At 40.8% G+C, this 288,358-nt stretch overlaps 3 protein-coding genes across 19 annotated transcripts in view; 2 read left to right on the top strand and 1 right to left on the bottom strand.

The window, feature by feature from the left end:
* Nucleotides 1–79,068, bottom strand: part of APBB2 (amyloid beta precursor protein binding family B member 2) — a 149,645-nt gene extending 70,577 nt beyond the window's left edge. For 4 of the 10 annotated variants that reach the window (XM_065737116.1, XM_065737122.1, XM_065737119.1 and 1 more), the window contains exons 1-4: nucleotides 78,992–79,041; nucleotides 25,463–25,569; nucleotides 17,978–18,046; nucleotides 13,487–14,287 (exon numbers count right to left, since the gene is read on the bottom strand). In XM_065737116.1, coding sequence (XP_065593188.1) covers nucleotides 13,487–14,287; nucleotides 17,978–17,996 — 820 coding nt within the window. In that variant the 5' untranslated portion in view covers nucleotides 17,997–18,046; nucleotides 25,463–25,569; nucleotides 78,992–79,041. Of the gene's footprint in view, nucleotides 1–13,486; nucleotides 14,288–17,977; nucleotides 18,277–22,901; nucleotides 22,995–25,462; nucleotides 25,570–64,061; nucleotides 64,202–78,991 lie in introns of those variants that run through there. The other 6 variants (XM_065737114.1, XM_065737120.1, XM_065737117.1 and 3 more) reach the window with 5 other exon arrangements.
* Nucleotides 79,069–90,740: 11,672 nt separating this feature from the next.
* UCHL1 (ubiquitin C-terminal hydrolase L1) lies at nucleotides 90,741–95,215 on the top strand. Its single transcript, XM_065736132.1, has 9 exons — nucleotides 90,741–90,858; nucleotides 90,940–90,951; nucleotides 91,123–91,251; nucleotides 92,135–92,285; nucleotides 93,507–93,592; nucleotides 93,668–93,715; nucleotides 94,091–94,160; nucleotides 94,503–94,561; nucleotides 94,802–95,215. Exons 1-9 carry the CDS (start codon nucleotides 90,826–90,828, stop codon nucleotides 94,886–94,888), a joined length of 675 nt encoding a protein of 224 aa, XP_065592204.1. The 5' UTR covers nucleotides 90,741–90,825; the 3' UTR covers nucleotides 94,889–95,215.
* Nucleotides 95,216–116,276: 21,061 nt separating this feature from the next.
* On the top strand, nucleotides 116,277–283,021 carry LIMCH1 (LIM and calponin homology domains 1). 8 transcript variants are annotated; one of them, XM_065737084.1, is made up of 34 exons: nucleotides 116,277–116,460; nucleotides 175,483–175,553; nucleotides 187,406–187,475; nucleotides 214,908–215,014; nucleotides 217,907–217,937; nucleotides 220,921–221,031; nucleotides 225,498–225,693; nucleotides 230,015–230,264; nucleotides 230,925–231,191; nucleotides 236,414–236,704; nucleotides 237,932–238,186; nucleotides 239,921–240,265; nucleotides 240,990–241,235; nucleotides 241,803–242,036; nucleotides 242,942–243,190; nucleotides 244,059–244,094; nucleotides 249,237–249,363; nucleotides 251,975–252,129; nucleotides 252,324–252,726; nucleotides 255,815–256,036; nucleotides 264,026–264,119; nucleotides 265,400–265,572; nucleotides 266,174–266,279; nucleotides 268,250–268,278; nucleotides 268,881–268,964; nucleotides 270,662–270,754; nucleotides 271,735–271,839; nucleotides 273,124–273,260; nucleotides 274,040–274,161; nucleotides 275,538–275,661; nucleotides 276,374–276,451; nucleotides 278,706–278,814; nucleotides 279,753–279,855; nucleotides 282,292–283,021. In XM_065737084.1, the coding sequence occupies exons 1-34, from the start codon at nucleotides 116,365–116,367 to the stop codon at nucleotides 282,315–282,317; spliced, it is 5,145 nt and encodes a 1,714-aa protein (XP_065593156.1). In that variant the 5' UTR covers nucleotides 116,277–116,364; the 3' UTR covers nucleotides 282,318–283,021. The 8 variants fall into 8 exon arrangements, with proteins under 8 accessions (XP_065593156.1, XP_065593154.1, XP_065593155.1 ...); XM_065737082.1 differs by having other exon boundaries at nucleotides 276,374–276,460; XM_065737083.1 differs by having other exon boundaries at nucleotides 274,037–274,161.
* The last annotated feature ends 5,337 nt before the right edge of the window (nucleotides 283,022–288,358 follow it).

Raw genomic sequence — 288,358 nt, 5'->3', positions numbered from 1 at the left:
GGAAGTTCAGGTAGGATACTAGGAAATACTTCTCAGGAAAAAATAGCAATGCATCAGAACAGGTTGGACAGAGAGGTGTTGAAGTCACTGTCCCTAGAGGTCCTCAAGAAACATGCAGATGTGTCAATGAGGGACATGGGTTAGTGGGTGTGGTTAAACTAAATGATCTTAGAGGTCTTTTTCAACCTTAATGATTCTATGATTCATATCCCATGGGAGAGAGAAACATGTCGATGGAGCAAAGGGGCCACCACTGCATGGAGGCTTATTTCCTATCTCTACATTGTTATAAATTCAATTGTAACAATTGTTATAAAGCTTTATTCATACACCTCTTACTCTTCTGTTCTGCTACTTAAAATGCTCATACACAGTGACAGGCAATAAATAACCTCCTGCTACTCTGGAAGGAACATGATCATTGAGAATTCTGAAAATAATAGCTTGACTGTATGCTAGAAACTAGTATCAAGAAACAACTCCTCCTACCTGCTGCTTTGACATGCATTAGCATGACCATGGGACTAGCACATGCATGTCCACTCACCCTATTATAAAAATGGACATAGTTGAACCAGAAGCAGCATAAAAATAGATAACACAAATATAAAAGCACTTCTCCAGATGGAGCCATTGAGTGTTGCCGAGCCCGGAGAAAGACTGAAAAGGGAATCACAGAATGGACTGGGTTGCAAAGGACCGTAAAGATCATCTAGTTTCCCTGCCATAAGTAGGGTTGCCACCACTAGGCCAGGCTGCCTAGAGCCACATCTAACCTTGCTCTGAATTCCTCGATGGGGCATCCACAACCTCACTGGGCAACCTGTTCCAGCGCATCACCACTCTTGAGTGGAAATCATCCTCCTAACATTTCCCCTGTCTTAGTTTAAAACCATTTCCCCTTATCCTATTGCTATCAACCCATGTAAACAGGCATTCTCCCTCCTGTTTATTCATACACTCACTTCAAGTACTGTAAGGCCACAACGAGGTCTCCCCAGAGCCTTCTCTCCTCCAAGCTAAACAAGCCCAGTACCCTCAACCTTTCTTCATAGCAGAGGTGGTCTAGCTCTCTGATCATTCTAATGGTCCTCATCTGGACCCGTTCCAATAGCACAGCATCTTTCTTGTGTGGGGGGCCCCAGGCCTGGATGCCTGGGGTGGAGGGATGAACGTCACACATCTGTAGTTACAAAGGGTGTGAAGAAGGCAAGGATGGAAAGGAAATGAACATTCACTGTTATTTACTGCTTCCTATAGCAGTAACGCAAGGGACACCTAACAAAATTATCAGAGAGCAATTTTATAACAAAGGGAAGTACTTTTTCATGCTTCACATAATTGAATTGTGGAACTCATGGTCACAGGATATTGTGGATGCCAGAAGTACAGATGAGATTGAAAATGATTAAATAAATTCATGTTAGAAAAGTCTATCTATAGCAATTAAAAAGATAATGTGAATGACATACCAGGTCTGAAAGCCCAAAACCATCAACAGTAGAACGGGCAAAAGATGTAAGGAGGAGAACCACTCTCTATACACTAGATCTGATTTTGGTTTTCTTTTTAATTTACTTCTGTTCCACCAGTAAGTTTTTGCTACCAACTCCTGTTAGAAGAGATCCATTAAAGAACAGCCATCCTTACAAGCTGGTGAACTACCCAGTGACATACAAAACTATAGCCCACATCTGCAAGCTTGAGCTTCAAGTCAGTATAATGTTTGCACTGGAAATAGTGGACAGTAGCAATGCAGGAGTTACAGGACTGAATATTGTTATCCCTCTGATTTTTTTTTAACTTTCAATTTTATATTAGCATATATTTAAAAGGATGATGTTACTACTTTTATACTAAATAGTACAGAGCAATTTAAAAGAGGGACATTTTTTTCACAGGCAAGTATATATACCTGGTTTAAATAGAAACAAGAAAAGGACTTGTCAGAAATGCCCAGAACTATAAGCAAATCTGATCTAGTAATTAGTGTAGAGCCTGCTGCTCAAGAAAAATATTTAAGTGTTTTGGTGGAGAGGGGCAGATTAACTTCACCTATTTCCCTTGACATGATTGCAGCTAATGTCACTAACTGCTTAAAATACAGGCTTCTACATAAGACCATTTATTACAGTTCAAGAGAGCTACATCAGTAATTTTTTTTACAGGCTTGCTTCCCGTATTATCTGTGTTCTGCAAAACTTCATAGACAGGAGATGACAGCAACATACTGGATGTGAGATGCAGTTAGGAATTCACTGTCTCTTCACTGATAGTGACTTCCCAGTGAGTTCTGTCACCTTCTGAACAGGATTAGCCCAGATAAAAGACCATTGGGCAGCACAACATCCAATCCTGGCATGGCATCTTTAAAGCAATAAGCCAAAATAAAAAAAATCATTGAAGGCAGAATAATTTCAGTTGCTTGACTTTAAGCTGACTCTTTTGCAGCAGCTTTACCAGAATGAGAACTTTTTTCTCCCTTCTAAACTTGGACCACTACATTACCCATCAAGTTATAAAACAAACCATGCTTCACAGAAAACCTCTACCCTATTACAGAATGAGGTGTTACATCTGTTCATCAATGCAGAATTAAAGCTGCAAGGCTTTCAAAAAAGTATTATTTGATGCTTTAAAAGCAGAAACAGAAAAAAATACTACTCTTATAAATGTATGTTTATTTTCAGTACTCTGATAGTTTTTAGAATTTTATATTTTATCATGACATTCAAGTCCCCAACTCCTGAAATTAAGAGAAAAATCTCAAGATAGTCCACCAAAAAAAAAAAAAACAAACCTAAAAACCACTAGAAACCATAGAATATCTTATGTCTACCAAAAAAAAGCTGGAAGAATTAAATAAGAGTAATACCTTAACACTAAAAGATGAACAATGACCTAAATGGATTCTTGTTTCTGAAGATGCATTCTTTTCATACTACTGCTTGCTGACAGGGTATATTTCTTTCAAGAGAAATGTTACAGCTCTGTTAGCATTTTGTTTTTAATTTCACTATTTGGTGTAAATGGAAGCAACCGTTCCTATTCACCAGTACTAACAAACAATCTTTAAAAATGCAAGATATGCATAAGCATTCTTTCGTAATTATGAAGAGGATATAAAATAAATCCACTGTTAATAAAAAGAGTAACATTTAAGGGAAACAAAACAGACCTGCTTTGCAAATGCTCGATATAATCCCTCACCTAAAGTTGTTGGTTTTTTTTTTAATGTATTTAGGTATAAAGCAAAAGTTTTAAAAAGTTAAAAAAAATAGAACCAGAAATTACTATTACTAGTCTGTTTTAGGTGTGTTCTGCAGGCAGCACAGCTTTTAAATCAGTGGTAGACTGTCATCTTTTTTAAAACTATTGGTAAATAATTATTATACCAAAGTAAGTGAGATTTGGAAGAAGTGGTCAGTCAAACGTATAGAGAGCATCTCTATCTACTTCTGGCAGAGAGACTTCAGAAAGGGCTCCCCCATTCTGCACTGTTAGGAGCACATGAACACCCAGAAGAGGCAGCTTTTCTCTGAGAAGCATTAAGCATGCTGAACTGTGCTCTGCTGTTCTCTGGATCGGGTCTTCCAAACCAAAACCTTGTGAAGCTGAAGTGGACAAAAGTCACAGAGGAACAGAGAATGGAACAGCTACCTACTCGCTAAATGATCATCTTAAGAAACTACACTTTTCCCTAAAGATCAGTCTTGGGGTTAGTTAATCTAAGGCTAGAGGAACTTATCGAGAAGTTAAATATTGGGTATAGTTAATGTACAAAAATCCAGAGTACAGTTATTTGGGAGAATTCCACTATGGTATGGAATCAAGAGAAATAAAGAAAAAAGCTTCTCTTTTAATGACCACACATTCATTTTGATAATTGCAAAAGAGCCTTATTTCTTACACATACAGAATGGAATTTCGCGAAGCCCAACATACCCATTATTGAAAAAAAAAAAACCCACAGAACCACCCATCCCACCACCCAAAAAGCCCCACCAAAACACAAATGCCTGACTGCATGACTGACTAAATAAATAACAATCAAACTTATTCTATGCAAGCAGAAGCTCAGTCTTGAAATCTCTGTTCTTATGTATTCTTCCTATTCTTCATGTCTCTTTGTTAACAGTTGACTGAGTTTCAGCACAATTAACCAAGGGAAATTTGTGTAGTCAGGAGACTAAAACTTCCTTAGTTGATCTGCTGGCAGGCTCCAGAGGAAAAAAATTAAAAAAAAAAAAAAAAAAAAAAAGGAGACTCATTATCTCACTATTCTGGTTTAGTTAAGCATGAAGGAAAACAAGGTAATTTAACTCAAAACATTACCTTGAAAACCTGCTATAGCTACTGTGTGTGATAAATGATATTGGCTTGCCTACAGGGAAGGAACCAACATTTGAATTTTTGTTTTATTATTCTTTTAAACACAAAAGCCTAAGCAGATCACTATTTCTTACTACTCCTTTGGAGTGAATACAGATGAAGACAGAAAGTTGTGTGTAGTAAGGTTTTATGTGGACCAAAGATCATTCTTCTGATCAACTTCAACTGACTGTTTTAGGACTGGCAAAACTGATGTCCACTAAAAATTAACAGAAAAGCGTCCAAGATACCAGTCAACACTCATTGAGAAATAGCAATCAAATACTGGCTATAAACACCTCACCTTCCTAACCCTGAAACCTCACTCTGTGTATCAGAAGTTGCATTATGTTGAACTTCAGGGAATGACTAGAGGTGCTGCTTTTTATCTAGCCAGACTCCCCCTTGACCCTGGGCTGTGTTAAATAAAGAAGATCCATGGGAGCTATTTGTGACGTGTAAAAGAGAGAACAGAAGACCAGTTCATCATGGATTTTAAACCTACGTAAAAACGAACACAGGTCTAAAACATCACTTGTCAATTCACTACTTAAATGGTAAGCAGCTGGAAAGACATCTCTACAGTATTTACCCTGCAGTTTAAGCTTTGTCAGGTATCAGCTGATCTTCCATTGAATTTTTATTAACAAATAACTGTATTCAACACCTAGGGCTAAGAGGCATTATAACCCAGAGCTTTGATAAAGTAAAAGAGAAAAGAAAATGCTACTTACAGTTATCAGATGCTCCCATACAGTTCAACATGTACTTATCTGCTACCAGCATCCTTAAAGTTTGCTCTGTACATGTCCCAACAGCTTCATTCTCCTTCTGTACAGCACCTCAAAATCAGTCTCCAGCTCAAATAGGGAAAATACGCTGCTATGTTCAACCAGACACTTACTTAATTAGTCTAACAAGGAACAGTGCTTTGGGTGGGAGAAAAGAAAAGCCACCTCACTCAATTAAAGATAGAAATAATAGAGGAAACACCACATGTTGACTGTATAAATGACAACATTTTCTAGTAAGCCAGTAAAACCTAAGAGAGTCTGCTACAGAGGAACTGCAGCAGTGTGTGCATTCAGGGTACTCTCTACTGAATTGATTCCAGCTTGCAAGACAGTGATGTATTTTCTGACCGACTCTGCTCAGGAGACAAGCTTTTGAAACAGTACTTTCAGCCCACAAGCACTCAGATATCAATCACATCAAGATTTAATCAGCTCAACTTTGGACCAGAACAGCCCTTCACCCTGCAAACCAACCCTGGTAATATATTTATGGTGTTTTTTTCTTTTTTTTTTTTTCCTTAGTTGTCTGTATAAACGTGAAAAGAAAAGGTTTAGAAAAATGTATGGCAAAGATCCACACACTGAGGACAAAATTCTTCTTAAGGCTGATAACCTCCAACTCCCTGAAGGTGCATTGCAGCAATGGTAGAAATTGATTTAGTGAAAAGCTTCTATTAGCTAGAGCACTGTTCTCATCAGAAAGTCCCTCCCCTTGCTATAATCAATAATTTAAGCAAAGCCAAGAATCATATCAGCCAAAATGACCAGGGCAACTGACTTTCGCTTTCTTGCCGAGTAAAGGTAAAATTAAATTAAATTCTGAGTGGGAATATATTCTAATTTAAAAACTAATTTGGGCAATCTGAATCATACATTTATTTTGAGATGGGGAAGAGGGAAGGGCTCTTTTATTCATTATGGAAAACTTCTCAGGTTCACAGAAAGGCCAAAATCCACTTCTAAAAACCAAAACAACTACAGCCTTAGATTTAGAGTATCTTATCCTGCAGTGCTCACTTATACACAAACAAGAAACAAATTAACTACGCAGATTTACAACTCTTACTTCAGTGTTATGACAGTGCTACTGCACCTATGTTAGTGTACTGCAAACATATCTGAATAAATAATTGAAGATGTGTTTAATTTTTAAATTTAACCCTGTGGAATCTTGACTGAGGAGGTACTAAGAAAATAGGAAGAATTAATTTAGTTAAACTATGACACTGATTAGGGGGGGGAAAAAACAACAATACCAGTTTCATTAAGACAGTTACTTGAATAGTACTGAGACTGTATAGTACAATCTGAGTAATAAATTAGTCCAGGATATGAAATGATGCAGGCATAACATAAACAACATAATAAATAGTGGTTAAAAAACATTCTAGTAACATAATATCATATAAAAATTGATTTAAGTTCCAAATGCCCCAGAGACAGCAAGCAGACAGCAAAAATACATGCCTGAGATCTGGGGCTGTTATCCCCCCCAGCTCTAGGATTTCTCATCTCTGAAGTATCAAGGATACATCTACCATGCAAACAGAAGGACATGCTTAGCTAGGCTTTAGAAATCCAGACCTCAGACACTACAGGAAGCCTACTTAATGTCATTATCTTGAGTTCTGTGGCATCCTGGTACTGGACATTTACAGCCTAATGTTGAGCATCCAGGGGCCTCACACATCTTGATATCAAGCAATTGAGACTTAATTGCAAATGTATGTGCTTTCATGGGACTGAGTAGAAAAGGCTTCAAGGCAGGGACCAAACATCCACACTCAAGCAAGGGCTAAGTTCAAAGCAAGTTCTCTGCAGCATGCCAAGGCCCACCATACAAATCCTCTCGTGTTCAATCATCACCCACGCCAAGGGTGATGCATCAGGACTGGTCTTAATGTACCCACCTTGTCCTGCAACAGCAGCACCAAACCCAAGGCTACCTGCAGCAACAGCACATGCACATGCTGAAGGATTCTGTGAATATGCAATAGCACAGTTATGACTCAAAGGAGGCAATCCCTCATCATTAATTAAAGATGAATTAAATTTCAGTCACTTCAAGCTGAGCTGTGTGAGAGGTAAGCACATATATAACTGGGTCTAAATGAACCCCAAACTTGGGGACAGTTAAAAGCTGGCCAGAAGGTGCAGCTATACAGGGCAGGAGCACAGGGGAGTTAGATATGTGCTCCTTTGTGCACGGACATCTCCCTTCCACGTAGCCTGAATCCAGTCATGAGCAAGGACTTCATTTCCTCCTGAAGGTACTTCAGGATTAAAAACCTTTTCACCAAAGCTCCCCAGGTTTTGCCTGCAGTAAGCTTTAATAAATTCTATAAGGGGTATCCCAACTTCAAACACACTGACTGAGACAGAAACACTGGAATGCCATACCTCTAAGGCTTCTCAAAAGTCCCAAGAATAAAACTTCTTTCTAAAACCCTCAGTGTTAACTTCTGCTTTCCTTTCACTTTTGGCCATCCTTTCTATTACCACTGTCTTTGTGTAGCCCAATTTGCCTAACTTAATAAATACCAACACTCCTGCTTCTGGTTTGTCCAGCTGTGTCCAGCTACTGTCAGGCTCTCATTCATCTCAGCAACTGCAGTAATTATCCTTTTGCCTCCCCCTCCAGCAGGTCACATTATTATCTTCCAACCTTCTACCTTTCTCCCCACCCCACAACTCCTCCTCCACCAATAGCAGGGAAGGATAGACCCACTACTGCTACTGGGGCCAATGCTGGCATTGCTGCATCTGCTTGGAGAAGCCCAGGCTCTGATCTGCACTCAACAAGGTTTTTCTGGCAACAAGGCAGGATTTGCTTAAGTTGGGAGACTCACAGAATTGCACCTACGCCCCACACTGTAGCACTCTTGAGCTTGAATTGTTACTACCTGGTCAGCTGCATGAGCTTCCATAAAACAGGCACATTGTAATGATGACAGACTCCTGCTGCGTGGTAGTACTATTCCTCCATCACATCTGCTGTGGCACAGAAGACAGACAAGCACCAAGCCAGATCTGGTGTGCCTGGTCAGCACGCAGAGCCCAACCAACCCACCTGTTTCCACTGTCAGCTATCCTCAAACATTCAAACTTGCCCTAAGGAACAGCAGTCCATAGGCTGAGTCCTTCCAAAGGTAACAGCGGACCTTCCTTCCCTCCCTTATAGATTTCTACACCTATTTCTAAAGCATCAATCAGGCGGATTGAAATTTGGCTTGAGTTCTATGCGCCATTCAAAAGTGCTGAGACAGCGATTTGCTAGATCAATTTTGGTCATAATTTGTGATCACTTTCACAGTTTTATATATTGAAAACTTTTTTTTTTCCCCCTTAAGGAGAGACTGCTAGTCTGCTATTAGTTACTGGTGGATTTTCTTCTGTGTATCTTCCTTAACACCCCTCCGAAAGGGCTATTAGGATCCAGACTTTTCCCATTATCTTCTCTAATTTCCCTTCCTTAGTTTGTTTTCCCTTCCTCTTTGCTTGGTCATGTGTCCGCCTGAAACTGAACTCTTTCCATGGTCTCAGAGGAAACCTGGAAAGAAACACAATCCCAGGCACAGAACTTCAGCAAGAAGATGCATTCATATCGTAAGAGGACACACAGGTTCTGGAATTACACTTTTGCATTCCTGGAACAACAGAAGCTTGAAAAGCTTCCAAAAATAGTTTAGCAAGTAAAGTAAGAGACATTAAGCAATTCACCTCTTCTGAAACTCGAGTTTTCCCTGCAGGCACTTAGAACAGTCTTCTGCATTGTTGAAAGATACAATGAGCCCTGTTTGAAAACCATGTTGGACCGTTCGTCAACATTACAAAACAATGTAAACTACACTACAGAGACACTATGCAACTTTTAGTGCTCTGAAGATCTTGAAAGCTACTCTGTAGCTTCCACTCTGGCGGCTGTACAGTGCCAGCTTTCACTTTCCTGAGTTGTCTCACCACAAGCTCTAGCTAAACAAGCAATATTTCACCCCACAACTATGTATTATACCAAGCGGAAAATCTTTATTGTAAAACACTCACAACAGCAGTGCACTTAAAGCAGGACTCTGATTTTGCCCAGTTTAGGAATTATATACTTTACTATACCAGCAAGTAAATTATTCTTGAAAAGGCAAGCCGTCAACAAGAAGTGAAATACCACAGGCAGAATTGTCCAGCTTGTTAAACTCCCACTGAATAGCCAGTAGTTCAGTCAAGAAAACATTACAATGAATGAAGCGATGTCAGTTAGATACATACTTGACATTACTTTAGGCTAAGCACTAAGCATGGTGATGCAGTGGGTAGTCAAAGGCATAGCCACTTGAAGGCAACCAGCAACTCAACATCCACTGGCCCCAGAGCACACAGAGAGATGTAACAATGGAGAGAGCTATGTTCAGAAAGTAAATGACAAAACTCCCGGAGCCTATGGGTACAACGTCACGGAGATTTTCAAGGAGCAATTTTTAAAACAAAATCAGACACAGGAAGGGAACTGATTTCCTTCCTGTACTGCAGGATGTTGGAGGCTCTATCCAGTTAGTTCACTCGTTCTGTGAGCACTATATGAAGAGTGCCTTGTTCAGCTCGCACTCCTGCACAAGGCAAGTCTTCATCCCACCTGCTCACCTGGGCCAACAGCAGGCACCCAAGGACATGAAGCAGGCAACTAGACCAAGTTCAACCTGGAAGTGGGGAGGTAAAGAATGGCTCCCACAAAATGATTTATCTTTATCTTTCTGGTAAACAGCAAGTATGAAGCTACAACCCTGCCCATATACAACGTGTCCTGGAAAGCATTTTCTGCATAGTCCCAGAAAAGTTAGGGCGAATGCGCCTCACTATCATATAAAACATCTATTCTCTGATTCCTGCATTTAAGCACACTATTTCAATTTATACATCTGTTTTCATTAGGTGTCCAAATTTAAAAGGGTGCTCATCACCTCTGATTTAATACCTAAACTTTGGGTTTCTAGCCAGAGCATGCACTGAAGTGCTGAAGCCAAGGATTCAGCTAGTGCACTGAGAAGGGAAGGTTGACCTCAATGTCCAAGAGCAGCAAGGGTCTGTTCCCAGGAGATACTAAATAGAGCTTCAGAGGTTATCAAGTTCAATACACCCTCTACTAGAAGGATGCTGGTAATTATTTTGAATGCCGTATAAATAACCACACGGCCCTTTAGATATTTTTTCTCTTAAACTTGCTTGCCTTTTCTTCCTAAAATCTCTCACAGGAACAGCTAAAAGGAATAAAATCATGCAACTTGTTACTCCCCATATAGAATAGTACCTGTACAAATACGCAGCAATAGTCACCTTTAGTATCTTGCAAGTAGTTAGCAAATGGTCAAGTCAGACTATAAAACCTGCATTGTTGCTGATAGGTACATATCAAGAACACATAGGATTAAAACAACAACAACAAAACAAGGACTGCCTGCTATTAAATTGGCAGGCCATTAGGATACATAGTGGGTATGAACCAAAACCTCTTATTCCTTGAAGTCAGATGTTTACTTGGAATACTACAATTGTTCAAATGACAGTATATTTTGTCCCCAGTATTACAGGACTTGTGCTTATCCACAGCATAACTGACTGTATTCCTATTACCGTAAATCATTTTCTACACTCAGGAACACAGAAAAAGTGTTCAGTAGTAAATAACATCCTTGTTGTCTCTATCAGATAGGTATTGCAAAGGAAAACTGGAGCTTTTAAAGGACATTCATTTTAATTTTGTTCAAGATGCAGGTTAAAATCAAGGGCAGAACTCACTCTTGGTATAAATCTTTCTGATTAGTTCATGATTTGCTGCAATTTTTATTGTATTAGAGGGCTGTTCTATCCACGCACACTATTATTTCAGAATAGCAGGCTCCATTTACAAGATCCCAACTCTTGCTCCCCAAGGGCCAGTCTCATTGCTGCCATTTCTGTGCTGAGCTGAACTTGTTTATTTGTAACCAGCCATTAAACTGACATCCTAGATTTGTTGAGAGAGCAGCAGCAGGCGAGCAATTGCTCAACGGCAATCACACTCAGCAACAGTGCTGCCTGAAAGGAGGAGAATTGCCCATCTGACTCTTCTCTTTGACTGATATTCTCATCTAGGGATAAAAATCCATCTGCCAAGGGCCTTCCTCCTTCCAGTAGGAAGGTTGAATTGGTTGTCTCATTTTTTCCTCCCCACTCAGAAGAGTCAAATATTTTGAAAGCACCTCTCCATTCCTGCCTTGGATTTTGTCTGAATGGTAACGTGTTCCTAGTGCACACAAAGCTTAAGAGTCAATTCTACAGAGTCACATATGTCCAAAAACAAAGCAAGCAAACCCTCAATCACTTGGTCATCCAAGATTTGAATAATGACTTGTGGTAGCAGAGGGAAAAGGAAGACAAATCAATTTAAAAGATGTGAAAGCAGTATATTGCAATTTTCGACCGTGTGCTGTGAGGTAAATGGTATTTCTCTCACATTCTTACGCATGCTGAAGTGCTAAATACAATCTCTGGAATGAACATTAATAATTCTCCACGCATCTGCTGTACTGCACTATTTAATGGATTAACTGTTCTTGAAACTCTATCTTTTTTTCCTTCCCAGAAGCCATATAACTAAAGCTGTCTGCTTTAGCAGATTTTTCTCCTGAATGCCTTTCTCCCTTTGGCTGCTGGCATTTACTGCTGAAGCACATTTACTGCTGAAGCACAAGGACTGAAGACCATACCCAATGCTCTCCTTCTGCCCAGGTGTGGTGGCCTGGTAGTACCCATCCTGTGAAGACCAAACACAGCTGAGAGACCCTAAACAGCACAGAAAATCCTCTTTTCTGAGTGCCAAAAGAGCTCGGGTGTTACACAGTGCTAACATACAGCTTGGAAGAAAAAAATTTAACACATTAATTAAGAGTAAAAGAAAGCTTGTACTAGCTCATCCTGGGTGACCCTTATTTAATTAAGTTTCTTGGAATTATGCTAATTTAATTTCCACTGAACATAAATTTTCTATCCATATTTTCCCATTGTCAAGCCTTGGGCAAGCACACAGTCAGGGCTAACAAACTCGGCACTGTTAAATAAAACCTACTGACGTTTTCTCCAGAAAATGTTATCAGTGATGGTACACACATTGTGTATCTGAAGAAATTATATTAACTCGAACAGCAATCTCAGTAAACAGAAAACATGTTCACTTTTCATAGGAAGAGATGAATATACTACAAAAATTCTACAAGGTTTGTTACACATTAAAAAAGATTGAAAGATCCATTATACACCACACTGCAGTAGGGACTTCTTGCTGTGACTAAACTCCTGCACTAAAGCCCTAACTCACTGTTGTTACAATCACACCCAGAAGTGCTGTCACCAATGCTACAGACATGTAAGGAAGCTGTGAATTTGGATCATGGTAGCCTCCAAACGGTACAATACAGTAATTATGAAATCACTTTAACTACAAATAAGTCAGCACCACATCACCCTCAAGAATTATACTGCCTCCCCTCATTTTGACAAAGTCGTATCTTTGAAGATTGCTTGGATGTTAAAAAAAACCCAAGTGATAAAGTCCATTAGCCAGAGAAAATGAGAGCTCTGAAGTTTTAAAAATAATATAGACATGTTGTAAATCACAACAAAACTCACACAGCAGTCACCACTACTATCCAAATAACTGATGAGCCCAGACTTTCAAAATATGCCACGATTTCAACTTCTGAATTACTGCAAGAAACTGCATCACAAAAACACTCCAAGCACATTAGTTAAATGGCCCAAACTAATTTTTCTTTCCCTTTTACATAAAAGCATATCATCAAATGACTGAGGGCTCCCAACAATATGAATTAGAAAACTAAAATCTCTACTGAACCTGAAAATACTTGCTCAAAAGCAACTCTTCATACTGAGAGAAGCTTTTCCTTGTCATCTGCAGGCAAATAACAATAGTTGAGCATCTCCAAGCCAATTGCATACACCTCATAACATGCACCCACTGAGCAGTGAGGTGATTATTTGTAAACTGGTAATGGTGGAATTTGCATATTACTGACACCGTTGAAGCAGTTTGGAGTTACAGTGAAACTTAAGGCCTCACTCTTAGGATTCTACCTAAAACATCTGATGGTGCCTTTTCAAAACCAAACAGGAAGGGAGCTGTGTGCTGGCCCAGCAGCAGCCACGTTTGGATGCAATCCACATCCCAATTAAAGTATACTGCAGAACTGATCCACTCCTTCCTTCCACCAGCTAGGAAGGCTCAGCCCCATGTTTCCAACACTAAGCAGCTACAAGCGTCTGCTGCTGCGTACCTGTTTCATCAGGTGAGCTCAGTGAAGCGCTGTCCTGAGACAGTGTAGTCCAGCTGGAGTCCTCATCGCTTGGAGCCAGGTTCTGAATCCTGTGCAGTGCGCAGTCTGTTTTGGCCCCTGTTTTGGGGTGGTCCTTCTTAGTCTCAGGGCTTGAAGACACCGTGGCAGTTTGGCCATCCTCTGGGCTTGACTGCTTGTTTTGCTTCTGGGGCAGGACTTCCCCATTGACAATAATGGTGGAAGCCTGGCTGTTGCTTTGTGCAGATTTATCTTCCATCTCAGCAATGCTCTGCTCCAGCTCTCTGGCAGATGTCTCTAGGTCTGCATAGTAATTCAGGAAGCTCTTGGTCCTCCTGGGCTGCGAGGGCAATATTTCACAGCTGGAGGAGTCCTGTGGGATCGGCTCTTTGCCTTCAAACTTCTCAGAAGTCACACTGACGCCGGCCACGGTGCTGAGGTTCTTGTTAGGATCCTGCTGGCCTTGCTCGGCAGCTTTCCTCAGCTGGTTTTCTCCATTCTTCACCAGCTTCATATTGGCAGAGCTGCTCCCCAGAAGGGGCTGTGCTGCTGGGTCTGAGAGGCCCATGGCTGTCTGAATGTTAGTCAGCGCATACTTCTTCCTGCACTTTGGAGGAGTGCTGTTCTTGGTCTCGGTGTGCCGGATCTCAGCGTTCAGCAGCTCATTGTGAGAGGAGCGCAGGCTGAGGGTGTTGGGCGGTGTGGCGGGGCCGTTGCGATTCACCACGTCCGTCGTGCTGCTGCTTGCCATAAACACCGCCAGCGCGTCCACACTGGAATCGACTAGGAAAGCAAGAGAGACAGCCATGAAACACTTGCATTATACAGTATTTTGGCTTCTGGTGAAGGGATGCAGTGCTTTACATAATGGCTTTATAGTAGGAAAATCACCATAATTTAAATGGGTAAGAGAACAGGCAACAGCTGAGCTTATTAAATAGAGGAACACAGAGGCAGAGAAATACAGAGAGATCATCAACGTGAAGCTGAGAAGAAAGCAGGCAGCTTGACCCTGTATCAGTGGGGTGTTTTTTCATGCCTGAGCTCCTTGAGGAGCAGCAGGCTGGGGACAGGAGAACAGCCCTCAGCAAATGCTTCAGGGCCCAGGAGCTGTCCCTGCTCTCATTCCATTGCAGGACCTTACGACTATCTCTGGAGCACAAGAGGGGAAGAACTACTCTGGTGCCCATCACTAGGAAGCAGAAAATCAGAGACATTTCTCAATAGATTGTGGGCAGAGGTTGTTCCTTCTTCAGTTACTATCAGTACGACTGGCCATTCAGCTCTTGCCTCTTCACACCTGGAGTTTCTATATGGTGATTCCTCAATAACCACATAATTACTTTATTAGGTCTAGGGTATGGTGGCGATGGGTTGGTGGTTAGACTGAATAATCTTAAAGGTCATCTCTAACCTTAATGATTCTGTGATTCCAAGGCATGGAGGAGGGACAAGGAAGATAAAAAGACAAGGAAGCAATTGGTGCACCTTGTTTGACACAGCACTGTATTATACAAAATTGTAATTGAGTTCAGGATAGGGAATGTGGTTTGTATCCCTCCCATAAAATTTCCTGCTCTAGCTCAATCAGCTTACAAAAAAAAAAAAAAATTCATAAATCCACTTCAGAGATGAAGTTGGCTCACTCAGCTCACTTCAAACTTAAGGACACAACATGCATCCTAAGAGAGAGTACATATATTTCACTGCTAAATAAAACCATTCTTTCCTACTTGTAGACAAGTTTCTGATTTTGATCAGCTGAGGAACGGTTCACATTTTGAAAAGTATAAAGTTTCTTCAAGGAATAGATTTTTAGACTGTGTTTTTGTTTAAGCCATCATTTGTTCTTCATCTGCCTATTTTTGGCTCCCACTAATCTGCATAAATACTTTATGAGCACCTCAACTTACAAACTGTAGTAGTCACCGTTTTTTGACACCTGCCAGCCAAGTAAGAGGCCAATTAATACATCACTCCCATCTGCTGCAGCATAAAACACTCTATCTGTTGCGCCTAATTCTCAGGTATCACCAACTGCTTATACTGCACATAAAAATATGTCTGAGGCTTATCTAGGAATGAAAAATTATCATTTGAGCTAGCTGATGACAGATCATTCCAGCTGAGTTGTGCTGCAACTGTGTACATATGATACATAACAGTATAGACTGCTGTATAGATTTGCAAAAGATTAAACATTTGGGTTTTAAAAGAATATCAGCACTAACGCAAAGCAAAAAGAAGCTCTTCACGTTAATAAATATTGAGTATACAGCTGCCAGTATTGCCTGCTCTGTATTCAACTGCAAATGCTTCAGAACTGCCAATGCAAACTTCAACAGCATGTGTTTAAGTAATGGTTAAACATCCTATTGACAATTTTAGTTTTAGCCACAAAAGACTTCTAAAATTTAAAGGAATTCTCTAAGTGCACATCTTATATACATCAATACACGTCGCTTCCTGCATCTTGCCTTAGAACAGTGTAGTCTAGTGCAAGTAGCAAGTTCACGCCTGATCCAACGTTGTTTCATCAAAGTGCATGTGTTAATCTAAAAGCATGGAGAAGCTTGTGTTTGTAGACTGGCTGCTTTATATTCTTGTCCTGAATCAGTTAAAATCTGACATCCTTGAAATAGTACATAAGAATAAATTTTTAAGGCAGAATAATTTTGATCCACAACATTTATGGAATTGCACTGTATCTGTGGTTTGCATTAGATTATTTGCATTTCAGGATACTAAAAGAGGTGTTTTTTCATCAGTAACTACAACAGCCACAGTCTGAAACAAGACATATTCTTGCCGCCTTGTTACAAGCAATTTGCTTCATGAAACGTTTTCTGCTATTTTCCACCACTGAATAAGTTACTTGAAAAAAAAATGATGTTCCTAGATAAACTATAAGCATCTCCCTGTCAGATTGTCTTTCGTTGGCTTCCTGCAGCTAGCATTCCACATATCAAAAACATCATAAGTATAAGCTCACTGAGACACTGAAGCAGCATGTACTATCTTCTGCTTATCTGCCTGCTGTAGCTTCCCTGCAGGTTTATGACAAACACCAGCACATGGCTCAATGACTGCAGCAAAGCCTCCACAGGTTCCACCTGATGTCTTATGCTACCGAGCAATGTTTATAAATTGGGCAGTAAATTGGGCTGCTATCTGATTATAAGCAGAAAAATCTGCATATGAACCTTTTGTTGGAGAACAGATTGTCTCCCAACCCTGTGCAGTGCAGCACAACCAGGAGGTGCATGCGGAGAGGAGCATCCCAATCCCCTACTGTCACTCTGCACACCAGACCAGGCTTCTCAAGAGGCACAGCCAGCACCAACCTCTCTCAAAGAGAAATGAAGGTGGGAAGAAAGAAAGGAAACTACAACAAAGATGAAAAGAGAAGATGAAATACAAATGTCAGGACTTAGGTCTCAAGGGCAGAAAGTGCTACCAGACCAGGATTAAGTGAAGTGTTGGAAAATATCTGAATATAAGGGAAAGCTAGTGTTCAAGAGGTCAGCACTCCCACTGCAATGAGATTATGGCTCAGCTCCAATGACAAGGAAGGAAGAAGGCAAAGGATGGGCACACCATTTCCCTGCCAGACTAGTGGGTGCTCACTATTGTTCCAACATGGTTATTACACTCCATTTTATAGATGTACAAATTGCACCCCAGACAATTTGAGCAACAACTCTCATCAGAGCCTGAGTAATCTACTACTTTCTTTAAGCTAAAATGTAAACAAAAATAGACAAGCAGATCAAGCATCACCGTGTTGATACATATTGCAGCTAGAGCACGCGTATAGCAGTAAGTTACAAGCAAGAAAAACAGGGTGTCCCAAGAAGACAAAAAATGAACTCTGGCACAAAACTGAGAACAGAAAACATATTATCAACATTCAGGTGCTTTAAGACAATACTTTAGTAGGCAGAGGATCTATCATAGCAGTTCATAAGTTATTCTGGCTTGCTATTTATAAGAGATCAGTCTCAGCAATATACTTTCAATATATGGAAGCATAGCTACACTTTCACCAGTGTAACATGGTTAACAAGATGAAGTCCCAATTCACTAAGCTTAACAATAATATAAATAACACTATTACTTGAATGTTTTTGATTTATGTTTCTCAATCATGTAATGAGCCTTACAGAGCTTGAAGGAAGAGAGAAAATGCCATTACAAACAGAAAAAAAAAGCTCATTAGTGCTTGGCTGATTTGCTCTTAACTGAATTAAGGTTTTCTTTTTCTTTTTTTTTTGCATGTCATATAGTCTGTAGGAATGTTTTTTTAAAACAACACACAATTTTTTCAAAAAGGTGCTGTCAAAAAATAAATGAAAGGTTTTGCTCTTTGTCATTTGTAAATGCAGAATGAAAGCAGAAGATGGCCCTGGGAAGAAGAAGAAATAAGAAAGTTTTATATATTTGCAAAGCAGAATCTTTTAAAGGGGATCTGACCTGGAAGTACTTCTGACATGGCTCACGGGGCGTCAGCAATGCATCAGGAAATAGATTATAAATTGAAATCTGAAAAGAGGGGATCATGTAAGAATTAAAAACAAAGGAAAACACAAAATAATCCACATTTCCGAAGCTCTGGAAAGGTTAAGTATTCTAAAGAAACTCTGGTACATTAGCAGTGATGATCTCTGGAGCTTTCAAAGCTATCTGAAAATCATTAAAGCATGGGAGACAATGGCTTACATTTAACAAGACCAAGTAATTAAAAATAACACAAACATCATTTTTCTTAATTTATGCTTTAGAGTAGTCGAGTAGTCTCCAGTTTTTCACAACATATTGCAAGGGGAAAAAAAAGGTTAGAAAATCAGGGTTTTTCCCCAGTTATTCTTCTCTAGCTTACTCAGGAAACTACTCTAGCATTAGTAAAATAAACCCAGAGTAACACAAACAACGTGTAGAATAAGATCCAGCACATGAAACTAGCCAGCACAGTCTGCTGGGCAGATCCAACAGGAGAGAATTCCAAAAAGCAACTGAGCAGTAGACTCCTGTATGGGACCTGGTGTGGCCATTTCTCTGGTGGTAAGCTATTTTTGCTATAGAGTCTTTGGTTTGGATACAAACGATGCATACACTGGAAGCCAGGGCATTATGTAAAGGAAATATAGGAAAGAAATGGTACAAACCTTTTCATAAGGCAGATCTCCTATCTGCAATAATTTCCGTTGAAGGCAAAATGTTCAATGACAAAACCAATCAGTGGGGCTACAGCTTCAGGTCCTGAAGACTTACCTCATTAAAGCCTGAGCAGGTGGAGAGAACAATTCCAACTCAGTACCAGCTAATCCTTGAGTTTCAAAGAGTAAACAACCAGGTTAAAACACCTGATTAATTAAGTATCCTACTGCAGTCGTCTTGCATCTGCACTTTTCCTCAAGTAGAACTAGCAAAATGGTAACAGATAGCAGCTGAAAACCTCTTTGTGAAGTCCAGATTCACACTAACAAAGCAGAAATCAGAATAGGGTCTAGCGCTTCCTTCCTGTCCAGCATCACCATGTGCCTTTTTTGCCTACATAAATTCCAGGGGATATTTGAATGTTTTCAGAAGGGAAAAAGAGAGAGAAAAACACGTGGATGTAGAGCTATGGTAGAGGAGAACAACCAAACATGCTACTACAGGCAACGATTCTCCTCCTGCTGCTCAGTGCAGCACCATGTCTCTGCTGGGACCAGCTGGGAGAGGGAGGAGGGAGCACAGCACAGCAAGCAAAGTGAGCTAAGCACCACAGCATGACAGGGCACTGCGCAGCTGGGGAACACAAAAACAGGGCAGGAGCTGAGCTGCAAGCAGCTTGTGCATGTCCTCTCACTTGCCTGCAGGCTGCTCCATGCAGATTTCAGAGCTGCTGCGGGCAGGAGGGGTCTTCCAAGAGCACTTACTCCATTCCCATTGTTGAAGCAGGGCATCCCCTGGGCTGCCTTCCACGCCCAACCCTGGTGGCTCTGTCCTCACCCCGAGTCCTTGCTAATGCAGGAACCAGCTTCCTGCCTTGCTCCCATCCCACTCCCCAGTGAAGCTCACTGCCAGCCTCTGCTGCCTCAGAATCACACTTGTGATAGAGTCAACCACACTGCCAACAGCCTGGCAGTGGTATCTGTTCTTGTGATGCTCTTATTAACAGAAACCCATAATGCTGATTCATTTTTAAATACATTTTTTAAGGAAAAAGACTACCTAGAGTCCTGCCACTAGTTCTGGCACTGCTGTTTGTCTTTTTTTTTTTTCCCCTTCCTCTTCCCATCTTTCCAGTCAAATTCCTCATTTAGCAAGAATTAAGGTACAAGATGCCTCTCACTGACAAATTCTAACACCTACAAAGGGAAAAAATAAAATAAAATCAAGAAAAACACTAGTTTTACTGCTCACAACCTTATAATTTTATGAAGATTGACAGATGTAAATAATCAGTATATATCTGAGTGCCTGAAGCATGGTGCTGCAGACTCCCTGGGCCAAAGCACTCTGCTCAGAGTGCTCTACAGTCGAGTGATCAGTGATCGCTTGCAGAAACAAAGGGCAGCGCTTTCATTTATATTCTGCATAACCACAGCATGCAATCAGGATTAAGCCTGCATTTAGTACCACAGAAACAAGACACCAAGCCTTCTTCAAATTCAATTTTACTTTCTTTAATCAGATTTCCCCCCCCCCCCGTGCAGAATAGAAGAGTCTAGCAGATACAATCAGTGCTGTCACTACAAGGAGATGGACTGTGTGTTATCTGTTGGCTACGGCAAGCACTGTTATCAGGATCTTCTGCCATCTGAGCTTTGTGGTTACAGCCACATCTGCTAACTAAACCTGTCTTTTTTTTTAATCCTAGTATGTAAATTGAACTCCAGAGCCTTAATATTCTTTTTTTTTTTAATCAAAGTAACTATCACTCAGTTTCTGCAATAAAGATCATACCTTGGTTATGATGGCAGACTTGGTTGCTTACTTTAAAATTTACTCTACTTTACTTTAAATGCATGCTTTACTCCAGTGAACAAACTTACTTAAATGAAGATGCTTCATTTCCTCTTATACAGGCTGAGACAAACTCAGAAATCGTAACTTAGGTTTCTGCAGCTGAGATAAATAAACCAAGATAGACTTAATCTTCTGTATCCTGCAACTTCAGTACTGAGTGCCACACAAAAATAGCATTTACTAACCCTGACGGTAAACAACATGCAGTTAAATCTGATTGGAATTACCAAAAGCAAAGCATGATAACATACAAAAAAGAAAGCTACGATAAATCTGTCTGGGGAAACAAAGCAAGCAACATGCTCTGTAGGACAGAGTCTATGCAGGTACATAGACAATGAAAAAGAATCGGTGGTCACAGGCTGGGCACATAAACTGACTTACAGTGATTCAGATTGAATTCTGAGGAGGAAATGTTCATCCTCCACATAAACTTAACTTGGATCATTTGACAACTACATCAGGAAGGAAAATTATTAAAGAGATGATTGATTCCTGAACTGGGCTGAGGAATTGGCAGCATCCATTGCTAGTAGCAGTGTTCCAACTGTTCCCAATGGCACAAGCCCAACACCAAGCCTTTTGGTCAGGAGGGACAGGCAGTGAGAGCAGATATGAGACTGAGCATAGGTCAAAGCATTATAAACAAAAGGAATTAAAAAAAAAAAAGTTAACCGATGCCCTGCTGGATGGGATGGATGAGCTAAGTTTCAGCATAGCATCTGTGCCAAAATAAAAAATAAAAATTAAAAAATAAAAATTAATGATCATCATTAACCACCTCCCACACATCTTTTCTGTGGCCCTCCTGTTTGCAGCCTGCAAACACTCCACTGTTCCCACAAAGCCTACAAACAGCACTGCATACACCTGAGCACCATCAGCTTCTCCAAAATAACTAATTGCATGCATATAAATAGAAACACTTCAGGTTCTCTTTCTAAATTAATACATGTTACCAATTAAATTCCTGATGGCCGGGGTTCAGGATTTCACCTGCAACAACTTCAGCTGCCCACTGAATTACAGATAATAAATTTATGGCTCGTTACACATTAACTTCTTATCAAGGTTAACCAGAAACATTTTTACCCTCAAACTACCCATACTGGCAGTAATAGCTTTGAACCAGCAATTATCACTGTTTTCATAGCTCAGATTCCAGAATACATTTAAAAGACACTTTTTTCTTGCTACCACAAGATTACTTACTGTTAAATTGAGCTCTAAAAATGCAAATCAGAAAGCTAAATTAATGGGACAATCTTTCAGAAGACTCTACAACTTAATATGAAAAGAGATAAGAATAAAAATACAGATATCTAAATATAAAGTATCAAAACTCCTCATTTCATTCCCAGTGTTTGCAAATCACTTCAAATCACTAATAGTAAACTGAGACAAGCAAACAAAAATAAAGTCCAAGTCTTACTAACAGCAGAGCACTAAACTGATTGCCAGGTTTTGTAAAATAAGATGATATGGACTATCAGGGAGAAAGAATTACAGATTCATGGAATTCTGGTTCCACATATTAAAAACATACTGTATCTCACCCAAGCAAGGCTGTTACATCATATATATACATTGTTAACCACATCTGCTGAAACTATCTTCAAGTTGGGCTCCTACATCTTTACTACATTTCCCTTGCTCCTAGTAATGGAATAAAATGTATTTCAGAGTGAGGTTTCACCAAACCTGAAACCATGGCCACATTTCTAGGTCATAATTTGTCCTTTCATAAAAAGCCATGCTACAGTAAAGCTTATTATACAAAGAACAGTTACAGCCAGGCTAAACATTTGCCAATAAGGCTATGCATCATCTTCAGCAAAACCTTAATGGGACATACATGAAAACAGTTTATGAACCAATTGCTGCAGTTCTGCTAAAGCTGTCATAGAAGTGAGAGATAAGATTAAGGGGACCATACCCTATAGTAACTCTCCTAAATGTTATAATAGCACTAGAACATAGGAATAACTTCAATCTTGGCCTACTGAAGCAAGCAGAGTTCCTTGAGAATGTTGTTGCACTGCAACAAGAAACTTCTACCCATAGAGCTCATATATAAAACAAAAGACATGCTCATAAATAAAATCAAAGTGTACTTGCTTTATGGTCCCCATAAACTAAATGGATCAATCCATAATAAAGTGGAAGGAGAACATAAAAAAGCAACGGCACTGACTGACATTTATATTCCTCTAAAGCATGGCTAAAGGTATGCTCAGTTTCAATAAACTTGGCTGTAAAAGCCTTCAAACAAGTGAAAAAGAACAAGATAGTATTACGGGCCTAGATTTCAATTAGTCATAAGGTCTTGATGTGCTAGCCAAAATACTCCCTTCTTTTGTGCTGTCACTACCTGTATACTCACTGAGTATGACTGGCAGTGGACAATCACCTCAATGCAGTTGGACACTCCCTGGCAACTTGAAGAGAAATAGAAAGAGCAGGCATGTGAGCACTCCTGGAAGAAAAACCAAATCTCAGGTTTATAAAAAAAAAATCAATCCTGCTCTCTCTGCCCTCAAGTATATTGAGGAGCTCAAGCATGGGAAACAATCAAGAAGAACCAAGACTCAGACATCTCCCCTCCACAGCCCACGGAGTGCCATCCCACAGGGCATGTTTCCTTTCACCCTCAGCCTTGATTTATGAATGTTTCATTAAAAAGGTATTTCCCCCAAAAAAATTTCCTGGAATACCAACCTCCATCAGAAGTTTCTGAAATACAACCTGTCAACTCTAATAATTGCATTGGCAGAATATTATCAAGTCATTTTATATGGACACTAGTCTGAGTAGTTTTTAAATTAAACATGCCTAATAGCTCATACAAAACAATCCAACTCTGCCCTCTTTGGTGACTTAGACAAGGCAGACGTGGTGCTCTCTTCTGCAAAACCAAAGAAGACAGAGCTGCAAAAACAAGCAGATCCTTGCCACCAGGGTACTGTCTCCACCCAGCATGCTCCAAAGGTCAACAATTACCAAAACCACCACCCAGAAATTCCTGCCTTTCTTCACTTGTCCTCTGAGAAAACAAAAAAAAGGAGGGCGTTTTTTATTTTTATTTGTATTTTCACAGCACTCTCAGAAAATATAACTGCTATGCATTTAATTATATTTTAAACCATGCCCGTGCTTTTGAGGGCACACAGGACAGCAAAGCAGAACTGGAACCAATTTCAATAAAACTCTGTAAGAGCTTCAATTCCAGTATCATACAAAATACTACAAGCCAGTAAAGCAAATGAGTTGTCATGCAAGGGGCAGATTATACACAAACATCATGTTAGAAAGTTTTTCCAGTTACACAGAAGGCTTTAACTCTGTTCATAGAACCAACATTTTAGCCACAGTAAATTTGAAAGTAAATTTGAAGCTACATAAACACAACTCCTGCCCCTTCAGGAGAGTTACTGCAACAACCTATGCAGAAAAGTGGTTTTGTGAGCAAATATTAGAAGAGATAAAAATACGAACGAAGCTCAGGAAAATTTGTGAAGGAGAACTCTGTTTAGAAAACCAAGCTTCTCCATGCTGGAGACTTTCCAGTCTTACGTCTATAATATTCATACGAAAAACAACAACAGAACAGAGCACAGGAGGGAGGTTCCCTGTTGAGTGTGAAGTCAAGGCAAGCAGTGTTAAAGTAGAGCCAAGGATACACCCAAGACTGTTTTCTTCATGGCCAGTAATCAGGCAACATTGCTGTTCTTTGATTAGATGTTTAAGAAGTCACAATTTATTAGGGACCTGTTAAATTCACTATTTTCAGTTCTACATTTTAAATATCTTGATTCAGCACCTTCAGCATCCAGCGTTTCAAATATATTTCCTACCACTGAGCTTCAAATAAGCTATTTTCTATTTTAATTATTATGTTTCCTTGCATATAAAACCTTTTGTTACTCTACTGAGAGTACACAATACTCTATATTCACTACTATTACGAAATCATTCAACAGAACAGTCAATATCATAAAGGACCGAAAGGTCATCTCACCACCAAAGGAGCAATAGAAGTGCCATACTCCACGTGGAACAAATTCTTTCCCTCACAGATTTTATTTATTTACAGAAAAGTAGTAGTTATCTATACACATACGTACAGACAAAATAGAAAGTCACTGATTAAGGTTTAAACTGCACCAATTCCTTAATACTATGTTATTAAGATCAGAAAGTGAGGATAAAGTTCTCCTTTAAATGGCAAGAACTGTGATTGTCTCTCACACACAATTTTAATACACTCTATAACACATGACTGGTCAGCAGCAGAGAGTAGATGTTTCCTAGAATTTAGTCATGGGGTTAAGAAAAACTCCATCAAGTCAATTTCTGCATAGAGGACCTCAACACACAGCTTCACCTGCTTGGTGGCAACGCTCCCATAGGAAGCCTGACTTTTATAGAAGATTGCCTCCAAGTACAACATAACATATAATTCAGAAGGATGTGATTCAGATGAAATTTAGTATGAATAAGACTGACTTCAAGTGTATAAACAATCTGAACTGGAGCTGTTAAAAGCAGTTGTAAGCAGTTAAAGCAACAGTGCACAGTGATGGCTCAAGTTGTTTGCTAATTTGAAGGTATCTCGTACTGAACATTTGGGTTGGGAGTGAGGAGAAACAGCAGCTAAATTTTTGAATGCTACAGTAAATGGAATTAGAGACCTTGATCACAAAACTCAGCACAATGCAGTAGGCTCAGTCAAGTCAAGCCATAAGTTTTTTTTAAGGTTCTCAAAGACACCTTTGCAATTTGAACATTAATCAATATACTTACTATTTGGGTATACACACAGGAGAGTTGGCATCAATTATAATACATCAGCATCCTTTTATAAATACTTCTTCAAAATTTATGAACATAGCAGCCTTCAAAAGCAATCAAGCGACCAATAAATGAGACCAATTGCATACATACATGAGCTGCTTGGCCGATAGTGAGCCCCTGGGTAGCGCCTGCCCATAATGCCGTCAGCACATCCCCGCGCGCTGTCAGCTGCTCCCAGCACAGATCGAAACACTCAGCTGGGGGAGGAGGAAAGCACAGATTTAGTACAACAGCTGTATCTTTTTCATTAAAATGCTAATGACCCCCACAAATTTCAGGCTAACTACATTTATGAATTATTCATGGTCATGCTGTCAGAGTAGATGAACTGTTGTGCTATACATGCAGCATAAATTTATTATTAGTGCTTGGCCTCCATTAATAAGCTTCCATAAATTTGAAGGCACAGAGAAGTCACAGGTCGTACAGCAACTTAATATGGCCCACAATGCCAACCAACCAAACAACACTGAAAGAGAAAATTTGCTTTTAGCTATAAATACAGCCAGACAGCAGGCGAAATTTAACAACACCGTCATTTTAATTATTGTGCAGCAATCAATAAGCAACAAGTTTATCAACATTCTATATTTACTATGGAAGCAAAACTTATCCATGCCATACAACATCAATCGTTTTGAATTTGTCTCTGAAAACCATTCCTGTCTTTACAGGAACACAGACCAACACAAGTGCACAAGTGACCAAGAAACTCATGGCTCGTGTTAGGGTCAGCCTGGAGTAACATACTGCAAATCCTAAACCTCAATGAAAATGCTACTGAACCAATAAAATACCAAGCATAAAATATTTTAGTCTAAAAACATGAAGTCCCATAGTTTATTTTTCATGCATTATAGCGATTTGTACATCTTCGCAGTTAAATGAAGTTTAAATCCATCTACGACCTACTCAATGACAAGGATTTTCTAAGAGCTGCATGACAGACCTTCCAGCCATTCTTCTTGCACAGACAAGGGCACACATAGCAAAGCAGGCTGCTCTGACTTTCATCTGAGGCTGCCACTTTCTTGAAACACCATCTCCTTTATGGAGCTTGTTGCAGCTCTTATAATTGTTGTATAAGAGTTCATTTTACTAGTATGGCTCATCTGACACCAGTGGGAAACAAAAAAGTGTTGGTTTTTTTTAATTATTATTATTTTTGTTTTGTTTTAAAGTATATTAATGAGTTATGTTCAAACACTGCGTGGACAGGATCAAGTTTGCTTCAGGACATTCCATAGGACAAACAACCCAATCCAACCTCCATGCTCCTAACAAACATTAAACCTTTTTCTCTTTTCAGTTGTACATATTTGTATGCATATGCAGCTGCTAATAAGGGTGTGCAATAGCAGTTGACTGATTCCTTGGCCTTCCCTAGACTCCCACAGGCAATGTTATGTGTGCATTTAAATACAGGTCTGCATACATGGCTACCAAAAGCTCACAGAACAGACTGCCAGCAGACCTACTGCCACAAGCCTGAGAAAAAGGATATGAAAAAAGATAAAAGACTGCAAATGACAGAAGTCACCCAAGTGAGACCATCATCCAGCAGCCGTAACGAGCAGCTACGCAGCAGGAAAAAAGCACTGCATGAAGTTTCTCAAGGGACAGCTAGTCAAAAAAATCACATTCCCATACTCTTGGGGTGATGTTCTGACAAAAGCATACTCTTGCCTCCAAACTATGGCTTTGAATATCAGGAAATAATTCTGCTGGGAACAAGGGAGAGAATGCCTTTCATTGTTTCAAACCCACACACAGGCCAACTACAGCAGAGAGCTCAAGCACTGAGAGAAAAATAAACCCAAGAATTTTCACACTATGAATCTGAGGGCTCTTTTTGAGATAAATGAAGGCATGTTTGCATACACACATACAGTTTTTTGTTTCTACATTTGTGCATATATAATGCAAAGTTAGGGATTCCAGCAAGCCGTGCAGCCCACGCCAGGCCCTGCTGGGGAGCACACGCTCTTGCAGAGCCCCCAGCATGCAGCAGTTAGCACCAGCCAGCACAGCTCTGCCAGAAAAAGCTGAAACAATAGGGCAATATTCGGGGATGCAATGGCCATTTTGGAAACTCATTTGCACCAAGATCAGAGAACAGCATTTTTCAGAGTGACTGGCAGTGATTCTGCATAAGACATTAATTTCTTCTGAAGCTGCAGATGCCTCTGTGCTTTTGTTTCCTGTGGGAAGTTTTCAAGCACAACCAAGGCTTCTGTTACAGCATTTCATAATTCTCCACATCTTTCCTGCATGCTGTAGGAATGAACACAGTGCTGCTGATGTCCTTCTAAGAATGGATGCAAAACTCAGAAGGAGAGATAAAGCAGGACTGGAAACCCCTGAAAATGTCTTCATTTCCAAGCTTGCCAGCTCTCAATTAACTAATGAGATGCACTACGCTTATCCAAGCTAATGAATATGCTAAACTAAAAATGTTCATTAACTGTTCAGATGGGAAAACAAAAACAAAACCATCACATTTCTCACTTCAATATCCTCCATTAAGTACTGAAACATAACCAAGAGAATGACTTCATGCCCCTTGCCCATTTCCATCCATGTTACCTCAGCTGTGATCCCTATGTTTTACTCTTTTTCAGAGCATGAGCATGGTAGAACTTTACAAGGAGATGAGGGCTTCTAGCCAAGGCTGCTCCCAGCTCCCAGGATCACTGGAAGGTGAAACTGAGCTCAGTGCTTTCCAGAGTGTGAGGACAGGAGAGCAGCAGAGTGTTAAGAACACAGCCTGCACCAGAGTTTCTTTAAGTGGTTCCCCTGGAGCATCTGGTCCACCATCAGTCACCTTCTAACTTCCTTCCACACTGACCCAAGCAGTCTCCACTCTTTCGACCTTCAAAGTAGAACACTAAAATAAACCAAAAATTATGTTCAAATCTTTTTACTGATTCCTCCTGTCACCAGAGTTCCAATTGCTATTTTTATTTAAATCAGTGCATTATATCCCCAGCTAGCAATGCAAAAGAGCCACAGCATCAGTTATTCCTCTCCTTTATTTGTAGCAATGGAGGGCTATAAGAAGATATTAGCACAGGCCTGCTTCACAACTGATTTTGATCTCAGACTCATACACAAACTTCAGCAGCCCAGACCAGGCAAGACAACTTCTCTCAGGGTATTTTTCAAAGATCGTAAAAAAGAAAAAATAAGACTTAGGGAATGGACAGTTATCAAAGGTATTGTAAAGAACACTGATGTGTGGAGGGAAGCAGAAAACTTACGCATCAGAGGAGTAAACAAGAGAGAATGCGAAGAAAGGTCCAAACAAATGGCTCAGCATAAGGGGGAAGTTCTAGGCACCTTATGTCACAATCACGGGAGAAAGGGAAATACAATTTATATGAAAGAATAGAAAGTACTGGATGATGAAAGAAATTGCAATTAATATCGTCATTAATAACCTTATCATGAAAGGTGTTGGTGAAATCTGCTGATGACACAAAACATAGAAGCTTTTCTGCAAGGAAAGATCATCAGAAGGAAAACTGAAAGCTGAAGCCTAATAGGAAAGTAATTGAGTGAAATAACACAGCACAAGGTCAGTCATTCAGGGGACCACTAAGAAATTCTGTTGTCAGTGCTGAGCCACAGTGTGTTTGGAAATGATGGAAGAAAGAGACCTAGGAACATCAGCAGGGCACTGACCTCTGCTTAGTCTCCAGTGGGACGCATCCATGGGGAAGGCAAATAGGTTCTCTGGTTACAGCTAAGAAAATCCTGGCACCATTGTGCTAGGTAATGCCCAGACTTCATCCAAAGCAGCATAGCAGCATCTGGTCCCTCGTGCACCAGAGGGACTAATGGAAAACACAGGAAATTGGAAAATAATCAAGGTAACAGATTTCTATCTTCTACAAGGATATTAAGACCTTGGCTTACAGCAAAATGAAGGCTGAGAGAAGCAACAAAAACGCTGGCACAAGAAAAAAGCATATGTAAAGCAGTCATTACTAAATTTAGGTTGGAAATCAGAACATACTTAACATCAGAGAGACACTGTCCAAGAACAGCCTCGAAAAGAGGGTATAAAATTATCTAACAATAACCTAGTGGATCTTCATCTAAAAAGTTCTGAACTGGATACAATAATGGGGCTAAGTATCCAAATGAGAGATACCTTCCAGAGTTAGTCCTTCAAGGTGATTTTTTAAATTATTTAATTTTTTTTTTTTTGTGAAACGACTGCTCACAAGTTGTGGAATTCACCAAGAAGCGAACGAAAATTTAAACCACAACCTGAGGACAAGAATCCAGCAGGTTATAAAACTGCACGATTTCTGAATAAGCACATCCAGGAAACAAATACTAAGTGAAAACAAGATAACTAAAATTCTGGGCATCGAGTTTCAAACCATAAGATGACTTTCATCTAAAAGGATCTAGAAGAAGCTTTGTAAACAGATTACTTGATCTGTCTTCTGCACAGCTTATTTCTCTGAAGCCAAAACCAGAAATGACTAAAAGCAGACAAACCGTTTCTGAAGAACAATTAGGATTATTTTTAATTTTAAAAGCATTTTGTCTAGGTGCAAGTGACTGAAGGAGCATCTGAAATCTCAGTATGCCATGAATTAGACAACAGACACTACTCTAACATTATTAACAGTACTTTTTTGTCTGTTTGAAATGAAGGAATACAGTTTACATGTAGGAATTAGCAACTAGATTGTATTTTGGAAATGAAAACAATTCAGCCCTGCTTTTTCATTTGGGGAAAGAGAGTGCTGGTAGTTTTGTTTTATTAGTTTGCCTTTCCCCACAGAGATATGAAAGAATAAGAAATTCAAAGTCAAGAGGAACAGTACTGCAGCATCCAAATAGAGCATCACAAAATAAACTCTCCTTTGTTTTCCATTTTGGCTGGTTCTGTAGTAGAGCCATCAGACACAGAGCGTTTTCAAACAACACCTCTACTGACTTAAGAGCTGTTCATCAGTCATACAACTCTTATTTTTTCTTTAACACATCTTCCTACAATGAAGCTACAGAAACTACACCTATAGACTACAACTACACTCTATAACAAAATCTTACAATTTCTACATCAACATTGTAAAGAACTCCTGAAAAAGTTCACCAAGTAGTAATGACACTGAAAATGATACAGGATTTTTTTGCCAAAGTACTTGTTCAGTCCCTCCATCTCTTAAAAGCGATGAAAACAAAGTGAAAGCCCAGCAGCTCAAACCAACCAATCAGCTATGATTTGGTCAGGTCTTTCCACAGTGCTTTTGGAAAGGTGAGTGCCATGTCCATGGTTTGCAAGGACAGTTGATAATGGTAGCAAAAAAGATTATTTCTTTGGGGAAGTATGATATACGAAGGTTCAAAAAATGGCTGAGCCATCATCTGCATTACCCGCTACATCTTCTGCTGCTAATACCAGTGGCAAAAGGTGATGATGAAGCATGACAACAGTGCTAGCCATCTCACCCACCTGCTGCAAACCAAGACCTTCCCCAGGGCTCCCTTTACATCCCACTGTGCAGTGCTACTATTATGGCACCAGAGAACAGCTTGATTTTGTGAATTAAGTTTTCCACAAACAGAAGACAATTTTTCCAGTCTCAACTGAAGATAAAATACAGCAGCAGCTTTTCTGCAGCCTCTACTGTGCCACAGGAAACAGCTTGCAGTGATCAGCCTGGAGCAACCCCACCTGCCAGGCAACAAGTGTTACAGGTGAGCTAGTCAGATCTCAGCTTCTCTTCTGCAAGTGCAGAAGCAGGACAAAATGAGGTCAACTGGAACAGGACACAAGAAACTCAGCTCCTGGCTTCCCTATGAAATTTGACAGGATACATGTATTTTGGGCCACATTTGGACCTGAAGGTCAGATTCTACCAGCCTTGTAGCTTTGTATTCAAGAGTTTTAAATGAGTCTTTTAATAAAAAATTGTTTAACTAAAGGAGAGGTCATGCAATCTGAGGTGGGAGCAACCATTGATTTTCCTCCAAGCCTCTGAAACAAGTTAACAATTCTAGTTTAGCCCCTAGCACAAAGGCCCACATCTTACAGAAGTTCATGCCTCAGCAGAAACACAGCTGAGCAAGCTGAACTCCTTTAGTAGCAGCAGAAATACCACTGGGTCACAGAGGCAGATGCTGGTGGACCTGAAGCACAATCTGAGCCATTGCTGTGTCCACCCACGATGCACAATGACAAGTGAGGGAACTCTGATAACCCCATTAGAGGCACTAACCTAGCCCTTTCAAAGGCTGTTCTAGAACCTCAGCCCCATGAGCTGGATGTGACACTTAGATGAGCCAAGTAAAGCAGCCCAGCAGTCCACTTCACAGGGTGATGGGAACCACTCTTTACAAACAGGAAACTTGCATATGTAGTTTTGTTTCACCTGTTCAAATACCTTTACCCAGACCTATCAGATTTCTTGCTTTTGCCCTTCCACTTCTCACTGCACCTTGCTGGGAAGGAGCAGGCAAGCAGCAGGGTTGGAGTTTAGCTGCTCATTCAGGTTAGCACAGAGAAGGGCTTCTATTCAACTTTCTGGATGGATTAAATATGTTAAGTCTCAGCTTCATCTTCCTGCAAAGGATCAGGTGCTTTTGGCCCTCCCCTTTCCCTCCATATCCCTCTAATTTCTTCTTTGAAGCTCAAGTAAACCCTGCAAATACCGTAAATGGCACACTTGGTGCATGTGAAAATACTAACAGCATGCACATCTGCACAATTCTCCAGCCAGGGATCTGGCCACATTCCTGGGAATTCTCATAGCCAGCCCTGGCCCCAGGAATATGTGCATATTTCCACACTAAAAACTCTCCTCCTGGTCAGCTAGAGACAGGACTGAGGGAAGGCACAGGCTATGTTTGCATTTGCACAAATGCTGAGTTTTCTTGCCTATGCTGATGTATGAAACAAGATGAGTGTGTATGGTTGGCTGTGTCCCTCTTGGGGTCACACACTGAGTGTGCTGCTCCTGGCTGGATCTGGGGTCACCGAACTGCGGTTTCATCAAGGCTCTGGTAATCTTCATGGGCAACTGAATTCTGCAACATCAAAACACTGCACTTTCAGCAAAGCCAAAAGTCTGTAATCTGGGGAAGCATACAGACTCAAGAGCTCCTTTCAGCAGCAAAACCACGCATCTTCTCCAAGGTGACATGGAAATGTTGATGTGAAATGATGAACAGGTCAACAGTTCCAAATTCCAGCACCTCCTCACCAGAATTTGACCACAGTAGCATTGTCAGATAAAAGGAGAAGTAGACAGTCTGCTGCACAACTCTTATTTCCTCACTGAGTCTGAAAGCACTCATTAGTAAGGAGGAATTCCCAGAAAACTTACTGATCAAATTAGTCATTACTCCTTTAATAGTTTCCCAGCTGTTCAAAAAAATAATCAAATTAACTAAAAACTCAATCAAATAGTTACAGTAAGCAAGAACTAGTTAAACAAAACACTGCTTTCCAAATTAATAAAATCACATACCTGGATTTTTCCAATCATAGGCCAAGTTTTTCCTCTGGAAAAATTCTGCCTAGAAAAAGGGGTCACACATAACCACTGTGCCCCAGCAGGAAATTGCTACTTACAACCTCTCAACTGCTTCACGCTCATCAAGCTCCTCTTCATGCTAATCTGGAAAGCCATTTGCTGTTTGATTCAACAGCAAGTATTATTCCTACATATGACTTGGACAGGTTCTTGACTTTTTAGATTGGACATAAATTAACATGACTTTTACCATAAACACTGGATCCGACAAAGTCAGGTTTCCTATGATTCGTGCCCTCCAGCTCTTCCTCCTGTTCTGCTCCTGAACTTGTCAAGTTCAAGTCTTTGGCTTGTAAATGTCACTATCCTACTTAGTGTTCTTAAGTAGGAAATTACAGCACATAACCAGGAACTCAGAATCTGAAAGCCCTGGTTTATATCTTTGAATCAGATTCCATCTTAGACTAACTGCTAGCACTCACAATCTAACCAAACACTACAAGCACCAAAATACACCACAGGAAACCTTATGTCTGCTATAAAGAACACTGAGATCCACCAAGGGTATCCACATTAGCAGATGTACCACAGAGGAACAGCACTACTATAAGATACCTGTTGCATACAACCCTTTCTCACATGAGAAGGCAAAGCTGTAGTGCTTTATTTCATAAAGAGCTAAAAAAGCTACAATACACAAGAGTAAATAAACCAACAACTACTCTTGTTGGAGTACTAGAGGATCTGAGACATCCTTGCTAACAAACATCATGATAAATATCGTAAGCACTGGATAGAAGTATGGATATCTCCTGTCTATGCTGGAAGAAGTTTGAGACTACAGCATCTGAGATGTGGGGCAAGAAAAACACAGAAGGAGCTCCCTCTCCAGCCCTAGCAGATCCTCAGATACACTAACATTTACTTAAACACATTAATACGAGATGTAGCAGAACACTTACTCTCCCCAGCTCACCAGTGGAAAGTCTGTACTGGAACACCAAGTTCCCGGTACCTTAGCACCAGCACTCTCTCAGGTCACAACAATAAAACAAGGAAAACTGCAAAGCAAAAACATATCACATATTAAGAGTTCTTGCTTTTGGCAAATCATGGAGAGATTTTAAACTCTCACGCACTCTGCACCACGTTACAAAACAGTGGTTTCTCCATGCATAAACACTGAGCATCAGTAAGAAAGTGAATTCAGTTGAAGAAGATGAGCCCACAGGTTAGAAAAAAGCAGCAAGTCCTCACTAAACAGCACACTGATAACATCCTTTACAAATTAAAGCAAAAAATCTACTCAGTTATGCTTGTGCTCAGTAAACAACAGGTACATAGTTCATTTTTGCAAATTCAATTTGTTCTAACAGTCAGACCTCAATCTGCCTATCCTCTGGTAAATGATTATATTAATGTTGTGGATTTTGGTTTTGAAAAATATATTGAAATTACTGCCACACAGCAATGGAAGCAGTGCTATCTCCCTATCATCAAATGCTTCAGCAGCAGCAGCAACAGATCCATCACTCAGACTATGCTCTAGGATTCAAAGTATTCAACTTTTTATTTTCCTTCCATCTGGAGAAAATAAACATGCAAAAGACCGAATACAGAAATCTCATCTGCTGAATAGCTTCAAAAACATTTCTTTTTTAAAGCAAAAGTCAGTTTAAAGTAAGGCAAATCATATTCCATTTTAAACGGATTTGTTTATTCCTGTTCTTGCTCTAAGAGGAATTCAAGAACGACAAATCCCAGTAAGCATAAAGACAGAAGAGATCATTTAAGACAGATAAAAATGCTCTCTTTGAAATCACATCATCTGGAAACTTACAAAATTAGTATTTCTATGACCAAGATAAAAATTAATTTTAAAATTTAAACTTCTTTGAAGAAATCAAGAAATTGCACTTGAATAAAATTGTGCTTTAACAACAACAAAAATCCAAACACCTCCTCCAGAGGGCAGGAAGGAAACAGAACAATGCTTGGTGCTTGTTAGACTAATATTCTAACCCAATCTAATGGGTACAGTTGTGGACTTTTGCATCAGGCAATCAGATTTCAGTGTAACAGAACACACATTACATTAACATCCTCATGCCAGCAAAGCCAAGAAACTTGTCATTTCCTTCCATCTAAGACTCACAGAATTTAAATAAAAAGACTTTCTGGGGTAAGCATGAGAACCTCAATCCCCTCCACAGACCAGGCATACAGGCTGGTTTATTCCCCATTCATTCTAAGGGTTTTCTTGCTGAGAGAAACAAACACATGCAACCATCTGTGCTGGTGTGGCTGTTCTTATAATTAATCCTCTTCACCCTGTACATGAAACTTAATTTGCCCTAGATCAAGCCTAGCGTAACTGCAGCAGAAACAGCGCTTAATTCAACAGAAACCAGACAACAACTCAAAAAAGCATTTTATGTCTGGAATTATATATTATATTATATCATTTATTTATTTATTTTTCTAACTGAAACTGGTGCAGGGTCGGCAGCCAATTCTGTGACCTGAGTGAAGTCTGAAATGCCAAACACAGCTCCTGAAGGTAGGAGCAACTGAGCTCTCAAACAGCACACAGTCAAGGCAGAAGGCTGCAGTTGCTGCCCACATCCTTAGTTAGCAACATATTGCAATGTTGGCAGCCTTTGTCCAAGTGCACTAGCTATGTATTGCTGCTTACAGTGGCTTCATTCCCTCCCTGCAGTGGACAGTATGGCCACAAGTTGTGCCGGGGAAGATTTAGATTAGATTTGAGGGGAAAATTTTTCTCTGAAAGAGTGGTCAGGCACTGGAATGGCCTGCCTAGGGAGGTGGTTGAGGCACCATCCCTAGTGCTGTTCAAGAAGCGTTTAGATAAGGTACTAAGGGATTTGATTTAGTAGTTCAGTGGGTAGGGATGATGATGGGAGGATGGTTGGACTGGATGATCTTGTAGCTCCTTTCCAACCTAATGTATCTATGAACCTATGAACCTAGGAGGAGATGGAAGGAGACAAGTTGAGCCCCAGCTCCCACAGGGAAGGCAAGCAATGACAGTGCCTCTGCAAACCACCTGGGAAAACTCTTCCTCACATAAACAGTTATTGGCAGGAAGCTGCAACCCTGAGTTCCAACATGAGGCATCTGACTTTGAATCCAGAGGGATATAATGCTGACAAATTACTGAAGCAGTGCACACCAGAATTTTGTATTTCCAGCTGGGAACTTTCCCACCCTAGCAGTCCTTCCATGCTCTTCACATCCTGCAGGACATGTCCACCCACACTTTCGCCTTATGGCCTGCTTTGAAAAGTGTCAGGTCTGAAAACAAGCAGTGGGATAAAGATGGGACTGGTTTTGCAATCCCCTTCCTGCTTATGTATCTTAATATTTCAAAGAAAACCTCTGACAGCTAACAGTGCAGCAAGCTGTCTTGCAAACCTATGCAAACTAGAATTATTTATTTAGGACTTCACTAACAGCAGTGAATTGGAAGGTAGATAACGCCCAGGCACGGGTATCTTCTTCAGAAACAAATTAGCACACGCTTAACACCCACAGGCAACAAAGTAGAAATACACTGTTGCAACTACATACTGTTGCAACTGATGGAATAAACAACTGGCAGATCAAAGTACTAGCCACATCTACACAAAGCAAGACCAGACATCCCTGGCTTTTCATAGGACACAGACCTGTTACTTACTATTCAGCCAGACTCAGAAACTGAGACCAAGCAACATGACCTTGCACAAACCACAGCATCCCTGGTAGAAGTACAGAAACAAGTAACAGCAACCAGAAGGAAACACTGGGGAGCTATCAGCCCCCTGGAGATGTTAGTACAAGTCTTACTTTCATAACTTTCTAAAAACAGTGACATCTACTTGATGAAACCTCCCTGTGATTTGCAATATTTGACCCTAAGACCATCTTCCATGCTTTTAGAACTGAAGTAATTAGGAGTCATGCATGAGATTTAAGATATTACCTAGATAGTGATGAGTGAAATCATAGCAGTATGAAAGCAGTAACAGATACTGTCCTCCAGTTCTCTCTGCACAGACATGCAGGGTATGCTGCATTCCTGTTACCAGGCTGAGAACTGCTTTAAGCTGTATTTCAAGTAGGGACTGAACAATTTCACCCACTCCTCTCTTAAACCTTCCACCTCTTTCCCCTAGTTTAAAAATAGAAGAATAGAAAGAGTCTAGCATAACATCAATATTTAATAAGTACTGCATGGTCAACTATTTTAGGAATGAACTATTCTATCCTTCTAGAAAACACACTGTCCATTTCAAACTAGTTTGCTGGCAGTTCTCAAAATGAAAAGGAGGAGAAAAGGAAGGACAAAGTCTTGTTTGGTGGTTTCCAGGGGCACCGGTGTGGAAATAGTTAAACAACAAGAAAATAGGAACGATGATTTCCTTCAAGTACAAAACCTGCCAGATGCATCAAGTTGAGCTGCAGTCTGACACAAGTGAAGGATGCTCACGACATACTGAAGGGTGAAAGAGTCATTAAAAAGGAGTAAGGGGGAAAGCTACTGTCATTGCCTCAAGAATTTCCTGACATTTTTAGTATCTTCCCTCTTCTGTAAAGAAATGGGAGCTTCTTTGACAGCAGGTTTTGCCAAACCCACAGGAGGAAGAATCTTAAAACATTAATTCACTCTGTGCCCTAAAGGGCTGAAAAGAAGAGAGCATCATTTAGATGGCATTTAACCTTCACAAGTTTCTGAAGGTCAGGAAGGTGTAGGGGAAGAGGCTCTCACGTACCCCATCATATTTCACTATGTTTAGAAGCATTTTTTCCCCTAAAATTAGTGCCAAAAAAAAACAAAATACACAAGCCACTATTTAACAAATTCTGGAAAGTGCAGTCAAAATGAAGAGTTTCAGTTACACATCACCTGCAAGAGGAGCCCTATCCCTTCCCAATGAAGAAGTACTCTGGAAAAGGATCTCCTGATCCTATCAGCTGGAATTAAGGCTTTTTGAAATGCAGACTCTACGTTATGCACCAGTGCTGTGAGCCAGCTCACATTCCCAACGATGAGCATTGGGATGTTCATCCAATGAACATGATGAGCATCCATCACCACACTCCAGCTTGGTGTACTTTAACAGGTGGTTCTGCAGAGAGGGCTCAGAAGCCCCAGTGCCCTGCACAGTACCAGGACAAACTCCTAAAAAGGGCAGAGATGGGCCAGTGTCAAACTGAAACATGGGGATGGGTTTCCTGCCTGCCCACACAGCATGGCAGACACATCACTACCATGGAAGAGACAGCAAGAGAAGGGCCTGGTATTCACAAACCACACTCCAGCCCACCCTCTTTGTTTTCGTGATTCTTTTTATTAAAAAAAAAAAAAAACCACAGGTTCCTCTTTAAGAATTTTACATAAAGAGAAAGGGAGAAGAGAGAGCAGAGCCAAGAGAAGTGCCTTTCAGGACCAAAATCTACATTCTCATTTTGGCAACCTCACTCCAACCCTTCACAGTCAGTGACATCTACACCTCCTGGTTGCCGGGGGCCATTCCCAAACACCAGGGTGTTATACCAGCCCTTGGCAGCATGACTTACTGCTTTTCTCTGCTCTGACTTCTCACTGAGTTGAGCTACACGGCAGACAGTGAAAAAGCAGACAAAAACCACTGGGCTGACTCCTCACAGTCAGCCTCGGGAAGAGGAATTTACAGGTGCCTCCTGAACACTGCTAGAAGAAATTCACTGGTTACTCTTCAACCAGCACTGAAGTTTTGTCTGTGTGAAGACATTCCTTAGGGGATCTGCTGCACACTGCCTCCCTGCTTCAGCATAAGGACTTGAACCTCCAGGCAAAGCCCTGCACACATCTAAGGTACAATCACGTTATGCAGACTGATCAGCCAGTGGGGTCCCGTGTACAAGTCCCACACTCCGAGACAGGGCTTGCAGCATGCCCAGCTTTCCCGAGGGAGAATGAACACTTCTCCCACTTCCAACCCCCAAGCCTACCCCTTTCCTTCAGCTTTCAACATCGCTACAACCATGACTGCTGCCGAACTTGCAACAAAATAAAGAAATAAATAAAAATAAGAAATAATACACCAGACCAGTACAGAATAGACAAATAGCTGTTATTACAAAACTGAGAAAACACCTGGTTTGAGGCTGATGGCTCTGGGTTACTATGCCAAAAGCAAAGCATGATCCCCAGAGGGTATGTACTGCTCAGTACTGACTCGCAGAGCAGCCTGAACACCTCTGCAGTGCATTCTCTCCCAGTGGATGGCAAACAAGTTTATTTTCTGCTAGCTTCCCGCTCCATGACCCAAGCTCTAGAGTTCACAAAAGCCAAAAGCATGATCCACTGCTAATGCTTCACCAGAACAGGTGTGCTTTGAAAAAGCTCATGCTGGAAGGGTTGAAAACAAGGAGAAAAATTAAACAGAAAGGGAGAAACCTTAATTGATGCTTGTAAACAAAGTGGCCTGGAATTCCTCTTAGAGATCTTGTTCTTAATGATAGAACAGAATGGGATACATTTTACCTAGCTAACATTTGTTTGGAAAACTGTTCAGGATGTAAACCTTACTTTTACACCTGCAACAAATTTTAAGGAAGGAACTGAAAGTCTGAGAATTCATTCCAATACGTGACAGAGACCACCCATAAGAGATAGAAGCAACTAAAGATGCTAATCCAGAGGCTGCTCCTGATAAAAGCATTTCCAAATGATTCAGCTGCTCAGCAGACATACCATACTTGTGGCCAGATCTTATCTATCACTTGGAGAAACACCTGAGGGCGATGAGCATTCTGGTCACACACACCTTTCCTGCAGCAATCCACAGCACCACTACTCACGTGATAAACACCCACATCACAGCAGCAGCCAGAGGTGATGAATAATGCAGGAGATCAGTCACTACCACATATCATACCCACAGGAGAAGGAGGCAGCGGCTCACCATACGCCATTCTTCCCTTCTGGGGCACAACACACTTTTTTAGTTTTCTCTCCCCTTCCTGTTCTGCACATACACTAACAGACTGAACCCAGCAAAATGGAGAGTTATTGCAGGACACAGGAGACTCAAACAGAAATGTAACATTTCCTCTCACAAGATGATGTTAAAATACATAATCTACTCCACTCAGAACTCCCCATGCCAGAATTGCCAATTTCCAACAAGTCAGTTCTTCGCTCAGAGCTCCCAGGAGATCTACTTTCCCACCATTAAAACAATCCAAGACAATCCCACAGAGCATTAGCTAAATCAGGACAAATTTAGATGTAGCCACAGTCAGTCTTAACTTGTTAGAGAAAGCAGGTCACTAGAAGTGCACTGCAACATTGCACTGGAATCTTTGTAAGGTGTAACAAATGCATTACCACCTGTGCTCAAATCAACACCCCCCTCCCTCCCCCCCCCCACACACAAAATTCTCTGGTACTCTCCAGTTCACGCAGCACACAAGAGGATGCTTTATCTCAGAGTGTCCTTGTCATTGCCCATACCAGGCAACCCACAGAGCCCAGAGGGCCTGGGATGAGGCAGTCAGCAGTGCCCACCTGGCCCACCTTACTCAGTTCTGCCAGTCCATGTCCTGCTTGGCTGAGCTCCCAGTACTGCTGCCCTTCGCTTGCTTTTCACATCAGCCTGAGCTTCCATTCACACAGCACATATAAGATGCCATTAGAAAGGTGCCTTTGTCTGCATCTGCATGGTTTCATACCCTTTATTTTATGTTATTTTCTTATACTCAGGAAATCTATGCTGGCAAGTTTGCCCAACAGGAGACCAAATTGCTTTCATGAAAGATCAGGCAGACTCAACACACTTAAACTGAGTGAAGTGAAAAAATGCAAAATAAAATGCTCAAGTCTCTCCAGTTGCAGTCATAATCAACTTTAATGACACTGTTACAAGCCCTCATAAATTTGACCTCATAGACAGCCAAAAGACAACCAGAAAAACCCTGTTAACTGTAACTTCCGCAATGTGCACTAATAGAAACCACCATACTGAGTCTGTACAGCAGGACCACATATTCCAAACCTTTTGCAGAACTGCTGCTTAGTTGTAAGGGAGAGGAGAAGATCCCCTTTTACAACTGCTTGCTATTTCAGTTTTGGGGGTAGGAGAAGAAGGCTACATCACATTTTTATCTGGCACCACAAAAGGTCTCACACAAACCCATCAAGGATTTGAAATGTATCACTTAAACATGTGCTTAGTGGAGTTATAGCAGGACCACTGTTAGAAGTAGCCATCACACCTGCCCCATCTCCATTATCTCAGTTGATTTTAATTTTAAAACTAAAATAAAAAACAACACAACTGAGTTTTGGAAGGGACACCAGAATGTCGTGCTGAAAAAAGTTTGTGGTTAATAGAAAAATCCATATTTAGCTTATTCTTTTATTAATTATCTCTGCTGGCCAGCTGACTCACCAGCCAGCGTTGATGTCTTAAGGAAGTGAAAAGGACAAAGAAAACACAGCAGCTGTGGTCATGCAATTCTCACCAAGATAAATATATTTAGATTGATTTTTCTTAGTCAAGACTGCAAGTTGAGTGCTCTGCAGTATTTGCCCAATTCCTCACCTCTGATAGGGAGATCTATCAGTGGTATAATTTCCTGATGGAAAGAAAGATCCATTTTCTCATCACCTTCAAAAAACAAATGCCTCCCCACTGCATCATGGGACCTGCTATGAGGCGAATACCACTAACTAGTCCATGCATTTTGCACTTTGTTTTTTTTTAAACACACTCGAGGCCACTGGTAGAAGAGATCCTGCAGTTTCTCCTGAAAAAATACGATCATTAACTAATGTAATAATAACAGGAAAAAATGTTTCCCACAGAAGATCAGTTAGGAAGGCTGAAAACCATCAGCTAACAAGAGGTAATGGGAGAACCACTACTTAGAGAACAAACTCCAAGGACAACTGCTGGATGAGAAGAAATTCAATGCTCATTTGTCTGAGACATTACTCACGCATCATACACTTGCATCCTGTTTGGACCAAGGGCTTTCCATTGTTCCTAGTAGCACTTCTGACTTCAGAAGAGTGTTGATCAAGTCTTTGGCTTTAGGCTTCTGAAGTTTATTCCCATAAATTTAGCCAAGTTCTATTATGCAACACACAAGCATATTCTTAATTCATTTGCAAGAAAAAGTACGATGTTCAAAGAACTACATTCTGTGAGACTGCATTTGGTGTTTCAATTTTGTTAAAAATAATGTGTCAGTAATTATTTCTGCTTGTGCATGACTCTAGGCAGCCAAGAAATACAGTATGTGCTCACAAGTTAGGACATGGCAATTATTCATCTGAAACAAAAAAAATGCCAAGATCTTTCTTCTTACCACTTATTCAAAAAAAGGTAGAAATGAAGTTGCTTGCTTGGAAAGGTTTTTCAAAGAAAAAAAGATCACTTAAAATGTGTTTAACAAATTAACAACAGTAACTCTGCAGATTAATTATAGTACTGTGCTTGGTTAGGTTCTTTCCAAGTTCTCCATTCTTAAGACTCAGATTTCATCAAAAAGTGGTGTGGGTGAGTTTAGCTAAAATCACATACTTGTGAGGCAACTATGACTTCGTTACAACAAAAAGTTTCTAAATGAACTTCCTCTTGAACTGGAAGTCTTCTCAGAGGACACTGCACGTACACCACCAAATGGCTATATTTACACTTCACATCCATACCAAAAAGTGGAACCACAGAATATCTTGCTGCTATATTATTTTCAGTGAAATACTCTGTACATTGCTACAACAACTAACACATTAAAACATAGGAAATACTACGTCAGAAGAGACTTGACAGCAGCATGGGAAGCTACATAAAAAAAAAAAACACTAAAATTCACGCAATGTTAAACCTAACTCACTCTAAACCTAGCTCCTATCCATCACCAGAAACAATTAAAACCTCCTACCATCCTCCTGTTCTAAATAAGGTCTCAGTTTCAAAAAATTATATTGATTTTACTCCTATGTTTTCCAACTCAGGCAGAGCCATCCAATCTCATAAGAAGTAGAAGAGTATCATATATAACCATAGTATGAGGGATCTCACTGTCAACACAATGCTTCCAAATTAAATTTAGCAGAGAATAAGTCTTTTTATTTATTTATTAATAAGATTTTCCTGGATACACACAGCTGTGCTTCATCCTAGCGCCCACGAATTCACAACACACCCATTTGTGCTGCATCAGGAATGCAAACTATGTTCAGCATCTTGCTTGGAGGTGCTGCAGGAATCTAGGGTCAACAGCAGCCATAGGCTGTAAAATTTACTCAAAACAGTTAAGTTAATCAATATAGCAAAAAATGTGACCCCTTCACCAGAGGCAGAGGGGCCTGACTCGTTAATTGAGAACTACTAATAACCATAAGCATGAGAAGAACTCTGTTTTAGATAGAAAGATTTTGGAGCTTTCTGTGTATTGATCCTCTCAGACTACGATGCCACGTATAATGAAAGTAAAAATTAAAAAGAACGTGCTCTGCAACAAGAAACAAAGTATGTAATAAAGCAAATTGAGCTGAAGTAATAATGGCAAGAGTCTGAGGAAGAGTTCAGGAAATCAGCTGGAATTAACCACTGTTTCACAGAACCTGCAGAGGTCTGTAAAAATAAACAAGGTCTTGCTACAACTGAAAAATGAAACTTGAAATTCTTTTGGAACTTTTAACTATTTTTTTCCCCTCACAGATGGTATTTCCAAGATTTCTCTGAATCCACTAGTCAAGTTCAGAACTGCCATTCTATGACTGAAGTCTCTGGCTACAGTATCACCTAGATTGAATAGATGTTGCTGGAAGCTAAAACATTAGAACTCTGTACTAGATACTTTGAAAATCTAAAGGGTATCATCAGAGTTGACAGAAAACACTGCAAGAAGCGAGCACCCACAGCCCTAGCTCAGTCCACAACAGCCAAGAAAAACTCCCACTGTTCCTAGTTTACCCAAAGAGGAAGCTGGCACTATTCATAGCCCCTGGGATGAAGCCAATGGCTCGAAGACTTCCTTTTAAAAAACACATACCTGTGTGTGCACATCTATATATGTATGTATAGGTACATATGTACATGGACCTATACACAGTTAAGATGCCTGCACAGCCAACCAACTTTGAATCTTCTCTTTACAGCTTACTCCCATATTTGTTGAATATGGCAAAAAAACAGTGAAAGTAAGCATTGCTATAAAGCACAGTATAATCATAGAACTGTAGGGATTGGAAGAGACCTCTAGAGATCATCAAGTCCAACCCCCTGCCAAAGCAGCTCCCTAGACCAGGTTGCACAGGTAGGAGTCCAGGTGAGTCTTGAATATCTCCAGAGAAGGAGACTCCACCACCTCTCTGAGCAGCCTGTGCCAGTGCTGTGTCACCCTCACTGTGAAGAAGTTCCCACGTACATCTGTGTGAAACTTCCTATGCATCAGTTTGTGGCCACTTCCCCTCATCCAAAACTTAAGAGGAGCATAAAGAAAAGCTAGAAATGTCAATCTTCACACAGACAGAACTTATATTGAATAAAGAGTCCTGAGCTCAACAACATGAACTCTGAGTACGACTGTCCAGTGCTTGCCTCAGCCTCGGGAATTATTTCATATACCTCTACCTGCAGAAAGTAAATATTGCTGTTCAGCAAAGTGAAATTCTCCCTGTTACAGCAGATTCACATCTATGCTACATTAAGCCAACTGTCCCTTCCAGCAGGAGCTGGCCTTTGGATGGCTTAAATGCTCACTGCAGTGACACTGCCAGAAGGGCAATCTCTGTCACTGGTCCAAGTCCAAGCACCACCCATCTCAAACGATCTTTGAGTTCTTCCTCTCTTGCTGCCAATTCCTCTCCTCACCCCAGGCAGAAGGCTTCAAAGCAATCACTGGTCCAGGTAAGAGCCAGGCTGTGGTGATGCACTTGGTGGGGACAGTGTAATAATCAACACAGTAATCCAATAATTTCTTCATGGTCAACCTTGCCACTTCTGCTGGCTCCAGGGCTCCTACAATGAGTCAGATCTGTCCTGGGCAGACCAAAAGCCCTCCTCCTTTTTGAGGGGTTCGTTTTCACTCGGGTCCCCAAATCAGTCAGCTTGTACAGACTGCCACAAGATTGCCACAGACTAGGATCAGGTATGCTACAGTAACTTGAAAAAGATGGCCAGCCTTTAACAGCTGTTGTCAGTAACAGCCTTTAACACCAAATTTGGAGCAGTCTAAAGTGATATGAAACTACACCCATAATCCTTTGCAATGCGTTTAAACCTCACTGGAAGACGTCGTATCTAATGCTGCAGTGGGCCAAGAACACCATAATCACTAAGGACTCAGATGACATATGCAGCCTTAACAGCAGGTTTAACTCATATCCTGGCCAACCTGTGCTCATTATTCACTGTTGTTGACAATGGAGAAGAGAGCTCTCATTGCAGTCTTCCTTGAAGTTCACAGAAATCCACATACAGATTGTAGGAATTTCAGATAAGGTTCCAAGAAAGCCACCAAGGATCTAATTTCAGCACAGACAACAGGTCCACTTCCACTGAAGATTCAGAAAGAAGATGCAGCAGCTGACACAGACAGCACTGTTCACCCCTAGATACATGGGAAGCAATAATCAAGCAAGCAGGACATGGTAAGAGCCATACAAGAACAAGGATGCAAATCACATCTCAATTCTTGCACCAAATCCTCTCTGCAAGATTACAAAACCTTCAGAGCTTCAGCCACAGCAGCCTACACGAAGCAGGCAAGATGAGTGAAGAGCATAGTGTCACCTACTGCTGTAACAAAACTTGCTGTATGAAATTATGCTGCTTCTGGTACTCTTGGATCCTAATTTACAATGAGACAGAGTTGTTGGAAGTCTGCAAAACATCTCCAGAACCCCTGATAAAAGATAAAACACCAAGTACATGCTCCTGTCAGTAACCATAAGCTATACATATTGATTGGTATTTTTACGGTTTCCTTCATTTCAGATCAAGATAAAGTAACTGATAACAAAGAAGCTATACAGAAGTTTTGTTTCTTTTTTTTCCCCCTAAATGTGAAGCAGTAATACCATGTAATTTACGTGCATCAGTTTAACCTTCCAAAGGATATGAGTAAACAGGTAATAAATACCTACATTTGAGTGGAGCATAAAGCTAACATTAAGATTAATCTTAAGCAATAGAAAACCCAGGGGTCCATAAAATGGTTCCAAGCAACAGAAGTCTTTCTTAAGCAACCCATTTAGTTGCTCTGTTCTGTTTGGTAGAACACAACTATTAACAATAAACCCCTGACTGAATAATCTACAAACCAGGGAATAATATATGTCACAGCCCACAGCTGAAATATGTAAGGAGCATTCCCTTTCCTACTACATCCAGTGTTTCAGGTAACTGCTGCACCAGCTCACTAGTGGTAAACACCACAATCAATTTCCAACAGCAACAGCTCTCTGCACAGTTCTGACCCTCACCACCTTTTGTGTTACAGCTGAGTTGCAAGCTGGCATAACTTCTTGCTTTAAAAACAGGAAGAACACCTCAAGACTGACCAATTCCTTTCCTTTGCATTTACAGGAAATGATGCTGTGTCCTGCAGGGTGTAACCAGACCACAATAGGACAGCATCTGTGAGAACTAAATAAAACCATACAGATTCATCTTCTTAGATGCTTTGGAAAAGCCTGTGTAACAATGATGCAGTTGCACAAGTCTTGCATGGTTAAAGAGACCTGAGCTCGCATGCAACAGCTTTGTTCCCTCTGGAGAGGGTGCAGCAACATACCCAGCTGTGAGAGCTGGCTGTCAGAACAGCTGCCAAATGCAGCAATTGATCTAAATCTGATAGCAGCTACAACAGTTTTGCACAGAACTTTTGTACTCCTGGTGCTTATAGTTGAGAATTATTAGTAGCATTTATTCTCAAAGTCCATTCACATTTTGCAACACGTTCTCTTGACGCCAACAAAACGCAAGGCCAAACTGGTGTTGGAGATCCTTAAGCTGGTGGTGGGACAGAACTGCTGCAACTTAATGTGAATAAAGAAACTGCACCAGGTAATCAACATGAAAATTAGCATATATATACTTCATGAGAGGAAGACAAATAGGATCGGCAAATAAAGGCTCTATGGCCACATTGCTGCTAGGGTAGACACAAGGTTCTGCATTTATGAGGTGATTTCTCCTTCTAGAGAGAACCCACACAGGAAAATAGCCCAGAAGATTGCAAAGAGAAGCAGAGGGAGTAGGATGAACCTTGACAGTATATTTAATTCCTTGTGTTGGATTTAAAAAGTGCCAGAGCTGGCAGAAACAAGGAGACAAGGTAATGTCATACAAGGTGTGGAGAAAAAGAAGAAAAAAAAGTAACCTACATTGTAGCTATAATACTAATTTTCCTCCTACTGAAAGCCATTTGACTAAAAGGACGTCCCTCAGTCTGGGAGAACTCCTGTGAAAACCCCCTTTAGAAATATGCACTCATCCTCTCACCCTTTCAATTGTAATTGAAGCAATGCTAAGAAACAAAACAGGCTTACAAAATTTCAGGCACTTCTTAAAAGCGAGTGCTGCAAAGTTCACTAACTGCACTTAGAACTGATTTATAATAATTAAAAAAAAATACAGAAAAAATAGTACTACTCTGAAAGCAGCAGAATTGCAGCTCCTCAATCATCACATTAAATCTATTTTGTGTACGTGAACACAGCTCATGAGTTTTGCAAGCAGAGTGTGCCCTGACATCTCTGCTTTCATTCAAGTCCCCAGCTTCTGACTTGAACCTTCAATTTTTATTCTCCAGCCTTCAGATTACCATTTCTACACTGTTTTGTCAATCTCATTTCCTCTGAAGAAAGGAACTGGCAGAGCCCTCTACCTACAAAATATATGATCTCAGGTAATTGTAGAAGAGACACAAAAATAAATAACGGATTTAGTAAACATTACATGATAAATTCCTTTATTGTGAGAAGGAAAAATAGCCAATAGCCACACCATGTTTAACCCTTAAAAAAAAAAACCTATATAAGTTTACAGCTGAAATTATTTCAAACATAATTAAGCATATTCCAACTGACATTCATACCAGTGCACTCATGCTGCTTAACAGCGTCGCATTTAAATCCAACTTTTCTTAATTCTGCTAGGAGAACAGCCTTCAATATTGATGACTTAGCAGAGGAAAAGAAGTGCAAGATTGTATTAGCACAAATCTAAGGAAAGAATAGCTTGGCTCAATTCTGCCATCTACTATTCTTGCAAGCTTTTAAAAGCACAGCCAATAGATTACTTGCTAGATCTACTGAGTTGGCTTTTTAGAATGCAGGACAAGAAAAAAATGAATAGAATTGTAGGACAATTAAAAAAAAAAAGACAACAGTTGAGTTCAGCTTCTTTCTCATCAGAAAAGTTGGGTAATTTTGCAACTGAAACTATTTCTCTTTAGGCAGAGAATCAAGAAAACAGACTCAAAACATCATCAAATACATCCCGTCAAGAATTAAGCATGTTCCCCAAATGCTTTTGATCTCAGAAAGGAATCCAGCACTGTTGCTGGGATCCATTCTGTGTTAGCCTTCCTTTTCTCTCCCAGGAACATTACTTGGACTCACGTGGAACAGCCATCCTGCTGGAAGCACCAGAGCTAAGCACAGTACAAAATGGCACTGCTGCCACATGCACCCTATCACACAGTGACAGTAGCTGAGGAAGAAGAGTGGGCCTCTTAAAAGTGGGTGCCTGGCAAAAAGCCTCTCTACATCCATCCTGCCACCAGCACTGCTGTGCAGTGTTGGGGTTGCAAATACAAAACCCTACCCACTCATTAGAAAGGTGCCTGCTTTTCCAGATTAGAGGACAAAGCCAGCAAAACAGGCAGCACCTGCACAAGTCTCAGCAGCACTCAGACAAGAAATCCCAACCATTTCACCCAGACAGAGCCAATGAGACAAGACAGTAAGCAAATATAGCAAAAAGATAAAAAGGAATTCAAGAAGATGGCAATTTTTTCCCAGTCCAGAATTATCCCTTGTTTTCTCCAAATCTATTTCATCTCTACACTGATTAGAGAGATGCTAGAAAGCCACATTAGCTCAGATTGACCTATTGAAACAGCCAGCTTGCCTATATGTCACATGGTGCAAATGGTTTTTTGGATACCCTCAGCAGTGTGCTGATGTAGGGGGGCACAGCTCAGTGATCTGTCTCAGGAAATCTGGAAATTTCCATTTTCCTTTTTAGATCGAATTTCTAATTATCAGGAGGAAAAAAAATCTACTTTGTAAAAATGCAAAACATTTTTATTCCTGTTACAAAGCCAAAAACAACACCAGATGGAAACTCATTTAAAATTCTTACATGCTTAGCTGCCTTTCTACGAGGTTACTACTACCAGCCAGACAGCAATAGGAAAAAAAAAAAAAGGAAGAAGAAAAAGAAGAAAAAAAAAGGAGAATGTGATTTGCATTATATCAGATGACTGGGAGCAGATGTGAACTGCTGAAACCAGTGACTGATTTTAAAAATGCCTTAATACTTATTTTTGAAAACAACGAAAAGTGACAAAAATACCATGCTGCCACACACAGGTAGACAGACAGGATTTTCTCTTGCAGAAAATTGCCTTCCAGTACTTCTGAAGCAGAGTGGTTGGCAGGGCCCTAAAGGGCAGAGGAAAAACCTGGAGCAGCTCTCTTCTCCTAAAAACTAGTCTGAGTTTTTCCATGCCTCTTGCAGAGGCCAAAGCAACCCAAAATCCAGCTCCCCTGCATTACACTTTCTCTATACAATGAGCAGTCTGAGAAAGCAGGACTGAGGAGAGTCTGAGAAGCACCCAGAAGAAGTAGAGCATTTCCAGACTTAGGTTTGCTAAGTTTCTAGCTGTAACTTTAAGCTGTTCTGCAGCTTAAAGTTCTGTCACTGGCTTGCATTTCCCGCTGGAATTACAGAACAGCTCTGTAGGCGACAGAATCCATACAATCTTGAGTGCTTTGCAGCTCTATAAAGAGCATGAAGCAGCCTTTCTTGTCTCACTTATCACTGCCAATCTCAGCAACAACCTGACCTGTAAATCAGTAGCAGGAAAGTTTTGTCATATTGAGAATACTTTGCAAATAGTGTCAGTGCAACACTTTCACAGCACTTCTACTCTGAATATGTGCAGTGGCTATTAACTGATCAATTACTAAAGAGACCTGAACAATGGTATCACATTTTAAGAAAATGAGAGCTGTAAATGTGCTTTATTTACACTATTTGAAAAGCATTCTTTATTTAGATTTCTATGGTAACTGGAAAGTAAAAGGACTGCAGTTTATAATTTGAATGTTTTCATTCCCCATAGTCCAAAACAGCAGAATCACTACAACTATTTTAAGTACAACAAAGAAAAGAAAAGCAAACATACCAATGACTTGAATAGAGCTAAACCTTCATGTAACTTCAGATGGAGTTCTCCAACACAGTCATGTAGATTACCTTGCTCAAAGTCACTTGTGTGCACAAGTACTAGAGCAAAGCATGCATTATATGACAAGCAAAATGCATAAAAATTGCATTTCTGCTGTGATGCCACCTTACCTATCTGTTGAAACACAGCTTACATGGAAGAAGCAGGCACAAACTTGTTCTCTCTCTGGCCTGTAAGCAATCAGGGGCTAGATACTTTGTAGAGAATCAACACCCGCTGCAAGAGGAGTGCTACTACCATTGCAGGTAGCGCTGGTCATTATTTAACATCACCAATTAATCTCAAAAGAGCTCTGCAGCAGATCATTGCTGAACTTGAGCAGACTGCACCTCCAGAAACGGCTTTTATTAGAAAGGCTCCCCTACAGCTTCTGCCCCCTGCAAACACTCCAGACCCAACATGAAGAGCTCCAGCCACTGCACCTACACTGCACTAGTGTTAACCAGCACTAAAGTCACTGAAAGGGATGATGAGATGAATCTAATCTGCAAAGTCATGTTGTACCTCTTTTCAACAATATTCTAAAGCAGAGAGAAAAAAAGAAAAACACTGATACTCATTTCCTTAAAAATACAAGCACAGAAGTGAGTTTTAAGTAAGAAAACTGCACATACCGATTCAGAAGTTTTAAGAGAATAAACAGTGAAGGGGAATTAACTTTCTCTTGATTCTGCAGCTCTCTTGCAAAGGCTAAAGGGAATTTTAATGAAGCAAGGCAGTTGTACGAACATTACTGAGTAAACAATGATACTGCTCAATTTGGTAACGTTCATTTTCCCCATCACCTTCATATCTTATTAGACTTGATACACTAAAAAAGAAACAAACACCCCTATTTCTGTTTCCCAGGAGGATGCCTGCCCTCACAGCTGACAGCAGTTGATCTTTAGTCTCAAATATCACAGATTAACTTCCCAAACTATCAAGAGAAATTATAGGCTGTTCCTCTCCCACTTTGTTCACTATAGCTGTGGACAAAACCCATTCCCTCTGGGAGCTCACAGGCAAGCCTGCAGCAAGCACTTCCAAGCAGGACAGTTATTGCCCACAGCACTGAGGCAAGCTGCTGGGAATTCTTTATCCTCCTTAGCTAAGTCTATTTTTATCAAGGAGAAAGGAAGCCCTCCCTCTTTCTGCTGCAACTCTGAAGGGAAACTACACAGGACTCTGAGAACTACTCAGGTCCAGTAAGAGTAGTTGGTTTACCTCATAGAGAGATAATTGAAAAAAAACTATGATTGGAGGAAAGAAAATATGAAATACATCATAGCAAGAGCCCTGCATTGCCACATTCCTGATGCCCAAAAGTAAGATGGAGCAGAAGACCTCCTAGGCATCCTTGCTGTGCCTACCTAGGAGTCATAGCCAAGGACTGCTCTGTCTCAAAGTCATCTACTGTTGTGTAGGCTGGAAATATTTAGCATGGGAAACAAGCCTTCTGCTACAAAAGCTTGATCAGCACAGTATCATCCTGGATTCATGAGTGCTTGCAGTGGAACAAGTGGTACTTTGCCTCCACGACCACAGCAAGCAATCTGCACTCACTCACTACAACTCCAAAAAGGTGGGGAGGCAGCTGAGAAACCCAGGCTTCTCTATACCAAATATCCCTGCGTACTGAGAGCCAGCAGCTTTCAACTGAGACGATTCACAGAGCCAAGCAAAACAGCAGTGACAGACCTGGGAAGGTATTTACTAGCAGGGCCCCATCAATGGGGACCATTCTGCCTGGTTCCTCCAGGGGCCTGTAAGCACCAGCCATCCACTTCCTCTGCCAACTCCCACCCCCAGAATGGCAGTGTTTTAGCACAAAGGCACACTGTTTTACCTCACTGCTTTATGTCAAGAACATGAAATGCCATTACTGGGCAGCAGTCCAAAAAAATAAGGGAAAGAGAAATTCTGTGGAACCAAAAATACTTGCAAAGTTTCAGTAGGACTTTGGGGCCAGTGAATGAACACTCAGTTTTGCTAAAATGCTTACTTCAGGCTAGTAAAGTATAACATTACACAGTAAAATAGATAGATAGATAGATAGATAGATAGATAGATAGATAGATAGATAGATAGATATTTTTTTTTAAATAAGAGCTTGTATTACAGAATGTTAGACACATCAAAACTAACTATGGCTTATATTACTCCTTTAATGTCATAAATCCAATTAATCTCAACATCACAGAAAGAAAACAAAACATTTCAACTTCCTACCCACCAATCTAAACACAGCTTATGAATTTAACAGGGAGACATCACGGACACCTTGAGATACACATCAGCCTTGCAAACAGTATCACAGTGCAGTCACCTCTGCGTTTCCAAACCACGTCTTCTAGAATGTTCTTCACAGCAGATTTTTGCTTCAAAATTTCTGCTCTTCTGAGAACGTGTTCTGCTGAAAAATTTACCACTGTCTTTTGAAAAGTGAACTACAAAGCTCTCCAATATTTCCTCCATCTACTCTTGGGCATGTTAAATCACACCTGAAAGAATCACAAACCACAATTTAGGTGGGCACTCTGCTAAGTTGGCTCCAAAGTTATTCTGGGCATCCCCTCTACTCCAAGTACTTCTGTGTCTGACTACCAATTTAAAAATGCACCTCCTGTGTACTCTCACTGCTGCATGCTAACATTCTGAAACAGTTGCAAAGTTCAACACACAAGCCTTTTTATGTATGTTGAGACAGACATATCTAGGGAGAGATAGTCATTATATCCAGCTAACTCCTTTTTGCACTTACTGAGCAATTCCCATCCTATCTCACTGACTTTGGCTACACTACAGCATTTTCAAGAAATATGCCACAATACCAGCATTCCTATTCATCCTGCACTTGGTGACTAGACCCAGACTATCTGTGCTGGAGCTCAGAAAAGGCAGGAGTAGCAGAGATGAAGAATTGAAAGAGATATTGAGACATTGAGCAGCAACAACAAAAACATAAAATGCCCAACAACTCATCCCATTTCAGCTGCAATAGTCCCGAAGACAACAATGTAGGGAAGTAGTTTGGACAAGAAATGTACAGTGAGATAGGTGGCCACACTAGCATCTCATATCTTGGTTTTTGTGATAGAAGCATCAAGGTTCAGCTTTGTGAAAGCCCAGATTTACGTTACAGGAATCCTCCAGAAAAAGAATTAGCACCCTCTCCAATTAACAGATAAGGGAAATGCCTCCTGCATGCACCTACCCACAACAGTACTCAGTTCAGCTACTGCTCACTCTCCAGAGTGAGGTGAGATACCTCCCACAGTGACAACAGAGCCTGAGTAAGGCAACTTGGTCTCTCCCTCCCCGCAGTGCAGAGTAATCTGTTGGCTTCACAGATGTGCAGCAGCAGGCAGCAACATCTGGGTGTCTTCCTCAGATCCCACTTTGTTCCGTGACATCTCCAACCTTCTCACCAACCTCACAAAGGTGGCTCCAAGAACATTAATGCTGATTAGCTCCATCCAAGAATATATTTCCTAACTCTGCAGTACATGCGAGAATCGCTGTCTCCTAGAATCACAGCAGTAGAAAGGCCACCAGCAGTACCTCCAGCAAGAGGATCTCTCTGCATCCAGCCTTTCCTCTGATCTTCGGTTTCCCTCACTAACTGAAACAAACTCTTATCCTGGACATCCTGAGAACTTCTTCCATTCTGGTACTTTTCTCTTTAATACACGGCAGTTAATACTGACAGAAACACAGTCAGCTGGAAAGTGCTTATTGAGCATCAATAACCTGCCTTCCTCCTTAGCTTATGTTCTAAGTGTCTGTGTAAGAACTAATTCCTTTAAAAGCAAATCACTTCCAACTGAGAAGTTAGCAGCATATTTCTGCCAGCATTTTCATTCTGCTGGTGAGATTGTGCCAATATTCCTGCTTTTTAGCCTTACAGTTCAACAATTTCATACACAAACTGCTCTGTACTCAACCTAACACTGAGTTTATGTCACTGATAACCGATTGCTTAGAGTATACAGAAACCATATGGATATACTGAAAATCCCTGTATAGTTCTTATGGTTCCACACATAAAGATGGAAAAATACCTCTAAATGTGCAGTTACAATGAAAAGAGTGTGCATACACACAGTTCAGCTGTTGGGCCAGCTAAGAAACTGCAGGCTGCTTTAAGGGAAAAGAATAGAGCCTGGTTTAATTAACCACAGAAAACCCAGGCTAAGTCTTCAAGATAAATAAAGATAAGTGCCTGAACAGGGCTATTCATAAGAAACACCACACCAGTGTTTTGCTCCATTGTTGGGTTTGGATTTTAGGGTTGTATATCACCACCCACAAAGTCCGCTGAAAATGGAACTGAACACCAGCAATGGTCCCTCTGTGCTTCTGCTGGGTTTAAAAACAAATGACACAAGCCAGTTGTAGGCAGTGTGAAGGTTCTACAGCTATATATTTGCATAACAGAAATTTAGATTCCTCTAAAATTTGAGGTATTTTCAAAGTATTAGCATTTTGTTTTTGTGAACTACTTCTGTGAGCATCCATGAAGCAGAATAAGCTAGCCAGAGAAATAGATATATCAACTGCTATGGAAGGAGTAATTATGAAACATAGAAGTAGGTCCAGAATCTGTCACAGAGCCTACTGATCTGCAGGGAAACAAACTGGATTCAAGCACCTCTGAGAAGTATTCTTTCAATCACGTACCTTAGGTGCCCAGCTTCTTCAAGGCACAAGCAGGAGCACGGTCTTCCTTGCTTCTCAGCACCAACCTGATGAGTCAGACTGTTCTGTACTATCAGATAAGAACCAGCTTTTCAAAGTGAAGAGTCTGACAGCTAATCAGAGGAAATTCACCCCAGGGAACTGAACGCTTTGCTTCTCCAGGAATCATGAAACACATCCAGTTGCTTCTAGCATAAACGTCCAATTAGGCAGCAACCCACACTGCTAACAGAGCAGCCTAACTCTAGCAGCTTGCCTGAAAGGCATCACCACAAATGTCAGCATATACTGGTTTACACTGCTGTTGAGTAATGCCTTAAGAGTATGCTGCAGTTAATTGTCTTTGTATTAGAAACTGCAGAGCATAAAAACACCCATCAAAGACATACCTTGAAAAGGTAATAACCGTTTCTTCTAGACTGCTGATCACTGACAAAACTAAAGAGCTAGGAGCACAGCACAGGTATGCTGTCTGAATATTTTTGTTCACTGGGTTACCACAAAAAATGCAAAAGGCCTTCAGAAAACCCCTACCTAGACTCAGCCAGAAAAGCATACCACAGAAGCGCAGTTGTTCCACTAACAAAGCAGCCTTTGGGGTGGTTTTGTTTATGCACTGATTAAGCTGTTAGAAGCATTCAAAGGTACCCCACCTATATGGGAATGCATTCCTCAGAGCCTGAAAAAAAATAAAAAATAAAAAGTCCCTACTTTCATTAAAGACCTCTGAAACTAACAGAGAACATATTTCTTCCTAACATCTTTCATATAATTCCATTTGTGTTTCTGCAACTCAAACACACTGTTCAGGAGACTTAGCTTCCTCCTCATGTTAATCTAAATTTGATGACTATATCAGCTGGTTTTCCCCATTGAAACTCAAAATTTATAAAACAGTAAGGTTCAAATACCTTCAGGTACAGTGCTATTACATACTAGAGTCAAAATGTTGTCATATGCATATATTACAACTTCATTTGACACATAAAGATAGTATGGACTGAAAGCCTTGACAAGTGATTTCCCTTTTCTTTAAACCTATAAAGCCTTTCCTTTTAAACAGACATGTAAATGCAAAAAGGAGAGCTAACATCAGCTAATGTACAGGAGCACACATGCTGATTCTAGAGCACAGAGTCACATCCCCAGTGTAGCACCGAAAAAGACTGCTAAAGCTGCTTGGAGCCACCCAATCTGCAGCACAGTGCTTCTAGCCTGAACTCAACTACCTGAAACCAGCTCTGACCTCCTCTGCATCCATTGTGCAGTTGTGTGCAATGCTGATAATCCTCCCACAATAACAGAGAGTGGGTGGGCTGTGCAATGCAGGAAAAATTCCAGCAACACTTAGCTGAACAAGACAAAGTGCTCTCAAGCAGCACGTGCAGTCCTGCCCTGAAGTGTTTTACTTGAGTAGGTGCTGAGTACTGGTTCAGCAAGTACAATCTGTAAAATTCTAACTCCTATTTCAGTGTACCAGCCTCATGAAGTGAATCACATCCTTTTGCAAGTCTACTACTTGCAGGACTTCCTCTCATTCAGCATACACTATTATAACAGAACTTGAAGTTATGTTCTTTTTCCAGACATCTCCACACCTTCATCTATACTGCAACTTGTCACCTAATGCTAAATATGTGACATGGCAAGTTTTTCGAGCTCTGAAAAGAAAAGAAATAGCTACCCTAAGTGAACACCACCCAACTGTATGCAGAGGATCACAAATAAAAGCCAGAATCAATTTGATGCAGCACATCACATTTTCAATGCTTCTAAAGTAATTGACATTGACTGTCCAAAGAAAAGATGAATTAAATTAAGAAGAAAGTGGCTACTATCTTGGACAGCAACAGAAATAATGGGTCCACTCAGAATACTATATACAGAAACAAATTAAGACTTGGAAAATACTGGACCCACATGAATAGAATTATTGACTAACACTCAATCACCATTTGATCTCAGCAGCGTGCTCACATGCTGCTTGATAAACTTACCTGAAATAACACACATACTATTACCTGGGCTAATCTTCCAGTTGTTCCTCAAGTAAAGACATGAGAATGTCTTCTTTCAACTACTTCCTTTCTCTTACAAACTCAGCCTTCTCTCTGCACATGTAAATGCACATGTGAACATGTAGAAGAATAAGCAGGCACAGAAGTGCATTTTTATTTAAAAACAATGGCAGAAACATGAAATTTGATCACTATCACTGGAAAAAAAAAGTGATCATACTGAAGGTGTTGCTTTGTTTCTTGCTTGTTTTCTTGTTTGTTGGTGATGCTATTTTTTAACCGGCTACCATGCTTTCTTGTCTTTGCATAAAAACAAAAGTGGAAACAATACAAGAAAGGGTGTTTTTTTTTTTTTTTTTTTTTTTAACACTATTAACTTTAAGCCAGAACAGAAGCAGGAAACACAGGAAGTTTCACAGGAAAGCTAGCCAGTTTAATTTTATTGTTGGAAGCTACCCCAAATTTTCTATTAACATTTGAGCACAGAACAGTTATGACCCTTTAACGATTAAAGATTTATCAAATCAGACTTTCGCCATCCTGTTATCAAGATCACCACATTTACAGATTCTGCTCTGATGTGATATTTAATAAAACTGTAGAGCCTTGGTTCCTCAGAATAAGGACTACACATTTTGAGTTAATAAAAGCAATTGTCAATCATCAAAACCTAATATCAAACTGTGCACTCAAGAGAAGTTTAACTACAACACACAAAAACACTCAGAAAGTTGTATTTTATAGCATATACTTTTCAAACATGTAACTAAAGCTACTTAACCCCTACCCATCAGTTTTGGACCAGGGGATGGCAGTCAGCACATCAGGACCATGCTCCACACTGTGGGATGGACTGCACACTTTCATCTTTACTGCCTAGTGTTAATTCTAAACAGTGGCTTTTAAGAAAAATGAATAGGATATTCACACGTATATGAGAGGTGAACTAAAAATGAAAGGAAATAGAGTTCTCATGTCTGAGTCATCAGAGTTGGTGTATTTCTTGGCATGAAGCTTGGTAAGGAAGGAAAAGGAAGAAAGTCCTGAAATGAGATTGTAACACACCCAAGTTTTCAGTGCTTCTAGAGCAATTGACAAGCACTGGCCAAAGAAAAAAAAACAATTTAATTTCAGTTAAAATAATTTGTCCCTAATTCTTGTCACCAAGGCAAGACCTTGCCTTCATTCTTTGAGCTACCGTGATTATTAATGCAGATGTATTTTACAAAACAAAACAAATTCACAAAAGAACCCAAAAGAACTGGACAGCTCTAAGAATACCACCAAGAACTGCAACGTGAGTCCAAACTTTTCTGGTTACCACATCTAATGACCCTGGTGAGCCACAACACACAAACCATTTTTTAGAGCGGCTCTGACATTTTTGATATTTCCTGAAGCATTTGAACAAGGCACGCTCTGTGCTGCCTATTCAGTCGAAAGAGGATGGAAACAAGGACTGCCATCTGTGCCTTCCCAGGGGATGATCAGGTAGAGGGATGCAAACGCAGGAGATGAGCAAAGGTGAGAAAAATAAGGGCTAAATGCTCATGGTAGCTGAGTTTAGCAGCACTCTACCTCCAATACCACTGTGCTACAGAGCATTTCACAGATCAGTGCACTGAAGACAAGGCTGCGAGGGGGGAGAAACAAAGGGTAGTAACATCAGCAGATGACATGTTGATGTAAAGCAGTATCTGACAGGACTGTCACGAGTTCTTGGAGAATTAAGTGATATGGATGAACAAGGAATAAAACATCAATGAAATTCAGTATTAACAAATGTAAATTAATATACATTGAATGCTAACTTTTACATAAGTTATTAAACCTCTCAGGATTCTTAATTAAACCATAAATTCTAAAAAGGAACTCGGAATGGCTCAGCAAAAAAAATAAAATCAATGCTCAAATATGCAGCCATGGTTTTAAAACAAACAAAAAAACCTATCACACAAAATAAAACAGAACCACAAATTCCACACCTTTGCATGAACAGAATTGATGTGAACAATGAAGTTGTAATAACTGACTTCTCAAAAAATAAAAATTAAAAAAAAATGGCAGACTCATACAGAATAACCTGTTTTGTCAGCTACTTCAAAAGACACTACTAAACCCATTCCGGTTTCAGAAACAAGTAATATGTCTAGCTCTGGGAATGGACCCAGGAAAATGACCATACAGCCACAATCAGATCCTTAAAATGCAAGTTTTAGATGAGAGATAATCTGTGAGTTTATGCAGAGCACAGCCCATCAGAGCCTCCAATACCCATGCACATGGGAAGACAGCCCCACAAAAACAGTACCCAATAGCTGCCCATAATAATGCTGAATGCTGACTGATCACTGACTCACCTCTTACATAGCTCTAGAATTTGGACTTCAATGACATTTCGGTACATTTCCTATCTGGAGATTTGACAGATCTTTTTGGAAGCCATCTACTCAAACCGCAGAGGGTTTTTTTGTTACTCCACAGGGGATACAACAGAACCCTCTACATGAACTGCTGGAAGCTTCAACTGTTTTGAAAATTGAATACTAAGCTTTTGGGAATGTATGATTTCCTTACTAATTCTCTCAGTTCTGCACGTCCTGCTAAAGACATCTCGACCCTTTCACCTCAGAAAGTACATATTTAGAGTCATGTGCGGGCAAAGATCTGCTTTCTCGGAGAATTAATGTCCTGGCTTGAAGCTTAGATAAATCAATACCCCATGGATTAAAGCACTCCACCGATCTCTGGGAGGAGTCCATAAGAAACTCTATCTAACTGAAGAAAAAAAACTTTATGCCTTTTTCTGCCTTTCATAATTAAAAGAAAATATTATCGACTCTCAGTATGGAAAAATGAAGTTCTCTCTGAAGTCTGAGATTTGCTGAAACCATCAAGATTTGTTACATTCCTCATATGAACTTTGTATCTTTGTGCTTCACCAAGCACATCACTAAAGTCACTACTTCTCCAGCCTCCGCCTTTCTGGGATAGGAACCTTGCAATCTCCCAAGCTGCAGTTGCTGAGAGCTGTCAGACACAGGGCCACACAGAACCTGGACCCACAGAAGCCTCCTTTCTAGGAGCCCATGACAGCATCTGACTAAAGCAAGGCTCAGTAGCAGCTTCCTCAAAACATTCATTTTTCCACTCAAAGGAATCGTTAAAGAAAATTCTTGTTTTTCCTTATATAGTATTAATGTTCATGATAGGAAGTTTTAAATATCTGCCCCCCTAACCAAGGAGAGAACCAGTACTGTTGTTTAACTCACTGCTTTTCCAAGCTGTTCTCTTCTCCAGTGGGTAACTTCTTCCAGGTCATCAACATCCCACCTTTTTCACAGAATCTCCGTTTTTAAAAACCCCTTTGGTTTGAGACATAAGCTTGGGAAAAGTGTGGGCCTACCCATATTTTCTCACTACCGGACCCAGACATCGCCTCTTTACCAAAAGGAAGATGCTGACCAGTTTTTCTATATCTCCTGATACCAATTCCGTTGAGATTAAGCACTAAAGCATGCTGAAACTCTATGCTTTGGAAAAAAATCTCAATTATTCACCAAACTGCGAAGACAATCCATAGGGAGGAATATAATATCAATAAATAATTCACCCGCAACTATTTCAGTACAGACGGTAGAGAAGTGCAATACCATCAATACAACTGTGTGCATATATAAAATAGCTTGTAATTTCCTTCCTTCTTTCCTACTTGTTCCCACACAACAGTAAATTACCAGCACTCAACAGGTCTGCCTGGTTGGAAGACATGTCATCAGTGAAGATACAACTGAAAATCATCCACTGTTTCCTCTCAAAGCCCTTCAACTCCACTGCTTGCTGCTCCTCTCCACATTCACCTCTGGCCTGCATTAGATTTTGTTCCCTAACATAAGAATTCTTTAGACAACTCCTCGTAGAAAAAGGTGGCTTGTCTAGATCTAAATATTTCCAAGGTCTATCAAAGGCCATTTAAAACGTACAAGACTGGAGCAAAATAAAGATTTGACAGGAACAGTTTGAGTGTACAAAGATCTATTTCCTAAAAACAGCTATCTGTAATCAAACATAAAATGCAGTTGCTTTTCACATAAATCTAAGATGAATGGACTGTTGATGAAAACAGCAATCCTTTCAGCTCAATTCTAACTCTTTCAGAACAGCCCTAGGCCTGTCCTCAGGATGCAGGTGCCATTGGACTTGTACTGAATGAAAAACAAAGAGCAGGCACTTGCAAAATGAGGGTACAAAAGCAGGATATTCAGTCCAAGGAGAAAATCTACCCGTCAGCTGTAATGAAAGGCTATGCTTGCAGGAAGCAGGGCAATGGGAAACCAAATAGGACATCAATGGGAAAAGAGGTATCTGACAACTATTCAATGTTTCACTGAAGAAGCATCTTGGGAGAGGGAAAAAAATAAAGGAAGAATGAAGAAAAGCACTAAAAATATGAAATCCCATTCAACATAAGGGCCCAAGACACGGGCATATCCACTCCATTGCAACAGGGTGAACTTACACAACTGCCTGGGGCAGGTGCTAGGAACCAACACTCCTGCTCAGTTACAAGACACGTTGTGGAGGCTGGTTTCCATTGGAAATTGTTAATAGCAGGGATTTATTAGGTGCACTTTCGTATAAGGATAAGTTAAAAACAGAGGGCTTATCCCTGCTGTGCTTGTATGCCTTAATCAAAACAAAACCAAAGCCTAGAGGAGTTTCATTTATTAATCTCACTGCAATCATATTTGGATAGTCTAACTGCTCAGATTATTCCAGTGATTCAACTGCACTGCAATACAAATAAAGATATCTGTACAAAGCGGACTGCAAAGAACTGAAAATTAAGACCTAATTAACTATACATTTGAGCATCATTGCCCTCTATTAGAGTACGGAAAACTGAAGGCAACATGCTATTATACATCATGTGCTATTATTCACTTAAGTGTCTAAATTACAGAGTTTGGGAGACAGTAGTTACAAGCTTATTAAAAAGCCATTTAGTTCACCATATAATACGCAGACTCTTTTAGAGACTGAAATAGGAAACATAAAAGCAGCATGTGAATAGCAAGTCTCAATGAGAAATTATTTCTGCTGCCATAATGACAGATTTCCCCTCCAGAATTCTGTTTCCCTTATCACACTGAGCCACAGCAGGCACTAGAGAAGTATTTCTGGAGTGTGATTCATGCACTTCACATTTGCTTTCTTCAAAAATTTGGAAAAAAAAAAAAAAGCATGCTGAGTACGAACTGTGAGAGGTGTTCACAACTGCTCAGACAGCTGTATGAAATTGCTGATGTAAACTAAATAAGGATGAAGTTAAAAGACCTGAATAATGCGAGTTTAGTCTGAATTTTTAGACCAGAAATAAAGAAACCTCTACATGGGCGAGAGCACTGATACAAGTTGGGTTATATAGAAGCATAGAACATCCTTGGATGTGCCTATAGATGTGGGGATAAAAATCAATTTAATGCATGCAGCGTATGCTATGGATGGCTTTGGCACAGTTTGCTTAGATCCAAAGATGCTGGGCAGCCATCGATCACATGGCCCTTCATGAATTCCTGCTGATGTTTCACACACAGCTATCGCCTTTTGTATTTCTTTCTTATCCTTTTCACCTTGTGCCTAATTGATTACAAGCTCCGCTAACACTGGAATTTGTTCAGCTTGACGGCATGCTGAGCAAGAAGGGAGTACAGGGGATGAGTTGTGGCTGAGCAGTCAGTCCCAAGGTAGGCAGCAGCATCCTGCCAATCCCACCATTGGCACAGAGCAAGGACAGGGACCAGTGCTGAGCCTGATGGACAGACACCCCATGCCCATCCACACTTCAATGCCCCTGCATGGACCAGTCACTTCTAAATAAAACCATTCCTGCCCTGCAAATGCCTACTTCTGAAACACAAATTCAAGGCTTTATCCACTCAGCATTTCAGAAGCCATTTAATCTCAGAAATAGTTTTCTGAACACTCCCTTCCTCTTCCCCCAAAGGACTTCACAGAGCATTAGGAAGAGCAAAGAAAACTTTCTTTCAGAATTTAAAGTACTTCTAAATAGGAATATATAATCAAAACAAGCTAAAAATATTTAAAAGAACCCCTAAACTGTGGTTTGATTCATGTGAAAGGATTTATGAGCCTTTATCATAGAAACCACAGCTGCTAAGTTAAAACAGCGTCTTATGTTCCACTTCTCTTCATTATTCCTTCAGCAGCAATTCACATTAACCACAGCGTAACTTTTATCTTAACAGTTGATAAGAGTTTTTGAAGTACTCATTTATATAACTTCTGTTTGAGTCAAGAAGGCTGTTACCATCTCCACATTCAACAGAGATAAACTGCAGCCACCCCAAGATTGCACAGTACAAAAGTAATGCAAGCAACCCCTCTCCCACACTATTTTAATTACTCAATATACGTGTCCTCAGCAGCACTAAACAGAAAGGAGCCTTTCTTCTACAGTCAAGCATGCCACACAATGTTTTTGTAACAGTATGAGTTTATCACCACCAGTAACTAATACATGTGCATGTATCACACGTTTATAAATATAGCTCATTAGTTTGCTATTACATTAAAACACCTTCCAGTGTCACTCTCTCTGGCACTCTCCAGGTGCCATGTCATTGTCCCTGCCATGTCTGGCTCAAAAGGCAGAAACAGGTGATAAGAATTGTACCACTTTCATAATGTTCTCCACTGCTCTAAGTATGATGCACATTATTCTTCGTTTCACTTCTCTTCACATTCTGAAGTTTTGCATTAAGGAGAGTAAAGTAGTTGGAATGGAGCATCTCAATATTAATGTTTTCCAAGAGTTGAACAGAAAACTAATGAAAAGTGGTTGTCCTTAGCCACAAACATTTTTTTGGATCCCATTTAAGCATGCTGATGTATCACAATGTTGACCAAACTTCTAACTGTGCATACTTGAGGGAATCAGGTACATAAAAGAAAAAAAGTCTTCCACACTACCTTGAAACATACACTTTCAAGAAAATCCCTTCATTTCAACATGAAGAGCCACAGTTCAGTGCAGTGCCAGCAGCAGCACTCCAGACCACTGAATCTGCCTGAGTAGCCAGTGAGCTGCTGGGCTTCACCTTCCTCACCAACCAAAGGAATTGCTGATGGGGAAAAAAATAACCATTAAACATGTAAGCAACTTTAAGAGGGGCTAGAAAGCTATTTTCTATGCAGCTTTTTCTGACAGGGATTCTAAGTCATTTACAAAGTCTTCTTTCATCTTTTAAGATCTACGTCAGGAGCTGAAGTGAAGAACCACCCAGATCAATTCCAGTTCTCCCCACTCCTGGATGCTCCACAATCTTCAGTGATACATCCACTGACACATCAGTTACTACCTACATGAGCAACCACTCCTTTGCAGCAGGCATTTGCACTCAAGAAATCTCTCCAGAGGCTACGGAAAATGATGGCTGGGGACGCCTACGTCTCCACTCCTGCTACAACTCAGTAAGGAAAGACAGATGCATATCTATTTTACTGTCAACTGCACAGCATTACTCAAGCCACATCCCCCCACCTTTTACCCCAAATGCATCAGCACATTACCAAATACTTAATATATGCAGGAATCCTTACATAAATGAGACATTGGAACATGCCTCAAATTCCTCTGCACTGCCAATTCAAGCAGATCCTATTGTGATTAAGCACAGCATAGCTATGCAGGGAGTGGAGATGGGCACCTTCACAGCATAGATCCACATGTCCACATCCCTTTGTTCAGATGCCTTGTAACAGGTGATGTGAGTGCCTCAGTAGCATAATCTTTTTCACTGCTCATTAAATATCAGTTTTCAACAATATTGTGAAACATTTTTAACATTAAGTGTTTTTCTAAACATAAAAGTCTCCCCAAACAACAGTAGGAATACTACACAAGTCAGGGAGTTTGATACAAGCAGAAGATTTCAAAAACTGAAACAAAGGGCATTTAACAGCAACCCCAAATTACTTGTTTACAAAAATAAAACATAGAATTAAAAAGAATAAAAATTAGAGCATCAGCCAGCCTAAACTTTCCTATCCATTTGAATTTGGAGGGGAAAACTTGTACAGCTGGAATGCTTTCATTAATCTTTCCTTGTATTTCTGGTCACACCAGAACACAAGCAGTGCTACTGAAGGTCACCCATGCAAGGGAGATATTCTGTCATGATCACAGTCAAGTAGTATGTCTGGGCAGAAAAGCCTCAGATACACTGCAGGCTTAGGCTTTTCTTGGCAGAAAGCACAGTCTGCAAAGGGAGCTGGAAGGGAGATGGTTATGGTCCAACTCAAAACCAAAGATGAGCATAGAGACAAAATGCAGCCATGCCAGTGCCTTGCTCTGTGCCACAACTTCTTTGCCTGCATTTCAATAAACACAAAGCTATTGGTAATATTCCACAGCCATGCTCCTGCTTTCAGCACTGAATGTCTCCATTGTGGCAGCTGTGCTGCATCACACACACCACAGTCAGTGCACAGCTGCGAGACAGGAGTCCAAAAACAGCTCCCCCTTCACAACATAAAACAGCCCCTTTGGGGGAAAGACAGTACAGTCTATAAATCCTGTTGTAGAGGTGGGAAAAGGACACACATTCACGTGAACAAAGTGATGTGCTTTTGAAAAATGAGCCAGGCCTGACATGCATCAGAGGGAAATATTTCAGCCCATCTATCCCACCAGCATCAGTGGAAAAAGAAGCTGTCCACAAAACAAAGTCCTTACAGGCATTAAGAAAATACTTAAAAGCAAGGCAGAAGAATTACACCTTGCTAGGTAAAATAAACAAGCTCTTTTTTGTCAAGGTAAAACCATTTTCCCAGACCATTAAAATCCCTGTGGTAACTTACCAGCAACATCCCAAACCGTTGGGACCCATAGGTCTGAGGATGTTGGAAACAGCATCTTTCACAGAACTAAGCTTGCTCAGTCCCATGGTTAAGTCATGGCCATAAGTGACCACAGGTAAATCCTGTCACTGCAGCACTCCTCCCAGCCAGCCCTATCTTACCCAGACTTCATATTACCTTAGAAGTAACACAGTAGGGACCATTAGCAATGGCCATTAACCCCTTACTTTACAGAAGAAAAATGTATTTCCTATACTACTATTACTACTTCAAGCCCTAATTAGTGTTTGAATAAAGACCTGATGAACTCAACATATGTATCCTAACTCACATATCAGAGTTAAAGAAAGTCACTTACTCTGGCATAGCCTACCTATGCATAAACTTAGTCCCTTGGGCTTTCAATTACTCTTTCCTCCAATGTTTGATTCAAAACCCTACATATTACATTCTCATTTCTTCTGTAAACACAATGTCACACCTTCAACCCATCAGAGCTGCTGCCATTTAGTGAAATAAATCACTTTCTGCACAAGTTTGTGTTCTATTAGAAATAGCAAAGAATGAAAACTCAGCACTTCAATGTGTAAGGCAGAAGTTTAAAAACTGTTCTGAGGTACAACAAACAAAACCACACAACAACCAACCATGGAACACTGAAAACTCACAATTTCACTACAGACAGGGCTGATGTGCAAGTGGAGAACAAATAACATGTTGAGGTCACACAAGCAAACACAAGCTTTTGCTAGACCTTCTCACTGAATAATCTGAAATCATAGTAATTTACTAAGAAATGGAAATTGAGTTAGTGTTTCCCCTCCCAAAAGAAAAAATACATATATAAAACCCACATTTTTTTAACAGAATGCATGCACTGATTTCTCTTTGCTGTACAATACCTAGAGCAATGATATTCCAACCACTTCCCTTCACCTGTCCAAACAGCTGCTGAAAATCCAAACAGCATAGTAACATACAACCTGCATCCAACATTTTAGTTCGATGCCTTAAAGCAGCTAAAAAAAATCCCTATCTTCCCATGAGTGCTTTGGGGGAACTCTATTGTGATGCAGTTCAGGTTCAGGAAGGAAACAGGAGTCACCCACGGGTCCACCACCAGCTGCCTCCTGGGAGCTGAGCAAGGCAGGTAGGCAGTGAGGCAGTTTTAGCTTTGGCTGACCACTTCTAATCCCATTTCTGCAAGCTGTTCGGTCCCTGTAAGCTTTTATTTGTGGAGGTCACACCACTGAGCAAGCTAGCTGCAATAGTTACAATGCATCACGCAAGTGCTGAGACTTCTTCAGGGAGAGACTGAGGACAGCATAACTGAAGAGAACCATGATCCTACAATGGACTACAACCCAGATCATTTCCCTTCTGGTATTTTCTGTTTTTATGATTTCTGGTGCAACGGAAAAATGGTGGCAAGCCACCTCCAATTCTCTGCAGAACAGTTTTTCCATTTTGTCCTGAGGCGTAATGGCCACAGAAGGCACCCAGTGGAAGACACAGCTGGGAGAGCACACAGCATCTATCTGTATCATGACACATAGGGTGCAGTAAGAGAAGAGCCACAATGAGACTTGCTCTTTTCCTCTTCTCCTCTACAGTTGCCTATCATTTCTGAAAAGAAACAGATGCCTGACATCATGTGAAATAGTATAAAAAGAGTAACCAGTTTGGGAGAACAGATATCAAAAGTGAAATTAATGTGAATAAACCTATATGACAGCAGGAAAACCTAAAAATTCCTGTTGGCAAGCCATTTCTTTGCTGTGTATTTAAAGTATTTAATTAAAGATGTTAACTCCATGTTAACACTGTGAACAATTTGCTCCTTATCTTTGTCTATGAGGAAAAAAAAAAAGGTGTTTTCAACACAACTTGTTATACTATGAAACACACAATAGCACAGAGGTGTTTTAAGACTGCTCCTGCTCAGAAGCAAGAAAGCAATAACAATTCAACTTCTGAAGCCATTCCTGTGTCCCTCAACAACACAGAATAAGGTTTCCCAATAGGGACATTGGGCTTTGTTTCAACACATGGTCCCATCAGAGAGGATCAGATCACTACTGTTATTTCAGTATAATGGTTAACCTCATTAATGTTCTGTGGCCACTCCCTAGCACCAACCTGCTCCAGCTACATTGCTCTCAACTTGCAAAGCTGAGAGGTTCTCCCCAGCTGGAGTTCCTTTACAGTTACTTTAAGTAACTGTTTTGCTTTAAGTCTAAACATTTTATTGAGCTTAAAATGATAACGTGGTGCCTTTGAAGCAGTTACGACTCACAACTATGCAAACGTTCATTTCAACAGCACAGGTAATTTTACCAATTTCCATACACTATGCAAATACTTTCTGTATCATACCATAGCTTCTCTATAGGAGCCAAGCTTTAACACATGTACTGCTCTGCTTGAAAAAAGGATTCTTTCATGAAAAGCTTTTAAGAAAGGCAGAAACGCTTCTCAGCCCCAAGCCTGCCACATTCAGATGACATCTTGTTGGAAAATGCTGGGTTTTGTTTTCATTTTTATCATCCAGCTGTGCCTGTTTCACGAGCTTTACACTGCACCTCTCAAGACCTTCTAAAACTTCCTGCTGTGCTGTGAAAGCATTTGAGTAGTTAATAAAAGTTACAGACACCTCTATATTAGGAATTCCCAGGAAAATGTAAAGCAGCATAGCTTGAAATTCCTAGACCTTCAATTTCTGAGAAACAATTCAGATTCATTCTCAACTTTAGATACTTCTAGAATCTTCCAAGACCAGTCCAGGCCTTAAAACAAATACAGATATATTTAAATATATATACAGACGCACACAGAACACTTTTAGGGGGGCTTATAATGTACTTGGTACAGAACATGCCTTCCCAATGTTTTATAGTGTAGCTTTATCTCAAGGTTAGCAACTGGTTCTGTGTGCCAAAGTTTGGCTTATTTCACTCCTGAGCCTTGCAGCCCATTTCATCATCCAATTCCTTTGTGTAATTAAAATTAATCTATTTATATGCTAGCTGCTGTCTCCACCTGAGCTCAATGGCAAATACTCTTCCCAAGCCAGTGTTTGGGAACATCAATACCTTCATTTTGGAGTCAAAGGGTACACCTATCACAATGCACTATCCTTAGAGTATCTTTGTCATTTTTGAAGCCTAAGTTTAGCTTAATCCGTTCTCCTATTTGTTCCACAATTTCCACACCTCCTCCTGCAAGGAAGTTTCTTATCCCATCATAGTGTTTACCTACACCAAAAACATTTTCCTGTAATCTCATTTTGAAGAACTACCCCAAAGCTGTGAAAGTCCAATTTCACTATGTCTCCTGTACTGATCCCACACTATCCACTCCTGGTTTTACAGCTGGCGTGTTCCATGTATTAGTAGTCTTATTTTAAACCTTGGCACGGGCAGAACTTAAATAATCCATGGATTTAAAGCATCCTTGGCACTTACTGAGATGAGCCTTAACAGCTTGCTGGGAGTGACAGGATTTATCAGGTCAAAAATTAAGGAGTTACAAGCCCAAATCTCAGATTTATAGCACGAGCTCATGTTTCTTAAATTAAGTCCTAATGTGAGCTGGAATATTGTCAACCAGCTCCACTGTTATTTTTTCCAGGCCTCTATTTACACTTCCAGATTGTTCAGAAGCACAGGAGTAGGCCAAATCCCTCAAAGTGAATCTTTTTGCCTGGGTTATCCATCTGCAAATGGATCTTCAATGTGGCACAGATGTAGCCACAAGAACTCAAGAAAGAATCCAAGCTTTAAATTTAGGAAAATAACCATTTTACTTAACACATTCACAAAAACTGGAGTGAGCATTAGGGAGAACATCAGTTATATAAAAACTATAGCATCTGTGGCTACCCACTGGCTGTCCAACCCAGAACATGGGCACTGGGAGAACCACCCAGACATGCCTGTGTTTCACAGCCAGGATGTGGCAGTGCAGATGATCCTCAACACAGGTCAGGAAACAGATAAAATGTGACTCCCACCTGAGGTACAAAAGCATCAGTGATACTCTGAGGTTCCCATCACTCTTATTCTGCATTGTCTCCAAGTCTCCAATATCCCTAGAAGCCTAAAAATTCACCCCCTTTGATCACTGTTCCCAAAATATGGACACCCAGGCCAGGTTGAATGTGGTTCAGGGCTAACTGATCTAGTGGGTGACAACGCTACCCATGGCAGTGGGTTGGAACTAGATGATCTCTAAGGTCTCCCCCAACCTAAGCCATTCTGTGATTTTGTGGTTACTTTCAATTCATTGAATGTCCTCCTGTCAGGCTTATATTTATAAGATATAAGTTATATAAGTTATACACACTGCCAGAGTGCACAGACCCATCTTCCAGGAGCACTTATGTGGCTGCCCTGATGATCCACACCCACGGTTATCTCATTACGTTATATCTCACAGGTTCTCAAGAGAGACCTGTTGGCCTCTAAAAGCCCAAAAACCTACACCAACCTGCTTCCTGAGTATTGTTTTGATGTACAGAATATACTGATTGTTAAGCTTAGTTGTTGGGTTTTTTTTGTTTTTTTTTTTTTGTAAATCTATCCTTGTATCAAAGGGAAATATATAGGAGAATATACTGAAAATAAAAGTTGAGAAGTAACAAGAATTGGCAGAAAATGCAGTTGGATAAACACTGATGTAACAGCATCTAAAAATTATAAAAATAAGGTTAGAACACATTGATACAGCCAAGCACTGTTTGTTAGCAGCTCTTGCACATGTTTAAGTAACAGCACATGTTTAAAGCAAATACTGTCTTGTCACCAAGTTATTTTAATCTCCTTGGGTAGTCATCTCATCAGCCCACAAACTTATATAACAATAAATCCAATCTCAAGTATTTCTGAGGAACAAAGATTGAATATTTGAAGTTATTTTGCTTTTTAATGCTTCTGTTTTCACATACACATCTCTTCAAATATTTTTCTTATATCTGATGGATTTTTAAGCTAAGAGACTTCAAATTCCTCAAAAACATCTTACTTGCCAGAATACACAAAGATTTCCACATCCAGAAGCATTAGCTAAACCCCTCCCTATATTAATGGTCTGACATTGTTTCACTGTTTTCCAGAAATGTAGTGAAAATGCAAAACATACAAAAACAAAGAAAAAAACAAAAAACACAAAAAAAACCCACATGCAAGCAGGTTCTCATTGGACTTTAAAAACATGATTTACTTTCCAGACACACAGCTCTCATCACCTTTCAGATTTAAACAACATAATCTTCACAATGTTTCCCATCTTCTTTTAGCCATCAGTATACATGCCATTTTAATTGTATTTTTAAGCTGATCTTCATATCTACACCACTAACATCAAAATAAAATTTAATTTCCTGAAGGGCAAAGTTCAGTTCATAATGTTTTTATTTCCTCTCAAGTTTCACAGCTTAGTAAGAATTTAACTATAAGTAATGAAGAGCAAGATTTCATTTTGTTAGCCTGGATTGGTGTGTGAAAGAAAATCTTGGTGGGATTTGCGTTTTGTAGAAGCACACACCTTCTGCACATTGCTACCTTGTGAAGTTAACACATCCCTGAGTGTGTTTTCAACTCCTCAGCATCTCTAACAGGCAAAGAGGCTTCCATCCTGCAGCCACTGGGATCCATCCCGCTCCCATCCCAGCAATGGCAAGGACAGCACCAATGGTTGTTGAGGCTCTTTTTTAGAGAAAACAGCAATTGGCTTTTATATAACTCTTCTTTGAATTATTTTTCAACATTCTAAGAAAAAGGGTCACCAGAATTTAACTCTGTCCTAACACACTTCAACAGAGACATGAAAATCTTTTACGCCTGTGCTTCTTTCTTCTTGACCAGGATCAGCCCAGTGTTGCATTTGACAAGAATTCCCTACAACAAAACAGTGGGCACCATCTTCAGCTTAATCCGTTCTCCTGGATGTTCCACCTAACAAAGAACAGATCTCCCACCATCATCTCACACCCCACTCCAGCAGCTGTCCACGAACAGACTTCAAATTGTGATTCAGTTACATGTTAACACTGAAGTGCCTACCAGCTCTGCCTTCTGCAAAAAACTGGAGCTGACATAGCACTCTGGGAAGATTAGGGGATTAACACCCAATACATTCTTCCAGCTCCACTGGAAACTACAGGGCTTGCAGGAGCTCTGTTGTTATTCCCTGGTGGTGGATGGGGAAGGCTGAACAATCAGCAAAACCTTTTTCCTCTTTCAAGAGTATGGCCCTACAACTACGCAGGTGCCACGGAAACTACATCCAGGGCACACAGAATACTTGGTAAGGCTATGTGACTGCACAGTGCTGAAGATTTTGTGAGCACTATGCATGCCACAATCAGCTAGGTTTCCTACTGCATTTACTTTCAGACAAACCTTTCTGTAAGTTTGCATATCATGCCCTATGTGTATATATATCTTCCTATCATGTAAATAACCTAATTAAACTACCTTTCCATTATGCTGCGTTTAGATCTCAGTTTAATCAGGATAGCGTTGAATTCTCCTTATGAGAAAACACCTCCTCCTTATTCCTCTGCCTTGTGATTTCCTTTCATCTTCCACAACCACACAATTCCATATCTTGCTGGGAAACATCTTTTCCTGACAATAATCCTCTTTGCAAACAGAATTAACAAGGTAAATGCAAACACTGTAGCAATGAATTAGTTGTCATATTTACCCAAGCGACTGCTTCCAGTTCCTGATAATGAAATTCTGTGTTGAATACATAGGGCGGCTTAATGTCAGGCTCCTGCTTTTCTAAATTAGGCAGCTGGCCAGTGAGCACCAGCAGCACCTCCCTCCATCCCATTTGAGAAATTACACTTAAGAGGTTTCCAATAAAGGCAGAACTAATTTGTGCCAGTGTTAGTCACACCAAGTTACTGTAGTTCAGTGACTGGAGTGCATTCTACCCTGAAAATGCTACAAAGAAGCTATATGTTTCCACAAATACACAAATATACAAATAGGGATCAACAAAAATATAGGGAAAGTGGCTTATTCTGTTCAAATAAGTTGATTCATAAAGGTAAAGAACATTTTGTGCCTGCCAGTTTCTCTCCCTTTGAAATCTGTCCTTTACACACAATAATTATACCAGGAAACCTCTCCCCATAGCCAACAAACGAATACAAGAAAAATTAGTTCTAACTAATACAGTCCTGCACAAACCACATTGTAGTGCCTGTAACAAGCCTGGGGGTGTTTTTTAAACGAGTGTTCTACACTGGATATCTGCAAAAGTTTAGAAATGTTCTTTTTGCTCTCTCTGAAAATTAAACTGTGCTTGCATTAAAAGGAAGAAAAAAACCCCACACCCTTCAACAAAGAAACTAAACATTGCAGAACTGCTTAAAAGCATATCATAGCCAAGCATGCCTGATGCTTTCAAAACAAGGGTTTTCCCAAGGGCAAGCAGAGCTGATGCTTGTCTGATGGGATGCATTACCTAGGGTGCAACACAACCCAGCATGGAAGACGAAGGAAAGAAATAAAGATTTCTAAAGGAAAAAAAGAAAGAAAGAAAGAAAAAGACAGACAAACAGTAAGAGCAAGATGACCAAATCAGAAGGTTACGACTTTATTTTGGCATAGTTACAGAGGGACACTACTGAGATTTCAGCAGAGGTTTTTAAATCCTGAAGTCCAAAAGATTAAGCCGTCAAGAAGAAGCCTGACATAAGTTTGTTGAGGAGTACTTTAGCAGCAGCAGCACTACGCATAAGGCAAAATAAACCAGAATTATGGGCGTTGGCTAGCCTGCATTGAGATCAGAAGTGAAAACCTGCACATTTTGTAGCTAACCTTTCTCTGTCACACAGCATTATTCTTACTGTACTATTACTAAAGCTAACAGTTTACATTCATGGAGAAATACCCAAGAGTAAACCATGTCTGACTCCATTTATCTCAGACTGCGTTAGATTTCTATCAACTGCAGCATACAGACTACTGATAAAAAGCAGAAATCTGCATCTTTTTAATCATGCTAACTGTTATGCAGACCACTTTAAAAGGCACTAATCAGCGTTATATAAGACACAGCATTTCTTCAGCAGAAAAGAAGAACCTGAACATTTACTCAAGCAAATGGCACATTTTCAGGGGAGACAGAAGCTCAGCACATTTCAGTTTAAAAAAAAAAGAAAATCCATGTGACCAAAGGAGACAGAACTTAGAGGTCCACCTTAGATCTTCAACTAAAATGAGCCTGATTTTTTTTTTTTTTTTGTTCTGAACACACCGAAGACTCATACATTTCAGCAGCAGCCTGCAGATTTGCAAGGTCTGGAACTTTCAAAGTTCTTTAAAGGGGCCAAACACAGACAAGGTGTAGCCACTTGCTTCAGCACACATGGATTTCCAAAAGGACTTCAAATTCCCTTCCCCAAAAGGTGAGGAAACTAAGCTAAAGAGGTAAGGGGAAAGGTCCTGGATGGACAAATAAGAGGACTGAAAAATTGAAACAGGGTAAGGATAAGGGTACTCAGTCTCTTCTGGCAGTGACCAGGAGTCAGCAGTGAAGTTCAGCAGCCATCTGCGCTCAGACCTCAGCTCTGTGACACTCGTCTGAGACCAGGAAAGGGACTGAGCAGTGGGCTAAGGAAGGCTGCTGATAAAACAGCTTTTTGTGTAGTAAGGAGAGAACATGAGGAATTCCAGACAATCCTGTGAGACTGAGTTGTGTACTAACAAATAAACACCCCTAGTGGCAGAAGATGTACAAGGTACAACCATGACTTCACACAACTAATGGACTCCAATGTGATCACATACCAGCACAACACCTTCATGTTACAAATTCATATATCCAGGAAACTACCTGAGTAGCAATTCAGAAAGTTAACAAAATGTTACAACTCAAAACAAAGCATGGTTATGCCACTACATAACACCAAAGCTCACCTACATGTTGAAACCTAAGAGTTTCTAAATGAAGGAGACCAGATAAGAACAAAGAGTATGAGGAAAATCTCACACAACCAGAAGCAGGCTTATCAACACACAGCACTCCTGACCAAAGGCCACGGTGCCTGCAATAAGGTCCCAGGGGTCTGCAGATGCATCAGATAAGTATTTGGGATAGAGAGCCACTGGACATTCTGAGAAAGGCAGAGGGTATACCCAGCTCCAGCAATTCAAAGCTGAGAACAACCAGAGCCTCTTAGAACACATACAGAGGAGCTTCTGCATAAGGTCGTCCTGTTCCTATTTTTCCCTGCAGGAGAACATATTTTTTAAAAAGGGCAACTAAAGCAGAATACCACACAGAGCATTCCCAGATGTATCCCCTGCTTCTTAAAGCTCTGAGGACAACAATGCTCTACTCAGATCTATGACAAGGACAGGGTAACAGGCCCAGTGGTGCTGGGGTGCTCCCACAAGGCACGGAGCCCATCAGCCCATGGAGCAGTTCAGATGTGAAACAGGAGGTTGGCACAAAGATCTCTGCTTTTGGATGGGTGGCAGATACGAAGATTATACAGCAAAAAACACCCTCACCCTCAGGAAGGGGGTTTGGAGGAGCCAGAAGAACCCTACCTCTATACAGAAGATGCATATGTCCCAGGGTCTCCTGCTTCCCACAAAAGGGATGCAAGTCATAGGAGCACATCATAAACACACCCATCTTTACTCCTCCTCAATGAATTTTTATTTCAGTGGGCTACAAATTAGCCAAAAGTATAAGCCAGCCTGCAAGAGCTCTTCTCTGCAATGGCACGAGGTCACTTTCTGTCATAGCTGACAGGAAGGGAAGGAGAGCATGCAGAAGCATCCAGAGGCATCTCAGAGGTGCTGCTCAGAGGCAAGGCCAGCTGGGCATCCTGTGGCAGCATCACGTCGTGTGCGGCCATTGCAGTGGACAAATCTTTGGTTGGATCCACTGCAGCTGCTCTTCCATTTTTATGTTTGTTACGTCTTCTGAAAGCTGTCATGTCTGAGAGTCATAGGATCTAGTGCATAGTATCTGCAGCTGGTTGTATTTTGTGTTGCACACACAATATTTTTAGAATGGCCTACAGACTTCTGAACAAGTGGAACTGTTCTAACCACCACTCAAGATAACTCTCAGCTGTTCAGCAAAACAGCAAATGAAACAAATCCCAGACACAATGACATACACTAGACCTATCTTCAAATTACTTCACATTTCATTCCTCCCAGTCCTCCAGCTACAGCACAGTTTAGAGCCCTACTCTCAGTACACACCATCTGGATCTGCTGCCCCTTTCAGTTTCTGTTTTTGAGAATTTATGAATTACTTCAACTAATAAAAATATTTTCTAAAGTTTATTTTTTAACCTGAAGGATAAGCTCAAATATATAGGGACTAAAAAATAATCCCTTTTTGCACAGTTTTGATGTAAAAAAAAAAAAAGTTTTGACATGATTAGATATTGAGATATTGCTCTAAGTCAACACTTAGCATTTTGGAGAAAAAAAAAAAAGCCCAAACTTGCAAAAATATCTCAGAAAGCAGCCACTAAGCACACTGCAATGCTTTCTAAGCAGTGATACAATCCATAAAGCAAGCATTTTATTTTAATGTCATTTCTGAATGTCAGATTTTTAAAATAAGAAACACTGGCACAGAAAATCTATATCCAGTTAGCACAGGCGTACAGAAAAGGTTTCCTGAGTCACCAAGTCTCTCTTAATACCACAGCCAAGCACATGACAAACTTCCTTGACACATCTTTAAGAGGCAGTCAGGGGTCCTGCTTCCATTCCTTTCATTTGAAGGTTGTTCCAGAACCTCACTCCATTTAGGGAAGAAACTGTCTAAATTCCTGCTTAAGTTTATTCATGCCAGTTTACATCCATTTGTTCTCATGCCAACATTGTTCTTTAGTTTAAATAGCTCCTCTCCTCTTCTAGTGTTTACATCCCTGCTGTATTTGCAGATTGGAATCATATCCCCTCTCAGGCCTCGTTCTAGGATAGAAGGGCCTGGCTATTCTCACCTCCTCTAGTAACACTGCTGCTTCTTCTCACTAGTCCCTCTCTGCACCTGTTCCACGCGAAAACCCAGCATACCCTAGGAGCTCTCACCCACAGCACCTTCACCACCATTTTTGCCATCCCACAGCCGCAGGATGGCAGCAGCATGGCCAGTGAGGAGCTAACATACCCAGCACGTCTCTTCCTGCTATGCTGCTCCCAGATGCTAAATTCCACTCACAGCAGAGCAGACAAAGGCAAAATCTCATCTGTACCCACAGGAGATGTACGTACAATGCTGTACATACATACTACAGTACAGTGTGTTTTCAGTATGGATTCCAAGCGTAAATGCAACCCTAACTTAGAGCTTCTGAACAGTATGAATCTTTTATCTGGCAGAGGTGTCATCCACTGACTGCTCACAATCACCTACCCGCTACTAGGATTCATTTCAGCCTTTGCCCACCCTCCAGTAAGAAATCTTTACAGCAGGCAATCTCTAGTACTCATATCCCTCCTAACCAGCTCCCAAAATCCAATGCTGCAGCAGTACTCTGCACCTACTTAAGCATTCCCTAAGGAAGGCACTGCCCTCCTGCTAAAAGGGGACAGCAGAATCCACCCAGAACCCACTAAAAAATGAACATTTTGAGTCACTGACTCCTAACGTTTGCAAAAACAGAAAAACAAGAAAAAGGAGTAAACATTTCCACAGTATGCGTCCTTGTGTTCCTCCTGAAGAGTCCTCTCTGGACCTTCATTTCTTTTAAACAGCAGACAAACAAGAACAGAACCCAGAAATACTCCATCAAACACTCACTGATGCAAAGGAAGAACCAAAATACCCACGCACTTAGCATGGCTGTTCTATGCAAGGAAGTTACTCAGACAAGATTTTGTCACAAGGTCATCATAGGAGGATGTCTCTCCCTTCATATGCCAAAACATCTGCACAGATTTCAACTAAACTTCATTAAGGCTGGCAGAAAATAAGTTTCAGACACAAGACAGTCAACTCATTTGGGCTTTCTGAAAGTGCTAGAGCATGAGATGGCAGAATGGTGCCATATGTCAGATCCAGAACAGACTGGAGAGACACATCAGCAAGGAAGAGGACACAGTAAGCCTGCAGTCAGCAGCTTGTATCTCTGCTCTGAGGTAACACAGAGGGTCTTGCACGAAGCACTTTAACTTGCTGCAGGTACTGGTATCCCACCCAACTTGCTGTAGACACCATTATCCCGCACAACTACCAGCAGCATTCACAACGCACAAAGCCTGCTGAAAATCTACACTGCAAATGCAGTCTGGTTTTCATTTATTTTGCATTTAAAGCACAGAATCACAGTCATTCTCCCTAAAAAGCAGGAGCCCGGCCAAGAATGCAAAGCATAGCAAAAGAGCAGGCAAAGCAAGCGAGTGCAAATACAAACCATGACACTATTCATTTTATTTCATCTGCCAGAATTCCCTCTCAAGCTGCAATGGAAACAGCTTCATTGCTGTCACGAGACCCAAACTAATAAGTTCAGAGGGAATTATAGCAGGTTCACATTTTGTTCTGAGGACCGTTTCTTTACATACTGCCATTTCCAACCCTGTGTACGAACCTCAAGTACTCTTTATCCGGAGCCGAACTTGCAGAAAGGACAGACTAACATCCAATAAATAATAATAACAACTACACAAGCTACTTCAGCAGGCACTTCACCCACTTTCCACGCCGTTTCACCTCCCCACACCCAACACAGCGAAATCCACCGCAGCTCCCGGGCTCCGCAGGAGGGAACGCCGGCACCGCACTGCCGCCCGGGTTGCAGGCAGCAGGAACAGCAGAACAGCAGCAGCTCCCGCTCCGCCCTCGCAGGCTGCAGCACAAAGCCTGCGGGCAGGGATGCAGCCCCGCACGGGCAGCAGAGCTCCAGCAGCGCCCGCCGGCCAGGGCCCTCCTTTTGTGGGGCTCCGCCGGGCGGAGCGGAGCGGCGGCACCGCAGACGGCCGCTTACCCAGAGCCCCGCCGACTCCCGAGCGCTGCGCTGCGCTGCGCTGCCCGGCCCTCCCACGGGGAGAACGCACCTGCCCGCCGCTCCGTTCTCCGAGCGCCCGAAGCCCGCAGCGGGATGCAGCCAGCCTGCCGGAAACGCTTCCCAGCCTTACCCAGGAAACGATTCCGGCCGCCGGCCGCCGCCGCCCCTCCTCTCCCTCCTCCCTGGCCGCCGCCCAGCGCCGCGGGCCGCAGGGAGCCGGGCGGGCGGGGCCGCCGCCGGAGGCGCTCGGGCTGGGGGCGGCGGCGCCGCGTTGGGTTGGCGGGCTCCCACCTATCGGGCACCTCCCCGGGGCGCTCCCGGCCACGGAGGAAAGGGTACGGAGTGTTTTCCGAGCACGGAGAGCGGCCGGTCCTGAATCTTTCTGCTTTAACATGCTTGCAGGATAGGGCCGTGAGCCCCTGGGCACACGTTGAGATGCAGCAGTAGGATTCACAGCGGCGCTGCGGGTAGCTTGTAGTGAGGCTTGAGTGAGTACATTTCTGGGAAGCTCCTTCTTAAAACCTCAGGGGTTCGTCTGTTCTGTCAAGGTTGTGAGGTTACAGCCGAAGAAAGTGCTCAGAGCTGAAGCAAAGACTTTAACGTGGAGTAATATTTGAGTAGAAAGCATGTAACCACGAGCACATCTTTCACCCCTACACCTTCTGATAATGCCCTGAAGACTGGAACAGCAGATGCAAAACAGCCCGTATTACAGTACAGTGCTGTTATCAGAATAACCAAAGATGCACTAAGAGGTCAAAGATGACCGTTACAATAATGAAATGGCCAGTGTGATTTTCTCTAAAATGAAAACGCGTTCAGTGACACTATTAGAGTGCCCAAATCAGCTTCAAAATTCACAGCAGTGTTTCTAATGGGGAATGCACTTATCAAGAAGGGATGATGATTCTTAACATGCATCCCAGAACCTTCAGTATTTTCTTTCACGAGTTTATAACTATGCTCCTTGTAACAACAGAACTTGGAGGATCTGAGGATCTAAGTGCAATTAAAGGGACCATTAAGGTGAATAAGAATATAGTACCTTTAATTAGAAATATTCATGTTTTTGATGACCATACTGACATACTGACAGCCTAAAGAACTGAGGAAGAAATGCAATTATAAGCACTACAGTGGTGAAAAAGAAAAAGCAGCATGTAGATAAAGGTGCAGTAGTTCAGAGCAAAGTGCTTGGCAATTATACTTCAGTAATTACTTACAATTTAATAATTACTTACTCCTAAATTTATTCTTGTTTATGGTGGTACTGACGTTTGTATCAAATGTGGACATGATTTAATCTAGACTTGCATAAAAAGAACAATACTTCTATATGCTAAAACTCACATTTTAATTCATTCTTTCACATCTTTGACTATGGTGAATATCCAAAGAAAACCTTCCAAATAGTTCTAATTATCTGCAATAGAAATGTATCACTGTGCTAAATTCAGGAAGGACTGATGACATCCTGAGACACCCAAAGGTGACTCATCAGATTCCAGCTCTGCAAACCAGGGTGCTTTCCTCTTCAACAGACCACATCATCCAGCAGGAGGGAAAGCTTTTATGCAAAGAGATTTCGAGGGCATATTGGAGCACAACTCTCCCTGGAATTTGCGCTTCCTCTATCGGAGAGATGCAAGACAACTATGGAGTTGCCCAAGATTATTACTGAATACCCTATTAATATGTTCTCCTGCAGCAGTGGCCAGGCTAGATATTCATACATTCACATTCCTTTGTTAAGAAGTGTAAAAGCATCATGTTGTGGTTTTTGTTATGCGGTTAAAATTATGATTAACATTTAGTTACATGGTCCATGTAATGTACTTTGGTTTGCAATGTAGTAAGCAGGGTCATAAAAGTAAGGCATCAAGGAAACTAAATAACAAATTTTGTATACCTTCTAAATGGACAGCTCAATACACTCAGACACTCAGCATCATTTCCAGGTGGATATGCTGCCTGCATAGGCTCAGCAAGTCTCATCAAACATAGACCTCTTCTTTTAGAGCAATCTTATGTGTTAACTTCCCCAGTTCAGTGAAATGTTCCTGTAGCTGTGGGAATTAAGGAACTGATACAGAGCAATTACTTCTGCACCTGTGACAACCATCTAATAAACCAGCATTTGCAAACATAACAGAAAGAAAAGAGGCCTTTCTATATTATCAGTGCATAATGAAATAATTTCATCATCATCTTGCTGTGTCTATGTTTGAGCAGTGACTTCAGATTTATTTTGGTCTAAGTCCATCCAACTTTGCAACATCCACTGACAAACAGCTGTCTGCAACCTCCTTTCCTCTGTACTGCACAGGTTTACAGATCTACGTTGAGATTATGCCTCTGAGCGCTCTCTCAGGAGAAGCTAATAGTTTCTTCCCATCTTCTTTTATATACTAGCGTTTTACTTGAGGGTTATTCCTTGTAGGGGAATAGTTAAAGTATGCGGCGTTCCCACCTTTTCCCCCTGCAGATGAGAGTAGAAAAAAGGTGAACATGGGATGAGCAAGACTACCATCTAGCGGTGCAACTGCGGTTTAGTATTTCAGAGGAACCTACACCATCGAATAACCATTGGCTGAATGTATTATTCCTAAACGCAAGCCTAACATGGAAATTAATGAGGAAAATTCTGTTACAGCAGGACAGTGATTTTATTTGGAACTGATTCTCTTAACATTTTCACATGGTTACATCAAGTCTCCCCCTTAAAGTATGAAATCAAGATTCAAGTATTGAACTTAAATTACATTTTTTTTCATTGCAAGCTTGAACATGCACTTTTTTTTTAGAGGTCAGAGGATTCAGTACCACAGGCACACAGTGGGAAATTGTGTATTTTTCTTGTTATTTGGAGTTCTTGACCCATTTGCATAGGAGCACTGGCACAGGTTGCCCAGAGAGGCTGTGGAGTCTTCTTGATGATCACACAGCCTCCTGGACATGAGCCTGCATACCCTTACTCTGGGTGTAGCTGCTTAAGCTGCAGCATTGGACCAAATGACCTCTAGAGGCCCCTGCCAGCCCCAGTCATGCTGTGATTCTTTGTGATGAGTGCTCCGTGGGCAAGCATATAGTGAAGGACTAGTTCTGCCACGGAGAAAGTTCACTCCATGTAGCATTCTTCCCCGTGTCACTTTAAAGGACAGCAAGTAATAAAGTAGTTCAGGTAAGACTACTCCAATAGTGAAATAAAGCTGGGAACTAATCCAAGGCCACCTGCAATACTAACAGACCTCTCTCTCATCCACTGCATTAACTATCTCAGACACATTATCACTACCTTAATAAATGCTGCGCAAATTCAGTCCAAGGCAATTTGCAGACCAGCAGTTTGTGTTATTTTGATATGTCAAGTATAGAAGAATGACCATTTTCAGGTTTCTTTCTAGCTTTTCAAGCATGCAAAGTATTGTGTCCAAGAATTGCTAGTATTGCTTGTAAACTAATATGTTAATGACCTTTTAGGCATTTGACTAGATGTAATTCCCTGACCAATTCTTCTCCAGTCTGTTATACAGCACTGTACTGAGATTTCCTGAGGGTGGGGTGGAGGAAAGGTGGCCCACCCCACAGACAGATGCGGCAGTTCCTTTTTTTATTATTATTATTTTTTAATTATATTTTTCTGTCATTCCAGGTAAGCTCTCTCTGGAGAAAGGTGAGAAGGATGATTTATCTCCCAAATACTTGAAATGGAGAACTAGAACTCTCTCAACACATCAAGCGATAACTGCAGGAAATCTATCCATTTTTGGACTTTTTTTCCAGCTAGAGCAGCCAAGCAAGGAAAAATCGTAAGAAAAGTTGTGGAGTTTTATATCCTACAGCAGCTGCTTAGGCACTGGGATAGAAGACAGTAGGTTCTTTCAAAGCTGACATTTTAGCAAGCTCTATATACTGTTTTATGTGGCTCTGGCACACAAAAAATACTCAGAAGTCTGAAGAGAGAAACTATATGTAGTCCAAAAAAGATAGTAGCTCATACTTGTGAAGCTAAAGTGGAGCTGTATTTTTTTTTTTTTTTGCCTCAGATGCTTAAAGTGAATGTGGGAAATAGACTTGTACTTTTTGATGGCCACCAAAACATTCCATCTCTGATATCTTTCTACATCTGAAAAGTAGGAATATGAAATAGAGATTTGGGAATTACACTTGTTCTTGAGGCTGGTTTTTCCATAGTTTGAGAAGGCGGTTGTTAGAAGAACACAAAATAAATCATAGAATCCTTAGAGCTGGAAGGGACCTCTAGTCCAACTCCCCTGCAATGAACAGGGACCCTATTCCCTACATATGAACATTTGCAAACTAAATACCTCCACTAAAACAGGTGAGGCTCGAAGAACATTTTGTATGATGTCCTTCATAACAACATGTGGTCTGGTTCAACATTTCAAAACAGCGTTTATTGAACTGATCTTTCTCCATCAGCAATGAACACTATCTAAACATTTATTTGCTCTCCTCCTTGAAGAATATGGAAAAATTCCTGGAGCAAAAGGGAAGAAAAGCCTCAATTTACTCCCCTCTGCTGATGCTCTGGGAGGCTCTGCAACTAGTCTTGGAGACACACAGATAGCACTGCAGAGTGCTTGCTTCTCTGCAGGCAGCTCAGGGCAAAGGCAAGCCCAAAAGGGGCAACTGACCTTGTTTCACTGTGTATTTAATATAAATGCTTGGAGGTGAGCCAAGGCTAATAACCTTCCTCCAGTGGCATGCAGTGGAGAGTCAAAGCAGTTGGGCTCCAGAGCTGCTGTTTCCCTCAGCCAGTAAAAGCACCAAGTACAGCACAACTGCCTTTCATTACCATGCACTGGGTGGTCACCACATGTAAAACATTTTGTGACAGAATTAAATCTGAATTGAAGGGTTGTGTTCTACCAGATGTACTTCTGGAAAGTGGTTATTAATGTGGGGCTAAGTCACTTGTTCTTACATGTTTTGAAATCAAAGACTTCTCTTAATAAGCACAAGTTAATAGCTATTCTTAATTTGAAATTAACACAGGAGTTGGTTCTGTTTAACATTTCTACATACTGCCATAAAGTGGAGAAGCAACAGCAGCACAGATCTAGGCCTGTGTGGCTTTGCATCTGCTGCAGTCACACTGAGAAAACATCAGAGCTGTGCTACTAAGTCATTCCCAAGGCACCAGCTCCCCAGAGCAGCACACTGAATATACATACATATTTATGTGGGTAGAAAATCTAGGAAATGCATTGGCCTTATGAGTGATGAAGAGAACTGGCTTGGATGCAGAATGTGACTTTTTCATCCAGTCCTGCATAGGCCACCCACTTAAGGGAATGACCAGATGCACAGGCAGGTCCTGGGCAATCCAGGGACATCTGGCACTCATCTTTGCCTACTACACCGGCAGCAGCTCTGTGCCAACATCTCTGTTCAGGTTCTAACAGAAGAAACACTTTTGAACTTCTTGAAATGGTCTACAGCTGAAACTCCATTTCTGGATGCTTCTCTAATTAAAAAAAAATCCCCATGCTGCTCAAGAGCGTGCACGTATCATTTAGGGAGAAAATTCTTATTGTGGTATGCTTGTCCTAGTTGTTGCACAGATCTTTAGGCTAACTTGTAGTGCCTGAGTTGTTATCAAACTAGATCTTTCAGGAGAATATGTTGAGCTCAGCACACCTTGTTTCAGAATTTATTTGGATTCATTTGGTTTGGTTAAATATATTCATAAAAATTGGAGGGGAAATTTTCACCAGAAGACTACTCCTAAGATATCAAGAGTACAGAACCATGCCAGATGTCTGGAACAAAGCAGCCATCTTTTCAGCATTCTGTGACCAAGTTAAGCTGAACAGCTTTTTTTATGATATGGCTTTGTTTTTCATGAATTCCATTGTCAATTACTTTAACATATTTATCACCAACAGTTCTCATTAAACCATACATTCCTCAGCTCTCTCATTTTCTTACATCTCATTATATGTAACAGTGGATAGTACTCAGGAGCTGATTTGGAGCAACTTGAGAACTGACTGTGGAATGCCACAATATAAGAAGGACCTAAAACTATTACAGAGCATCTAAAGGAGGGCTACAAAGAAGACATATGAGGAGCAGCCGAGGTCCCTTGGTTTGCTCAGCCCAGAGCAGAGGAACTCAGGGGAGGCATCATGGTTGACTAGAGCTCCTCATAAGGAGGTTGAAGGGGCAGAACGGAGCTGTGTTCTCTGGTGACAGCAACAGAACTTGAGATAACAGCATGGAGCTGCAACAGGGGAGGGTCAGGTTGGTGTTCGGAGAAGGTTCTTCACCAGAGGGCAGTGGGCATGGAACAGGCTCCCCAGGGCAGTAGTCCCAGCCCCAAGCTGCTGTGCCAAGGAGCTCTCAGACATAGAGTTTGAATTTTGGGTGGTCCTGTGTGGAGCATGGAGTTGTACTTGATGATCCCTGTGAGCTTCTTCCAACTTGAGACATTTGTGATTCTATTATTTTTATTTTGTTTCAGGAGCAGTTCAGTCTCCCTAAGGTAACCTCCTCCAGGAGTCCAAAGGAGAGGCTGTGGATGCTTTCAGGATGCTCTGTATAGGTGAAGAGTAATCAAAAGCAAGCCTAAGTTTAGGGCTTGCTAATTAATTTTCTCTCATTCCTGTTAATCTGAGTAAAGCACTGACTGGATGAAAATGTAAGAAGCAATGCATGTGTTTATCACAGCTATCATGCAGCCATTACATGAAAGCAAGAATTCAAATGAGGTCTCCTTATTTAAGATATATATTTTACATCTCTAGATAAAGAATCCTACTCCAAAGAATATATACGTTAACAAAGACAGGGAAGGACTGTTCTCCTCTACAGACTGGAAAGATGGATTGTTCTTGTCTATATAAGAAAGAAGTGACTTGCTAACATCATCCAGAGAAAGAATGTAAGGAAAATGAGAGACATGCTGATTGTCCATGGTCTTCCTATTGAAAGCCTAGCTAGCTTTCATCACAAATAAAAATGGATAGTACATAAATTTGGCTGGAAACTAAGACACTCTTATCAACAGTTATGTTCCCCCTGCCTTTCTTTGTGGAAAGAGAAATAAGTCACTCGTTGTTTGTCCACCTTCTACCATGAAGCAAAGTATCCTATTGCTGTGTCTCCCATTGACACCATCGCCACATGGTGGACACAGTTTTGCAGAGGAACAAGATGAAAAACTGTAAGCATCCTGCCAGGTAAACTTGAATTCAGGAAAGCGACAGCTACATTCCTCAGAACTGAGATGCTCAAGGCAGGCCACTAAAGTTACATTTTAGCACTTCAGGGAATACTTCCACCTACAGGTTTCCAGATAAGCCATTGCTTTGTGTAGAGATTCTTGTTTGTTTGTCTGTTTACATACTGGAGAATTTGGCTGTAGTTCATAGCAATTGCAGAGTCATTGCTGGCACTCAATAAGCACAAAAGCAGCCCTTGGCAGAGCACCCCATCAACCCGACTCTTTTCTCTACATAGCTTTAGTGTTACTCCTCTCCCTCATCATATGTTAGACCCAGCATTCATATGCTTCAGCAGCTCTCTACATCAGCAGCTCCTAGTCATTCCATCTCCTAGCCAAAATATTCCCTCCTTGTGGAGAAGGGGGTAGTAAATGCAACTGTTCTAACCTCAGCAGCCAAGACTAAGTAAAAATCGATTTATTTCCACCCCCTCTCCCCTCCTCCATTCCTAGCTCAGCTCTGACCTCCTTGAATTCCTTTCTCTTCCAAGCCTTACTCCTGCTTACCATTTGTCACTTGGAGACCTTTTAAGCCCATAGCTCCTGTCCCACTGACATGGAGAGAAGCTACTGATACTCTGGTGCTAAACTGGACATGCATCACTCTGCAGTGCTGTGCTGCAGTCACTGAGACTCCTCACAGAGGTATTTAAGTTAACCTAGCTGCACGTCAGAAACATACACACATATCTTTGGTCCTACACAAAGCTACCTATGGACCCAGCCTTGTTATAAAATCTCATTTATGTTCGCCCTCTTGGTCCACTTGCTTTTCTAATGGCTGGGGCACTAATACACATGAATTACTGCTTTGCTGCAAACAATTTACAAGAAGAAAAGGGAGGTATTGCTAATTTATGCAGATGCCAGATGTTCACTGTCTTTGTTGTGGCTTCAGACATGTTTGTCATGTTTTCTGTTTGGTACTTTAAGACACAGTGTACTGGGTCTGGCTGAGATGGAGTTAATTTTCTCTACTGCAGCTGTGTTATGGATCAGTGACCAAAACAGTGCTGATAACACAAAGATACTTTAGCTATTGCTCAGTAGTGCTTGCAGAGGATCAAGGCCTTCTCTGCTTCTCACTCTCCCCGACAACAAGTATGCTGGGGGTGGGCAGGAGGCTGTGTGGGTACAAAGCCAGGACAGCTGATCCCAGTTGACCAGAGGGATATCCCATACCATGTAACACCGTGTTCAGCAATAAGGACTTGGTGCACAGTTCTTTCAAGAGAGCACTGCTCAGGAACTGGCTGGTCAGTCAAGTGGTGGCGACAGCTTTCAGTTTAACTTATTTTTTCTCTCTCTTTTTTTTTTTTAATGTCATCCTCCATCCCCCCCCCCCTAACTCCTTTGCTTATTAAACTGTCTTTATCTCAACTCACAGCCTTTGACACTTCTAATTCTCTTCTCCATACCCATCCCAGTGTGGGGTAGTAAGCAAGCTGTGTGGGGCTCAGCTACCTACTGAGGTTAACGCACGTGACATAGGATTTTCTCCAGCATCTGTTCTGGGTGAAAGGTTTCCTTCAGTAAACCCTAGTTTTCTGTTTTTGAAAAGCTATATACATTGTGTGGTATAGCTGGAGCAGTGGCATGGAGAATGTAACATACCCATTTGGTGAAACCAGTATGCAAATGCAGTTGTGGTCAGTTCCCTTACATCGCAATGATGCAGACACTGACACGTGTAGATATCCAAACATAGAAGAAAATAGTGGTATAAAATGAAGACTGCTTTATTAGCTTTCCAGTCACCTACTGCATACCAGTTGCTAAGTGATAAGAACTTGCCTCGTTTCACAGCCACATAGCTACCAGTCTAAAAGCTCGTCATGCTTTCAATTAAGTTATACATGTATAGTCCATATGAACTACAACTTGACTCAGCAGGCTTACAGCAGTCCTGTTAGCTATTTGTAAAGTCCAAAACAGAAACCACATCTGTCCTCACTATCTGTCATAGTGCATAATCAGTCATACATCATCAGAACATTAACTATGGTGAGCTGCAAGGATTCTCTCCTTTCCAGACAGTTAAGGCTGGATTCATATATTTAAAAGCCACTGACTGTGCTGTAGACATCTACACCTGAGCTGGTCCCCTAGGCTCCCTTTATAATCAAGGAAGAGAAACTGCTGTTTATAGAGCACAGTTTGTCATAGCCCAAAGCTAATATCCCTGTTTGGTTTACAAATATAAACTGGGAATGTACTGGGTTAAATTTGCCATTTATATCTACTTGCACTGAAGAAAGATAGTACAGAAGCTTCCTGTTTGCAGGAGAGTAGGTACTGGGTACTGGTAAGTACTGGACATGACACAGCACTCATTTTTATGCCTCTTCTGAGAGGCAGACATCTTTATGCAGCTGCAGCAGAATTTACCAGTTATATTTACTGCTTACTTTGAAATAATGTATTGATAGATTTTGCAGATTATCCTTTAGAAATGGTCATTCCTGCTACAGTCCCTGTGTGCTGCTTGTGGCACTCAGACACTGCAACAACACCCTCCCTGTTGTCTGCAACCTTTTCCACAGCCCAGAAACAGGGGCCATTCCACAGATGCCTGTAATCCCAGCATCCAAGCATTCAGCATCTAAGTAATAGTAACTACACTGAGACCAGCTGAAGATATAACACCATTTGCCATTAAGTAAACCAGAAATAAGATTTTCCTTGTCATTTTCAGACTTCCTTTTTCCAGGCTGCAAGGTCTGTGCTTTGCCATTCTCTTCGAGAAGCTGCATGCAGTCCCTCCTACATGTGCATCAGTAGTCATTAGCATCATACATGTTAATTCAAGTTGTTTTGCTATACTTGCATCTTCCAGCATATGCAGAGTTGATCACAAAAAGCAAGGCAGTCAGTCAATACACAATAAATAGGATGGACCACTTTGAGCTTGCACATAGGTATCAGTGCAGAGAGATCAGACCAGACTCCTTGGGTCTTTCTCATGTCTGGCAACATCCCAGTTTTGCACAAAAAATACCAAGACCTTGTTATCCTACTTGTTCTTCCTCAAGTCTTGCTATAGGTGCACCCAATGTGATGCAGCATCTTGGATCTGCTGCATCCATGTGTCAAAGATTAACCTGTAAAATTCTTTCCCTAGGACTTCACTGTGAACAGAGTGAGGTTGGTAAATAGTCTCTGTTCAAATACATGAATGCAGCATACTGGTTGGAATACCTCACTAACTTACAGTAGATGTAAAGTTAATACAGATTTGCTGGAAATTGGGCATGCATTTAGAAATTTTACTGCACTGGGTTACAAATCTTTCTGAAACAGGATGGAAAACAAAGGAAGAAATTCCTAAAACATAAGCAGGTTGAAGATATTCAGCTCACTGTTTTATTCAGTATTCACACTGAATTTGTTTCAAAGATTAAGGTTGAGAGAATGCAGTTCTTCAGTCTGGAGTAAAGAAGGCTCCAGGGAGATCTCATAGAGGCCTTTCAGTATTTAATTGGGGATCTGTAAGAAAAAAAGGGGACTGACTTTTTAGCAGGGTCTGTTGCGACAGGAGAAGGGAAAATGGTTTCAAACTAAAAGAGGGGAGATTTAGATTGGATATAAGGAAAAAGATTTTTACAATAGGAGTGGTGAGGTACTGGCAGAGGTTGCCCAGGGAGGTGGTGGATGCTTTGACCCTGGAAACATCCAAGGTCAAGTTTAATGGGAACTCTGAGCAACCTGATCAGGCTGTAGTGTTCCTGTTCATTGCAGCAGAGTTGGACTAAATGACCTTTAAAGGTCCATTCCAACTCAAGCAATACTATAATGACAACAGTGAGGTAACCCTACAGGGCTCTCTCGGGCTATTGATCAGCAATCTGGGTGACTGTTTGGGTTCCTCAAATGAGATTCCCAGTATCTTGCATAGGTTGGCTTTGTTTCTTTGCTCAGGTCGGCCTTGTCTCCTTGCTCAGACACTCCATGCCAAAGACACGGAATTCAGAAACCCTCAGGTCATGAATAAGAGATAAGAAATGCTGCACGTTATCATTAACCACAGCAGACCGTTTCTTGAGGAACAGATTCAGACTGCAGGGATGCAATCAGCAGGCAGATGACAGCAGTGTTATCATCTTACCGTGATTTCAACCAGGATGTAATGCCTGCGTTGAATATTTATTGATGCTGCCATGTACACAGCAGCGGGGCCTGAATTTCCAGGCGCACCTACGCAGACAAACCCTCCCTGACAACCAAAGCTGCGGTACACGAGCAAGGCGGTGCTACAGAGGCAGCCCTGGGCCGACGCCTGCCCGCCCCACGGCTGCCCCTAAAGCCAGGGCAGCGCTTTGGGCCGCTCGCTGCTGCCACCTGCAGGCGGGTCGGGGGGCACCGGTTGTGCTCTGGGAGCGGTTCGCGGGACCGTGCCCGACGCCCCGGGACGGCGGGGGGAAGCCCGCCGCTTCTAGCACTTTCCGCACCCCGCCGGGCCGGGGTCCTCCCCGCGCTGCTCCGCCCTCTCCCCCTGCGGCGGCGCGGAGTGGGCCGGCCCGCCCCTATATATGGGCCGGTGGGCGGCTCCGCGCCGCAGCGTTGACGGTCGTGCGGAGTGGCGAGGTGCCGCTGTACATCGCCGGAGCGGAACGCAGCCCCCGTGCCCAGCCATGGCGTGGCAGCCCATGGAGATCAACCCCGAGGTGCGCGGAGGGCCGGGGCGGGAGGGAGTGAGGGGGGGAAGGATGAGCTTACTCACCTCTGTCCCCCTCATTGTCTTCCAGATGCTGAACAAAGTGAGTTCCCGGCGGTTCGCTGTCCGGTGGCCGCACCCGCGGGGCCGCTCCCCTCCACCCCCCCAGGGCGGGAGGCGATGGCGGCGCCGCGTTGCGCTGTGTCACGGGGCCGGGGCTGTGGGGTGGGGGTTATGGGGAGCGGCCCCGCCACTCGCTCGCTATGCCCTGCAGGTGCTGTCCCGCCTCGGGGTGAGCCCTGGCTGGCGCTTCGTGGACGTGCTGGGCTTCGAGGAGGAGGCTCTGGGCGCCGTGCCCAGCCCGGCCTGCGCCCTGCTGCTGCTCTTCCCCCTCACCGAGCAGGTAGGAGCCCCGCACGCTGCTGGAGGGGCCTCGAGTCCCCGCAGCTGAGCCCGGCTGCACCTGCTGCGTGTGAGCCGCTGCTCGGCGGTCTGCCGGCATCGCCTAGTGGCGGTGGGTGTGGCCCTGCTGGGCTGCGGTGGGGTGATGTGATGGGCCTGGCCCAGACCTCCAGTCAGCTCCAGCGAGAAAAAAATCAGGGAAAAAATATAGGTCTCTTGTTTTAATGTGGCTCCTATGCTTTTCTTTGTGTAGTGGACTGAAGAAAATGCTGTTAGCGGTCTTGAGTGTGAGGAGTGGTGGTTCTGCATCTTGCTGAATCACTCTCTGGGTCTGGAGAGGCCTGAGCTAGTGCTGTGTGGTGATGCCTGTAGTGCAGTGTGCTGAAGAACTGTAAGGACATGCACTCTAAAATGAGCTACACTTAACAAATGCATCAAAGGAGGGATTAAAACCTTTTATGCTGATCTATATGCGCTTTCAATGGGCATGGGTTAATGAAAGGGAGTAGTGTAAAGGTTCAAAAGCAAAGTATTGCGTAGACATGCTAAGTAGCCTCATCAAGTAGCTAATAAAACAATTGAGAGATGAGAAAAAGAGCCTATCCGTTATGTGACTTCCCCCTCAAGCTATTTCCAGTGTACAACACAGATGGAGAAACCAAGCATGATGCTTTGGGATATGATTAAGTCATGTAGGTAGTCCATTAAGGCTTGGCCTGCATCCAGGATAGACAGATAATGCTTTTCTGGACCTGTGCCGTGAAGATGACTTTCTGGGTAAGTTTTTCTATCTAATCCTGGTATTGGTTCTCCTGTATGTGATGATTTGTGCAATAAAAAGATAATGCTTTGGTGAAACATTGAAAATGATTACGTGTTTACAGCATGAGAACTTCAGGAAGCAACAGACTGAGAAAATTAAGGACCAAGAAATCAGTTCCAAGGTGTATTTCCTGAAGCAGACTGTCAGCAACTCCTGTGGGACAATTGGTCTGATACATGCAGTTGCTAATAACAAAGACAAAATTAAACTTGGTGAGTATTAATATTCTAAGACACTTGAATGTCCACCTTTTCTATGCCAGTGGAAAGTTGAGTGGTTGTGGACTATAGAAGATAATGCTATATAACTTCGATTTGGAGGTGGGTCCTTCCTCTCTTGGAGAGAAACAGGAGTTACAGAAGTGACAGTCCTATCTTGGTAGATGAGCATTACAGGGTGGGAAGAGGTGCAGAGCAGCACAATGTATTTGCGACTAGGAAGCTTTATGCTTAGAAATGACCACTGTTATTCATGTCAACTGAACAGAAAGTTCTTAATGCTAATTATATCCAGTATAGGTGAACTTAATCAGTGCAGTTCATCAGTTTAACACATTCCCACCTTTCTGTGAGGAAAGCCTTATGGGATGATGATAGTATGGAAGTGTATTCACTGTAAGGGACACCTTTGATTGTCCTATGTAAGAAGATATAAAACTAGCCTGGGTAATTGGTGGCTGGAAGCTCCTGTTTCCTAGGAAACAAGTTTACAGATTGTTGACAAAGCTTTGCCATTAAGTCTGGATAGTGTTATATTTGATTTTGCAGTTCTCTAATCTGAACAATAACTTAGTGCCATTGTCCTGAGAACTTGAACCACTTGGGTGGTGTGGTATTTCTTAAGGTTAAAGGATGTATGGAGAGAAAGGTGAAATGACCATTGCTTTAGTCTTGAAAGATTTCTCTGGGCTTGCTATTGAGCAGTATGGATATTATTGCATGTATTACAGGGAAGAATAGTAACTTTCTCTTAATAATAAGTGCTAATTCATGCCCTGGAAAGGCAAAGTAAGCTTAGTATGAGTGGATGATCTATGAAATAGATTCTCTATTTCAATAAAACACAAATAAGTATCCTGTAATAGCATGAATAAATGAAATTGTCTTATAGCTGCTTACTTAAAGACATAACTTTACTTCTGCCATACCTACAGGGAGAAATGGGAAGGCCAAATGCTGTTTGTACTTCAAGTCAAGTATTCAGAATATCCTGAGGCTCTTGAACTCTGGCTGTTTGTGTAGCTTGTTATCAATTGCTTTTGGTTAAATAGTTTACTTCAAGTTAAAAGTAGTAGTTCTAATATGCTTAGACTGGAGATGGCTCCAGGCTGGATGTAATTATTCCTAGTTAGCACAGTGAGCATTGAGTGGTGTGGACTGTCTGAACTGCAACTTTTTCTACCTATACTGAAGAAAATCTTCTATCCTGTGCAGATGAGGGGTCTGCCCTGAAGAAATTTCTTGATGAAACAGCTGATCTGTCTCCTGAAGAGAGAGCTAAGCGTTTTGCAAATAATAAGGTATATGAACCATACAAATAGCTGTCAGCATCATCACTTCAGGGATGCAGTAACTTGTATCTGCTTTCTCTTAAGGCTATACAAGAAGTCCACAATGCTGTTGCACAAGAAGGGCAGTGTCAGGTAAGATAAGAATGGGTACAATCTTGGGAGAAGAGAGTGTTAAAGGTGCTAGAGCAGTGCCATTTCTTGTCTGGCAGATAGCCTTTTTTATGAGCTGCAGCACCTAAGTAACAACTGAAGGGTGAATGCAGGATTTCTTTGTCAGATGTGTTAAAAATGGGGTTCAGGATGTGTCCAGGGAGGCTGAATATTAAGGCTTCAGCCTTTAATGTATAGTAATGTGTAAAGGCCTTGCAGAGGCTGAATCAGGTTGTTGATGGTTTGGTTTTGCTTTCTTCTAGGCATCTCCATTGTCTTATAGATGCAAGAGGAATTTTTCTAAATGTAGAAGTAGGCATTTTTCAGTCTTAACTGTGTCTAATGGTCTGTTCTAAGGTTGAAGACAACAGTGTGAACTTCCACTTCATCCTGTTTGCTAATGTGGATGGACATCTGTATGAATTGGGTAAGCTCCTGAGTGCTCTGGAGTTAAGCAAGGCTTACTTTGCACTGTATAGCAGTGTTGGTGGCTCTGGCTAGAAGCTTGCTACTGGTGTAGCTTCTAATGACATTGTCCAAGCCAATTTATAGTTAAAGATTTTAACTGAAGGTGAGTTGCACTGAATGTGTATGTATTCTTGTAAAGCACATCATCTCCTGTAGAGCTGGGAATACTTAGTCTCCTTTTCACATGATCACTTACTGATGGTGTATTGTGCCAAGATTGTGTACTTGTTTTTTACATTCACTGTACTGAATTCTGCTAATTCATACTAAGTATTGTGAGTAATGGGCCTTTCTTTCACAGATGGGCGTATGCCATTTCCTGTAAACCATGGCACAAGCTCAGATGACTTGCTATTGAAGGTAAAACATCTCACTTGCTGCTTGGCTTCTAAAAGGATGGGGTACGTTCAGTGTGTAGTTGTGCAAGCTGGTAACAAATCTGTACTGCACAGCTAGAGATCTGTTAAGTTTTTTGTATTAACTAGTGCTATTAGATCATGTAACTTAACTGTGGGGACCCAAAGGAGATCTGCAATGATTTAGGGTCTTTTTTTAAAAGCAAGTGTATTCCAGTCATCTAAACAGCCTTTTTCTTTTAAGGATTCTGCTAAGATCTGCAGACAGTTTACAGAACGTGAAAAAGGAGAAGTTCGTTTTTCTGCTGTGGCTTTCTGCAAGTCTGCCTGAGGCTCTGAAGGAAAGCAGTCTAATAGCACATCAGTAAATGCAGTCTAAACTCCAGTGCTTCAGTACTTGTTAAACACAGCTGTTCTGGTAACTTAAATTGTTTCCACCCTTTGCTATACACAGAAGCAACATCACTTGAGCTTATGATAAAGGGTGAGCTCAAGTTTTAATGTGAACAGTTTAGACACATGGTGTCTTTAGACTCTTGTTTTTTCACGTTAAATAGGAAGTGCTTAACAGGGCTTGTTTAATGTGTCTATAAATGGAGCTGTTGGTTGATATTTCCTTGTCCTTAATGAGAATAAAACTTTCTGCTGGAAGACTAAATGGAGTTCAGTGATTTATTCCTTTTGTCCAAAGAGTTGCTTGTGGCAACTTCATTTTGTAAATGCCACTCAAAGTTCTTTTCTGAGCATGAAGTTACTGTTAAGGGTTAAGCAGGTCAGCTGAGGGTGACATTGCTTAGCAAGTGTCCTGAAGGCCTTTGAGATTAAAGATGCCTTCATACCTGGCTAATGTGAGCCAGGCCTGCACCATCCTTCTGTTAAAGCATTTTCTAATGTCCAGTCAAACTCTTTAGCTGTAATGTGTTGTCCTTGTTTATACTTATGGCCTACAGGTAAGGTGGGATAAATGAACACTGAAATGACAGTTTGAAACTGTGCTTTTACATAAAGATAAAGGTACTTTAAATATCAATCTCTCAAGTTTTGTGAAGTTGAAAGCATCTGCAAGGTAAAGTGTTGAGTGTTCTTCTTCAACAGCCTCTTTCTCAGGAGGCTGACAAAACATGGGAGAAGGCCTCCTATGGTATTTCTGCTGCAGCCTCCTTCACCAGCACAGCCTGGAGCCACCTCTGCCTTCCCTGTGGCTCAGGCTGCCTAGCAATGAGGTCTCTCAGAGAGGGAACCAGTTGTGGCAGGCGCACAGGGGGCTGGAAGGAGCAGCAACCATCAGAGGTATAGGAGAGTGGAGTTCAGCCATTCCATTGTGTGCCATTCCTGTGGGATTGTGCTGTTGGTCTGCAGGGGACTTTACTGTTTAAGCTGTTGCCTTGGGTACCTGCTGTAACTGTGCCTGTAAGCTGCTATACTGTAGCTTCCTGAAAGTGCCTTTGAGTTCTGACTATTTCTTACAGTGACTGCATCAGTGTGTTTGTTTTCCATCTAGTAGTGTAAGCTGAGCTAGTGAAATTACTGCAGTGTTATATCATGCTTCTTTCCCCCACCCTCTTCTGCTCAGGCTTTCAAATTTCAGTTCTATTGAATTACAGGCATTTGAATAATTTCTTTTTGGAGAAGTAGGAAAAGGGTTGAGGCATTCACTTTTTTGTCTCCCTTTAGCCCTAGGTACAGTTTCAAAGGATGGAAGGTTAAAGCTAGCAACTGGTTATCAGTCCACTCAGGTATATCAACAGCAAGATTTTCACCTATTAAAATTAACACAGGTGTCTGGCAAAGCACTGAACTTTCCCCTGAAATGACCTGTTTAGAGGAAGATAAATTATCAGGGAGAGCCAGGGTTCACGTGCTCCTGTGATCTGTGACAGAGTTGTCTCTGGAGGTAAGGATCTGAAAGCTGAGTAGGTGGGAGCTTTTGTTACGTTAACAGCTTTTCAAGGTATATGTTACTACACTGAAAAGTCAGCATGCACATAAGTGCGTATGTACTGCTTCAAATCCATCTAGAATAAGCTAAGTAGAAAAGGATGGCTTTCAGATACTTATTTTGAGTTTATAGATGCTGTGTAAGCTTTTTAATGCATATTTTCCTGCTAGTTTACTTATTCACAAATGGCTTTTCAATTCTCATCTTTGCCCATTGTGTCACGTTTCACCAAAAGTAATTGGAACAAAGGGTATAAATTTCTGTAGGCTTTTCTTTCAAGAAGTTATATACCAAAAAGCATTCTTTTAATGAAAATATGCTCTTCAATAATTTAACATTCTTAGCCACATCCTACTTCAAGTGGAGTGAGGGGAGGGAAATCACTGTGCGTGTTTCCCTCTGTTTTTATATTGAATCTGTAATTCTGAATACAATTGTTCTCTGAATTTAACCAGAGAGAATGTACAGGAAATTAGCTCTTTTTGTCTACTCATCTGAAGCCCGAAATATTTCAGCCCAGAACTCTCACTGTGGCAGTTACTGAAGCAGGCAGGCAGCTTGTGAAACCTAATGGTGTTCCATGCATCTCTGAAAGAAATCAGTAACTGGTTGTTACCACTGCTGATCTGGGGAGTTTATTGTGCTAATTATATCATTTGAATCAACAGGTTACTGTGGCTTTTTTGCAGCCTCCCAGAAATAGGCTTTTAACATGAAGAGCCATCCTTGGGAACGTTTCAGAAATATTTAGGATTTTCAGGTGGGATTTCAGGTTTATGTGTTCAGGCATGCACATTGCTGACTTAAAATCATACCCAGTGTTGTCTGTGCTCAACCTGTCACTTTCTTAGTTCTCTGCCGAGAGCTGTAGTGAGCCTGTTCTGCAGGTGGCAGTATTGGGAAACTTTTGGCAGTAAGACTGTTTCAGGAGATGTCAGTGGCAAAACAGACACAACTGCTCATTTATTTGGAGGTGTATGTAATGTGAAATATGCCATTATTTAGAGTGGGACCCCTCACGAGCTAAAGTGCCCATTTAGTCGAATGTTAATTCAAGCTTGATGCAACATGTGAAGCCTCTTATGCATTTCAATAGCCTTTGGCTTAGGTCCATAGCTTGTTTGTAGTTAATAAAACACATACCACTTCATGCCCTGTACATTACATGTTACTATTTCAATATTAATTTTCCTTTTAGGAGTAAGGAAAGGGTGGGAGTAAGTCCAGTAGCATCCAACTTCTGATGCACAGACCAGTACTTAACATGGAGAAATAACCTGAAAAGGGGAACCGAGAGTACTAGTATCTACCGCCTTCTGATGCACAGGCACTGGGAAGTTGAAGTGGCTGGCTGATACTCCTAGCCCATGTGCTGGAAGCAGGGAGAAAAACAGAATGTCAATAAACCTCACAGTCACAGGTTCCCTCTTCTGGTGCTACCAACAGCTAAGAAGAGGCTGATGTCAGACCTGAAGCTCAGTGAGACTATGAACTGAGTGGGAGCAAGCAAGAACTTGAGGAAAGGAAGCCAGAATCATAGTGCTGAAAGTCAAACATCTAATTTCCTTTGTGACCAAAGGAATTAAACTATCACTTGTATTTTTTTCATTTTTAAAGCCTTACAAAGGGTGATATTAAATTACTGGGAGTGGTTGGTTCCCCAAGTGCTTCAAACTCAAGGGACCTTAATTGAGCATGAGGCTAAGAGCTTAATGTAATTTGTTGTTGATCTCAACACCTGGCTGGAGTCAGTGTGTGTATGGACAGGCTGGGAGGCAGGCCCTGGGGATTGTGGCAGGTGCCAAATTGAATATAAGCCCATGTGTTGTGTGCTCTCATCATGAGTAAGGCAAATTGCATACTATGATGGGAGTTATACTGGGAGGAGTGAGGCTGGCTGATGGAGGAAAGTTGCTATCCATCTGTACTTGGCACTGGTGAGGCTGCACCTGGACTGATGTCTAGTTCTGGGACCCCAATCCAAGGAGCACGTGGAGCAATCTGGAGAGGATCCAACAGAAGGGTGCTGGAAGTCTAGAGTGCATGGCCTGCAATAAGAGGCTGACTGAGCTTGGCTTTTTCAGAAGAGGTTAAGGGAAGCTCTAATTGTACTGTACAACTTCTTCAAGGGCATCCTTTAACAAGGATGACAAAGTAACTATTTGATGGTAGTAGCAGATAGTATATCAAAGGGCAGTAATCACAAAATGATGCTTGGAAGGTTCTGTTTGGGACATTTGGACACTAGAAGTGTACTTGTTTGGAGGGAAGTGGTTCAGTACTAGAAAGAAATCATCAGAGGAATGATGACCCATCTTCAGAGCTGGAAGTTTGAAGAGCTTAGCTAGAAAAAGTCACAGCTGATGTGATCCAATATCGCCAATGCTTCTGGGCAAGGGGTAGGATTAAATGATCTCCAAAGGTATATTGGCATTGCAATTTATGAGGGGATACAAGGACCCCTACTGGGAATGGGGTGTAGGAGAAAGCCAGTGAATGCTTGATGGGGAAAATGGGATAGGAGACAATTCCTGTTTTCTTATAGGTCATCCTACCATGAACACCACAAACACTGTAAAACGGTTCAATGATGTTTCTACCTCCTTAAAAAATTGCTGTGTCTCAGAAATGAAGATGGAGCTCAGTGTACAGATAATGAGGAACATAGAACTGATTCAAAAATTTCTCATGCAGCTTTTGCCTAAATGAATTTCAGATGCAGTGAGTTGATATTACAAGGCTTGCAGCAGGATAAAAAAAAAAGGTGAGCTGCATGGCATCAGAGGGACAAGACTGCTAATGTGTTTTGGTGGGGTTAGTGTTTTAAGCGCAGTACAGTTAAAAAAAATAATGAAAACAAAAAAACCCCATGCTTCAGTTGCTTTCATTTGTTCAATGTTAAACTGAGAGGCATTATTACTTCTAGCATTGTAACTAGACAACTGAATTTTCTTTTCAAGACTGCATACGCATGTTCAAATCCTACCAAAACAGCTTCCACTCTTAATGTGTTTTTACTATCCCCACTGTGCAAGTAAGGAACTGAGACAGATTCTTGCCTAAGGTAGTACATGGAATTGATGGCAAAGCTGGGATTAAAATTCATTTTATAGCCATGTAAGTTTTGTTTTTCAGGCAGAGTTTTATATTTGCACTAGTTTGGCTATGTGCCTGAGTTAATATATTCTACCTCTTAGTATGGCTTATTAGCCATACTAAGTTGAGTGCTAGGCTAACCACGGCTTGACTGGTTTCGAGAGCAGCCAGGTGAACTCATGTCTGTCTAAAAAAGAGGGTCTGTACTGATATTTTATCCTGAGTCCCCTTTTAACACCTGAAGACATTTCTTTGGTAGATTTCTATTGCATCATAGTTCAAGAAATAGTACTTTTTTCATCCTTTCCCCTCGCTAATTCCACAGAAAGGTTAGGTATGTGGGGAAGCTGAGGGGTTTCGATTTAAGAAATTGCAAATTATTGTAGAAAAGACTGGCTGCAGTATTCAGGTTTTCTGCTGAACACAAGACTCAGGTGACAAAGTTGTGGCCATATTTTGGTGGTTTTACACAACAGAAGTGTTGAGGAAGGAACAAGATTATTCAGAAGGTATAAGTATTGGGCTACTTTGATGTTTCCTCCAATTTTACCCATTATTTTTCCTTTAATAACTGAATAATGGAACTGACTGTTAAGTGATGCCAGTAAATGACAGGATCCATTCTTATTGAGCAAAGCTAGGGAAGGGGCTGGATATCATACAGTTAATTTTTTCCTGTGTCAGCAGAAGTTAAAATTTTCTGATGCAGCCCAATGCTATGTACAGAGGTACATAAATACTACTTAAATACACTTGAAAAGCAAATCACAAACTGTGCCTTTAATGATCTGTATCACAACAATGTTCTGAAAACCAGTCACAAGGTGACCTTTACTATGTTTTGAGAATTGTCACAGGAAGTAGTGACAACAAACTTTCTTGCAAAAAAATCATGCAAATCTTTATATAAAGGATGGCAAAACCTTATTTCTGTTATGAGCACATTTACTGTTCCATCTGTGAGGCTGTGAGGGCTTAGGAAAATTTTCATGCAGTTGCTCTGTGGATAAGTGCCATGTTTCAGAGCAACAAAAATGTGCTGTTTCCAGAGCCAGGGATCTTGGTCAATGCTTTCAACAAAAGTTGCTTCATTTCTGCAGTGCCCTATGCCAAAGCTGCTGCAGGGTTATGTGTCACTCAGGTGGCTGTCTGCATGCCTTTGCTCAGCTCCAGTTTGGATGTCTGTCACTTGTGGCTGCCACCAATGATATCTGCAGTCAGAGCTCAAGATTTTTCAGTGTTTGAGATATTCCTTCCACCAGCAGCTAACAGTATGAGGAGTGTTGTTTTTTGGTTTTTTTTTTTAGGTTTTTTTTATTGTTCCATAGGATTAGCTGGGAGATTTCAAAGGAGAGTTCACAATCACACAGTGCTTTTGTGAGATGTGGTCACACAGAGGTGAATAATCCTTCCCAAAAAATGGGACCATTAGCTCCACCATGTTATTTTTGTTGCTGATATTCACTTGATAATATATATCCATGTCAGGAAATGTGTTATCACTTTGGTAGTTTGCTCCATGATATTCACAGGGGCAGCTAGAGCTGGGGAGGCATTCTCTGCTCAGATAGGAAGTAGCTGAATTTAGCTTCTGGAGCACAACAGAGTACTCAGGCTCTGATTTTACAGAACAGCTCAGCTCAGGGCTGGTCCAGGATTTCCAGTGGCCTCTGCTGGGCCTGAGCACATAGCTGAGGCTGCGTTCAAATAGAGGTGAACTCCTTGGTTGGGAATGTGATAGTATTTCCACATATGTTTAGATTCTGAGCCTGATCTCATCCTGTTAGAGGGGCAAGAATCCATTTGCTTTCAAGCAGAAGCCCCTGACTTGTGATTTTTTTTACTGTGTAGCAGACAGAGATTTAGCAAACTGCCAATTCTTTGCAAGGCTGTACAAACTCTACTCCATCAAGTGGGACAGCCTTCCTTAGAATGATTAAACTTTTCCAAGATTTCATATCCTCACTCATCATACTCCATTTACAACAGGAAATTACAGTTAACCTCTATGAAGACTTTCCTTGACTAACTCCAATGTTTATAAATTATATCCAGGGAGAAAATGTGAATCCCAACAGTGTAACTATGGTCTGAAGTGTAAGTGTTCACAAGTTCATCTGCTTTCCAAAATATTTTTTGCTACAGCAGAAACATGAGTTTGTATAAATAAAGTATACATTTTTAACATATTTGCAGACTGCAATATAATAGATAACGTTTGTGTGCATTAGGAGAGCTCAGTCCTGTGTGGGCTGTCTCTGCCGTTGTTCTCAGACAGAAGGTTTTCAGACTTTTCATCAGCAGTGACCACCAACAGAGCAACTTCCCTCTCCTTGGGCTTTTTTTTTTTTCCTTTTTTTTTTTCATAATGCTGCTGGGAAGCTTCTTAAGAAATAAGCTCTATAAAGCTCCTTAAGAAATAATAACAAGTTGGATGTGGTTTATCCAGTCCCATGCTATTCTTTGTGTTTATAGCAAGATTCCAATATTCTTTCTGGTGTTTGGGCCAAGCTATGCTACTTGTTATATCTGTGTAATAACTTCATACAGAGAATATGTACCAACAGGTGAAGGATAGGCTCAACAGTGAGACAATGAACCAGTCACACAGTTCATCTTTAGGTTTTCTTGCATTGACCTTAACAAATCTCTCGATAGGAGCCAGCTTCATCATTTCTTTCTAAAGATATACCATATCCACATCATATTCTGCGCCAAAGGTGTGGTATACATGCAATATATTAAATAATTTAAAAACCCTTTAATGCTAAATAAGAATCTTAAGACCTGAAGATAGTCAATAGATCATGCATGATATTTCTTTAAAATGCTTGAGATAGTGCTTCTATACACAAGAGTATGTTTGTTAGGAGCAGAAAAACAATTGGTCACTGACTGTTGATTTTAGGCAAAGTTGATTGTACCTTTACACAAATTAGGCAGTGAGGTACCTGAAATTGGGTGCAGAGTATCTGGACTCAGCTAGATTGGGTTGAGCTCTTCTTTATGGGGTCTGCTTGCAATTGACCTCTCTTGGTATCTTGCTAGTACTCTGTCAAAATCACTTAATGGAACCAACAACTGTGACCTTACAGAGTGAGGAGTGACACTATGGGCTGGTGCTTGGATGTACTGGAGCAAGCGGCTGGGCTTGCAGGGAGAGGGCCTCAGCCCTGACTCTGCAATGAACCAAAAGCAGATACAGCAGATATGGCATACAGCATTCCCATTTAGGACCAGCTTTAGGAAGGAAAACGTGCACTGACAAACTCAGCTTAAATGAAAACGTTAGGACTCAGGAGAATTCTGGCCTGTGACCCAGATAGGAGGCAAAGCATTGTGTGACTGTAACTCGTTCGTAAATACAGTTCCATGGTCAGCAGTCAGCAAAAATGCTTATTTCCAAAGCAAGCTTTTGCTGAAGCTTTCAGGATGACCTGTTTCAGAAGGGAATCACAATGTAGGAACTCGAAAGGGCTTCCAATCCCTGCTTGCTTATTTATTTATATTCATTCTTACCCAGAGCAAAATAAATTATCATGCATATTTTATTTGCAAGTGAGGTATGATCAGTGAAATCCACCACAAAGCAAATGTACATGCAGGAATGCCTCTACAAATCTCTTCTTATGGCATTCAGCTGCACAGCCATTGCCCACAGTACAATGGACAGATTTCTCATTTGTGGTTCATTATAAACTCTGTCTAATCTTAAAATTATTCACAGTCTGGACTGGTCTTTCTATTTAGAACTGTACGGCACTCCGACATGCAGATTTTGTACTAGAACTGGTGATAAGTTTCACTGCTGCCTGGTGGCTGAAATGTACTCCTTGTAGTGCATCTTTAAGCCTGCTCGCCCAGAAGCCTTCGGGATGAGACACTGCAGGCAGACAGAGGCAGACCAGTTCTGCATTCCTTTGCAGCAGCCTCACAGCATTACGTATGCAGCAGTGTGGCTGGATGCAGTCACACAGGGACTCTTCTCCAGAACAGAGTCCTTCTTAGGACAGCACTCTTTTCCCACTCTGTGCCTCTCTGGCAAAACCCTTGACTGTGCATGAGGACCTGTGTCCAAGCAAGTCCAGGTGGGTTTAAATCCTCAGTTTGAATTGAATTTTTCAATTTCGTAAAGATTAGACGATGCTGTAAACTGTGGTGCCAACTTCAGCTTTCAGAGTCCCACAGCACATCCTGAACTCCTGTGTCAATCACAATGATGGAGAAGACTGACCAGAAGGGCAGTGGCCTTCCCTAGCTAACTCCCATTGCCATTCTTTTATCCTTGTGGTGTACCACCTTGCCCCATGTCCAAATTTACTTCTTTTGAGACGACTACTTTACATTAGGTGTCTATATAACCAAGAGTAAGGATTTAAAATTCTAGTGCCTGCGTAAGAATGATCCATGCCTAATTCAGCTTGGAGAAGTGATCTGCAGGAAATTGCCACGTTTTTCTGTGCTACTTTCTAAAGGCTAGTGAGCAGTTAGAAGAAAAAAAAAAAAAGAAGAAGAATTAACTTAGCAGATAGACAAAGGAACAGTGGTGAAAGAATTAATGGTCTGTATGTTGCGAATGGCAGATACCAGATTCTTGCCTTGCCTAGTTCTGGGATTTAACAACAATTTTGTCACCTCTCTGAAACTAAGATCATAAGCCTTACTCCTGGCAAGCAAATTTCAATTCTCCCTGCTCATTCAAAATATTTTCCCCAAATCTAATATATCTAACACTTCTAAAAAAATAACACAGCATTTTTCTGTAAATAACAAATACATTTTAGAAGTAATTTTTAGTACTGAGACTTTAAACTGTTTCTTTCAAAAATATCTGTGGATGTTGATCTTGTTTCCTTTTGTTTTTGTCTCCCAAGAGTTTCTTTGCAAGTAGATATTTGCCAGTGTTGAAAATAGAAGTGCACTGTTGTAGGTGTGCAGTGAAGTGAATTTTTTGATCTTATGTCCTCCAGAATCAGGGTCTGAATTAAGCAAGGTGAGGGGAGACTTTATGAAAGCAATTGGAGTTAATTGTTCCTTTCATTTGGTTTAAGAACAGTTTAATCAATTTGCTTATGGTCATAAAACCAACTCTAAACCCAGAGGTAAAATTTTGCCCAAAGGCAAAATGCCTAGTGATGTTAAATGGTACCATATTAGATCTGTGGTCTTCTTTTGGCCACCTCACCAAAATCTAATGGTTTAAAAGATGCAGAGAGAACACTTCTCTGCCAAAGCTGTGAGGATGCACAGTCCTGTGGCCGGCAGATGGAGGAGAGCAGGTGAGCTGGGTGGGGAGGCTAGGTTAATGGGGGCTAATGTCCAGTGTCCAGATCTGCCTCCAGCTTCTGTAAGCAAAGCACATAGGGCTGATCCCTTAGAGATTGACTGCCAAGTCCACTCCGGTCTGCTGTGCTAGGCAAGGAGAGCTCAGTCAGAATGTGGGCAGTGTGAGGCCTGCTGAGTTGCCCTGAGCCAGCACAAGGGGCTTGTGGCTTTGCATTGCATTAGCTGTTAAGTTTAACTACTGCACCATTTGGCACTTTGTGGTGAAAAGTTCTCCCTCCTCCTGCAGTTGTTCTCTGTGTATATTTAAGCAATAATGCATGTAAGCGTATGAGCTATAAAATATCTGCTGGAATATGGACTTGAATCTGACTCTTCCATCCTGGTTCCTTATTGCTTATTGTGAAGGCAACACCTCAACTTTTCTCCTTGGCTTAATGTTCAGCCAATTTTTCTGTTGCACAAAGCCCCATCGAAGTACCCTCAGTGATCTGTCTCCTTGGCAGGATGAGCAAGATCACCACGCAGCTTTGGGTTACCAGGAGATGGAGGTCTGCTACCAAAACCAAATGCAAACCAGGACAATGCCAGCAGAAAAAATAAAGTGAGAGAGAATGAGGGAGGAAAACAAATGTGTAGGTGAGGAGTCGTGCCTAAGGGTGCAGTACAGTGCTCAGTTTTCTGTTGGATGTTCCAGGTGATGGTTAAAACAGCTGACAGTTGTTAAAGGTGCAAAACAAGGTTGATGAAGGCAAAGAGGCCTGAGATTGCAGGCTGGTGCTCCTTCTATAGATGGCACTGTAACTTTCTAAATGCATTCCTTTCCTGCCCATAGTTTTTCTGATGTTATCAGTGCTAAGCCATCTCAAAAAAAAAATTACTTATCAAAGGTAAAAAATAAAACAAAACTAAAAAATGTCAATAACATTGAGATGCACCTCAAATCAGAAGTGTGGTTTTTGGTCTCAAGAACGTTGCAGCTTTATACTGGATATGATCAAAAAGCATCTGGCCTCAATAGCATCCCAATGATGCTCCCTGGGGTGGGATGTAAGAGGACAGCAAACACATAGTGGTGTATCCTTACCTGCTGCACCAGCTTACAGGAGCTGCAGGGACACCACACAGACAGATGTGGTATCTTCATATTTAATATCCCTGGATAGATTTTTCTTCAGGGAACGTCTTCATTAGCTTTTGCATCCGTGTAGACTTTGAACATCCACAGCAAAGTAGACAGTCCTATTGGAAACAAAGCTTCTGTCTTTTTTTTTTTTTTTCAGAATGAACATAAATCCAAACTCTCTGCAAGAGATTTGAAGCAATTAATGTGCAAATGATTATCATTAGGAGCAGGAGCTAACTAAAACCAGCTGCTTAAAAATGACTAGTCATACCTGGTTCCCTCCATTATCTTTCACATTGCGCATAACTTCTGCATGATAGGGATTCTTCTATCTTAACAACACAAAGTACAAATGGCTCTGTCACCCCCCTCAGCACGCTCACTGGTAGCTCAGTAAACATCATTCTCAGTAATGCCAGAGAGAATACCTGTTCATGTAACTCCATTTGTAACCACAAAACATTTCCAAAAATACCATTGATTGAAAACACCCTTCAAGAAAGGCCTTGTTAGTTCATCAAATTTTAGAGGGGCATCAACAAATTACTTTGGTTAACATAGTCAAAACCCATTGCAAAATCAGCACAGACAGCCCAACAGCCCGGCTTTTCCATGGGGCATTCTGCTCACATTGCAGCCAAACGGGCTTCGTAGGTATTTCAGGTAGAAAGATGCCACAGCACAAACAACTACCACAGTCCTGAAAGCAATGTCTCAAGCAGTGACATATGCCCCTGGGTCCTACACAGCCTGCACACTGACAGTTTAACAAAAGGTATGTTTCTATATAACACTTATATCACACATACTGTTTCAGCAGTACCACAAAATATTTTATGTTCTTTCTTCACTACATAAGGGCTTCAAAAGCAAAAGTGCACTTCTAATCCCACTTACCAAATGGAGACTAAACTTGCATACATAATTTTAAGAGAAATTGACATCAAATAGCTTCTTTTTCAACAGAATTCTTGCTATTTTGACCAGAACTGGTAACTTGTAAATATCTACGAAAAAAACGTGAATCCCTTTATCTTTAGGAAATTCACAACAGTATTCTTCAAAAGTAAATACACAGATAGTAAAATGTATACAATATCTGAGCCAGATTTATGACTATGATTATGAAGAAGTAGGCCATGGTTTATACCTGATAAGAATAGTGCATTTATTCTGTGGAGAGTGAAAGATTTATTATGTGTTTAAGCATTCATTTCCTTATTTTTGTGCATGTTTTCTGTAAAGGCTACGTTAACTATATTATGATCACTTGAGAACTTAAATGGATTTAGAAATTCAGCCCTAAGTTTTGCAGTCACTCAGCATGTTATAAACCACGGATATCTGTTGGTGTAAACATCTTTCTCCATCCTTCTGAGCAGTATTTCTATAAGGAGAGATGAGCCACAGGATGACTTTTGTATTATCACAAGTTTTGAAACACAGAGTGTTCCAATAAAGTCATTACAGTTCTTGTATCAAGGGCCAGAAGTTTAAGAGGAAGATAAGAAGTGAATCCTGGATGTTATTATGTGTTCTCCAGATGTTATAGCCTCCTCTCTGAGACTCCTGCATTCCTGTGGAAGCAGACAGGCTTCATAAACCTCATCTCTCTTTCCCTCCTCTGGGTGTTCTACAGTCCTGAGGATTTAAAGACACAAATGTAAATATATATATATATAAATACAACTTTCTAAATAGCAAGATGACTCTCCTTTCTCCTCCTTCTCACATGCCTGAGAAAGGAAGAGTTTGATTGGCATCTCAGTCTTTCCCCTGCATTGCTCCTGGAGTCCACAGCAGCCTCAAGGCCTCAGAAAGAAGTCATGCAGCCTTTGAGAAAAGCAGCCCTAAGAACTGGTAGGCTTAATGAAGCACATGTGCAGCTCTTACCCTTCTCCCCAGCACAGCACCTCTAGCATGTGCACACCACAGTTTCTAGCTAGGTTCTTCTATGCTATGAGTGCCTTCTGTTGCTTTCAGCATCTGCATTCAAGTCTTCCACAGTGCTTCAGCATCTCACTGAAATAATCACTACTGAAAAGGAAAGAGAAGACTCGACCAACCTAGTGATGCTGGGATATACCCACAGATTGCTACACTGCATGCTTTGAAGAAACACTTTCCCTTGGAGGAGATGCTCTCCACACTTAAGCTTCCACTTTCCTTGCTGTGTCTCCCACCCCCAGGCTGAGATCATGAACACTTAAGTGCTGCCAAGCTATCCCAAAGTACGAAGGCAGCATTGGTTCCTAGCAAGGCAGCAAAAAAGACAAGTTTCAGGTTAGAAGAGCTCCCACAGATGATAGTCCAGCCACTCTGCTGGAAAATCTACTCCGTAAAACTGTTTGCATGTCTTCCCTTACTCACAGGTCTTGCGATCAACAAGATTTAGAAGTCTTTATCCCTGATGGGATCATGATTTCCCAGTTTTACTGTCGCATATAAGATGCTGACCAACCTCACATGGTACTTCTGATGTTGAATATCCCCTCCTTTTCAACTCTGTTTACTACATTCTATTTGCAAAGTGGTCTATAAAGAGAAACATTTCAATGAAATGCTTCAGTGAAGCTTGCCTGAAGTACAGTAGACTCAAATCTCATCTAGTGGAAGGTGTCCGGGCATGTTTTGAACTAGAAGAGCTTTAAGGTCCCTTCCAACCCAGAGCTTCAGAAAAATATGTCATTATCTGGACACTCCTTGGCCAAGTTTGCCATGTAATTACAGTGTTCCCTGCACTATTTAGCCTAAACTTGAAGATATGTTTTCTACAAGGTTTTTGTGAAGCTAGTACTCCAGTCTCTTGAGAACTTGCCATTGTTCTGATCTTTTGCTGGCTTGCTAGCACACAAAGCAAACACGGTGTCATAGTGTCTTAGGACTGGAATTTTTTGAGGCATGGATTGGACTTAGGTGCCTGATCCCATTAATTTTGATGGGATCTGAGTATCTAATTCTTTTAAAGTCTTATGAAAATCCCTATTCAGATTCTTGAGCATGGATCATCAATATACCGAAGATATAATCCAGGACTATGATATTTTAAGGAGAAAGCTTAGTAAATAAGGTTCTTTCAAAAAGAATAGATTAAAGAAAAAATGTAGATATCCTCCCAAGTGCTGGCTTGGATCAGCTATAGGTATGACAACCCTGCAATCTATGGATTGCCTGTCCTCCCCTCCAGAGTGATCAGAAGCTTGTGTGATAGGCAGCCTCATCAGCAGCCAAAAAGAGCCACAGAATAAGAGAATAAGAGTCAATTGATTTTGGAAATCAGTAACATAGGTTATCAACTTTAAGAAAGTTCTTTCCATTTTCTTTCGCGACCAGATGAAGTTTTCTTAACCTTTGGGCTTCTTTTAGAGGCTCACAGAGGAGCATTTGGGCCTCTAAACTGGGAAAAACTCCAGATATTTTTGCTGGCTGGAAAGAAAGACATAATTAAAAAAAGTAATAAGAGAAACTTAGGAAAATAACTTAAAAGGATTCTTTTTTCTATTATTATTTTTTTTTTTTAAGAGGAGACCTCATGAACTTTTTTGGCTCTACACACAATAGCAGTGATTTTTTGGCAATCTCATCAGCTTCGCTTTTGTCTGGGTGGGCAGCTCTTAAGTAGTAAATCATTTAGTGGTTCAGACAGCAATTCAACAAAGTGTAATATCCTCCTCCTCCCTGACACTTTGTCAACATGGACTTAAATAACTTCATAGTGCAATAGACAGTGTCACCACATCCATTGCTAAAAGCACTCCAGAAGAGAGCCAGCTGGGATCCAAAATTTGCTCCAAGGCACTTGGGCTTATGGGCCAGGGCCAGCAGTACAGTGATGTTGTTCCTGGGTTGGAGTTGGCCCACATCTGAGCAGCTGGCAGCAAGGGTGGAGTGAACCTATGTCTGGGATCATGTTGCACCTTTACTCACAAGTTCCAACCCCAAGGGATGTGCCAGGTCCTCCTGAACTCACTCTCTTGCAGGACAGGACTCAGAAAAAGTCCCAGAGTTTATAGGAAAGTCAAGTTTGGTCCCTAAGAAGTCTAGAAATAGCAATTCTTGAGAAGCACTGAAAGGTTTATAACCTTTCCTATGGAAGGCCCAACAAATACCCATGGTACTGTGTGTTTCTTTAATGTCTAAATGTCTCACATATACTAAGAAGTATTCTGTTTCCATCAGCAGCTCCAGTGAATGAGTTTTTACCTGGTGTGTGTGTGTGTGGCCTGTTGGTACTTGCAGTTTATGGATGGATGTACAAGAAATTCTGCTGTCTGGGGAGATGTGCACAGCTTACAGCTGTAATTCAGACAGGTTTGCAAGTAATACTTTACCTTTTAAAACAGGGGTGGAGCAAAAGAGCAAAGTAAAGACAACATAAGAGTCTTCATTTTGAGCTTGGGCTGGTGTCTGATTTTGACATCTTAACTATGATTATGTGACTGCATGCCTGTGATGACATGATGGATGCTGTCTCTCCCAGATGGTATGTGCTACACCAAAGCACCTCCAACAGCTTTGATGCGTGTCTTGTTCTGCAAGGACTGCTGGGCTGCAGGAGATCACTGAGCAAGACAGCCTGCCTTCAGGGGGCAAGCTCACCCAGATCACAACCAGCACTCTTGCTTCTTCATGAACACAGTCCTTGGCTAAATGTTGTCCTTTAAAAATTCCATGCATATACATATATTCCTGTACCATGAAATTAAATTGTAATGTTTCTAAGTAAAAGAAATTGTTGACCTGCATAAAGTCACTCTTAATCTTTCTCACCTTTTTCTTTTTACTTCTTTTTAGTGTTTTTCTTCCTTTCTGTTTCTCACTTTTAGCTGCCTATTCCCTTACCTTGAGTAAATAAATACTGTAATTCACTGTGAATCAGCTAATATCCCAAACAAGCCTTTATGAAGCCCAAGGCTAATTCCAGGCATATATTTTCTTTTTTTTAAACCTACTAGGAGAAAAAAAAGGAAGACTTTATCTACTTCTTTCTAGACAATTCTTTCTAGACTATTAAAACTTAAGGCTGAATGTGATGTGGCTTTTTTCACGTTTGTAAAACTTCCGAACATCACGACCTAGCAAACAGCCACTCTAATCAGTGAGAGATATTTTTTTGTCCTTTTTGCACTTTTAATACAATGATATAGTTTGATTATTTACTTGGTTATGCCACCATTATAAAAGATTTGTTATATATAAGGAAAATGAGTATCAGAGCACAGGAATTTACTTTGGAAGCTAGGACTTGATTTCCAAATCACCCATTTCTGGAGTTCTAGAAGTTTGATTTTCATCCCATTTGACATCAGTTTGGCAGAAGTTTTCAGCAGCATTCACTGCATGCTGTCTCATACATGATAGCCCTTCCCATCCCCAAGTAATGCAACCCTATAGCCTTCATTTGAAGATACAGCTCACTAGGATAATCTGTGCACATCTGAACCACTTGCTTTGTCTACTTAGTGCAAAATCAGCTGGAAGGTGATTGCAGGTACACCCTGGAAGTGGAGATTCCTGTTGGAATAACATACTGGGTCCACTTCCAGTTCTTAATGAAGTAGATAGTGAGGGAGTAGCTGAAAAGCAGTCAAGCTCAGAAGAAACCTGGCAGGGAAACACTTCTTTGCCCTTCTACGTTGCGTACAGCTTAGCACAGAAACAGTATCAGTTTGCTGTTTCTGCCTTAGAGAAACCACGCTGGCAGGTACACAGCCCTAGAGACACAGAGTTTTTGTCTTAGCAGTCAAATAAGATCATGGATAACACTGGCGAAAGGCCCTCATCACTCACTTGCGATACTTTTCCTTTCACAAGGTTCCTTCTGCCCTTCTTTCTTGGGGGTTTTCACGGCTTCTCTTTGACACATTATCCATCCACCTACTGCTTGGGAACACAAGAGGGGAAAGGCAGATGGGGATGGACAAAATTCAGAGCTGAGATGGGGTCTGTGGTAGGTGGGGAGGAAGTCAGCTGGGCTGGAGGTGGGGGGGGGGGGAAGAATGATGCTTGTTAAAGAGGATATAGGAATTTCCTACCCCAGAGGAAAGGCAGGTCTTGATGAGAACAATATAAAGAAGGAAGGAAACGGTTGTTTGGGTGAGCAGGAGAACTGAGTGTAGCTGTGGATGAAAGGGGAAGCCGAGCCAGCTCTGTGCAATCAGCGGAGACATCAGCGTGGGATCTGGGGCCTTGGGAAGGAGAACCAAGTGCACAGCTGTGCACAGGGGGCCATGCAGGGAAAATCCCACACCTAAGGAGTATCAGCACTCAGAACAGAGATACTGATCAGGGATTTGGTACAGAGTGAACTGAGAGGATGAGGAGAGCCTGAAGAATTGTGCTTTGAAAGGGGAGTTCAGCTTGAATTCTTGTAGGCATTTATGAGCATGGTCTCTCATATTGAATGGCCTACACCCTGCTTTGAGGGGCTCACAGCTGAAGAGCATCACGTTTGGGAGTATATCAAATCCTGAATATTCAAATCTAAAAAAATAATTAAATGCTAAGACAGACCAATAGAGAACTGTCAAGTAGTGCTCAGCTACTACTGAATTAGTAAGATGAAGTGCTTTACTTTTCAACAATCAAACTAGAATTCCAAAGTAGAGAAAAACTGCTTTGCAAAAGGGCTTCACGCTCTCTCCCAGGACAGGGTGAGAAGGGGTAATGCTGCTTTTCTCCAAGGGAAGAGCAAGCTCAGGAGACCCAGACAGCCCTGTGTCCCTTTGAATGGCTCAGAGCATGGATGCCAAGTCTGACAATATGCTGCTGAGTGCAGGGAAAGTGGCTGTGATGGAAGGCAGCACAGCAGGAACACACAGACAGGTGCTGTCAGCCAAATGGTGAACTCCACAAATGTGCCACAGCAGATGCCCCAATTAAATAAAATGCAGAGTCACAACATTTGCTTGAGTGATTAAGAAAGCCAACATGCTCACATGATCTCAGAATGACTGATTGGCATGGAAAATAAAAATAACTGAAGCTCCGCTGTTACTTTTCTTGTAGCTTCTATGTTAAAAAAAAATCAAAATCAAAAAACTTCTTGAATATGAACAGTCCTCCCCTGAGTCACTTTTCAGAATTAAGCTTTCTCTTAAGTGGATACCCTTACCAACCTGCTCTCAAAGACAGCCTGCAGAGTCTTTGAATCTAGTTTTATCAATGAAAACAATTTTGAACTTTTGGTGAAGATTTCTCCCTCTGCTCTAACTCACACTGTTGTGAATATTCCTCTCAGTTGCTCACTCAGCCCACCCCTTCATTCACCTTTCATGCACGAGGTCTGAAGTGCACATCCTGCCTTTGTAGTAGAAAAATCTCCAATTCTACAGGAGGACTGGACTTCTCAGCAACCTTTAAAGGTCCCTTCCAATTCAGGATTCTATAATTCTAAGATGCCTGAGGAGCTGAGGAGTATCCAAGCTAATGATGCTCTATGCCAGTACACCTTCAATGGGCAGATGTGTTCTTTGCAGTCATGTGGCTGTGGTGATGGCCCTCAACTAACTGGCTGCTGGGCGTGCCTACCCTTGTCCTGCATCCCAGGGAATGAAAGAATCCCAAGCAGTATTTCTAAAATAAGTATTCTACGTCCTCAAGTTGTCCACAGGACATTCAGTGGTTTGATAAAGGGAGAGAAGAGACAAGCAAACCAAAGAATGGATGCAAGTGCTTGAACAAACCAAAGAGATGCTCATCTGGTGCAGTCCACTTATGGCTGAGCTCAGATGTTTCCTAAATTTGGCCTGAGGTCGTGTCATGTGCTCCACTGTGCCCACAATTGGTGCAGCAGCAGTTCTACTCAGAGTATCCAGCAGGACTAACAGATTGCTGATCTGATAAGGAGACAGCAAAGCTCAGGGCTTGCAGAATGACATCACCAGCAAAGGGCTTGGTGTGTTTCAGATTCATCTATAAAAGCTTACAGAAAAAAGGTTGAAAATCCAGGTGAAATAAAAAGCCTTATGAACCTCCTGCTCCTGGCATCTGAGAGGCTTAGAGACATTAGACTGCATGCTGACAGGAATAAAACAGTTTCTCTTCCCAACAGAGAAAAAAAAATTGGGTGGCAGACCAAAGCAGCCAGTACCAAACCAGCTGAACCCCCACTCCACTCAAAACCAGCTTCACAAAACCTTTTTTTTTCCTTTCTGTTCAAGGTAGCAAAGCCCTGACAGACTCAGGAGCCACTCTTCCTCTGCTTTCACCCTCCCATGACCGCCCCATGCACATTATCCCACAGCTCCCTGGCACAGTTCTCTTCCTCACCCGTGAGCATGCTCTGAGTACACCTGTACAAAGCACACAGCTTGGCTCCATCTGCTCCTGCAAAGGTTTTCTTCTGTCTAACGAGCAGATGCAGGTGATGAGGTGATAAGGACTGCTGAGATATGAGCTGGGGTTGTACTGGGAAGAAAACCAGAGAAGCTGAACTGAAGTATTCATTTTAAAATAACAGCTACAAGGAAAATCCTTCTATTTTGTTACTGTTTTGGTCAGAGTGGCAAAGTGACATCAGGAAAACCCTCCTGGAGTTTCCAAGTGCTTGTTTTCATATTTTGCCTCTCATGCCAGTCACCAGTGTGGCTGCAAAAGGGAAAGCAAAACCTTTGCAAAAATCTATAACTGGTGTCAAGGGGCTTACGGAAAGCCTGCTGCTCCCCAGGCAGATGGTGGCTTAAAAAATAAAGCAAGCTGGGCTGATGCTAGAGCTGTGTTGCCATGGAAACAGGGAGGTAAGGATGCTGCCCAGATCTGACCGGATGGAAGCAGGTTCAGGATTAGGATTAGCAAAGAAGTGGCCAGATTCCTGCTACCATGCAGGGTTCTTCCTACACAAGGCAGAACTCCAGGGTCTGCATCACACGTTTCGGTGCAGGTTTCAGCAATTTAAAAATTAGACACCTCAATGCAAGAGAGTGCATAAGCACTGGGGCACATTAGCTTTAGTGATCCATGCAATCCGAGTGTGCTAATGGCAGAAGGATGCCCACCTCCCACAGCAAGACGCGGCATGTGGCAGTGCTCACCCATGAGCAGCTCTCCACAAGCTGGGCATTGGGAGAGCTGGACAGCACAGCCACAAAGTTGGGATTGCAGAGTAGTAAGGAAAAGAAAGAGGATAATGACTTTAAATTGTCAGCCTTCCCCTGCCCTGGGAAAACAAAGTTAATTGTGTCTGATACACATCAGTGTTATTTAAATATTACAAGAATCAGAAAATGGTCTGTGTTGGCAGAAGTACTTTAAACATACTTGTTAGTTCCCTTTAGATGTTTGAGGTTAGTGTACCAAAAACAGCATTTTCATCCCGTTGCTGTTCTCAGAAGAACCCCTGTGAGCTGATTTCAGGCACCTTGCTGCTCCAGCCAATTCCAGACTGTAAACAGTCCAAAGCAAAACACAACAAAAATAAACTCTGAGTGAGGATAGAATTAAATATATGGATTGAGGTGATCTGAAGAGCGGGTATCGCTTCCTTCACTGCTGTATAATGACAAGCAAGATCTGGACCTTCAGAATTAAGGGAAACGCACACCTGGATGAAGGGAGCTCTGAAGAGTTGCAGTCTGTTGAGTGTGCTAGCACTAGCTCCAGGCTGAGCCCGGCCAGGTGCTCTGGGGAGCCCTGCTCAGACACTGCACTGGTGGGGGCTAACGCGCACCCAGCTGTGTGTCCAGCACGCAGGTGTCCAGCAGCCGGGTATCTTTTCCAGCTGGATTAAATACAAACAAGCAACGTTAGCTCTTCTTTCCAACACGATTAGATGAATGGATGTTTTTTAGGGTTTGGCTTTTCAGGCCTTTTGAAAGTGTTTCTCCTGCTTATTTCTAGAAACTTCTATGCCTCAATTCAGTCTTAAGAGCGAATCTGCTCGAGCTGGGACTGCTCGCAGCCCCTGTGAGCCGCGCAGGTCTGCAGGATGCGCTTTGCTGTATTCCCACGCTCACGTGCGGTGTTTCTCAGCGCACCTGGAAGCGCGGGGCGACTCTCGGCCGCTCTCCCGCAGCAGCGCTGCCTCGAGCTGCGGGACGGGGCTGCGGGCACGGCGCCGGCTGCGGCTGAGGAGGGCTCGGCCGCCCCCGGGGGGACGGGCCGCGTGCCCGGGCTGCAGGCAAAGCCGCTTGGCCCGTCGGTTTTATTTTTAGCCGGCAGCGCGGCGGGCGGGGCGGAGGCAGGGCGGGAGGGAGGAAGGACGGACCGAGGCGGCACCAGGCGCGGGGTTACCGCAGGCGAGCCGCAGCCGCCGGGCTGTAGAGCTCCGCCGCCCGGCCCCGCCGCGGCAGGCAGCAGCGCAGGCGGCGGCACAGGCTGCGGCTCTCCCCGGCCGGGCCCGCTCGGCGCTCCCCGCGGCTCCCCGATGGCCAGCCCCGCGCTGGAGCTGGGAGACGCGCAGCCCCCGCCCGATTCCCCACAGCCCGAGCCGGCGTTCGGCGAGGCGCAGAAGTGGATCGAGGTAAGGCGATGGCAGCGGGGTGCGGGCATCGTGCCGCAGCCCCGAGCCGCCGCTTGGCCGCGCGGATCCAGAGGCGGCTCTCGGGGTGCGCGGTTTGCGCGCTGCGGCATCCGAGCCGCAGCCCCCGCGCCGGATTTAAGCCTTTAATCGTATTTCCCTCGCCCGCCCCCTGGCTCGGGATGAGCCGTAAACAGCGGCGCAGGTGCCGGAGCCGACGCTTCCTCCCGGGTGAGGGGCACCGGGGCTCCCCGGCTCTCCTGGGGACCCGCCCCCTCCCCCGGGCATCCCGACCGCAGCGGGGCCGCGCAGGTAACGCGGAACGGCGCGCGAGGGGGGGTGGGTGCCCGCATCCCCTTCTGTGTCGCTGCCGAGAACCGAGAACGATGCGGTGCTGCCCCTCGGGGCTCTCTCGCGCTGTGGCAGGCAGGTGGGGGGAGATGCCGTCGTTAAATATTTTGGCGTGTAACAATAGCGACGCTTTAAATAGCTCCGCGCCGTGTTGCCGGTGCAGAACACCCGCGAAGGTGGCATAAACCGAGATAGCGGAGTAATTGCTCCCGTCAGCTGCAGGCTTTGAGTTTAATCTGCGGCTTTAGGTTCTGCTCTCCTGCGGTGGATGGGCGGATGGTTTTACCGTCGCTGCGACGGTGGGATTCCCCGAGCCTGGGGGAGTGCTTCGGGCAGTTCGATTACGTGTTCTCAAGTATATTCTCGGGAATAATGGTGGACCTCAACACGATCTGAGAAGGCAGTGCTGTGTCAGGCACTGACGTAGCTGTAGGACCGGAGACAAGGGAACAGAGAGGAGCAGAGAAAGAAGAGCTTCTGTGCCAGTATGCAGCCCAAGGGAGCAGTGCAGCACATGCAGGCAGCAGCTGTGTTGGGCAGATGAATGAGGTGGTCCCCGTGTATCCTCCTTACAACAGAGGAGCAGGAGGGAGGCACGTGACCCTGCACCGCGCACGCTGCCTTATGACTGTTGGTTCTGGCTGCTAGCGATGCCAGGAACTCAACAGCAAAGCAGGTCGGTAGGTAACGAGGCTGTCAGCAATCACTCTGGGCATGATGATAATGAAGGGAGTGTGAGCCTTCTTGTCTAGGAACAGCGAGTGTGGGTCAGGCGGAAACCTCCCTCCTGGGCAGTTCCCTGCCTTTCTGAGTTCTCATGCCTGTGCTGGTGTGATGGGGCTGATAAGCGGAGCAGGAGAAGTCTTAACTCCTTCTGCACTTGATGCTGGCTCAGGAGGGACATGTGGATAGAGGAAGCTGGATGTAACCTCTCACTTATTCACCTCCTTATTCAATTTTTTCTTCTTCTTGATATATGGATGGTGAAGGTGTGATGTGTATGGTGAGGCTGTTAGCTGCTTGTGATGCAGATGTGGTCCCATGTGCATCATGCATGATATTTCCTTTTAGGATAAGCTCTAGGGTATTAGAGTTAACACCCCTTAGAAAAATGTGGTCAGCATTCACCATCCTAAATCTGGAGGACTTGGATTGAGCAAATGGTGCAGAACTTGATGCATCATCCCGAAGATGTTCAAAAGCATCATCAACCGTAACATCCCTAAGATGTTATCTATTTATTGTAGGTACTAAGCCCTGTTGATTTGGGTCAAAACCAGAAATAGGGTTGTGCCATGCCTGGCTGCTTGGTCCACCTCTTTCAGCTCTACAGTTGTCCCACAGCAGTCTGTGTGCTCACCTGGAGGTGTTAGCAACCCTCAGGCATGTGGTGGCTTGCAGCTCAGTGCTGAGCATTTACAAGGAAATCTCTCCCAAATGAAAATAAAGCAAGCAGTGACTGCTGTAAGCTGTCTGCTGACCTCCCTGGTATGGTCTGGGGAGGGCTGGTAGCGAGGGTGCTAGCAGAGAGCTCAGAGCCTGTCAGACAGTAGAGTAGTGCCACTCAAGGAAGCTAAGGCAGGTGCCCAGATCTGAAGCTGAGTGTTAGTTGTAAGGAACTAGCTGTGTGGCTTGGGGCTGGATCCTCACCTGGTTTAAATACCATCCAAGCACTGTCTCTGCTACAGCAGCACTCTGCTGGGCCAGGAGCAGGCTGGGTGTTGCACAGGCAGGAGCTGAGGCTTAGGGGTCAGTGTCTGAGAGTCTTTCCATTGCTCCTTGGTGTGTGATGTTTCACTAGTGCACATCTGCTGGGTGCTAGAAGTCGTCATATTCATCTATCAGGGTTACTCTGCTCTTGGCAGAATGAGAGAGTCCTGCTTGTGATGAAGTGAGTGTTTCCTTGCAATAATCCCATCCCTTGAGCTATGGAACAGAAGCTCCGAGGTCCACCTGAGTATACAGAAGGGCCTGAGATCTGGACATGGTGGTGGCAGGTTTGATGTAGAGTGTGGCAGGAGCTGTGATGTGGGGATTCTGTGGACATTTTGCTCCAATAGCAAGTCGCTGTTGGAAGGAAATTGACGTTCAGCCTTGCTTGCACGTTTAGTTCTGCACTAAATGTCAGCTGTACTGTGTAACAGTAAACTGGTTCTATTATTTTAGTTTGCTTGGCATGTGCTACTTACTCAAAGGATGCCCTCTTAATGATAAAGTGAACCATATTAGTGGCACACAGAAGACTTAAAATAAAACACCAGATGAAGAACCCTGTGAGGCAGCTCCATCAGCCTGCATTATTAAAGGTGCGGTATCTCGTTTCAATTAACACAGCTCAGTTTCACTGAAAGAATGTATCAGCCTTGTAAAGAGTAGTGGCTTACTTAAGCAAAATAACAAATCTAATTTAATCTAATAGCCTGTAATTTTAAAATGTCAAGGTTCCCAATGTGTTTGCTTAAACTACAATAACTGATGGTTGAAGGAACATCTGTATAAACAGTCATTCTTACTGCAACGATTCGTAACAGCAATACAGTAATAAAGTTGCATTTAATACTGGTGCAGCTCCTCAGGGTATTGTTATCTCCTCATCGCTGTGCCTCATTAATATGCTCTGTCTTCATTGTTGAGACTTGGTTCAATTAGGGATGGCTTTTCCATAGACTTGTATTCCTTAGAAACTTTGCCAGCTGATAAGAATGCTTTCTCTATTGTTGTCTGGTAATAATAAACAAGGCATGCTTTCTGTCCCCTATGGTTGGCATTTGACTTTGCCATTCTTTGTAGATCTGCAGCAACTTCTAACTGCCATTTTTATATGTATTTCCCTGGAGAGTTGTGTTTTTAAGGAGAAGCTTGCCAGCCAGTGGGGTTTGTTGGTTGTTTTTGTTTTTTCCTTTCCCTCCAATAGATTTCTCTATTGAAGGCAGCAGCTTTAAGCTGGTTGCTTCTAGATTTGGGGCCAGTTGTATTACTTGGCATTTCTGAATCTGTCCAGCCATGCAACCATCTGCACCAATGATCCAGACAAGTAAATTTCATGTTACTGTCTTACATCAGGAATCTGGAAACAAGATTTTGTTGTCTCTTCCTCCTGTGGATGCAGTTCTAAAAAGCTGAGGCATATATCTCCCACTGCTTAAAAGGCAATGGAAGCTGTTCATTGACAATACCCTTCATATATGGTGAAGGGAATGGACTGGATAATCTACTGAAGGAGTCTGGAACTTGAGGAATACTCATATTGATTTACACGGCCTTCAAAATGTGGTGTGGCACAGATTGGGGTGCCTTGATTTGGAGTTGTATCAGAGATGAAGCTCTTTCTATCAGATACACTGGTTAATATTGCTGATTGGCTGCATATATGAGTAACTTGTGCCTTGCAGGATTGTGTCTTTATATCTAGACATCTGCTCTTCCTTTGCTTACAGGGGGGTTTTAAGATCCTTGAACAGGAACTCTAGTGCCAGAATGATGGTGCCCATAGCAAGACTGGGACTATCAGCTGCTACTACACTCTTGAAAGCGCTCAGATAGGAATAGATTAAATCCAGCAGACGTTTTCTGCAGCAAGCAGTTCTGGAGAAGCCAGTCTGACTGCCTGTGAAAGTATCTGAATACAACCACTCAGATGTAGATTGGTGCAATAAGATGTAGGACTACAAAGTTTTATTAATCAAATCTTGTAGGAAAATTGGCAAATTATCCTGCAAACAGTGTCTACAGCTGACTTTTTTTTCAGTTTTTAGCCTTTCCACTTTTTTTCTTATTTTTTTCTTCTCCTGGAGGAGTGTTTTACTGAAGTACTTTACGTAATGTGTTGGGAATTAACTTAAAGAGAGAAAGTGTAGTTATCCAGGCCAATAGTGCCTGACCTGTTAGTATTGGTAGTACTTCAGAGCTATAGCTTTGTACAAAGAAGGCATCTGCCCTGCTGGTGAGGGAGTCGAGCTTGTGGGAGGGCTGCTGCATGCAACCCCAAATCCACTGGGGGAATATAGCAGAGATTCTAAGTTTTTTTTTCTGTGTTACTTTGAACAAAGTCCTTGAGCTTTGAAAAATAATTTTAGTCAACAGATTAGTATCCATCTTGGCTGTCTTTAAGCACCTTTCTAGCTGATCTGTGCTAGTCAAAATTCCCTCTTTCTGATAGATGTCACAAGGCTATTCCTTAGACTACAAGAAATCTATTCTTACGGCTTGGACCAGCTGGCTAATCTGTGGACAGCTAAAGTTGGATTCATATTTCCCATAATGTCTGTAAGTCAGTCATAAAAAGTGAAAAGGTGGCTGACTTCTGCTTCTAGATGGATGTGAGTTCAGAGTAACTTTACTGTGGCTATTAAAACTTGGAATGGAATTCTTCACTTCTTTCTCTATATCTCCAGGGCAGCATTTAGTGATGGCAGATGAGGTTGATGGGATGCTCTTCATTCTGGCTAGGGCAGTCATTCAGTGGAATGAAAACTAGATTGTTTTGAAGGGTTGGAAGAACCTGTCCAAACTCTGTGACCTACTAAACTATCACCTTCTAGGAATGTTACAAGTAGCACTTCTCACAAGAGTGAGAATAGTGAGAACAACAATAGTATTGATAAACGGATAATGTCAGGAAACTCATGTTTTAATTTTCTTAAAACTGAATTAATTTCTTCTTTCATTACTAAAATTCTAAAATAGGTAAAAGATCTACCCTTAAAACCAGAGTCTGGAATGCCATTAACTGATGGTTGGCAAAGATCTGTTGGGTGCAATTATTCAACCTCTTTCCACTTGTTTTGCTAGTGTTAAATATATATATATTTAAGGAAAATAGCATCTAGAAAGAAGGCAGAATCTTATCTAGCTTGGAGAATAAATAGATGATCAGTATGGCAGAACTGTTTTCTAGAGTGTATTAGTCAATCTAGAGGCGTTATTTCACAATAGGTTATAAAAGCTGTATTTCCTGTGGTTTAGGGAAGCTACCAGTCCATGAGCTCTTCATCCACAGACGTTCATACAGTTCTGTGTATTGGTATTGTAAATATCCCAACAAGAACAGTTGTGTAAGACTGGTTCAGTAAAACTCTGGGGAGAATGCATCATTGGAAAGGGTGGTTGATGAAGCTGCATGGGTGAAGGAGTGAGCATTTTGGCGTACATACTCCAAAGATAATCAGCTTTCCCTCCTTCAGCATTTCATTTAAGAATGAAACTACGGTGCTCCCTTGCTTCATTCAGTCCCCTTGGTTATGATGATTACATCAGGGCTACTGTGGTACTATAACATCAGAGTTAATAGCTGAAACTTCTCCAAGCTATGGTGAGAACTGTATCAGGTGAAAGGGCTGTACCACATGCCCTGGAGGCAGGTTTGCAAGAATGTGATGAACTAGAACACACCCTGACTTAAACTGAAAAACCTACCCATTACCGCCTCATATTTATTAAACAGAAATGTACTTAGTGTACCCGGGACAGGCTGAATGACCCTTTGCTGTGGTGCAGGGTGGGGAGTGGTTGCCTGGGATGTGCAGTGCTGGAGAGCGCCTGGGGGGGACTGGCAGGACAGCAGGCTAAATGTGAGGCAGCTGTGTCCTGGCTGCAGGAAGGATTGGTTCTTTGTAGGTTGATGGAAGTGGTTATTTGCTTGCTAGGCCACACCTGCGATACTGCATCCAGTTTTGGGGCCTACGGCACAGAAAGGACACTGGGACATTGGAGAGAGATTGGCAGAGAGCCCCAGAGCTGGCAGGGACTGGAGCACCTTCCTTGGGAGCGGGGGAAGAAGTGGACAGGGGAGAGCTAGCAGCTTGAGGCAGGTTGTTGAGAGGCATGGGGCGAGAGAATGAGACACCTGTCATGCACTAAAAGAGGGAAAGTTCTAAGTTTGCTAAGATGCTCCTCTTTACTCTGTGAGGACAGCTGAGCGTTGGTGCATGCTGCCCACCCCCAGGTGGCTTGGTGCTCCGCTGAACAGGGCTCCAGACAACCTGCTCTGGCTGACAGCTGCCCTGGCGTGGGGCAGGAGCTTGGGCTAGAGACCCACAGGGACCCCACCAACCTGAGTTAATCTGTGGGTCTGCAGGTTCTTCAAAGTAGGTGAGTGACTATCACTGAAATTTATTTTTAATCCTGCTTTACTGGTTGCTTACATTATCGTCACATTTAAGCATCTATTTACTTGAACAAGATCCTTCTCTTTATAGAGGCTAAGGCTCCTGTAGCTTTTGATGAGTGTTTTCAAAGTATGCTACTGAATTTCCTTTGGGGGATCTCCTCAAGGCAGTATAAGATGTGTTTGGCTTCCAATCTAACTGCTTCTACTAAACCTCTTTTATCTTAGAAAACTAAATATGAATGGTTGTCTTTGCTTGGTGAGATTCTTTTTGTTATTTAATTCATTTTGTACTGCTGTTATTGACCAGTAAGGAATGATTTCCATTTGCTTTTCAGGTCTTGAGGAGATGATGGGCAAGCTTAATTCTTGAGAATTCAGTTGTTAAATCCTTAAGTGGTTCTTTGTGCTCAGATCTAGAATAACTTGCTCAAAACTGTTAACTGTTTTATGTTATATATGTATATGTAACATTGTGGATTAGGTTGTGGATCCCTCCCTGGAAGTGCTCAAGGCCAGGCTGGATGGGGCTTTGAGCAACCTGGTCTAGTACATGGTGCTCCTGCCTATAGCAGGAGGGTTGGAACTAGGTGATCATACAGGTCCCTTCCCACCCAAACCATTCTATCAATGATTCAGTGATTATTGTTATTAATTCTTACCTTAGCAGGTGGGCTAGTTTAATGATGGAGTTATTAATAATGCTTGCTCTTCATGTTAAAATTAATTTAAAATAGTCTTGTGGCTTGGATGGTAGAGAGACACTTCTCTAAATTTGGTTATTTGAAGAGCTAGGTTCTGCTGCTTTTAGATATCTTGCCTAGTGTCAAAGATAGTTTGATTTTGAAATCAGCTTTGACAAGCTAAGATTTTGAAAGATAATACTGCTGTGGCTTGTTGGCTCTGGCATCATTGGCAGTGATTCATGGAGCACTTCACAGGCTAAGGAGCTGCGTGATGGAAAAGCAGTTCTTTAACTCTGCTTTCTACAGTTGAATGAGTAGAGTAAGAGGGAAATTATCTGCATTCATCTCTCCTTAGAGAGATTTCATCTCCTTAGAGAGATTACAGACATTTCTCTGCAATCCTGGTTCATGCTGGAAATAGGGCAGGGATTCTTCCATGTTGTGATCCCACAGTGAGTTTCAGGAACAGCATAAAAGGAAAAATTCTCTGTGATGTCTCTTCCAACCTCCAGAATCACCCCACCTTCATTCCAGCCCTGTGGTTATTTACAAACAACACAAAAAGTGTCTGTGTATGCTCACTGTGCTGCAAAAAGTTTAAACTCTTCTTCCTAAGACTAAATACCTTACCATTGTTTCCTTTCCTCTAGCCATTGATAAATTTTTAGTTCAGCATTGCAGTCATGAGCAACAATGTCTCTGAATGGATCAACATGTCATTTTATCATTTAATTTTTATATTAGGCTTTTACCTGCTTTCTGTTCCTCATTGTACTTTGCTATGATTCAGACTTTTCTCCCCAGCAGTGAGGATTTGAAATCTGTAAGAAGATTAATGTGTAACAGTTCCCAAAGTTTACGTTAGTTCTGCTACATCCGACAAAGGTGCAAATCAATGCCTCTGACTTCAGGAACTGATAATGCTTGTGAGCACTGCGTCATGTGAAGCTGCTTAAACAGGATGGGGCTGTTGGAAGGAGATATTTTGATCTGAAGATGAAAACTAGTGTATCTTCTAGTACTGGAGCTTGCCATCTTCAAAGGTGGCAGAGCTGAAGGGAAAAAAGATCAAGCAAGTAAAACTAGAGAGCCAAGAAACTCGCTGAAATTATACTTCAGGCTGCAGATTGGCACAAGTAGTGGTAACCTTTACTCTGACTTGAAGCCTTTCTTTTGCGTAAGAGGAGACTGATGCCCATAAATAACTGATTGCAAGTGGGAGCAGAATGGTTGCATGGCTACAGAGGACAGCAGACTGAGATTAAAATCTCTTCATGGTGCTGTGGTTTGCAAGCAGTGCATTCTGTGAACTCACAGGGCTGCGTTATGCCCTTATAGTCCCAGCAGAAGGTTGTGGTTCTGACAGAATGTGCCGGTCATCCTGCAACCTCTCAGAACAAAAGAATAGGTATGAATTTGTGATTTTCCATTTTTTCTCCTCCCAATTTGCTACTTGGCGGTGAGCATCTTCTGACTGGGTTTGTGGAAGGGCAGGGAGGAATGAGAAGAGATGGAAGTGGTTGACTTGTCTCTACCAGGGCGTCATAGGCAAGGATGGCAGTGTCCTGAGCGTTCAGCTGAACTCCTTGTGAGTAAATGTTGTTTGGATTCATGTCAGTGGGCTATCTTGCATGGATTGTAGCAACAGAGAAATTAAACCTTTCTTTAAGTTCAGGAGCAAAACTATAAACAAGTAATCTAAGCAGGAATTAAAAAAAGAAGACAGCAAGTGTCTAAATGTTTTTCTGATTCTTGTTTTCATGTGTCTGATGTATTGGTTTTTAAAGTGGTGCTTTGGAGGAAAGGGAAGTCCTTATTTGGGAGCGTGCATGTGCAGCGTGCATCCTCTGCCAGGGCTTAGATTGACTGAAGGTAGCCAAGAGAATGAACTGTTTTCCAGAAAAATGGCACCAACATGGAAGAGGAAGTCTCAGTCAGTGAGTCATAAAAAGGGCTCTCTCAAAGCTGAAAGTAATGATACAGACCCTTAGCCTAACATCCCACCCCTCCCAAAACCAATTCTTATTTTGACAAGGGGCCGTCAGTTTTGGAGTAACATGAAAAAAAATCATAAATCAACAAAGTTCAAGTGACTCAAATTATCTTTTATTAGAAACAGCTTGCCTTTCTACAGGGAAGCAGAAATACCCTCAAAACATTTTAATTACAAACATGCGGTTCTCCAGGCTTGCTGTGTTTTCTCAGATCAGTGCCACCCTGCCTGCGCTGCCCTGCTGCCAGGTGCTGGACTGATGGCCACTGCTGCTGGGTGAGCGCTCTGCCCGTGTGCACGGGGAACTGCACGTCTCTGTGGGCAGCGTGGCACACAGCCATGTCTCCCATGGAGGTGGTGGCTGCTGCTCCATGTCTCCTGGCATCCTGAGCTTCTTAGATTGGCATAGCACAGCTGAGAGGTTGGACATTCCCTGTGCGAAGGCGAGTGTAAGGGGAGCTGGGTGTTAAAAATAACACCGGAGGAGCTGCAGAGTAATTTCATTTCTCTCACGTATCTCCCAGTGATTATTTCTCCTTGGGAGCAGCAGCCACTTCCATTCGTGGAGTCTCACTCTGTGCTGTGCTCTGCAAAGAACATCATACGGAATTAATTGCAGCTGCCCTTCTGAAGGATGTGCTGGAGTCCTCTCAAAGTACCTCAAACAAAAAGATTTGTCATTTAAAAGCATGTCTCAGTAATAAATACTTTGCTACTTTATTCCTTCCTGTCATTTTCCTTCTCTTGAGTAGCTTCAGGGGAGAAAGTAAGCAAAACTGCTGTAGATGGCTATGGGATAATCATGGACATTCACAGGAATAGTTCTGAGACAACATTCCAGTCAGTTTGAGTCTTCCAGAGTATGGAATTCAAACCATTAATTTCTCTTCATTGTAGTTTGCTAGTCTCTCTGAAGTAGTAATGCAGTATAATGGTTTTAAGTCTTTGCTTTTTAGTTTTGGATTTCAACCCAGACCCTTGAGAGCACATTCTAGTCGTAGGCACTTCTGGTGTTGTGGTTCCCTGCTCTCCCTTCAATATTTGTTAGTTTCTCAGTGCAGTGCTTAAGCCTACAATGCCATACAGGCTTTTCTTTTTCATTTTAGAGCTGTGAAGGAAACTTGCTTTTTAACTTGCCACATAAAGGGCCTTCATGAAATCAATAGATCAAAGCCAGAGCAGACTTCTTGAAAGTGATGGGATCTTAAACTGTGCTGAAAGATTTTGTTTTCTGCCTTTTTCCTGTGTCTTGGCATCTCCCAGTAGGAGGGGGAGTGTAAAGGGTTGTCTGGGCAGAGGAAGGGGATAATCATGCTCCTGTGTGCCCTGAGTACACGAATGATGTGACTGGGAGAAGCTGGCCACCAGAAGTAGCAGTTCTGGTAATACAAGGCTGGCAGCCTTGGCATAGGATAGGGGCTTCAGTGTGACAGTTTCCCACAGTGGGATAGGTGCTGGTGAAGATCAGGAGGTTGGTGCTGGCTATGGGCAGTGAGTATTTTCCAGTTCATGCTTATTTATGATAGGAGTGCTTCAAACAGAAGTGAAGCTTCAGGGTTATAACATCTACAGCTATTCATGGGCTCTTAGCTCCAGCAGCTTCTTAGAAGTCAGCATAGTGATTCTGCCACTATTCCTAACCCTAGTGTATGGTGGTAAGCTCTGTCCAGCTTGTGGAAAATGGGTAGATTGCAATTGTTGCAGAGCTATAAGAAACTGAACTTCTTTATAAAGAAAATGAAAGTTTGTAGTTTTCTTTTAGGATTTAAGGGGAAGAGGTGAGTGTCTGAAAAACCAAAGGGAACAGAGGAGCAAGACATAAGCTGCTGTTTTTTTGCAGAGTAAGAGGCCTTTAGATGTAATTACCACTGTGTACAAAGCATAAGTGGTTGGTAAAGTAAACATGGTAGTGTCAGTAGAGCTGTGCCTGGCAGAGAGAGATATGTTGGTACTTGTTGTTTACTTACAGTATGAGGAAAATGTTTAATTTCTTTAATGAAAAGAGTGTTAGAAAAATGACTCTTCTATGGTGTAGAAAGGCTTTGGTACAGGGAGAAGGTCACTCCAAGTGTGTATTCTCATACCCTGTGTTCTCAGCCAGTATATTGTGCTGTTTCCTGTAGGGCAGTGGCATGAGATGAAAGGAGCTGCAGTCTGATGATTTCTCCACACACAATTGCATGTATGGATCTTGGTGAAAATATCTACAAAAAGCACACTTAAAGCAGTGTGTGTTGACCTGTGAGCTTGTCCTTCTCATCAGAACTGGGGTTTCTTGATAACAGCAGTCTGATGAAGGTGTTGGAGGGAAAGAGCATATGTGGGAGTTTCTGGAGCGTGGTAAGTATAGCATTCACTCCTGGCGCAGTGATGAAGGATTTGGAGTAATACAATTGAGAAAATTGTGACTTTGTTCTTGCTAATAAAGCAGAATGCCTTTCTTGATCATCAGAGCCCATCTGACTTCAGATCTGACTTTTGGATGGCTCAGCACTTTGGGCCATTTTACTCACTGCTTGTGTGGGCAAGGCTGGGGGGGGATTTTGCTTTCTGTAAATGACTGCCGAGGAATCCATCAGTTAATACAGAGCAAATGAGGTGGCAAAAGGTGCTCACTTGATGCATCTTTGTCATGTAGATGCTGGCAGTTGTCTGGGCACTATGTGCCCAAAATGTTTTGAATGTCTTTATGTGGGAAAATGGCTATTGCAGACTCAGGGGACTAACATGTATATTTAATCATCTACCTTCTTGTATCTTCTGGTGTGTATAGCATCAAACTTTTTCTTATTGTTCCTGTGTTTTGGCATAGGTGCTTTTTTTTTTTTTTATGTTACTTGAACAACTGTTAAAGCTGCTTCACCAACCAAAGAACTATCATGGGAACCTGAGTAGAATTCTTATGTAAGACTTCTGTTATCTCTTATTACCTGTGCTGTATGTTGGCACTTACCCAGGTGGGTAAGGTCTTGGCTCAGAGCAGCTGCTATTCCTGGAGCTTCTGATGAATGCATCTGAAATATCTTTATCTCATTCTAACATTGGGGCAAGCCAGTCCAAATCTGATGCAGGGGGAAAAGTTTTGAAAAGTGAAAAGATTAATAGAAGCAGTGTTTAGATACAGAGCATCAAGAGAAACCAACCTATAACGGATGGGCCCTTCAGAGAATATAATCTAAGCCAGGCATCTCTAAATACACTGTAAAAATTGCAGTTGTTTATTTTTTTTATATTCTCCCACTTATGGTAGCTCTGCTTTGCATCTCAACTGCGGGCTTGATCATGATGCAGCGAAGGTGCAGGTTGTTCTGCTGGAAGTATGAGATGGCCATGCTACTTTCAGTAGGGTGTTCAAAAGATTCTTAAACAGCTTCTTTGGTAGACAAATTCTGTGAAGTTGTTTCTTTTCTCAATAGTTCTTCTGTACCAGCATTTAGTATCCCTTTCTGCTTCAGTGGAACGAGCATTGAGAATGGATATGTACTAGCTTTCCACATCTTCTCTTTGGAAGAGACTTGTATACCTCTCAAGTTAATTCTAGAATACTGCTGTTTCTAAGGAGAAGTTTTTTTCTTTCGTTGGTTCTGCCTTCCTCTTTCACATTCTCATTTTTAAGGAGGAAGATGGTGGAATATAGTAGTTAAAGTGTGGTGTTAGTTTTTGCTCTTCACTTTGAGGTTGGGTTGAAATGTATTGCCTTCCAGCTGTAGGCTATTGTTCCTCTGTTCAAGTTAAGCAGAATCACATCCAGACAGCTTTTTGCTGACATTATTCCCAGTTAGTTATTCACTTGGATTAAAGGCTTTCTGCTGCCAGCGCTCTTTACTGGGAGCGTGCTGTCACTTAGCAGACCCATTAAACCAGTAATTCTGCACTGCTTAAAAATTTTTGACCTGTCTTGCATCCTTCGTATTTGGAGCTATAGCCTCTCAGTCCTGTGGGCAAAGAGTACAGACTTAGCACAAATACTTTTTTTTTTCCCCACCTTTTCTCTTTCCCACAGTGTTTTCAAGTGAAAAACTTAAAAGCCAGACTTACGTTCAGCTTTGCTTGTTCTGGGGCACTACAGATACTGTCTGTGTGCTTTAGGCTCTGTATACAGCGGTTCCACAAACACTTAGTGAAGTCTTTCAGCAACAAGGAAGTCTCTCAGCACGTGTTTGTTGTGTTCACTCTCAGAAGATTATTATTGTAGCTTCCATAGTTAGTCACATAGGTAGCATAGTCCTGGGAAGAATGTTATTTTAATAGTGGTGGTGATGCTGCCAGTGCCTTCTCTGTGATTTCTTGCTTGTGCAGATGGTGCTGGTCACGGCCCTCTGCCCTGGCTTCTTGCCTCTTGTGGAGGTGGCACCATCTGATCTTGTCAGCAGTCAGGCCGCGTGGAGCTAGAGGGTGGTACTTCTTGGGTTTTGGACCTTTGATACTCAAATTATCATTTCCCTCTCTTCTCTGCTTCTCAGCAGTCACCTGTAAGTTAACTTGTGTGTTCTGGTTTGGAGCTCTAGTTTTAAGCTGACGTATAAGAGTTCCTCCAGTAATTTAAATCAAGAATCAGTAGTTTAGTTGGAGCTGGTACTGATGCATGCTAGATAGAGAGGCTTTTTTTCCTTACGTGTGTTATTTTGCTACTGATGAGCAGGTAGAAGGATGATCTCTGATTCTTCAACATCATGCCCTCAAAACATATTTCTTTTCTAATAAATTTGTCACTGGCCTTGGATCTCATGCATGAAGAGGAGAACATTAAGAGAATGTATTGTCCTCCCATGATCTATGTCTGACTTTAGCTCTAGTGACACCTATTCACACATTGTGTCTGTATAGTGTTCAGTGAAACTCTAGAAAGTATTGTGGTAATGCCTTTAATTTTTATCAAGCCAAGACCTTTTCCTTGACCTCATCAATTTGTTCTGGCTTATTCTGCTGCCTGAGTGCACTGAATGAATTTTGTATGCTTCTGGTGAGCAGTTCTCTTGTGGATTTAATCATAGGTGTGAAAGAACAAAGGTGGTTTTCATTATTAGAAAGAACAAAGCCTTGAACAGAAGAGTAAAAGAACTGATGGAGCTTTCAACAAGAAGTAAGTTTCCAGTGCTCTGTTCAGCTGATGAATACTGTATTTTTAGACTTAGTAAAGTTTGGTTTTTAAGCTAGTATACATTTGGAAAATATTTGGATAAGTAGGTGTGTGTTCATGAGTGTGATCTGGCACAAAACGATTCATTCTGTAGAAAGAAAGAATACTATTAAATCTTATTAAATCTTATTGCTATAAAATAGTAATATGTAATATCAAAATAGTAATAACTCCTGCTGCTGTGTCTGTGATACAAAAGTGCATCTTCAAACTGAAGTATATAAAAAGAAAACTGAATTGTTTGCTTAAATTTCATGAGCAGAAAAACTTAATATGTAAATACTGAGAAATGTATAGAACGTGGCTTTCTGGGCCTTTGTCTGCCATTTTCCTTTCCTGAATTTGTGTGTTAAAACCTAGAGATTCCTGTGGAATTCTGTTACCGATATCACCTGGAGTTTGACAGCCTTTGTCAGTCGCTCAGTCTGGAGGCAAGATTCTATCTGGAGATAACCTCTTTAATTATTTAATCCTAGACTGAGATTTTTCATAAGTTTGTGTCTCAGTGGACTATGTTTATGTACTTCTATTGTTGGCAATGATTTCTCATTTTCCTGTTGAGTCCCGATATTCACTGGCTTTGTCCTCTCACCCTCAGATTTTAGGGTCGTGTTTGTAGTGTAGAGTGATTTTATTTTATTTTTTTAATTTTTTCCCTGACTGTTTTTCTTTTGGACGTATGCTTTCTTTGATCATTTAGTCATTTGGCTGTTCATCTCCTGACTGGTGTTCACAGCATTTATTGGACTGAACAGCACATACAAACTCTAAACCAGAAAGTTACCAAAAGCTGTTCTGTATTCCTCCTGTGGAAATGAGTTTCTGTTTCATTCATGCAATACCCATGGTCTTCGAATCTGCTTTCACTGAAGACTGTTAAACATTCGTGAAGTGAGAGTTATTTGAATAATTACATTTGCAAGCTTCTGTCTTCAGCCTTGGAGAACATGATGAAATTTGCAGGGTCAGGCCTGCTAAAAGAATAAAATATTGTTGTCTCTGCAAGCTCAATTCTCCTTCACGGGCATGCATATTAAATACATCGTCACTGCTCTCTTTCTTCTGAGTATCTCTTTAGTGCAAAGAATGAATGGTGCTGCTCTTAATGAACAGCTATTCAGTGTTTCACTTTCTCCTTACTGTTCAACATGTAGTCCCGTGCCACGTTTACTATGAGCTATTCAAACCAAATCCCGAGGACAGAATTACTGACTTTCTCAGGGCTCTTCTAGTGCTCATCACTACAGTATCTTTGCAAAAAAGTACTTTGCAAACATGAGTCTTTTTTTCACATCATCATTGCCACTGTGCTGCAGAGAATATTGTTTTGAGACTGTATTCTAGTTTGACACTCCTTAGACCTTGTATTCTTTGCAGTGTCCTTAGCATTCTTTAGCATTATGGAGGCAAAACTACGGCTCTCTTCCATGCGCTAGGATGCCAGACGCTCTTAGTAAACGAGAGATGTGTGACTAGTGATCAGCTATTAAAACCTTGTTATAAGTGATTTGATAAGGAACACTGCAGAGTATTGTAGCAAAAGCCAGTATAGTCAAATCTCAGAGCAAGGTATGTGATTACTTGACATATAAAATCACCTCTTCAGTTCCCTGCAATTCTCTCCTGCTTATGCTACCTACATAGAAATTATACAAGCAAAGAAATGTGACTGTCCTTTCCTGAACTGTTTCTCTCTGAGGCTCTCAGTCTGTCTCCTTTGATGTGATATTAAGTGACCTAATGAATTTTTCTTGCTTTAATATCAGCTCTTTGCTCTGTATCATTCTCAGGAAGTTTCCTTGTCTCCTCTTTCCTCAATGGCATGCTTTCCACATCTCACGGACTGTGTGCTTCAAAGCTGACCTGAATGAGAGAGCAGTGTGGGTGCTGTGGCATCACAAGATTTGGGATTATGTGCCAATAAGTGAATCCTTACTGGTTCTAAGTAGAAGGAAGCAGAGCTGAAATGCCTTTAGCTAGATGATTTTTTATTTTTTTTAATGTAGAATTTTTATTCTACCAAAGTAGAATCCTATTACTCTGTTTCCCTTATTAATAGCTGCTGTAATTATGACTATTCTTTTCACAAGCATTGTAGGTCTTCTGTCTTCACCTTCCTGGATAAAGCCCATTGAAGACATTTTTCAGCGTGACTTACTGTATGCATTTCATCTGGAATATAACATTTTTCATCTTTATGATCACTTGGAAATAAGAAGTCATGATGAGTTAGGAGTCTGTACATTAGGAATTTTGGAATGACCTTTAGTAATGGAGTGGTCTGGGACAGACTAGTCAGTAACATCTGTGTTCTTGTGTAGAATCATCAATTCCTTGGTATGCAGGTTGTTGGAATTCTTTGGCTGAAATTCAAAATGTGAATGTTAATAGAGGAAAACTTGTCTGTCATAAAGGCTGTGGAATTATAATGTTAATTTGTTTTGCTAGTGAATCTGCTTGGTATCACTATGCTATTCTAAATCTGCTTTATCTCAATATCATTCACTAACTTCTGTAGTTAAAAATAATAATTAAGCTGTAATGAGTCATTTTATACCCATCATTCTGAGGGTCAAGGTTTTTTTTTTCCTTGAAATCTAACATGTCTTGTGGCAGATTTAAAGTAGGGATCTATTTTTAATTTTGAACTCTAAGTGCTATGCCTGGTGTGATCCAGAATACAACAGTATTTTGAACTTAAAATATGCTAAGTTCATAGTTATTAGGAACTTGAGAAAAAAATCTTTAAAGAATATTTAATCTGAACCAGCATGCTTGGGTGTTTGTTTTTTTTTCAGTGCAATTGAAAGGACAGAATTGTCTTAACATTCAACCTTTCAGTTAGAAAACTTAGGGAGTATAATTGATGCAAACTGTTGATAAGATCGCGTCCTTCTACTAGCTGGTAATTCTGTTCCATCATGGTACTGGGAGATCTAAAGAGATAATGTGTGCTAAGAGTGTATGTGTGCACACATCCACACCCTACACCAACCATACATTTAAAAATGATGACACCTTTCCCTCTAGCTAATTCTTGGAATGCTCTAGAGACAGTAAAACAGTAGTTTTTTCAGGTCCAAGGTATGTTTCTTCAAGTATTGCCTTGGTGACTCTTCATGTTTTAAAACATTTTGGTTATGTAGGAGGTAGATGGTGGAGCACTAATTGTTACAACAAAAGCTTGTTTTTTTAATCTGCTTTTGCACTTTGATTGTAACATGAACTTATCTCAATAAAAGCTTCAGGGAATTAGGAAAACTGTATATTTAAGTTTTACGATGTCATTGTAGGAATTCTGCTACCATTTTCATAAGGCATGTTGATAAAGGCAATCTTATCTGTCAGGCTTTGAAGCACAGAGTCTACATCATACTAGTATCTTCTGGTGTGCTGGCATGAAATCATCTCTCAGAACAATAGCTGCACTATGACAGTGGGCAGAAATAGAGGATAGGCTCCCAAATGAGGGCATAAGGAAGCAGAATGAAAGTTTTGGCTGGAACCCTGGGAAAATGCTTGCAGCTAGTGTCTCTTGTGGAAATGAGGAGAAACTTGAGATTTTAGCACAAGGTAGCTTTGTGCAGGTTTCTGTTGATGGCGAGGAGAATGTGGAAAGTTGCATGGCAGACACTTGATAACCAGGCACTGAGAAAAGTACCTTTTTTATATTAAATCCTGTAGGCCTGGGTGTTTCCTGAAAAATTGAGAAATGGTACCCTTTTCCCCTGAAGTAGCTGACCTTGAAGTTAGGATTGGAGCTGACAAAGTGAAGCTAACCAGAAGAGGATTAAGCAAAAGATTTTTCAAGCTGGAGTGTGCCTACTCCACTAACTTGATCTGGACTTCATTTTATGTTAACTTTAGGAAAAGCCTTAAATACAGTAAAGAGAGTAGCTGTAACCTGCTGACAAGAGTGTAATCATCACAACCGGGTCTTATTTCTTTCCCATTTCTTCATGTATGTGAGCACCATCGGGTTTCTTGTTCTCTAAATTACGGAAGAAGTCTGCTGGCTATATCTCTGTGTGCTTTCTTGAATTCTGCTGCAGAAAGTCTTGGAGAAGGCAGACACGTTTTAGTGATCTGTATATAGTTAACCTCAGTCCTCAAGTTTTAGAGTATGGACAGTAGAATATGTCTCTGTGAACTTATTAATAGCCTTTTAATAGTGATTTCTCTGACTGGGGGATCTCATAGAGTTTATCTGAAACTAGTTTTTATTTAATTTTATATTATAAGAGCATAAAGCATTTGCAGTTAAATAAACAAGAGCAGTGCTTTATTGACATAAGAGATTCAGTTCACCCATTCAGTATTATCAAAGATCCAATTTCTAAGTACAAATATAAATGAGGAGCAAATTAGCAAGCAGGCAAATATACATATAAAGTTATAATAGAGCCAAGTTTGAATGCATTTACTCAAGTTTTTGTCATATCTTATGACTTCTTAGAGGTTGTTTTTTTTCCCCAGTATGTAAATGTGGTGGATCAAAGGACCTACATCTGTAGTTTTTCTTGATTGATTTTCTCATAAATAGATTTTCAGCTCACTTTAACTAAATATTTGAATTTTATTTAAAATAGGTTTTTTTGGTGTATTGAAAATTTTTTAACTAAGAAAATATAGTGTCAAAACTTAAACTTGTTCTGTGAATTCAGATACTGTGGAGATTTTTGTGACCCTCAGAATGAGGAGCATCACCATCTTCATCTCACAGGGAAATGAGTTTGAACATAACAATATGACATATTCAGCTGAAGTTCATTTTAGAAATTTTCTCATTATTTATGAGTAAAAGCAGTATGACACAGTCTGAAGTAAGATTTTGATTGCTTTTATTCCATCCAGCCATATAAGCAGTGTTGAATATGTAGGTATGGGGCACATTTTATCACTTACTGCTTCCATTCTTAAGTCTTTTTCTTGTACATTGACTAATCAGAATGAGCCCCTTAGAATTGTGAGGACTTAAATGGCTGCAGCATGGATCTCCTCATTGTTGCTGGATCCCAGAATGGGTTTAGCTATTGATGTGGCAGGCCTCTGGCCTCTTTTCTGTTCAAAAGCTTCCCAAGTGATGTTGTTGCATGGTGCCATCGAGAGTGCCTCCATACCTCAGTAGAGCTAAGGCCCTGCTATTTGCAACTCTTTCGACCACGCCACTGAGCCAGTGCGAAAATATTTTTCCCCTCAGTTTTTCTCCTGCTGTTGTTTTCATGCATGTGGTTTTTGGCCTTGCAACTGATGCTGTTATGAGGCATGTTCCCATGGGAGGTAATTCTTCCTGGTGTGAAAATCACTCTTCTTTCTCTCTTTTTCATTATCTCTTGCTTTGTAAGTGTTGGTCTGGGTTAGAGGAGAAAAATTTACAAAAAAAAAAAAAAAAAAGACATTGCACAACAGAGTGTTTGAGTCTTTAAGTACTTGATACTTGGTTGCTTGATGATAGCTGAATACACGCACAATCTTAACAGCTAATCAGCGTGCAGCTCTCTTGCCACTAATCTACGTTTTCCAGTCAGCACTAGTAGCATCCTCTAAGGGAACAACCAACTGGAAATTCAAACAAATTTTCACCAAAGTTATGTAGTATTTGGCAAAGAAGTATGACAAAAATCACAGTGGTTTTTGGTCAGGGGAGTCTGACATCTGCTGGGAGCTGTGTAAAGGTCAGGAATGCAGTGGAAAAAAAAGTAACATCAAATCCACAATATAAGTAATCCAATTCTTTGTCTTCTTGTGGTTACAGCTTGATAACTGGATTTCCAGTGGTAGTGGAGTCAAGCTTTCCTGTGAACTATGTTTACAGACACTTTGTGCTACATTTAAGGAGTATTAGTACAGTTCTGGCCAGTCCCTGATGCTGCTGTGCATAAGTGAGGGGCTGATGAGTTGTCGTCTTGCTCCCCAGCCCTGTGTTTCCCCCAACCTCGTGCCTCTGCAGCTTGCCTTCATTCATGTGGCCAGCAGAAAAAATCCCACACTTTTTCTTTTTAGCTCAAAGATGAGAACAAATTAGCTGGCTGGGGCAACAAACAAGCAACAACAAATAAAAGGATTGCAGGTATATGATTGAAATACACACATCTTAGAATGTAGTTTGTGAACTACTGCTTTATCTTCTCAGATACATTGTTTCAGGAAAACTAAAGACACCTCCATCCTTTTCTCCTGAACATCAGTCCTTTAGAGACAATGTATTATGTACACTCTAGGAATCAAATATGGAAATCATATGTGTTCCTGACATGGACTCAGCAGATGCCAGTCAGATGCTCTGCCTTTTCAGAGCTCTTGGGAATTTTTGAGTTTGGGCTCTTTTTGTCTGTGGGGCTTTTTTTTCTTCTCTTTTTTTTTCTTTATCCCTGTCATTTTCTTTTCCACTTTAAGGGACAATTATGAAACTCTTAAACGCTTGAGTATCTAGGTGTTCTTATTTGCAGTTGTGTACATATATATTAATGTGCGTGTGTATATATAATTATTAAGTTATCCCGAGCAGTCCCTAGGAGGGCAGCTGAGGTAGTCCTGCCTGGTGCTAAGTGCAGCACTGTGCTCCTCTTGTGATGTTGCTTACAGCTGTTGGGCTGAACTGTTTCAATTAGCTGTGGAATTAATCTGGTAGGAGAAGGCTGTTTCTTTTTCTCTTTTGCCCTGGACATCTTCAAAGTAATTCAGTTCTGGGACTTCTGACTATGTTACTTTTTCTGTCCTCTAACAGTAAGCCTTTGCAACAAGCCCAAATGGCTTCTTTCTTTAGGACAAATTTAGGATCGGCTATCGTGTTGCTTGTAGCTCCTGGCATGCAGTAACTGGTAGATCTGGGAACAAATGTCTGAGCAATGATATATTTGATACCATTTGATCTTTGGAATGCCATACTCCACCCTTAACCCCAGTTTATTTCTCCATTTCCCATCCCCCTAAGTCTTATGGAACTGCCTAACGGTTTAACATTCTGACAGCTCTTAAGGGTGACAAAGTCCAAATGTTTTTCCAAAAGATGGAGGAAATGTTCTATTTTCAGAACATGGCACTGAAGCTTTTATTGCAAAAAGTTAAGTCCTTCAAAAATTCAAAATATTCAGGTTATAAATCTGGCTTTTGTAGTAAAGTGGAGTTTTTAGTGGGCGCGTATGTTGAGTCTATGGTGTGAAAAACCACAGTGAAGCTGCAGTTACTTAAGCCTTAGTCCATGGTGTCTTTCTTTCCTGTGGGATACTGGAAGTTCTCATGGCTTCTCCCTCCATGGCTAACACTGTGTTCCTTATGGTCTCTAACTTTTGTAATTTAAGCAGTGAGGAAATAGAAACTTGTTCACATCTTCACTGTCCCAAATAATTCATTTTAGGAAGGGCTTCCACCTCTTTTTTTTTTTCCTTCCTCATTTCCTATCTGTTCAGTATTAGCGCTGTATTCAAAGCAAGTGTTTCTAACTTAAGCCCTAGGAAATAGAGTGCCAGCCTTATCACATACATTGTCTCTTAGTAACTTAGAAATTATTAGTAGACTGATTTCAAAATTGTTTTTTGCACTCAGCCTTATGCAACTTACCAATAAAGCAGTAGACATAAAGGTATGCCAGGTATGAGGTAACGTGGTTGCATCTGACACATAGGTAGATGTGTGCTAACTCAAGGGAGGCTTGATTCAGGCTGCTCATTAGCTTCTAAAGGAAGGAGGCAAGAGGAAATGGAGAATTAATTGTTCTTCTTTGGAGACATCTGATCTTTAAAATGCTGAATGAGGGCTTTGAGAATGGAGAACATTCTGCATATGGTTCCTGTCAATTCTTCATGTGTGTATGTGTGTGTATATATATATATATTCTTAGCTGCTCTTCATATATATAATTTCTTAGCTGCTCTTCATGTTTTGGTTTGGACCTATCGTGAATGATCTCTTGCAGTGTACTATGCAGTTTCTCAGAGTAATGGCTTCTGGGAGTTCGAGACTTGAATAAAAATCAGACTTGTGGGGGATCCTGTGGCCATGAAGGTTTCTGAAGCTGAGGAAAGGGCAGCCAAGCAATAAACAATGGATTTATGTTTGGTCTGTGACTGTACATGAAAACAATTCTTTTAAGCATGACTATTGCTGAGATTTAACTTTCCATAAGTCATATCTCACCAGTACTTGCCAGCATTTCTGGCTAGATGCAGCACAATGGCTTATGTCCTCTGGAGTAGAATCTGGAGGCTTATATACTTGGGCACTTGTCTTATTGCTACCTGCTATGATATGACATCATCAAACTTATGCGTTAGACTTTTTTTCAGCTGCACAGGTCAGAACACACATTGGCAGGAAGGTTCCCTGGAATAGGGGGCAGGAAATTACAATGGACAGGAAAAATGGCATTGCTGATAAAAACGTCATTTCAGTGTCAGTCTTGATTGTTAAGCATTGTGATTGGAAAGGTGGCTTTTGGTTTGTATTAAATGATGTTAAGATGTTAAAAGAGCTAGGCAAGAATATCCTATTTAGACTAATCAAGCAAAATTGACTTCTGTGCAGAGTTGATTTGAGTATATGTTTGTGAGACTGTTTCAGGAGGGAGGCTAAAATTGCCCACTTCTCTTTTCCTTATTATAAAATCACCCATATTTACGCACTTAAATATTTATAATACTGTAAGTACATACATATATACAGATGCTTTGCTTCTGTTCCGTGTCTGTAATATTGATTAACACCTTCAAGTATAAATGAAAATTTGAATTTTTTTTTGTACTAAAGAAAGCTACAATAGTATGAAAGAAAATAACACGTTACCATTGAGATGACACTTCTATTGCAGATAATGTTATCATCTCTCTGCCTTATAAGCTACCTGATGTTGTGTAAAGAGATCATTACTAGGAATTATTAGACACTGAGCAGCTGTACAGTTCTGAACATTCTGTATGAAATTTTATCTCTATGATGTTGCAGAATAATTTGAAAAACTCAGAAAACAACCTCAGTGGCAAATAACTTGAATAACTCTTTGAATTTCATATATACTCATGACTTGCTGTTGTTGTTGTCCCCAGAGACCTGTATGAGGCATGAAATGATCTAAATGAGGAATGTTGTCCTGCCAGGAAAGTTTTAATAATTAAAACTATTTTACAAGAGCAAGGGACTGAGAAAATATTTGTCTGAAGATTGTTCTGTTTTTTTTTTTTGTTGTTGTTGGTTTTTTTTGTGCCTGTAGAGTATCAGTAGCTTTGAAAATTTATACTATTCCATGCTTATTCCCTCCTAAGTAGTTAATGGTATTCATTAAAATTAATCTTGACTTTGGCTTGGCATACAAGTTCTCCTTGGAGAAGAACTGATAACGTAGTAAGATTTGACTGTTAAATACACTAATAACATAGCTGAGGACTAGTTGAAGGCACAGGGTATCAATAAATGTGCATTACATTATTTGTCTGCAAAAACTTTTTTTTGTTGTTGTTAACAGAATGATTTCAAGTACCACTCCCACTGATTGTTTAATCTCTCCTTCAGACCCCTGGGTACTGTTTCAAAACTAGAAGTGGAGCATTAATGCAAAAGTCTAAGTGTAAATAGAGCTAGGGAGATGTCTGGCTTTCTTCTTATTACAAAATTACATTTTATAGAGTCAGAAAGTTTAGAAGGAGGCCTCCTTTTTATAGGGCATAAAAAGAAGTGAAGCTGGCTGTGACTTTCAGATCATCTACCCAAACTCTCCTATAAAACTATAAATAGGATGCTGTCACCACTGAGATTCTTATGGGAGTGAAGTTGAAGACAGTCTCTAACTTGCAGTTGCTTGTGATCAAAGTCGTTATTTCTTTTGCAGTCTGGTGTTAAGAGACATTTATGGGTGCCGTTTTTGCCTTGGTTAATTTAACCACTGCTTGAATCAGCTTTGTAGCATGACTTAAAGCCTCTGGTGATGCTTTGCATAGAGCGGAGTCCTGCCAGGTGAATTAAAGCTGGGAACTGCTCTCATCATTTGGCCCTTGAGATGTGCTGCCACTTGGACTTCAATTGGCTTGTTACGTGACACAGGATTCAGTGAATGGGGAGAACAGAAAGCAGCTTGTCACTTTTTTCTAGTCCTTAACATTACAAGGAACATAGTTGGCCTCCCTTAGTCCCCTCACCTTCTGTTTGTGTATTATGGTCACACAGCTGTGTATAGAAAAACAGATCTTGCTTTTGCAAATCTACAGCTAGTTAATTAGATTTAAGAGAGGATCACTCTCATCTTCACAGGAGATGGGTATAGTATGTCTCAGCCTAGAGTTGTTTCTCAAGAAACTGGTGTGATACCGCTTGGTAATTCCTATGAAAAATGTCTGTTGTATTTTTCATGTTAATTTGCAGGTTTCAGTTTCTGACCAAACTTCTACTGGCACTTCTGACACTTTAATTGAAGTGCGAAACAGTCTAGGTATTTAGTGATTCATTTATGCAGCTCCTTTTGTGAAAGGTAGAAACATTTCTTCTAACATTCTGTCTCTTTCACACCTTGGTTCAGGTTGTAGTTAAAGACATTTAATGTGTCTACTGTGTAGTATTTCCTCAGTGTAGTGATTGAAAGCAGATGTGTGAATACACACACTCCCTCATACTTGCATACATGCACACGGAGCTAATGAATTTTGACTAGGCTACAGATGATGCAATAAATCTATATGGCAGGTTTGGGAGTGTTGCCACTTGTAGATATATGCATATGTTATGTCCACCTTTCTTTGTGTTCTATCCTCTTACCAGTGTTACTTGTATTTAAACAAAAGGCATATCAGAATGATAGCTGGTCATTTTAGTAGGAATGTATTCATTTTGTATTTTGTGATTTTTTCAAGAAGTTTAAAGCAATTTTGACTTGTTCTTTTTATTTTTATTTTTTTGTCAGTTGTGAAAAAAGTGGTCTGATTTTCTCCATGTTACTATTACACTACCTTACCATAACATTTTCTTATGGTATAGAATGAGACCAATGTATAAGCTTTGGTAGATGGCACTGTTTCTTTTTCATGTGGAAGATTTCAGAAGAGAAATCTGTGGAAGTAATGCTCTAAAGAATTTGATTAAATAGAGTTTTGTATTGAAACAAAATCAACATCCCTGGCAGCAAAGCTTAAAATGACATAATCTTATGTATCATTCACTTCTGTTAGGTTCATCCTTTATGTAATACTTCTGTTATGGACTAAATCACTCTTGAACATGGAGAGGAGAAACAAACTTCTTACATAACTTTAATGGCATTTGCTTTTTAACTTGCTTTCTTCAGTTTGGGCATTTTCTGGTCCTCCTGAGCTCTCAAATTCCATGTCAGTTTTATAGTAAAAATGTTGTGGTGAACATGCACCCAAACATCACGAGGAACATTTATCCTTTAGATAGTCAGTTCTTTTTATCCTATGTTCTCCACCTAGGATCCTTGCCATGTTCAAGCAGCACAGTATGTGTGCTGTGCAGGTTCCACTCTTTTTCTCTGTTAGCACTGCTGCTGTGAAGCAGAGGAAGGAAGATGCAAGCCAAGAAAATACTGAAGAATTGATTTGGGACTTTGCTGTGGGTGAGGACTGTGATGAATGGTTTGGCTATCTGGAAATCTTTCAGATAATTGAGTCATACCACATAGGGTCCCCTGTCTCACTCCCACCCACAGGCTGACAGGAGAAAAACACTGCAATTATGTGTGATGAGTCCAGGCATGCTTGTTGCAGAGCTGCTGTCCACTGCCAGTGAGCGCTGGCTGGGGATTGCATGGGGTGGATACCAGTAAATGCATTTAGTGATGCTACTGCTGTAGCAGTCCATGAACTCTAATGTTTTGTTTTAACCTAATAGTATGAGAGAGTTCAGGGCTTGGTTGGGGCTTGGTTTCTCTTGACCCTTAATCATTTCATGTAGGATTTGGAATGCAGTGCAACTTAGACCTTAAGGGAAACTGAGGACAACAATGAGCATGAAAAGCTGCCATAAGGTATACTTCAGCTTCTGTTGATGCTTACCAAAGTTATCACCTTATAGAGTATTGAACTCCTGTAGCCAGCAAAGAGTAGATGAAGAATTTAAAGGATGTAGTGTTGTTTGTTTGTTTATTTATTTATTTGTGGGGGGGATGGCTTTTTTTGATTATCAGAGAGCACCTTACACATTGCAAAATTATAGGAATTGCTGCTGCTACAGAAATTTCAGTGAAGATAGACATGATGTTCTACTGGACTCTGCTAGTACCTGAAAGATTATAATGGATTGCAAATTGATGACCTATAGGCATTGGAATATGTGTAGGGGGCATTTTGAATGCATTTTTCTGTTCAGTTGTTGTATTTTCTCCTGCTGCTGAATCCAACAGCAATGCCAAGTTTTGAATAAACAGTTTTTCAGAGTCAATTTTTTTAACAGCATTTCAGGCAAGGGCTATTATTTACGGTTGGTTGCATTTAAGCCATGTATCATGAAATAGACTATCTCTTCAGTGTTTAATAAAGAACAATTAGAAGTGTTTGGTGTAACAAATATGGTTGGAAATTCTAACAATGTGATAAGCAGATATAGATGACTCCCAGTACAAATTCAGTCTTAAACTAACTGAGCAAAAACATACTAAGTGAATGATTTAGCCACAAATCCAATCATTTCATAACATTATTATCTAAAGTTGTTTCACCTTTCTCATTTTCTGGATACTGACTGTTGATGTGGATTTGTGGTGAATTGTGGAGGAAGTGTCCGTGGCTTAAGATTCAAATAAGTAGCTGAGTATATGGTTTCATTTCTCTTGACATACTGGGAAACTTATATGAGCAAAATAATATTATTTCTGAGAAATTAATGAAAACCAGTTAAAAATAAATTTCCAGAATTTCATCCAGATTTGTTCTCAGTGATGTATAGCAGGAAAAAAATGTCTGGCTTGTTGAAAGTCTGACTAATAGCATATTTTCTGTTGGAGAAGATACAAGGCAGGCATGGTGTGAAAGTGGTACAGGAATTGCTGAGACTATAGGTGAGAATATATGTATTTTTTTTCTTTAAACCAAGTATTTAGCTGAGAATGAGCCTTGTGAATTCTCTTAAAGTTGGTCAATAACTGGAAAACAGGAATGTCTGTTTCATGTCTAGTGAAGACTGCTAAAGCTGACAAAGAACAAGCTTTAGTAGGAATTACTGTCACAGCTGTTATAGCCAGTGTTTACCGATTATAGCACGGTATACTGTAACAGTACCTTGAGCAAATGTCTTTTCTAGTAATACAGTGAGGTGGCCCTCTGCCCCTTGAGAACCTTGCCCATGTTCTGCATGATCTTGTTCTTTGTTGGCTGTTTCCCCACTGACCTGCAATGCTAAAACAAAGACACTCTAAGCTTAATACAGTAGGCCTAGTCAGCTGTGGAAACAGTGCAGAAATGCTTGCTAAACTGTCAACCTGAAATCCCATTAACAGTGTTGGCTATAATGGGAGCACTAAGTATGCCCAATGCTGAAGCTTAGTTATTGATCCCTGTGCCTTCTGTGGTGGTTTTGTCATCAGAGAAAGGAGAAAACCTGAATGCTATTGAAGGGGGAGACTTGCATATGCATCCCTGGCTTGGAGCCTGCACCTGTGGTTTTGGAGCCTGTGTGGACATTCAGATATAGCCAAGTTTTCTCCAGAACAGCTGTTCTTATAAGATTTAGAACAAGAAGAGGAAATCTCCCAAGAACTGCTGATTATTGTGAAACTTCTTGCCATTTTGGCAGAAAACTTGCTTAAAAAATTAAGGACAGAACCTAAAGTGCTTAAGCACATAAGAAACTTTACACACCCTAGTAATTCTACTGCACTCAGAGGACTTCCATCTCTATGCAGAAAACTGCTGCACTTGAGTGCTTGCAGGTTCAGACTTGAGTAAGTCTTTGTTGATGAGTATAACATTCTTGAAACTTCAGTCTGCAGATTGAAGATGTGTAGGCAGGAGTTTTCGAGTCATGGGAATATCAGGAGCTGAAATACAAATAGAGCGAAAAACTGGATCTCAAGAGTATTTGTATATAGAAATACTGGCATCAATAATATTCAGGTCTCAAATTTGGGAAAACTGTAGTGTCAGATGCTGTAAGTTATACAGAGCATCATGGAATGGAAAATAATGTTTTCTTAGGTGCCTGTAAGTAGGTTTGTCCTGTTTAGGTAGAGCTAGTAGTGGAAGAGCACATTAAATAGTGTGACAGCATTGGTTGGTAAGAATCCTGTTCCTTGCCAAGAGTCTGAACTTAGCCAGGGTAGTCAACACTGGAAGGATGCAACTCCTAGGGATGTCAAAAGCCATGCTCAGACATTATTTTACATGGCCATACTATGAAGTAAGCAATGATTGTCCACCAAAATAAGTGAAATTGAGGAAGTGACTTATTACTATAGCTGTTCATACTCAAGTAAGGGTAAGAAGTAAAAGTGGGAAAGGTTAAGATGAGGCATTAGTGTTGGTACTGAGACAGGGGCTTGAAATTGGAAAAGGTAGGCTTCTTCACTGTGTATGCACAACTGAATTCAAGAAAAGCTGTCCATATTTGCTGGACTGAATACAGATCTTGAACAACAAGAAACCAAATCAACTGTATTCTGAAAATGTGTCATGTATTAATTCTTCAGTGAATTGAATATGATCAGTTTGTAATTGCACTACTAGTTTTACTAGTTACTCTGATGCCTGGGATCATTCTGTAGAATTACATAAGAGGAAGATCCAGGATTATTTTTACTGATATTGATATGTTCGAATAGGACAGCTTACGGCAATTTCTCTCTTCCTTTCTCTTTTCTTTTTTCTTTTTCTTTTTTTTTTTGTTCCTTCCCACACAATATAAAGGCATATTTCCAAAACACTGTACTAATGAATGTACTAATTAAACAGCATGCAGTCTGTAGTGCTGGATTTGGTGGGACCTTTCTATGTACAGATGGAATTCTCCCCCCACTCCTACAATGAACAGATGAAGTGAGAGACAAGACAGACTTCCTGGATTTCCTAAGGGTTTTCATTGCTTTTATAGAGGTATACTGGGCTTTTCTGTCAAACTTCCATGTCTGAGTTCAGAGTAGTCTGTGGCCAAGTCTAGTCTGTGACTTGCTTTTTGAGTTCATTTTCTGAATATGCGTGGCTTCCTATTGCAAACCTGCAATTAAATAAATAAATTAAATTAAATATCCAGTTTTTAAAATGTGAAGTGCTTGCAGCTAAAGCCAACTTGCGGAATTGCTTTGAAACAAGACAGCTTATCTGTTCAGAGCTGGTGGGAAATGGAGTTGCTACTTGTGTGCAACTCTTGAAGTCACTGCAGGACTATTTTAGTCCAAGATATTTAACTTTCCAAACCAGTGAAATTTCCTGCAGGAGTTACAGGTCATTGCTTCATTTGGCTACCCCAGTCACATCTTATTTACTGAGTTCTGTAAGGGTGTCAGTAGAGAATCTCACGAGATGAAAACACTAGATTGACAGATGGAGTGGGAATATTTAACTATTTTAATACAGTAGGGATTAGGTGGTAGACAAGACAGAAAAAGCCTCTTCTAGAGACAGTGTTACATTAAAGCAAAGGAATAAACTTTGACGTTAGTAATCAAAAACTAGGAACTATTGGGATGTTCTTTATTTCAGTTCTGCAGTTATTCTGCAGATGTGGTTCACTGGGATTTTGCAAACTTCTTTCCAAAATGAATCTGGCTGCTTTAGTTTTTACACATCTTTTCTTTTTTTCTTTTGTCTGTGAAAACATGTGGTATCAACTCCAAAAAAGTGGAGAAAAAAACAAAACAAAAAAAAACCCAAACTCCTTTATTGCGTATTTCCTTTAGCAGTAAATAGTTACCAACTGTATAAACAATAAAAAACTTATCGAATGTCTCAGTTTGTGTGTCGTAGTGTGTAGCATGTCTCTTAACTTTGTATTATATGAACTGAGACTGTTATATGGGTGTCAGGAAGTCCTGATCAAATTGAAATATTATCATGTTACCCAAAATTATTTTGTATGATTTTACAACATAACTGATGCAATTCTATCTTCTCTGAAACATTTTCCAGAGCTTTTACATTTTAGTGGAGGCAAAGCTTCATCCACAGGTATATCTTGTGTTTTAGTCTCATCCATTTTTCAGAGGAAATTTGCAGTTTGTTATTACTAAACAACATTTTAAAGTTGAAATAGCATACGTGCAGCATACTGATTTTGAATTCACTAGGATGTCCCATCTTTGGTGCTCTGAAAAATCTTGAAAGTTCATTAGAAACTTTCTTACACCTGTAGTGAAGTGAAAGTATAGCAGGAGCCAGCCAGCTTTCTCATCTGGGTGCTGTTTGGCCCACTGAGTCAACAGGACTGACTGCAGCATTGACTGCTAGGTTGGGTTGCCCAAAACCTCATGTAGCCTGGTCTTGAACGCTTCCAGGGATGGGACATTCACAACTTCTCTGTGCAGCTTGTTGGAGTGCCACTTCACCTTCTGAGTGAAGAATTCTTCCTTATACCAAATCTAAATCCATCCTCTTTGAGCTTAAAACAGTAAATCCCCCCTTGTCAGTATGGGACCTTGTGAAGTCTTTCTCCATTTTCATTGTAGGCCCCCTTTATTTGGATAGGATAGGAAGACTGCAGTAAGGTCTCCCCAGGGCCTTCTCTTCTCTAGGCTGAACAAGCCCAGCTCTCTCACTCAGTTTTCTTCTGACATTGACTTAGATTCATTATTTGAGTGGTATTATGTGAATTTAATTAATTTTCTTATAGTCTTAATGCGTGAACTTTAAGCCTTCTTTCCATGAGTACCTTTTGGTAATGTAGCAAATTCAAGACTTTCTCTTTTTGGTCGTTTTTAACTAAATGAAAATAAACAGTTAGCTGTCTATGTAATGACATCAGAAAGTTCACATAAGCCAGGAAAATGTTACACTCATAGCTAACTTGAAAAGATGCTCTTAAAAAATTCTGTTCTGATGGAAGAAACAATCCTTTCACCTATGAAAGGAATCTGTGGCATAGCTGTTTTTTATTATGATGTTATTTTTTTAACTGAAGTCCTAGTAGACCTAAATAATAACAAAATGAATTTTCAAAATTGTATAGCTTAAATAATTTATTTTGATAGTGAATGTTCACTCTGATCCAGAGGTATGAGTGGTTTAACACTGCAGAGTGAAAACAGATGGAGTTGAAAAGTTAAAATATGATTTCTAAGGTGAAATACCTATCTATCTATTCATCTGTATATCAGCAATTGGTAGTAACAGATGTTGATTATCAGTTGCAGAAATGCTTGCTACAGTTGCACATATTTTAAGAGGAAACTCATTCTGAGGTTCTTTCTTCCTGGGTAGACTTTCCACTGCTTTTGATACCTTTGCATCAACCCTTTCATATTGTATTCCATGAGGCCTTTATGATTGCACATCTGTTTGTAAAACTAATTATGCTTTTAAATGGGTCTAGAGAATTTTGTAAACTATTTGCTAATACTGCATGCTAGAGATATTAGAATGAATAAGGGGTGAAGAACTGTCACAAGGATAAGTAAATCTTTCTATCTGTCTTTATGCAGAGATGCAACTGAGGAAGAAATGTTGTATGAGAGAGGCATGTTACATCCCCTCTGAACAGAAGATTCCCATGAATTTAGACAGACCTTCATAGATGCCCAGAGCTTTACTTCTTGTAATCTATGACCTTACAATAACTATTCCCACATATAAAATATTGAATGGGAGAGGGATTGCAGTCTTGTCCTATATTATTTTTTTCACAAAACAAAGAGCAAGGGAATGTAGAAGTGCTATCGCATGCTGAAATGTATGAGATGGTTGTGTTAAAGGTCTTGCTAGCTCTGCATGACAATTACATCGATGCAGAGCTGTGCTGGAATTATTGGGGATCTTACTGAGGGTGGAGCAGCTTTCCCATCATTTCTTCTTTCTTTCAGTGCTGTTTTCTTTTCTTTTGTTACACTTTTCCTGAGTTGCAGTCCAAGGATAGCTTTTCTGTGATAGAACTGTAATAATGCTACAGTATGCTTTGTGAGAGTAGAAAACAGGGACAATCCCTATTCCCACAGCAGTTTTGCAAATGCAGATCAGATGACTAAAGTTCCTTATTTATTTATTTTTAAGCCTCTTTTCCAAGGATTTACAGGTCTTAGTACTAACAATTATTTTGCCAGGTGTCAGTAAAGATTATGCATTCTTGAAATTCTCAGTATATTTCACTGCTATCTGTGCAATCTGCTTTGAACTTCCAGTTGGATGTTATATGCAGAGTGACTATCACTAGCAGAAGGTAGCTTGGGAAAAAGTGAACGATTGCATGCTGCAGAAGATTGTTCCTGTGCATAGCTACTCCAGAAGCCCACTTAGAGGGTTGCGTGTGTGTTGAGCCTACTTACTGTCATACTGTTTCATACTGAGTATGGTATGAAGTTTCAGTTCTCACCTTTATTTTGACTCTAACTCCCTTACTTGGAGTTGTAAGTTCTAAGTGTGGCTAGGGCTGCCTGGGAAAGTTATTGATTGAAAAACAGTATTGGAAATGTATTTCTTGAGTTTGGAGGGTTTTTATTCTAGTCTAGCAGAGGTGCATACATGAAGCCTCATTGAATAAAGCCAAAGTTAAGCATGTATTCTAACAGTCTGCTCCAAGCTAAGGATAAGATTGCTTTGCAGGAAGAAAAAACCTAAGAAACTGGGAAGCATTGTCCATGAAGGCCAAAACCAAAGATAACCTGTCTAAAATGCTTACAGCTCTTTGAGCCATAGCCATATGAACCACAGCAGTATGAATGTCCAAGCAGATGATCCTATCATTTGAAAAGTCTGAGGGGAAAAAATTCCTGCTCACTTTCGTATTTAACCCTTCCTTGACCTATACTTGGCCTTAAAAATAAACTGCAGCCTATTTGTGTTCTCCAGTTCTTCAGAGATCCAAATCCAAACCTTCATGCAGTTTTCTCATCAGGCAACTGTATTTCAGAATTCATAGAGAGCATAAGTATACCAGACTTCTTCCACTCTGACACCCCACAATTCCACACAGTCTCTGTTATTCGGGTATTGGACATCTGGACTATGTTTCCCTTCATGACAGTCAAATCCTTCTGAAATTCCATGTATGCTTGAGATCAGGATCCTCAAAATGATAAACAAAAACTATGTTGTCAAATTCCATGTCTGGCTTTTTCATTTTTTCCATTTTCTTGAGAATACTGAAAAGCTAGACTGATACCAGTTCATCTTCCTGAGCTCTTCAGCTTCCTAAGAATGCAGATGGTTGCTAAAGGTACCTTGGACCTCTGTGGAAGTCACACCTGAAGCTGTGCCCTGGGAACACAATGGGTTTCATCCTCTGCGTTCTAAACAACTGGTTCTTTGCATTGTGTAAGAAGAGCAATGCCAGAACACCAAGTTTTGGAGACTGTTAGTTCACTCAGTCTTTTCAAATGTAATCATGTAGCTTTCCATGTGATGAAGCAGCATGTTGCCTAGAAGCTGCAACCCACACCACTTGTAGATGTTCCTGAATTTTTGACACAGGTGTTGGACAGACTGACTCCCATAGTGGTTCTGCCAGGGCTGCTGCTTGTGAATAAGGAGTAAGGTTTTGGGATATAGTGGCTGATGACAGCTTTGGCAGCAGCAACTGCAAAATGATGATATTTAAAACTGTCATGATGAGAAGGCTCGTAGTGGAACAACTCCCTTGGGCTACAGGGACATCAGCTTGTACAGTAAACTGGTGGGAGGTGTCCTCTAGGAGGCTACTCTGAAGGAGAGGGACCCTAGAGATCTGGCTGGTCTTCAGGGACAACCTTCTCAGCTCTGTTTCTCATTCTCTTGTTCTCTTTGTGTAGAAAGGCTGGCAGCTGCCAGTGAGTAGGGAATACAGGCAAAGTATATGGAAGATGAAATGAAGAATGAGCATGCTGTCTGGGAGGAATATGGCAACTTTACCTGGACATGCAGGAAACAAACTAGAAAGGCCAGAACTGAACTGGAGTTGAGATGAATTGGGGGTGTGAATAGCAACAAAAAGTTCTTCTGTAGCGTGCTGGCAGTGAAAGGAAGACTGTTTTCTGTCACTGAGAAGTCATGGTGAACGGGAGAGGTCCACCCAGTCTGGAACTGGCAAATATCAGGCCAGTCATCATGAAGGACAAATAGGAGACTTGGGGAGGCCAGCCTCACTGGGAAGATTATGGCAGAAACAGGTCTAGTAGTTTTAAGTTACTTACTATCAGTAAGTATTTCCTTTATATAGATCCGTTCTGGGACTAAAGCTTGTTCTTTGCATCTTTCTATAGCTTTCTATAGGCATCTGCTTAGAAGATTGTAGCTCTGTAGGTTTCTGTCAGGAAGCTTGCAGGCTTTCAGGCTGTGACTCATCCTAGTCCACCTAGTCACATACAAATATGCTTAGACTATCTTCTGAGAGCCTATCCTTCTTTCCTTACAACTGTTGGCACTTATCCAGCTTCCTCTGGATCAGATATCTAGAGCTTGCCTTTTGCTTTCCACTCAACTGTGCATCATGCCAGTGTCCACAGCCCATTGCACAGCAGGTTCTTATATCCACTGACAGTGCATAGTGTGTCTTGTTAAGGCTAGTATGGTTGTGTGGTGGTGCACTTTCTTTTATTTTTAATTTAGGGGTAGATGTGCATCTAATAGATTGTGCAGTGCTGAAGGGAGTTGCATCCTGTGTTACTTAGGTCATTAACTTGATGCTCTGAGTATCATTATCATCAGCTGAGCTTGTCTAGCTTCACAGCTGCTTTGCACAGCTTGCTTCTGCTAAGGGGCTCCTGTTTCAGGAGGGAGAAGGGGAAGATGAGGAAGAACGTAAAACCCAGAGCATGGATTCTCTGGCTTCTGTCCACAAGCAGCATTTGAGAGGCTCTGGGAGACACCTGGCTGAAGATGTCAAACACTCTGAATTGTCATTTATTTAGTAGAACCTTAGAATAAGGAATGAGGAAGATAAAGCTTTCCTTTTAAGGAGAGTTATTGCTTCCTCATAAAGAAAACATCTCCATTTAGAGCTAATATTTTTGGATCGTGCATTAGTAAGGTCTGCAACACAGATATGAGAAGCTTTACATGTGAAAATGGGGGAAGTATTTCTGTGTTCAGTATATGTCTTAAGAGAGTTCCAAAGCTCAGGCTGCATTCCGTGCTTTGGCTTCTTTGATGCCTGGTATTTAAAACTACCACTGGTTCCGTGGCAAGTGAGTGGTGATGGCCTATAATGGTTTTCATTAGAAAGCAAAAGAAATCTTATGTTCAGTGCAAACCTCTGTTTTTCCAGCTGCTGCTGTTAAAATGATGACTGGTACTCTACAAGGAGCCAGTGGGAGTGCCATGGTGTTGTTCTTCAACCACTGGAGTGCTGTGTCCTTACGTCAGCTCAGACATCTCAGGGGGCTAGGTGGATGCAGAGTCTTTCTCATGGAGCTTTGCAGCAGAGCCTTTCTGTTGTCTAACTACATCAGCCTTTTGGTCAGGTGCTTTATGTCTTTCTTGTGACCCTCCTGTAAAGCTTTTCAAGAGCCTATTATACTCACCTTGCCTCTAGCCTGTGGATGAGGCCTCAAGTATTTAAAAGCAGAGGGACTGTGGTGCCTGTGGCAGTCTGATTCTATAAAGTGCGGAAGTGATTTCATATATGCTAAGAGATTCATAAATGGGTTTACTTGTTATAAAATGGGACTTAGAGTGCACTGAAGATATAAACGTCCTCAACTGTTCTTTCTGCTGCCACTTGCCTGAAGCACTGCCTTGTTCTTATCTCCATATAAAGCTGTGTCTTTAGCTTCATTCTTCACGCACACCATTTCTGAGCCTGAAATCATCTCATTAGAGCTGTGTGAATAATCTGTTCTATAAAACTTCAGTGTCTAAGATCTGGTGATCAAGACTGTGTTTTCATATCCACTTTCCAAATAGCACTTTTATCCTTCATGAATCAAAGCAAATATAGAATTGATAATTTTTTCTGGTATTTTGTGTATACTATACACTATCTGTTCTAGGCAAAGGTTGTCCACTTTGTGTTTTGGTGCATCCCTGAAGGTTTTTCTTAAAATTAGGAGCACTTCACACTGAAATTATTTGGAGAACTACCTTTAGAAACTGCTTTCAAAGGCAGTACAAGGAAATAATCATTTTCTTAATTGAGCTTCACAGTTATTTGAGTTTACTGAATTTTGGGGCATAATAGCAGCTAAAACAGAAATAAGCTATAGATTTCTGTGTGCAAATTCTATCCTGGTTCAAACAAAATCCAGCAGTATTCACCTGGGGACATGACAATTTGATGTTGTAGTTAATACATTCCTCTTAGGGTTTTTAATTTATATTTGGTATTTGTACATGAATTTCACTAAAGTAATTAAAAAATAATTAAAAAAAAAAAAAGAGTTGATTTGAAGGTAAGTACTCAAAAGTTGGTTTTCATGCTTAGGTTGCCTTTCCAGTCTTGTTTTTAGATACAGTAGAGGTGATCTTCATTTATGTGACACAGACTCTTTGTTCCTTCCAGTGCCCAAGGTGCCCTTCAGTGTTCATGGGTAGCTGTTCCATATTTGGATCTTATTTGTCATGTGGCATCGCTACAGGTTTACTGTACAACATCTAAACATAAATCTGAAAACAGCTTTATTAATTCTTTTGTTGGAGTTTTCACCCTCCCCCCTCCCTTTTTAATTTTTAATTCTAATTTTTATTTTTTAATATTTCAGTGCCTTTGGGTAGTTATGAGAAATAAATCTGGTCAAGGTGAAAAATAACTACTGTTTGTCATTTGGAGGAATCATCTTATTCTCAGCTTGCCTAATGTGTTGGGCTTCTACTGGGGGGTTGGCTGTGCTTCAAATTTAATCCTAGCACATTTTTCCAGTCTTGAAATACCTTGAAATAGTTTTGGGAAAAGAGGAGGTTTACTTTACCACAGAAACCTCAGAGTGCAGGACCAGAGAGGATGGTACACTTGCTACAGGCAACTAGGGTTTATAAATTCTATGAAACAATAAGATGGTCAGACTTCACCTTGAAGGTGATGACCAACAATGAAGCAATGTGCAAAAGTGTTTTCTCATAGTGAGATGATAACTTGGAAACTAGTATTGCCATGAGATTCTTCTGGTAAGGAATGAAAATAAATCTGCAAAACAGAACTCACAAGTGTTTGTGTGTACGCTATTACCATGCAGTGTTTTCCATGTAGGAAGAGGTGACATCTCAGCCCCAGGCTCACTGGAACATTGTTAGCATTGTTTCTAATGAGAAAACAGAAACAGGCTGTCTCTGATATGTAAGTGAAAAAATCACAGAATCGCAAGATATCCCAAGTTGGAAGGGACTCACAAAGATCACCAAGTCTAACTCCAGGCTCTGAATGTGAACACCCCAAATCTTTCACCTTCACTTTGCCTGCAGCTTCATCCTGCACCCCCTACATCCTTTATCCCTGAACCTTCATCCCACTTCTGCCACTACATCCTGAACAGCAAGGTGACACATGTGGCCATCTGAGCTTGCAGTAGGACATCCTTGTATGGGTGAACCAAGCACCAAAGTTTTGGGGTAGCTGTCAGGGCCCTGGGCTGTCCCTGATGAAGCCTGGCTGTACAAATGATGCAGTGACCCCCATGTGCTGTGTGGCTGAGGCTGCCCAGGCACAGTTGTCCCTTATTGGGAGCCCAGAGCCAGCCCCCAAAGCCTCTTCAACCCTGCTGGAGGCTGCTGGGAGCTCAAATCTAAGAGTTAAAGATCTTATGTATGTGTAAAAATTGTTACAATTTATTTAAATTGTGTGTGTGTGTGTATGTATGTATTTATTTATTTTCTTCTGAAACAGCATTATGGGCAACAGCCTCACAAAGCCTTTATTCCCTGACTGCTTACCAGGCAATGCTTTTCACTGGTTGGCCAGCTGGCTTTTGATTGCTGAAGGGTAAGGTTATCTTTTGACTTTGTTTCACGTTTACTTTAACCACTGTAAATTGGAAAACAAACAAACAAAACCCCACAACAGTATTTACTGCCTTGTAACTGTGCTTTTATCTCCAAGTGTGTGATGCTCGTTGCCTACCACACACACAACTTATTTTCTGCTGTTGTTTCCCCAGTGGGCAGGCGGCTGTGTTAGATGATGAGCCAATTTGATCTTAGCATGGATTAGAAAGACCTGTCTGAAGCTATTTATGGGGGAGCTGTGTGGAAGATTTGCTTCTTAAGGGGTTAATGATGTGGAATTTCACACATAATGCAAAATGATTATGCTGTATGCATTCTCTGTGAATTTTCTCACTGATCACAAAAGACTTTTGTTTGGTGTGCTGGAATGGTCTCTGCAGACTAAATGTACTCTGTTCTTTTAATTGGATAGGAAATAATTCTGCTAATTGGAGAAAACTGAATAAAGCAGTTGGTGCTACATGTCAAATGACAAAATTTTACAAGAAATATAGTTTATCCTTTGTATACATCAGCACAGTTCTAGTATGAACTCTCCATACTCAGAATCAATTCTGTCATTTTGCAGAGACTTGCATTAGAAGGAGCCCTTATCTGATTAGTGTTTATTTTGGATGCTAAGTCAGGAGAAGATGACTTTGTCTATGAGAACGATGTGACTGAGTGGTGGGAGAAAAATGGATTTTCTTTAGTATTCTAGCATTCCTCCAGCGGAAAAGGTCGCTACGGCAGAAGAAAAGAGCAGTGCATTTCCCCCACCCCCAGTCTGCATGGCAAATGGAAGAACTGGATGCCCTTTGCATAATGACGAAGTGCTTGATAGAGGGAGGGTCACAGACTTCTAAAACCATATACATCCCTAGCTTTGTACCATACTGAGAAGAGCAGCTGGCATTGTAAGCTATTAGGGACGATTAATTTCATTAATACAGGAGGTTCAGGAGGATGAAAATGCTCCTCTAGCATAGTTTTATTCATTTTATACTGCTTTTGAGGAAATAAATAATCACAGTTGATGATTCCTAGGAAAGCATCTCAGCATCCTGCTAAAATCACTTAATCCTTTTAGCTTTGTTCTGTAGTGTGAAAAGCAAGTTGGTGGTGACAGAGTGCATCTCACAATGCTGCCTTCTAAATAAAACGTTTTGGAGAGGATGGTACAGCCTGCCAGACTGAGCTCCTGTGCATGAGATCTGTCATTCTGAAACCTTGTACGCTGTGCGTTATGGTGTTATGTGAGTGGACAGCCACAGTAGTGGGTTCCACCACAGAATCTATTAACCATACTGTGTCAAAGCTCAAGGAATATTCATATATTTAATGTAATAGTTAAAATGACTGGTTCTTGATCCTGTGGCCTAATGGCCTATGTGTTCTGCTGGTACCTGGTTGTATATGATTTATTTTTTTTACAATGGTTTTGATGAAATGTGAATTGGAGAATGGAAGCTTGCTACTAGTTTTGGCATTCACTTGTATTGCAAACTAAATACTGCACTAATGTGACATTATTTCAGAAGAAAAACATTTTTTCAGTGTGAGCTCTTCAAATGGAGTAGAAGTCAATTCTTAGTAATGAGAATTGATGATAAATCCATGTCTGTTGTTTCAGGAGGAAGCTGTTTACTGCGATCTTTGCTGCTGGTCGTGGAAGGAATCGTGGTCTTCAGTGATCTGTGCTTGCTCTGTGTCCTCATGAGAGGGTAGAAGCCATGAGAGCCCCTCCTCATGTACTTCAGAGAAGGGGCTCTCATGGCTTCTATAGTGAACAGAGCAGTACTCAGTGTAAAAAGCAGCTTCAGAATACTGTGCAACAGTATTATGTGGTTTTCTTAGATTGATGAAAAAATGAAGTGTGAAAATATACCAGAGCTAGATCCCTGAGAGTGCTGAGCAGAATTACAGAAAAATATGCAGTAATAAAATAAAAAAGAAATATTTAAAAATAAAGAAATTTGAGTGTTTTCCATTGGATTTACTAATGGAAGAATAACTGCTGCCTGGTAATAACTAATGTTGAAATATTTACTGTACAGTTTTATTTAACCTAAACTTGAGATATTTGGGGTCTGAAATGATTCATTCAGCTTTGAAGAAGAGTGCTTAGAAGTGTCTTGGCCTCTGAAGGCCTTCCAGACTATCAGTTTTTTTCAGCAGAACATCTAAATGAGGCAAATGGACACAATGGAATAATGCAAGATAAAGGACTATTTTTATCTCAGTGGAGAAGGAAATGCTTATACTAATGTACTCAAGTCCTCGGGAGGGCTTTTACTCCAGAAAGTGATGTGCAAACAACTGGTATGTCTCTTGTTTTCAGCTTTCTGAATTTTGACTAGCAGATTAATCCAAATACTTTCTGAATTCAGGCATACTAGATAAATATGATGCTTATGTCTACTCTACTTGGCCTAAACATCTACTGAACTGAATTCATTGTAGCTTCATGAGAGTCTAAAAAGCATTAATGCAAAATGCAGGAGCTGATATGGAAAGTGAGAACGCAAAAAATGTGAGAATATGAAGCTGGTGGTTGGTCTCTCTGATTTTGGTTTGAGTTGTGGAGCTCATCTCCAGAGAGAGTAAATAGATGGCAAATGCGTATTGGTGCCCATAATGTTTTGCACTGTTTACATGCATTTTATTTACTTATTTTTCCTTCTTGACCAGGGGGAGCTTCAGGAACAGAAAGCAGTTTGTTTTGAACTGTCAGTGACTTTTTTACAACAGAATGATCACTGTATTCTATATAGAGAAAGAAATCTTAACTCTAAATGTAGAAAAAGCTCTCTGTTTGTATAGTTGAAGGAAACTTATAGATAAATACCCAGTTTCCAGGAGTTGCTTATTTTTAATGAAGAGTACATTGGAGGAAGTTTGGCATCTGGTTTTTCAAAACTGTTAGTCTGATTCTTGCATTTCTTTGTGTGTGTGTGTCCTACTTAATCTGACAGTTGTGAGCGTGTTGTTGTTGTTTTAAGAAAGTGCCTCCATTTTTAACAGGGAAGTAGATATGTCTGCAAATTGGGTGGCCTGATTTGTGTAAAGTAACTGTATCATATGAGAGACTAGTCCAGAAAAATAATTAGCATTTAAATGCTGGTGAGAGGTACATTGTTTTATAAAACAATATACTGATTAAATGAGTAAACTCAAATGTAGCATTTAACAAAAGGTGTGTATAGAATCACAGAGTTATTAAAGTTGGAAGAGACCACTAAGATCACTAAGTCCAGCCATTAAACCAACCCCACCACGCCCACATCCCTCAGAGCCACATCTATGGGTTTCTAACAACTCCAGGTGACTCCACCACATCCCTGGGCAGCCTGTTCCAATGCCTCACCATTTCTTCTGAGAATAAATGTTTCCTAATATCCAACTTGAACCTCCCCTTGTGCAACTTGAGGCTATTGCTTCTTGTCCTATCACTGTTACCTGGGAGAAGAGGCCAAACCCTACCTTGCCACAACTTTTCAGGCAGTTGTAGATAGTGATAAGGTCTCCCCTGATCCTCCTCTTCTCCAAACTGAAAAATCCTAGTTCCCTCAGCTGGTCCTCTGAAGGCCTGTGCTCCAGGAGGAAGATGGAGTGAGGTTGTGCAGTGCATTTGATATGTTGGAGGTTTTTTTTTCCTTCCTAAGCTAAATAGCTGGAAGATGAACCTAGATGCCTGTCTAAGTCTTACAGCTCCAAGAGACACTGTTTCAGTAACAGTGCCTATCCTTTTCTTCCTGATGCCTGTCTAAGTCTTACAGCTCCAAGAGACACTGTTTCAGTAACAGTGCCTATCCTTTTCTTCCTGATGGGTTTTGAATGTTGCAGGAGCTCATTACAGACCCTCGGGGTCAGCCTGGCAGTGGCTGCCAAGTGTTCCCTTCAGCTGTGCTGCCCTTGGGTAGACACAAGGAGTGTGGGGAGGAGTGTGGCACAGGTTTCCAGTAGGAGCCTGGGTGGCAAACAGTGGCCAAAGGAGATGCTGGGTGCAGGGGCAGACATGTGGCTGGGGCTGGGAGTCTGACTGGGAATTCCCTATTTCCCAACTTTTGGATCAGATATTTGCTTTTATCTCATGTTCTGGCCGTAGGAGTGATTTCAGAATGGGAGGGGGGAACGGCCTATCCAAAGCAGTCATGCATTTTGCGAGGCTTTGTGTAGGCTACAAGTTGCAGAGATGGATATTCCTAAACTTTACTTACAGAACAGAATTTTTGCCCTCAGTTCCAGTAGCCAAAGAGAATTTTGAAGAAAATGCAGGGAAAAAAAAAAGTCTTAGTTGCAGGAAGCATTGTTTTAATCCAATTTTCATTGATACATGCTTCGCAAGTCTGACTTTTGGCTGGTTTGTGTCTCTGGGCTCTCGGCTGAAGAAGAGTCAGATGTTCAAAGCCTATTAGCCCCTTTCCAAAAATAAATTAAACTCTTAAGCAGAATTTTGAGATGAAGCTTTGGTATCTGTTTGTTGAATCAAATGAATATTAAAAAATTCCAAGCAAACCACAAACAGTTACATGGGAAATACTAAAAAGAAAAGCAGCTGAAATGTTTCCAAACACATTTTTAAAGTTTCAATTTGTTTTTATTTTGTAGCTTCTTTCAAAAATATTCTGTGCAGGTTATGCTTGATGTTGAAACCAAACAATTTCATCACAACTTTCTCCTTTATTAGCTGCCTGATTATTTATTTTTAGGTTTCTACTTGAGATTGAATACAAAAATAGCATTTAAAGTTTGTAGTTATCATTATTTAGCGCAGCTGAGAGGTGGCAACCTTTGATACCAGTGAAGTTTAAGTTCTGCTCAAGTCAGCTGCACACTGATGTGCATCCTGTTTAGTTGCACACATGTCACAAACAGGAGCGCAAGCTTCCAATAGTTAGCAGTGTAATCTAATTGTTTCACTAATGCATTAATGTGGATATGAGAGTCTTGGAACAGGCTATGAAACCATTGCCCTTTCCCTTTCCACTTCTCCCACACCTTCCCCAGTTTTGCTGGGAGCTGGTGCCAGTACTTCTCATCTCCCTCCTACCCTATTGGGTTTGGTCAGACATAGAGCTGGCAGGTTTACTGCTAATGTTTCTTTTATCCAAGCTAATTGCCAACAGACACATGTCAAGTTATGAATTTTTAAATTCTGATCAGTACTGTTGTTGAGGTATCTTTCTAGGCACATTGTTAAGGTGACTTTGAGTTTGTATTCAAGCTATGCCATATTCCAGAGGATTTAGAGAGAACTCTGACTTCTGAAGCATGGGAAAAATAATTTTAGTGGCATCTGTTTATGCTAATCCTGCAGTCAGCACACACCTTATTTTGTTTACTAAATATCTTCTAAGCAGGGATGATTTTGTTTGTTTTGATTGTGAGACATGCAAGTGTGAGTCCCTGTGAGGCTGCTCTGTGAATTTGCAAACTGACAGAACCTGTAAAATATGTTAGCTGGAAAGATTCTCAGATCTGGTGAATTGATGGATGTTCTTAGCAGAAAATCTGCAGTATGAATACTTTAAAGCCTTTTATAAAAACAGATATAATAGATTACAGATAAATACAAAAGTGATTTCTGTGGGTAAGGCCGTTAGGAAGTTGAGGTATAGCGAAGAGTTGGAGAAAAATTGTTGTTCATAATAAAATCGATATAATCAGGAAAACCATTGTTTGATTTATGTTTTTTTCCCCATCTGGGAGCAAAGGATTTTGTTTATTTCAGGGCACTTAAAGAAGCAGAAAATCTCAACCTTCTTGCACTGCAGGAAAGCTGCTAGCTGCAGACAGTAGCACCTTCTCTAATTCCATGACAGAAATGCCCTGCACAGAGCTGAACTGGTTCATGCAGAGGTGATTCCTATCAAGAGCTGAGTGGCTTCATTTGCACTGTTCTGAACAGATGTTGGGATGGTTTTTATTGCCTTGGCATCAATGGGATATTTAGCTAGACATTAGTTTTTTACCCCTGAGTGGAAATGCTTTTTGTTACTGCTAGTGTACAAAACTGTGTAAAACTGTTACTATGAATCTAACAGCAAAAGGAACACTGTCAAAACGGAGAGAGGAGCTGGTACAAGGGTGGCAACAAGCAAACCAGAAGTGTGTTGGAAGAGTCAGTGCAGATGAATGGACTGTGAGCTGACATTAAACGTAGACTGAAGTAAATACTGCATGTTTATCTCCTTCACACAGTATTTTGACAGGTCACCCAGATGCATCAACTTGGATTTCTGTTGTTTATATGTGTTTTTGTTCCTCATTTTCCACATGTGATTTATTTCATCAGGGTAAATCAAGATAGCAGTTCCGAGTGCTGCATGATCATGTGGGCCATTGATTTTCATAGAATTGTAGAATGGCTTGGGTTGGAAGGGACCTCAAGGATCATTGAGTTTCCAACCCCCCTGCCACAAGCAGGGTTGACAACTGCTAGATAAAGTGCAGCATCAGTTTGCCCAGGGCCCCATCCAACCTGGCCTTGGATACCCCCAGGAACAGGACATCTGCAGCCTTTCTGGGCAACCTGTTCCAGCACCTCCAAGACCTTAGCTTTCATGTTAGTAATCACTTCTGCCTAGCTTGCTCAACTTTGCAAAGTTTATAGTGCAGAGATTGTTGCAGAAAAAAAAACAAATGGCAGATCTGGGCACCTAGAGGTAACAGCCCGCTTGTACTCAAGAGGTCTGCAAAAGACATCACCATCTGTTGGTGATGTAGCAAGGGACAAGCATTTTTTTTATTGTTATTCCATTCACCTGTTCAATATCATTTCTTTATTTTGGCTTTAGACAGGGCCATTCCATCTTGTCCTCCTGCATGAAGCAGGAATGAACATAATTATTGGAAGAGTCTAAAAGAATGACATTAGAAACTGAGAATCTCTGGTATTAAGGCAATTAATCTGCAGTTTGTATCTGTAGAATGCCACTTTGGTTCCCCCAGAAATGTCCTCAATTTTCTTGTACAGAGTTAAGCTGGAGTGAACAAGGGAGAAAATGGGACAACTGAATCACAACAGGATGTGGTTTTGTGGAGCAGTTCAAGAACCAGTTGTGGTGGTTTCACCCTGAGGGGAAGCTGAACTCCACCACACTGCCCTTACTCCCTCTCCTTAGGAGAAGAGGAGGAGAAGATACATGAAGAAGGGCTCGAGGGTTGAGATAAGGACAGGGAGATTGCTCAACAAATTACTGTAGTGGGCAAAACAGATTAAATGTAGGGAGCTTAATGTAATTTATTATCTATTACTAGTAGTGAGAACTAAAGTAAGACTAAAAACACCTTCCCACCAAATTCCACCCTCATCTACATCCTTTCCCCAAGAGGTGCAGGGAAATGCAGGCTGTGGTCAGTGCTTCATTCCTGCTGCTCCTTCCATGGTCAATCTGTGCCAACATCACTCATGGCCCTGCACTGCTCAGTGGCAGGTCTCTTTTGGAGCGGCTGGGACTGGCTCTGATCTGACATGGGTCAGCTGTTGGGCTCTGCTCATAGAGAGCACCCTGCTACCAAAACATCGCCAGGTAAACCCAGTGCAGTAATTCCAGCCTGGGTGGAGGGTGTGTGAAGCATTATTCAAAACCAGACTCCAGTTGCCCAATATTTCATTTGCATTTTGCTGCCTGGTTCAAACTGCAAACTATGTTACGTAAAACCAAATTCTAAAGTGACCTGTCTGGTTTTAGACCAGTAACCAAAGACCACAAAGTAACCTACTTTTATTAGTCTTGGAGAAAATTCTAGTGTTTGCTGGCTTGTGGTTTGGATGTGAAACATGCAAAATATTATTATTTTTTCTGATGGTGAATCTTTTTTCACAGTAATAGACATGAAATTTTGTTCCATTATATAATGATTCTCCAGATAAGCCATAAGAAGATAGAATTAACTTTTGAGGCATAGTTTAGTTAACCTGATAGATTTGTATTGATGGAAATGTCTTCTGTAGTTACAGTGTTTGCTCATGAAAACAGAAGAAAAAAAAAAAGATGAGAATGAATGTTGTAAGCCCTATTCTTGTGTTCCTAATGTTTGGACAAACATGGGTTTTGTAGCTTTTGGACTCAGCAGCTGTACTTTTCTGTCAGGAGTTAACTTGCACCAAAAGGATTTCTGTATAGCTCCTCATGTGTTTTCTTTTGTTTTAACCCAAGTCAGACTTCGAAGAAGCAGAGAAAATTTCTGCCCAGACTTCATCTGAAACAGATACGCAGAAAGCTGATGTGGTGTAACACCATACAATGAACACGTCTGCACTGCTTGCTTTTCCTTCCTTCCCATTTATACCTTTACAGTATTGCCTCTGCCATCCACTGGGCAAGGCAGTGGAAAGGTTATTCTCCTCTCTTTTAATATGCTTTCTTTAAATTCCTTTGGTCCCATGTTAAGTGTTTGTAGTATTAAACATTTCTACCAGCTGCTGTTGTTTGGTTGAGGGAAGAATACCTTCTTTTATTAATGAGGGGTAAAAGTCTTATTATAAAAGGTAAACAGTGGTGAGTATAAGCAAGTATCACTTCAAGCTAATGGAGAGAAAATCTCTAGCACTTCTCTAAAGCATGAAGTCTGAGTACAGAGTATGCAAAAGGCTACAAATGTGCTGGACTTATTTGGCCACCCTTTGCAGCTGATGATAAAAACAGATGGTTGGAGAGTGTGCTGGTATTCCTATTTTGGCTAAAAAGAGCAAGCTTATGCTCAGATACCTGGTGCCTCTCGTCATGTACAAAAACAGTAATGGCAGGATTGATACCAGAAAAAAGAAATAGCTTTTCAGACAGATTAACTGGTATAGCTAAGTCAGGTGGTGTTGCTGGTGTACCAGCAGATCGATCTTGGCAAAATAATATTGGTTTTGTGGTGGCTTCTGCAGGTCCATGAAACATTTTAATATTCTGCCCATAGTCTTGGAATGAAAAATTACAAAGTGTATTCAGAAACTGGGTTAGATATTTGGATGGAACTATCTTTTCAGTGAGGTGTGAACTGACTCTTTCGTAGCAAATAAACCTATGTTGTTTGTGTTTTCATAGGCTTGTCTTTCTCTGTAAGTGGAGATTTTTATCAAATCAGGAATATTGCTTCTTGAATATGCTCTCCCCACATGTTCAACCTTAAACACATGATCTGACTTCCATATAACAATTTGTTATCAGATGGCTGTTCCCACTGTCTTGCCGTAGATTACTTCTTCCTCCTGTCTAGAGGGACAGTATTTAGAATGGGGGTTTTAGAATTTGTACCTTTCAGAGTTAGCTGGTTGCATTTAACATAAGCTTTTAATTTTAGCCAGGAAGAAAGAACCTTTGAGTTCTTCCTGAGTTTTGGCTCTTAAAACATCACAGGGGTTATTATTTTAGATTTTAACGCAACCTTGATGCACTTAGAAGCTGAAGGGATTGAACAGACTGTACGAACACATGAACCAAACGATAGATCTCAGGCTGTCATGCAAATACTTTTTCACAATAAAGAACAAAGGGAGATGAGTATACTTCCTATAAGTGAATGCCTTCACAAATGAATGATTTGCAGTGGCTGATACACTGAATACTGATATTATTTGAATAATAATAGTGTAGTGGTGTCGATTTCTTTTTCTCTTTATCCTTTTTTTCCTTTTCTCCTTTTTTTTTTCTTTTTCCTGAACATTGTCCATAATTTTCCTTGTATATTAGGCAGGCATTCTGACAAGTGAAATTGTCTGAACATTCTGACAAGTGAATCAGTCTGAACTCATAGGAACCATACTGACACATTTTGGTGTTTGCTGAACAGTAGTACTCCTCCCCATTAGGAAGTACAATGTTACTGAAGGGTGGCACACACTGTTGTCCATACCCTGGAGCTTTTTAGTGGGAATAAAGTTGTTGATATTTTATTTGCCTTTGTTTTCATCTTTTTTAATAACATGTGAAAGTTGAAAATGTTTTATTTAGTCAAATTACTTAGTGAAGTAACTTGAATAAATTTTTATGTAGTTGTATGGGGATTGAATTAATAGATAGTTTCAAGATCCTTAGATTTTGTTGTTGTAGTAAACTGATTTCAAATCTGGGGAAGGTTACCATTTGTATGTGAATGTCAGGAGGTACAGGGAAAGGATATTTGTTGACAAGGAACTTTAATCAGCCATGCTTTTTCCTTTGATTTCGACAGATGAAAGTTGTGAATTAATTCTGAAAACTGCTTTGCTTTCCAGCACTTGTAATTTACAGATACCTTTCAGTAATGGATTCTTCCAATGCCGCATGTTCAGTGGAGTTTTGGAGTTATTCTGCTGTTGCAAGTGAGGTCCTATGGACTGGTGGTGTAGTAGAAGCATGAAAGTATTCATGGGACAAGCCTGATTTCTGATGGGACTGTGGCCAGTTCCAAAGATTTTTTGAATTGTAGAAATGTAGCAAATGTTTTGAGACTTTCATTCTTACTGTTTAAGTTGGAAATGTTAAGCATGTTTTTAATAGGCTCATTTTCCACTATTAAAGCATTACAGTGAAATAATTACATTCCTTTCAATCCGTTTAAGACCTTACATGGCTTCCACTAACAGTAAAAATAAAAATAACAGCAAATTAAAATAGTTGTTGGATTTTCTTCTCTTTTCAGGAATTTACTTGCTACAAGGCTAAATAAATGAATTTTGTTGAAGGCAATTTCTTTAATTTAATTCCTGTCTGCATTTGAACCAGATGCTTAATCCAATTGTTCCTGGTGTTTGTTTCACACAGCAATGAGCAAGGAAAACGATGTTGCTTGTTTATGTGATAATACAATGTTGCTTGTTTGTTTCTTGCTCCTCGGTCTGAGTTTGTCATGGCTTCAAAGCTGCTGCTTCTGGAGCTGTAGCTGCAAGCATGCTGCATAATGGATGAGCTGAACTGATGGAGGCAGCAGGTGTTCCTGTAATGGAAAAAAGCAGTGTTTATTATTGTTGTAAGCATCATCAATCCTGCTCCTTTTCTTGCTCTGTTCTCAGTGTCCTCCAAACAAAGACTCCCTGTATCTGGACCAGTAGGGGAGAAAATAACAGCAATCTACCTACTGTAGTGTTGCTGTTTTGTATCTCAGGGGCAGCCTTTAAATGGATCTTGATTTGATGCTCTGGATATATAAGTGGTGTGTTTATCATTGCAGAGGGACAATGGTACAGATTTATGAATTACATTTAGCGGAAAACTCTATAGATGTCTACAAATAACAGTCCTACTCCAGTTAAATAAGATGAATGAAAAATGGCTTTCAGTCATAGTGCTCATTACATGCTGCAAGATGGTCAGCTCCTGTGGGAGTGATGTGCTGAAAGATTGGTCTAAACATTCTTCAGTTGGGAAAAGAGTAATTTTAGGGGAGAGCAGAAGGGAGAGAAATAAATTCTGCAGGGAGATAAGGAGATTCTGTTTCTTAGTTTTGTTCAAGCTGACCACTGATCTTAGAAGTGTCATTTCAAGAGCACTCCAGCATTTGAAATCTTAAAGTACTTCATTCTATTTCACCAAGCTCTTTTATCCTTCCCTTTTCCATTTTTGTTACTGCCTTTATGGCTCTTTGACCCAAAGGATGTGCCATCCTTTCCAGTTTTCATATATGATGTGAGAAGAGAGGAAAGGTGGGTTTTTGTGTTTTGTTTTGTTTTTAATTGCCATATGATAGATGCTTTGTCTGTAGATTGCAGTAGCCTTCCTTTAAGGCCACATTTAAATATCTGCAGAAGCCCTTAAGGTTTCGGTGAATCTACAGTGGCCACTGTGGATCCTTCTCTGGATAAACTTCAAACCTGTGTTGTAGCCACATCTCTAGTCCTGTCCCTGTCACCTTTCATTCAACTCCCTGGGTAAACCTTGGATCCAGTTTGTCACTTTGTCACTTCTGAGGCTGTGGGTGGGCCTTGTTAGGATCACTCTGCTTTGCCTGATGTGCTCAGGTCCTGTGTGACTGTGTCTTGTTGTGAGGCTGAGGTGCTGTATGCAGTAGGCCCTTGCTCTGTCAGCACTGTAAGCCTGACTTCACCCTGGCCTGGTGGCCAAACAGTGCTTAAAAGCTGGAATATCATTCAGAGGGTAAATACTTTTCCTTAACTCATCTCTATGAAGGCAGGAACAGAAGCTCACTTAGTTTCATAATAAATCTACTTCCAAAAGGTTATTAATGAAGACCGCAAATGGATACGACTGAATTAAGGCTTGTCTTCTTTTCTATAGGAAAGTGGATCATTTTTCTGCATTCTGTGGTTTTTGAAATGTGCTTGTGCTTCCCCCCCCTCCCCGTTTAGAAGCTAGTAGCTCTGCATTTTTGTTTGCAAATGACTGGAAAGTTGTGGCATGCAGTTCCATTCTTGCTGGAGAATGTTCCAGGTGATGATCCAGAGTTTGGAGGGAACATCCAAGGAGCTGAGATAGCACTCTCAGAAGTCTTATGGTTTTCCTCTCTCTTTTTGTTTGGAAGAAGCAAAGGTTTTCAGTTGCTCTTGACAGTAGATAAAATCGTGCTTTTCAGCACTGTCTGCGTGAAGTGACTTATTTCCCATAGGCAGTTTCTTGCTTTGCTTGCTCTGGGCTTGTCTGCAGAACCAGATCTTTAAATGTCTTGCTGAGCTATACTTTCATATATAAACGTTTAAATTGTACAGACTGTAAATGGGGCAGTTTACATATGGACTTGTCTTGATATAACTTTAAATTTAAAAGCTTTGAGGTAGACTGGTGCCTAGTAATGCTCACAGTGATGTTTCAGAGGCTCTACTTTGTCCAGACAGTGTCATCTTTGAATGGTTGGTTAAATTCAGTAAAGACTGCCTCAAGTGAACACCTAATTTCTTCAAAAAGGGAAGCTAGTTTTCTCCTGGCAGGCATTTTTCATTGTGAATGCATTGTAATTACTGAATTTTGCAGTCTGTCAGTTGGCAGTGGTTAATGGCAAGCTGAACTTGCAGCTTCTTGTGTTGCTGTCTCTGTCCGGCTTCAAATGGTTGCAGTTTTGAAACATTCCTCTCCCAAAGCAATGCGCTAGTGTCAAAAAGCTGTTTGTCCAAGAAACTGCAGCACAGTAAAACATAAATGCATCAACAGTATAAAATAAGTTTGAGCACTGTGAAGGGGTCACTTACAAATCTAGACACTGCAGTGATGCCTTCATCTCCTATGGAGCTGATGATCTCTTCACTGCTTTGAGGGAGAGACAAGACATTGAGCTCAGTTTGCAGTCTGCTGCTTGAGTTTTTGCTCTGTCTCTCCAGCTGTAATTAGTTGACAGGCAGCCCTGAATCAGAAGTGTTTAAAGCTCTAAGTTCTTTTAAAGCTGAAGGGGAGAAAATAGAGGATTTTATTAGCAGATGTTTTGATTTCAGCATATAGATGATGCAATGTAGACATCTTGGAGGAGTGTTTTTTCTGTGGATTTGTTGCTGTGAGATTCTGCAGCTAGAAAAGGGGGGGAGAATGGCTGCAGGTTTGAGTTTTGTCTTCTAGTTCTTTGCTCTCTCAGCAGTGCTCAGACATCTGATTTCCTGTTTTGTTGGACAGTTGCTAGTATAATTAACCTTCAGGAAACGAAAAAAATTCTCCAGATCTTTGCTAAAAAAGATTTTGCCTGATTAAAAAAAAAAAAAAAAAAGTGAGGCTGCCTTTTTAGACAAACAGTTACACTGAGTAGCCAGAGTTGCCAGAGCTTGAGTTCTGTCTATCAGCACTGATTCCAGCTTCAAGAAATATCATGTTAAGGAAACAATAAAGTTGAAATCAATATCTGTTGCTTTTGAGAGTAATTGCCTATATAGACTTTTTTTTCTGCATTCATCAGAAGTGGAACAATAGTGTGGCAGGTGTTTGTACTGGCAAGTCCCAGGGAATCATAATAAAGAAGTTGGAAAATTTGTAGTAACTTTTATTAGGCTTTCATTTTCCAATGAGCAGACTGTTTAGCCTGGTTCAGTAAGAAAATAAGAAGGCCCTGGAGAAAGGTAAGTCTGTGAGGTGTTTTTGAGAGCTAGTAATTATTAGTCATCTGCTCCTCTTCCCTTCAAAGGTGCAGCTAGGAGCTTTCACGAAGGACTGGTTTGCCCTGAAGTGCAGTAGGCCATAATAAAAGGTGCCCCAGTTTACCTAGTCGGCAGCCAAGAGGAATCCTCCTTTAGGTGCTGGAGTGAGGCCAGGTTCTGTGGGAATGGCTGGGATGAGCTTTGATGAGGGCCTTGCATCAGAGTTCATCCTGCACTGTTGTCTTGTGCTGTTGCACTTGTTCAGATTACATCGTGCATGCTAATCCTGATCTCTGCTCCTCTCACATGTATGTGGGCTTGTTTTTAATGAACTGCAGGATGTATCATTATGGTAAGATGCTGCTACTATCAAATAAAAGTTGTTTTCCTGAAATAACACTTAATTCTTCCATATCCTCCCAAAGAAAGGAGGAGGATAAACACCTGACTGGTAAATCCATGCAAAAACCTGTAACTCCCCCTTCTATAAAATATATTACAACTAAAAAACAGATGATGGATCCTACAGTACAGGAAATAAGGTATTTCTTTTTCATAGATACCTTATTTTTTATTGTTTTAAGCTATAAAAAGAGCCCTAAATCGAACCACTGATTGAAACCAGGTATCTTAGAGCGTTCTGTCATGTCTGTTCCCTGCTATCTAGTTTTGATTATGCTGCTTGAAATATACAGACAAGAAGGTGTTTACCTGTATAAAAAATAAAAATAACAAAAGATACAACAGCAATTTGCTGACTGTCAAATACAAATTTGATGTAACAGATGACCTGCTGCTAGGTGAAGGCTTTAAGAACTGTGCCGTAGCCAAAAGAATTCTGATGGAAGTTGCATTTAAGTTCTCTCCTGCCACTCTTTATTCTTTTTCTCCACAAAATATTCTGTGTTTAATGAAATGTCTTCTGCCCCGCCGTGCCCCTAAGGGAAGGTTGATACATTTGGCAGTGCACCTGAACATGTATACAGACAGAATTAGGGAGGAGAGATGAAAAAGGAGCCTGCCTGATTTACTCTATCATGAAATTTTAACCCTGTGTAGCAGTTTGCAGCCAACTGGGATTGTACTACTGGATGTCCTGGCAGAGATGTGCACAGATATGTGTGATCATAAATCCAAGCAATGTCTGAAAACTCCATATGTATAATACTTCTGTTACCAATGAGAAACTCTAGCACAGGAAGCTCTGGTGACAAGCAGAATTAGTGAGATCAAAACCTTCTTGGACTTAACTTTAAAGCCTCAGGTAGGTAATAGTTGCTGATGGCAGTGGCATATTAATGGGGATGGGAGAAATCATAATGCCTGTGTTTTACGAGCAGCAGTAAGCCTCATTTGCCTGCAGTTGTCTTCTTTCACTGTGCCTTGGCCACTCAATGGGAAGAGCTATAGGCAGATGCTCAGAGGCAGATCTCTCTTGGTATATTCCAAAACAACAAAGAAGCGTTGTCAGAGACCTGCTAAATTGTCACCAAAACAGGGCTACCCCGTGGTCATTCAGAGTTACCTTGTGATTTCTCTTGATCATAAGTGGAGCTCTGCTGTCTTCCTCTTGCAAAAAATAAATAAATTAAAAACAGTTAAAAATTAAAAAAAAAAGGTTTAATAGGAAGAGTAGGGATGGAGTGGCAGTTTGGTGCATTTGTTTCTCTTTTTTCTTTTTATTGACAGCTTTCCTAAATGAAGTGCTAAGTGAAACTGTATTTTTTGTTGTTGTTGTTTGTGTGCACATTAAATATAAATACGTAAGTCCATTCTTAGGATCATCTGTTCACTAAACTATGCAGAGGTCCTTAAAAATAAAAACAAGTTGTCACTTGCTTAATGGAAAATGCACCGATTAGAATCCTATAGCAAAGAAGTAATTTCTTTTTGTGAGGACTTTGAACTGCATCCATTGAAGATGATGGGAGTATTTGTGTCAGTGGCTATTGTTCTCTCACGCTAGACGTTGATACCAGTCTGTCATCTAACCCAACTAATAGTGTGGCAGTGACAGGGGATTTTAAAGCAAACAAAGGAAAATATGATTTCCTAGATTTTATACTATTGTTATTAGGAGAAATAGAATCCCTATAAAATGTGATAAAGAGCAAGTCAGCTCTCTGTCACTTCAAAGAATGACATGAGTGTGTACAGCAAGAGGGAACAAAGGAGACTTCAGAATGGCTAGTTAACAGCAAATTGCAGTTAAATTTCTGTAACCAAGAAGTGGGAGATCTGAAGATAAATGATATCAAGTGCTTTCTTTACAGGTAAATCTTACTACTCAGGTCTGAAATCTTCTTCCCCTGCATTCTTTAAATTTCTGACTCTGTATCACACTTCAGGTAATTCACTGATGGCTGCATTAGTCATTCTGATCTCATGCTGGCTTCACCCAGAAATCCACACCAAAGATACTAAAGTTGTTCACCCTTTTGTTGATTTTATAGTAAATTACCTCAACATTGTACAGCCTTGCAAAGCTATCTACAGAATGCTTGTCTTGATGCTTGAAGATAGATACACCGGGACCAGGGGGTGTGGCTTTCTGTTCATGCAGTCTCCACTTTTCTGTGCTGGCTTCTAACTTTCTCATATTTGTTATACAGCTGCTTAGAAGTGGCTTATATTGATATAATTGTAGCAATTTAAATCCCTCTGCTTTTGACTAGAGAGAGAGCTCATACCAAGATGTTGTGTTGTGTTTACTTATACAGACAGAGCAAAGCATGTCCAACCAGGAGCTAATGAAGGCTCTCCTACCATACAGCTCGTCCACAAATGCAGAGCAGGCTTTAACTTCATCGACATTGTTTAGTGCAGAAATCTGCAATAAAGAGAAGAATTTAATTTGCATATTTGTGTTATTAGCTCAGATGTAATTCTGGAAATGGGGAGGTAGGAATTTATTACTCTGGAAGTGCCTGATCATGACTGATATGTTAAAAACAGCCAAACATCATCTATTGGTGATGCGTGTTGTCTGCTGCTTATATGATACAGTGCATGCTGTTTACATACTTGTGATTGTTTAAGTTCGACCCTTACTTTCACACTTCCCTGAAATAAAGGCAGCATATATTCTAGTTTTGACATTTTATTTATATCAAACTTGATGTGGGAGGAAGAAAAAGACTGTACAAAGTGGAAACACAATGCACTGATTTAGAGGAAAACGAACATCCCACGAAATGTCTTGAAAATCTGTTCTTTGCTGTCATGTTTCACAAACTCTCAAAGAGGTGTAATGAGTAACAAAGACCTCTCACTGCTCTGTCTGTATTTTTATTCACTACTTTATGTGCTGTTTCCAGAGGTGCACATAGAAAATCAAGCTAGCTGTTTTCAAAGTGTTGTCCATGATGACTTCATGTTTATTCATCTACTGGTACCTTGTTAGCTGACATAAATTTCACCTGAGGACATCATTTGCTAATTTAACACCTTCTTTTTCATGCCCTTAAGCTGTTTTGACATCAGAGACTTTGCAAGCTCCATCTCTTGAAGCACTAACAGCAATACAAAGTGCAAGGACGGAAAACAATGTGTATTGAAGCTTGGTGAAAATACAGTTGTGTAATATGGCACTGGTTAGTGGCTGGATGACAGCCATGCAAGATGACATACATTTAATAGCATGCATAACTACGAAGAACAAAGGAGTTAATCAGCAACAGCACTGTATATAAGAAGTGTTACTGAGTATAAATACATATTAAAATTGTTGCCTAAGCTTGTGATATAAACTCAGCCTGCTGTGGTTTAGTCTTATAATATTCCTCTTGTAATAACATTTATTCATTTTAGGTTTACTTTTCTGAGTTGCTAAGTAGTAATTAATCTGAGAAATACATCCGGCAGTGGAATAATGGCTCTGTTTGAAGATGTTTGTAGCATTTTAGAGAGAAAAATATTATCAAGGTGATTGAAAAAAGAACTCCTCCTCACATAAATGAAAAACAGTAATAAATATAGTATTTCACTTCTGTTCACTATTTTTGTGTTACAGTATGAAATGAAAAGACAACTCTTTCTATCAGCCTTGTAGAACTTATTAAAGTTTTAGGCATTTCTTTAGTAATTGTTAGCAAGATACAGCGGTGCTTTTCCCTGTAAGATGCTTATAACTTTTGGGCTGCTGGACTACAGAGAATTACAATGTGCTGACATTGCAGCAGTGAACTCATCACTGGATCTTGCTTTCCCTGGGGCTACTAAAGTGTGTTTGTCTGTACCTGTGACATGGTTCAATTCTGAATATCAATTCTCTGTAGCATTAAAGCTGGTAGGCTAGAGGTCTGTTCCTGATTATTCATTTTCTGGACGTGGCTTCAGATGTATAGCTTTCTTCTGTCCAGTAAAGCTTGGCTATAAAGCTCAGTAGCAGCCGCACAAATATCAGTGCTGCTTACAGCAGTCACTGTAAGAAGATAATCTGGTGGGAACAGAACTGTGCTGAGATCATATTCACAATATTAATATAGGGCTGTGAAGCATGCAGCAGTTTTGTAATATTGTGGAAGAACATATTTTCCATGCATATGCATGTGTATATGTGTGTGTGCACATGCCACGAAATGAAGCTCTGACTTCCTCTGGAAAAGATGAACACAGCTGTCTTGCTCATCTCAGTCTCCTTTTGGGTTTATCTTTGGTATTTACAATATCATCTTCATACTTACCTTGAGTTTCTAGCCTTTATCTGTTGAACTTTCCATGCATGTTAATTGGCTAAATCAGGAGACTTGTAGCTGATTAATGTTTTCCCTCTGCAGCTGGAGCATCTAGAATAGGCATAAGTCTTTTGATGCCTCATTTACATCCAGTTCCTTTTTAAACAGACTTGCACTGTTTCTAGACCTTCCCATCTTTCTTCACCTGCCGTCAGTTCTTGTTGTGCCTCTCACTAGAGTTGTTATTCCAGCTGTGCATTTGCATTTCATTATTTTATTCGTGCAGCCAGATAAGAAAATATGAAACCCTCCTACATCAGCAGTAATGACAGCAGTACTCATGGGATAGCTGTTGGCAGGTTGATTCTTATTTAACTGTGTTAACAGTTTTGGTACTGCTCCCTGGTGGATGTGGACGTTCAACAAACACGTACAAAGATTAAGTTCCACAGATGGAATTTTTGATGTTGTTTTACGTTCAGGAGTGAAATAAAATGATTATCATCTCTTTTTTTTTTGGTTTTTTTTTGCCTTGCACAGAGGTCTTCCCCTGTGAGATGAGTTTTGAGACAGCTCTTCCTATTCTCTTCTGTACTGCGCTTTATCCAATGCGTGAAATGAATGTTGGTTTTGATGTGCTCAGTTTCTGGTTCATCCCAAATGCTAATGGTTATGTTGTTACAACTTCCCTCTGTACCAGCAGATCAGGATTAGAGATGAATCTCTATGACTAGAGACAGTTCAGGTGATTAGGGATCATTTCCTTCTGGCAGTTTGTCTGGTTTCTGCTGAAATATGAGGGCAACCCAGTGCCTTGTTCTACTTCATGTATTTGAATAAAACATGATTGCTGACTTAAGTGTATGGGGGAGTTAGAGTTTATAAATTATCATGCCAGTTTGTGTGAGAAATTCTTTCATACTGAAAAAAAGAATATGTTTTCAAGTAAGTGGAGGATTAAGCTTTAGGCTTCATATTTGCACTTCAATTAAAAAAAGTGTCCTCTGTCCAAGACCGTGTGTAGTCACAACCAGCATTTGTGAAGCTAGTGCAGCTACTAATCCCGTGGGAAAGTGCCAAACTTGTCAGCTTTTATAAATTGCTGTCTTTATGACAGGAAACTGGGAGGGGAAGGTCTTGTATCTGAATGGAACAGCAAGGAGAAAGCTGGTATGTTAGGCAGATGTATCCCTAAGCCTCTGTTCTCTGTGGTGAAAGCAACGCCAGGAGCAAGGGTCTTGTTGAAATATTGGATGGAGTCCATGAGAACTCTGTAAGCATCCGGTAAATGTTTTGGCTGAATAAGAAGACCTCTTGGAGGACAATTGGAAACAAGGCAGGTCTTTTGTTTTCTTTTGCTCCTGTTCAGCTTTCTCTAAACATAGCAACTGTTTTTACATATTTGTTGGTAGTAATGATGTGCATTCTCTACCTTTACCTGAACACATCATATGCGGTGAATGGTTTGAGACTGAGTGTCAAGCCATTGTCAACATGGCAGTGAGTCATACTACGGAGTTGGATCATCCTTGTATCTTCTGATATCTTCAGGCAACAGGAGGGTTACTGGGCGTTTCCTTGATGGTCTGCCTGTAAGCAGCAGAGGCTAGCTTAAGAGCTTATAATGCAGAACATTTCCCCTGGTATAAGCATACCTGTCAAGGATGAGTAGGAGCCTAAACTTCAGCTTCCATTGAGTTGATATTCCCCCTCACATTTGACTTTGTGATGTGAAATATTGAATATGACAAGGAGTACTGTGGGGATATCTGAAGGGCTACAACAGTGCTCCTGTGGATTTGCTTATTCTACACAGGTGATGGGTTAAAGACCTAAAGTTTAACTCCAATACAAAATTTTTAAACTGGTGTAAAAAAGCAACAGCTCTGTTGTAATCTGTAATAGCATTGGCCAGAGCAGATATTTTGCTCAGTGCTGAGTAGCTTAATGAAATGGGAAGGAGGAACCTGGTTGATACACATGACGTACGTAGCCCTTTGGCAATGACTGTCAAGTTCAGCTGTTTCCTTTGCAGCAGAAGCTTTATCTGTATGCTATGAATTGCTCTTGAAAAGAATACCTTTTAATGTATGCCACTTTTGTTTCCCTCTGTGTTTTGACAGCAAGTGACTGGCAGAAGTTTTGGAGACAAGGACTTTCGTTCTGGTTTAGAAAACGGCATTCTTCTTTGCGAGTAAGTAACACAGTTTTGAGTCTTGAGCACATTCTTGACTATAGATTAAATGAACTTTAGCTAGTATGTCTGATTGCTGGTTTCCTTTTGCAAGTTTTGACATTGTGCATGCTGTCTATTTCACTGCAGCATCCTTTCAGAGCCAACACTATTTTGTTACAGTGAGAATCAAAATGTGGCATAAAGAAAAGAAGTTTTACAAAGTGCTTCCCTCACTTCATCCCAGCTCCTTAGTTGAGTTATGTAAAGTGAAAATGATGTTTGCTTTTTGGTTTCCTTTTATTTTAAGATGTTAACCACAGATTGGCAAACGGTGTTCCACACCTGCCTAGATGTCTCTGCTCCACTGAAGTGTTCTGGACCAACGCCAGGTTCAAGCACGGTCAGGAATTAACCATCTGAACACCATCAATACTCAGCAGCTTTTATAGTTTCTGGAAAGTTTATACATCCTCTGAATTTTACCTAAAGGTGCATTGGAATTATGTGTTTTGTAATTTTTGGACAGGTGATATGAGTTAAGTTCTTTATGTTTCTCTCTGTGGTTTTAACAGCAAGTTTTTCAGCAGCCTTCCAAAAACGTGTGATCTCAGATGCCACAGCTAGTGACTTTAAAGAGAAACTTGGAACTAATGCTCCTAGTTCTTTGAAAATCCCAAGCAAGATGTCAGGAGTTTGGGAGAACGCACTGACCTGAATCATATATATGTACTACTTTCTTTCCCTGGCAGAGTTGTTACTGCAGTGGGTAAAAGCTGTCTTTCCACACCAGAAAGTGAAGCTTGTGCAGGAGAACTGAATGCATATTGAAATTTATGAAGTATATCTCCTGATACATTTAGCTGGAGTACTGCAGCTACTCATTTTTCTATACTACGAAGGGTGCTAGAGCATGGAGTTTGTTTTCAGTAGTATGGTTGAGCTTACATTCTGTAAGTCAACTGTGGGTAACTTACAACAGCTGTGAAACTTTCTTGTGCAAGTACTGCTGTATATCTCACAGGTGTAATTAATCTGCTTGAACTTCAGCTGCAAAAGGGGGAAAAAGCATAAAGGAACTGACCTTGTTTAACTGTAGTTGCATGTCTTTGCTGAGGAGTAGCTTTGAGAAGAGAGAAGTAGTTACTGTTGATCAAATGTATAACTCAGGAGGAGCATGGTGTGCACTCCTCTGTATGGAAGGTTTGCCCCTTGTACAAGGTCTTACTCCCCTGTGTTCAACAGAAGTCACCTCACAGTGCTCTTTAAATGTTGAGATTGAATTGTGTTGCATGAAAAATAGGAGAAGTGTATTTCAAGATTTGATTCTAAACTTATCTGCAAGTACACAGTAGTAGTCTGATTTAAATGCTGTTGATGGAAATGTTTTGTAAATTAAACACTTAAATATATGTTTCTTTTGAGGCTGCGAGATGCAGTAGCAAACAGGTCAAGGGACAGTGCTTGGTTATACTACTTAATTCAGAAATTCTGGGCAAATCAGTTGTCCTTGTTGACCACCTGTGGATCAGTGCAGACCAAGCTGTAGGGCTCTGTGTCCTCAGACATAAGAGGCTGTGTTGTCAGTGTTGCACACAGCACATGGCAGCTATGGTTAGTAGATAAAATTCTACTAGGCTACGGAGCATTAACAAGATAGCTTCCACTTTGGCCTTGATAATGATGAGCAATTTGAGGCCAGTGTTAAAAGCATGCTCCTTGCTGCTTCCGAGTTAACTGTAAGTACTCAGAAATTTGGAAGTGTAACACTGAGAACTCTCAAAGAATTTTTGAAAAGCACAAACTTTGACCTCTAATTTTTGTATCTCTCTCTCTTTGAAGCTGTACTAGTAAAGTTACCACAGGCAATGTCTCTCTTAACCACCTTTGTTCCAGTTGACCTCAATAAGTGGATGAAAATTGCATCTCAAAGTCTCTGAGAAGCTACCAAAGGCACAGAAGGAATTCTAGGTGACTTAGATTTCTGAAGATGTAAGAAGTCATTACCTTTATCCTGGTTTATCTGATTTGTTACTTGAAAGTTTTAGGAAAAAGCTAAATTTGCTTCAGCTTACCCCCATGCAATAGCACTAATTGGTAATGTCATTAGGTGATAGCTCATGGCTGGACATTTGTGTGGGTGATGTTTGTTTGAGCTCAGAGTGGTGCTGACTTTCACGTGTTTTTTTCAGAGTTCTAGTTGATTGTTGCGTTTTGAGATGAGACCTGAAAGTGAGCCTGGGTCCTGAGGGAGCCCAGCAGTTAGAAGGCTGGAAACTAATCTCAGCAGGTGGAATCTGCCACCGTGTCAGGACTTGCCTAAACCTTGGACCCTGCAGGCTTTTTGTACATAAAAATGGAGGGGAAAAGAGGTTGGCACCCATGGCGGAGTCTAGTCTAACAGTTGGATTAGCCATGTGCCCAGGGAACATCTTTGCCTGTCTGCAGCAGGTTGCTGGTGCCTTACATGCAGTAGTGCCTGGCCTTGCTTCAGTTGGTTGCAGTGTCTGTGGTCCACACTTGTTTAGTGCAGGTTACTGTTTCAGCAGAGCAGAAAGAGAAACCTTTCCCTCGTTTGTGCACTCCTTAAAGGGATATTCCAAAACCTGTAGTGGTGTTCACAAGCTGTTTGTGGCATTTCCCTTCTCTGCTGACAAACCCTAGACTTATAAATCTCTCCCAGCTGTGGCTCTGGCAATTAGCAGACTACTGAGATGTGAACGCTTGAAGTACTACTGTAGCAGTCCACTGCAAACTCTGGCAGACATCATTATGCTGGTTATAAATCACTCATTCACATCTAGCAACCATACACATATTTCAATACATGAAAACTAATGTAACTATGCTGTGCTGGCAGCGTGGGCTCTCGGGAGGGATACTGTGCTTTGGCAGTCTAACTAGTGGGAAGCCTCACACTCAAGTTAGCCACAGGCACCTGCAGGCCCTCATGCCTGATTCCCTGGTATTGTTTGTAAGGCTGCTGGCATCTAGATCTGGCCTAATTATGATACTTTTAAATCTCGTCACACTGAGTTCAGGAGCATATTTAAACAGTACAGAATGCCATCAAGTTACATGGTGACAGATGGGAATAGCACAAGTCCTTTCTTCTTTCTGGATTTGAAAGCCCACTTGTGCAGTTTCCCTGACAGTACCAGCTCTGATTGTTCACCCAGCTGTGCTTAGAAGCCAATGACTACCACTTCTGTTTCTCTGAAGTGATTTATTTCATGGCTTTTTAGCATAGCTGTCTGACATCGGTGCAGATGGTGACTTCAGCAAAGGGTCATCAGCATAGCTAGGAGATGCAGTTCTCACTCCGTTCTTACTTTATGTATTAAACTGTTATATGCAAAGACTGAGGAGCTTCCTGCTGCACATTGCATGCATGGGCAAATGTGCCCTGCTGGGACATGACAGGAAACTACTTGATGGAGGAATACAACATCAACAGCAGCAAAAACCTCTAGAAATCCCAATTTTTGCTGTGGCACACATTCTTTTTCTTTTGATTGGTTGGTTTGTTCTATTTTCTTACTGTTACGTAGATTTGACGTTAAGATTTGACCCAGGTATCACAAGAAGCTAGAATTACTCAAGAATAAATTAGTTTGTTATTGTAGGGCTGAGTGTTGCTGTGCTGCAGATTCAGGCATCTGAATGAAGGTTAACTGCAACAGAAAAAGTATAAGCTATCTCCCTTCACCTGCTGTACTGATACTTCAGTACCTCTCCTTGCCCTGTCCTTCTGTTGCAAGTTTTCTCCTTTCACACTGGCCATTCATCAGTTAGAGAGCATGTGAGATTTGGAAAATCCAAGTTATTTACTTGCCTCTATAATGACTACTAGGGGGTGAAGTCCCTAGTAAGTAGGGATGTATAACAGGCAGCATTTATTGATAAGCAATTGGCATTATATTTTCCCTAAAGCCTTCTCTGGAGTCAACCAGTATGAGGAGTCCAGCCACCCTGTAAGTTTATATCAGTGTTAATGAGACTCCAGTGTCAGGGATAGGACCAAATGGTAAAGTTCTAGAAGAGTAACAACAGTTGGGATGCGGACTGTAGACAAAAGGCCTTACACTCAAAGCAAATCCAAATTCACGTATCTGCACCAGTGATTTGTCTTTTCAGTGAAGTTGAAAAGTGTTGTAATAGCATGTAACAACATAGGTTTCTATATGTATAACAGTTTATCTGTATGTTTTATGTCTGTATGTAAATTAATTTATAGCAGTAAGTGCAGCCATAGTAAGCCTTTGATTTTTCTCAAACGTGAAAGTGCTAACAAATGTTCAACTTCATAACTTGGAAAGCCATGTAATTATTACATAAAACTGGAGGAGTAGTAAACACATATGATCAAACAGAGGTGCAACTTGCATGTGCAATTCTGGACATGATTTTACGAGCATTTTTCCAAAGTTTTTCTTTTTTTTTCTTTTTCAAGGCATTTATTTTGTAGACTAGCACACAGTGCTGTGTAGCTTAGTAAAACGTGCAGAAACAATGTTTATTGTTTGTAGTTAGCACTCTGACCCTATAACCCTTTCTCTGTTTTTTGAAAGAGCAAATATAATGATGGCTTATTGCTCTTAGTTTTAGTCTTGGTTAAATTGGCTATGTACAGTGAGTGGAGGGAAAAGCTTTATCCTTATTCTTGTGCAAGAAAATGACCAGGAAGGGCCCTTCTCTTCAATCATGCATGCTCTTAAAAAAGCCTACAATCTTTTTTGTACTTCTAATTAAAAAAAAAAAAAGGTGAGAAGTTAGTCATATAGTCATATACATAGATTATTTTGATAGTAATTAAATTAAAAAATGAAGTGTGATTGTGCATGTGTATGAGCTGAAGGTGATTTTGATTAAGAATTACTTAATGGAATTTATTGTTTACTCTGTCATGAGAATAATTTTTTCTATAAATAAGAAATCTCCTTGGCTTGTGTTCCTTATGTCTCTGGTGATGAATGAGCTGCTTATTCTCGAAGAGCAGACTTTCTTGAGGTTTACATCATGGCTATCATGCATCTGACCAAGCTTTGGGCTGACATGAATGCTGTTTTCACTAAGAGCTGGATATGTGCCAGATCAGTGCAAGTATAATGCACTGATGGAATAGAAAAACTCTGTTTTGGAGTCAGTGGTAGTGTTAGGTATGGAACCCTATTTCAGAGCAGCTTTAGTTGAATGTATGGTATTTCAGTTTGGCTCTTTAAAAATCAGACTTTTCTTGCAAGCTAACATATTTTATTTAAAATTGCTCTATCATTTATGGAGACCTGGTAGGAGAAAACAAGCATGCAGTTACCTTTGTAAATTGTAGGATTTTGGTACATTGTTCTACTTCTCTGTCAGTGGTACAGGCCTGGCATCAATTCAGCCCTCAACTGTACAGTATACAATGCAGACACTTATGCTTAGTTAAGTTTTGTTTGAATTTGCTATTCCTGAAAACCAAGAAGGCATTTGAGTTTCATAGGCGTACTTGAAATTTTGAATGTGACTCATGCCTTAAGGTAAGAAGGGATTGGTGTTCTCCTGCAGTTTTTAGGCTGGGTATTGTAAAGGCAAACCATAATCAGCATCATGGATTTGGCATGGCTCCAGTTTAGAGAGACTGGCCCCAAGGCTCATTAAGCACTGAGATTTAGGTTCATGTGAGGACGTCTGAAAAAGTTTTATACAGACCCAGAGTTTTTCATCCTTAAGTTTTATTGCAACGTTAATATGACGAGCTTCTTATTAGTATAGCTTAGGCTGAGGGGTCATGGGTAATGTAAACCATAGTGTTTAGCTGCGTGCATGAGAAGGGAAGAATGGCCGTTGAGGGGCATGCTCAAGTACGATTAAAATGGCCTGTCTTTGTAATTATGCTGAAAAATTATGCATCTCAGCAGACTAAATAGTAGGGTTTTTCCAGTGCAGGTTTGTGAGTGACAGAGCAAAAGGCTCTGAACACTGATCCATTCAAACTGAGTTTTGCTGAAGTGCAAAGCAAGGTAATCCTGTGAGAGGTTTCAGCTTTCCAAGAGTGTATGTTTAAGGGCTTGTTTTGAATGAATACTTCGGGTAATTATCCGTTCTTATTGCTACCATGTAAAATTGAGTTGTAAATCTGAAGGTACGTGAGATGTTCTACATGTCATTCATTGTGGCGGTAGGTTCTGTATAATTAGTCCTTGTGAAGGCACAGTCTTCCCTGTTGCCTTTCTTCTTTGAAAGACCTCTGTCTTATTCATGTTTCTAGTTGCCAGAGTATGGCTCATGTTATGCTGAATTTGGCTTGACTTTCCTTAGCCCTACTGGTTTGCATAGCTATTTATTCCCTTTTCACTTATCAGACCGGACTGTGAGGGCTTTATATGACAAAGGCAGTTCTGTCTTGCATGTGAAAAAAGCACCTTGTTCATCTGACACTAAATAAATAATAACAGGGACATCATTAGCAATCACTCAAGAATGTTTTCACAAAAATATTTTTGTGACCTCTGGAGCAACTCTATATTTTGAAACTTCTTCACTGCTTCCTTTGCAACAAAGTGTATCGTCATTTTGTTATCTGCTCTGTATCAATGTGTTTTGTTTGTATTTAAGATTAATAGTGAGGTTTTTTTCACCTTTTCATCTATTTTGGGCGTGTTGGAGCTGCCACTATATAGCACAAGTTTAAAATACATAGATTCTGAAACTGTTTTAACTGATAAATTGTCAAGTACTGCAAAGCTGTTTGTTAAAATGTAGATGTCTCCTTGAAAGTTTACTGTGGATGGGATTTTGTCAATAGGATTTCCTGAACTCACAAATATGAAATACCTTTAAGTTTAGGTCATTAGTCAGCTTTTCTTTTTAGGAATATGATCTGCCATTGGAGCTATGAACTCTGTTGGATGCATATCCATTTAGCCTGGATTCATCTGTGAACCGCACATCATTTCAGCCTTTCATTTTTCCATTTCTGAAGCTTATGCTCTGAAAATTTTCCTCTTAGAAACAGACTTTGTGGAGGCTGGATTTGGCAGCCATCCTCCGAATATTTTCTTAACTGACGCTTTCTTGCAAGAATTTCATGTACAGTTGTCTTGGTGCTTTTCATTAGATCTTTTATCAGCTGTTGCCTGAAACGCCTTCTTTTCCTGGCAGAAGCTTTTCAAATTCTTAATGGGTGATAAACAACCCCAGGAAGGTCTCATAGGTTAGTCACACGGTAGCTAGTACTGATTTCAGCCTGTCTGTCCTACAGCAGAGATACCTTATCTCCTGGAATTTCAAGCCTTGAGGACAGTACCAAATAAAGCAATTGATTCTTCCCATATGTACCAGAGTTGTTTTTCTCAAGGGGAAGGAAGTGACCTAGCTTCTTCCTATAAAAGTGGTAGTGGATCAGCTTTCTATTGCCATTGTGTGCTGATGTTTCCATAAGGTAAGGCTGCTCCTGAGCAGTGTCTTACCAAGCTGCACCTAATAGCTGACTGCCAAAGAATCTAAGTTGTTGCCTGGTCCAGAGAAGGGATAGATGGGATGGATGTGTGAATGGTGTGTTGAAAATGGCAAGAGAGCTTTAAGGAGAGAATGAAAACAGAGGACTGACCTGACTCAGGACAGGTGTGTAAATTCTGTCCAGAGAAGCTGGACAGAAATCCTAGCTGAGAGTTTGAAGGACCTTGGTGATGGCTCAAGTGCGTGCATACAAAGACTCCTGTTCTACATATGGAACCCATAGAGCTTTGGTTTTACCCTGTGTTATTGTTTTTCGGGAGTTTGGTGGGATTTTTTTTTCATATTATATTTGAATTCTTTCAAGAACTGTTCTACCTCATCTTTTCTCATCTTGCTATATTTTTGCTTATTCTACTGTTAAAATGTTTATTGAGATTTCATTGTCATTTGTTCCTTTTGGTTATTTCAGAGACGTGCAGGAGGTATCAGATACCAGAATTCCCTCAGTAGGAAAAGTATTATAGTCTTTATATTTGTTCATTCCTTTTTTTTTTTGCTCTCCTTCATGTCAATAACTTTTAGCAACAGTAGTTGTTAAGACTCTAACATGTTTTCTGTGTGAAGCAAGTTGCCTGAAAGCTGAGGATTTTTAGAAGTCCTCCATAGCCTTGTTTTGACAGTCATCTCCAGCATGGGTCCTTAACTCAGCTCCCAAAAAAGGCTAAACCTGGGGAATGTACATATGATCTCCTTTTGAGAATAGCACTGAAGGACACTGTTTCATGGTGTCTACTCCCTCACCATCTGGTGTAAGACTTGAAGTTAGCAGTATCTTATTGAAGGGGGAGGGAAAAATGAAAAGTCATGGAAGTCTTAAAAATAACTGCTTTTTTCTTTTCTCAAGACAGCATAGTTGGACTTTTCCCATTCATATCTGGTTTCCTAGATTCCCGGTTGCAGGAATATGAAAAATAGTACCAATACCTTAAAAAAAAAATCCAATTTTTATGCTTCAACTCTGACAATTTAAAAAGTAGTTCACCAAATTCTACATAACAGAATGTGGTATGTGGTTGTGTAAAGTTTTTGTTGTTTTCTTTAGAGGATGAAAATCTGTTTGTGGGTTTTCTTTGCTTGAAGAATATGACTCTACAAAAAAACAACAACAACAACCAAACACTGAATACTGAAAGTCTGTGCTTGGGAAAACCTGAGCTTGCAACTTGTGGACCATTATTTTTGAGGCAGAACTGGGGGGCTGATATTTACATTAAGAGCAAACTGCATGTCTGCCTTTGGTACCCTCACAGGGATAAAAATACCTGAACTTTGGTCATTTGTGCTGCACAAGGAAAAGGACTGCCTCCTTGGAGGAGAAAGTGTGAGAGACAGGGTCAGTAGAAGATAGGAAGTACTCAGAAAAATGGGTGGTCATTTAAAGTCTCAGTGCAGTTTGTTATCTGGCTCTAAACTTGTCTTTGAACCTGCCAGCAGGGACCTTGGTGACTTCAATAGACTGATCAACATTGCTGATCTGCCCATTCTAAGCAGGTGTCTGAGGCAGAGGGTTGTATGTGTGTAATTACAGGTGTTTGTTCAGCAGGTGCCTTAAGCATCTTTGTGCTGCGAGTGAAAAAGTCATTTCAAAAAGTTAGAGGAGGCTTTCATATTGTGAGACATGGACTGTGTGCTTTTTTGTCTCAGTTTTTGTCCCATACTTGCAAAAGTGATGGAAGTGATTTGTCTAACCTGATGGACAGGGCTTTAGCTCATTGTTGTGTATATGGGTCACATTGGTTTTCTGCCCTGTAGTACGAGAGTGATAGGGTTAACTTTTGTACTAGAGATAGATGTTGTGAAAATAAAGCATAGAACACTATGTATATGTTACAGCTGATGTGGAAGCTAATGGATTCTACCTTGTTCCTATAACATTTATTCTGACAGAAGAATGTGAAGTTGTTTTGCCTCTTTTGTGGGGATGGAAAGGATATTTATCTCAGAAAATTTTCAGAGATGACCCATATGGCTGGAGTAGAGGTGCTGGAATTGTTCCCCTGTCTGTAGATGCCTGTAGCGTAGTCATCTAGACTTGCTGTGCAGTTAAGCGTAGAAAAAATACCTGTTTCTGGTTACAGTTATGTCATCTCGTTCCAGATGCCTGCAGTCTATTAGCTAGATGGTGCTTTGCCAGGTACCATGTGCCAAGGTTTTTGAGTGGTTCTGGTGGATTTTTTACAACATCTTATTTGAGTGGTAAGGGAAAGTACTGCAAAGAGCAAATATTTATAAACAGATCAGCTCACACTGTCATGGTCAGGGCTATGGCTGGGAGAATGACATGGCCAAGAGCTGTAGCTGCATAGGGCCTGCAAATGGAGCCAATGTAGTGGCTGTAGGAAGGGCTGGGATGCAAAAATGATCTCTTCTGTGAATTTGAGTTTGTTCCCCAGGGGTCATGTCTTCACCTCTGAATGCACTTAGGGTGAGGGCTGGGAGCATGGCAAAGCCTGGAGCTGCTGTTGTGGCAGGTCTGGAAAGGGGCTGCCACAGGAAGGCCTGCGTCAGAAAGCATTTTCACAACAGCAGGACTTTCCTATGGGTTATTGCTGAGGGCCTTAGGCCAGGTCTGCGGAGCAGCATGGATGGGTGTTTTCTTGGCCCTGTATTTTGACAGAAACCTGCTGGAGTTGATAAAATTTCACGTATCAAGACAGAAGCTATATATCAGTCCAAATAGTGCAGAAAAAAATAAGTTTGTGTGTGTTGGCCTCTGTAAGAAGAGGTGTATTCAGTAGCTTCAGTAGAGAAACGAGCAGATAGCGACTGTGGAACTGAGGGCTGACACTGTGACGATGTGTAAACAGTGCGGCTTCTCAGCCAGGCTGATGGCCGGGCGAGCTGGCGACACTCAGTGTTTTGGCATCGGGACTGTTGCTCTAGATGAAGCAATAATTCAGAAGCAGCCAGACTGCTCTGGAAGAAATCTGCCTTTGGCACGTTCTTCAGTGGGCCAGTCCTGGAGGTTTTAGTGCCAGACCATTTAGAGATGTTTCCAACAGGAGGTAAACATTTTAATAATAGAGACCTTTCTTCCTCAGGCTTTTCCATCCTGCCCTGGCCCATTTCCTCCCACTTCAGACTCCAAACGGTGATCTAAAGTGTTGTTTATTCCCTGCTCTTTTCCTTCCTCTCATCTTACCCCCCCCCCCATATTTCACAGGGAACCCTGTACACACCAGTCTGAGAGTTCATTGCAAATGGGCTTTGACTTTAGGGTTTCCATTGAGACCTTTTCACTTTACTTTCTGTTGTTATTTATGGCATTTGGTATGCTCCTGCAGTATGTGTGATTGTGCCTGGTGTATTCATGTATTAGTAGTAAAGAAAATTGGATACTTTTGTTAATGTTTATTTTTTTCCTTGGAACAGAATAGGCACTGTATATTGAAGTCACAACAGAACTACAGTATTCAGGAAGTGCTGTGAAGAAAAAGAAATCTTACATTGCCTGTTGCAACAGCTGAATGTAAAATATTTGTTTATAGGACTGCTGCTTTGCAAATCTGAAAAATAAGTTTGTGCATTTGAAGAAAACAAAGTGATTTTTGGAATAAAATTATGATTATAGAGAAAGAGACGTATTATTCTTTTTGTGCTATTCTATGTATCTGGGGGTTAAAAAAGGAGTGTTGGGTTTATGTATATGAAGTATATTCTCTCATCTTTTGTTTTCTAGGACGTGAGAGTTCTAGATTTTATCATAAGCAAAAGTCAGGAGTAATACAGCAATTTTTATGAGGCTGAGTTTGTTTTTAACTGCAAGAAGATAAAAAATACATATATGACCCCCCTGCCATTTATGCTGTTCTCTGCCACTCATGGTTATAGTAGGCTTCTGAAAGGGGTGGCTCCTGAATAGATGGAGTGTCAGCACAGTGGGAGATTTCTTCTTTTTCATTGTGGATGCTCTCATTTGTAGAGTTTTAAGCATTAGAGTTTTAAGCATATCAACCTTTTGTTGATATCTTTCAATATCTTGAATTGGAAGTGATTGTCTTGATCTGATTATTTTCTTCCCAATGATTGGGATGGAATTTTCAGCCTTTGGATAAAAAGCATGAGATTTTCCATTGGGAGAAGAGTGGCAGGGAAACACGGTTTGTTACAAGAGGATTTTATCATGAAAATTCCTCACCCTGAAGTGTAGAAACTGTCAGACTGTTCTTCCTTGGGATACTGAGGATGTTTCTTTTTGTAGTGTTTCTTCATTTCAGTGATGGAACCTGGGGTATGTACATGTATTTGCAGGAGAAGACAGTGGGATGAATCTTTCCTAGCCATACTGAAATGTTTATATGCTGGGGACAAGTGTTTGACAATTTGGGTTTTGTGATGTAGCACTCATAAATACTCCTTTCTCATAACAGGTTGCTGAATGCAATAAAGCCAGGATTGGTCAAAAAGATCAATAGACTACCAACCCCTATTGCAGGTTTGGTGAGTATATCAAATGGAGAAAAATCTCACTGCTGCTTTTTCTACCTTGTTTTTGTGACTGTCTGATCTAGATAACAGTTACTTCTGTAGTTCAGACTCTCCTGATTTACTGAAATCTGAACACTGTAATACACTGAAGGCCTTCCAGTCTTTTTCTTCCAGAAGTGGGAAGTATCAAGAGGGAGGTTGTATTTTTAGAGGAAAATTATCTTGGTTATATGCTGTCTCACTTGCATGCTTTTCAAATGGTGACCACAGAAAGGTACTCTTTCAAAAAGAAAGGGTAATGTATTTTTCTACTTTCTCTCCTCTGCCTTTTCCTCAGAATGCCACAGTCTACAGGTAGCATTCATTGCAGGACTATTTAGGGAACCATTTGCACATAATCTGTAAGGGCAAGGAAGACCACAGAGAAGGTGCTTACAACCTGTACCCTGAAACTGCCCCTTAAGGCACTTCACTTCAGCTGCTTCTGGTGCTCAGGAGGTCATCTCAGAGGGGCAAGGTCCTGTTCCTGCTGCTAGGAAAGAACGGGGGTATTAATGGATGCTGGGTCAAGTAGGACTAGTGACAGAAATATGGCTGTGTTTATTTATTTAATTTATTATTTATTTGTATTTTTTGCCTGGAGATGTGACTGGGAATGAATGATCCTCTTGGACATGTGGAGGCTGACCATCCTAATTTTACACAAATGATGACCTTGCATACATAGATCCTTTTTGTTTCAACACTACTGATGTTTTAACTTAGTTGTATAAGGTTCAGAACATATTATTTGTTGATATTTGAGATCAGTGTTCCTTTATAAACAATTAAATAAAACTTTTCAGTGTGTTCAGACTTTTAAGTCAGTCCTTCGTGCTCAGTCCTCGTGATCAACTGCTTTGAAGTCGGCACAGCCGGAGCTGCAGTGGCTGATTGAGGTACAGGGTGGGTTTTCGGGAGGTTCCTGTCTCTCGGGAACCGAGTGAGAGCAGCTAGTCCCAGCAGACCCCGGCAGCTCTCTCTCGCGAGAGGCTGACGTGGCGTAGGCGTTGCCAGGGAAACGGCGGGGGATTTAAAACGGTCAGAACCCGGAAGTACCGCTCAGTCCTCGTGATCAACTGCTTTGGAGTCGGCACAGCCGGAGCTGCAGTGGCTGACTGAGGTACAGGGTGGGTTTTCGGGAGGTTCCAGTCTCTTGGGAACCGAGTGAGAGCAGCCAGTCCCAATGGCTGTTCTCCCGAGAGGTTAACGAAGCGTTAACGAGGCATAGGCGTTAACGAGGCATAGGCGTTGCCAAGGTTTCAGCGCCCTGGCCCACACCCCTCAGCTGAATAGGGCTGAAGGGGTATATCCCTGAAGGGCTCAGGGAGGGCAGCGAAGTATCACATTACAATTCATATCTATATATATATTATTATAAACTATTATTTATTTATTTACTTCCAATTTTTTCATTTCTTTGTTTTTATTTTTTTTTGTGCCATGGTCTCTACAAGACAGAGGGCTTGCCTTAAGAAGGCTGTGGCGACCCAGACAGAAGGTCTGCCTAGAAGTGTGGCTACACAGGTCTCTGGTTGCAAGGAGTGCCAGAGCCTGCTACTGCTGGATGAGGGTGCTAAGCAGTTCTCCTGTGCAAGGTGTGGGCAGGTGGAAGATCTGCTTAACATGGTGGTTGAATTGAAGGAGGAGGTTGAGAGACTGAGGGCCATCAGGGACTGTGAGCGGGAGATTGACTGGTGGAGTAACTCCCTAGAGTGCCAGAGAGAAAGGCACCAGGGAGATCCCCCACAGTTGGTGGTGGACTCCCTGACCTGTCCCCGTAGGGCAGAAGGGGGATATCTGAGGGATAGGGAGGGCTGGCAGAGAGTCCCTGCTCGGTACCCTGCTCAGTACCGTGGGCAATCTCCCCCTCTGCCTCCCCAGTGTCCCCAGATACCCCTAAGCAATAGATTTGCAGCACTGGAAGTTGAAGAGGTGATAAGGGGTGAAGTGCAGGAAGATTCCCGCAGGAGGTCACCAATGGCAAGGCAGTCAACTCCGTGCATTGAGACTGCTGCTACTAAAAAAGAAAGGAAGGTGATCGTAGTGGGTGGCTCCCTTTTAAAGGGAACTGAGGGCCCCATTTGCAGACCAGACCCAAACCGCAGGGAAGTGTGCTGTCTCCCTGGGGCTCGGATCAGGGACATTACTAGAAGACTCCCGGACTTGATATGCCCCAACAACTACTACCCATTACTCATAGTTCAGGCAGACTGCAATGAAATATCTCAGAGAAGTCTGCGAACTATGAAAAGAGATTTCAGGGGATTAGGGCGATTAGTTCAAGGGGTGGGAGCACAAGTGGTGTTTGCTTCCATACCTTCTGGGGCGGTGAAGGACACAGAATGGGCTAGGAAAACACAGGTGATGAATAATTGGCTGAGAGGTTGGTGTAGAGATAGACACTTTGGATTTTTTGACCATGGGACAGTTTATTCGACTCCTGGCTTGTTATCTGTTGATGGGATGCACCTGTCCCAAAGGGGGAAACAAATCCTAGCACAGGAGCTAGCTGGACTCATTGAGAGAGCTTTAAACTAGCTGTGACAGGGGAAGGGGATAAAACAGGGCTCACCAGTAAAGAGCCTAAGGAGGCTGTGCTGGAGAAAGGGGTGAGGCAGATATCTCAGCTGAAGTGCATCTATACCAATGCACGCAGCATGGGCAATAAACAAGAAGAGCTTGAAGCCATTGTGAGGCAGGCTAACTATGACCTTGTGGCTATTACAGAAACATGGTGGGACCTCTCCCATGACTGGAATACTGGGATTGATGGCTACAAGCTCTTCAGAAGGGATAGACAGGGAAGAAAGGGTGGTGGCATAGCTCACTATATCAGAGAGTGTTTTGATGTTGAAGAGCTAGTGGTTGGAAATGACAAAGTAGAGTGTCTATGGATAAGGATCAGGGGGATAGTCTTTAGGAGTGACATTGTGGTGGGGGTCTGTTATAGACCGCCTAGTCAGGATGAATAAATAGACGAGGTGTTCTATAAACAACTTGTAGATGTTGCATGTTGGCCAGCACTCGTTCTCATGGGGGACTTCAACTTCCCTGATATATGCTGGAAATATAATACTGCGCAGAGGAAGCAGTCCTTGAGATTTCTAGAATGTGTGGATGATTGCTTCCTGACACAGCTGGTGCAAGAGCCTACCAGGGGAGATGCCTTGCTTGACCTACTTTTCACTAACAGGGAAGGACTAGTAGGGGATGTGAAGGTTGGAGATTGTCTTGGCCAGAGTGACCATGAAATGGTGGAGTTTGCTATTCTGGGTGACGTCAAGAGGGTGACTAGCAAAACTATTACCTTGGACTTCCGGAGGGCAGACTTTGACCTGTTCAGGACACTTGTTGCAAGGGTCCCTTGGGACTTGCTCCTGAGGGGTAAAGGGGTCCAGGAAGTCTGGATGCTTCTCAAGATGGAAATCTTAAAGGCACAGGAGCAGGCAGTCCCGGAGTCCCGTAAGTCAAGCTGGAGGAGAAAAAGACCAGTGTGGATGAACCGGGATCTTTTGTTGAGACTCCGAGAGAAAAAGAGAGTCTATGTCCTCTGGAAGATGGGTCAGGCTACTTGGGGTGACTACAGAGAACTGGCCAAGATCTGCAGGCAGAAAATTAGAAATGCTAAAGCCCAGCTTGAACTTAGACTGGCTACTGCTGTAAAGGAGAACAGGAAACCCTTTTACAAATATATTAACAGCAGGAGAAAAACTAAGGAAAATTTCCCTCCTTTACTCAACGAGGCAGGGAGTGTAACCACAGATGATAAGGAAAAGGCTGAGGTTCTCAATGCCTTCTTCACATCTGTCTTTAATAGACAGAACAGTTGTCCACAGGGTACTTGCCCTGACCTGGAAGTCCGGGACGGGGCGCATAATGCACCCCCTGTGATCCAAGCAGAGACAGTCAGAGATCTTCTCCTCCATCTGAACTGCCACAAGTCCATGGGGCCAGATGGGATCCACCCAAGGGTGCTGAGGGAGCTAGCAGAGGTGATTGCCGAGCCGCTTTCTGCCATCTATCAGCATTCCTGGTTATCTGGAGAGGTCCCACAAGATTGGAGGCTTGCCGATGTGACTCCCATCTACAAGAAAGGCCGTAAGGAAGACCCGGGGAACTACAGGCCTGTCAGCCTGACCTCGGTATCAGGGAAAGTTATGGAAAAGATGATCTTGAGGGAAATCACACGACACGTGCATGGCAATAAAGGGATCAGACCCAGCCAGCACGGGTTTACCAGGGGCAGGTCATGCTTGTCCAACCTCATCTCCTTCTATGACTGGGTGACCAGACAGGTAGATGAGGGAAAGGCTGTTGATGTAGTCTACCTGGACTTCAGCAAGGCCTTTGACACGGTCTCCCACAGTATTCTCCTAAGGAAACTGGCAGCCCGTGGTGTGGACAGGTTCACTCTTCTCTGGGTGGAGAACTGGCTGGAGGGCCATGCCCAGAGGGTAGTGGTTAATGGAGTTAAGTCCAGCTGGCGTCCTGTTACGAGTGGTGGCCCTCAAGGGTCAGTTTTGGGGCCCATCTTGTTTAATATCTTTATTGATGACCTAGACGAGGGAATTGAGTGTACCCTCAGTAAGTTTGCAGATGACACCAAGTTGGGAGGATGTGTCAATATGCCTGAGGGTAGGGAGGCCCTTCAGAGGGATTTGGATAGGCTGAACAGCTGGGCTGAGCTCAATGGGATGAGGTTCAATAAGACCAAGTGCCGGGTCCTGCACTTTGGCCACAATAACCCCATGCAATGCTATAGGCTTGGGGCAGAATGGCTTGAAGAATGTAGAGAGGAAAAGGACCTGGGGGTGTTGGTTGATGCTCGGCTCAACATGAGCCGGCAGTGTGCCCAGGTGGCCAAGAAGGCCAACAGCATCCTGGCCTGTATTAGAAATAGTGTAGCCAGCAGGAGCAGGGAGGTGATCATCCCCCTGTACTCAGCTCTGGTACGGCCGCACCTCGAGTACTGTGTTCAGTTTTGGGCCCCTCACTACAAGAAGGACATTGAGGCCCTGGAGCGTGTTCAGAGAAGGGCAACAAAACTGGTGAGGGGTCTGGAGCACAAGTCTTATGAGGAGCGGCTGAGGGAGCTGGGATTGTTTAGTCTGGAGAAGAGGAGGCTCAGAGGAGACCTTATTGCACTCTACCACTTCCTGAAGGGGGGTTGTGGTGAGGACGGGGTGGGCCTCTTCTCCCTGATAAATAATGACAGGACGAGAGGGAATGGCCACAAGTTGCGCCGGGGAAGATTTAGATTAGACCTCAGGAAGCATTTCTTTTCTGAAAGAGTGGTCAGGCACTGGAATGGCCTGCCTAGGGAGGTGGTTGAGGCACCATCCCTAGCGCTGTTCAAGAAGCGTTTAGATGAGGTGCTAAGGGATTTGATTTAGTAGTTGGGTAGGGATAGTGATAGGAGGATGGTTGGACTAGATGATCTTATAGGTCCTTTCCAACCTTATGAACTTAAGAACTTATGAACTTAAGGCCAGGTCCCTCAAACTGTAGATTGACAGACATGTTTCCGCATGAATACTGCATAGTCTTTCTGTGATGTTTTCTTGTGTGCTTTTCTTTTGTCTCTAAAATCCCTCTAGTTCTTTTTCATACTCAGTCCCTACTGATAAGTATATTTGGAATAAGCTGCTGCAGAAGATACCAGTAGAGCACTTATCTTTTCCTTTGCTCCCTTTAATAAAAGATTCCATTTTTGTTACTACTGTTCTAAGAGGATGATATTGAATTACATTGTTCTGTTACTTATTCATGATTAAAATCCCAAAGGTAAGGTGGTTGTTGGAGGAAAGTCACAGAAAAAGTGACTGTGTTGTATTCTTCTCATTTCTTGAGATAAATCTCTCTATTGGAAGATATGTCTTCAAAGCAACAAGAGAGCAGTGGTTTACAGGCTGTTAATGATACAGCAGATTAATTTCATATTGGAAGGTGATTTTTCTTTTTAACCTTTGTACCCACATCCTCTAGCAATCTTCAGTAATTCTTTTTCTAAATATTTTTCCTAATAAAGTAATTCTAAATTCTAAATATTTTTCCTAGTAATTTTTCCTAATAAAAACAGGCTATTAGAAAAGTTGACTTGTGCTTCTGGCTTTTTAAATTTTACTTATTTTACTAATGGGTGTTTTTTACCTGCTATGTGTGTTCTCTTCCAAACACAGACAGCCTTCAAAATGGGGCTTGACTTTAAACATGTCTAGCCCTGTACCTGCTGACATTTTTTGCTGTTTTTATTTAGTGAGGGGTAAGTGGCTTCTTCAGTGATAGTGTGCAAATTTAAAATGACTGAGTGTTGTTCTCAGTTGAAATGTATTTATGATATAATATTTTGAAGTATAGACATCACTATTGTGTTTGAGCACATTGTGTATCTTTTTCTTTTCCCTCACCTGTACTGTGTCTGTGTGCTTAAAATAAATAAAATTGACATTACTTTCCAGAAACAGTATACCTCTTAGTTGTCTGCATATGAGGGACATTACTTTATTGCTGATTTTTCTTTATTATCTTAGCTTTGGTTGGCTTGACATAGTATACGTTAACTGTTCCAGTATTTTCACCTCAGTATGTGTGGTTTACACCAATACTCATAGAAATACTCTAGAAGCATGGCTACCTTATTTGCTTTGAGTACAGCGTGTGCTTTTGAATTTCTAGATACTCCTTCTGCCTAAAAAGTGTAACTTAATCATTCTATTTTAATTTAATCTCAATAGCTCATTTAGTATACAGCAGTATAGAGTAAGTTTGTAGTAGCCGAGATGATAAGTAGATTTTTGTTGATAGAGAGCTGCACCTAAAGCTTAGGAGTAATTGTAAACTTACACATTGTTGTTTTAGATTCATCATTAAGCTCCAGAGGCATAAGCAGTCACATATAATGTTGGTCTACAAAATGTCTACTTAGGTCTAGTTCTGTTCTCTGAGCCCTAGTCTATTTTTTCCTTTGTTATTGTAAGGACAAATGAAGAGGTATGCTGTATTGAAAGAAAACAGAGTAAATTCTAGGCCTTTATTGTGGACATACTGAAGTATTCGTCTGGGAATATTGTCAGCTGAAAAAAAAATTGCCTGTATTTGGTGTTTGAGTGATTTCTTATAACACTGCTGTGAAGTTTTGTGTGCAGCTGGTCTAGTTGATGGATTAAATTGTTCAAACTTTTCCTGGTGTTTAAAGCTAGATGAATCCATAGTTATTCTGAAAATCTTACCAGTGATTTCCTGATGTGGTTTAAGAAGAATGGCTTACATTGAAGACCTTTTGTATACCAGAACAGCAATCATGTTGCAAAGTTTATTGGTTCATATTATTGTAGTGTTAGAGTGAGGACTCAAGGGTTTGTACACCTCTGTAGTAAGTGCAGGCTGTATAAATAGACAAAGATGATCTTTGTCTGGTTGCAAGTCTCAGCCAGGATGTGGACTGTATGCAACATTACATATAAAATTACATGTGCTCAGCTTGGCAGGCCTGTTTCTAATTCGCTTTGATCTCCAAAAGTGCCGACTGGTTCTGTTATCACACTAGAGATGATGCATTGCTTTAATGAAATAAAACATAGAACCAATGGCTTAGTGTTCAGACTTGCACCGAGCAATAAATTTGATAAAATGCTTTCTTATTCTTGTTCATTATCCATTAATCCAGAATGCTCTCATCAAAAGGGAAATTCACAAAACATCCAAAGAACATATTAAACACATGTAGGAATAACAGGCTTTGCTGAAAGAGCCATGTTACTAGAATAAATTTTCTCATGCTAGAAAGTGATACTGAACATCTATTTTTAAGGCTGTCAGGTTTCCAGAAGTATCGTTTCACATATTTAATTGTGCAAGCCTGGAAAAGTATTTTAGTCACAATGATGGCTTCTTAGAGTACAACAAATGTGATTATACTGTAAGTGGTTTTTACCAAGACAGTTGCTGTTGGTTTCGTTCACTTGGTAGGACGTTCGTAGTGGACACAACTTATTTTTAAGGTTTCAGTTTGTACAACTGTGGAATTATATATTCCATAAAAATAACACATTTGCAGCTTTTTAGGTAATTAGGTAATCATTGCTCTCTAATGCTAACTATATGTTAGCTAGCTATCCTTTTGCTTAAAAAAATTAAAAAAATCCTAGTTTTTTCTGTCTCTGAATAATATCACTCTGTGAGAAAAGAAATTGTTTCTGCCTTATCTTTTGCTTGACAGGGTTTAGGAGAGTTTATAGCATTACTTCAGTTCCTTGACCAATCCCCACCGGAGCTTAGACACTTACTTCAGAGACTGTGTGAAAGAGTCTCACATATAATAGAAGGAAGTAGCCAAGACAAAGTTAAAGGGCTGAACTTCAGCTTGTATCTTGGCTCATGTTTCACCACTTCTGAACAAAAATCTGTTTACTGTAGTATCCGGTTTTCAGCTTGTGTATGGGCCTCATCCTTGCAATATTTATATGATTTAGCAAGGCAAAAAAACAGCCCATGTGAAAATCACCTGCTTGCATAGTTATTGCACCAAGGTGAACGGAACTGTAACTTACTGTTTAAAAAAAGCTTCCTTTGAAAGCAAGTGTTTTTTTGTTTTTTTTTTTTCCTATTGATTATTTTCCTAGGAAGTTTCTTTTGGCAAAATATTCTCTGGGAACTTGCTGTGAACCTTATTAAGAATAGTTATCTGTCTGATGTTGCTGGTAATTTGCTTTTATGCTGTCTGTTGCATAAATTGATGTCGTATGATGTCTCAACAGTATTTGAGAATTGTATTAGCTTTCAGGAATTTGTACATTGAATTAAGTTCAGAAAATTAAGTTATTTTTCTTCATGCAGATATGAACCTGAAAATGCAATTACAAGAGACGAATATACCATAATACTGTCAAAAATGATTTGAGGAGGATTTTCAACTGATATATATTATTTTTATTAATCTTCCCAACTGTACATGTTCCCAGCTGTGTGTTGTTGTTTTCTTAAAGGAAGAATAAGAAGACAATTTTTCTTCATTTCTCACTCTCCTTATAGTACTTCCTGGGAAGAAAGAACTTCCATTGTAATATCTAAATGCGTAATACATTATAATTTCTGTTTCCTTATTTTGTACTTTTGATATCTTCTGGACAAATTCATTTGCCAGTGCAGTTGTATCATAGAAAAGTCCTGTTGTGTAAGTTGTGGTACATGAGAAGTAAACAGAAGCAACATTTCCTGACTGTCTGAAAACAGTAAGTTCTTGGCACTCGTTTCCCAAATGCATCTTTGTGAACATTGATGGAGAGCAGAACAGTAAGCATCATAATAAAATTCTATCAAACTATCTTACTATGGTTCCTATGGATCTCTCTGTAGTAGTTAGTTTCTGTTCACTCCCTGTGCCCCCTATCAGTTCTGATGTCTGAGTGTTCGACTAGAACCATATTTAGGGTAAGTGTTTGTAAACTGGATCTGTGCAGAACAATCAGTCTACAGCGACAGTGCAGTTAATTCATCAAAAAAGATGAAAACATCCGTCAGTTCAAACTTGGCAGGAGGCATAGAGGAAGTAGTGTTGATAGGGAAATAATGAAATGCAAACCAATATAAACTAAAACTTTAAACTGAAATTCAACTGCTGCTTTTAGTCTGAATTGAAAGTTCTTATTGCTCCCAATTAACCATACAAATGCCGTCCAGAAAACATTGTCTTCTTTCCATTTAGAGAAAAAGTTGTGAATCAAATGCAGAGCACAGTGTTGGCATCTTGTTTAACATATTATTGGTTGAAACGGTTATATTTGCTGTGCTGTTGTATTCGGTTCAGAAACTCACTTCTGATGCTTAAAACTAATCGTCCATTTAATCCACTGCTGTGCCTGGGTTGAGATTTTGTTGGCAATTTCCAAGTTTATACTTTAATGACTTCCAGGTGTACAGATGTAAGAGAGGCTGAAAGGCAGTTAATAAGAGGTAACCCATCAAAAACCAAGAGTGAGGGACACCTTTATTTCTTGGTTCTGAAAAGGAGATTATTCAGGTTTTTCTGTGCACTGTGTACTGTAGATCCCAGACAGCACTCTCAGACCAGCCACTATGCTGTCCTGAGCTCCCCTCCTGTAGATGCTTCTTTGACAGCTGTGTGTACAGTGCACTGGATAAGCTAAGCTGTTCATTGGCTGTGATCCCTATTTGCAACTCCAACAAGATCATCTCTTTCTGCCATGCTTTCGACTACTGTCCCGTTAAAAGCTGAAGTCTGTAATTACAGCATCCTGAGCACCTCACATGGTTTCCTTGTTGGTTAGGATGGCACAAGTCAGTGTGTGTGGAGGTTTGTAGGGCATGTGCTTTGCACCACAGCCATAGGCAGGTGCAAATGTAGTTGTGTGGTTGAGACCTGTTCCCAAAGTAGATGGGTTAGGATTCAAAGGTGCAGCTTCACAAACAGCTTAACCTGTGTCCCGAGCCTGCTGAGCACTGCCACTGGGAATGTCAGGACTTGTTTTGGCCAAGTGCTAATAATATGTGTAAGCTCTTTGTTGGAAGGATCATCTGCTGGTCTGTTTTTGTCTAACACCTCACCCCATGAGTCCTGCTCCGCAGCCAGGACTCCTAGACAGTATGTTAATACAAATAATAAATAACACTTACAAAAATACCACAGGCATTCCTGTGTCATTCAGAGCCTGTTTTTAGACTGCTCTCCCCACTTCTGTTTTCAACCATGACTTTAATTGATATTTTATATAATAGGTATTAACAGTTAACTTTATTCACATTAAATAATTTAAAATGTTGGCATGCAATTCAGAAGGAAGGAGAGCTTTTTCTGTATACACACCCAAGAAAATGGTTGCAGTGGAGCAGTTCCTTGCTGAATTTTTTTGTTTCACACCAATGGTTTTATTGCTCTGTGAGGGGTTAGCTAATTCCCACAGTTCAGAAAAGAGTGCTCAGTTAAAACCAAAGGATCTACCTGTTTGGGACTGTCAGGTGACTTCACAGAGATGTTGTTTATAAGCTATACAAATAGAAGCTTTGACTAATGATTGTTTACACTGTTTTTTGGATGCAGTAGGTTTAATAAAATGAAGGATTCCAAGCATAACATTGAAAAAAAAGAAACCACTGTGGCTGCTGAAAACCTAATGCTGGGTAGCTGAAATGTGAACTTGCTCTTATCATGGCATTAACCTTTACTATAAATGGCAGAGTCTTTGCATTGGGGAGGGCAGCTGATTTCCAGCAGGAGTTCATTTACACCCGTGGAAAGTACAGATTGACCACTGCATTAATCTTTAGATTTAGCTCCTTCTGCGAGTTCTGCCATGGTTTGTACTGCATTGGTTTGCTGGCTGTAGTCAAGTGACTATTTTAGAAATGACAAACTTTTAAAGAACAAACTTCTAGTATCTTTAAGTACCAGAAGAATAATAGTTTCACCTAATGCCAGGAGATGCTGTCCCTTCTGGCAACCAGATGAACTTCCATCAGCTTAAAGCAGTTACAAGGCTGTTGCTAAGGAGTTTAAACTTAGACACAATCCTAAAGTTATTGGTCAGAATCAAAGGACGCAATAACCTGGGAAAGTGTCTCACTGAAATCTCCAGTTTAAATGTTGTTTGTGGTTAAAACTGTAGTAGATATTCTTGCTCCCTAATTCTGGAAAGCCACTCACAGGTTGCAGCCTGTAGGTCTGTGCTATAAATACAGTCTTATCCTCAACTGTCTTTTTCAGTGACATGCAGCCTCGGCACTGGGGAACAGCTAGATCCTGGTACTTATTTGTCAGAGTAAGAGGTAACTGCATTGTAAAAAGAGTTGATCAAAGTGAAAATATTTGCTCTATTTACTACTACCCCTCATTCTTACAGCATCTGTGATATAGATCCTGTTGCCTGTCAAATCCATGTGATCAGATGTATGTCTCAGGGAATTTTGATAGCTGATAGCTCTTGGGATGGGTAAAGAAGGGTGCCTTCCAGACAGCTCCAGCCAGATCAGCCTCTTCAGGTGAGCGGGGACAAAGGTTTCCTGCCTGCTGACAAATCTACAAACTGGTAGACTAGTGAGGCTCAAGCTCTCTCCAAATCTTCCTGGGACAAGAGAGCCAGGATAGGTTAGCAACGGTCTGTTGGGACCCCAGCCCTTCCATGGAGGATGAAGGAGAAAGAATGCTGCCTCTAATCTCCTTTTTGGCTGTGGATCAACTTGCCAACGTGAATTCTGTTGCACTTTCCATCCGCTAGCAACTGTCTGTACTGTTTCTATGCAGAAAACCTTTTCTGGTGGTGTGAGCAGATTGCTGTCAGATGCTGTGCGTGTTGCCAGCAGGAGCATACGTGCTGAAGGCAGATGATGGGACATGTCTCTCTCCAAAGATCACACCGCAGTTGTTTTCCTGGCTTCAAACAAGCGATCAGACAGACCAGCTAGTGGAATATAGCCCAGGTGCTTTATAAAGGTCCATGAGCAGAGTCCAGTGAAATTCTGAAGTCCAGTGCTGTGGTCAAGAGTTCATAGAGGCTGACACTGAAGTGTCCTTGCTTTTTGCATTCCTCGGTGCTTCTGGATAGAAGCCACTTGCTTCCTGCTTGGCACAGTACTCTCCGATTGTAATGTACTTCCTCTTAATGTCCAGAGGTATAACGATACAATTGTAAAGCCATTAAAATTAATGCTGCAAAGGAAGCAGCTTAGTTAATTGCTTGTGCAAAAAATGCAGTGGTAGGCTGAGCTATCTGGCTGAGGCACATCAAAGCCATTAGCTGTTAACCTTTTGAAGACTGCATAGCCTTGTGCTACAGTGTGGAAATCTGCCCCACACCTTATCTGGGGGAGTTACACATTCATTTTTGGACAAGTAATGTAAGTAATAGCCTAGGAAATTAATCCTCCTCTGCTTGGAGCAGTGTCCTGCTAAAGTCCTGGCTCTGTTACCACTTTTGTTTGCTGCTGCCTCCTAATCTTCATGCAGGAAATACTGTTACTGAGATGTGAATGTCTGTTTCTATTTGGGGGCAGTACCGTGCCCTGATTTATTACTGTGAAATGTGTGAAAGGGAGGTCTCTTTTCAGACTTTAAATAAGGGATAGAATTGAACTTGCTAAATGTGTGCATGCATGCAAGTCTCTGCTGAGTTCAGCTTAACTTTTTCAGTCCATTCTGTATACTGCTTCATCTCCTTGGCATTTCTCTTTGAATTGCACTATTTCTCATGCAGAATTTAGAATTAAACTTGTGTTTCCCTGTACGGCCAATGCTAAACATGCTGTCTCCCAGCTCTCCTTCTTTTCCTTTTTTTCAGCTATGATGTGGGCATTACTGGCTCTCGTTTTACTGTAGCAACCAGAGAAATGCTCCCAGACTTTGTATGTGGTATCTGTGCGCTGGGCTCTTCTCTGGCTTAAGTGCCAGATGTGAGCCTCACCCTTGCACCTGTCATGAGGCAACAAATATCAGGCCATAAATTGATGGAACTGTGGGTGCTCTGCCTGCTCCTTGCCTTATATAACTGGATCTGGGTGCGTTTCATGTGGCTGGTTGTACAGCCAGCAAATCTCACTGGTGTTTCCAGCTGTCCCTGGATATTTCTAATGCCTTCTCTGAGCAAACACTGCCTCATGGCTGTTGTCCTTTGGGTACTGTTTTTAGTTCAGTTGGAAGCAGACTTGCTGTTTTTTTCCAAAACCAATCCCAACTTTGCAACTCTTGCCTAGCAACAGCTTTAAAGGCCTTTGGGTACCAGCTGACCGTGTGCCTTGCTGGTAGGCCTTCCTTCTCATTCAAGCTCCAGTAATGCAGTCATAGAGGGTCCTGGAAGCTGCCTGGTAATGGCCTGTCTGCCAGGTACGTGACACGCAGGAGGAGATGGAGACCATGAGTCACATAGATAAGAGCTTAGGTGTTCATGGGACGTATGTGTAGCATGCAGGCAGCAGCTCGCCTTTGGCTGACTGTAGGAGGGATTCAAGGTCGTTTTGTCAGCTGCAGAACTGTGAAGTGACTCTGTCTCCTTGGCCAGTAATGCGTGGATCAGGAATGCCGCATTGTTGTTTTTGTTGTTGACCTGGCTGTCCTTCCTGCCTCCTGTTCTCTCCTGCCCACAGCCATGTCAGTAGGCAGCACACTTCCATAAACTGTGTTCCCAGCTGGTTCCAACTTGCTTGGCAAGAGGTGTTCATGTATTACTTTCTGGAGTTACAGCTATACAAAGTATTAGCACTGCTATACAATGTATCCTCTGTCATTAAAAAGGGAGGATGGTGAATAGGATCAGTTATTTGAGGTTTCAAGTAATCCAGGGTAATTTTCAGTGTAATTAATACATACCAGGAATGTGACCCTTGCTGGGATAACAAGAAGATCTGGATAACTGAGGTGATAGAGTACAAGTTGTGAAAACAGTGCCGGAAAACTGTCTGCATAGGTCAGTTGCACAACCTAATAAAACTCTCAACTGTTGATGTAGAAAAACAGTTTATATAGTTTTTGTTGGGTTTTTTTTCTTTTTCTTTTTTTTTTCCTGATGAAGAAGTAGAAAAATCTTTTCTGTTTGTACAATTCTCGGATGTTTTCTTTCATTAAAAGAGGCCAGAAAGTAGTTGCTTCTTAAATGGTAATAATTTCATGGAAAACATAACTTGACATGCCCTGAGAACATCACACAGATCTGATCCAGACATGCTCTTTTGCTGTTCTATTTGTTTTCATAGAAAATACAAGCAAATTTTGGTAAAATAAAAGTTGCTACAGACTTGTTAGTGTATATTAAACACAGTGTACGTAGATCTCTCAGAAAGTAGCACCTCCTATTTATTTCCACAGAAACCATAACAGCATAACAACACTTTTTGATAGTGCAGATTCTCAGCTACAAAACACTATTTTTTGATGCAGTCACAACCTTAGCTATGCATTTTTGCCAGTGATGAGCAAGAACCTAAATGCTGTGCTTGTAAAAATTTGCATCAGCGGAGGTGACCCACTGTTGCCACTCCTGAAACACACCACCCACTGCCTCACTGTGCTTACATCCACTGTTTGATCTCCATAGTTATTCAGCAAGTAACAACAAATATCAGTGGGTGCCTGCATTTTGCCTGCATGGAGGAACTCAGTGATACCCCTTTCCGTCTTATATACTTCCATGTCAGATGCTGTTTTGTCAGACTGTCCTTCTGCTGCCATCTGTCACAGAGCAACCAAATGTAATGGGATATTGGCAGGAAGGTTCAACCTCTAATGCTGTACCGTCAACATCCTCCTCTGATGTTGTGGGCCAACATAATAAAATAGGAGGTATTACTTTCAGAGCAACCCTTGTATGTTTTTTTCATTAAACAAAATATGAACAAATGCAGGAATTTCATCAGTCATTAGCCAAATTAGTAACAAACTTGCCAACCATAAGGAACATTTCCCAGCAGTCACTGTCTGAACTTCCATAAAGGTCTATAAAGAGGTAGAAATAAATTGATAAATGCTTTCTTTTCACCAAAAGGACACACAGCATTTGCTACTGAAGTGAGAGTTTAGTAACAAACTCTTGTTTAAACAAAAAGAAAAGAAACATGACTTTGTCTTTGTGAATTGGCTTTTGTTTTGATCTGTTTGTTTTATTTGAGAATCAGGTAGGCTAGCTTCATCTTCCTTAGTGTTCACGTCAGTGTTATATTTTTGCAGTGCTGAAGATGAGCTGAGTGCAGTTTGGTATTTTGGTGAGCAAGAATTTTAGACAAGGAAGAAACTGAGTTAATTACATCCTCTCAGAGAAGCACTGCAGTCACTCAAAGATTTGAGTAAGCAAGGTATTACTGGAATTGTGATACTTGGGTGTTACTTTTCATAAATATCCCACCGGTTGTTGCTTGCTCTTTCATTCTGTCTATAAACAACCAAAAGAGAAGAAGTCAACCCAATGCTATGATTAGTTTGAAGAAGTTGAGGAGCCATGAGGGCTGTTCTGAAAGTAATGCTTTCTATTTTACTACATTGGCCAGGGTGTTAGAGTGGCTCTACTTAAATTTAGAGGATGCTTCTTGTAACCATGAGGACTGTGTGAGAAGGTTCCCGAATCTGCCTAGGGTCAGCACTTGCAGTATTAGACTAAGTTGGCTAGTTTCCAGGAGTTTGAGACCTTAAATGCTCTTTAGTCCTCTACTCTCTGGTTGATCACAGATTAATCACTTGCTTTTTTTTTAAATACTATTACCCAATCTTTTGAGCCACTCAATCCTGATTAAAATTTACTTTCTAAAATGCAATCTTAGAGAACTGAAACTGCTTGGATTCCAGACTTTCACATATTTTTCTTTGAAGAACTGTGAGTCATTGTAATCATGCTTGGTGTTTTCACAGTAATTCCATAAAAATCTTTTGGTTAGTTTTATCTTCTGAAGAGTCATTCACATTGCTTATTCCATTTTTTTTTTTTTTTGGCTGAAATTTAATGGGAAATATTAGTAATCCAGCACTTAGGCCTGCATACAAACTATTATGTAAGCAAACTGGAGATCAAAAAACTTTGCAGATTGCTGTCAGTATTATCCCTCACAGCTTCTAGTGTGATTTATTCTATTGGTTAGTGGTATTGTTTATATGATGCATATAAACTTGTCCTTTATAACTTTACAATACATATTAGAGAACAAAGTTGCCGGGCTCAGGATAGGAAATAAGTGGTCACATAGCTCCATAGCCCTATTTTTTTCTTTTTTCCTGTGGGGATACATCTATTGACTTTATCAGACCTCTATGGCTCTGTAATAGGGTGTTCAGGTGGAAGGGCTGATGAGCTGGAGCACAGTGCTGAGCCTAAACTGCTGGCATCCACACAGCAGTACCGTGTCTTGTGTGTATTCCCTAGCCATTAGCAAGGCCAGTGTAGAGGTTCTTGCCAAAGCCAGTAAGTCCTGCTGCTGGCCTTGAGCTGATTTTGGGTAGTCACGTATAACATTTGCACTCCCTAGAAATCTGCATCTGCAGGAGCAGTTTGGAGACGTAAGCTGGCTTGGGGCTGGGGCTCTGCAGTGCTTTAAATCAGTAAAATTGCTGGTAACTTGTGTTGGCTCTGAAGCCAGTACAGCTGCTTTCATGGTCCATGAAGCTCTGAATAGTCTTGCAGGACTCTGCTGCTTCTGTCCAGATACACCTCTCTGATCAATGAACTGTAGTCTGAGTTCCTCTGTTGAGTAAAAGAAAAAGTGATAGTTGCTTTAAGTTTACCTTTTTCCTTTATATGCTCTTATCAGCTAAGGAGTTGGAAGCCTGTTATTTGTAGGACTCACGAACATCACTGCTAGCCTTACAACTGAAGTATAAGCATGGTTTGACTGTTTTCCTCTACAAACAGAAGGTAATTTTCAGTCTAGTTAGTATGGAAGCTAGGATATAATCTGAAATTATAGGAATGATTTATGAACAGTTGCTGACTTTTTTTTCCCCTCTCTTTTCCAACCACCAACAAACATGACAAGCTATTTCGGATGTTCTTACCCCACAGTTCTTATTCATAAGATTTTGTGTGATATGTATTCCTTCTCCCGCTTTTGTTACTTGTTGTACTCTTAGAGGAGAATGAATGTAGCAGTACACCTCAAATGCACCTCCAGTGTGCTTACAGTAAATGGAAGGACAGGAATATCTGTTGTAGGGGGAAAGATCTTTTTCTGCTTTACATTCCACTGAAGAACATTCCAGAAGAACCAGAACAATTCTGAAAGAGCTGGGAGAAACCCTTGCAATTGGAATACACTGTATTAAAGAGGAGTTCCTTTCTTTCCCTTTTGATTTCATACCCATAAACTTATGGACATTCTTAAATACTGTATATGATTATGCTACTTTTTATCCTTCCTGAAATCTTAGCTTGTAAACTGTTCTGCCATCCAAATGTAATACATGATTCCTGCTTTCCAAATAGGCCCTCAAAAGTACATTTGCACAGTATCTAGACTAAATCAAAAGTAGTCATTTAGTTTGGCTATTCTGCATAGTCCACCTCAATTTGGAGCTACACTAGCTTCATGAGCAGCTGTATTGTCTCTCAAATTCCATCTAGGGAGGGCTTTACTAGTGCCCAAAGAAGGACAGAAAATAAATTGTTGCCAAGCTGTTGGGTGCTCATCTTGCCTCAAATGTTTACTGTAAAAAATCTAAAAACTGTCAGTTATGGACATGCCACCTGAATCAAATGGATGTTTTCAAATCTGAGAAGGAAAGAGCAGACAAATAGATGGTTATGTATTTTAATTGCCTAAATTACTGAATACCACAATCTAAGTTAAGAGTAGGCACTGATTTAATGACTTTTTTCACAGATACTTTGGTTCTCTATAAGATGTACTTGAAATAAACTAAATTATTTTCTTCCTCTTTCTTTCCTCATTGAAATCATTCTAGACATCTAAAAGTGAAATTTTTTACTTTTTTTTTAACTGAAAGTGAAAATAATGTAGGTTTTCCAACTGGAATTTGCTGGAACTTCATTCAGTACGAAAAGTTAATTAAGAAAAAATGAAGTGTTCTTTGGACTTGAACAGCATTTCATACTTGCAAGGAAACCCCAACCTGTACATTAAAGAAGTCCAGTGTGTTTTATGTAATGTTGGCATGAAAATGCAAAGCTGTGAGTGGGGGGGAATGTATGTCAGGTATCATGTAACAGCAGCAAAGAGATTTCTGATGTTTATCAAACCTTGAACACCCCAGATTATTAAAACATATTCCTTGGCAATAAAGAATAGATGTTTAATTTGAAAGGAGAAGAGGAATTTGTTGCTTTTTTTGCAGAGGTCATGAACTGAGCAGGAATGAGTCCTCCTTGGCGGTTTTACTATTTTGCTGTTTGCCTTCGGGAATAGAGATTTGGTCTGATCTTAACAACTACTGCCAGGCCTTCAGCTCCCACAGGCAGCTTTCCTGTGTCTTTTGAGGCCCACCTACAGCAGCTGTACTTGGTTTTGGGATGCAGAGGCCCCCCAACTGCTCTGGCTGTTGAGTATCCTGGTCCTTGTGTAGCTGATTACTGGCTTTGCTGTGAGGATTCAGAGTGCTGGCCAACTCCTCCTATTGGCTGGTGTCAAAGAGAAGATAGCTTTGTTTAATATACCAAGCACAAGAGAGCATACCTTGTAAAGGAAAAGAACAAGAATGTGAGGTCGTGCTTGTAGTTGCTGCTATTAGAAGAGGTGGGTGGTGGTCCTACATTCATTCACCTTCAGAAGTTTCATGTCAAATTGTTCAATTTTAGGTACCTGTTTCTTATGTGCCTTTGCAGTTTCAAAGCTTAAAAATATACTGTATGAAACTTCTACTGTTTTCTGGCCCTGGATTTTAAATGTTGTATGCGCAGCCAGTTAAGTACAGACAGATGCAGCAAAACCTTCTCAACCAAGATTTATCGTTCACATATTTTTATAAAAATCCTGTATTTTCCAAGACTGTGCAGCTTGAATGCAATCTGCTTCTATGCCTGAACAGGAAGACAGCAGATAAACGACAAGGGTAGAGTAGGAGTTAAGGCTGTAACTACAGTATCTTTGTGTATGATAGATTAGGTTCCCGTGTTTCAGAGTATTGTCAGGTTTAAATCTTCCTGTTGCTTCTTTCCAGTTACTCTTCTTGTCCTTGCTATCTGCTTTGAATATGGAGAGAGAGAAAAACTAAAAACAGTCTTTGCAGTGATGACAGGTTGAGAAGTATTTTTTCAGATGTGCTTTAAGTTACTTATACTGATTCATTACTCAATGATGATAGATCATACTAGTCGAGTAATTAATCAGAAACACCTTTTCAAGTGAAGAGGTTCACGATGCGCAAATTTTTCCTAGTTTTCTTTTCCCACTAGCCCTACTGCATCTCAAATGACCTGTGACAAGCTGGATGTGATGGTTCACTGAAGTAGTCAACTGTCCTCTTCCTGGAAAATAAGGTTATTTTCTCCACAGTGAAAATATAGAGAGCAGGCATTGGGTAACAGGGCTCTGAAATGTCAGATGTGATAAAATGATCCCATGTAACTTGGAATTTGGTGGCAGAGAAAGAGAGGTTGACTATGTGTGAAAATACAGTATTTTTAATAGATCTACCCATATATTTTGGGCAAACATGGAGAAAAGTTATGTGAAACAAGCGTATGCACTAAAGTAATCTTCATTAGCACCACAGTACAACATATTATCAGGAATACATACATAAATAAGTTTTGAGAAACATCTGTTGTGCTGTGGCTTAGCACATGATTGGCAGTCATGAGAGGTAAGGTTTGTTCAGCAGGCTGTAGTTGATTGCTGTCTGTAAAAAGATGAGTTTGTGTTGGAGTGTAAGCTGTTAGCAGTGTTCCTTGAGATTACTCCCAGGGGTGAACTTTTTGGGTATGTAACTCAGGAGGTAATTCAACTTTATTTATCTATGAATTCCTTCTTTTCATATGTAGATTGATAAGCTTTCTTACTATAATTTAATAGTTATGATTTATAGCTCTAGTTTTAAAGTCTATGTATTTTAGTTTAGTTTGCTTGGGATGGCTGCCTTTGAGATCTTTGAAGCAGACTGACATTCGGAGTACTTTTCTTAACGCTTTGTTGCATCCTGATGGTAAACCACACAAATAAATCAAACTTCAAAATCAACATTTTCTTCATAGCTGTGAGTGTCTTGCCCATTTTGTTACAGAGCTTAGTTGTGAGAGAGCTGCCCCATGAATGTGCTGAAAACAACAAATAACCAGTCCACTTTCTTGGCCTTAGCATGGCTGTTACCATAAAGCATGGCATCAGATAGGCACCTCTTCTCCAAGATAGGGTGGATGCTGACATCTGGCTATGATTTCATCAGCATCAGAGCCAGTGAATAGTCTGAAAATGATTTGGGCTTTTTTTTTTTTTCCTGCCTGTCCAAGCTCTAGTCTTTGTTTCTGTAAACAGAGCCCTCTTACTCTGGGCGTGTCTTGGGTCTGGCAAATCTGAAGAAGCATCATCTGATTGCTCTCTTCCCCCAAAGACTAGGATGTTGACTGAGCCCCCGTTTGTTTACGTGCTTTATTTGGGCCTTCAGGGATAATGGCCTGATGCAGCAAGTTGCATGACCTGCTTAATCAGTGAAGTCATGGGGTTTGTCCTGTTCTCACACTGCACACTTCTCGCTGTTTCCCATGTGGTTTGCTCTTGCCTCTTGAGTTGAAGGCTGCTCTTGCTCCTGTTCTTTCAAATGGATCCCTCCCTCCCCCTTGCTCTTTCATTCTCTTTCTCTGTTATCTTTCCCCTTTCCAATCCGTAGTTTCTTCTTTCCATGGACATCACATTATGCTGCAGAGATTTGAAGCTCATGTTAAAGATTTTCAGGAATAAGATATATCATGTGTTTCAGTCATCTTATATCCAGAATGAAGTCTTCACTGCCTGTCCTGGACCTGCCATGCCATTTTGTATTTTTGTTTTTGCCTTTTGTTATGCACAGATATTCCTTCTGGGGGGATTTTGGTTACCATTGTACAACTGATGGTAGTACCCTAAGTCACCAAAGAAGCTTACAGATGTGTTCAAAATGCGTTACAGGTAAAGATGTCAAAAAGCAGATCACCTGATGGTGAAGAATCAATTCAAGGAAAAAGCAATTTCTTAAGCCTGAGTGTTCCGCTGTACTGATTTTCTTGAAGAAGTGCAAGTTTTCATTTTTAAACAGTGCTTTTTGATATCTGAAGGACAAGTGTGCACACAATTTGATCTGTGTAATGCTTTTCATATATTCTGCGTCTGTTTTGTAGATATTCCCCCAGATTCTCATGGCACGGTTTTGTTTTGATTTATTGTTTTCAGTTAAACATTAACATACAAAGACTGAATGTGCTTCTGCTTTACATGAGCCTCATGATTGGAACTATTAGCCAAAGATTTTGTTGGATGCCAAAGAAGCCACGAGCAGCTCTCTGAAAAGATAGATGTGGAGGAGCTTTCCTTTGCCTCACTTTCCCCTCCTTCTACCAGCGGGGGGTAGGTTGTATGCTGCCAGGGTGCTGTAAGGCAGTGGTACTGCTGTGGTGCACAGTCTTTGTGATCTGGGCACTTGCAGGGCTGCTGCTCAAGGAAACACATGCCCTCCTTTTTGACTGCCCAAAGAAGAGCAGGAGAAGGCCTGCTATTTTATGCCAGGACAGTCCTCACTGACTGCTGGCAGAGCTCTTAGAGCTACTGCTGGTCAGGCTTTCTTTCCTGCTGCTACTCCAGGCGCTCTTGGCCCTTTTCCCTGCTTCTCCTTCAGCCTCACCTTCAGAACAGTACAACTTCATCTTCGGCCACTGTGTTATTCTTGTCATTCTAATCTAATCTATCACAGGGCCTATTTTTTCTCCTGGAGGCTTACACGGTTCCACACCCAGCAGTCATTTTCTCCTTTGCCCTTCTGCTGTTTTCTGTCTGTCTGGGTGCTGGGGTGTGCTGCTCTGAGGAAGAAGAGGAGACAGCTCCTTCTTGTCCTTCTGTGTTTCTTAGGGCTTCTTTTGAAGCGTCTGGGACATGGACAGAGGTGGGTGGAGGTTTTGTAGTGCCCACAAGTGGCAGCTGCTCAGCCGAAACCCATGGCTGTTGCTGCTGCAGGTAAGGAGGCATGGAGCAGGGCTAGTGAGTTCTGCTTTCCCACCCTGCTCCCAGGGTCACCTCTCTCCATTTTTCCCCATGTTGTGTTTGATCTTGGCTATGTGAGGCTGGGATCCTTTGTGAGGGGGGAGAGAGGGAGGAGGTTATGTAGCTTTTAACCCCGCCTTTAATGCCCCACTAGGGTTTGCCTTCAGATCTGCTGTGCTGCATTCTATTATCTTCTGGAGAGAGAAACATCCTAAGATTCCTAAATGGACGTGTCCTGACTGTGATGAAGTTGCTTCTGAATCTACTGATTAGGAATCCGTCACAGAAAAAAGTGTCTGGTTGTTTTACTTTATGCACAGTGTCCATACCCTTTATACAGTAAAACATATGTGGGGGAGTTGGACTAGATAATCTTTAAGGGTCCCTTCCAACTCAAATGATTCTATATATGAAAAGTTGCCTTTATTTCTGTTCAGAGTTTCTGCGGGGTGGATGTGGATTGAGGATTTGTGTGTTTTGTTTCAGCCCGTGAATCTGTTAAGGTCCGTCACTTTTATATAAATAAATTATCGTCATTAATTATGTATATAAAATTGAGAGATGAGGGAATGAGGAAGAAACACTGAGAGTAAACACAAGGCCTTTAGGAGTCTGAATTAGAAATGGCTCAGAAAAGCATTTTGAAGATGGATATTTTTAGAAATGTGCAATTTATTCTGGAGCAGAGAAAATTTCAACATTCCAGGGATGAAGAATACCACCTGTTTGGCAGCAGCTGTCCCACCAAGCCGGGCAGCCCTGCTGGCAGCCAATTGCATCTCCAGTGCTCAGATGTGCTGTGCATGTGGTGTTTCAGTCACTACTCTGCGCAGACATATAGCTCTGTTTTCTTTGGTTTTCCCTGCATTTCTCTGTGCATCTCATCTGGGCTGTGTTTGTGGTGCATCTGACAAATGATCATTCCACAGCAGTAAGCTGCAGTTCTGATTTGCAGTGTGGATACAGCGAGAATACTTACTATACTATTGTGACAGATGAAAGTGATGGAAGTGGGCCAAATTCAAGCAGTTTTCCATTGCATCTGATCAGCAGATCCTATGGAGGGAATTTGCCTGCTGTGAATATTTGATTCTCACTAGCTCGAACTGTCTCGTGTGTTGGCAGTGCTACTGTGTGAATTTGTAGTGGCTTTCCAGGGTGTCTGTCCTACACAGCTGCCAATTTCTTCTGGTTTTCATAGGGTTTAGGATTCGTGCTCCACATTGTGAGGAAAATGACCTAATGCAATATATTGATCATGTTGCTTCATACCAATAGCACACAGGTTATCCATCTTTTAAAGAGCAGCCCAAAAAATCACGGTTGTTTTATTCTCCCCCTTCCACCTTCATGGAGGTACAATTCCTCTGCCTCTGATCCTGCAATGCGTAATCTGCAATTGGTTGTCCTTTGTTCTGAAACTGAGGCAGCAAAAAATTGATAACTTTTGCATTTCCAATATTTTTAAGTAAATGACAGTGCATGAAGTGCTGACCTCATCGTGACTGTCAGGGCTCTACTTAGGCAAGCACAAAGCATTTGTTTTTTAACTCGTCAGTGTTTCCTCTGCTTGTGTCTTTTATCTGTCACCACACTGAAGCATTTATCTTCTGTAAGCAGCCTGTTTGTGCTTGAGGTTGTTTAATAGATAAAAACTACTTTTCTACCTTAAAATCTTGTACAATTTACAGAAGAAATTAAGCTTTAAGCTCACTCTTCTGCTGGATGTACAACAAAACCAGAAGATGCTGATTGAAGAGAGCCACAGTGTTGTGGATCCAAATCACACAAATCCAGCAGGAGACAGCTGCAGGTCCCCAGGGCACATAGTATGCGATGTGAAGACCAAGTAACTGATGCTCCATTTGCTGCAGCTTTGTCAATGCAGCCAGCAACCACTGAGAGGAAGGCACTGACACCTCCCTTTAGTGTATTGAGAGAATCATGTGGTACTGCTTTGTAGGAGGGAATTCATTTTGGTCACATTGCCCCTAAGAGTGTGGGGCAGTGAGTGTTGTCTTTTGATCCCACGGTGAAAGATACAGCCCTGCTAACTGAGGCATACCAGCTGGCTGCTTTGCGATCCTTGCTACTGCTCTGCCACCCAAATGCATGCCCTGTTTAACTTAGCCAAATTGTAGGGAGCTGGACATGCACACTAGATGTGTGTTTTCAGTCCTTTAAGGTAAAGGTGTTTTAGACACACTGCTGCTTGTGTATGCAGCACCTTCTTCCCTTTTTCTGCTATGAATAAGTGCTACTTTATCATACAGGACTACAAAAAATGAGTTGTTAGAGCTCACAGATATGGAGCTATATTTTTTCTCAAAAGATGTAAGCAGATCTTTCTGAGAACTGAAGAAACCAGGGCTTGACATGGTATGGTAATCCAGAGAGAAAAACCTTCCTAGGAGCTAAGTGTTAGTGGTAAGACTCCTTTCACTCTTCGGTGGCTTAGGAGTACTGTTCTCCAGCATCTTAATGTAAGAACAAAATACAGGTTTCAACTTTTCTGGAGCAACTCAGGAAATGTTTGGTTTTGCAGTATTGTGAAGTGCATTTTGACTTGGGGATAGGCAGCCTAGACAGATTGACCAGAATTTCTGTCACTTGAAAGCAATTTTTGTTGTCACTGTTTAATCTTGGAAATAAATTGCCAATTTTAGAACAATTGAATAAAAAACTATGAAACTGTTAACTGAAAAAACTTCTTTCAGTGCTCACTGATCACATCTTGTTGATGTCTGTGGTTATTTGTGCCAGGATAGGACAGCAACTACCTAAGGAATTGTTTTAGTGATGGTGTTAGTGACTGTTGACAATGTTATTTTTACAACGAGCATCTGAACAGAAGCCTGTACAAGAACAGGCACAGGGTTGTGACACTGCTTTTTGGGGTTTTGTTGGTTGTTGTTGTTGTTGTTGTTGTTGTTGTTGTTTTGTTTTTGAAGTGGACGTTTGTTCATCAGCAGAGAACTTGTCCACGCTAAAGGGCTGCCAAATGACTGATACTTTTGCTACTGCTTATTATAATTTGGATATGAACTTATGGCATAAAGATGGGAACAATTAGTTATCCCTGGAGTTTCTCCTCCCTTGATTATTTTCTAAACCTATTGGGTTACTGTGTTGTGTGTGTCCTGTATATTTTTGTTAGGAAATGTCATTGGCAACTTTTGTTTTAAAGGCTTTTGCATTTTTATTAGTTTTACACATTGTTCCACCCACCATTTGGAATTGACCAGAACTGTCCGCCTTCAAAGGCTAAACACAAGAGTTATTCATGTTGCAGTTGGAAATACTGTGGAAAAATTATAATGCAAACAGTAAGCCAGATGGAGAATTTTACAAGCATCTTTTCATGTCATGAATGATGCTGTCTCTCAAGGTTATGGGCTTTCTGCTCTCTCAACTGCTATTTCTTTCTCACTGGCTCTGTTCCAGAGCTGTTAAGTTTCAGCCAGGGAAGAAAGGGAGATTTGGACTCCTCTGGATTTCAGAGTCTGTATTTCTGTGTGGGGTGGCTGGTGACAGCAAGCTTTGTGTGTGAGAGTGCTGGCATGCAGAGCCCCCGCGATTAGCATGCTGATGGCTGCATCCTGCAGAGCTGACAAGGCTGTGCTTGCCAGGCTGTGTCAGGGGCACGCAGACAAAACCTTCCACCCAGCATAGAGAGGGCTTTGGTCTCCTGCTGTATGCTGAGAGTTGCCCAGTATCTTCTAGCCTTTCCTTCCTCATTTCTGTAGAATTGGAATTCTCTGTTGCTCAGACTTCACCATGCATGTGGTGCTCCTCCTCTCAGTTCATAGGGCAAGTAGCTTCCAACTGGAGGTTCTGCATGAGAGGCCTTAGAAAGGGTATCAAGCTGCATGTTGTAGCTTTACTTGTACACCCATCTATCATTGCAGCTGCTGATTGAGTAACATATATATCTAATAACTTGTTCTCTTGTTCTTCAACACTTACTTGCATATAAAAGCTTTGCTGGTTCTATAAAAGGGGTGGTGTACATGCATATGTGTAAGTATAAGATATATATAAGCACGTGTACACATACAGATTTGATCCCCTCCACACAAACCCATCTGTTATCACTCTTTGGTTTCAAAGTGGTTTCTGTCAGGCTGGGCTAACTCTTAGTTATTGATTGAAGTGACAGTAGAGAACTCTAAAAGTGTAACTCCTCTATGAACAGTATTACAAAGAGTGTTAAATTCTGCTAACAGGTGTTGGCTATCTAAAGTGTAGATCCAAGCATCTATTTGTGGAGAGAGCACCTACCTCAGTTCCCAGTGACTGATTAAGCTCAGAGGGGCAAGCAGACAGTTGTGTGCAGTGAGAGTAACTGGTCTGAGTTTGTATTGACATGCAGTGCATTTTCTGAACTGTTTGCTTAAATGGTGGATGTTCCATGTCTACCTTAACCACTTGTTTTTGTTTCTTTTCTGGCTTGTAGCACACTGAAATTCTGTTGGCAGCCTGTTGCAGTAGGGGAAATTAGGAGGGCCTTCTTGTTTAAAGAAATTGCCAACATCTGGGTTTGGAAAGAGAAAACAAATTTCTTCCAGTTATATTTGGGAAAAAAAAAAAGTTTTATTTCATACTTATCTGGTTTTCAAGCATAACCTATTCTGACTTGCTAAGTTATGTGACTGGCAATGGCTTTGGTTCATTACCTAGCTAATTATGTGACTCTTCCTGAGTTGTTGCTGAATTAGGGAGATGTTGGTTTAATAAGATGACCTTTGCAACTGAAAAGATGTTAAAACTATTTTGTGTGTGTGTGCCTTATTTCAGGATAATATCATCTTATTCTTAAGAGGCTGCAAAGAGCTGGGACTTAAGGAATCTCAGCTGTTTGATCCTGGTGACCTGCAGGACACCTCAAACAGAGTAACAGTCAAGTAAGTACAACAGCAGTTTGTGATTATCATGTTATAACCTCATGTGCATGCAGTTAGATGGTAAGTATTTTGAGGATGGGCAAAAAGGATATAGGACTGTCATTTGTATAAAGCAAATAGGAAGCTGAGGTTTTTAAAACCTTTGGTGCTGGGAGCGATATATGGTTCTCTTCAGCGCCCTTTCTTTAAAGGTTATTTTTTCTGGAAGTTTAGATAACTTTTGTCAAATCCACATACCTTCTATCACACAGATTACTGCACACATACTAAGGGGTTCTCCTTGATAATAACAAATTCACCCTTTCCCTTTTTCCCTTTCCCTTTCCTTTCCTTTTTTTTTAATTTTTTTATTTTTTGACTGAAACACTTAAAAGAAAATCTCCATTTAATGAACTTTTTAGCAACAGTCTGTACATTCTTTGTAAGGTGCTTGTATTTTCAACATTTGATTTGATTTGCAAAGTGATGTAAAAGATAGATATGAAACTGGAACAGAAGGAATTACTTGTCTTGCCTAAGGTAGCACAGAACAGTCTTTAGTTGTAGTCTGTATGGCCATAGATTGAGGTCTTAAACAGAAAATGTTCCTTTCAGGGAAGATTTGGTTATCATGTTGGAACAGAAGCAGTTGAACTATATTTTTTACTAGTTCATACTAATGGCAGTCAAACTCCTCATCCCCCGAAACTAAAGCATCCAACACTGCATCATAGAATTAATGAGATACTTATTTGTTATCTAGAAGTTTTCACAACATTTTTAGGTCTGTCATGTAATATTAAAAAGTTATTGCTCTACAGACAGGCAAATACTGCTGAGTTGATTTAATGATCTTGCTTGATTTGGCCAAAATGATCACTAATGAAATCCTGGTCAAACATACGTGTTTTAGAAAAGTGTATGGAAACAATTTACTAAATCTCAGCAGCATTCTAGTTTTTTTCCCTTCTGGCATTGAAAGCTGGGCTAGTTTTTATGGTGTTCAAGTACTGTCTGGGAAAATTCAAAAATTCTGAAAATCAAATTGGCTGCCTTCCTTACTTTGAGGAACAGTCTCCCACTTTTTGTTCCTTTCCAAGTTTCTGGCTCTGGTACATGCCATTGAGAGGGGACTGTGTAATGAATCTGCAGCGAGCTTTTTCCAGCCTTGTACTAAATCTGGTAACACTGCCATGTTCTTCATGTCATCTTGTGAAATACTGACGATGAGTGGCTGCAGAGATTTGCGAAATAGTCTCTAATCTCCAGATATAAGGACCATTTATCTCTGCTCTAAGAAGCTGCATCTTTAGGAGTTGAGGATAGCAGAGCAGCCAGTAGGAGCTCCAGTGAGAGCTATCCAGAATGTGAGCCTTTTCCACCAGGAATAAGGAACTGTGGAGCTGCCACAGCCCACAGCTGAGTGCAATGCTTGAGAGATGTGAAGTGGCTCACTGGCATGGATATCTTTCCCCCATCAACTCTTCAGAGAAAGCAGCTGTAGAACTGAGCCAAATGTTTTCCCAGGACTATCCAAATTCACACTGAGTAGCTGAGTGAGGTGTACAAGCCAAGTCCGTGACTGTTGCAGAGAAATATGTTCAAGACTGTCTTCTTCTAGCTAGATCTCAAAGTAGGAAGGTGATTTTTTCCCTCTCTTTGAAGACGCTTGGGTTATTTTCGTTGAACATAGTAAAAATCGTATTATTGAACGTGATTAATGTAATGATGGTTTTTAACTTTTTCATATAGGTGCTAACTGAAGTATGTATTAGATCTATTTTTTTTGGATCATTCAACTTATAAAGGTTATGAGCTAATGCTCTGAAGAATTTCATCGTGACTTATTAAACAAAACTTTTTTCCAGTATTTTATTAAAAAAAAAAAAAGAAAAATAGAACTGTTTTATATTTCTTACCAGATAGGTATCAATGGATAAAACTTAGGCATAAAAAATGTTATCAAAAACTCTTGGTTTTAATTTTTGTCTATATCTAGGCTTTTGTTATTCTCACAGATTTAAGTTCATTTATTTTTGTTTTTCTTATCAGAAAACATTTAATGCTGGAGTGAATTGTGTTATAGTAGAAGGCAACTGACAATTCAGGTTCATAATAATAAGGAAACAATCTGTGCTAAATCTGAAATATTCTCTTTTCAGCACCTAAATGTGATACATATTTTTCTTTGTTCCTTTTTTTTTTAAGTGTCTCTGCTGAATTTTGAACTGTTGTTTATGTTTATGAAAACGTTCTGCTTTATTGTTTCTGCAAACTTCCATTCTTTTTGATGAATGTTGGTGCCCAATCTGAGTTCTAGAGTATACATTCAAAAGGTGGAATGTGCTTTACACAGCAGGTTCTTTTAAAAAGGTTATGCCTGTGGCAGAATCTTTATTGCTTCATTTGTCTGCTTTGTTCTTTGTGGTGCTTGTATCCTTAAAACACCTGCTATATTTCATTGATTTCCCTGTAGCCATATGCATGTTCAATTGCTTTCAGAATCTATATGAGTTGCACGATTTATCGATGAGCATAATCTGACTTCTGGAGAACTGTGAAGTGTATTTTAGCAGTGAGGACTTTGGTCTTCTTTTTTGTGCAAATCAGCAACTCTGTTTAAAGGAAATATTTTTGGTGCTGTCCTACATTACTGTGGGACTGTTACAAACACATTTTGTACTTTCTGAAGTATAATTTAATGATTGAAATAATGGTGACAAAATACTCCCACGTTATGAATACATGAATGTGTGAACTACATCTCCTTAGCTTTCATGTCTTTCTAGCTAGCAGAAGCATTCTGCAGACTTTTGTTAGGGAAAATGTGATCTGCTGCATACAAGCTCTTGAAAAGTGGGTCTACATTCTGATTTTTTTTTCTTCTTTTTTTGTTTGTGCGTGTGCAAATAGGAACATTGACTGTAGTAGGAAGCTGAAAAATGTAAGTACATGACTTGGACTATTTTTTCTTTTTGTTGCGTTAATCCTATATTTGAACTCTGTTAGAAATGTGTCAGTAAAAAAAAGAGTGTAGTTGAATATTTCTCAGAAGTCCTCTTGCATACAAATCTTAACTGGGTTGCACTGGAAACTTGGGTACAGCTGCTGTGGCAGAGCAGCCTTAAAGCTGAAATAAAATGGAGAGTGCTTGGCTTTGGTTAGATAAGGAAGCAAACCATCTGACCTCTGTGCTGTCCATCGTGGCTGTCGCCAGATTGGTCTGATTCACTCTTGAGGCTATGTCCTTTCAGCCTTACATGAGTATACTGGCATAAAGTAAATTTCTGCAAAGTATTTAAAATGAAGCAAAGTGATCATTAGATCTGCACAGCAGTCTGACTCTAGTAATATTTGCTAGTTTTCCCATTCTTCCAAATAAATATTTTCTCAGAAAGGCTTATTCCATTGAACTTTAGTGTTGATTTGAACTAATGACAATGATAATAGATTCTGTAATTGTGAAGTGGAAAACAAAATGGCTAAACTTTGTTGGACTCAGAAATACTTATTCTTCCAAAGCCTAACAAGCTGTCTCTTCTCTATAGGTGCCATAAACTGCTATAAATTGAATTTTATATTTAGCTCATATCCCTGTGGTCTGCTAGAAAATGCCAAGGCCTTTTCCTAATAACTTTTCAAGCCAGTAATCTTGACAGCAGGTAAAAGAAGAAAAACAAATGAACAATAGTCTTTCCCACCAACATTTAAGGAGTATCTTCTGCATCCAACAGTTTTAGGAGAAGAGTTTAGCTTTGGTATTTTATAGCACCCTTATGGGCACTGACTGGATGTATTCATATAGATGTGTGGCTTTAAAGGTAAAGATTCAGAAGTGTCCTCTACAATATGTTTGTAGACGGTATATTTCTTCAGTGTATATTTTCCAGGCGCTTGTAAGTGTAGTCTCGGCTGGCAGCCAATCAGAATTGCTTGCAAATGTGACATTATTTAGAGGGGAAAAACAGACATGGATAAAGAAAAGCAGAAGAGAGAGAGTGGTCAGAGAGTGCTAGCAGAAAGAAGTAGAAATGCCGCAACTTTCACCAGAGTAATGAGCAGCAAAATGAACTGGACACCTGCCTCATTGCTAGGAATATGAGAGTTGCAAGTGTTTTCACTCGAGAGCACATACTGTAAAAGATTTTAAATAAATTTGCTATTCTGTCTTGAATAGTGTTGGTTTAAGGAAAATAGTCCAGATAACTTTTTTCCTCTCAAAATATATTAAAAAAAAAAAAAAAAAAGTCTTGGCAAAACCACCTCCTTTTCCTAATGGCAGTAGAGTCAGTTTGTATGCAGTTCTTAAAATGAGAAAATAAAAAACAAAACACAACACTTTAAACTGTATTAAAAATTCTATTCCGCGATTTCATGGTATGTATATTATTTATACAATGCACCATGATTGTGTTTTCAAACAGGCAGCCTGCATGACATGCTGCACTTTCTGGCAGGGCCTCAGCTGTGGTGCTCTGTGGGACTTTGGATATCACGTTTGAATGAGAAATGGGGACGTTAAAGAAAGTTGGTTGATAAGGAGTAGTCAGAAGTCTAGTATATGTGATTGGGGAGGAAGTACTGAAGGAATTCAGGGGCATATCTGGTGGAAGAAGAGTCTGGCAGGTGTAGCTGTCCCTGCATCTACTCAGGTTTTCTTCCAGCCATCATTCATACTTTGTTTTGTAGTTATGCACCTATCAGTACTTCAAATACTGTATTTCAGTTTATTCAACTTTTGGAAGATTATTAACAGCAACTCTTACTGGCAATTGTATTTATTATTGGTCGCACCAGCTTTCCATACCAAAATATTTTCTGTTTATTCTGCAGTTAAATGCATTGCATGCCATGGAATAAGCAAAAGTAATGAGCATTATATGAGAAAACACTGTAAGTTCTGAGGTATTTGACATTTTTAACCAATGCAAAGCACAGATCAGAATTAATTTTGATGATCAGTTTCTAGTTCAAACTGCTGTTTCACGGGTATCACTGCTGTCTTATAACTGAGGATACGTGTGGATCTATAGAACTCTTTGCTTTTCTTACATGACATAAATGACACTGCCTTTGGAGGTGCTGGCATTCACCTTCCTGAGTCTTAATTTCTCCTTCCCTAAAACAACCACTGCACCAGCTACATGAGATCAGGTTTCCTTTGCTGCCTATAGGAGAGAGGGTACATAAACATTTGAAAGTGCAATTCTTGGCTTTTCTTCTTGCTGGTTTTGAAGTGACTCTTGTTTTATGGATAGACATAAAGTCAGAACTTGAATGAAACCATGAACTCTTTCCCATTTAGTATATTAGAAACAATCAGATGCTCATGGCCCTACATTAATCTTGCGCTGAGCATTTCTTAAGCTAGCAGAATACTGGAAGTAAATGTTCCCATATCATCTGGTAAAGTACATTAAGATGATTAAAAATTAAACTACCTTTTATTTCCTTGAAGTAGGCAGAAATGCATTTCAGGTGTTCTGTTTATTCCATTAGTCATAACTGTTTCAATTAGCAACCACTAGTACAAGTACTCTTTAGGCGTTCATTTTTTTCTGTTGCATGTACAGATAGGCATATTTGCAAATGTATTTCCTGGACAGTTTCACATTGCTTGCCTGGTTTTTCTATTCAGATTTATTTTTGCTGTTTACTTTCCAGGCAGACATGACAGGACCATTTTTTATAGGAAATACCAGGAATGTAATGTATTAAGTTACATCTTCTGTTGGCCTGATTAAATTTTCATAGTTGCCTGATGTGTTTATGCCTAACCATTGACAGGTTTGTCCCTTTCAGCTGAGATTTATAACCAAGTCTTGTGCTACTGGACAGTTTAGAATAAATGAGAAGTGCTTAAGGGAAGTAAATTAAGCTAAGCAACTGTGAGGTTGGTTTCAATTAATTCTTATTAATTTCTGCAGGTATTAGTCACCATTTATTGGCTAGGAAAAGCAGCAAACAGCTGCACAGCATATAGTGGATCAACCCTGAACCTGAAGGAGTTTGAAGGTTTACTGGCACAAATGCGAAAGGTATCTATCTTTGGGTTATGTTTTGGGAATGAAAATTTAGTTCAAATGATTACTTCCGTAAATAACGTTTGTTACTAAATGTAAGAGAAGTGGTGGGTTTGAGTACAAATTACTTCGTAAACCCCTGTCTCCTTTGAAAATGTTTCTGACTCTACAAAGCCATAAACATGACTTTTTTTGGCAGCCAGCTTTGTGGTGATATTAATGATGCAGCACTTGATGTGGAACAGCGCTTGAAAATTGTCATCTGGCTCTGTCATCTTCGTTTTCATAGTTTTTGGTTTGAATTATTTTCATTTATGACACAGAGCTCTAACTAGAAGAGCTGAGACTCAAAAGTAGGTGGGACTTTGGAGAGAAAAGATTTATTTTCTTTAAAACATTCATTCTCATGAGCCGTTCTTTCTTTTTTAAGTTGTAACATAAAGTATCAAACCGAAGTATCTAAATAAAGCTGAAGGGTAGAAGGAAGAGATTATGCTTTACGACAGGCATGGTTATGATGAACCTGTGTTTTGGCAGGCTCTAAATTCTGACTGAAAACAGATTTGGTGGCTTATGATTAGCTGAGCTCTGTTGAAAGGGAAAAGTTGCTGTTGATGTACAGTGATTTGGGGACTTGTGGCTGAGCCCTACAGCATGTCTGCAGCCTCGCCGTAGGATACAGCCTCAGCAGTCTTTAGGATGGGTATCCATTCATGTATTCTCTGGGATTGGAAGCAGCAAGGAGCAGACATAGAAGAGGATGGAAGCACCTGGTTCTGATATTACATATGTTGGACATATAGCACATGAAGCAGCATGCAGATACCTTCTCCAGCCCTCAAACAGCTTCCTGCCTACCAGTTTCTTCCCATCCCACAGATCTGGGGAGGCTTTTTGGACATTGTCATCCACGAACTCTGAACTTCTGCACCAGCTGCTGCTCTTTGCTCTTGGATTTCAGAGGTCCAGCACTGGGCTGCTCCTAGACAGGAAACAATATTTGACTGATTGATGTCAGTTTCTACATCCTAGTGTCACAGGAGATGCTCAGTTAGATTGGTAACATCCCTCTTTGTGAGCTCACAGCAAATGTAAATGTGAAAAAAAAGAAAAATTTCTCCTTCTCTGTAGAGGTTTATTTTGGTCTTCATTTGAAAAGGCCTTTACTAATCACTCAGGACTTTGCAATACGGGAGCAATATGACTGAGACTAAAAAGAAAGACAGACAAAAGAAATTGAGCTAATACTTGAGTTGTTTTCAACTCAGTGCAGAAAGGAGCAGTCCTCACTCCAAAGTTTGTAATCTGGATGGCAAAACAAAGGTAAACATTGAAGCTAAGGCAGAAAAAAGTGCAGGTTGATAGAGTGTTAGTGCAGCATGGTGTTAGAGTTTATCTTTTAATATTTAATCCACAACATAAGGCTCCTTTTTCTCCATGTCATGTTCACCCATCTAACACTTCATCTTGGGGGGGGGGGGCATTTGGTGGGACCCCAGAGGTAGGGATTTCAGCAGAGCTCACAGCAGAGTGCCTGGCAGGCAGGACAGAGCCTGCAGGTTGAAGACAGAGCAGGAGACTGGGACTTGATTTGTTGCAGATGTTGTAACTGGGAGCAGAGCAGAAATCCCATAAAAGTTGAAAGCTATATACTCCTTTAATGTAAAAACTGAGCACTTCACCATCCTGAAAAGTCTGTTCAGGTGGTGCTGGTAATGAGGGTCACTGGCAGCTCGTACTGAGCTCTGCTTCTGTTCTCCTGTGGTACTCCATATCAGCTGTCATGGCCTTTTCTCTTTCTAAATTTGAAGAGATTTTGGTTGTAAAATTGGACATGTTAATCATGCTGTGTAACACTCTGATGTTCTTTATAGCTGAGCTTGAGTGCTGAAAAGACACTTTATCATATTCTCTACAGGCAATTTTTTTTGCACAGAATTTAATAATTAAATCTACCATAAATTCAGTCCGGTTTGGTTCTTCCACTATAAATCCCCTCTGCTCTCCTTTTTTAATTAGGAAATCAAAAGACAGCTCAGATATAAGTTGTCTTGGATTCATCTTTTTCTACTTTCCACCCTGAAAAGGCTATTCATTTCTAATTTTATTCATACTTCTCTGGTTTTAATTTCATTAACTATTTGGATACGCATTCTTTGTTACTTTTCAACTGTAAATTCCCAATGACAAAGCGTTCTTAGTTTCTGATTATATTCAGGGGGTGGAATTTCCTGCAGAAATGCATCTTCGATTGAACAGCCACCCTTTTGCTACCAAAAAGTGGTATAGTATACCATTACCATAGTATGGTGACATATTATGTTTTTAATTCGATAACGTGAAAAGCAACGAGCTGTTGTGGGCTATCAGTCCTGCAGATAACTGCTTTCTTTTTCCCATTGATAACATTTGGGAGATGACGTTCGTTCAGGGCAGGACAAGTACCCATTTGTGAGACAGCATTTGACTGGGAGGGATGTTTGCCAAGGGGAAGGCATAAAGGACGTGTTTGCAGAAGTCTAGGATACCATCGTGGTGCCTGCCTCCTAATTCCTGGTGAGCTGCATGCGGAATTAACATAAACAGGCTTTTGAAAGAAAGGCCTGCAGAACTCATTAGTTCACAATTGGGCTGTTTTCAAACTCTGGAAGATAGCAAGCACAGAACGGGGCTTTTTTCCCCGAGTTTAAGTCCTGTAGCTGCTGAGCATTTCTGTGTCACTCAGACACAGTGGTTCAGGAAAATGGAAGTGTGCCTGAGGACTGAGAATAGCTGATTGGTATGAAGAGGGAGGGGATTTAGGGAATTTGGATTTTAAAAGGATTTTGGATCATGTCACAAACAGGATTTGATAGGATTTCTAGTTTTGTTCTTGGGTCTGTGTAACCCATGCAGATTTCTAGGAGACAAATCTTTGTTGTCTGGCATTTCTGGCGGTATTGTAACCCATGTGCTAGGCAGGAGTAGGGAAGGAAATTACACAGAGTTCAATTACAACTTTGTTGGATATATTTTGTTCTTAGAATATATTTTAATTTCATTTGCATTGAGGTTACTCACTGACATTATCACAGTTTAGCTTGGTCTTAGGGAACCTATGCTGCTGTCTTTAATGTGGTATTTTAGCAGCATAATAGCAAGTGGCATTAATTGAGCCTTCTTCCTGAGAAGTCTGCAGGCTGGTGAGTCTCCTCTCTCCAGCTCACCTCGAGCCTCCTGTTTGCGTGTTCCTGCAGTGCTGCCCTCCTGTAATCACTTCTCCAGTAAATGTGCTTTGTCACAGAGGTGCCAGTGAACATGGGGACATTTGAGACTGATCTTGTTAGCTGTGCCAATGATGGGTATTGCCTGGGCAGTCAGGGCTAGTGGGAGCTGAACTGAACATAGCTTTTGTGCTCCAGCGAGTGGTGACCAGGGGGTGCTTCTTAATTAGGAATTAATATTCAAGCGCTTCTGGAAGGAAAAAGAGGAACAACAAAAAAGGCACATTCCAACCTCTTTGGGCCACAAAATGTCAGTCTGATAATGGCACCCACATTTTTGACTTTACTTACTGTCGAGGGAGAAAAAAACAACAGGTTTATCTTTGAATAAAAGTAGTTATTTTTGTTTTTCTCTGCCTGTGCTATTGTAATTAATGTTAAGACACTTTCTAAAACAAGGGATTTATTATAATGGAGCGGTGAGGATGGCTTCTATTGACCTTTTCCCTCTGCTGGAGTTTCAGTGTTTTAGTATGTGCTGCTTGCACTGGAAAGAATTTATAATCACAGGGCTGTCAAAGACAACCATTGTTCTCACTGCTCTGAACATGTGGGTCAGCTACAAGCGCTTTCATATCCCCCAGAGCCAGGAGCTGGCAAAGAGTAAAGAGCACAACTGAATTCTTCTGAGGCATCAGGAAAAGCATTTTGCATATTTTTCATTGCTGATTGCTTCAGAAAGACATCCCTCTTTCATAACAGGAATTTCTCTTCAAGGTAGAGGGAGGCTGGGGCACACTGCTTCATTATTTTGCTGAGCTGAAGCAGCAACAACAAATGCTGTCTGCTGGTGTCCCAGCCAGATACAATAGATAGGCAAGGGGAGGGGGAATCCTTTGCAAAGCAGCAGACTTAAACCTGATGCAGGCATGATGTTAGAATTGTAGTGCTTTTGTTGCTGCTATGGACTATGAACGACAAGTCAAGTTTCAGGTTTCTCTTAGTTTTGATCACTTTATTAACTTGGTTGTTGCATCTTTTGCACAGCTTATAGATCTAATCTGATAAGCATACTTTGCTCTTAATTAGCATAAAATTCGGTTTATTACAAGCTTGCATTTTTGTTTTGAAGGGAGAAAAGGGCAGAAAGCAAGGAAATCTTTCTCATGGGAAGTGGTTTTTAGTACTTCGGAAGGTGCTGTGTTGTCTGATGTGTATGAATCTCATTGGTATGTCAGTGGCTTCTTTCTGAAGAGGTACCTGCTGTACTTCATGTAGGAAACAGAGGATATCGAGAGCCCAAAGCGCAGCATTCGTGACAGCGGCTACATAGACTGCTGGGACTCGGAGCGCAGTGATTCCCTCTCCCCCCCACGCCACGGCAGAGATGATTCCTTTGACAGTCTGGACTCCTTTGGCTCCCGCTCGCAGCAGACACCGTCCCCAGATGTAGTGCTCAGGGGAAGCAGTGATGGTGAGTACTTGCTGCCTCAAGGCACGCGTTGTCTCTGGACCAAACGTGTCTTTCAGTAGTTGGGCACAGCCTCTGAATCACGCTAATCCTGCGGGAGTGCTTCTCTGTGAATGCTGATTTGTGCTCCCCGAGGTTCGGATGACTTTGCCAGCAGCTAACTTGAAGTCTGTCTCAGTTCGGATAGCATAGCGTTGGAAAATGAGTTACATCATTACAGTGTAATATTATTATTGGGATCGTGCTTTTCTGGGTTATGGTGTAAGAGGATGTTATGCAGACTCATTTTAACTTTTAAGCTAGGCTGGAGCAAGAAATAAAAGTGCAGGAACAGGGGAAATATTGAAGCGAATAAAACGTTGCCTAAATAAATACGAGACAGATAAATGACCTAGAAATATCTTGGAAATGTCTGATTCTTGTCAGAGTTTTGAAGTCTGATATAAAGCATGCCACCAAGTGCCATGTGAGCTTTCATTGTATTTAGAAAATTGGTCAACTGAACAGCTCCCACCATCAGAACTGTGGCCATATCTGTACCCCTTCGAGTCCAACTCCTGGCTTGCAGGTGGTATGCTGCTTTTCCATCTTGTCTGATTCCCAGAAGCTTCCTCCTGCAGTGTGTGGAAGGGTTTGCTAGAGGCAGGTGTAGAGCACGCACTGAGGTTATCTGCTTTGAGCAGGGCTCTAGGTAAGAACAAAAGATGCTTGACTCAGCCTCCATCTGCTTGGTTGCATTCATGATGAACAAATGAATAAGTTGAACTTCATCATTGGATGAATTTATATTCCATTCATGAATCACTTCTCCTTAGTTATGTTATTAATTTAATAAAAAAGGAAGGTCAAAAAGATTTTGTGGTTGGAACCAGATGTTCATACTGCTTTTGGCAGTTTGAAGGAAACTGGTGCTAATCACAACCGGATGCCTCCGGAGGTGATGGGGAACTCCTTAAAACTGAAGAGCTGGCAGGGAGAGCCAATATCACAGATGGATTATAAAGAAGCTATGGGGAAAGTAGGGTTGTGTTCTAGTGCTCGTCTGTTTTGACTGGCATGTGTTATGTGACTTGCTGGTAAGCCATCCAGAACCAGCCACTGGGACTGATGGATTGAAAGAGCCTCATGACCCCTCAAACACTGAACTGAATACAGTCTTCATGTTAGAAACCATTTTTCTGCCTTCCCAAATGAGATGGAAGTATGCTTTTGGCAGATAGGAGCACTTCACTTGTCCTAATTGAGAAGTGTTGCTTCCTCCTGGCTTCTCCCTGCTGTTGGGAGCTGCTGGGCAGCCTGTTACACCCCTCCGGAAACTGCTTCCCGTGAATTTGTGCTGCGTTAGCAGATTTTTGGAAGGTTTTTTGGTTGCTTGTTTGCTGTAGCTGAGACATACTGTCTTGTCACATTCTTGAGTCGGTAACAATCACAAAATAAGATGCAAGTATACAAAGCTTGTTCTAAAAAATTCATCTTTAACTATCTCCAGACTGGGGGTGCATGCAGATGCAGCATGGACATGTATGGCTTATTCTGAAGATCCTTTTAATGGATCCCATTTTCCATACTTGCTGCTGCCACGAATTCACATCTGTCTCTTCTGAGAGTTGTAGCTGAGGTGTAGCTTGGCTGACCTCTTTTCTATCTAACCTCTTCCTGCAGCCCCAACAGGTCAGTGTTTCACTCAGCTGTTTGTGTTCGTTGATAGAAATGCTATATATGCAAAGTTGGAGGGAGGAAAAGATACTGCTCACTTTACTTTCTGCAGGTATGATCTTTATAAACCTAAGAATATGATAGCAAAATGAAATTATGTTTCCTTGTACTCCTAGAAAAAGAAAGAATAGAGGAGATCACGTAAGTGGTTGAAAAGCAATGATGAGTTAAGCTAGAAGAATTAAGTAATACTATCTTCACTGATGCTACCTGCGATCAGCATCTCTGTTCAGGTACTGCTCTTGTGCCCTATGTGGGCCCTGTCATTTGCCAAAAAGCAAACAAGACTTGTGACAGAGCAGAACAGAGTGTTAAAATCAGTAGAACTGTAGTCTGACTTGTCCCAGAGTTGCTGATGTATTCAAGGAGCATATAAATCCTTTACTTGGCTGGCAGTTGTCTGGGACGCCCTTTATGAACTCATGTAGGTCCCTCGACGCACCGTTGTGTGCAAGTCAGTAGTATATAACTGCTTGTTATGTGTTCTGGAAACTGGCTGCTTCTTCTGCTTGGAAATGCAGAACAAAATTAATGTTATAAATGTAAAGCACAGCTGCATCTTCCGTTGAGTGCTCTGGCTTAGAGTGATTTATTATTTTTTTTTCAAATCTCAGCTGAAAATAATTTTATGAGTAAAAGATGAATAATTAAATAAGCTGTTTTACTTTGAAGTACAGAGCTTGGATATGCTTGTAGAGACACAGCTAATGAGGGAGAGGAATCTCTTTTAATTCATCTGCTAGTGTGGTTATCTATTCCAGTATTTCTGTCCGCCTCTTCAAGACCAGTTTTCATGCAATACAAAAATAAACATCAGAAGAAAGTAAAGAGCAAACAGAATAGCAAATAATATGAAGGGATCTTCTCACCTGCTTTCAGCTCCTCTGTGGCCCTGCTCAGTCTGATGGTATACCAGCTCTTCAAACCTCTGCTGTCCTCAGACATTTTTGATTTTGTGCCTGTGTCCAATTTCTGTTTACACATAGGCAGGGGATGCAAGTCACAGTGCTAATTGTCATATGCTCTTAACCAAAACTGTCCAAGCAAAACCTTTCTGACAAGAAATACATTGTGAATTTTGTTTCTGTAGTTGATTTCCATTGTGTCTTGTCTTGTTTTACTGTTTCCCTTCCCTCTTCATCTCCCTCCATGCAAACACTAAATCATACAATCTGATGCAAAAGCTCTTTACATTTAACATTCCTATCATACTTAGACCTATTTTCCTTCATCCTACTTTGAATTATATGCAAACTACTTGTGATTTTTATGACTTCATTGTTTTCAGTTTTTCATGAGGTAGCTCAGTGAATTAGCTAGTAATTTATTAGCATAGTGAATTAGCAAGAGGACACAGTCTGGGTGGCTTCCCTCTCTCCCCAGGCAGGGAGAACAGCTATTGCATATGCTAGTGTTGCCAAGGGGCCAAGCACCAGAGAGCCAGCACTCCAAAGCTGTGAGAGGGTTTGTTTGCTGGCAGGAGAATTGGCTGTGCATTTCACTCAGTTCACTTGTCAAATGAGGGCCTGATGATGTTACACTGCTGGGAGAGAACTATTTGTATGGCTTCTTTGTGAATTATTTTAAAAGGAGTGTGATGGTGTAGGGAATCTAGTGGATGTCTATGAAGTGTCTTCCAAAATGGCTGTGAGGGCAGTTCCACTGGAAATGCTCTTTAACATATTTACCCTACCATTTGAGAGTTTTATTTGCAGCTGTACTTTCAAGCTGGAAAAGCCTTTCCTAAGCTTTGTGAATACAATTTTAAAGTGGGTTATGAATATCAGGAAACTCAGTTGATTTGTACAAAATGATCTCTCAGCTCTGTTCATCTCCCATCTTTTTCTCTGCAGCTCTTTATTTTTCTCTCACCTGTTTTCTTTGTCAACAAGTATTATTCAGTCTTTACAGTACTGCTCTAACCCACAAGCTCTACAGGTTCTCCTTTTACATCTGAGGATGAAGTCTCTTTGTTTTGCACTGGACTGACTGACCAGGCAGCTGGTGAGACTGGAGACAGACCACCTGAGTCTTCTGATCTACAGCAGCTGATGCTTATTCTAAAATTTTGATCTAGGATGATGCTGTGTGCATTTAAAGTGTAGTTAATATGTGTCTGCAGAAACATCCACCCTGCCATTCTGATGATGCAGGGTGTGAATCCCTTTTTCTGTTCGAGCTTGGGATATGAAAGTGTAAGTCTAGGCTCAAGAGAGTGAACCAAGTCAAACATACCCATACGTACTACCAAGAGTCAGTTGTACATAAGTCAGGTAAGTTGCTCTAGCTGTCCTGTGTGAGTAACAACTCTGGCTTAATCTGACCCACAGTTAGTTGGAATATCCTGCATGATGACTTATGGCTAAAGAAAAGTATTTCAGGGGAAAAAATAAAGGTTGTTGGAAAAACTATCTACTCTCTATGTAGGTACTGCTACTACTACCTTCACTAGTTGATTTTAAAGTACAAATACAGGTAAAAACAATTTAATTTCTTGGTGCTCACATGCTGTCATTTATTTTGTTGACGACTTCTCTAATTTATAATAAAAATAAAAAATCAGGTTGGAAAAGAAAAGAAGAAGGATTATTTTCTCCTTCCTCACTAGGGAGAGGAAGTGACTCAGAAACTGACCTGCCACACAGAAAGATGCCAGATGTGAAAAAAGATGATATGTTGGCGAGGCGGACCTCACACGGTGAACCTAAATCAGCTGTGCCTTTTAACCAGTACCTCCCAAACAAGAGTAATCAGACTTTCTATGTACCTGCTCCTCTTCGGAAAAAGAAAGCTGAACGAGAAGAGTATCGAAAAAGCTGGAGCACCGCGACTTCACCACTGGGAGACAGACCTTTCAGGTAAGACTGGCCTGTTCAACTTCTCCCATTCTTGGTGATGATGCTTTAACCCTTAGCTAATTTGCCCTTTCACAAGATGTATGAAGTGCCTTCCGCTGTAATAAATCTCTTGCTGAAATGGTACTGATAAATTGTAGCAATTACTGAAGATGGTGGAAAAACAAAGAGTGAAAAATCACTATCTCAGTGTCATTATTTTACTATGCAGTGTACTGCATAGCTTGTGTTTGACAAGATATTGGTTACTGTGAATACCATGATTGTGGTCTCAAACTCAAGGCTGGACAAAAATATTGTGGATAACCTGTTTCAGTTCTCAAGACAGTTGCTCACTACCAAATGATCCTGATAAGTATTATGTGATGTATTTAATCAAAATAGGTAATGTTCATGGGTTTTTTTTAATTGATTTATTTGTATGTTGTATCTTAAACATTGATATTGTTTACGTAATTGACTATGTACTTCTGCATACTGTTTTTGTCAACTGATATTTCACTTCTGAGTAGGCCTCAGAGCAAATTCCAGTAAAGAGCATCTTCCTGACTCATTCATCAGAATATTGTTTGACATCATGGTAAAAACTGAATTTGCTTATAATAAATATCTATGTACCACGTACATAGTGTATTAAACTACCTTGTATGTATAATTCATTAGCAAACCTGAAACCATAGAAGAAGAACAGAGTGAAACATCAGGACTGTGTGAAAAGGAGAAAATGGGCTCCATGGCTCCTGAGGAAAGCCCTGTTAAAATACAAGCAGATCTGAATCAAAATGAAGGAAATTCCGTAGACCAGTCTCCTTCAGGTAGTGTAAAAGAAACAGCATCACTCAAAGGAAAAGATGAAGCAGAGATCAAAAAGTTAAGAAGACTTGAACAAGCTGGCATTAAGGTCATGTCAGCTGCTCAGCGCTATGGCAGGTTAGCCTAACAGTGTGAGAATTTGTGCACGCTTCACATTTTTAGGATTGGCTGTAGTGTGGGCTTCCTCAATCCATTGCAGTTTCACTTCTCCTAACAAAAATCCAATCTGCTAAGCACTCACAATGGCTAGTGAAGGTTTGGGTATGGAAAAGCTTGTGATGTGGCAGTTGTGCATTGGAGAGTATGACGCTAACTGTGTTTGTGCTGAGTGGTTGTATTATGTTATAGCATAATGTAAACAAACTCCAAGGAAGCTGCTACACAAACTACTTGTCACTTTCCACATAATGCTTTCTTGCATTTAATAAAAAACAAAAACAGAAAACAAACAAAACAAAACAAAACAAAAAAACCCCACATGTATATTAAAAATGCTTTCCTCAGGCAGAAGTTTCAGAGACATAATTGCTGGCAATGCAATGTTTTAGTTTACTGACTCACACTTTTAATGTGGTTAATATTTTTAGCTGTGTTAATAAAGCATTTATTTTTAAAGACAGGAATTGTAAAAGTACAGTGCTTGTTAATACATGTACTAGTTAAAGCATGGAGGCATAGTTCAGCAATCGTAATTTGACTGGCTCTGGCACAGAGTAGCTGTAGTTATTCACTTAATACCTGCATTATTTATTTTTGGATGTAGTTCAATTTGGTTATTTCCTGTTCTTTAACTGGCTAGCTGAATGACGGCTAGGCTCACTGCCCATGCCTTTTCATGATCTGTTGTCAAATCCTCATGGGGATGGCCTGCATAAACAGAGTTTTAATGTATCTGAAGACTGTGCTCGTATAAATGATCAAAGTGATTTAACTAAAGTGTGAGTATCCAAGTGTCCTCCCATCTAAAGCATCTTCTTTTGATTTGTTGAAGAAAATCTTCATCACATTTCTATTCTGATTGAAGCAATTTTCTGAGATGCAAATTCAGTGGAGCATGCTGTGAAACCCTGATAATAAGTAGTTTAACAGATGCTGGTCTACAATCTAAGCTTTGGAGTGTGGCAGTAGTTAGTACAGCTCATAAGTTATACAGCTTGTTTGTAGGTATACTTAAGCTCGTTTGCAGCCATATGTGAATGTCACACAATCATATGTCCTTTTCTTAGGTCACTCAGAAGCTGTCAAGAACCAGTATTTAAATGTGGTTGTGGGCTACTATTTACAAAGCCAAATACTAATAAAGTCTTTTGTAATTTAGTCCCCAAGGCTCAGTTAGTGTTCCAGTTGATGAGGAATCCATAAACTAGTAGGAATCAAGCATTATAATCTTTTAAGTCCAAATCTATGGTATTTGAGGTGGTCTGTATTATTAGCTTGTGTTTAGCAGTGCTGAATGGAACAAACAGCACTATTTGCATCATGAGGATGTGCACCGTATTATTTGAGAGATCCTTTTCCAACCCTGCATTTGATCTACTTTCTTGCTGTCCAAGTAAGAAGCACATGTGCAAATGTTTGGGTCTCTTTGGCATAGTATTGGATCTTCTATTTCCTTGGGCAATCCACTGTCCTGACAGGACTGAAGAGGCAAGGAGTGGGTACAACAAGCCACGATTTCTTCTTGTTCTCAGAAAAAGCAACTTTTGTAATTTGGCATCTGGGGAAAGGAGGAGCCACTGATTTTCTGCCCAAGCTGATAGTCAAGAGCAGGGGTCAACAGCCCAGGCTTCACTGTAGTGAAGTAGCAGCCTGCTCCTGGGAGCTGTAGAAAACATACTAAGGACAGAGATCTGTAAGGAACGTGGATATGTTTGTGAAAGTGGAAGACTAACAGGTGAGGAAAAGGGAAGAATTGAGTGGTGATACTTGAGGATACAGCAGAGGGATTGATCACCCTTCTTAATGTCTCATTCTTATTCCCTGTTCTTTGAATCTCTCAATTTCTCCTTGTCATCAAATTCAAATTTCTGTGCACTAATGGCACTGAATTGTTCTCTGTCTCTCTTGATTCTGTACTGTGATCTTTTCCTTTTGCTTTTCCAACATCTTTCTACAATGTCAGCTTCTATTTTTTTCACTTGAGGTTCTCAGTTAAGTTTTCCACTTGCTCTGAGTTGTTTGCAAGCAGTTTCCTCTCAACTTTTCGACCTCTAGATGACACTGACTGTGACTTTGTGTTCTAGGAGCCATCTAATTGTTCCTTAAGCTGAAACTCAGTGGGGATGTTTCTGGGTTGGCCCAGGAGGAATTTTAACTTGTATGAAAATACATTGTTTGCTTAGAATCTAAGCACTTGTCTCCATTTCTATAGCATGTTGTAGGAAAGGACTCCATTGACAAATGCATGCCAAAAAGCATTCACCCTTCCTGAAAGAGTATATCAACTCTTTATAGCACAGTGTTTTGTTATCATGTGATCCTCCATGCTTGGTTGTTGCATGCATCTGTTTCTTATTTACACTATTGTATCTGAAAGATATGGATCAGATTCATAGAGACTCCCTAAAAGGAGGATAAGAATTTATAGATGTGGGAGAAGAGGAGGGAAGGAGAGAAATGTGAGCAAATCAAGAATTCTTGGCACATTCTTTGCAAAAGGGATGTGGACTCTTATCTTGATGGTGCATGAATATGCAAAAGCCTCTCATTGTTCTGAAATGCAATAGAAGGATCCACAGGCCTGTATGGGACCTGTTCTATAGAGTACAAACACCCAGGATTTGACACTCTGAAAGGTTAGCGCCTGCTGTATCAGCATGAGCCATGTGTTGTTTCTGTAAGGACTGGAGCTGGGTGTGCAAGAGCAATTGGCACATCTGTGGTGAATTCTGCAACCTTCACAACTACACTCTTTGCTATCTTTGTGACAAATTGACCCTAAAAGGTGCTTCTGGAACTGTTGCACATTGATTCAGGAGACCCAAAAATGTCACAGCTTATCTCTGACTCCAGCAAAAACAAAATGTAAATGAATGGAAAGTATTCTTAACCTAGAAACTATTGTGGAAGTCTGGTTACGTAGGACAAGCTGTAAGTCATTCACTTACTCAGAATGACTCACAGTTAATATCTTTTGAATTATTTAGGTCCCAATTTCTTTGTTGCTAAAGACCCTCAGAAATTGTGTGGTTTTTGCTCTATAGGATTGATGGACGTGAGACTGGAAAAATCTGTGTTTTTACTAAAGAATCACTTGGTTACACATAACTCCTAGAAGCTAAAAGCATGAAGAAATGCCTTCAACCTACCTAGACAAATAAACATTCATCTTACAGATCTTTGTTTAAGAAGTAAATATAAATGTGATTTAATGGAGTATTTTGTGATTTTACGCATGTCTTTGTGTGTTTAGAGTTCTGAAAATTGTTTCCAATTGACTCCAACAAGTCCAAGCACATAAAAATCTATATTCGTTCTCTTTCGTACCTAAAACTTTCAGAAGTTCATCTACCTTAGATCAGTATATTTTCACTAAAGCTTTCATAGTGGGAGAAACAAATTTCATGGGCAACCATAAGTTGAAAGGCAATTTTTTTTTTATTATCTAGGCTTCTTTTCCTGGTGGTCAGTTTGTACTGTTAATGCTGCAAGCTTGCACATCAAAGTGGATTTGAGCGAATTACAATAGTATACTGATAACTCATTATTTAGGATTGACTGACGTGACATACCTGTTCGGCTGTGAAATTTGAACCTGAAGATGACCTTGTAGGCCTCTGTTTTTGTGTTTGCAAGAGTCGACATCCTAAGTAAACTTCCTACCATGTTTTATAGGAGAGAAAATGTAGAAGATATTGTTGTGAGTGGAAGCCAAGGAGTTGGGTAGTAATTGCTGTCGGAAGGTTGGAAATCTGGAGCACCATGAAACATGCAGCAATTCAGACCCATCTGTTCCAGCTTGTTGAAGCTGTTGTGAACAGAGATGCTCACAGAAGGGGAAGGACACTCTTCCCTTTGCTACACCATCTGCTGGTGTCTTGCCTTACATGAAATCATTATCCTTCACAGAGATCTTTGGAAAAAGTTAACTTTGGCTAGTTTAAGAACATCACTAACATGATCCTGTGCCTTGCAGCACAACAAGGCAGTTTTGTGTTGCTCTGTTTCTGAGGCTGGACTCAGGCTGACCTGTCAGAGTTTGCTTTATGGCTTTTCAGTACCTTTCTCCTGCAATTCTGCATAGCAGTGTTTTGAAAGGACAGCTGAAGTCATGGAACAAGTGGTGGGTACAGTGAGTATGCAGGGCTTTAAAATGCCTAGAAACATAGCTAATTATAACACATGTTCTTCTAAAATAGTAGAGAAAATTGAAGCAACCTTAAGCTGTTTAGATTTGCTTTTGTAATTTCAGTTTGCTTCATCTTATTTGATACCTTTTTATTCTTTGATATAGCAAGATGTATTACAAGAAAGAGTTGAAATATTTGCAACCTACAAGACTGCTACATGGAATATTATAATTCTTGATACTTGAACTTCCAAAATATCAGTGAATACAATTGGGGTTTCAGACAGGAGAGTCACCTAGTTCTTGCCATCTGTCTCTTCAGTTTGCTTAAGAATACTGACTGCTACGAGTTACAATAAGCTTAGTCTTTCTGGGCACCAGCTGTCAAGGGTCTTTGTTGTTGTAATCTTCAGAAGCAACAAGGTAGTGGTGTAATTTTTGAGTGAGGCAGATGGCCCTGTGCTCCAGAGCACTGAGCACCTTATTGTATGTCAGCATTGGAGTTGAGGGCTTATTTGGAGGAAGGGGGAGGTTGGTTAGAGAAGGAATGAAGTGTAGATATATGTGAGAAGAAAAAGCAGTTAGGAATATTAGGGCAAGCAGCCTCAGTGATTACTCAGGTCTTATAAATAAATAAATGAAGCAAAGCCTAAGTCCCAAAACCTGATGTTTCAGGATTCAGCTGTGTTGGCCAGGGATCAGGTATTTGCATCAAATCTTTTTTTCTTTGAGTTGTGTGAGAAGTTTAATAATGCTGTTCACAGTACTGCATTCAATGCATCTCGTATGGTAAGCTAGTTCTTACTGTTCCTTCTAGCTATAGCTAAAATAAGTAAAGGTCCAACATGGCTGATTTTCTGTGTGAAGTCCTTGTGGATTTGTTGCCTGTATATTATTCACTTTATTTATAATAAGTTTTTTGCCAAAACTAACAGCAGCCTGAAGTGCATTTGATTAACTGTGCTTGTGTTACAACCTGGAGATGCGTGTTGCCACTCCCCTCTCCTCCCCTGGTGCACTAGGAGCTTTCTTTAATTTTGGTCTGTGTCAGTAAAAAGCAAACATGTGAAGACAACGGAAGCATCCCAGACATCATACTTCGCAAGGAAAACCCCTTCATGACACGTTATCAAGGGAAGGATTCTGGTTCAGAAGATGAAGCAGCAAGCAAAGTTCCTGATTTGGAAAAGGATGACTTTGCCACTCGGAGAGCCAGGATGAATCAGCCCAAGCACGTAGTTCCATTTAACTCCTTTATAATTGGACCCTATACACAGAAAGATAAAAGTAAACTGGAAGACAATAAAAAGCCATTGAAGGTGGAAAAGCAGGAACAAGCAAGGTGTGCATTCATGGTTTTTCTGTTATAATGCTTAATTTCACAATGCATGTCACTGCATAGGGCTAAAGCTGTCTTGTCTACAAAAAACTTCAGGGTAAAGTAATGCAAATGCTTTATCAGAACACAGATGTTGCTTACCTACTGTATCAGAGTATCAAGACCAGGAGCTTAAACTGGCTGAGTGTAAAATAACATTTTTGTTGCCTAAGCCAAGGCATCCCGTGAGTGTGAGTAGTGTAAAACAGATGATATGCTTTGCATGTTGGTTCCATCTTTTGCAGAACATTTTAGAATCATGCTTTTGAATGCAATTTTTTTTATCTAACACTATTATTTAATACCCTGCATAAATCATGGGCTCAGATAGGTCTTAAGTTAATGCACTGAATACCTGCAGCTGCTATACTGCACTGAACTGTCACATATAAACACAGTGTTTCATTTATGGTATTGCATTTGTAAATGGAGCACGGCTTAAAAATTTCAGCCTAGAAAATCTTTTCTTTCTTGAGATCAGTGATTCAAACCTTTATTAAGTTGCTGTATATAAGTATCTGGCAAGGCACCCATCTTTTTCAGGAGACAAGTATTTGGATTTATTTGTGCAAAGAGATCCTAGATAGAGGCACTGTGTACACATTACAGGAGACCTTGATTGTAATAGCTGATACTTTCAAAAAATTCCTGTCATATCTAGTAGCTGTTTTCAGTTCAGCAGAACCTGTGTTTTGGTTGCTGGTTTGCTTATATTAACATTTTGCAATGAGTGGTTTGGCAGGGCTTCTGAAGAAGCCATAACCAGATTTTAATATTCTAATGTTATTGACATGAGTCTAAGATCAAAGAAATTCCCTACTATGTTTGCAGGAAAAACTTAAATTCATTTTACTAATAATATGCAAATGGCATATTTGTAACTATTTAAGAGAAGGCTTATTACAGAAATGCTTAATACAGTAATAACTCCAAGAATTCTGTTGCTTGAGGAACTTCTGCTAGGAACAGAAGTTGTGAATGAAGTTATCTTAGTGGTACATGAGCAGAGCGGTGTAGAAGGAGTCGTTGGATGTTGAAACTTCTTATGTTTACTTCCTAAGCTAAATGTAAAATAATCTGCTTTTAAATTCTGTTTTCTCTTCTTGTGCTCTGAACCTCTTCTGCTGACACTGACTTATCATTGCTCCCTCAAAATGTCTTTTCTTGCTGAAATGTAACATGTTCACTTAGAGGAAGCCAGGGGCATATGACATCAGCAAGACAAATAGTGACATGCAAAGAGACCCCGCTTCTGCAGACTGAGAAGAATAAGTCAGAGGATGAAGAACAGGTGAAAGTAGTTGATGCTGAGAGAGATGATTTGGCTAAATGGAAATCTCAGTGTGCCCTTCCTCAGCTACAAGAAGATACGATTTTTGTGAATGCTTCTATAACAAAAGCAGATCTGGAGACCTGGAAAAGATTGAAACTGTCAGGAGAGCCCAGGTATAGTTTCTTCCTGTGGACAGGGCTGGTACTGTAGGAAGCATGTTAATTTTGTCCTAGTCTGTTTGTGAGTGTTTTTGTTTTTAACCTTGAAGAATGCCTTGATGACAACCAGTCTTCACCTATCAGAATTTTCATGAGGCTTCCAAAAATCTGCATAGGAGTGCTATTTATCATGAAACAAAAATGTGTCCACTATTTAGAAAAATACAGTAGCTCCCCTATTGGATGCTCTTAATGTCATCTCAGCAAAGTTTTCCTTTTTCCTTGTGGATCAGTCTGATCTGAAGCTGCTGTAAGCTGAACAGCACAAGGTTCACATGGCACTGCTAACTCAGTAGCCTGACAGTGCTGCAGAACTTGGTGCTTTGTACATCCGGGAGCACTGAGAATCCCAGAGTCATTAAGGTTGGAAGAGACCTCTAGGATCATCTAGTCCAACCATTTACCTACCATTCATATTGCCCACTAAGCCATGTCCCTAGGTGCCACATCTATCCTTTCTTTGAATGCCTCCAGGGATGGTGACAATACCACCTCCCTGGGCAGCCTGTTCCAATGCTTCACCACTTTTACTGAGAAGAAATGTTTCCTAATATCCAACTTGAACTTTGCCTGGTACAATTGGAGGCTGTTCCCTCTCATCCTATTGCTGTTACTGGGGAGAGGAGGCTCATCCCCACATCACCACAACCTTCTTTCAGACAGTTGTAGAGAGCCTTCTCTTCTTCAGACTGAACAATTCCAGTTCCCTCAGCCACTTCTCCTAATATTTGTGCTCCAGACCATTCACCAGCTTTTTTGCCCTTCTCTGGACGCCTCCAGGGCCTCAATGTCTTTCTTGTAATGATAGGCCCCAAACTGATCAGCATCTCTTTGTATTAATATGTCCTTGCTGCGTTTGAAACCTGAGCTAATGTATCTGCATGGCATCTTCCTGTGCTGAGTAAATATGCCGGTGCTATTTGTCACCACAGCAGGGACTGCGGGAGCCTTGTCATATGGCATCAACATGCATATATTGCAAGCTAAGCCTCCACAGAGGGAAATGGTATAAAGTGGTTATTCTAAGCTATTTCCCAGTGGAGTTAGACCATAATGTATGCAGGTGATTTGTGACTCCAGTAGGAAATGGTAACAACTCCTGGGCTTCCTGTTTAGGCACATGCCATTTTCCAATTAATGGTAGCCATCTGTTCAGGCATTCTGTTAACAATGTGGGTACTGTGTGTAATTCTAGTTCTAATGTAAACCACCAAAAATTAATTATTCTCTCATCTCAAAGATATTAGTAATCTCTCAGTCACATTAGAGGTGATATTAAATTATTCTTCAAATCAAGATTCAGTGCTCCCTTCTAAGGACAGGTGAATTGCCCTTTGTGGTGCTCTCATGCCACTGGCATCCCTGTGTGACAGGTGGGGTGCACTGGTGCTGCAGTCCCAGGTGTGAGGGGGCTGATGAGGGAACTACAGCTTTATCAGGATAAAGTCCCAGTTTTTGAGTGGGCTGTGGTTATGTTCCTTCCCCTAATGAAGGGCTTCCATGGATGCGACCCTGGAGTTTTCCTAACTGGTCCATGGACTTTATCTGTCAGATCACTGTGTGCCACACCTCTTTTTATCTGTGTCCTTGAATTTTAGAATAGAACCCTTTAAAAGCTTAGGAGCATTTAATTTGATTTAGTCTGGGGTTTCACTTGGGATGAATTCTCTTATTCCTCATTCTAACTAGTGAAGAAGATTGCAAATGTCCCAGTGACACTCCACCAACAGCTGAAGTCACAGTGGAAGCAGCAGTCGAGGATGATTTTGCTGTCCGCAAAGCCAGAGCGAACAGAAAGGCTGGTAGCCTCAAGCAGAAGTTCGTGCATTTTGGGCCAGTAACTGAGATTGATCAGCAGAAGTGGGACAAGCTCAGCATCGGCAGAGCTTCGCGCAGGTGCAAAGCAGAAGGGGAAAGCAGGAAAGACAGAGTGGAGGTTCACTCAGATGCTGAAAGCTCTCTTCCAACCACTGCTGGCAGTCTCCAGTTTGCTGAGTGTGGTGATGCAGTATCTAAGCCACAGAATGACCCCAGGTATTTGGTGTGGCTTAGGATGCACTGCTGAGCTAGACTCTGGACCTGTTCTTGCAGGAGGCTGGGCTGCATGGGAGTGGCACATGCCTAGGAGCTGCTTGCATGCAGAGCCCCATTTAGAAGGCATCTGATGCTTTCCCAGCATCATAACATGTCTGGAGTTATGCAAAACAGTGCTGTGCATATGCCTTCCAAGCGTTTACCTCAACAGCTCTGGCTAATGGTGAAATCACTGGTATCTCAGAAGCTGAGCTATCTTTAAAGCTTTCTGCCTCTTGATCTCCAGCAGCTTTTCTCTGCCTGCTTTCAGTGCATTAGGAATTTGTTGCTCAGCTTTCTGGCCTCACTGCTGTTCAGAAAATGCTTTCTTCAGTCCTAATGGAATTACTTTCTTTTTGAAGATGTAGTGCTGTGAAACCAAGGTGCTCTGTGCTTCTGGTGTTTATCTGGAGAGATTGACAGCTCAGGGAAGTTAGCATATTAACAGAGCTTACATTTATTTGTCTTTTATTTAATTGCTTAGTCTGCAACTGTAGCATTTTTTTAATGAATGCATTTAGCAAGCGATTCATTCAGTGAGGTTTGTGTGCTTATGAAGCATTTGCAAGCTGAAGGACTCTTCCCCTTGTGTTTCATTTGACCTGAGAATGTTTTGTCTACCTCACGCTCTTCATCACCTCCTCACTAGTGAGGTAGTGCAGTCAGATACAGATGAATGTTGCAGGAGCATACCGTCACCTGTCCCTCCTATTGATGTCATCTCTGAGAAACAAGTCCTGTGCAGGAACGAACAGCAAGAAAGCACTGAAGAAGGAAGCAATGAGCATTTACCAGACATTGAGAGAGACGATATGTTGGTTAGAAGGATGGGGACCTTTCAGAGGCGCACAGCTAGCACTGTTCCAATACATTGTCTTCCCCTGTCAGTAGCTCAGGAGAAGGATTTGAAGACTCCACGGGAAGTAGAGAGGTCAGAGAACAGAAGCAGATCCTCTGAGCTTCATGCCTGGTTTGTGTGTGGTGTGAGCTTGGGTCAGTCAGCAATGTTATTCCATTCTCCATTCAGCCTTTAAAGATGTGTTTTACTCATTTATCATGGCATGTGTTCTGTTATATGAAATTACTTACAAGAATGTATCCTATGAACATAAAACGGTCTGCTTTCTTTCATAATATTTAAATACTGCAATTGTTAATTGCTGTTCAGCATGAAAACAGTCTTTCATCTTTTGGGGGGATTTCTTTTGCAATCCATGGTGCTTTCTCCAGAGTTTCATGCCGATTTCTAAGTGAATAATTTCTTGCATATATTTCTGTACAATCCCCAGCTTCTAATGCAACACCTTCATATGTGTGGCATTCAGTGTAGTTTCCTCTTGCTCTCACTCCTTGCACTGCAGTTAAAGATGCCTAGTTGTCCATCACCCTGCAGCTGTGTGTTGAGTAGCAGTAGCTCATGTTGCCTCAGCAGCCGCTTGCCTTTGGGCTGTATGAGTGAATATTATCATGGAACAGTGTCACTTGTCTCTCTGAGCAGTACTGTAATGCAAGAAGAGAGCCAAGAACAGCTTGAAATCCCTCATCAGCAGAGTGGTGGAACAGAAAACAAAGTGAAGTTTCCAGACCTGCAAAGAGATGACATGTTGGCCAGAAGAACTGGAGCTTTTCTAAAACAGCCGGGGCCAAATGTTAAGCAGTTCCTTCCCATGCCATTTTCAAAGCAGCAGAATAAACAGGGCACAGCTAGAGAACTTGAAAAGAAAACTGTGAGGTAAGAAAGTCCACTCTTCTCTTTCCCTTGCAGTGGGTCCTGTGGACTGTTTATCAAGATCTCTTGATCTGGAAGAGTTGCTGTTGGCCCAGCAGATGTTTCTTCCATACTCATCCTTGAATGTGTACTAACTCTTCTGCTCTAATAGGCAGTGTAGGTTTTTTGGCCTTTTTGGTAGAGCCTTGTAAAGACTTAGACCAAAGATGTAGAGGATGCAAAATTCTAGCAGCATGTGGAAATAGGTATTTATACAGCAAGATTGTGTTACATTTGTAGAGGTTTCTACTTAAATATGACTAATCATTAAAAGTATTTCCATCTATAAACAGTGGTGGTAAATATGGTAGATGAGATGTTGTCTATATCTTAGCTGTTGCCAGTGACCCCCTAAACAAGATAAGAAGGCTCTGGAACTAGATCCCTCTGATAAGGTTTGGTGTCTTTGTTAAGATGAACAGTGCAGTGTGGGGAAGATGGAGTTTTAAGCCTTTGAACAGAGACATGTGTTGGCTGTTTGAGCCATGTGCAAGTGAGTCTGGAAAGCTGTCACTCATCAGCCTCTTCAAAGTACATGAGAGAGGAAGGAATCACATGCACCTGTGCATACACAAGTGGAAAAGTAATGTACAGATTAGCCAGGAGTGGCTTGGTGTTGAGAAGACCTTCAGTTGAATAGTTTAGTTAAAATATATACTTAAAACTTGAATCTTTGAGAATTTTATGTTACCGGCATAGAAAAATGGAAATACAAGTATTTTACTCTATTGTGATTGTTTTGTGCACTCATAAGCTGTGCCTTTGAAGAACTTCTTTGTTAACTTGAAGTCACACTTTTCATTATGTAATGTGATTTTTCAAATGTTGCTTAATACGTTTCTTTGCACTGCTGCCTTTGGCTCACTTAGGCCTGAAAAAAGTCCGCAAGTCTGCATTACTAGTTCTGGAAAACCTGTAATTCTACCTCAGCAAGAGCAGCAGCAAGGGCAGGAAAGATGCAGTCTCCCTCCTGCAGGACAAGAGGATACTGTGTGCACTGCCCAAGTGGGTGATCGTAGCCTTAATGAAGTCCACCTTGATCAAACTTCTGAGCTCCAGGTGGTCCCTGAGGAAAACAGAACTGAAACATTGTCATCCAAGGATGAGCGTCTGCAAACGTGAGCTCTGTATGGTGTGAATCACGCAGCTTGTACACCCTTTGCTCTTCTACTGTGTGCGCACTTCAGAATTCAGATTTTGCATTGCCTGGTGTGTTTTTAGTCCAGACTAAAATACTGTATGTCTGTATGCACTTCTGAGAAACAGAAAGAGTATTTGCGTAACGTTTTCTTTTCTACAACTAATGAAAGCAAATATTTGATTGCAGTATTTATGTGCATACAAAAATCACTTATGAGTAGCACAGGTTCAGCTGGACTCTGCAGGGCATCTCTAGAGATGCACGTCTTGTTTCTTTGTGATCAGAAAATGCTGCAGTGCCAACTTCTGTACTTGATGTTGTTTTATGATAAATCCTAGATACAAACACATCATTTGCATGACTCTAAACAAGACAGTCACTCCAGTGAATGACACTGATTTGTATATTACCAGTACCTTTTTTCAGCTGCACCAAAACAAACAAAAAAGAGGAAATCCTGTGGTAATGTTGATTTGAGCTCTGCTGTGGAATGTAACTGTTTTGTCTCCATTCATCACATATGTGACACTTTAATGTCAATATATTGTCTGTTTTCAATAACTATTTTCTACACTTTCGGTGTACTGTAGCACATTTCTATAATGGGGACATTAGGCAGGGAGGGATGAATGATGTTTTTGGGCAGTTTGACCTTCATATGATTGATAAGGTAAGTGCTGTGTGTTGAATAGATCATCTCTGAACAGTATGGTTCATTCTCTTTTGATTTACTTTACCAGGACAGGTTGGATGTTCAAGGGAAAGTTAACCAAATTTTATGGGTCCAGTTGCAATTAATATATAATGTATTGATCAACGCTCTAATTTTATATTTGGTCTTGTAGATTCGGCCCCAGAACTGCTGTGTCTGATGACGCAGAGTAAGTTGTCTTGTGTTCATGAGATTCTGTTTTAAACAACTTACACTGCATGCTTTCCAGTCTTTCTACTAATTTAAAATGCAGTTGATGCCTCATAATTATTTTGCAGTGTTCCAGCAAGTCAATTTTTCAGAAAAGTACTGAAAAATGGAATGCAACATGGCTTACATTGCAGCTAAAAATAATTTTATATAGCAAGTTGTAAAAACTGAGCATAATACTAATGTGCAGCTCTTGCTTAAAGCATTATTTCTTCTTTTTTTTTTCTTCCTTCTGAATTTTCATTGCTTCTAATTCATTAAAGGTTAAGAGATTTGGGTTGAACCTGTACTGGATATTGGAGGGAAAAAAGCCCAAAGTGTGACCTATACAGTTAAAACAGGAAGAAAAACAGAAAGCCCAAAGTAAAATAAAATTCATTGTGATCTTCAGAATAATTGTCAGGAAAACAAATCTTCAGCTGTTACATTCTTGTGTTTTAAAGCTTTCTTTTGAATTCCTTCTAGGTTGGGTTTACTTTAATAGTACACTAAACTTTTTTTTTTTAAGCTTCTCACTTCAGTGCTTTACATTTAACAAAAGGAGTAGGACGGGGGCATTTATTGCACTTAAAAATTTTGTGTGTGGATGCATATAAACTGTAGTTCCGCATAATGTACACTGTTATTTACAAAACCATGATGGAAATGTATTGGCCGTTCCCTATTACATAGTGTAGGAGTTCAGAAGCTAAGAAATAGTTGAGGACTACGCACATAATAGTGTCTTTAATATCCTTCTTTTGTTTACAGAAATGGATACAGTCTTCTCTGTCCCCAGATTAAATCACAAAATAAAATGGCATAGATTTTATTTTTTTAGTTTACAAGATCTGTAGTGCACAAGTGTATTCCTTTATGCTGTGCAAAGCCTGTGTCTGATGCCCTCAGAACCACAGAGTAAATGTGATGATTTTCAAGAAGCAGAAACTCCGAAGAGATTAGATAGCATAACAACACCAAATTGCTCTGCTTTACAGTGGCACCTCTCCTGACATTTCATAGTGTTACCTATCTCATTGATTTGCTCATTTGTTTCCCTACAGTTTTGCATGTCTGTATTAAATGCAAAAATGAGAGAAAGCACATGGAGGCATCACAGTGTGTTTGGTTGTATTATCTGAGAGTAGCAAAGATATGAGCAAATCATATTGTTTATTTAACATGGATTTTGTTTAAAAAGGCAAAACAACAAATGTTCAAGCCTTATTGTCATCCTTTTCCAGACGTGCCGTTGTTTACAGAGCAACTATTTTCCTAAACTGTAAAGTTCTTATAAATGTAAGATTGTATTTTTCCTTCTGAAGCACTTGCAAAAAATCTAATAAAACATGGCTCACAAGTAGGAAAAATAAATTGAACTGACATTTTAAATGCTTCCAAAATGTTTAAGTCTCCTTTGAAAACTGTGACTTTGATTCAGCTCTACACTTGGAGCTATTCCAGCAGCAGAACTCCCATGTTAGACTGACCAAGTTCCCATTGCTGGTTGGTGACCACTAGATTGTGTCAGCAGCCCCAGGGCTGTCTCCAGCTCCCAAAAAGCCAAGCCTCAGCATAAACTGGAGTAAAGGAGATAGCCCTGGCTAGTTGTTACGATTGCTTGGAGTACGTAGCCGTTCTTAAAGGCAGAGGACAACAGTGTGAACACCGCAGGAAGGCAGCAAGAGGTGGCTTGTGGTTCCCTCTTTTCTTTCTCTGTTACAAGACTTTTCCATGACTTTCTGTCAGGTTTCCAGTTCCTCTTGCTTTCCAGTGCTTTTCCTGTTGCATTCTGCCCAGCCTAGGAGTTACAGCCATTCTGTGTATGGCAGTGGCTGTCCTGATAATTCTCGGGCATCTTCATTTCTCTCCAGATTAGATTTAGTAAAACAGAGAAACAAAACTCAACAGATGATATATCTGAGCACACTGTAATGTGGCAAACTGCTGGTAGTGTAATCTCTTCTAAAAAGGGAAAGGCACAAGAAGGTTAACTTCATGTGGTTGAAATTCATAGATATATCTCTTCTCCTTGCAGTTGCCTTCCACATAACTAGCTTGTTGCTGCTGATCGGTCCCATTCCCATCTCTCTTAGAGGTCCATTGAGTTTTTCTGGCAGTGTGACAACCTGAGGTTCATTTAGGCTTATGCTTTATACTTTAAGATCAACATATGAATTATAGTGGGCTGAGAATTTTGAGTATTTATTTACTAGAGTCTGATCCTTTGCCCATCCTGTCTCTTTTTCGTGTTTTGTTAGGGTTTCTCTTAAATCTTACTTTGTTTGTAAATGGTAATGCAGCCACATAATAAATGTTTTGCATAAGTATTTTAACATATGGTACAAAAATTTTATAAGAATATTTCTCATTTTTTAATTAAATAGTCTGAACACTCAAGTCACTCAAGAGGACATTTTTATTCAATACTTGTTTATTCAAGACTTGTTTAGAACACACACAAAAATAAAGCTGTATAGCACCACTGACAAGAGCAACTGTAATTTGCAAGAACAAAATAATGTAGCTTAAAAACAGTCATAGTAACCCCGAAGAACCAACTCTTCAAATTATACTGTTGGTCTCTACAGTGGTTTTTTTTTCCCAGATCTTTGTCAGAACGGCGTATCTGATACTGGTCAGAAGAAAAGCCTGTTTATTCCAGATGGTGTAGATGCAATCCCAAGAATTTTGCTCATGGCAGAAGATTCACGATCATGAGTTCTGTACTGTTAAATCTCCTCATATATTTGTATGGTATATGCCTGCTGACCTAACATATGGTTGAAGGAGGAAGTAATTATAACTCTATTCTTGCAGGTATTGATAGACTGGAGACACTTGTAGCTTATATAAACCATTTGTAATTTATATGAGAAAGGAAGAGGAAGAAATAATGTTGGACTCATAGTGAAAGTGTCTTCTGATGGAAGCTATGAGTTCTGGCCCCTTTGGTTTTCTTCTGTAGATGAATTTACTTGGCAGAGAAACCTGTGTAGGCCATCTGGCTAGCCTTTTCCATGTGTTTGGGAAATGAGGTGGACCTTGTCAGTGGCCGTTAAGTGTTGGTCAGAGCAGGAAACAGTGCTTTGAGATGACTCCTTCAGGCTGCTGCCTTGGGAAAATAGATTTGCACAGTACCGTATTACTGCAGAGCTTCTGTTTGGTTGAACCTATCTGGCTGCTTATTCATGGAAGTGAAGGCCCAGCAGCATGAGGGGATAGCTGATTCAGAAGGTACATATGGGGCTGTAGTGCTTGGTTTGATTCCTGGGATAAGTTAAATCCTTTTTCCAGGGTGCCTATATTGCACTGTTAATAGCTACAAAGTCTTTGTTTTGCTATGTTTGCTTACTCCAAGTGAAGGCAGGGGAAAAGAAAAACACAGAATTAACTTTTCATGGGAATGTCAGGCTATCTGGTAGAGAGTATTCTATTCTCTCATGGTAGATGACAGAGGGCTAGTCCTCACACTCTCTGCTAGAAACAGTTATCAGCACTTTGGGTCTTCTATTTTCTCCAACTCTATGCAAATGAAATATTCTTTGATATCAGGGAGTTGTACAAGAAGGAATCTAATACAGTCAGTTAGACCCAGCAGGCACAAAGTGGCAAATACTTAAGACTAAAGGTTTTTCCTTAGTATGAGGAAATGCATTTTTCAAATGCACTTAAACTGGAATAAACCCACTGAAGGTTATGTTAGGCTTCTCACAACCTACATCACTAGTCTGCAAAATAGAACTGAAAGTTAAATGTTCTTTAGTAGACTTCTAGTTTTAAAAACAACAAAACTTGCAGTTTCTTTGGGTTCTGTTGCTTAAGAGTTCTCCAATCCAGTCCTGTGCAGTGCAAACCTTAAATTACGCACAGAGAAACCCAAAGAAGTGTACACGCTCAGCATTCTTTTTATGAGATGAAGCATGATAACATGCTAACCTTACTATTTATGCTGGAAGACAATAGGGTGTGTATTCTGTCTTGCGTTTCTGAATATATGCCCACTAACAGGATGAGATCTGTGCATGTCCTTTTCTGTTCACTGCCTAGACCTTTCCATTTTCCCTGAAGAGTGAGTCATTCACATCTTTGCTTGCCTGAATACAAATGTCAGCTAAATATGTACATACGCAGGTTTCAGTGTGTACCCACTTCAATTACTGTGCCCACAGTTGCCTACAACTCTGTCTTCTTCATTTGGTGCTTCTCTTGCTAGTTGTCTCACCTACAGCTGCAGATGATCATTTGGAAACTGCCATGAAATCACCTCCTGTGGAACTGCATGGCTTTTATTCCCCCTTCTAATGGCCCAGCTGAGGTCATGTCTCACTAATAATAGTTAGTGGGGGGGAGTAGTGAGTACATTGTCTCCTTGTGAAGATCTTTAAATAATATGAATGATGTTATAATATCAAACCATGACCTCTTTTCCTTTAACTCTCCGAAGGTCAGAGACAGAAATAGCATGTGTATAAAGAAACTGTTTTGTTCCGAACACAATTGTTTGTTGTGCTGTCAGCTTTCCTTTTGTTAGGTTAACTGTATGAACAAGTTGGTGCTGATAGCATTGAGTTTCTTTGAGGCTGGGAGGGGAGAGGAGGCGACATGCTGTGTGCACTGCATGTGCTTCTCTGGGCAGACTCTCCTGGTTCCTGTAGCAGTAGTTATTTAGCCAGCCATGCTACCCATGATGTACTTCTCAAGCCTCTCTTGTTTTACAGTAAAATGGAAGTTTCTGTCTGCAATGTGATTGGAGGGGTCAGTGAGAACTCAGTAGGAAACATCTTAAAAAACTTAAAAATATTCTGGACTCATCTCTGGATAGGACGATTTTAACAAAAGCTACTGTCAGAGTTTTATTGTTAGTAATGCTTCATAGTGAGAGACAAAGTTGCTGTTGGCTAACAAAAACAAGAGAAAATTGAGGAGTACAGTGCCTGAAGTACTGTATGGAAGTCATACAAGTGCTAATTGATCCTTCTCGGGGGTTGCTGCTATTGGGAGCTCCGTTAACAATGCAGGTGTCTGATTCTGCTGCAGCACCCTCATGTGGCTTTAACTCTCACAAAGCTGAAGGAGTATAAGCTAACACTGTGCTTCTTGTTATTCCCTCATCGTTTAGGAGCATGAGCATGTTTGACATGAGAAGTGAGGAAGAAGCCATGGCTCAGCCTCACAGCAAAGCTCGCCACGAAAAGCTGCAGAATATACACAACCAGCTGAAAGAGGATGAGACCAGGTGGCAAGATGTGAGTGTACCATGGTGCCTGCACTACTGTTGTTAGAGCCAGCCAGCTGGGCAAAAAAACAAGTCTTGCTAAATCTACCGTTGCTCTCTCAATCTGGACCCTTTTTCTTTATTTTCTCAATGGTCTGTTGATAGAAGCATAGGAGTTCAGAATTTGTTGTACATTACTGGACACAGGTGAACTGGGTATTTTGCTTTTTAAGAAAACGTAATTAAACTTCAATTGCATAAAAATGAAAGAGGAACACTCCTATTTGCTAACTTCTCTAATTTTTCTAACTAGAAAATGCCTAAAGTGATGAAGTATAAGACTAAGCAGGGTGGTAAATATATAGGTTGAACTTGACTTCACTAAATTTGAACACAGAAAGTGTCAATATTTTCCATCATACTCAAACAAACTAATTCCCCTTTAAGTTAGATACACATTTCTTGCATTACAAGCCCTTTCCAAACTCTCCTTATTCAAAGCATTTTTAAGTTGTTGTGGCAATTTTGCATTATCTTCAGTAAATTGAAAGGGTAGAAAAACATTGTTCACAATTTGCAGGCAAGTTAGTGCCAAGAACTTCAGTATCAATATTGTTCATTCCTAAAGTCTGACTTTAAATGAGGAATATTGGTGTTGTTGGTGGTTTTTTTGTTTTTTTTTTTTTAATCTCTTCAAGCAGCTAGTACAGTGATTTCCAATTATAAGGACAGCTGCTATGAAACAGATTTTTATAGAAAATTCAAGGAAAAGACCCCCAAAAAAGTACAGTATATACAACTAATAAATAACTTGAAGAAGAACAATGAAGGATTTCAGCTGAGTGGTCTGTTTGTGTGGGAAGCCATAATTTCCCAGCAGAGATAAGAATGAGCCCAAAGGAATTCAAGAGGTTTGAGAACTCTTCACTGTTGAATGGAAAATACCTTTGAGCTAAAGTGCACAAGTTTTCCAGGCCCTCAGCACCTTATACACCAAACTGAAAGTTCTGAAGTTCTGAAGAGCTACTAAATACTCCCATAGTGGAATGTCCTTGGCATTCAGAAGGTTTTTGGAGATGATGCTACATTTGTGGTCTCATATTCTTTATATGCTCATGCTGTAAATTTGCCAACGATTAACAGTTTCATAGCTTTTTCTATTACTGTTGCTTTTCTAAAGAATTAGAGCTGCTTTTTAATTGCAAAAAGTGGCTTATGTTACGAAATTTGCTAATGAAAAACTAATTTCCAGACAATAAGCAATAGTGGGAGTAGCTGAATAACGAAATGCTTTTGTACTTCAAAGAGAATAATTAGTAACTGAGAAAGAGGAAAGGACCATGTTTCTCGAAGGGGATTATGAACTGATATATGTAGGTCATGTGAAGAGATATTTTAATGAGCACTCCCTTGAGTGCAATGTCAATAATTTGTGGTTTTAAGCTAAATTGAAAGTGACAAGGTTTATTCCTGGTTTTAATAACGTAAGTTATTCTAGCAGTACCTTCTGCTGTTTACCAATAGAAATGCAATTAAATTATTTGGAAAACCAGGTAATTAATGAAATAACCTTTGAATTGAGCATGTGTACTAAATCTCTGGTTTTTATTAAAAGTACATGTGTATGAAGTACAATCTGTATACTAATCTCTTGATGTTGTTAAGTTAATAACAAATGTGCCCCCATGGTTTCCTACGAGGCTTGTCTGTTTTTGTAAAAGTTCTGCAGAGGTTAATTTTTACATGTAAAATTTTGTTCCTTTTCTAGTTGATTGTTGAGAAATTTTGCAGCTTAGAAACACTCTTCACTTGTTATATTATGAAACAAATTCTGTCTCTGTGTGTAGTACTTGTGAATCCATAATACAAGCAGGATGCAGGACATAGGTGTGTCCCATAAGAGGTATCTCCTTAGCATTATTTGTGATAGTCAATGCATAACAAATAATAACAAATAATAGTCTTGTTTCTCTGTCATATCACAAACCTACCAGGAGTGAGTTGCTTTAGTCCATAGTGTTGCTGAGATCTGGGTCCAGAATACTGGGGGATGCTTGTAAGGAAGAGTTTAAGTTTGGATGTTACACTGCATTTTTCTGTCTGTATAGTGCTGGTTCAAGTGTGCTTGCATGGAGTTGGCTGATAGCATTGGCAGAGTGTAATTTCCAGCGCTTCCAGACAGTGTATCAGTGCAGTTGTAGTTTATGGTGAAACCTCCTGCCTCCTGTGCACCTCATCATTAAAATTCTTCATCAAATTTAACTTTTCTACTTTATCTTCCTGTGGAATCAGCTTTGGCCCCAAAGAATTGTCCTTGGGGAAAGTTGATGCCCTAACTGGTCCCTTCATTTCCTCACATGATTGGGTAGCATGCTTCTGTGATGCTACAAAGCCAATTAAAAAGCCCCATCAGTGAAGCTATGAAATTCTCACTGCATCCTGCTATTAGGGAAAAAAAAAAAAAAAAGACCATTAACATCTCCATTTTATGGTATGATTTCCATTTCTCCTTAAACCAAACACCAGCGCCTGGTTCTCAGACAGGTGCAAGCATTACAAAGCTTGGCTGGCTGGACTCATCGATTCCTTAAGGCTGGTTTTTAATTGTAATTCTGCATTCAGCTGCCTTATTTCTCTTGTAGGACCTGGCTCGGTGGAAGAGTCGTCGAAGGAGTGCTTCCCAGGATTTAATTAAAAAAGAAGCTGAGAGAAAGAAAATGGAAAGATTATTGTCTGGAGAGGGAACAAATGAACGGAGAAAAAGCATCAAAACCTACCGAGAAATTGTGGAAGAGAAGTATGTTTTCTTACTGAAATGCAGAGGCATGTCTGAAAATGCTGTGTGCTTCATAGGGGATAGGTACTTGTGGACAGCCGTGCCTGCAGGGCTGGAGTAAGAAAAGGAGGATTGAGATGGAGCAGAGAGGAAGCGGGAATGACTTTCAGTGTGAATTTAATGTGATGATCTCTCTTGTATCATCTCCCATGCAGAGAGAAAAGAGAGCGGGAGCTTCATGAGGCATACAAGAATGCAAAGACCCAGGAGGAAGCTGAGAGCATTCTCCAGCAATATATTGAAAGATTCACCATTAGTGAAGCTGTCCTTGAGCGTTTGCAGATGCCAAAAATCCTGGAAAGAAGCCATTCAGTGGAGCCAAATTCCCCGCTGAAAGATCCGAATCCTTTGAGATACTTAAGGCAACAATCGCTGCCTGCTCCAAAATTCACTGCCACCATTGAAGCAACCATTGTTCCCACGACTGAGTTAGAGCCTAGTGGTTCAACAGGCCGCACGTCTCCCAGCAAAAGTGTTGTCTCCAAGGCTGTGCCTATGCTGACACCCAAGCCTTACTCTCAACCCAAAAATACACAGGAAGTTTTAAAGAACTTTAAGGTAGGATATGTTGCACTCATGAAAGTAAGTCAGGAAGCAAAGAGATTCTGACTAATTAATCACAACCTGTAAATGCTTAATGCAATTTAAGTAAAAAAATTTAGGGTTATACTGATGTTAAAAAAAGTCAGCTTCGTGCCTTGTCCTTTCCAACTTAATGGTCTTTTCTTGGTTACCAACCTTCTTAGCAACTTGACCTGTTCAGACTAGAATACTTGCACTGGTTGTTTTTCATCAAGCTAAATTTCTTTGGGGAAGGGAAAGAAAAAGGGGCATTTTGTGTGGAACTTAAACAAGGAAAGGAGGTGTGGAGAACAGGTGTAGGATTATGGAACAACAATGGAGAAAATAAAGACCTGGGATGTGTTAAAAGAGGCCAGGATAAGCTAAGTTTTAAGAAATCCTCTTCTAACAGTGCATGTACTAAAACTGAAGCTTCCCCAACCCTCATGGCAGCCTCTCAGGCTCAGTTGTGAAGCCTGCTGACAAGAGTGTCTCAAACCTACGTAGATCTGGTCCCTTGTGTCTGCCATAGCTATCTGCTGCTTTGACTGTGGTGTGTAGAGGTCTCTGCAACCCTGCTGATGTCCCATTAGCATTGCTACTGTGTATATTCAGTTTGCTTACCCTTACAAAAAGCTAGCTTTGTACAGATAGTGAAGAAGCATGTTGTGATGTCCATAATTGCTTGCAGACTGTCCAAGCTCTTGTGAAACCACCTCCCACACAATGTTTTTTCATTGAAACATGAAACTGGTAATTCCTATTTCTCCTCAATCTCACTTGGTCTTCTCCTAGGGTATACATTTTAGTACCCAGTCAATTTATTTTGTATTGTTTTTATTTTTTTTTCCTGTGATCCTTATATTTATTTTTCTCAGAGGGCTTAGACAGGTGTGTCATACTCATGTTGATCAATATATAGTTCACACAGACAGGGAGAAACTAACACATGGATGCTTCTTCACCCTAGCCCCCACTAAAAATCTGTCTAGATCTTGTTTGCTTGATGTCAAGGAATGTGACTTAGTAAAAATGATTCCCTAGGCTATGTAGCTATTGCATTATTTTGCCTCAAACACCAGTCTGTCAGTGATTTTTGGCTTCAGTGACAATGTGTTGACTTGCTCCAGATCAGAGGGAGAGGAGTATGTTTGTTTAACTCTGAAGCGAGGGCATCTGTCCTGATCATTCAAGCATTTGGTTTTCCTCCCTAATATAAATAGAGAATGTCTTAGTCTAAACAGAGACATTAAAATGGATGGTGTGCCCTGCCAATGTTTTTCTGGCTTTTATATTTCTAAGGTTTTTCGTGACCTGCCTCTCTAGTAGATAATCCAGCACACAGTCACAGAAGACTATGGGTTCACACTTGCATTTGGAAATAAACACTCAGACTAGTGCAGGGGGGAGTGATGGCCGTGAGGTAAGGGAGGGAACTATTCACATGAAAAACAGTCAGAACTGGTGAAACACTTGCAGAGCTGTTTCTCCCCAGTGTGGGAGCTGATGTTGTGAGGTGCTGACTACCTTCACCTCCTCTCACTTCTGAAGATGCCTAGAGCCCTGGGGATGGCCTCTGGGTTAATCACCCTCAAGGGAAGAACAGATCTCTGGATACACACATACAAGAAGTCAACTGGCGTAGTTTGCCTTTAGCACACCACTGATTTAATATACTGAGTTTACCTGAGTCAAGTACTGAAGTTAAATGAATACCTAAGGAGTGGGACAGAGAGGATGAGCTGGGAAGAACTTTTCCTAAACTGCGTTTCAGTTTGATAAAGTGATTTTGATACTTGTTGCATCAGTTTTCAATAACAATAAAGTAAGCAGAAAGTTCATGAAGAAAGACATACCTCAGAGCTTGTTTTTACATGCTTTTTGTTTGATGCCTGTGTAGAAACTTGAAATGACTCATCACCATATGGATCCCAGATAGTTTCTTAGAAAAATCAGATCTGTGGTGTTATTCCCCCAAAGTAGCAGAGAAGAGTTTGTCTATATTTACTCTTATCACTTTCATGTCTCTAGCAATGATCTTCTTGGGTGGAAGGATATCTGTGCACAGAGTAGCTAAGTCCTTCTCCAAATCTACCTAAAACTTGTTGGCCCTGCTTACAAGCTCATAAGCATCTCTTGCTGCAGGTAAACAGGAGCAATGGGGTGTGATACTGATAGCTTGTGCTCTTCTGGTCCCTCTGCATATTCCAGCTGGGATCTCTTATTGTGAGTGGCTGTATATATCTGAACTTCTATAGACAGACTGCCAAATTGAAAGAACTGTCAAAGCGTCACTAAGGCATCGTTCAGAATGTAATGCTCTCCTAAGAGAAAGTTGTATCACTGCAAAGGGAGAAACTAAAGCTCAATAGGTGTTTTATTCCTTCCTTAAGAGTTCCTCAGGGAGAACACAGAGCAGTCAAGGTGCTAATTTAACCTTAAGAACAAAGTAGTTAACAAAGTAGTTAAGTTGATTCTACTCTCACCTCACTGCATGAAGTCATATTTTGGAAAAGAGGCTATTTATTTTATGGCCTCATGGAGAAGGTGGAATGCTCAGTTTTGTTAGTTTCTTGCTTCCCTGTTATGAATAGTAGATAAATGAGCAGATGAGCACTGCTGCTCCTGACCCTTCCAAATTCACATGGCTGAAGTGTGGTCTAGTAGTGCTGTGGTGAGGTGGTCTGGTTACAGAGCAGGTCAGCCTGGAGAGCCTACTTGCCTATTGCATGACACAATGTGAAACTCTGGAGTCTCAGTCTAAATATAACCTAAAGCGTTGTTCTTCTTCTAAAACCCAGGGTATACATGTTGTGCATAAAGGTTACTTTTCTGTTACTGGGAGAACCAAATGTGGGAAACTGGGAAATTCAGGAAAATCCATGACCAATGCTCTGTATTTTATTTATGAACCCCATCTAGACTGGGGTTTTCTGCTGTATTGTCCTGTTGAAATGTGTGCTTGGCTCTGTCCTGCACTGATGGTGTAGACTGTGTTAATAGTGATGTTGTAGTGAACACCTGATTTCTGAAACTTGTTTGAGTGCTAATTTCCTCAGTGTATTTATTTAACTGTATTCTGCAGGTAGATGGAAAAGTCAGCATGAATGGAGAGAATTTCAACGGAGTTGAAGAGAAGGATAAAGAGTGTACAACAGTAATGTTTACTCAATCGCCAAGCAGATCTCTGAAATTCGACGGAGTAGCCAGAGGGGACAGGCCCCCCATAGAGTTGAAGAAGGACCCCACAAGTGTTGAGCTCAGTTTACAGAGGCCTGCCACTCAGAGTGTGCACAGAGAGCCAACAGTAAGAGCAACACGAACAAACCAGCCTTACTTTCTCTGCCAATTTTCTGTCTCATGATGTATTTAATCGCTAACTAATGAAACCCGAATGGTTATGTTTGTTTTATTTTGAGAGGGTGTGCCCAGACCAGGAAAAAAAAAATCCTTTGTAAATTAAAGGTTTCTTCCTTTGGGATGTGGGTACAGAAATGGGAAGGGAAGGTTCAAAAACTTTTTGCAGCCAGTGTTTCTTATTTTTGGATGGCATGCAACTGATAAGCATACTTTAAATGTGCTGGGCCAGGGAGAAATTGACTCTGTGTCCCAGCCATTGTGCACATTTATTCAGCTTTTCTCCTGATGTTAGCTGATTAGATCAGCAACATAATTAGACTGTGTGAGCCATTATAATTAGTCTCAGTTTTCAATTTTCAAATGAGGATGTGAATGTGCAGGCCGTTCTGAGCATTCTGCTTTCATTCTCCTCTCAGAAATATTCAAAAAGGGGAGAAGCTATTGAAATACTCAAAGGACCAATGTGCTTCTTAACTGCTTCATCAGAGAAGCAAATTAATTTTACCTTTTCATTTTTCTTTCCCCTACCCCAGAGAGAAATGCAGGGAAAAAACACCCACAAAAACCTGGAGCATATCACAACAGGAATCTAGATGCTACCAAACTGTGATTAAAGTAGATTGTTAAAACAAAAAATAAGGCCTAGGCTGTTAGTAACACATATTAAAGGATTGCAAACAAGTGACAGGAATGAGAATTTTAACATTTCTTTTTTGTATAACTACAGAGAGAGTCAGGGATGTTGTTTGAGTTGGAATATGATAATTTTTGCCTTTATCTAAATTTCTTTCAAATATCATCCTGGTGTGTAACAGGGAGCGGGCAGGGAGAGATGATTCATTCATGTCAAATGTTGTACATCTTAACTTAAATCCCTGCTTCGTGACAGGCCACCCAGCAAGCATGGGCACTGGGATGTGCCTTGAGCACAGACTTGATCCTACCAGGGGGAACTGGTGTAGAGTCAGGAGTTAACAGTTTGCAGGAAAGCATACAGGGGAGACAGAGACGAGACTACTTATTTCAGAATAAATTGGGTCTGAGAGAGAAGACAGGGTAGGCACTACATCTGAACTGGGAGAGCTAGTAATGGGAATGGTTGGAGGATAGAGAGGAACCTCAGCTTGCTCTAGATGAGCAGCACAGTGGTAATCAGAAAAGTAGCTGAATAAAAGTATTACTGTCTCTTATTTTAGTATTTCCAGACCAGCATAGTTGTGGCAGAGTTAAGAGGAAATTCAGCAGTAGCAGCCATTGTTGGGGTTTGAGCATGTTTGTATCTGCTGTACAGCTTTAAGGATAATGTGACAGCTGAATGCCTGTGCCTCTTTTTCCAGCGTCTTAGCCCTCCTGGTAATATTGGCAAACAGAACAATTTGAATTCCCAGATTTTTCACAGCTCTGAGATTCACAGAATATCCTCCTGGTTTGTAAATTTGAGTGCACTTAATGACATTGTCATCTGGAGAGAACTAGTGTGCGCACAAATAGTGCAGCTTCTCTGTTCTGAGGAGGGATTTTGTATCATTAGCTTCATGATCTGGTCAACAATATGACTGAGCAGTGCAGATCATAATAATTACTCCAGGCACTTCAGCCTCAAACAAAGGAGTATGTATCAAGCGTATAAAGGGCAGATCAAGGTGAGGAGTTTGAAAGAAAAATAAAAAAATTGAATGTCCTGGGCATTATGAGGGCAGAATGAGGGAGACCTGCCTATGTCTGGAAGGGAATTTGCTAGTCTTAAGATGAGATTTACTGATTTGGTTCTTTTTAGCTGCTTTACCCAGATGCTTAGATTTAATTTTCTAGGCAGTAATTTAGCTATCAATTATACAGGAGTGCTCTAGTTCATGTATACAAAGGGCTTAGGTACCAAGTTACAGAGTTGGGTATGATGCTTACATTTGGCTTCATGAACATGTATAGGTGCACTGCCAGGCAGCTCAATATAGATGGGATCAGTCTGGGGACTTACCTGCTGGAATAGGGCTGCTACACTTCGCTCAACCATCTCCCTGTTTTCCCTTGATTTCTGAACATCTTTGTAAAGTGATGTCAGCCTACATGCCTACATGTGCAGAGTTCAAGTAGTAAATGCATCTCTGAAGACACAACTCCTCTTAAGAAAGCTGAGAATATGAGTGTGGAAAGAAAAGAGCTATCTGGGCTTGTCCCACTTCCTCACCGTGGAAGTAGAAAAACCTATGAAGCTGCCACTGCATCACCACCAGCTGGGGCAAACCAGGGCAAGGCTGAAGTTAAGGCTCTTCTAGCTGATGGTAACATTGCTACTGTCATATGAAACAGCAGCCCAGTTGGCCACTCTTGTCTTTTTGTGAGAAAGTAACTAGTGTGGCATTTTTCAAAAGAAACGTTTTTCTCTGTAGGGGTTTGATCAAGTATATGCTTAGTTTGACCCACTCATAGAATTTTTGTCTGATGCTTAACCCTACTGAATTTTGAGGACAGGAGATGTGAACATAGATAGGAAGCAGTCAAGATGAAGAAGCAGAGCTAGCTGAAATGAAAGAAGTAGCTAATGTATTTTCCATTGAGAAAAATTTTACAACTGGATGCAATGGAGTATGTTTTCAAAGCCTTTTCTAAGCTTGCTTTCACTGTGGTTATTTCTATGCTTTTCTTAATTGATGTAAAGACTTGTTAGCTATGTCCTTCCCAAGCCTGGGGTAAGACTCACAGGCTATTCCTCTGTTTTTTAAGAGATGCTGTTTCTAGGGTAGGGTGGTTTTTTGTTTGCCTCTAGTTACTCAGAATTCATTTTCTTTTTGTATTTTATGTGCTCAGTTCCCTCCATCTCTCTGCTGTGAGAACGTATATTCCTTTTCATACACGTTACCTTTGTCCCTCCTGTCCTCCTCATCTGATCCTCTTTGTGCTCTTTGCATGCCCCTTCCTCTTCCATCTCCCTGCCGGCTGCTGCCCTGCTGTTTCAGTTCAGTTGTCAGAGTGACTGTTCCTGTCTTCTCTCCGCCTGGCAGCCTTCCCTTTGAAGCTCTGTAGCACCGCTCTAAATCTGTCCGGTTGGCCTCAGGCATTGTCTGCAGTATGGGAAGATGCTGTGCAGCTGTACTTCCAACAGCTCTCTTGGCCTGAATTTTGGAAAAAAAAAAAGTTTAGTTGAGTTGTACCACTTGAAATGCCACTATGATTTAGGGCTTTGGGTAGTTAGAGAGACATAGGAATCATATTGTATGGGTAATACCTCAGTGGAGGCTGTCCTTCTGACAAAGAGGCGCCTTCACATGTATGTGAGCCATGTGATGACTGGTGTTCAGAGACTGAGTGGGAAATAGTGGCAGCTCCTGTCTGAATTCACTATGAAATGGGATGTAAAAAGATGCAGCAGGTAGGATGGATGTATTGATGGATATATAGTCTGTATTGTATCTTCAGAGTTGAGTTAAGATTAAGATAGATTACGTTAGAAGTTAAGATTAAGTTAAAGTTAGAATCTTTTGGATTTTGCAATAGATTTGCCTTGATTCAAAGTAGCTTGTCATATTTTGTCTCAGATTGAAAGGTGACTTTGCATGGAACGGTAAATTTGTCCTATCAGCAGAATGGAAATATCCCACTAGTATTTGTGGAGCAGCGTGCAGCTAAGAGTGGTGGCAGGGAAAGCACAGCTCCCTTTTACAATTACAAAAATTGGGGCAAGGGCCCAAAAATGGACATGTTCAGAATGCTCTGATCAGACACTGGCACTGCCAGCAAAAATGTGGAAATCATCTCCAGAGCCCAGTCCTATCTGTCAGCCGTTAGGTTCTGTTTTCTTTCTGACATACATAGCAGTTATGCACGTTACAAATACTGAGAAACTGTGTTCTCTTATTCTTTGAATTAGAAGTTGGCAAAATAAATGTTTTGTTTTAAAACAATATTCATGCAGATTTTAGTATAGTGGGATTAATTTGTCGGAGTTGCATCACTTCACTTTAACCAAACTTCGAATAAACATTTAGAAATTACTGGCTTGCTATAGTTCTAATTATAGCTTTGCTCTGATCAACCAAAAAGAAAATAAATGGAGACAGCAACTTTAGAACAATCAGGGTGGGGTGAGGGGAGATTGAGGCTTTCTTTTAATTTTCAGTTAGCCGGCTTAAACACGTCCATTTCTACTCACTGCTTATTTGGCACAAAAAGAAACTTTTTTCTATATCCAAGTAACACTCTCCTTCATCTTCAAAAATCCACTGGTTGAACTGAGATTAAAGTATAAGCTTTCTTGTGGTTGGGGATTGCTGGCCAAACTACAAGGGAACAGGACTGAAACCCTGATTTGAACAGATCTGGTAAGACAAGTCTTCGTTCTTTGATTCATTACAAGAAACACTTGCAGAGTAAGTAGATATGTTCCAGATTGACAGCTTTTTGTTGAACCACATACAGGAAGATGCATGGAGGGATGGCTTACCTGAATGGTTAGGGTGAGATATAGACGCAACAAAACTTTGAAGTAGGTGGAACAGAACTCTGCTTGGGATGTGGTTATGAATTTTATATCCGTATCTCCCATCCTCCAGACCCCCATGCAATTTTCTGTGTCTGTGAGTGATGGGAGATTATTTTATGTCCCAACTGAATGATAATAACTAGCACAAATAACTCTAGTAGGAATACATAACGCTATTTCTTGCAGCACTTTGAAGGGTTCTCTGTCAATTACTGATCCACCCTGTCTTTGGCTGTAAAAGCTGATCTGATTATAGCATTATATAGTTGCCAGTAGAAGTGACAGACGATTTAGCATGTCAGTACAGTGTTCTGGCTGTACTACTGCATGGGCATAGCACACACAGCACTTGGCTGAGGCAGCCCAAGGTCATGTCAGTGCTACCATTCACAAGACAAAATGCTGACTTTGATTAGAAAACCATGGCATGGCATTTTAAAATATTACAGTAAAACATGGAAAATAATGTTACGTATACAATTTCGATCACAGAAGTTTAAAAGATGTGTTTGGTAATTTGTATACGTGGCCATTGATACTGCAATCAATTACATTCCTGAGTGGCTTTACAGAACTCAAACTGCGGTTCTAACCTGATTCTTCCATATTTCTCTGCATTCTTGCTGGTTCTGGACAGCTTGTTCTGTCATGTTTTCATACAAAATTCCAGATGAATATTTTATGTGATTTTGTGTACTAGTGTTAACTGGCCTACATTTTGGTTTAATTTACAATAAGGTTTAGTAAAGTTGTACTGTTTCTTCCTTTGAATTCTTATAGAAGTTGTGAAGTTCAGTATTTTGGGAGTTCCTAGTTAGTATATTTGTAGGGTTTGATAAGGTCCTGACACAGCAATAGGCATTGTTTCTTGCTTTTATGGTCATAATTAAAGAAACGTCTGTGTTTATGTCCCAGTTCATGGGATAGAAATCCTTCCTGCCACCAGCTGAACTGATTGTCACACCAAGCAGCTGTTTGATAACATGGTGTAGGAGCTTCTCTCTGAGATACGTGTAGCAGGGGCAGTGATGCTTCTTCCCACATAAATACGTGTTGTGTAATCAGGCTGTGTAGGTCCTTCATCCCTAAGTGTGAGATCTGTGAGATTTCAGTGGCCATGTCACAGTACAAACTTCACAGGTGCTATTAAAATACTTTGTTTTTTCCATATTCAGTGATAACATCATACTTTGATTACAAAATATTTATGAAATGCAAGTGATAATCTGTGGTAGAATGTTTTTGGAAGTATCACGTACCTGTGGATACTAGAAAATACTACATCACTTGGAGTTATAAATAGAATTAGATATACTGGGAATGAGCATTCCCCAGTGAAGTTCACTTAATTTTTTTTGTAAATTACTTACTAATCAGTTTTATATTTTTAGCTTTATGTTTCTAACATTTAATTGCTCAGCAGAGGGAGGAGGAAGAGTCAAGTCTCGTGAGCAGGAGCAGGGCTTCTGCGCCACATCGTTTCCAAATTCAGTTTTCCTCCAGCAAGTAGCAGCTTTTTTCTTTTTTTCTTTTTTCTTTTTTTTTCTTTTTAAACTTCTCTTAGAAGATATTTCTATAAATAGCATCTACATCAACAATGTCTACATGTATACCCTGCTCAACCTCCATCTTATTTAAGATTGTAGGTAGATTTATTTGTAATTTCACTTATGCAGGGCAGCAGCAGCACATAGCACCATGTGTAGATTCTCAAGGGAGCGCTAGAGCTGGCGGAGATAACATTGCATCAGCTCCATGCATTTGCTGAGCCTCTTAATTTTTCAGTTTGAGCAATTGCTTTTTGACGGGGGGGTGAGTTCTGTTGCTTTACCAAAAAAAAAAAAAAAAACCCTAAAGATTAATAATTGAAACATGCAGCAATTTAATTGCAAGATTTATGCTTTAGGGTGGCATATACAGTTGTTGGGTAGGTGTCTTTTGAAATGTGCTTTGTTGAGGGCAAACACTGAGCTTTCAATAATAGCTATTTGTTTAGTTTCAACAGGTTGTAGAACCACTGAATAACTCAGGTTGTAGGTCTCTAGTGGAGTCCTCTGCTTAAAACAGGGAGATGTGTAGTAGCAGGCCAAGTTGCTAATCACTGTAGCCTTGAAAGCCTCCAAGAATGGAAATGGCAATTTGCAACGCTGCTTGGTTGTTCTTGTCAAGAAATCAGTACTTATTTCTGCTTCGGGCAAGGTTGGAGGAAATAGAGGTGGGCTGGGGAAGGTCCAGATGGGTTATGCAGAAGAGGAGAGCAACAGAATGGCATGGGCAAACCTGCTTCATTTGCCTGGGTTTGCCACCTGTGCTTTGCCTTGGAGCTTAAGTCTTGGGTGTACAGGAAATCAGCAGGTGGTGCTTGGGGCAGCCCTCCCCTGCAGGTGCCGGTGGGGACATGCTGCCACTTAGTATGCTCAGCAAAGCTCTCTGAAGCCAGAGTGTATCTGCAGGCACTGGCATACTGACCAGATGTCCCTGGTTACACAGCTGGGACCGCCCAGGTTTGCTGCCCATGGGGTGTGGTTGATGGATGTCTGTGGGGATGTAGAAGAGATCCATGCAGAAGGTAGAGGTGTGAATCTTGACTCCAGAAAGGAGGAAGTGTCATCATTCCTCTCATTCAGCTGTTTATAAGCTGAGAGAGAGGGACAGGAAAGGACATCGGCAACAGGCCAGTTCTGATACGGTTGTTTTTCATTTTGAAAAGGAATCTGCTTTTTTTTCTTCCTCTTTGCATGCGCCATTTTCTCTCTGTGTTAGAGGGCACTGAGCAGCCACTGATCGATTTGCTGCAGTGTTTCTTCATTTGCCTACTGGGAAAGGGGATGTGAAGTGGAAGCTGCTAAATCAATCAGCTGGTGTGCTGCTGGTGTGGTTAGCTGTACAGCAGGCTGTGCTGGGGCTGGAAGCTCCCTTTTCACAGCAATTTGGATTATGGTCTTGATATGGTCTCAGCATATTTTTCATCCCTCCTTCAATAACATTTCAAGTATTTCATTACCTTCAATACTAACTCTGGCTTTTTCCTTCAGATAACAGATTAGATTTAGACAACCGTGAAATAAAGGAAGTATTTAATTATGTTGACACTTTTAAAGCCCTCGTATGTGCTGTGCTTTCACTGATGCATACATTTTGGTGTTATTCTGGAAGAGAAAACGAGGGGTGAAATGTATGTTTATCTCTGGCTAACACAGTTCAAGATAACCTACAGTTCTAAGAGCTTATGAGCTGTTCCAAAGCAACTGCATAATGGCTGCTGCTGAACTTTCAAAAGAGGAGATTAAGTGACTTGGTGACAGAGCAGCAGTGCTGCTCGTGGGTTCACTCTGTGTGCTGCTTCCTGCTGAGCTCTAAATCAGCCTAACAGGTTACAGAGCAGCAGCAAAGCACCTGCTCTTCTATCATCCATCTTTCCATTTCTGCTGTACTAACTGTCTCACTCCTCCACAGGCCTTGCTGGGGGAAGCGGATCCAGCCACCAGCCAGCAGGCTGAGGGCAGTTCTGGCACAGCAGGATGCGGGAGCCCAGCGGGCCTGTCCCCAGGTGGGTGTTTGGCTGCTGCCCCAGGCCTGCCCCTCCAGGGGCACAGTTCCTCATCTGAAGAAATGCACAATTCCTCCCTTACGTGGGGAGACAAATTTGCTTGTAAAATGTGAAGCTGCATTCCTCACGAGTATGTTTCTGAAGCATCACCCCCAACACAAGTTTTATCACACTAAATTCATGGACTTCTTTTGTTCATTTTTTAAAATGGGTCTATCAAAGTTCAGCTTGATACGGGTAAGAAAAAGGTACTATTTGAAATAGATATTTAAAGGAAATATCTTCCTGTAATTGACACGTAGATACAGCGCTCCTGTTTTCTGAGTATAAATTTGACTTAAGCAATTGAGCTTGGCTCTCAAGCATCAATGGGTACCACTGCCCCATGATCAGAAGCACATCCAAACTTTTCTTGGCAGCCATGAAACACATAGGTTGTTAGCAACATCAGCTGGCTTAATTACTTAGTCTCATAAATGGGAACAGGACAGCCTTTCAGGTAGGAAAATCATTGCATAGCAGCACAGAGGTTAACAATATGGAATTCCCCCTGACAAGTCACACAGAAGCTGCAGTCTGGCATTGAACCAGCCAGTTCTCTTCTCAGCAGTTACTGGTGAGGAGCTGTGGATGTTTGTCTACAAATCACAAAGCCACATTGTGTCAGGCTCCACACCTGTGAGAAATGCTAAATGTTAAGCACTGATAGAAAAGAAAACTGCCTAAGAAGACTGAGAGAATGCAAAAGCTAAAATAGTAAGAGGGTGGGTTTTCATTGTGTCTGCTTTGCAGGAATTGATGTTGTCCAAGCTGTGTGATCTTGTAGAGGAGGCAACAGGCTTATATGGGTAGCATCTTAGAGTAGACTTCATCACACAGCTTTGGAATGGGCAGTCCAGAGATCTGTACCTCAGCAAACAAGTTGTAGGCTACAGCTCATTTCAGACAAAGATAAGTACCTAATATAATAGTGTGATCCTTTGCTCCATGAAGTGCCTCTCTGCCTTTGTTGACCGTGACAGATGTCCCATGGTGGTGACCAATTGAAGTGTCAGCATTTACTTTCTATCAGGTTTATTTCACCTTTAAAGTTTTGTGTTTCCTTCCTGAGAGATTCATTTTACTTGTGTTGAGTAAAGGAGATTTTATATACATATATACATATGTAGTTTATGGGCTGAAAATATGCTCAGTAAGAAACTGGACTGTAAGAAAGAAGTCAGTATTTTATTTGAAAAAATATCATACCTTAGTGACATTCTTTTGTATATGTGGACTAGGTTCAGAACAAAAGCAATTCAAGTCAACTGTAGTTTGTGCCAGCCCTGTTGTGAAGAGCTTAGAATTTTCTCCTAGTCCTGTTCCTCCCGAGGAAACTGCTGCAAGTGAAAAAGATGTGAAGAAACCTGAAATGGAGAAGCAGAATGAGGCAGCACTCCAAGCTACGCAGGAGGTATGTACGGGCAAGAAAGGAAGGAGAAAATGCAACAGAGAAAGACCTCACAAAGAAATGTATATTATGCAAATAGATGGTTGTTATCTCCTCTCTGTGTAGTGTTACATCAGGGTTACCTTCAAAACATGTCAAGAGATGATGCTGAAGGTTGATTTCTGTGCCAAATACAGTGATCAAGAGTCCCTCCTCCTGGAGGAACCTGGAAACTGGCTGGACCAGAAAAGGGTACTTAGCCTGCAAAGTCCAGTCTCTTCACGTGTTGGAAGAGCAAAGTGTTCAGAAGGTGTAAGCAGTAGAGCTTGCCTACTACTTTAAGTGCTGAGTAAGCACTGGTTGTGGCAGTAAAGAATGGCCATGACGATACTGATGCACTAGTTGTTGGTCCTAGGTTAGAATGAGCTTTGGTGTGCAGGACAGTGTGAATACTGAACTGATGGTTATTTCCAGAGCTTCAATATTGCAAGTCCGTGTGTAACTCTGGAAATACAGGCTTATTAATTTTTGTGTTTTGGAAAATAAATAGAAAGGGTATTAAGTTAATCTTTGATTGTATCTGCTGATTTTTAATGCAATTTTCTGTTCCCAAATGTCTGAACAGGTAATGAAACCAAAAGCCCTAGAACAAGAAGGGAGTGTAGTATTGCCATTTTTAAAGAAACTGCCAGAGACCAGCCAGGTCACTCTGCATAATTCTGATCTGCAAGGTGAGCTAAAAGAAAGGTTGGGACCTGCAAAGAACTCAGCTGGACATAACTAGATGTGTGTGTGTGTGTGTGTGTGTGTGTGTGGTGTTCAGAGGGAAATCCCTAATTACTGAATTGGCAGTTTCTGGAGATGAAATGTTTGATTTCTAGTTGCATCTGACTGATATAGGTCCTCTGACTTCCATGATGAAAAGGACTCTTCTTGCTGTTTGCTTTAAGTATAACAGGGATTGTGACACAGAGGAGGGGCAACAATATAGGCACTAACTTGCACTCATCAGGCAATTGTTAGGATAGAATATTATGGCCATGATTATTATATTTTACTAGTACTGCTGCTTACAAATGAAAATGGCTTAGTGATTGTATTTATCTCAATAAAAACAATCCCAGAAATAAATTCTGCACTCATCTGTAGCTCCTGTTTATAGATAAACAATAGTTTTATGTGGCCACATCTCTATATTTGACCTGTGCACAACACAAGTTCTTTCAAAGCAGAACTTTTTCTTCTGCCTTTGTGACAAAGTTTGGCTTGAGATTGGTAATGTTTAGTAGTTTTATTTCATCTTGATTTTAGAGATATAGGTATCGTGAAAGAGAGAGAGAGTAATTATCTGAAGTTGTCTTGTTTGTGGATATATAGGTAATGTAGAGATTATCAGAGAGTTTTCAGGATTTGAATTACTGAAGGTGATACTGTTCTGTTTCAAGCACAAATCATTTCTAACACTGGGTAGCAGTTTGTAGGTTTCCCTGGCATGTTCTCAGTGATGCTGAAACACTCGGCTGCTCTCTAGTGTTCATCGTGTGTATACTACAAGAAAAATACCCTAATTCTTTAAAATATGCATCTCCAGTAGAAACAAATGCAAGAGTGAATTAGCAGAATTGCTACAGTTTTCTTACTGGGAGCTAGAACTAGGTGATCTTTCAGGTCCCTTCCAGCCCCAGCTATTCTATGATTGTATGATACAGGGTTAGGGGCCATGTTGCAAAAGTAGCGTTAAAATCTGGTTTGTCCTTGGGATCTGCAAGCCCTTCAACAACTAGTGGTGCTGGACCATTTCTTACAAAGCGATTGCAGTAAGAACCCTGCTGGTGGGTCTGATGGCCCATCCTTGCCTGCTGACCTCACTGTTTCTTGTTCTGCCCCTGTGCCATTCCCGCAGAGCCAACCCGCGGGGTCATGGTTCCGCTCAGGTTGCGGAACAACTGGCGTCGCTCCCGATTTTTCTCACAGCCAGGTAAACACAACACAAAGGGCAGAGCAGCCTCACCCCTCCACTACCTCCAGTGTGAGGTATCCTGAGCCATGGGGTGGGCGAGAGCCAGCTGTCATGGGGACTCGTCCTACCTCTTGTCTTCGTAGAAAATGTCTATTCCTGTTGCACAGTTGACAAAGAGCTGTTGGGTTACGCGTTGCTGTGGGGCTCTGTCCTCAGCACACAAATGGAATCACTTACCTGTAAATACTTTTTCCTCAATTTCTTCAAATCGACCTGATCCAAAAATGTTTCGATAGAAAATGGTAATGGTCCTCTTCGTAACTGTGGCTCTTGAATAGTGTAGTTCCATCCTTGTTGCTTTGCTATGCTTTTTCCTTTCTTGCACAGAACCTGGAAAGGAAAAGTAGATCAAAGCAGGTAGCACTCAGTATACAGACCCTGCTAATGCTCTGGCCAGAAGTAGATGGCAGTAGCTAGTTTTAGAGTAGAACCTGATGTTAGTTAAAATTATACTCCTCTGTATCCCAATCAGAAGTAGTTTTGTTGGTGTTGGGCATGATCTATTTTTCTGATTTGTTTGCTTGCAGTTCATCTTTGCGTTTGGTTGTGGGAGCAAGTAGGAAACTAACATGAAGCTTTTTTTGTACAGATACAATATAGCATTTATTGCAGACTTAGCACTTTTCATTCTTCTGTGGTGTTTTAACTTTTCCTTTTTCCTTTTTTTCCTTTTTCTAATAGCTGATTCTGACAATAGTGACAAATCAAATGTGAGTACCTTTTTTGCATTGTTGTTTTGGTTTAGAGATATGTATTTAACAAAAATGAAGTTTTTATTCAAACTGTCTTGTAATATCCCCAAGTAAGAATAAGAGAGGAAAAATGGAACCCAAACCAAGACATCTGAATTTGTAATTAAAGTCTTGTTTCCTGGATAAAAATGTAAAACACGTCCTTAGGCTGTTGTGCAGGCAGATGTGAGATGAGAGAATGTATTTTACCTTTGCAAATCGCTTTGCATGTTGAACAGAAGATTGCAGAGAAGGAAAAATAGAAGTTTTTTCTAAAATCCGGGTACCTGCAGGCATCTCTGTTCAGCGCTGCTTAGAGCTTTCTCTGAGTTCTTTTTCTCCTCCCTCCCCCCAGCTGAAATTTCCCAAGCCTTTCTTTGCAAACCAAATGGTTATCCTCTCATTTAGGTACCTGTGTGCGATCCCAAGTGTTATGAAGCTCAGAATATTGTCTGCTCATTACGAATACTATTATCTGTTTCAGAATTTGCCATTCTAGCATCACTGTTGGAAGCAGACCAGGTGTAGAAGTAGCCTTGTGAAGTGTTGAAATCTAACAGCTTGCTTTTCCTTCATGCCAGCGTTTCAATTTCTGGTCCTGGGACCCAGAAGAAGAGCGGAAGCGACAGGAAAGGTGGCAGCATGAGCAAGAACGCTTGCTTCAGGTAAGGAAGGCTGAACCATGGAGTCCCTTAACACAAAAGTCGAGTATATCATGTCTTCCACATTCAAAGCACTGGTAAGATTGGCTGAACTTTTCAGTATCAAAACATAGATCTCACCTTAATGAATCTGGCAGTATCATGGCCAGCTGTATTTATCACCACTCCTTGTGGATAGCTTAATAAATTCTGTGACAGGTGAATGAACTGTGCATTCTCTGTGGTTTGGGCATTCTTACTTCTCCCTTTCCCATCCCCAGGGAATCTGGAAGGACTTAGTGCCAGGTTCCACTGCAGAGTTCAACCGAGTGTTGATCTGGCACGGTATTTAAATCACCATCAATGTAAACTGTTAATTACTTCGAGCCTCTTTCATGAGACTAATAGTTTGCTGACCTTGTCTCTTTCACAACTCTTCTTTAAAATGGTAATTTAATTAGCTGCTTGTAGACTTCTGCTTTATTTACATATTCTTCTTGGAGAACATCAAACAAAATTTGTACACAAAAGTAGTGGGTTGTTTTGTGTGGTTGGTTTTTTTTGGCTTTTTTTTTGGTTGGTTTTATGAGAGGGAGAAACCCACTCTCAGCAACCACTGTTTTTTGCTATAAACAATCTGTTTTTATTCTTAAATGGGAGAAGTGCAACGTACCTGAGAACTCAAGCTTCCCCATCAGTCAGGAATATATATTTTTAATACAGTGACTAGGTTTGATTGGTCCCAAACAAATCTTATCTTTCCTCCATGCAACAGAAGAGCAAAAAAACGTCCAAAGATTGAGAGCAGTAAAAGAATCTTTTCATCTTGGAAAAGTGATTCATGTCTATCTGTCCTGCTTCCTTTTCTTTACTTTATTTCTTTTTAGATAGCATTCTTGTTTCCTCTTGGAATGCTGTCAAATTCTCATCCTGGCTTTTCTGGCAAATCTGAATGCTCTCTAAAGAGTAAATGCTTTTCTTTTGGATTAGACAGTTGTAATTTCTAATTGGAACAGATGTTGGAACCGGTGTAAAAGGGCTATAGAAGTTGTCATTCTTCCTCATATTCAAATCAGTTCTTTAAAGATCTCTTTTAAAAGGTCTCCTTGGGCTAAATCTTCAGGTAAACCCGTGTGAAAACAGTCCTCAAGAAATGATCCCATCAAGGAGGAAAAAGAATTGCTTAGCAGTTATGAGTTTACCTTCTTCAAACCCTTACACGCTGTTTATTTATCTTTTAAACTTCTGTATGCATTCATCATTCACTAAATTATACTGGCATCTCTCTTACATTAGTGCATTTGCATAACCTGGTTGTTTCTGTGCTGCTTTGCTGCAATTATTAATGCAAAATGCATGCTTAACTGTCATGGTTATGTGATAGCTTTCCACAACTCTTTAACCTTTATAACAAACAGGGAATTATCAACATTGTTTAGAATTAATTTCATTTCTGGCAAAGTGCATAAAAATGTCTTGACAAGTCAAATTTCTTTTGGTTCCTTGTGTTAACTGTAAGAGCTAGAAATTAGTGGAAAGAAGAAAGGAAACTTTTGAGACCCATGGATGTATTTAGATTGGTTTTATATCTTCACATTTGTGTTTCATCCTGTTTCTTGTAAAGCCATTCTTATCAGGTTCATTTTCACTATGGAGGTGCTACAGAATTAACTTCTAATACAGAATGCTCTGAATTAACTTATATTTGTCTCCACTTACAGGAGAAGTACCAGAAGGAGCAAGACAAACTGAAGGAGGAATGGGAAAGGGCACAGAGAGAAGTTGAAGAGGAGGAGCGTAGATACTATGAGGAGGTATAAAGCCAAAAAGAAGACATTATTTATTGACTGTTTGTATTTAAATGCACTCAGTTATGAACTAAAAAAAAAATTTAATCCCATACTAAGTTAATAAATAAAGAGTCTTCTCAAGTTTGAATTCTCAGGAGAATTATTTCTCTTAAACACTACCATAGGCACTGAGCAAAACTATTTGAATATTTAGACAATTATCCTCAGAATCTCTGCATAGGTGGAGGTGCCTGATTGCTGTGCAAGTCTGTTGAGTCATAAAGGTTGTGTCTGGGCACGCTCAGGCTTCCCTCCAGAGAGAGAACTCTTTGTGTTTTGGCATATATTTGGTATCTGCACTTGGTGGAATTCCAGGTGAAGTTGTGTGCCTTGGGCATCATCAAGAAGATGTGTTGTTAACCAGCCTTGTTTCTCAAGAAATATGCAGGAATTGTTCAAAACTTGCAGCTGTGGAATAGTAACTGTAGACAAAAATGTTTTTATTCTGTTATATGTGAGTCATTATTGCAGGAAATTGGAAAATATCAATGTTGTCTGTCTGTCTAGTTGTGCATTACACAAATTGATGTCTTATCTGTGCTTGAAGGTCATACTTGTGATCTTAACCGGAGGTAATTTTTTCAAGTTCTGCAGTATTATGTACCTAGTGTAATTTCATATATTTAAATGTTGTTTCATTGACTGATGTTTTGAGAAACTGTAGTGTTATCCCAAGTGGAATATTCTGGCTGATTTTGGACATCCTGTTTCAAAGACAGTAAGATGAAAGGAAAAATACTGCAAAACATTGAAGTAAATTGAGTTATTACCATTATTCTTGGTAACTCAAGTTCCTTACCTAGCCATTTAAATGCAAATGTATTTAAAACTACACTTCTACTTTTCAAGCGTGTAGGTGATATTCTGTTTTTTGTTTGGTTGGTTGGTTTGTTGGTTTTGTTTTTTTTAACTCTTACTCTCTCCTGGTTCTCTTTTTTTCTTAGGAACGTAAGATAATTGAGGATACTGTAGTTCCCTTCATTGTTTCTTCAAACTCTGCAGAGCTCCTCTCCTCTTCTTCCTCTACCACTGAAGGAAACAAAACAGTGGTGAGTTTCTTATGGAATTATACAGCAATAAAGTCAAAGCCATCCTAAGTGCAAAGTTTCATTCTTTACTAAAAGCTAACAAAGTCTGGAAACAGTGAGAGTAGGAGTGTTTCCTGGATCCCTTCCACAGCTGGTGATACCTCAGAGCGCTGTAGCTTGTATATTTTTACAAGTGAAGAGCCGAATTCCCAAGCCAACTGCCACAATCCCATTTTTGACCAGAGTACAGGTTGACACTTCCTTTCTTTTGCAGCTGCTTCTCTTCTTTGACTGGTACTGTGAAAAAATTCCCCTGTTCCAGTTTGTTTTACCTACAAAGCCAACAAAATCTGAAGTTATTTTCTTGCATCCTCAATCATAATTGTAAGACAGTGCTTAAAGCACATCTAAGTTGAGATTGAAACCCATTTTCTCTCTTTTCCTTGTTTTCTCTCTGATCACCCCTTCTAGAAAGCAGCAAAACAAATGGAGCAATGTCCACTCTCTGATTCTCTTATGGCTTCTGACGTACAGAATCTTTAACTTGATGTATCAAACATGTAATTGTTTGCTAGAGAATAGAGAATGACACCCCAAATTATATCAGTAGAATAAATGTGGGATTCCCAGACTTAATTTTCTCCTGCCTTAGGCACCAACACCAAGAAGTCATCTGTTCAGCTCCAGGATTAGACATCCTGTTATGTATCATCACCCTGTCCTCTCCTCTGTCCTGCCTCCTCTTATCATTCATCCCTGAGCACAATCAGGCATGGTGCTTTTTCCACATGGCTGTAACTTCCTGGGTGGAGTTGCTTACACCAGATTCCAGGCAGTGCTTACAGTCAGAAGTGAGGCATCTCATGCTGTGGTTCATGCAAGCTCCTCTGCTCAGTTATCATCCACTGTGGTACCATTTTGAAAGTAGTACTAGTGTTCCCATTTGAGAATGCCCAGAGCATGTGAGCAGTGCTCTGCTTCAGCCTGCTGAATTCCCAGGATCATGGGCTGAGGTATGTTGCAAAACCTTCCAAAGACCAGTAAGAACTTTTTAGCTTCTCAAATTCATTCAAAAGCATTTCTGCGAAATGAGAATTTTACTTGGTTATCTTGAACGCTGTCTTATAATTGGTCAGTATATAACTTTTTGTTTCAAGTTCCATTTAACCCATTTAGTTTATTATTTTAGCTTATTTGTTATTTACAGTGCAACACAATATACCTAGGTGCAGCCTGTGCTTTTCTCATGTGTGCTCATGCTGAGTTAAAGGGAAGCTCCTTGTTCCTTCTCCTGCTGTTTTCTAGAACACAAGTGATTCAAATGGCTCTCCAGAGGAAGGCAAACAAAAAGAAGTTACAAGGCATAAAAAGCTGCTTTGGGAGCAGGACGGTATGCCACCTGTGAAAAACAAGGAAAATGAACGCTGGCAAGAAAAGAGGAGGTATGGATCAAGCATAGGCATTTCTTAACCCTGTGGAGCTTTCTGTTGTATAGAGTTCTGGGAGCATCTCATCTGTCCATGATTGATGCTGGAACCTCTGACCTCCTTGGCATGGAGGTGTAATACAGCCTGATCAAACTTACGCATATATGACCATACACAGTGCTAGTTGGGTGCATCAGAGACCTCACTTCCTCAGCATACAGCTTTGCTGAGAGGCTGTCACCTCAACCAGATCAGGATTAGATCTTACTGCTTAGATATCACAGACATCTGTGTATGGCACTACACTATGCTTTGCATGTAAATTTCACAAGCCATTTGGATGAATGGAGAAACAGTAGCTATTTTCACTCAGAATTTTTCTGAGATTGCCTGATTATCTTGGAAGTATTCAGACTCCCCAGGTGGTGTTCAAAGTTCTGGTCTTCATCAACTGGTAAACACAGCTTTCATAAGGATGAGAAGCATCTGATGATGCTGAATAGTGTATAATGAACACTGAGAGAAGCTGTTTCTATGTCAGATAAACCATCTTTCCACAAATCCAGAGTGTTTTCTAGTGCATGTCAGTGGCAGTATATGAGGTAGGAAGGACACATGGTATATTTGGAGTCCGTCTGGTTAACTCCTGACTGTTATGCATTGGTTTGTCAATGCTGACACACAGACCAAAATTGTTGCAGACTTAAATTGAAAAGTTTAATGTTACCATTATACTCTAGTTGGATTTTTTTTTGTGGCTTCGTCTATAAAATGTGACTTACTTTTCTTAGCAGTGGAAATAAAGTGCTCTCTGGACACCCAGAGATGGGTATCTTGAAAGGAGGTGACCAGGAGCACCAGGTGCCAGTGATGGAGCGCTGCTCGCCTGCCCGCTTGAATCTACCATTGACTCAAGGTGAGAGACAAGAGTCTTCATGTGCATGTATTCTTTTCCAAATAGGAATCTTGTGGTTATTTATAGTGGTTTGTAAACTAACTCAGAGAATGTTGGAAATTACAGTATGCTTATCTCTTCAAAATATGATTATTGGATTCAAGAGTTGATTTCTGTTTGTGAAGATAAGTGTGTAAAGGTGAAATTTAAAATCTTATTTACATCAGCAATTAATGGTTTGACTATAGACAGAAATCTCATTTTCAGTAATTTCATTTGGAGTTATCTTCCATTCGTTATGTAATCCTACATATACACAGAATTTATCTTAATGTATCTTTTTTGAGCACCCAGAGATATTGCTGGTTTGGGAATGAAGGATTTTGTCCAAGGTATTGTTGTCCCCTCAAAAAAGGGAAAAAGTGATCAGTGAGGAGAAAATAAGAAGGGCTAAGTATAGAAAGCAAAAGTAGATTTTGAAAGTGCATTTTAGGTCTTTTTTTTTCAATTTAGCTTCAATTTGTTTTCAATTTTGATGATTCTACGAAATGAACTGTCTGTGGATAGGAAAGGTTTCTCTGTTATTACTTATTCCAAATGCAAATTCAGTTTGTTAAATTTAGCAGGTTTACTCACCTTGTCCCAATTTTATTATGTTCTTAGTGCTTCAGTAAATGTTGCTCAAGTAAAGAAAACAGAAGATGCTGCCCAGCAATCCATACCTGCTGTTTTATTGTAGTGATTAAGCAAACTCCAAGGATTTGACAGCTTAATATCTGCTAATAAGGCTTTCTGTAGGTCCTCTTCCACAACTTGTTCCACCATTAGTACTCTAACAGCTACTTTCTTGCCCATTGACGTATCACATTTTATTCTCTCCTTAAGATCTTAAATATTCAGAATTAGGGCTTTTTTGACCTTAATATTAAAAATAGGTAACATATCTTTCGTATGCATCTTCTTCTCTAACCCAGTTGGTTGATGCTTTGAAAGGTAAGGCCCTTTCTGACCAGTGAGCCACAAAATTTGTCAGGAAGGATCTGCATGGTACGCTGCATCTCACAGGCAGGATGCTCGACTGCCTGTGCACTGCAGTTCATTGTGTATTGCTGTTGTCACTGAGCATTATGCACCCATCTGAAACATAAGTAACATAAGTAAAATGAAAGAAGCAGCAATGCTTTCAAAGGGGAGCAGGTTTTCAAAGGAGAGATTTGGGGATGTGAAAACACCACTGTGTGTAACTGAAAGCTCCTGGTGCTTTCTCACAAGAGTCAGAATGGTTGTCTTCACCTCTCTCATGCTTTATGGTGCATCTGCAAGTTGTGCTGGTTAGTCAGCACTGACAAAGCACTTTGTGATGCTAAGCACTGAGATGTCCCCCCCTCCCGTTTCAGATGTCCCATGGAACCAGCAGCTGCTGACAAAGCAGTCCCCACACCGCACAGAGGACGTCTGGCAGAGACCGCTTCTAGGGCAGAGTGCAGGGCAGCAGCCGAGCTCCACAGGAGAAGGGAGGAGGTGAGAATATCAAATAAAGTTATTGCGGAGTGTGAGGAGTCATCTGGCTCTCCTTTTCTCTGTATCCTTGCTTAGCATTCTCTGTAAATTAAGTTGGCTCAATGAAATCTGCCTCATTGAAGTTAGTATCTGAGAGCTTCATTTCCCAGCTTCTAAACACGCAGATTACTTCATTCCAGTTCTTTAAGAATTATGAGATCAGTATTTTCTTTCTGCTGCAAACTTCAGTGAGGTTTTCTCCTTCTCTGATCCTTCTCTGATAGCAGTGAAAGATTGAATAATTCTGTAATTTCTGATAACAGAAAACAGGCGTGAATTTTCTCACCAAATTCATGCAAGGTAGAATGGACGCAGATTGAAAATCACTTCTCAGTGCTGATAGCTTTGCTTTCACTCGGTGGAGGGCACAGACCCTCCTTCACTGACCCCACATTTGCTGTACCAGAGTGCCTCTGTGCACATTCTCTTGGCTTGAGCCTCCCTCATCAAGGTGTGAGCTGTGTTGCATTGATAGGTGGGTAGGGGTCAACATGTGGATGAATACCTTGTGAGCGGCAGCAAGCAGGTTGAGATGCTGAACCAAAACATGTATGTTGTTTTTCACTGTATCAGAATAGCAGCAGACAGCAAATGTTTACCTTGCTTTCCTTAAACAAAATATTTGGAGCTTGTTTTTCAGTTGTAGCAATGCGTTTTCTCTCCTTTACTTTAGGGCAGGCTGTCACGAAAACTTTCGGTCTGGGCCATTGTCTCCCTGCTCACCTGCTGCACAAAGTCAGTCACCCAACAGGTACAAAAGGTCAATAAGGAATTCTGCAGACTGAATACATCTTGTGGTCACTGGTGAACTGCTACAGTGTAAATTACATTTGTGTTATGTAGATGCACTATTAATTCTTCTAAGTGCTGCAGCTCATAACCATCCTCATAATAAACTTGTCACTCCTTCTCCCTTATTTCCTGCCTACTTCAGCAGTATTGTTGTGTTTTAAAATAACCCAGTTCAGAAAGCAGCTATAGGACTGCTTGATCATTGAAATTTCAATGAAAATGAAATGGGATAATATAAGTTCCAGTCAAAAGCAGGCAGTTAAGCGTGAGTTCAGAGCACTTAAGCCAAAGGATATTGTCTTTATTGTGAATAGTCACATGCCCAGGAGTAAATTATGTTCCTAATTCTGTTAGGTAATGAGCTGTGCATTTTGCAGTGAATAGATGTTCCAACTCTAAATAGACAGTAACTGTAGCTTGATTGAATCGCTGATAATTTCTCGTGTATTAAAATCAATTGGTTTATTAAATAGCACAATCATACAACACAGAAACCATAGAAAGATTTCATTCTATTTAAACTATATTTTTCTTTAGGCTTGACAGTCATTGTCATGAAACTACTGAGAATCCTTAATGTGAATAATTTCTTCACTTCTTTTCTGATAGCAGCTGCAGTTTTGGTGGTTTATTGCTACACATTATGTCTAGTCATGATAACTTGTTCATAGTATTTAGCAGTTATAACTTGATCTGTCTCTCTTTCCTAAGTTCTTCTCCTGAAATAAATCTGTTTTTAAAATAATGGATAAGATGTAATTAATTTTTACAGTAAAATGTTAGAAAATTTCCTTCATACTTTTTTCCAAAGCACTTTATTCTTTGACTTGACACTTGAGCTTGACCATATAGTAATTGACAGTGGAAAAGAAGTGAAGACAAAGGTGAACTCCATGATAAGGCAATGGAAACAGAGTGCTTATGGTTGTAGGGGAGGAGAAGAACCCAATGAAGTTACTTATATGTATAGAATAAAAAGAATGCAACAGGAAAAGATAGTGAAGTGCCTGTGCTATCAAGTGTAGGTGGTGGGATAATAAATAGGCACAGTAGTGAGGGATTAGATAGAAGCAAGTACAGTTTTCTGCTTGTGATAAGTCTTTCTGCCGCTTCTGTCTCTTCTGACAAAAAAAAAAAAAAGAGTGCCCTGGCTGAAAAAAAAGCATGTATGACACATAATGACAAGGGATCACATTTATTCTCTGGTTCATCTCACTAGATGAACATCAGTGCTGGTAGGCAGGTGAGAAGGGAAGAGCATGGAACACAAATGAGCATACACCTTAACTGCCATTAAAAACATTATGAAAAAGAGTGCATGGGGCCCAGCTGTCACCAAACAGCTTTTTTAATTTTTAATTAATTTAATTAAAAAAAATAATATATTTTTTTAATTTACAAAGTGTCTAGACAGGACTGAATCTTAAGGTGAAAGTTGAAGTATTTTCACATTGCAGATGGGAATCTGACTTCAGCTGTAATCTAACTAGAGTATAACAGATATGTAGCTGCAGCAACATAGGTTAAAGTGATTTACTAAGTGCCTGAAGCCTTAGTAATATGTGCCACCGCAGTTATGCTGCTGCTGTTAACTTAGACATCTGGTTGGGGTGTAAAAGCAATGTTTCTGCCTTCTGACTTGCATAAGGAAACCCATTTGTAAAAATATGGAGAAAATTCCAGGCTGGAATAAATGGAATAAATTCCAGTTGGGTAATATATATGTGTATCTGCTCTGATAGCTTCATCATTGACTGGGTCCTGGTAAGCCACCGGCATGAGTCCCATCTGTCTAGGAGTGAAAAAGCAAAAAAAAAAATAAAAGAAAAGCTAGGAGGCTTGCATTTCCCTTGATGCAGCACAGCAGACTGGAAGGGAAATGGTTTTGAGCTCCTGTGCATTCAAGCATTTGAAGTCCTTTGCTTGGTTGGCTGTGTGGCAGATGTGGAGGCCAACTCAGCAACAGCCTGCTTTAATCCCAGATCTCAGACAGGAGCCATTCTTATTTCAAACAATATTTTGAAACATACGTGTCTTATATTGAACTAACAGTCTTTTACAGTTGAAAAATTCTGAGTGATTGAAGGGTCAGTGTGCACTTCTGATGTGAACCTCCCCACAATGCTCCTTCCTCTCATCATGTCCCTCCCCCTGAGCACTTGGTTGTGTTTTAGTTTCTGTTCTGATTTCTTAAGGCAGTGTTTGTCTCCTAGGTCTGTCAGCGGAAAGAAGCTTTGTTCCACCTGTGGGCTTCCTCTTGGCAAGGGAGCTGCCATGATTATTGAAACACTCGGTCTTTATTTCCATATTCAGTGTTTCAAGGTACGTCTCTTATTGTGTCCACCTGCACTAAATCTCGAGTCATCATGCAGTGTGAGGAAAGAGTGTGTTAAGGCCTGTAGATGTGGAACTGGAAAGAGAAGATCAGAGGATCTGCATGCATGCTTATTACATTTGTTTGTTTGTGGACAGGTGAAAGTAACATTATCTGTAGCTAATGTGTTTGTTGTCAGACATATTGGTTGGATAATACCTGTCACTTAGTAAGTAGGCTTAGCTTTACTTACAGAGGGAAGCATCTTGCCACTTTCCACTTGTACTCGTTGTTTTCTAAATATAAAATTAATTCCTTGTGACTTATTTCTAAAATCTTATCAGCCTGTAAGCTATCTGATCCCGGCTTGGAAAGCTTTGACTATAGAATGCCTTCCAATAAAAAAATGCTTGATTACATATTCTAAAGACTTGTGCAGCACTTCTGTGTGTATTCTGGCTTTTACTGGCAATCTACAGAAATGCCTTGTGACCATGTCTCAGGAAGTGATTCAAGATAGCATTGTCTATAGAACTCAGAAAGCATCCATTTGAGTTATCTCTATCCCAGTTGATATTAGCTGTTTGTGAAGCCTTAATTTTAGACATCTACTCAGAATAAACCTCTGGCCTTTCCAAGCGTTGTCCTGAATAAACAGATTGGCTCTAGAATGCAACGTAAAAATCAGATCTCCCTTAAAATCACTAGATTTCACTTCTGTATGAGTGGTGACTGCTGAAATCCAGTCCTAAAGTACTGTTTGCTCTAAAGCAAACTTGCCACTGATTTGCACTGCTCCATGAGAGTATGGGCTGGGTTTGGGGAAGGGGAGGGTTATTTTTTCCCACCATTCTCAAAACTATTGAAACAAAAGTCAAAATGTTGGGAGAGCTGTGACAGATACTAGGGCGTGATCTGTTGTCCTTTTCTGTGCTTCAATTGACAGTGTGGCATTTGCAAGGGACAGCTGGGAGATGCAGCAAGTGGGACAGATGTCAGGATTAGAAATGGTCTTCTGAACTGCAACGATTGTTACATCCGATCCAGAAGTAAGTACCAAATCCTGTCCTACAGTTGCTGTGCATTTGTTCTGATTTCACAATGAATTCTAGCAATACTGTTTCCATGCTTTTAACTGATGGGCTTTCTCCTCCTGGAAGAAACACATTATGCCCAAGTGGCTCTGCAACTCAGGCATGGCTTTGCCTTTGGAAGGGGAACATCCCAACCTCATTTTAGAGATCCTCTTGTAACAAGAAGACTTCCAAGCCCATTAAATCTGGCCCAGAGGATATCTCTCCAACAGTATGAGGCATGAAGGCTGCTTCAGTGCATAAACACAAGCTTTATGCTGTGCACACACACTGAGTGTCCTGGAGGCTTGGATCTGTCACCTCATATGAGACAACAGAGATACTTCACTAGGACACTGGGCCTTATTTGGAGAAGTTGCCCCTTTTCTTACTTATTTCTTTTTTCTTTTTTTTAATCTCCAAGCATCTGCTTGTAGAGAACTAGGTCAGTGAAAATATTAGGAACTGTCTATAACTTCCCATAACAGGAACTTGAGGTGGGATCTCCAGACATGTTTTTTGCTACAAGTGTTGAAGGCTACATGGAAAAGAAATCATAATGCATTTTTCAGCCATAGAGTCAGTCACTTGTAAATCTTGTCATGCATTTTTAAGACTTGTTACCTAATTGCTAGAGTATTTTGGAAGGCACAGAAGAAAATCATGGGAGTAACCTTTGCCTTCCTGTTATGTGTTAATGTTCGGTATATTCACTGCCTACAACTGTAATTGAGGAGAGGGATATTGAGAACTTTTCTCCTATTTCTGGTATTTCTCCTCTCCCTCAGAAGCAGTAGACATCCAGGAGTCGAGAAAGTACCTCCGTTTTTTCTCTATGGTATTTCATGTCAGCAGAGCTAGGGGGTGCTGTTGTATAATTATTTCCCTGGTGTTTTTTAACGACTACTGTGAAATGTTAGCAACTTTTTGTATTATTGATTTAACCTAGTGCGTTTAGAAGCAGTTTTTCCCTTTAGGTTTGATACTATGAAACTTCCTCCTGTAGGTCAAGTTCTGATCTTTGTAATGCATATTTAGAGATCTGTGTTTACACGAAAAAGAGAAGAATGTGATAGAAGTCATATTTTTCTTCATAATCCTTTTTGCTTAAACAAGAATTGAGGTTCTCAAGCTTAATGAGATTATATATCAGCCTCTATGCTGTGGAAATCATTCCATCATCATTTATACCGTGACAGTGCTAGAAGATGCAGCACAGAAGCTATGTGCCATATTTTGTGCTGTGAGATTTTGCATTTGTACGTTTTGAGTACAATAGGAATCAGGCTGATGACTGTGGGAATAGGTTTTGTGGAGATGGCTACTTCCTGAAAAATAATAATGGCAAAGGTTTGTGTTGGTTGTTTTTTTTTTTCTGCAAATTGCCTCTTCGTGCTGTATCCATGCCTCATGTGAAATCTCAAAAACTGGTTCTTGTTTGACAAGCTCAAAGGTACCAATCTTGATGTCATGAAACTGCATTTTTAACATGTCATGAAACTCTCATTTTTAACTTAAATCTGGTGAACTCCTCTTCTGAAATGAAGAACAAACTGGTGAGATGCTCCTGTTCTGCCTTTTGGTTCCACAGAGGGTGGTGCTAAATATAAAATGAGTTGCCTTTCTCCACCGTGTTGAACTCTGAAAGCCTACACAGCAGTGTACGCAGCTGACAATCTCTGACAAACCCATGGCTGATCAGTATTTCTCTGAAATGCTGACGAACATCTCAGTGAAATATTTTGACTGCCAGTAGCTTGCTTATTTGAAACTGAGGGTGATTTTTATTTTTTATTTTTCAAAATCAATTATGAAAAACCTTAAGAGAAACATTCATTAAAGATTTTATAGCAGCCCAGAGTATATTTCCGTTTTCTAAGTGGAAGTGGATAGGGATATTGGTAGGTTATTTCTCTACCCCCAGAACCTCCCCATGGCAGTTGTTGAGGGAGCTCAGTATTGAATGATAAACATACAAACACTTACAGATCTGTGCATGCTGAAGTCAAAGGCGAGCAGCAAATTGAAGAGATTCTCTGTGTGGCCAAGTGACACAAGGGCTCTGTATTGTCAGATAACACAAACCAGGCACAGCTGAAGATGACTCATCTGTCCTTTGCTTCACTGTTTTGCCAGTGCAGAGCCTAAAAGTAAATGTACCCCCAAGTACTTCCAGAGTAAATAAAATAAAAGCACATGCAGAATGCAGATGACACAGAATTCTTCTTTTCAGTTAGTGCCCCAACTTTGCAGGAAGGAGGAGAATTGGGGCACAAATGATATGTATTTCCAGGTGTGTTTTTTTTAAACAATGGAGATCGAAGGAGGAAAATCCAATGCACTGTTTTCTTTCAGGAAGAATGTCTGCTAAAATTTGTAAACTAATGACTTTGTTTTGTTTTGTTTTTCCAGCAGCTGGACAGCCAACTACATTGTGACATGACTTTCAGTCCTAACAACTTTCAAGAAGGAACTCTCTTCTCACATGTATCGGCTGCCTCCAGACAATCATTTGTAAGAGCTTGAATTTATGGACATCATGGCTCTCATCTCATTTTGAAAAACTCATAAAAGTGCTGCACCTGCTCCTTTAAAATGCAATATGTTGGTTTTCCCTTTCTTAAGAAATTTGCAAAATATGTATGATCTTATTTGTTAAGGCAAAGCCTAAGTACTATAACAACAACAACAAAATCCCACCTTTTCAGGTATGTTTATGATTTCCAGTCTGTTACTTTGTTCTCCTGAAAGTAATAAGAAAATAAACATGCAATAAAGCTGTTTTGTGTTAACATTTCTAGAAATTAAAGTTTTGAGTTTACAGAACCTTTATAGAATATGCCAAGTTGAGATGAGAAGTAATTTTAAGATAGCATCTAATCAGTGCATTTGAAAAACTAAGCATCACAGCACATGACTGCTCTGTTATAACTGAAGCTATAACTTTTTTTATACAGAGACTAGTTTGATAATACATCCTGTAATTCTGAGACATTTTGTGTTTATATTACCTTCAATGGAGGGTAGGAGTTATACAAATAAATTATTGCACCTTTAGCAATAGGAGTTTTTGTTTGTGTACCTCAAGTAATGTTCATGACTATAGCTTGATATTCTCTCAAATAAAGATTTCTTCATTAAACCTAAAGACTGTATACCATTAACGACTGCAAGGTTCCCGTCAGGAGCAATCCTTCTTGGCAGATCCAGAAGCCAGTGTTGTTATGAGGTTTAAGGACAGGGTGATGTGGGGGGAGGATGCGGAGTGGGCGGACACAGTGCCTTGTGAGTCTGTGAGCTGCAGTGCAGTGGTGATGGTGAAGCTTTCCTGGTTGGCGTGCAGCATCTCACTGATGGGCTGAGTTGTTCTGAGGTCTGATGTTCCACTTGCAAACATTGTGTTCGGTTGAAATCTAATGGGGAGAAATATGCGTGTGTTTGGTCCTCTCAGAGCCCTCCCACGAGCTCAGCACTGAATTACACAGCTGTGAAGCTCTGTTTTCTGTACATCCTCCCTGACAAAATGAGCAAAACCAGTGAGCGTGGAAGGCAGGCACGGAAGCTGATAGCTACAGGCAATGGCTTGCTCCAGGGCTTATGCTTTTTGTTGAAATGTGTGCTCCTTGTGAGGTGCTTCTGCAGCTGGTGGAAACAGCAGCTGGTGGTGCGTGAGCTTGTCGGAACTCACAAGTTTAGGTGATGTGGTACAGCTGTAAAATACAAAGGAAATGGTTATTTGCAGTATCCCATTTTAGCTCTTTGCAATGCAACGTAAATGGAGGGGAAAGAAGTCATCTTATTCCGCCTTAGAATCATGATTAAATTAATAGAGACTTATGTATGTGCACATCCAATGTCTTCTGATTTGCTGGGAAATGGAAATCAAGTTGTTATTAGGGCAGCAATAATTTGGGGTTGTAACATAGCTGGCAACTATTTGTTTAAACAGACAACGGCTTGCATGGGAGCTGCACACCCACTGAGAACTGCGTATCACTGTGAACACACGTGCAGTGCTGTCATCTGGGGACGCAGTGACGATCTGCTGGGAAGTGTCACTTCTTTAAATTGTGCCTTAGAAAATGCAAAGCTGTTGCACACCATCAGTGGTGACTTACAGATGCAATATATCCAAAACCCCGAAGTCCCTCATGGGCTTCACCTGGGGAATATATGAAAAAAAATAAAAATCAGAAAAGTGTTTTGGGAGTAGAACGGTGAAGCCCAATATTTTGATTAGCCCTTTGCATGATTTACAATTAGCAGGTTTTGATAACCAGCATGTTTACACTTTGCATGTGGTCGGCGTTAATGGTTTCCTACAGATAACCCGTACCATGGAAATGCAGAAAGCAGACTTTATAAACTGCTTCGTTCATCCGTGTAGTTCCATGTGGTGCATTAAGGGTATGTGAAAATATGCAGTGCCTGGGCCTAATTTTTGAAGAAGACCTTTAGTGCATGTTTGTTTGTCTGTTTGGTCCCAGTCACCGCTTCCCTCCATGCTGTAGTGTAGGTGTGCAGGAGGGCTGGTGTCACAGATGGAGAGTGCTTCTCATTAACCTCATGAGGAGCGCCCCGGCTGCCTGCAGCATGCATGGGACTGACATGCATGAACAGGGATTGGGCACAGCATCTCTGGGCTGCTCAGCTTATCCCACGTCTGCCCGTAGTGTCACATGTGCATGCTGTGGTGAAGATGATTGTATGTAAAGCAAAATGAAGCATCAGCATCCTCAGACTTCTGGATTTCCCCTAGCGAGCATCTGTTCACCAGCAGAGAATGATTTTCAGCAGTTTTCTAAATCATACTTACCGACAGCTTATGTTCGATTTGTATCTCCTTTGGAGTTTTGCATGGCGAGCAAATTCACTCAGGCTTTTTTGTTTTGTTTTGTTTTGCTTTTTTTTCCTGTTTCAGCACATAAGTATGATACATTTCTTACCAGGAACTTCAAGCACAGAAAATAACCATTTGCGACATTTGAACTACAGTGTAAATGTATCCGTTGCAGAAAGGATTTGTTTTTGCTAAGCACGTACAATGTATGTAATGGGTTTTAGATGCTTCAAAACTTATTCATCCTCTCACTGCTCCAGAGAGCCTGAGCGGGTGTCATAACCCATCTGTGTCCCCCTGCCCCTGTCCCCGTGGTGTGTTTTTCCTTACTTTGCTGTGTAGTGTTACTGATGCTGCACATCTGCAGTTTCCAGTGAGTGTCCCAAAGGTCAGTGCACCAGAGGGGACCATGCCTGTGTGCGTGTCCAGTCACAGCAGGGATTGCTGTCCTCACTGAGCACCAGTAATCTTCCCTTCTTTTTATTTATTCTAAAATGCCTCTGGGAATTAGGAAAACTTGTCTAAAATGCAACAGCTTTTATAGTAAATGTATGTTTATAAATAAAACGTTGATTACCTTTGGTGGTGTTGCTTTACTTCAACTAATTGGTCATGATGCGTGTGGTGTATTTGTAAAATGGGACTGTGGGGTGTGGGCACCCCACAATAAAAAGTGGCCACGAAGTTGGGGTAGGCTGAGCCTCACAGAACTCAGTGTGTAAAGTGGGATAGGAAAGATGGCACACAGAGGAAGGGACACAGCTCCAGGGCTGCCACGGCAAGCTGTGACTGGGTATGTACAAGGGCACATGTGCCTGTTGTGGGAAATAGCAAGCACGGACGGCTTCCTATGGCTGTAGTGGCTGTGAGTTGAACCCAAAGTGCTCCAAAGGTTTTTCACTGATGGCAGTGTGCTGTGGTTCAGGCGCTGGCTCAATAAAACATGTTAGGATTGCAGAACTGAATTTGTGCTCAGGTAACTCTATTTCTAGGAATTTCTAAGAGTTTGTGCCTGGCTGTGTACGTGCTAATTTGTGGGTCCCAATGAGTTTACTTCATCGGTAACCAGCAGAAGGCTCACACCAAGTCCTGAGCCCCTTTCTCTTCCTTTTATCTGGACACTGTGGATGGTGGGTTTGGTTTTGTGCCAAGAGCACATCTCGGCTGTTAGATGACTCATGGGGAAGTATGGACAATTTGATTGTTTCCAAAAGTAGATTTTTATCCTGGTGCCTGGATCCCAGCCGCCTTAATGGAGCCGGGTCGCAGAGCTGCACTCTTTCTGCATAGCTGAGGGCCAGGTGGTGGGAGGGGGCTGCGGACTGCCAGGGTACACTGGGTGCCCTGAGGCTGGGGTGGGGGCTGGCACCGGGGCTGCTGGGCACAGCTTTGGTGACTGTTATTGGGGATAGCTGAAAGCAGGCAGCCACCGCTCTGTGACAATCAGCTGTAGATGCAGCTCTGGCTGCTTAATTTAGCAAAATGAGACTTGTGGTCAGATGGTCCCCTTCCTGACAGTGGGCAGTGATTAGAGATTGTGCTCAATGAACTTCAGGGAGGGCAGTCACTCTGCTCTGCACTCCTGGGGGCTGGGTGGCAGCGGCTCAAGGTGACAACAGCCCCATCTCAGGGACATGTCCGCAATGAGGGTCAGAAGGGCTGTGGGCACTGGGACTGATCAGGTCACCCCCTGGCTGGAAAGCAGGTGACGGAAAAATACATCTTCTTAAAGGCCAAACAGGGCTCCACTATACCACTAAAAGCCTCCGGTAGGAATGTAATTTCATCTGAATTTCCTGATAAAGGGAAATGACTAAACTGGAAACCGCTCAGGCTTTGAGAGCAGTAAGAGCCCAAAACAGAGATAGGAGGCACAGGCTGGGCTGTGACTGTCCTCACAGCGTGCTGTAGGGCTGTGTGCTGGAGATTTTCACTTTTCTTGGTCATCTGTTTCATAATGCATAACATGAATGAAGCAAGGAGGTTGGATGCTTGCCCCTGTACTGCTGCTGCTCTGCTCCAACACCCCTGCACTCTGTCAGAGGAGCCCTCCTCCCCAAACTGGAGCTGTCCTCTCCAAAGCATATGGGATTTTAAACCATTTGAGGTGAAAATAATCCAGTATTGGAAAAAATGTGATGAGTCACTGCTAACTCATCCATAGAGCCCATCTGCTTCGCTGCATATGAGACACTGCAGATTCTCCTAGCTAATGGTGCATCCATGGTTCGCAGCCCCATGTGTTCTAAGCAGGTCACCTGCTGCTTAAAATATGCTGGAGCTGGTTGTGTGTCTGTAGAAATTAAAGAAAAAATAATTGAAATGCTAATCTTTCCTTGAACAATGGGATTTATCAACAGAAAGCAGAAAATCAGATTTGAAAAAATTCCTTTTCTCTGTCACTTCTGATTATGCATAACACACTGCTCCAGTAACAAGTGTGTGCCACCCACATCCCTGGGAACTGTGTGGCAGCTTCAGAATCAGAAGAAATGAGCCATCATGCCAGTCCTCTAGTGGTTCAATGGTGCAACCTATGAAGATCAGTACTCTCTGCAAATGAGAAATTTTTCTGTATTAACTCTGAGAGAGCACGAGTGTTTCTGTTAAGAGAAGACTTCCGCAAGAGAATACAATTGTTCGTGTGTACCCAGCACCTGAGGATGGGATGTCATGCTTAGCATGGCATGGCACAGAGGCAGCTGTCTCACAGCATCATTAATTGCCTAAAGGGTGTATATCTGTGTGAATGTGAGACATCATAGTGCATATACTTGGAAGTACTCCTCGGGGTGCTTCTAGTTCCACTTGCAGGACTTGCATCATCTCTGCAGAGACGGATGCTTGGTGAGGCAAAGGCAGAGCGCTGGGGAATGCTGTGCTGATGGCAGTGGGAGGTGAAGGGGAAAAGGTCTGGGTCAGTCTCTAACTTCTGCTCAGATGTCAGGCATTCTGCATTAGATCAGAAATTCTTCCCAATTTATCAATGCATCATTTTAAACCTGCTTGCTGTCCAGCCTCGGCTAGGAAAAGGGGGTGTCAATAAGCATGGCACCTGCCCGATGGGCAGAGAGCTGCAAGCAGCCACTGCCTGCAGTGGGAACTCCTGCAGGACCATGTCAATAACTGAATCAGCCCCAGTGTGGCAAAGCTGCATGCTTGCTGCCCTGATGACCATTATTAGATGACTGTGGCTAGCAAGGACAACGTGGTAAGATGCGTTTCTCCAGTCTGCCCTTGCAACCTTTCCTTGTGAAAAGAAAATACACCTTACAACATTCTTTTACTGGTTTGCAAGTTTTAATGGAAGGTGTCCCCATTTTGACAGTGAACTGCAGCCTGAATTCAGTAACAGTTGCTTCCTTTGCACTGCAGTAAGCCAACACAATTTGAACAAGATTCTGAACAATTCTGTGTGCCTGAGCGCCCAGCCTCTTCACCATGGACTCAAAAGCAGGCAGTAGTCTGGATTAACACCTTGAAGAGCAGATGTTTGTGTTTGTCTATTATTGTTGATGCTCTCTCTGCAGGGTTTTCTGGCATAATATCTCCTTCCTTGGAGATCTCTAAAAGCCACGTGGACGTGGACCTGGGCACCCTGCCCTGGGTGTCCTTGCTGAAGCAGGGCTAGGTGGACCC

This window comes from Cyrtonyx montezumae, unplaced genomic scaffold, assembly GCF_038088225.1.
Source record: "Cyrtonyx montezumae isolate F1298 unplaced genomic scaffold, pur_monq_1.0 scaffold_2, whole genome shotgun sequence".
NCBI classification, from domain to species: Eukaryota; Metazoa; Chordata; class Aves; order Galliformes; family Odontophoridae; genus Cyrtonyx; species Cyrtonyx montezumae.
Note: the sequence above shows the minus strand (reverse complement) of the source record. Positions and strands in the feature narration are given on the sequence as shown.

Coding starts and splice junctions, on each gene's coding strand:
- UCHL1 (XM_065736132.1), top strand. CDS start 90,826: ATGGCGTGGCAGCCCATGGAGATCAACCCCGAG. Junction 93,716..94,090: donor CACAAGAAGGGCAGTGTCAG/GTAAGATAAGAA, acceptor GTCTGTTCTAAG/GTTGAAGACAACAGTGTGAA. Junction 94,562..94,801: donor CAGATGACTTGCTATTGAAG/GTAAAACATCTC, acceptor TTTTCTTTTAAG/GATTCTGCTAAGATCTGCAG.
- LIMCH1 (XM_065737081.1), top strand. CDS start 116,365: ATGGCCAGCCCCGCGCTGGAGCTGGGAGACGCGCAGCCCCCGCCCGAT. Junction 230,265..230,924: donor CTGGGAGACAGACCTTTCAG/GTAAGACTGGCC, acceptor ATAATTCATTAG/CAAACCTGAAACCATAGAAG. Junction 252,130..252,323: donor CGAGAAATTGTGGAAGAGAA/GTATGTTTTCTT, acceptor TCTCCCATGCAG/AGAGAAAAGAGAGCGGGAGC.